Source organism: Lithobates pipiens, unplaced genomic scaffold (assembly GCF_037356315.1).
Source record: "Lithobates pipiens isolate NorthernLeopardFrog02 unplaced genomic scaffold, aLitPip1_a1.2 Scaffold_8, whole genome shotgun sequence".
Lineage (NCBI taxonomy): Eukaryota > Metazoa > Chordata > Amphibia > Anura > Ranidae > Lithobates > Lithobates pipiens.
Window position 1 is genome coordinate 417,262,251 of NW_027507903.1, and position 288,358 is coordinate 417,550,608.

Genomic DNA, 288,358 nt, shown 5'->3' on the forward strand with positions numbered 1-288,358 from the left:
ACACACAGATAGCGGAGGAGTCCGGCGAGAAGACCCCCGAAGACGGAAGACCCCCCGGAGCTGTGCAATAAAATATTTTTTCCCTGTGTTGTGTTTTTTTTTGTACTTTATTTCACAGGTGAATGGGTAGGGGTACATTGTACCCCATACTCATTCACATAGGGTGGGGGGCCGGTATCCGGGGGCCCCCTTCTTAAAGGGGGCTCCCGGATTCCGATAAGCCCCCCGCCCGCAGACCCCGACAACCAACGGCCAGGGTTGTCGGGAAGAGGCCCTTGTCCTCATCAACATGGGGACAAGGTGCTTTGGGGTGGGGGGGCCGCGCGGCCCCCCCTTCCCCAAGGCACCCCCCATGTTGAGGGCACGCGGCCTGGTACGGCTCAGGAGGGGGGGCGCGCTCGCTCGCCCCCCTTTCCTGGCTGGCCGGGTAGCGTGCTCGGACAAGGGTCTGGTGTGGACTTTGGGGGAACCCCCACGCCGATTTTTTTCGGCGTTGGGGTTCCCCTTTAAGCCCATTCCAGGCGGCGGAGCCCGCGACGTCTCCTTCGCGGGCCCCGCCTACCTGTACACGCGCTCGAAATGGGCGGATTTGCCTCCTCCTTACGTGGGCGAGTCCGTTCATTTCAAAAGTTGAGCGAACTGTTTGCCCAACCTTGTTCGTCAAACAGTCCGCTCGTGTGTGGGCAAGTCCGCTCATGCAAATTTTGAGCGGACTGTTTGCCGAAACTGTTTGACGAACAAGGTTGGGCAAACAGTCCGCGCGTGTGTACGCGGCCTGAGAGAGGCATGCTGACAGTGGAGTTCTTAGCGGTGTTTACAAATGTCTGACAAACGTCAGCCCCCTACTGTAGCCTCTCAACTTGTGACTTGGTAGAAAGTTGCAGCATTACAGTCTGATCACTGGAGCAGAGGTGACAGAGGAAAAGCTACCTCTTGTCTGTAGCAGACAGATAGCATCTCAGGCCTCAGCATAGGACACTGTAGTAGAGCTGAAGAATTAGTCTTTTTTTAATAAAATGTACAAAAAAACGATACTGTTGCTAAATACATGTAGCACACTCATACATTGGCTGTGAGGTAAATGTAATACAGTATGAAGCTTTTGCTGCAGCCATGGGAGACAGAGTTGCTTAGTTTGGTCTGCTCTGGACTCCACAGGTTGGGAGTTTGATTGCCTTCCCCTAAATCTAGAAGAAGATTCTGGAGATTAGGGAAGGAGGATGCAAATACCTGCCATGAATATATTTAGTAGGGCCTATCCAATAATCCCTGGAGAGATTTGCCCAGATAATGTAAACTAGAAGAGCTTGTGCTTGTGCTTGTTTCCTCTGTGAGGAAATGGATGCTGGACTTCTCCTTTGGGGGTCATGCCTATGGACTGTGTATGCTTTGGGCCCCTATGAGTAAGGCCTTCTCTCTTAAAATGGCTCAGTGGGTGGAATTGTGATGTCAGTAGTCTCCCTGCCCACCTCTACAATCCCCTTATCAACATGCATTTTCTCCTGTGTATTTCTTACACTGAACTTCTGCTATGATCATTAACATCCAATCAAAACCACAAAAAAAATCCCCACATGACCTCAGCATGCCAAATCATGCTGAGGTGTGGAAAAGCCAATCCTCGTAGAGCAGCAGAAGAAAGGAGTGGGAGGGAATTAAAAAAGAATGCATGTCTCTTAGGCTAGTGCACGAGATATGTAAATCACCTGTCACTCACAGCAAGGGGGAGGATTTGACAAAGTTTTTCTCAGTTTGTCAAGATTTATCTCACTGAACAATAAAAGAGGATTGCTCAGAGCTTGATTAACTCTTTGTGGCAAGACTGGGCTCAAATGATAGGACATCTTATAATCTACATTATGACATAAAAAAAAAAAATGTCTGGGTTTACATCCACTTTAGGCTGGAGCTTTCCTGGTCTTGGGCGTTGAAACTTGGACTACCTCAGACTTCCAACCTTTGGTGCATGGTTCTCAGTAGGGTTGGACCGATACCGATACCAAGCATTTGCATGAGTACTTGTACTTGTGCAAATGCTCCAATACCTGATGCCTGCGTCCTCATCGTAGCAGGGGCAGGCTGGGCAGCCTCACAGATGATCGGTGCAGGCAGTTACAAGCACCGATCCTCCTGTATACCTTTTAATAAAGCAGCTGACAGCTGCTTCTTCTCTTCTCCATCCCGTGGCTTTCAGCTTCTTTATTAAAAGGTATACAGGAAGATTTGTGCTTGTAATTGCCCGCACCGATCCATCTCCCGACTGTCCCCTGTGTCCTCCTGCGGCTTCCCAGGTCCTCTGCCGGCTCCCTGGGTGTGCTCTGGTTCACCTCTGTGTTCCTCCAGTCCCCCCGTGTCCTCCTGTGGCTCCCTGGATCCTCCACCAGCTCCCTGGGTCTGCTCTGGTCCTCCTCTGTGCTCCTCTGGTCCCCGCTCCTCCTGGATCTGTCAGGATGGAGAGAGGAGGAAGGAGTCGGTAAATAATTGTAAAAAATAATAGAAATGAATTGTAAAAAATAAAAATAAAAAACGACTGACACAGTCCATGCCTCATCAGTGCCACATATTAGTGCACTGTCACATGATATTAAAAAAGTATCGGTAATCGGTATCAGCGAGTACTTGAAAAAAGTATTGGTACTTATACTCGGTCTTAAAAAAGTGATATCAGTGCAACCCTAGTTCTCAGTTGTGCACACAGAGACTGTCCTAGGTGATAATCATTCCCCTGGGAATTAATAGTGCTACTATCAAGATAGAAGTGTTCTTCATTAGCAATCTGCTTAGTTTAGGTGTATCCTGCATCAATCCCAGATCCCCTCCCAAGTTCCAAAAGCAATAAATATACAAAAAGACACCCCTAGAATGTTTACTGATCCAGAGTGGATAGATGACTGCTGTGCGCCTTTCTGCCCTGCACTCATTAGAGAAGGAACCTGTTCTAAAATCCAGCGGCCCCTCTTAGGCCGCGTACACACGCGCGGACTGTTCGCCCAACCTTGTCCGCTGAACAGTGTTTGGGCGGACAGTCCGCTCGTGTGTGGGGCTTCAGCGGACAGTTTCAGCGGACAGTTGGCCGAACAAGGTCTTACGGAAATTCCGAAAAACTGTCCGCTGAAACAAGGTTTCAGCGGACTGTTCGCTCGTGTGTAGGCTTGTTCGGCCAACTAAGTTCCGCGCATACTCAGAAAGAATTTACAGGGCGGAAGCGCTCGGTCTTGTAAAACTAGTGTTCGGATTGAAGCTAGCATATTCGTCATGCTGCTAATTTTGTGTTTTTTTTTAATATAGCCCGTTCTTTTCTTCTTCGTAATGCAAGAAAAGTGAAGTAGCTTTGCTGCTTATATTCACACAGAGTTATACTACATGTTTTTATTCATCCTCATCCTATGATTAATCTTCCAATTATATCAAAAATATATTCCCAATTTATATAAAAAGAAAAAAAAAAAATATATATATATATATATATATATATATATATATATATATATATATATATATATATATATATATATATTTTTATATATATATATATATATTTATTTATTTCAGGAAAAAAAAAATCTATTACTATATATTTTTTGGAACTACTATTTTATTTTTATTTTTATTTTTTTTGGGTGGGGGGTTTGAAACAAGATGGACTTTCATTTTTTTGGGACAAGCAGGACTATGCAAGTAGAGATAGATAGATAGATAGATAGATAGATAGATAGATAGATAGATAGATAGATAGATACCCAAACCATCATTTTAGCCTACACATGATTGCATGTTCAAAATCAGCAGAGCTTCCCCTCATTTCAAATGTTAAGCCTCAAATTTACAGCGACTGCACTTCCAAGTGCACTTGCAGTGCTTTAAAAATTGCACTTGAAGTTAGCATATTTACATGAACGTGTGTTTTGTAAATAACCCCCAGAGTTTTTTGACATGTATCTGCCTACTCACAAATAAACTTTGTTTTTTTTAACCCAAAATTATACAAAAATATTGATAAAAAAAAAAAACAAAAGAAAACATACAATTTTTTTTTTAAATCAAAAATTTTTATTTTTCCTCATAACCAAAATAAATTAAGAGGGAGGCAACACTGGAGACAATTTTGACGTTTGTGAAGCCTTTTGTCCGCCAGGCACACATCAAGTGAGTGGACACCAAAATTCCGAACCTGCGTAGCATGTACATAGGGAGCACAACCAGGTCCTAGAATCCCAAAGACCAGGAACAGCAGCAGATGAGATCTATGTCCCCAGACTGTGGTACTACAACAGCCTGCGTCTTCTTTCAGAGCAGACTGAAGCCAGGCAGTCACTTGCGACTCTTCCGTCTAGCCTTCCCTCCACGCTTCGCTGGAGGCTGTGCCTCTGGTGGTGGAGTTGTGGTAGGAGGAGGAGGAGGAGGAGGAGGAGGAGGAGGAGCATTAGGGTCTGTTTTGTAGAGCTTCGTGGTGGGTGTGAGCTCACCCTTCAGACCCAGCTGTATGGCATCAAAGAAGATTGCCTCACACATGTCTCTTTGGGGTTTGTCCATTTCCTGGAGCTTGCTAGCCAGATAAGTGGCATAGGCCTCCTGCGGATTGGGGGGTTTGGTCAAAATCTGGGTGGCTTGCCGTATCAGCACCAAGGACTCCTCCTCTGTACGGCCCATCCTCCTGGGCCTTTTGCTGGCTAGGCGGAGGGGAGGGACCTGGCTCTCAGTCCTACTCCTGCTGGGCCCAGCTAGCTCCTGCGTGTGGCTGGTCCCGGCCTCCTCCTCCATACCACTGGTCCCGGCCTCCTCCTGGGTGAGCTCATCCTGTGTAAAAAAACAAAGCAATCAATAACTAAAATATGTCTATATTTAGAAATCATCAATCACTAACAATTTTACAGTTCTCACTTGCAAATACATTTGTCTTGAAATACAAAAGGCTATCATTTTGACACCATCATTTTTCCATCAGTTCATTAAGATTTGAGCCACATTTGTGGAAACTACTGTATCCTTCTATCTAATTTAATTTGTGATGAAATCCTAGATTTGGAAGCAATTCAAACATTGAACTTGACATCATTAATATTTGAGCAATCCAAACGTTAGAAACTAAAATATACCTGGCTCCAGCTGGGCGCATCAACCTCGTCCAGCAAGGAAGGGTCTGGATCTTCCAGGGATGGCTCACCTGAGGCGGAGGGAAGGGTGGAGGGACGGGTAGACGGAAGAGTCGAAAGTGACGGCCTGGCTTCTGACGTGTCATCCAGAAAACGCAGCCTGTCATAATACCACAGCCTAGGTACATAGACCTGACCTGCTGCTGATCCTGATGTTTGGGACTCTAGGATCTTTCGTTGCTCCCGCCTATACACGCTACGCAGGTTCTGAATTTTGTTGCTCACAAAGGTAGTGTCTGCCTGGGGGAGTCGGGTTTTCACAAATGCCAAAACTGTCTCCAGTGTCTTCTTCCGGGCAGCACGGATTGGGTATTGGGGGTGTTTTGTATCCCACAGATTGCTGTGGGACTCCACTAGATCTATAAAGGTGGAGAGGAAGGCCTCCTCTTTAAAGGGGTCTGCACTATACTTTTGCATTTTCTGGGAAAAAAAAAAAAAAAAAATAGTCAGACCAAATGCACACTATATTGTGACAATGTATGCGAGACACACACTACTACACACGCTACCCCCCCCCCCCACACACACACACACACTACCCCTCCCACACACACACACCCCCACACACACTACCCCTCCCACACACACACACACACACACACACACTACCCCTCCCACACACACACACACACACACACACTACCCCTCCCACACACACACACCCCCACACACACTACCCCTCCCACACACACACACCCCCACACACACACACACACACACCCACACACACACACACTCTACACACACTACTGCCCCCCCACACAAACACCCCCCCCACACAAACACCCCCACACCCCCCCCCCACACACACACACACACACACACACACACACACACACACACACACACACACACACACACACACACACACACACACACACACACACACACACACACACACACACACACACTAGCCCCACCCCCTAAACACCCACCCCCACACTACCACACAAAACACCAAGCCCACTCAACCACCAACCCACATAGAAATCAATTAAACATCAATAAGAATAAAATTCAATATGAATATCCCTAACGCAGGCTTTAAATTAACCGAAAATAATGACAAATGACAACTATCTTACCGTCGCGTGTAGCACTCGCTGCTCCCGTTCGGACAAGCGCACGGCCTCGTGGTACCGCTTTATACGCGGCGCATGCGCTCAGGCTCCGCCTGCGTCGCCCGCCCCTGACGTTCCTTGCGACCGTGTTTCCCCGCCCCTTTTACCCTCCTTCCGCTGTGGGTGTATGAGAGTGGAAAATGGCGGATGCAAGCTCAATTAGCAGCGTGAGCAGCGCGGAGGAAAGCCGTGGGCCCCAAGCAAGGAGGAGATATAAGGCCACCAATATGACGTTCGAAGAGATGGTGGAGATGGTAGCTATCCTTCAAAGGGAGGATTATGATGGGGAACATGGTCCTTACCCAAAACCCAACATAAGAAAAAGCGCCATCTTGGACGAGGTGGTCACCACCTTGGAGTCAAAATTCGGGGTACGGAGAGGAAAGGACCAGCTGCGGAAAAGATGGTCGGACATCAAGTCCAGGGAGCCGGACCAATATGACCGCATCAAAAAGGTCCTGAAAAAAAGTGAGTAAACTCCGCGTTTTTCGTGACTGTCGGACATAATCGTTTGATTTGATCGTAATCGTTCGTGTAGATAGTATGTAAAACTGGCGGCTTTGATCGTAATCGTACGTATAGATAGTGTATGTAAAACTGGCGGATTTGATCGTAATCGTTCATGTAGATAGTGACTGAACCTCTGGCGGATCGTAATCGTTCGTGTAGGTTGTTTATGAAAATATGGCGCATATGGTTGTTCGTATATGTGGGCGTAAATAGCATGAATTTGTGTATGGTGTAAATGTATCTGGTGTTGGATTAGATTTTAATTAGTTATTTTTTTTTTTTTTTTTTTTGTATTGTTCATGATAAACTGAATTGTCACGCTCAGTTTATAAGATATAAATTTTTAATAAAGTTTCATAAATTTATTCAGTGCAATGTAGACTCAATTAAAAAAATGAGATAGATAGATAGATAGATAAAATGCTGGTTCAACATCTGGACTAGGAAACTTTTATAAGTGTAGTTTGGGCCTTCATAGAACATTTTTGACATAATCACACACAGGTACTCCAGGCGTTGATTCGAGTGTGTCCGTCTGTGAAACTTGGACAAAAGATATACAGTATCACAGTTTGGTTAAAGGCTAGGTTCACATTGCTGCAATGTACGAGATCAAATGTGATTTGCACCGCACTGCAGTGCAAATCACATGTGATCTCTGTGTGATGGGATTTCAGCCATGCATATAGTATGGCTGAATTTACATCGCATCCGGACCAAACTTGTACATGGCCCTTTTTTGAGTCCACAGCCAAATCGGATCACATGGATGTTCACACCATGTGGTCCGATTCCTGTCCGAGTTTAAAGATTGCACTGTGAAGTGATAACTAATTTGGAGGTGTCAATAAAACTTTACACTGATACTCCCAGCAGGTCACATAGGGCAGTGCGAACTCCGCATGCGATGCGTGAAACCACAGTAGATTTGCAGCGTTCACACATCGCAGCAGTCTGAACACAACCTTAACTGTAAAAAAGTAATTTTAAGGATGTATTAAACTAGGATCTTGTAATAAGCAACTAATAATTTTACACCACTTCAAACCAATGTTTCATATTCAAATTTCTGAACTCAAATATCACTATGCTTAAAAGTATTTTTTTTTTTTTTTTTTTTTTCATTCTCATAGGGAAACAAAGACTCAGACAAGAGGCGGAGCAGCCCAGGACCCCCGACCTCGCCAGCCTGATTGGGCAATTAGCCCCAGCCCCAGCCCCAACCCCAGCCCTGCATCGGTATTGGAGCTGCCCAGTCCTGTGTCTGCGAGGGAGCTACGGAGCTCGGTATCCTCCGCTGGACCAAGCTCCGTAGCTCCACTGGATGAGCCGAGCCCAGGGCTAGATGTGGAGGAGAGTGAAAGTGAGTGTCTGACAACCCAGCTTAAGCTAAACAATTAATGGCTGTATATGTTAACCATTTTTTTTTTTCTACACATGTTTTTAGGTGATGATCTGGTTGTGGTAGCCGAGCCATTTACATCGGACAGTGCCCACAGGCTGATAGGGCAGATCATGGCCTGGAATGCCAGGATCGACATCATGGAGAGCAACATCCAGGCCATGCAACAAGAAATCCTGGGCATTCAGCAACAGCTGGTCCCTATGAGGCAGGAAATGAAGGACATGATCGATGTTTTAGGGAGAATATAAGCCCCTTTTCCCCTAAACCACAATCGATCATGTCCTTCATTTCCTTGCCCAAAAGTTTTTAAGGTTGTTACAAGATTTTTATAGGCCAAATTTTGAAGATGCACACGGTGTGTCAACATGTGCTATGTGCCATCAGAGGATCGCAATGGACGCATTTGGTGTTTGCAAACCCTTCCTCCTTCTAGTATGAGAGAGGAAGGGATTGCACACACCAAACACGTCCATTGATCACTCATGATGGTACATAGCACATGTTGACATTACCAATTTTTGGTGTGCATCTTCAAAATTTGGCTTTACCCCTTGTTTGGTGTAAATAGTTCAAAATCTGATTTTATTATTTTAAATTTTAGTGATAATTGTATTTTTGATATATTTATATATTTTTATGTTTACCAAAAAAAAAAATAATAATAATTTTTAAAAACAAAAAAAAATATAAAAAACAAATATTTTTAAAAACCAATTTCACAAAAAAAAAAAAAATAAAAAAAACACAAAAAAAAAAAAAAGATCTAAATAAGAGGCACTGGTTTTAATGTGCACTATTAAAAAATCAAAAAAAAAAAAAAAAAAAATGTGTGTGTCTACTTCTTTCAATACTCAATACCAGTTTGTAAAGTCATTTTGTGTTTTCTGTCACAAAGGGCCTTATTTCCTATTGTCAAAAACCACTTTGCTATACAAATGCACTAGGACAAGAATATGCAATTAGTGGAAATCCAGCTGTTGCAGAACTACAAGTCCCATGAAGCATAGCAAGACTGGCAGCCACAAGCATGAGACCCAGAGGCATGATTGACTTGTAGTTTTGCACCAGCCGGAGGTTGGCCAATTGCATATCCCTGAATTAGGACAATGTAGGATACAAGCAACGTGAAAAGCAAACAAGAACCAAACTTAAAAATTTGAACAGACAAGACATATTTCAAGAAAAAGATTTTTTTTATTGGTCAGCTGGCATTGGAATAGCCCCCCTACCATTAAAATAGCTGACATACCGGTCACGCACCTCACGTGCTGTTTGGGGGGCTAAGCCAGGAAGGGCATGATCCAGCCCTGTCAGTTCTGGAAGCCTGAGTCCGGCCTCAGGCCCAATAGGCTGCAGGTACTGGTTACCAGAAAATTTCCTTAAAAAATTGTGTAGAATGCAGCAGCACAGAACAACATAGTTGAGTTTATATTCTGCCAGGTTGATGGCTGTCAGCAACAGACGGAACCGGCTGGCCATAATGCCAAAGGCACTCTCCACAACCCTTCTTGCTCTGGCCAGCCGGTAATTAAAAATCCTCCTCTCCGGGGTGAGGGTCCTTTGGGGGAAGGGTCTCATGAGATGTTCACTCAGACCAAACGCTTCGTCAGCCAGAAAAACAAACGGGAGCCCCTCCACATTTTCGGCATCTGGTGGCAAGTCCAGGCCACCAGTGGTAAGACGGTGGCAGAACTCGGTCTGCCTAAAGACTCCTCCGTCAGACATCCGGCCGTTCTTCCCCACATCCACATAAAGGAAGTCACATTGTGCCGACACCACCGCCATTAGCACCACACTATGGAACCCCTTATAGTTCCAATAGTAGGACCCCGAATGGGGTGGGGGCACAATCCGCACATGTTTCCCGTCGATGGCCCCTCCGCAGTTGGGGAAGTCCCAACGGGCAGCGAACTGGGAAGCCACAGTCTGCCATTCCTGTGGCGTTGAAGGAAGCTGAAACAAAAAAAAAAAAAAAAATTAGTCATTAAATAAAAACAATTCATAACAAAGAAAATTCAAAAACATTTTGGAACAACAGTTAAACAGAAATCTTGCTAATTTGTTTTCTGCCAAGAAAAAAAAAAAGTAGGCGGACCAATTCACAGATTAATCAGCCCTCTGATGGACCAGGGGACATAAATTAGGTGGGTAAGTGGGGTGGGGTGGGGACTAATTACTAAGTCTACAGCACATGAACATAATTTGAGTGGGGTGGGGACTAATTACTAAGTCCACAACACATGAACATAATTTGAGTGGGGTGGGGACTAATTACTAAGTCCACAACACATGAACATAATTTGAGTGGGGTGGGGACTAATTACTAAGTATACAACACATGAACATAATTTGAGTGGGGAGGAATAATTAATGAGTTGACAATCCATATCTCTCTCTATATATCTCTCTCTATATATCTCTCTCTATATATCTCTCTCTCTCTCTCCACACAGGATGTATACACAAAAAAGGTAAAAAGCTAAAAAAAAAAAAAAAAAAAAACACATTTAAAGAAAAAAAAGTGACACAAAACAAAAAAACATTTAAAGAAAAAAATAAAGACACCAAAAAAAAAAAAAAAAATATATATAAATAGGCGGACCAATTCACAGATTAATCAGCCCTCTGATGGACCAGGGGACATAAATTAGGTGGGTAAGTGGGGTGGGGTGGGGACTAATTACTAAGTCCACAACACATGAAAAAAATTTGAGTGGGGGGAATAATTAAATTAATGAGTTGACAATCCATATTTCTATCTATCTATCTATCTATCTATCTCTCTCTCTATATCTATCTATCTATCTATCTATCTATCTATCTATCTATCTATCTATCTATCTCTCTCTCTATATCTATCTATCTATCTATCTCTCTCTCTATATCTATCTATCTATCTATCTATCTATCTATCTATCTATCTATCTATCTCTCTCTCTCTATATCTATCTATCTATCTATCTCTCTCTCTCTATATCTATCTATCTATCTATCTATCTCTCTCTCTCTATATCTATCTATCTATCTATCTATCTATCTCTCTCTCTCTATATCTATCTATCTATCTCTCTCTCTCTATATCTATCTATCTATCTATCTATCTATCTATCTATCTATCTATCTATCTATATCTATCTATCTATCTCTCTCTCTATATCTATCTATCTATCTATCTCTCTCTCTATATCTATCTATCTATCTCTCTCTCTATATCTATCTATCTATCTATCTATCTATCTATCTATCTATCTATCTATCTATCTATCTATCTATCTCTCTCTCTCTATATCTATCTATCTATCTATCTATCTATCTATCTATCTCTCTCTCTCTATATCTATCTATCTATCTCTCTCTCTCTATATCTATCTATCTATCTCTCTCTCTCTATATCTATCTATCTATCTATCTATCTATCTATCTATCTATCTATCTATCTATCTATCTATCTATCTCTCTCTCTCTCTATATCTATCTATCTATCTCTCTCTCTCTATATCTATCTATCTATCTATCTATCTATCTATCTATCTATCTATCTATCTATCTCTCTCTCTATATCTATCTATCTATCTATCTATCTATCTATCTATCTATCTATCTATCTATCTATCTCTCTCTCTATATCTATCTATCTATCTATCTATCTATCTATCTATCTATCTATCTATCTCTCTATATCTATCTATCTATCTATCTCTCTCTCTCTATATCTATCTATCTATCTATCTATCTATCTATCTATCTATCTATCTATCTCTCTCTCTATATCTATCTATCTATCTATCTATCTATCTATCTATCTATCTATCTATCTATCTATCTATATCTATCTATCTATCTATCTATCTATCTATCTATCTATCTATCTATCTATCTATCTCTCTCTCTATATCTATCTATCTATCTATCTATCTATCTATCTATCTATCTATCTATCTATCTATCTATCTATCTATCTATCTATCTCTCTCTCTATATCTATCTATCTATCTATCTATCTATCTATCTCTCTATCTATCTCTGTCTCTCTATCTATCTATCTATCTATCTATCTCTCTCTATATCTATCTATCTATCTATCTATCTATCTATCTATCTATCTATCTATCTCTCTCTCTCTATATCTATCTATCTATCTATCTATCTATCTATCTATCTATCTATCTATCTATCTCTCTCTCTCTATATCTATCTATCTATCTATCTATCTATCTATCTATCTATCTCTCTCTCTCTATATCTATCTATCTATCTATCTATCTATCTATCTATCTATCTATCTATCTATCTATCTATATCTCTCTCTATATCTATCTATCTCTCTCTCTCTCTATATCTCTCTCTCTCTCTCTCTCTCTCTCTCTCTCTCTCTCTCTCTCTCTCTCTCTCTCTCTCTCTCTCTCTCTCTCTCCACACACAGGATGTATACACAAAAAAAGGTAAAATGCTAAAAAAATGACACAAAAAAAAAAAAAACATTTAAAGAAAAAAAAAAAATGACACCAAAAAAAAATGTGCATGCATTCATATAAAGGGGACATTCACATCATATTCCTGTCATGGATATTAAAAGTCATGATGAAATTAATACAAACATACAATGCAATATTAAAATAACAAACTTACCTTAATATAGTCCTTCTGCAGGACCCGAATAATGGCAGAACAGGTCTCTGGAATAATGATCCCCAGAGCCTGGGGGGAGATGCCTGTCGAGAACTTGAGGTCCTGAAGGCTTCTCCCTGTCGCCAAGTAGCGCAACGTGGCGACGAGCCTCTGCTCCGGAGTGATGGCTTGCCGCATGCAGGTATCCTGCCTGCTGATATAAGGGGTCAGCAAAGCCAGCAGACGGTGAAAAACGGGGTCCGTCATCCTGAGATAATTCCTGAAATCATCAGGATTATTCTCACGGATCTCACGGAGTAAAGACATATGAGAGAATTGGTCACGCTGGCGCAACCAATTCTTTGTCCATGAACTCCTCCTCACCCTGTTCACAGACTGAGCTCGGGTCAAAGAATTAACCCCAACACCAAGCCCCCATACAGCACGAACTCGTTCCCGAGTACGTCCACACTCCATGGCTTTGAAACGGTCGGCTGGACAGACAAGCTCAACTGAACGCACTGAAGAACAGCCAGACCTATGAAGAACGACCTGAAACCCAGAAACGAGCGGACCAGAAGCGCCTAATAACAGGTACAACTGATCCACGCGTACCGAAAGACAGATACAAACCTCACAGGTAGACTGCGCCGCAGTGAACGGACAAATTAAGCTGAAGTCTGAAAAGCGCGAATCGTCTCTAACCAAACTTCTACTAACGCAAAGTCAGCAGAAGGAGCCCAAAGGGTGCTTTGCTGTGTCTTGGACCTCCTATTTCTAGTCCCGTCGTACGTGACATACGTCATCGCGCACGGTTTCAGCAAACTGTTCGTTCGTCGTGTGTGGCCATGTCCGTCCATGCTAAGTTTGAGCGGACTGTTCGCTCAAACTGTTGGACGGACAAAGTTGGCCGAACAGTCCGCGCGTGTGTACGCGGCCTTAGGGGTAGCACTACATGCAGTATATGAAAAATATAGTTGCATGTCAACAATTTATTCATGCAGACTTGTAAAGTTACTGAAAGGTCCACTTTAACTACTTGCTGCCCACACTGTAGCCAAAAGACGGCTACAGCACGGGCCTTATTTGCCGGGAGGGCGTCCATGGATGTCCTCTCGAGCAAGTGCTGTCTGCGCGTCCCTGTGGGTCGGGCGCAGCACGCTCTGTGATCACCAAGTCTATGAGACTCGGCTGATCACAGATCAGAGTAAGGGGTCGGTCCCAGCCCCTTACCACGTGATCAGCTGTCAGGCAATGACAGCTGATCACATGATATAAACAGAAGATCGGTAATCAGTATTTTTTTTCTCTCGCGCTGTCAGCGTGAGGGAAATGAAAATCTGATCACTGGCCTCACACAGAGATCCGTGGCTGCATTTTCTGTGCCCACCAGTGGCAGCTGCCAGTGCCCACCATGCCACCTATATGCCGCCTATCAGTACCCACTAGTTCCACCTACCAGTGCCCACAGTGCTACCCATCAATGCCCACCAGTGCTCCCATTTAATGCCCATCAGTGTCTCATAATCAGTGCCACAGATCAGTGCTGCCTATCAGTGTCACTTACCAGTGCCCTTTAGTGCCAGCCTTCAGAGCCACCCATCAGTATCAACCATCAGTGCCACCTATCAGTGCAGCCTCATCAGTGCTTATCAGTGCCACCTATCAGTGCCCATTAGTGCCGCCTCATCAGTGCACATCAGTGAAGGAGAACAATTACTTGTTTTTAAAATTTTATAACAAACTATAAAAGTTTTGGCCATTTTTCATTTCATTTAGCAAAAAATAAAAAGCCCATGAGCAATTAAATACCACCAAAAGAAAGCTTGATTTGTGTGAAAAAAAAATGATAAAAAATTTGTTTGGGTACAGTGTTGTAGGACTGCACAATTATCATTCAAATAGTGGCAACACTGAAAGTGTTCAGTAAGGAAGTGGTTAAAGAAAAAAATATTTGTGGGCAAACAGTTCTGGTGTGAATTTTGTTGACCTACTATCGATAGTACATCAGTTAACAAAAACCCCTAAATGTTATTTTGATTACTCACAGCAGGCTCCGACTGCAAATTTCTGACCAGATGGATGGAAGAGGACGTGCTTCTTTTTTTTTTTTTTCGCTTGAGTTTTGTGTAATGTAAACTTTATGCTGCAAGAGTTCTGCTCTGGTGATAGATGATTCCTGTTATTGAAAAAGAGGATTTCAGTAAGAGCAGATGCAGATAGCTGTGCTGGAGCACAAGGCAGAATGGCTTTACGGGAGTTGTACGCTTTGGTGATCCTCTTCACTCTTTTTAGCATCTCTAATGCTTCCTGCGGTAAAGGTAACTATTGATCTATTCATTTTGTGTATTTTTTTGTAAAGATATAGAAAGAAAGGCTGAAGGGGAAATATTACAACAGAATCTCCCATCCATGCAACACAACATGGATGGATGTATATCTCCCGCTATGGCTATTGTATTCTGACAGCCAGTTTTTTTTGTTTTGTTTTTTTGCTTTTTATATACCAATTTGTAATTGTGTGATTTATATTGCTGCAACAAAGTCCCATGGGAGATATGTTTTGTCTGTTGTATTTTGACAGCCAGCCCTGCCAACTGTCAAAAAACCCAAACAGTGCCTGTGTCTTGCCGAGAAAGTTCCCCCGGGTGGATAAGGACCCCCTGTACTGTGACGAACAACTACGGAGCCACCAAAAGTCTCCGAAGATGAACAGCTGATCGTCAGCTCTACACGGCGCCTGTGCACTACATTCTTCCCTATGTCCAGGTTCAAGCCCCACCATCCAAGTGGACATAGTTAGAATAATGAGACCGTTTCCGAAGCGTAGCGAGCCCGCAAGGGGCCCTGTTACAGTTGTCGTGTACAGCTGACTCACAGGTGTTCAGCTTTGGCTATTTTCGGAGGCTCCGTTCTTGTTCCTACTGCGCAAGCGCTGCGCCTGCGCAGTACGGGAGTGGGGGGGGGGTCATTATCTGCCGAATGCAGATACTATTCGGCCAACCTAAATGAGTTGGTGATGATCTCTGAGGAATTAACTCATTGTGAGTGAATCATGTCAAAAGTGCATACTCTGAACATCAGTGGCTGGATCTGTTAAGCCTAATGCCCTGTACACACGGTTGGATTTTCTGACGGAAAAGGTCTGATCGGATTATGTTGTCGGAAACTTCAATCGTGTGTGGGCTCTATCGGACTTATCCCTCGGAAATCCCGAATGAAACCGTTTGAGAGCTGGATCTAACATTTTCCGACAACAAAATCTGATCTGACTTTTTCCGATCGCTTGTAGAGAATTCAGACGGACAAAGTGCCACGCATGCTCAGATTAAATTATCAGACCAAAGCTATTGGCTACTGGCCTCTACGTAGTCCCGTCATACATGTATAACGTCACCTCGTTCTGAACGATCGGATTTTCCGACAATTTTGTCTGATAGTGTGTATGCAAGACAAGTTTGGCACAAAATCCATCGGAAAAAATCTGATGGATTTTGTTGTCGGAATGTCCGACCGTGTGTACAGGGCATAAAGTATTTCTGATTTATTTTTTTCATTTAGTGAATTGTTTTAATGTTGGTATTGTAGCTGCTGCTATTATTGATTACTTACTAGGTGTTGCTGGTACAGGGCTAATTGTTTACACTGTATAGTGGTCACAATACATATTGGATGTAGAGTTCGAGTAGTCAGAGTTCATGGAAAACTTCTAACACAGTTGCATTTAGAACTTCTGAATGGATCAAACTGCTTTAGGCTTTCCACAGGACTCAACTTTCCAGGCTGAACAAGAGAAATCATACCTTGTATGGGCAGCTTTACAATCATGCTTCAAGCCAACCCCCCTTATTTATTTTTCTCAGCAGATCCACCTTTAGGTTCGTAATTTCTCCCTTTTTTTTCCTCCCTTTTTTGTTCAATATGGTTTTATTTACCAGTAAGGTTGCCACCTTTTCTTCAAGCCAAACCCAAACACTTTAGCAGTGCACAGCAATTTTTTTTTTTTTTACCATACATTATAGCAGTGATGGCAAACCTATGGCACGCGTACCACAGCTGGCACGCGGAGCCCTCTCTGTAGGCACGCAGTGCGCCGTCAGAATAGGGGAGGGAATTCCCCAGCCAGGCAGCCTCTTGCACTGGCGGTGCAGGCGCGGAGGAGTTGGCTCCGTTACTATCATCAGTGTGGTCGAGGCAGATGTAAGCAAAACCCTCCCTGCATGCGCTGAGGGCAGCCCAGTGGGAAAGACATGGAGTGTCTGCCTCTGTAAGTAAGTAAGCTTCCTGGACTTTGAGGCCAATAGGAAAGCGGCTTCCTGTGCAGGGGCTCGGGCGCAGACGCTAAAGTATGACATTGTGGAGGACTCTGGCTACACATACACAGGTAGCACAGTGCTATGGAGGAGGGGGGGGGGGGCATAGAGGACACTGCTGTGTATGTGAAGGGGCCAGAGGACACTGCTTTGGGTAGGGCCACCTTCATAGCAGTGTCCTCTACTAGCCTCCACATCACTCCCTAATCCATGTATTCTGAGCACAACGCATAACTGATCCCTGCATTCTGAGAACAGTACATCTCTGATCCCTGTATTCTGAGCATAACGCATCTCTGATCCCTGTATTCTGAGCATAACGCATCTCTGATCCCTGTATTCTGAGCACAGCACATCTCTGATCCCTGTATTCTGAGCATAACGCATCTCTGATCCCTGTATTCTGAGCACAACGCATCTCTGATCCCTGTATTCTGAGCACAACGCATCTCTGATCCCTGCATTCTGAGCACAACGCATCTCTGATCCCTGTATTCTGAGAACAGCACATCTCTGATCCCTGTATTCTGAGCACAACGCATCTCTGATCCCTGTATTCTGAGCACAACACATCTCTGATCCCTGTATTCTGAGCACAGCACATGTCTGATCCCTGTATTCTGAGCACAACGCATCTCTGATCCCTGTATTCTGAGCACAAAACATCTCTGATCCCTGTATTCTGAGCACAACGCATCTCTGATCCCTGTATTCTGAGCACAACACATCTCTGATCCCTGTATTCTGAGCACAGCACATCTCTGATCCCTATATTCTGAGCACAACGCATCTCTGATCCCTGTATTCTGAGCACAACGCATCTCTGATCCCTATATTCTGAGCACAACGCATCTCTGATCCCTGTATTCTGAGCACAACACATCTCTGATCCCTGTATTCTGAGCACAGCACATCTCTGATCCCTGTATTCTGAGCACAACGCATCTCTGATCCCTGTATTCTGAGCACAACGCATCTCTGAACCCTGTATTCTGAGCACAACGCATCTCTGATCCCTGTATTCTGAGCACAGCACATCTCTGATCCCTGTATTCTGAGCACAACGCATCTCTGATCCCTGTATTCTGAGCACAACGCATCTCTGAACCCTGTATTCTGAGCACAGCACATCTCTGATCCCTGTATTCTGAGCACAGCACATCTCTGATCCCTGTATTCTGTGCACAACGCATCTCTGATCCCTGTATTCTGAGCACAACGCATCTCTGATCCCTGTATTCTGAGCACAACGTATCTCTGATCCCGGTATTCTGAGCACAACGCATCTCTGATCTCTGTATTCTGAGCACAACGCATCACTGATCCCTGTATTCTGAGCACAACGCATCTCTGATCCCTGTATTCTGAGCACAACACATCTCTGATCCCTGTATTCTAAACACAACGCATCTCTGATCCCTGTATTCTGAGCACAACGCATCTCTGATCCCTGTATTCTGAGCACAATGCATCTCTGATCCCTGTATTCTAAACACAACGCATCTCTGATCCCTGTATTCTGAGCACAACGCATCTCTGATCCCTGTATTCTGAGCACAACGTATCTCTGATCCCGGTATTCTGCGCACAACGCATCTCTGATCTCTGTATTCTGAGCACAACGCATCACTGATCCCTGTATTCTGAGCACAACGCATCTCTGATCCCTGTATTCTGAGCACAACACATCTCTGATCCCTGTATTCTAAACACAACGCATCTCTGATCCCTGTATTCTGAGCACAACGCATCTCTGATCCCTGTATTCTGAGCACAACGCATCTCTGATCCCTGTATTCTGAGCACAACGCATCTCTGATCCCTGTATTCTGAGCACAACGCATCCCTGATCCCTGTATTCTGAGCACAGAACATCTCTGATCCCTGTATTCTGAGCACAACACATCTCTGATCCCTATATTCTGAGCACAACACATCTCTGATCCCTGTATTCTGAGCACAACGCATCTCCGATCCCTGTATTCTGAGCACAACACATCTCTGATCCCTGTATTCTGAGCACAACGCTTCTCTGATCCCTGTATTCTGAGCACAACACATCTCTGATCCCTGTATTCTGAGCACAGCACATCTCTGATCCCTATATTCTGAGCACAACGCATCTCTGATCCCTGTATTCTGAGCACAACGCATCTCTGATCCCTATATTCTGAGCACAACGCATCTCTGATCCCTGTATTCTGAGCACAACGCATCTCTGATCCCTGTATTCTGAGCACAACACATCTCTGATCCCTGTATTCTGAGCACAGCACATCTCTGATCCCTGTATTCTGAGCACAACGCATCTCTGATCCCTGTATTCTGAGCACAACGCATCTCTGAACCCTGTATTCTGAGCACAACGCATCTCTGATCCCTGTATTCTGAGCACAGCACATCTCTGATCCCTGTATTCTGTGCACAACGCATCTCTGATCCCTGTATTCTGAGCACAACGCATCTCTGAATCCTGTATTCTGAGCACAGCACATCTCTGATCCCTGTATTCTGAGCACAGCACATCTCTGATCCCTGTATTCTGAGCACAACGCATCTCTGATCCCTATATTCTGAGCACAGCACATCTCTGATCCCTGTATTCTGATCACAACGCATCTCTGATCCCTGTATTCTGAGCACAACGCATCTCTGATCCCTGTATTCTGAGCACAACGCATCTCTGATCCCTGTATTCTGAGCACAGCACATCTCTGATCCCTGTATTCTGAGCACAACGCATCTCTGAACCCTGTATTCTGAGCACAGCACATCTCTGATCACTGTATTCTGAGCACAGCACATCTCTGATCCCTGTATTCTGTGCACAACGCATCTCTGATCCCTGTATTCTGAGCACAACGCATCTCTGATCCCTGTATTCTGAGCACAACGTATCTCTGATCCCTGTATTCTGAGCACAATGCATCTCTGATCCCTGTATTCTGAGCACAACGCATATCTGATCCCTGTATTCTGAGCACAACGCATCTCTGATCCCTGTATTCTGAGCACAACACATCTCTGATCCCTGTATTCTAAACACAACGCATCTCTGATCCCTGTATTCTGAGCACAACGCATCTCTGATCCCTGTATTCTGAGCACAACGCATCTCTGATCCCTGTATTCTGAGCACAACGCATCTCTGATCCCTGTATTCTGAGCACAACGCATCTCTGATCCCTGTATTCTGAGCACAACGCATCTCTGATCCCTGTATTCTGAGCACAACGCATCTCTGATCCCTGTATTCTGAGCACAACGCATCTCTGATCCCTGTATTCTGAGCACAACGCATCTCTGATCCCTGTATTCTGAGCACAATGCATCTCTGATCCCTGTATTCTGAGCACAACGCATCTCTGATCCCTGTATTCTGAGCACAACGCATCTCTGATCCCTGTATTCTGAGCACAACGCATCTCTGATCCCTGTATTCTGAGCACAATGCATCTCTGATCCCTGTATTCTGGGCACAACACATCTCTGATCCCTGTATTCTGAGCACAATGCATCTCTGATCCCTGTATTCTGGGCACAACACATCTCTGATCCCTGTATTCTGAGCACAGCACATCTCTGATCCCTGTATTCTGAGCACAACGCATCCCTGATCCCTGTATTCTGAGCACAGAACGTCTCTGATCCCTGTATTCTGAGCACAACACATCTCTGATCCCTATATTCTGAGCACAACACATCTCTGATCCCTGTATTCTGAGCACAGCACATCTTTGATCCCTGTATTCTGAGCACAGAACATCTCTGATCCCTGTATTCTGAGCACAGAACATCTCTGATCCCTGTATTCTGAGCACAACGCATCTCTGATCCCTGTATTCTGAGCACAACACATCTCTGATCCCTGTATTCTGAGCACAACGCATCTCTGATCCCTGTATTCTGAGCACAACGCATCTCTGAACCCTGTATTCTGAGCACAGCACATCTCTGATCCCTGTATTCTGAGCACAACACATCTCTGATCCCTGTATTCTGAGCACAGAACATCTCTGATCCCTGTATTCTGAGCACAACGCATCTCTGATCCCTGTATTCTGAGCACAACACATCTCTGATCCCTGTATTCTGAGCACAGCACATCTCTGATCCCTGTATTCTGAGCACAACGCATCTCTGATCCCTGTATTCTGAGCACAACGCATCTCTGATCCCTGTATTCTGAGCACAACGCATCTCTGATCCCTGTATTCTGAGCACAGCACATCTCTGATCCCTGTATTCTGAGCACAACACATCTCTGATCCCTGTATTCTGAGCACAACGCATCTCTGATCCCTGTATTCTGAGCACAACGCATCTCTGATCCCTGTATTCTGTGCACAGTACATCTCTGATCCCTGTATTCTGAGCACAACGCATCTCTGATCCCTGTATTCTGAGCACAACGCATCTCTGAACCCTGTATTCTGAGCACAGCACATCTCTGATCCCTGTATTCTGGGCACAACGCATCTCTGATCCCTGTATTCTGAGCACAACGCATCTCTGATCCCTGTATTCTGAGCACAACGCATCTCTGAACCCTGTATTCTGAGCACAGCACATCTCTGATCCCTGTATTCTGGGCACAGTACATCTCTGATCCCTGTATTCTGAGCACAACGCATCTCTGATCCCTGTATTCTGAGCACAACGCATCTCTGATCCCTGTATTCTGAGCATAATGCACTCCTTCAAAAAAGGCTTTTTCTGGGCATAATCATACGTTTTTGGTCTCTTAGGGCTCATTCAGAGGGATGATCAGTCCCGTCCTCTGTACGGAGCTGCTAGTAGGTTTAATTCCTTATTGGCACTTTGAAATAAATAAGTTCGTTTTGTGTCACCTTTTCATATAGCCATTTTTTAAATAAATATATATATATATATATATATATATATGGAGAGAGAGGGAGATGGAGAGAGAGATGGAGAGGGAGAGGGAGAGAGAGAGATGGAGAGAGAGATGGAGAGATAGAGAGATGGAGAGAGATGGAGATATATATATATATATATATATATATATATATATATATATACACACATATATATATATATATATATATATATATATATATATATATATATATATATATACATATATATAATCTAAGTTTTTGGTTTTATATCTTGGGTTGGAACACATACCCACCGTTTTGTACAATAGCATTGACATGAAGTCCTCCAACCGCTTCATGCAATATTTAGAACACATCAGATAATGCAATGCAACTACTTTCAGTCCCGGTTCACACTTGTGCGCTGCAAATTTGCACACTGCATCCAAATTGCATCCCATTCATGCTAACCGTTGTGGGTGTATATGTTAGGTTGACACCCCGAAATTGGTTTGCAAAACGCAGTGCGATTGGCAGAATCGTATTGCATGGGTGCAGCCAAAAAAATCTTGCACGATTTTGATGCGGATTCTGAGCGATTTTAGCTATACAAAATAATGGCTCAAATTGCACTGCTGAAGAATTGCATGTGATTTGAACAGGAATATGGTGCAATTCCTGTTCAAAATCGCAAGAGGTTCATGCATTGCATAGTGTGGACTAGCACTCAATGATACATACAGTAGTACAGTAGATCAACAGAAAGGGAGGCAGGACTATATGACAAACTATAAACTAAAATGATATGTTTATAGAAAGGGGAATAAGGAGGACAGGAAGGAAGGATGAAGGGAACCTGAGCTTGGATCTGTGACTTGCAAACACACTGAAACAGTTAGAGCACCAGTGTGAACAATGTGTATGCAATGATGGATAGAGCAAGTCACTTTGAAATGTGATACTAAAGTTATATACTTTGTAGTGATTATGACTTGGATCCAACCAGCCCAGCTGTAGTAGATCTGGTAATCTGTGTTTTTTAACTAGATATTTCTTCAAGCTGATATTTCTCCTCACAAATTTACATTCCAGAAATAATTCTCCCAGTTGATTGTTAGAGATCTGCTGATTTCTCCCTAAGTTTGACATCGTTGCACTTTTCTTTTTTACCACTAGGTGGCCGGGTACTTGGTGGTACTAGACATGAGAAGCAACGCAAGGTCAGGTTATGGATATATGGGGTATCTCAACCAATGGGCAGGGGTTTTCTTGAATCCCTCAGGCTGCTGGGAGATCCTATATATACAGGTGGAGTCAGGTGATCTATTTTCTGTGCCACCTGGATGGCTGTCTGGATGGACGTGTGTTGTATTGCCCAGGCTGATAGATTGGGCCTATCCCAGGAACATCTGGCCTCTAGGCTGTCTGAGGGCCTATCCAGAAGCAAGAGAGCAGCACAGGGTTGGGACTACGGCTTGCAGTCCAACCAAAAGTGACATTTCTGTCATGGTCGGAGGTAGAGGGGAAGCTGTCGCCAGTAAGGGACTATCCTAATTACCAGGGACCACAGTGATTAGCTGAAGCAAGCGGGGTGGTGAAGAATCTGGAAACTTCAGTGGGAATCAAGCCAGGGACCCAGCCAGCGGGGGTGATGCATGCAGAGCAACCTTGTGTGTCAAGCTAGGGAGCAAGCAGGCCAGCGTGGGTGAAGCTTCAGAGGTATCTAGAGTGCCAATATAGAGACCCAGCAGAGAAGTGGGGGTGATGCTTGAGGAAGATACTACCGTGAAGATTGGAGAAGCTCAAGGGATTCAGTGGAGGTGAATAAGCAGGTTTAGTTAGAGACCGTGAGCTCAGTGGGCTGAAGAACTACAAGGAAAGGTTGTGGTGACAGGTGTGGTATATGCATAGTTATGTTGGTCCAAGCTGGACCAATGCAACTAAGTAAATATATGCATACCTGGAATTCTTTTTTCAACATGTAATGCCTAACCGAGGACTACCAGAGCAGATCTGAAATGACAGCACAACAGAACCTTATTGCTTCAGGGCTGCTTGCCCTGGTTGGAATCTGAGACAATCATCCAATAAGCAGTATAAGAAGAGTGAGTCTTCTGACTCATTCCTTTGTGTGTGTAAATATCAGCTTGAGCTACTGAACTTTGTAAAGAGCAGGAATTTTACAAGTGATAAGAAAACATAAGAAGTAGCCCAAAGCTCTACCTGCTGACTCAATAGAATATTGATATTTACATGCAATTTTTCACCTTTACTTGCCTATATTTTTTTAGACCTTGAGTGTAATAAAACCTAATATAATGAAAAAACACTGTATATCCTGTGTATTCCCTTCCTGAGGGTTGCCGGTAGCTCTTTTAATGGGCTTTAATGGTGGGAGGCAGAGCTGCGTTTTGACTACATGACTGCTGTGATTGGCTCTGAAAATAGTTGCATGATTAGGAGGTTAGCCTGCTGGCTCCCAATCAACAGGTATGACTGGTCGTGCATAGCATGCAGGGAGTGCAGAGTGAGCGCATGCTCTGAGCACACAACCTTAGACTGCCATGGATGCATATGTGCAGTGGTTGGGCATTAAAGCCCACTTTTCCTGCCCCAATCGGGAAGAGGTTAAGCAAGTCTTGTGGAAAATAGACATTTAGGTTGGGTTCACACTGGATGCCAATGCAGCTGATTCACCGTTTCAGGTCAGATTTCAACCTGAATTTTTGGCTGAATTCAGACCTGAAACGGACCAAAAAACGCACAGGGCTCCTGTGCAAATTTGCTCCAGAGCCGCATTGGAGAGCCTGTCACATTCTCCTGCTTTTGCAAATTTAATGCGGAGATCCTGCATTCAATTGACAATAGTGTGAACCCAGTCTCAATCACGTTTATAATACAGTTATTTGTGAGGATAAGTTTGAGGACGTTATAAGATCATGAAACTAAAAACTCCCAGGAAGAGCTTTCCACCCAAAAACCCAGCCTTATGCATATTTCATCTTCTGATTTCATAATTAGATTTTCTAATTATCCAGGATATAATAAAATAAGGTATATTGCAGATTTCTTTTTATTCTTGTGCAAATGCCTCAACCCTTTTGAGTTGTCATATTCCTTTATATGGTATGAAGCTGTAGTTTGCGTCATTGAGCCTGGAACTTTTCAGAGGTCTCCGGCCAAATCTGTATTTATATAAATATTTTCAAATAGATAGATAGAGGATTAATTGCCAAGTGATAGTGCAGATATCTGAAGCATATATTTCATTAGCAGACTTTGTTCACATTGTATTCAATGCAGAAGAGCATTTGTTGCAATTGTTTTTTTTTTTTTTATGCAGCTTTTTTCTCTGTGGCTTTGATTGCTGTCTTGGAAAAAACAAATCAATCAAATGATAATACAGTGTTCAACCAGCTGCATTACATTTCCCCACAACCAAGGTGCATGCAGAATGCCAGAAAACTCCAGTTAACCCTGTGCATTTGAGCCCTAAACACTAAAAAGTAGTATTTATGTATATATATATATATATATATATATATATATATATATATATATATATATATATATATATACAGTGGGAACGGAAAATATGCAGACCCCCTTAATTTTTCACTCTTTGTTATATTGCAGCCATTTGCTACAATCATTTAAGTTCATTATTTTCCTCATTAATGCACACACAGCACCCCATATTGACAGAAAAACACAGAATTGTTGACATTATTGCAGATTTATTAAAAAAGAAAAACTGAAATATCACATACTTTCCGTCCCCACTGTATATATATATATATATATATATATATATATATATATATATATATATATATATATATATATATAAATAGCAATACTATATGGCCAAAAAATTGCAGCAAAGCCTGTGGAGGCTGCGGCATCTTTTACTATCTGCAGTGATAGAGGCTATACTGACGGCATGAACAAGAATATGCCATTCCAACTATTAAGGAACTCATCCTACATAGACAAATCTGCTACTGCTGCTGTGTCTAATCTAAGGATTTGATTGGGGTCCTGTGTCTGAGAGAGAGGAAGACCAAGAGGCATGAAATAAAAGATCATCTCTGTGGAATGATTCTCATTGCACAGTTGAGCATCCCTAAGAGGGGATTCTTAGTACACCCCCATGCACGGGTAAAGTCATGAAGAACCGACCCGATGTGGGTCAGTTTGTCGGTGGGAAGGCTGGCTTGCATTGAGCGAGTGTCCAGGTTGACCCAGAGGAAGGCGATAGAGTGTGCTGGGCCTTGCACTTTGTGTTCTGCAATGGGCACATCGAGATTCCCAAACACCACTCTTACCTAGGTCTACTGGGGGCACGCTGGGCTGTTTGATTAGCAAGAAGTCTTTCAGGTAATGAATGACCCTCTGGCACTGGGCTTGGTGTGACAGGATCCACGTGAGGGACTGTGTGAAGGTGTCAAAGAGCCACAGGCTACTTTTAGAGCCAAAGGTCAGTTTGGTGGCAAAGTAATATGACTTTCATTTAATATTGTGCCAGCACCAGTGGGATGGTCGGATGGGTGGAAGCCTAAATGCTTCTGATATGTCAATTTTAGAGAGCCAGGCACCTGTGCCTACTTTGATAATTGCCTGACTCGCCATGTCTACTGAAGCATATTTCAGGGAGAATTCCTCTGAAGGAATTAGCGAATTCAAACTCGGATGTGGGAAGAATAAGGCACAGACAGGTCGTACACCAAGCAAATTTTATTTGAAAACTTGCCCTTGACAAGCCCAATAGGGCTAACTCTTCAGATGTTGAAAGGGGGCTGAGCGCAGATGCCAATGAAGCCTCGGTCAAGTTTGGCCTGTAACAGCTGGTCTATGGCCTGTTCGTCAGTGGCCGCTGAGCAAAGGGTCCTGCACTCATGAGTTGTGTGGGGCAGTGTGATGAGGCCGGTATGGAATCCTGCTGTAAATCCTTGGATAAGGAAGATGGCTAGTGAGTGAGTGGGGTGTGAGGTGAGGTAAAACCTCAGCCATAGGACGTCTACTCGGCCTAGTCAGAACATTTTCTGCTGCTTAATCTGGCATAGGGCTTTAGGATGTGCTCTGACATATGATACAGATATGGAGCAGCCAGCATTGGCTGTAGTTGCACGATCCAAAATGAAACTTATTACAGATGGATGCTCCCCCTACTGACAGAACGTCCGAACTTGTCCGCCTTGGGCATCTGAACTGGGGCCGACAAGCCCTGAGCTGTAACGGAGGTGGAGGGAAGATCGAGAGGGAGTCTAACTGCTATGCTGACGCACCAGGTAGCGGTGTGGGTGGAGGACTGGCAGATAGAGCAGAGGGGTGAGCGTAGACTGGCAAAGTGGCAGCAGAACAACTCTGTGCCTATGAAACTTCAATCCGTGCCTGCTTGGAACTGTGTGCACCTGGCTGCTGCAAGAATGAATGGTGTTAATCATAAAATCTGAACCCCCCCCGTATTTATAGCCCAGGTCCACCACAGTGTGGATAGAAGTCAAGTTCTTCCCTCCTGCTGGGGCTGGCTGAACACAGGACATCCCTCACCATCCCAAAGGTCAATGCAATTTATGCAACAGATAATTTGCGGTTGAGCCTAGGGTCTTTGGCCTTGAGGACCACGGATATGTCCCCCCAGGCATAAGATTTATTCTCTGCTAGATCGTGAACCAAAATGAGGATGGAAGCAAGGTTGACGTCCTTGCTGTCCAAAATGTCCTTCCTGATGCTGGCTGGGACCAAGTGGGCTGGGAAGATAGTAGAACTCTTCCCTGTCATACCTGCAGGAAGGGGTGTCAGAACCAGGACTGCGACCGAGTCAGGGATGGATGCGGCCAGGCGTCCCTCCAAGACTGTTACTCTGGCTTGAACGTCAGTGACTGCTGTGGACGATGACGACACCATGGTGTGAAGCTGAGAAATGGCCAAGGATATGGACTGAATAGATGCCTGCTGAGTGCTGGGCCCATCTGTCGCTGGCGGCAGAAAGAGGACCCTTAAGAGCTCGGCTTTCCTGGCTGTACTGTGGAAGGGAACACCCTGCGCCTTAGCTCCACTGTTAACTTGGGGATGGTCTATTCCCCGAGGGACTGCACGGTGCCACTCTCTGAAACCAGAGAGGGAGACAGAGGTGCAGATGTGAGGTCTTCACTGCCGGCCTGTGACATGGCTCTGGCTGACTTGTGCCCTAATTGCGAAGTCCTGGTCTTTGAGGTCGAAAGCACAGCACCTGTAGTGAGGGTGGCATAAAAGTCCAGGTTTTTTGTTGCGTGTGTGAGATATATATATATATATATATAATTACCTGGGGCAATAACCTCCAACCTGGTGCAGGATGGAACTACCTGAACTCGACTGACCTAGAGGAGAAATTACAGACGGGCAATGGTGAGTGGCTTAATTACAAGTGATTAGGGGTGAATGGGTCGTGCGACTTTGAGATGCGTTTTAAAGCGACTTCAAGGGGAACCTTCTTGGGGGGGGGGGGGGGGCGAACAATGGTTAAACAACAAGGTTTAAGGTTGAACTGGATGGACTTGTGTCTTTTTTCAACCTGACTAACTATGTAACTATGTAACTATGTAACGAATTGAAACCATGAATGGACTTCAAAGGAAAACGGCTTTAAAGAGGAAATAAACCCTGATGGGTTTACTTCCTCTTTGATTCCCTGCAAAGGTAAAGCATAATGGACTACTATGCATCGTGGACTACTACTATGGTGGGTCTCACTGCTCCGGCGCTGTGATTCGCTGGAGCCGCGATGACGTCACTCCTGCGCATACGCACGGGAACCGACACTTGCGGCATATCGCCGCGATCTGCGGCTTGCCCAGTGTGCCTGCGTGCCGCTGTCTACGGTGCATGCGCCGTAGACAGCGGTGGCTGTCTTTGGGTAAATATCTCCTAAACCGGGTAGGTTTAGGAGATATTTCTTGGACCTACAGGTAAGCCTTAATCTAGGCTTACCTGTAGGTCAAAGTGGTTTGTAAGGGTTTACAACCACTTTAAAAACAGTTGGTCTGGAGCCATGTAGGCTGATGTGCCTTGTTGCGACTGGATTCGAACTGGGCCGTAGGGTGAGCCGAACTGAGGGGTGTCCGTCAATGATGTGGCAAATAAAACAGTGATCTGAATTTAAAAGTGAACCGTTGCATCGCTGAGGCGATCAACATCGAACATCAGTAGATCTACGATGGGATCAAAGAAACAAAAATACATGAATGACCCGACTTAAAGCGACTGCCAAACCTAAGGAGACAGACAACATACAAAATAATACCACTGAACGATTGAGTTGATGGTGACACGAATCAGGGTGCCGTAACTGTGACTGACAGTGAACTGAACTGTGGAATATGGAATGAAATGAGGATGAAATAAAATGAGTGAAATGAAGCCGACACGAATGGAAGTGCTGCTAAAGCGACCAAACTCAGATCGGCATGTGGGGTATATGAAATGAAATGAGCAAAATGATTGTCATGACAGAGGCACGAATTGGTGTGTCGCGATAGCAACTGACAGTGAAGCTGTCTATGGAACAAGAAATAATGGCTAACACGAGTCAACATGAATTAGTGCATCATAGATGCAACAGAATTCGAATCATAGTGAAGGGTATGCAAAATTAACAAATGTTTGCCATAACAATGGTATGAATTGGTGTGCCGCGATTGCGACTGACAATGAACCGGACTGTGGAGCATGAAATGAAATGATATGAGATGAAATGACTAGAACAAGCAGGCGCGAATGGGTGCGTCGAAGATGCGACTGGATTTGAATCGGAGTGAAAGGTATGTGAAATGTAACAAATCAAATGATTTGCCATGACAGAGGCACAAATCAGTATGCCGCATTTGCGACTGACAACGAACCGGACTGTGGAGTATGGCATGAAATGAGATGACAAAACTAGCTGGGACGAACCGGTGAGTCCCTGATGCAACTAGATTCGGACCGGAGGGTAATGCAAACTAAAATAACTGAAATGATAGACAGTGTGTATTTTAAGTGAAATGGGCCGACTATCTGGCCTATTATAAGGTACGAGAATGTACGAATGAAACTGATGAAAAACGGCTCAGTGTTTGTGCTCACAAACAGGCACGAGTTTTTGGTTTTGTGTGAGGCTAAATAAGGCTGCATATGGAGACTTAACGAATGACTTAAGTTCCATAGCGGGGTTTCAGTGATACGGCGGACCTGGCAAACAACAATGTGTGAAATTAAGGAATTATATACAAATCCTACTTGCGACAGTTGAGAGACTCGATCTAAGAAAAAAACACGAACGGAGAACCGAAAGCCTCTGGAAGTTTGGACACGCAACTCACAAACACCGAATGAGTTGGAAGAGTCGGCCTAGTGATGTAACGAATTGCGCACAGGAACCGACAAGTACCCCGGATGAGTGGTCTGCTTAAATACCCCCCAGACTCCTCCCATAAACTCAGGCCACCATACTGGCATTCATATATATATATATATATATATGTATATATATATATATACACACACACACACACACTATATTACCAAAAGTATTGGGATGCTTGCCTTTACACGCACATGAACTCATGAACTTTAATGGCATCCCAATGCTATAATTACTTTAACTCTTTTGGGAAGGCTGTACACAAAGTTTAGGCGTGTAACTATTGGAATGTTTGACCCTTCTTCCAGAAGTGCATTTGTGAGGTCAGGCAATGATGTGGACGAGAAAGCCTGCCTCTCAGTTTTCGCTCTAATTCATCCCAAAGATGTTCTATCAGGTTTAGGTCAGGACTCTGTGCAAGACAGCCAAGTTCCCCCTCCCCAAACTCGTTCATCCATGTCTTTATGGACCTTGCATTGTGCACTGGTCCAAATCATTTGGTGGAGGGGGGATTATGGTGTGGGATTGTATTTCAGGGGTTGGGCTTGGCCCCTTAGTTCCAGTGAAGGGAACTCTTAAGGCATCAGCGTACCAAGACATTTTGGACAATTTCATACTCTCAACTTTGTGGGAACAGTTTGTTCCAACATGACTGCACACCAGTGCACAAAGCAAGGTCCATAAAGACATAGATGAGCGAGTTTCCCTTCAGAGACTGGACTGCAGGGCAATATTCCAACATAATAATGACCCCAAACACACCTCCAAGATGACCACTGCCTTGTTAAAGAAGCTGAGGGTAAAGGTGATGGAATGGCCAAGCATGTCTCCAGAAGCAAAGGCGGTTCTAGGCTTTGTGAGCGCTTCCGGCTTTCCTCCTCTTCTCTCTTGCTGACTGGGTGATCTTCAGGAAAAAGGGCTGGTAAATATGTCATTTGCCAGCCCCTTCCTTTTCTAAATGAACACAGTGAGTGATCGGTACTGATCACTCACTGTGTTCATTCATAACTGTGTTTTCTCTGCTTTGGTTTATGTATTAACAGGAGCCTCTGTCTCCTGTTCATTCATTTGCAGTGCAGCTGAGGCTACAGAGAAAGGGACTGGGGAATGTGTGTCCTCAGTACGTTTCTCTGTGTCAAAAGTGAGACTTCAGGGGTCTGTTTAGAGTGCATTACTTTGTTCATGATGCTATTATGATGGCACTGTACAATGGTGGTAAATATGTGTAGGAGAGGAAAATGGAGGATATGACAATGCAAATGGTATAAAAGTGGTATATGGTGTCAATGAGCCCTAATTTATTGCTCCAGCACTGCAGAGGCATGCATAGAGCAACTGAAGTTAGCAGCACAGCACTAGGACTGGCATCCTACTGTGCTGCAGACTAGGGATGAGCTTCGTGTTCGAGTCGAACGTACGTTCGACTCGAACATTGGCTGTTCGGCCGTTCGGCGAATTCCGAACGTTTGGGCCGTTCGCGTCAAAATTCGAGTGACGCGCGCGCGGACCACAATGCACTGCGGTGGCGCAGTGCATTGCTGCCCCATGATTGGCCAAGCATGCACTGTGACCCCGCATGCTTGGCCAATCGCAGCGCCGGCAGCGAGGAGAGCCATGATTGGCCACAGGCATCCTGCCTGTGGCCAATCATAGTTTAGGCTGTGTAGTGCACGCCCCACACTATATAAGGCCGCCTTTGAGGCGGCTTCGTGTAGTGTGTTACTTAGCATCTGAAGCAGTGGGTGTTCTGTGTACCTTCAACACAGTACACACCAATCGTTTTTGGCTGATTTCCTATCTTGCTGCTGTGTAGTGGTTGTTGTCTGTGCCCTGACTGCAGTATACACCACTATATTCACCTCACCTATATAGCTAGTGATCTAGCTTTAACCACTTAACAACTGCCCATTGCCGATTAACGGCTTCAGGGCGGTTGTTTAACTCTGAGAGGCCGTTAATTAACGGCCATTACTCTGCAGTACCCCCAATACTCTGCAGTACCCTGCCATTACTCTGCAGTGCAGTACCCTGCCATTACTCTGCAGTAACCCCCATTACTCTGCAGTACCCCCCAATACTCTGCAGTACCCGCCATTACTCTGCAGTACCCGCCATTACTCTGCAGTACCCCCAATACTCTGCAGTACCCTGCCATTACTCTGTAGTACCCCCCAATACTCTGCAGTACCCTGCTATTACTCTGTAGTACCCCGCCAATACCCCGCCAATACTCTGTAATACCCTGCCATAAATTGCCATACCCAGCCATACTCAGAGATACCCAGCCATACTTGGTGATACCCTGAAATACCCAGCCATAGACGCCCCCCACCCCTCACCGCCCTCCGGTGCTTCTACCAACTCGCCAGTACGATCAAAGCCAGAATCTTTTTTTTTTTTTTTATTTCAGGCTTCCCAGCCTAGAGGTGAGATGTGGGGGTCATATTGACCCCCCAGATTTCACTGTAAAGAGGACCTGTCACCCCATATTCCTATTACAAGGGATGTTTACATTTCTTGTAATAGGAATAAAAGTGATCAAAAATATATTTTTGGGGAAAAAAATGTCAAACTAACATAAATAAAGTAAAATGAACAATAAAAAAATAAAATAAAAATTAAAGCGCCCATGTCCCCATGTGCTCGCATGTGCCACACATGTGAGGTATCGCCGAGAATGTTAGAGCGAGAGCAATAATTCTAGTCCTAGACCTCCTCTGCAACTCAAAACATGTAACCAGTAAAAAAAAAATTAAAGCGTCGCCTATGGGGATTTTTTAAGTAGCGACGTTTGGCGCCATTCCACGGGCATGTGCAATTTTGAAGAGTGACATGTTTGATATCTATTTACTCAGCATAACTTCATCTTTCACTTTATGCAAACATTGGGCTAACAAGTGGTTAATAATAGAGCTTGCAGTCAGTAGTGTTAGGAGATGCGTGCTGTCTGCGTGCTCTGTACCCAGTACATACCGCTATAATATAGGGCAGGCCCCTACTTTCAAACATCCAACTTACAAACATCTCCTACTTGCAAACGCAAGGAGACAGCAGCAAGTGAGATGAAAAAAGATGGACGACAAAACAAATTATACAGGGGTGATAACCCTTCCCTATGTTTTCCAAAAAGCTTAAAGATAGTTTTTTTGACTGGAGCTACACTTTAAAAATGTACCGGTTGAAAATGACAAACAGATTCAACTTAACACAACAAACCTACACAGTCCCTGTCTTGTTTGCACCGCCTGTATACTGCTGTTCTGAGTATATAGGGCCTGGGGGCCACACGCATTTCCTTTTTTTAATATGGGTACGGGGTTCCCCTTAATATGCGTACAAGACCCAAATAGGCTGGTAATGGGCAGGGAGGGCTACCCATGCCATGTTTCTCAATGATTTTCAACCATATTGCAGGAACCAGATATAACATTAAAACCGCAAGCAGTTTTAAATGGTGTTATTTCCGTGTAATGTCATTTTGTGCAGGGACTGTTCTAAACACGGGAAACACGTGGCACTTCACAGGCATACTACAAACACCCCCCAGGCACCATATTTAAAGGAATATTTCACTTTTTTTTTTTCACTTTAATCGTCATTAAAATCAGTGCTCCCGCCAAAACGGCAGTTTTTAAAACTTTTTTTTGCAGTGACCCATGTCCCCTGAGGCAGGAGGCAGGTCCCCAAACCCTTTTTAGGACACTATCTTGCATATTAGCCGTTAAAATTAGCACTTTCCAATTCGAACGTTCGAGTCCCATAGACTTCAATGGGGTTCTAACGTTCGTACCGAAGTGCTCAGAGTGAAAACTGCCCTGTTCTGAGGTACACAGACCCAGCACTAGAGGTAAAAATGCGCTGAGGCTACAAGTTTTCTCCTTGTAGACCAGTGATATTGTGGACAAGTTTAGAGTGTTACTGAACCCAGGACCCTGCATTCACCATATCTGGTCTCCCACAGAACATGGAATTACTATATTTTTCACACCATAAGAGGCACTCCCCCCCCCCCCCAAAAAAATGGGGGAAAATGTCCCTGCGTCTTATAGAGCAAATACTGACCAGACACCGTCCCCCTAACCGTTGTCAGAATACCGGCGCTCGGCTTCTCTGTGGAGGAGAGAGGACAGGATGTGAGGCGCATCCTGGTAGGGGCATACCAAGGGGGAGCAGGGGGATGGTGGTCCACCCGGGTGCAAAATCATGTGGGGGGTGTTGCTATGGGGGTGCTCTCCACACCAAGGTCAGGTGACACCCACCAGAAATGACACCATCCCAAAAGCGGTGAGAGCCCTGGCTGTTTTTATTTTCAGCCGGAACACCCCTGACGCTGTGATCTGGTCCATTCTCACTTCCTGCTCCTTCCACCGGCAGCTGCTGCTGCAAACTATGTCCTCAGTCCTCCTTCCTAGCTGCTGCCTGGGTGCATCTGAGGCTGAGAGCCAGCAAGCCAGCCAGCCAGAGGGGGTTGTGCATTGTACTGGCAGTGTCCTCCGCTGCCTGAGGTGAGCTGGTGATAAGGGGGTGGGAGTTGTGGGCTGGCATGGTATCCACCGCCCAGTCACCTGAGCTGTTCTGATAGAAGAGGCTGAAGGGGTGATTTTGTCTGCCCTGCCACCCTGAGCTGATCTGGGAAGGGGGGGTTGCTGTGTCCACCACCCAGGTATAGTGTAGCTGAGCTGATTTTATGAGGGGGTGTTATTGCTGTGCGTCCACCACCCACCTACAGTAGTACCGTATATACTCGAGTATAGGCCGACCCGAATATAAGCCGAGGCCCCCAATTTACCCCCAAAAAAACTGGCAAACTTATTGACTCGTGTATAAGCCGAGGGTGAGACATGCCTGTCCATCCCTGTGTGTGTGTCCGTCCATCCCTGTGTGTCCGTCCATCCCTGTGTGTCCGTCCATCCCTGTGTGTCCGTCCATCCCTGTGTGTCCGTCCATCCATCCCTGTGTGTGTGTGTGTCCATCCATCCATCCATCCCTGTGTGTGTGTGTCTCCATCCATCCATCCATCCATCCCTGTGTGTGTGTGTCTCCATCCATCCATCCATCCATCCCTGTGTGTGTGTGTCTCCATCCATCCATCCATCCATCCCTGTGTGTGTCTCCATCCATGTGTGTGTGTGTGTGTGTGTGTGTGTGTGTGTGTGTGTGTGTGTGTGTGTGTGTGTGTGTGTGTGTCCAGCCTACCTTTGTCCCGAGCCTCCGTCCCGTGCCTTGCCTCCTTGCCTCCGTCCCGTGCCGTGCCTTGCCTCCTTGCATCCGTCCCGTGTCGTGCCTTGCCTTGCCCCCGTCCCGTCCCGTCCCGTGCCGTGCCGTGCCTTGCCTTGCCTCCGTCCCGTGCCCTCTTCGTCGGCGGCCATTGTAAAATTCAAAAGCTGCGCCGCCGCCTTCGCCTGTGATAGGCGGAACACTGAATTTCCCAGCAGCCTGTGTTCCGCCTATCACAGACGTCGTATCATCCTCGTCCGTAGTACGAGGATGATACGATGTCCGTGATAGGCGGAACACAGGCTGCTGGGAAATTCAGTGTTCCGCCTATCACAGGCGAAGGCGGAGCCGGAGGCGCGGCTTTTGAATAGAATGGCCGCTGTATGTCTGCTCGACACGCTGATCGAGCGGGCAGACAGCGATGACTCGAGTATAAGCCGAGGGGGGCACTTTCAGCCTCAAAAAAGAGGCTGAAAATCTCGGCTTATACTCGAGTATATACGGTAGTATAATATTAAATATTTTAATACACCATTTGGTTCAGAATGTCTTTTTCTTGTTTTCCTCTAAAACCTAGGTGCGTCTTATGGTCAGGTGCGTCCTATGGAGTGAAAAATACGGCATTTTAGTAAATATAAACTGCTATATACCTTTTCTCATCAGCAGTATATAGCAGTCTTGTGACTTCTATCAATGTCTGGTTAAAGCTCGTGGGATGAGTTTTTATTCTAATCTGACTGTCCTATAAGGACCCCCAACCTTCTGTCTAGACAGTGCTGATTGCATGCACCCCCCCTCCAAAAAAACAATCTAGCAACACACACTAAACTGAGCATGTGCAGAGTGACTCCCAAAGTCTCTGTCTTATCAGCAGATGGCTGGAGACAGTAGAAGAAGGGGGGATCAGAGAAGACAGGATCAAGCAGCCTTTTTACACAATGCAGAGGATTAACCCCTTAGGTTCAACAGTGATTATAGCAAGCATGCTTTAATGCATATACAGACTGTTTTTACTGTTGTGGGTTTAGTAACAGTTGAATGCAAAACCTTGAGTTTATGGGCTTTGCTGCTTAACTGCAGAAAGGAAACAGGGACCTTTTGTTATACAGAGAAAAGACATAGAATCTAACCATAGATGGAGCTACAAACTTATAAACATTGCCATCTACTGGCTGATGTAGTTGTTGCACAAAATACATGAACAATGTATTTCAACAACCCCACTCAATAACTATTCCTTACATTAGGTTTATTTCATATCTCAGTTCTATAAATCTGTTTCTTGTAAGCGGTTTTGTTAAATGCTGTAATTAACTTTTGTTTCTCATGGGTTGAATATCTTTGCATCTCATCCCATGAGTCTGGCTCTGGTTTTAATGCCACGTGAACAACATAGGACAGACGTGGCTGGGGTGCCTATGATGCTTCTGCTGAATTTCCTGATTGAAGCCTCTTGTGGCCTGGTTTCTTCTTTTACAATATTTGGATTATCTGGGTTAGTTTCTATTTCTGTAAAACACGAGTCCCCCTGAAGTAGATATGAATTCCCTGTATCGAATACACGTCGGGAATGGACAGGACAGCACGAGGAGCAGTTTACCTGCCATAGGAGGAGACACACATCACCCCCATACCTTTCCAGTATCTGATCTTATTGGTTATTGCTGGCAATAAAGTGGTGCACTAGATCCACTTCATAAATGTGAGTACCCTGTGTTAGGGTTTGTTTACTTGTGTTCATTAAATTGTTTAAACCTTTCTACAGGATAGGACTTTCTCTATCCACTCATCTGAAGGGTGTTCTGGCCTGCCTTCATTTATAAATTTCCATGTACCTTCTCTTATTAACAGCATTTTCATCTTGAATTTCCAAGACTGGTACTATAGTTGTCAGATTTGCAAATGAATGCTTTGCTGCAGCTGTGTTTCTGTCCATTTGTATTATTTTGCAGTCGTCTTTCTGTTGTTGTATCTTGCACTTACCTGCTGTAGCTGGCTATGACTGGGTTCTCAGCTCTTTGCCTGGGTGTTTGGGTGGGTGTCTGGGCCCATAACCTGTTAGAAACTCTGTATATAGCTCTACAGAACAAACAGACATTGAAAAATCCACATGGGCTTTGCTGCTTAAAGTGATTGTAAAGCAGAAGGTTTTTTATCTTAATGTATTCTATGCATTAAGATAAAAAGCCTTCTGTGTGCAGAGGCCCCCCTCAGCCCTCCTAATACTTACCTGTGCCCCCTCTAGATCCAGCAATGTTGAAAGAATGTCTCAGCTGCCTGGAACTCCCCTGCTCTTTGGCTAAGACAGCAGCAAGGCACTATTGGCTCCCGCTGCTGTCAAAGTCAGCCAGCCAATGAGAAGAGAAAGGGGGTGGGGCCATGCCACGGCTCCGTGTATGAATGGACACAGTGTGGGTCGGCTCGGGGCCCTCGTGGCAAGCTTCTTGCTGTGGGGGCACTCAACAGGAGGGAGGGGCCAGGAGAGCCAAAGTGGGACCTGAGAAGAGGAGGAACTGGGATGCTCTGTGTAAATCCGCTGCACAGAGCAGGTAAGTATAACATGTTTATATTTTTGACCTAAAAAAAAAGAGATTTTACAATCACTTTTACTGCAGACAGGAAACAGGAACCTTTTATTATACAGAGGAAAGACAGAGTTTTACCATAGATGCAGCTACAAACTTATAAACACTGCCATCTACTGGCTGATGTAGTTGTTGCAAAAAATACATGCACAATGTATTCCAACAGTTTCTGCTTGACTATGTTTCTTTACCATTAGGCATAAGCTACTACCGGTAGTTGGGGTTTGTGCTGAATTTCAGCTGTTCAGAGGATTCAGTGAATGGCTGAACTAAATTGGTGTTCGGCCAAGCTGAACCTCCAGCTCCAGCAGGAAGTGAAACATTTAGCAGCGGTATTACTTAACACTAAATGTGACAGATTTCTGCTCAGGGTTCCTGATAGTTGGGAGCCAGCAGGGAAAAAAAAAGCTAAATGGAGATCCCGCAAAAATGAATACCAGGTCCTTCCGGTCTGGATTTTAAGGGGTATCCTGTGAGAAAACTGGGGGGTGTCCCCCCAAATTCTATATCAGACCTTTCAGTGCTGGTATGGATTTTAAGAGGGATTGCTTCACAAATAATTTAAAATAAATGTGTGGTCCCTTCCAAAACCCAAAGCAGACTCTTGTGCACTCCTCTTTAAATATATCATGCCACATGCCCTCAACAAGGGTAGAGGACCTTTCTACAAACAAACTCCTTGTAAACCACCCAAAAACTCCTTGTAAAAGTAATCTACCATGGATCACTTTCAAAGGGGTAGCAAGGGCTGCCACCTGTGCAAACAAAGCCTTGCTGTTTCATTGACATGAATGAGGTTTCAGATTTGGCATTAGGTTTGCGAACCTACTCCAAATCCAAACCCTGGCCAATCGATGCATTACTAGTAACCATGTTACAATAAGGAGAAGAGAGAAGATATCTGTAGAATACAAAAATATGTTAGTAACACTGTTGTCAAGTAATCACTTAGATAGTGGAAATAACTTACATACTGTAGGCCCTCACCCAGATTCACTATGAATGGTTATATTTAGAGGTGTCATTGCATAACTTAAAGTGATTATAAGGTATTTTTTTTATTTTTAATAACAAACATGTCATACTTGCCCTCTTTGTGGAATGGTTTTGCATAGAACAGCCCCGATCCTCTTCTTCTGGGGTCCCCCACCAGTGCTCCTGGCTGTTCCCCCTTCTGATTGCCCTCATAGCAAGCTGCTTGCTATGGGGGCATTTGTGGGAGCCCAGTCCTGAGCCAGGCTCTGTATGTCCATTGACAAACACAGCACAGCTCCTCCCTGCCCTGAGATCTCTCCTCACAGGTTGTGATTGACAGCAGCCGGAGCCAATGGCTCCCATTGATGCCTCCATGGCCAGACAGAAGAAAGAGAGCGTGGATCGCTGCTCTTCTCCATTACAATGCTAGATGGAGGACATGGAAAAAGGGCAAAGAGGGCGCACCAGCCATGTGCATTATCCTTGGGTTCTATACTATTTATTAGAAATATAAAAAGAAAATTACTCACAAACAGTAGTGAAAATTCTTGCCATATGAGTAGTCAAGTAGCAACATCCAGTCACAGATGAACGAGACTCCTCAAAGACATTACAAAAACACTCACAAGAGTCACTGCCAGCTGACGCGTTTCGAGAGGCACATCCCTCTTTCTCAGGGCTCAACAGTCACAATGCTATATGGAGATTGGGCACAGTTAAGTATTTTGGGGGGCTGTGGGGGAGCAGAACACAGAAGAAAATTAAGATAAAAAACTTTCTGCCTTTAGAACCACTTTAACGCCCAACTCCAGGAAATCTGAAACTGCTCTCTTGCAGTGGGGCTGCCCCTTGCTGCTAAAGTTAATTGCTCATTTAGTCTAAGAGAGAGTAAAAGTATGTTTACATACCCAATCCTCTGCTCTCCCGGGAAACAGCACCCCGCCATGTTTCAGCAGTAGATTGTCCCTCCGTGTCTTCGCATCCAATACAGGGCTATGGACCCTACATTGTTTTTTTTTATGTCAGGACCTTAGACTGCTAGAGCATAGGGGAGAATAAGTTGCAAGGACAGATCCAGCAGTGCAGAGGATTGGATAATCAGGTAAGTACATCTACTTTTCCATAACGTTTCCTTTTCCTAAATGACCAGTTAACCTGTGCAGTGCTGGCGTAGCCACACTACAACTGAGCATTTTAAAGTTTTCAGAGTTCAGCATTAAAGTGATTGCAAAGTCTTGTTTGTATTCATATACAAATAATAAACATGTTATACTTACCTGCTCTGTTGCAGTGGACTTGCACAGAGCACCCCAGATCCTCCTCTTCTCGGGTCCCTCTTCTGTACTCCTGGCCCCTCCCTTCTGTTCAGTGCCCCCCACACCCAAGCTGAGTCACAGCTCCCTGTGTCCATTCAAACAAGGAGCCCCAACCCGGCCCTGCCCCCTCTCTCCCCTGATTGGCTAGCTGACTTTGATTGATAGCAGGGGCAGGCAACGGTGCCGCTGCTGTGTCTGAGCCAATCAGGAGGGAGAATCTCACACAGCTGAACATCGCTGGATAGAGAGGGACCTCAGGTAAATATTCTGGGGGCTGAAGGAAGCTGCTGCACACAGAAGACTTTTTATCTTAATGCATAGAATGCATTAAGATAAAAAAAAAACTTCTGCCTTTACAACCACTTACGGTAAGTTTGCAGCATGAGCCCTACTGCAGTTCCTGCACAATTGTTAATGCACCTTTCTGCACTGTAAACATTTTTCAGTGCCTATTATATATAGATACACATTAAAGTGTGTTTTCAGTTCTGGACTCATTTCAGTTCTTTGAGAACACTAGCTTGTCTGCAAAAAGCACACAAATACATTTTAAACCTTCTGACAAAAGCATTGTGACATGCACACTGGAAACCTAGATGTGTCCTTTAGCGTTAAAGCAAATGTGTACTGGTTAAAGGCTGACATTGCTGACCTCTCCCTCTGAAAATGCTTCTAAGCTGAATGTCATGTTAATCCACTGACTTTATTACTGACTTTATTACTGTACATTGTAAGTCACAGTTATTGGATATTGATCAGCTTCTAAAGGTGGGTACATATGGATTTAAATTCAGCCAGTTCAGCAGGATTTCTATCTGTGTGTAGCCTTCTCTGTTCAACAGATGTCAATTGTTAGACTAGTTTCTGTTGAACGATCCTGCTGGAAAACCAGCATTTGATCAGCCACTGCAAGCAATGGTTGCAGCGCTGATCAGTGCATTCCAATGGGGAGGAGTCCTCGCTATCAGGATACAATAGCGCAGTGGGGGAGATTCCTCTATCCACATCACTTGCGTAGATGCAGGAATCTTAAAGCCTGGTACACACTATGAAACTGTTAGCTCCGGTTGGAGCTGCTGTACTAACTATAAAGTGATCTCCCCTGCTGAGGTGTTGTATTTTGACAGGGGGACGGCCCCCCCACCAGAACTCTCCGCCATTAGCTTTTTCAGCATGCTTGTCTAACAGAAGCCGGCCAAATGAAACGTAGAGGAGAGAAGACTACAGATAAGCAGGTACAATTTATGTATGAGGATTTGTTTCATCTCTGTGTATCACCTGAGGCCAATCACTTCACTGGGTCTATGTAATGCCGTGTACACACGATCGGAATTTTCTTTGGAAAAAGCTCTGATGGTTTTCCTGATGGAATTCCACTCAAGTTGTCTTGCCTACACACGGTCACACAAAATTCTGATCGTTTATAACGCGGTGACGTACGACGGGACTAGAAAAAGGAAGTTCAATAGCTAGTAGCCAATAGCTTCCGTCTCGTAGTTGAATCTGAGCATGCGTGATTTTGGGCGTGTCGGAATTGCATACACACGATTGGAATTTCTGATGAAAAGCTCTCATCTGTCTTTTTCTGGCCGGAATTCCGATCGTGTGTACACGGCATAAGAGTTTACTACCACTTTAACTCTGCAGTTTGGTTTGCAGAGATGTAAGCTCTGTTGTATACAGTATGTTCAAACATAATCATCCTATCAAACTGTTTATAGCCAAAACAGCTGTATTTCTAAAAAAAATCCAACAGCTAGAGGAAATATTGTAATTTCAAGTAAGTGATTCAGTGAAAAATCTGTAGTTCAGGAAATGTTGCAATATGGTTAACTCATAAATTATACTTAATTTACTTTTTTAAATGTTTCACATCCTTTATCTATTGTTACGCCATGCAGGGCCTTGATAAGCTTCTGAAGCTTAATACACACGATCGGAATTCCGGCCAGAAAAAGACAGATGAGAGCTTTTCATCAGAAAATGCGACCTTGTGTAGGCTCCATCGGAATTTAGCTGTCCGAATTTCCGCCAACCAAAAATTGATAGCATGTTCTCAATTTTCCCGACAGAAAAACTTTCTATCGGTAATTCCGATCGTGTGTATGCAATTCCGACACACCAAAAATCACGCATGCTCAGATTCAACTACGAGACAGAAGCTATTGGCTACTGGCTATTGAACTTCCTTTTCCTAATCACGTCGTACATGTTGTACGTCACCGCGTTATAAACGATCAGAATTTGATGTGACCGTGTGTAGGCAAGACAGCTTGAGCAGAATTCCGTCGGAATTCCATCGGGAAAACCATGAGAGCTTTTTCCGACGAGAATTCCGATCGTGTGTACGTGGCATTAGAGCTTGGCTGTAAAAATGTAAAATAAAAGTGGCATATTTTTAGGAAAAAGCGTTAGAAAAGACAAACACGTTTGCATATTTGCCATGTCATAGGATTAACTTTTTGTTCTCACAGTCCATTTACATCTCCTTACAAAATTTGCATATTTTTAATAAAAAACTTTACAAATAGCTATAACAATTTAGAAAACAGCAAATGCTGAAGGGAAAGAGGCTTTTATAAACACAGTACGAAAGAAGCTGTAAAAGATCATTACAGAAAAAAAAAAAGAGTTTAGCAAAAAAAGTGAAAGTGCAAAAAATGTAGCGCTAACAAAATATATACATCAACGAAAAATGTATAAAAATCCAAAGTCCAACATAATAGAGTGAACAAATATGTGGAATGAAAAGTCTTAAAACAAATCTCATTGTGTTCTTTTTTGGAAAGATCATCTTTCCAAGTTGTTTGAGATCTATGAGGTCGTCGGAAGACACCTTTGGAGTTTCCGGGTTCCTGTATCCAGCTGAGAGAACCATCCATCTGTGTATACAAGCTCATACGATTCGGTGTCGCTGACATCCGGGTCCAACTGCTCTGGTAAGGGTGTTTCACCTTACTAATTTTTCGGATTCACTCACTGTGGATTTTTCACATTGCACCCAGCACTTTTGAAGATTATTACTTCTCTGAGGATCTCCATTTAGTTTCTTATGTTATGAGATTTGCTTTAAGACTTTTCATTCCACATATTTGTTCACTCTATTATGTTGAACTTTGGATTTTTATAAATTTTTCGTTGATGTATATATTTTGTTAGCGCTACATTTTTTGCACTTGTCTGATTGTAATTTTTGTCACATTTTTGTGTAGTAGCTATTATATTCACTTCCATTTCACTTTTTTTTTTAATATTTTGCGCAGTATTATTTTTATTTACATGCCAAAAAAAGTGACCACATGTGTAAAACCTTTTGTAGGGCAATACCTAAAAGATAAGTAAACCCAAACCTGAAATATATTGCAGCCTACCAGTCCTTGTGGATGTGGGGGCTACATGAGTTTTCATTTTCAAGTAAAACAATAAACTCAACAAGATTTTTTTTTTGTTTTTAACAACCACTCCGTTTGCTGGATTTCTCTAAAAGAGTTTAAAGTGATTGTAAACAATCACTTTGTAAGACAACCCATTCAGTTTAAAATAGAAATGAAAGGTAAAACATTCTAGTATAGATATAAAAATACATTAGAAAATACCTTTTTTTTCCCCCCCTTTTTTTTATAAGGGATCACATTCCCTCTGTTCTCAGCTGCATGAGAGCTGAGGGGAGGAGGAGAAGCAGCAGCACACTGAGCTTCCCAATAAGTGGCTGTGCAGTGGGGGAGGTGTCCGGACAAGTCTGATCATTGGAGTATAGCAGCCTGAGTTCACAGCATAGCTAGAGAACTTATCACAGTGTATTCACCTGCTTAGTGTGGTCTGTTTTTAATAGCAAAGTAAAGTAACTAGCAGGAGCACCAGGATCATACAAAAGAAACAATACAAAGAGAGCAGGATAGTTTCTCATCCAAGTTCATGGTACAGCAGGCACATATTGGGAATATAAAGTGTTGGCTAACAAAAGCTTTAAGTATATGTGCATACCTCCCAACAGTCCTGGATTCTGCGGGACAGCCACGGATTCTGAGTTATGTCCCGCAGTCACTAAGGGAAGGAAGGAGGAGCTCTCAGCCCAGCCAATCCGTGGAGGAAAGAATTTGTCTCTCTCTGCATGAAAGTCACGCCCACCCCTCCTCCTCGTCACCACCAGGCAGACAGGAGCTGTGTGTGCTTCTATGGAGCTGCTGTAGGCTGAGCCAAGACCGGGACAGGAGGGACGTTTCCTATCCCAGCCCCCAGAGGAAGAAGGATTTCTTCTGGAAATGTAAGTAGGCTGCACCCAACCCCTCACCATCACCTGCTCTGCCCTGTATCTTATTATGGAGCTGCTGCTTGCTGAGCTAGGAGGGGAGGGGGAATCCAGTCCTAATCTATGGAGGAAGGATAAGGTCTGTCAGTAAGCTGTGCCCTCCCCTCACCCCTCCAGGCATTACCTGTTCCTTATGGAGCCACTGAGCTGAGATAAGGGGGGTCGGGGGGGGGGGGGCCTGTTCTCCTCTATGGTGGTGGCAGGCACTGATCTAGGGGTATGCCTGGTCTTCATAAAGGGAATCCTGTGATCCAATCACTGGAAAGATAACTTGTCAATACAGCCATACATCTGACTATCACCTCCCCGCATCCAACACCGATCAGTCCATATATTGGCTCATAGCCATACAATGGGGACATCTGCCTCTGGACTTTGATCAGGCATCTGGATGGCTTATGGCAATAAGGGGGAATCAATAAATTAGGCATCACTATGCATTTCCACTCAGCCCTGACACGGATCCTTATCTAACCATGGACTGTTCACTATTTCAGGGAGTCCATTCAGTAAACTCCCAGAGAGGAATAGTTCAAGATTGCACAGAATTAGGGGTCAGTGATTACGACGATCCATCCTGCTGTTACCCTATATCCAATTTGTTCACTTGCAGTGCCGGTTACTTTCCATATGTATTGTGTCGCAAAGGCCAGGTCTATGATATCAAGGGGTGAATGACACAAATAACATACAACAAGCCCCGCTAGGGACAAGTATTGCTTTGTGCCTGATTAACCCACACCTAGACCACCTAGGCTTAGATACCTGGAAGTCTCCATACTTAGTTTGCAGCATGATTGGACATGCGAGCGACATCCTGTGTGTTTGTTGAATGACAATGTAATCTCTTTCCTTTTAACCTATTTTAACAGTGTTTGGAGGGGTGGGCCATTGTGCCCTTGTCTAAATTATTCATTTTTGTATCAATAAAGTTTACATCAAGCATATATACAGTGGCTGGTCCTGCTTTAGTGCCAGTTTACACTGCAGTGATGTCCGACATTGGATATAATTCGCACTGCAGTGCAAATGACATGCGATGTCTGTGCAATGCGACATCAGCCATACAGATAGTATGGCTGAAATTGCATCACATTTGGACCAAACCCACACAGGACCCTTCCTTTGATCAAAGCACTCTGAGGGGGTCACTCTCCTGCCCTGGGTACAGTTAGGGGGTCACTCTTCTGCTCTGGGTACTCCTGAGGGGTCAATCTCTTGCTCTGGGTACACTTAGGGGGTCACTCCCCTGCTCTGGGTACTCCTGAGGGTTCAATCTCTTGCTCTGGGTACACTTAGGGGTCACACTCCTGCTCTGGGTACACTTAGGGTGTCACTCTCCTGCTCTGGGTACACTTAGGGGGTCACTCTCCTGCTCTGGGTACACATAGGGGGTCACTCTCTTGCTCTGGGTACACTTAGGGGGTCACTCTCCTGCTCTGGGCACACTTAGGGGGTCACTCTCCCGCTCTAGGTTCTCCTGAGGGGTCAATCTCTTGCTCTGGCTACACTTAGGGGGTCACTCTCCTGCTCTGGGTACACTTAGGGGGTCACTCTCCTGCTCTGGGTACACTTAGGGGGTCACTCTCCTGCCCTGGTTACTCCTGAGGGGTCAATCTCTTGCTCTGGGTACACTTAGGGGGTCACTCTCTTGCTCTGGGTACACTTAGGGGGTCACTCTCTTGCTCTGGGTACACTTAGGGGATCACTTTCCTGCTCTGGGTACACTTAGGGGGTCACTCCCCTGCTCTGAGAATTCTAATGTGCAAGCCTGATCTATATGGGCACTGTGATCTAAGGGGTCACTCCTGGTCTGGGCACTTCTAATCTTGGCACTCTATGGGGGAAGCTCTAAAGTGTCACTCCTAACTGTGGCACTTTTAAGGGGGGGGGGGGGGGGGGGGCTGGTATATGGGCACTGATCTCAGGGGCCACTCCTGCTTTAGGAACTCTGATGGTACACTCCTACTCTGGGCACTTTAAGGGGGCATTCTGATGTCCTCCTCATGTGAACAGGGGATTCAGATGTGAAGGGAGGGACTCATGATATGAAGTGGGGCTCCTGATGTGAAGGGTCTTCTAATGTGAAGAAAGGGACAAATGGTGTGAAATAAGGACTCTGATATAAGGGATGACTAAGTATACCTCACCCCTGACTGTATCTGAGTATATTACGTGGCAAGCCTTTTTTTTAAATTACATATAGAGTTATGTCAGAGAGCCTCATAGCACAGTAATTCTGAAATATTTTGTGGGTACAAGAATTGCAGACTGTATACAGTGTACACCATATGTAGGCTTAAAATCTATTTAACTATGCTCCTTTAAGCCACCTCAGTATTCAGTGTGTTTTAGCCATGCCCATTTTTGCCAAGGTGCGCAACACATGCCTTCTCTGTCCCTAGATGCCCCTCATTCTCAAGTTCCAAAGTTGGGAGGTATGTATGTGAATTTCAGACTCCTAATGCATTCACTTTTACACTAGGTTTGGAGATTTACCGTTGTGCTTAGGCCCCCATACCTGCCCCCAGGGAGAGATCTAAGCCACCTGTGACCATGTTGCACCATCTCCTTGGTTCTGGACCTATACAGCTTGCTTCATTTACCTCCTGAAGAAGCGGGGAACTTTTGCAAAACGCGCTGTGATATGGCAAGTCTGCCTACCCACCGGAGACACCTCAATTGCTCAAACTTATCTTTAGAGAATAATCCTCCAGGTGTTCCTCCACCATCACATCAAACTGCTTGCCAAAACGAATGGACCCTACAGATAAAAAAAAATAAAAAAAAGATAAATACTCGCAAAACTTTAGTGTAGCCTGTACATTTCAACTCAAAAGATGTCTTCCAGGGGCATTCAGGTCATGTGTTCAGACATGTATTTGAAGTCCAGCCTGGGTGACAACCAGGGTTCTTTCCATAGATACAGTGGGCATACAAACGTAGCCACCCAGAGACAGGAAATGTGTTGTTCACAGGAGCAAGATTACCAAATGAAAATAAAGGAAAGACACTTGGAAAAAAATGATGGCAACTGCTTTAGTTGAAGACTGGTACACTGCAGTATATTACATTTTTATGTTTAGGTTTTGATAAGATAAACTGGGGTGGAGCAAGGACATAATTATATTTCTATTATAGCTTGGGTATGGGTATATATTTAGGAGACGTAAGTTGCATGATAGGCAAAGTTGATAAATCCTGTACTGTAGAAAATTACAAGCTTGGGTTTGGTTGTTTCCAGAATAACAGTTTAGTAACAAGCAGATGGTTTTACTCTACGGTTTGATCAGATACTCTCAACCGACTGGGTGGAAAGCAAAATCCATTGACATCCTATGCACCATACGTGTATTGCCATGTTAATTTTAATGTTTACCTGAAATTAACCTTTAAGAAAAGTGCCTAGTATTAACGTTTTGTTCTTTTTTTATTCTACAGTTGAGAAAAAAGGAAGAGTTTTGTTCCCAAGGCCAAACAATTGTAACTCTTCGGTACTTGACGCGGACATTCAGTACTATCTAACATTTCCCATCACCGTCCTTGTTGTGCCATCCTTCTACGTGGTCATATTCCTTTTGGGACTTCCAGCTAACGGGATTGCTTTCTGGGTACTTCTCTTTAAATCAAAGAAGATGCCATCTACTCTTCTACTAATTAACCTGGCAGCTGCAGACTTGTTGTTTATGCTGCCATTGCCTTTAAAGTTTGTTTATCACTTCCTGGGAAACAACTGGATATTTGGAGAAACCATGTGTCGGATAGTCACTGCGGTGTTCTATGGGAACATGTACTGCTCTGTGCTCTTTCTCATGGCCATCAGCATTGATCGATACTTTGCTCTGGTCCATCCTTTTTTGGCCAGGAGTCTACGAAGTTGGAGAAGTTGTGCATTTGTCTCTAGTGGAATCTGGCTTGTTGTAATAGCTGGTGTCTCAATATTCTTTATAGTCCCCCAGTCAAAAACATTTAAAACTCCAAATATGACAACCTGCCATGATGTCTGGCCGACTTGTGATGGTTATGAATGGTACACCAAATATTTCCTTGTGCTCTTCATCGTGGGATTTGCCATTCCTTTGATTGTTATTTTGTTTTGTTATGTGTCAATTTTGGTCACCTTGTCAAAGAATAAGGAATCTCACAGTCAGGTGATAAGGCTCATGATTTTGGTGGTTGTCATGTTCATCTTCTGCTTTACCCCCAGCAATATTATGCTTATACTTCATTACTTGGAAACAGAGTGGGATTGTCACAACCAACTGTACATCTGGTACACGGTGGCATTATGTTTGACATCATTCAACAGTTGTATCAATCCTTTCATATACTATTACATGTCGGAGGACTTTCGGGCAATGGTAAAAAATAGCCTTCAATGGAGCGGCAGTGGAAACAGTGAGTCAGTAGAGAGCACAAAACGAACCAAACTGGTTTCAGAGATGGGCAGAATAAGCACTTAATACTGTCACATGAGCCCATGTTTACCCCACATCTTATAATATTGACCACACATATCAAATATACATTTACTTTTTGGACAATTAAAAATATATATTTTTCTTTGTGGACATTTATAAATTATATTTTTTCTTCTTGGACAATTATAAATTATGTTTTTTTATCCTGATCAATTTAAAATTATATTTTTCTTTCAATGAATTTTACAGACAAAATAAAACTGCACTAAATTTAAACTGCTGTTTTTTGGTCTTATAAGCAACATGCTATAGCGTGAGCCTGCCCCCCCCTTCCCCCCCTCGCAGTGCTGTTGGCTTCCCTCCTTCTCTCCCCCCCCCCCGGTTCAGGCTGCAGAAAAAGTCATGGGAGCTTGAGCTTAAGGGTGCACACCCTAATTTAATAGGCAGCGCACACCCATGATGCTATAATGTTTGTATGAAAAGTCGCTATTATGAATGTGTTTGTTTTCATCTTTTCAAATACTGTAGTTATTAAATATGTCAGTGCAATGAAAATGGTGGTGTTTTTCCATGTCTTTTAAGGTTCTTTGCAGTAAAAGCAAGGAAGCATAGAAACCTCTGCAAAAGCAAAAGACGTGGTCAGACTGGGATGTAGTACTCCAAAGCTACAAAGGAGCGTTTTGTTTATTAAATGTATCGGGTTATAAGTAATGCATAGTTTCCAGCTATCCCGTGTTAGGAGGGACTGTCCTCCTTTTGGAGCTAAATTTCTCTGTCCCTTTTCCTCCTTTGCTGTCCCTTTTTAAAAAAAAATGCACTACTTAACTATCAATAGTGCATTACACTAAGGGCATATTTATAACATAGTGAATGTAACTTCACCAAACATTTCGCCAGTGGTAAATGTCACTGTCATTTAAAACGCACGCAACAGGAAAATTTACCTGTAATAAATGCTTTGTGAATATCAGATTTACTGCAAGAAAAGAAGGGTAACCCATGGAAGTCGCACATCTATGGTGTCCTACTGCAATGAATGGAGTGGCAACCTCAAATTCACGGTGTTATACAAATATGTAGTGGTGCACCGAAATGAAAATTCTGGATGCACTTGGCTGAAAACTGGAATGGAAAAAGAAATTCTACGTATGTCTATCTTCACACAGTGCAGTGTAACGCACCTCCTCATTGAAATGCATTAAAAACGCTGCAAAAATGCACCCATGTTTTGTTTTTGATGCAAGTTTTGAGTTACATGACCTATGAAAAGCACGGTAAAATCATGGCAAAATCACTGCGTTTTTTTCAGCGCCCATTATTGGCACCTTTTTTTTCTATTGGAAAATGCTGATAACCCTATTTTCGGGTTGAAATTTTTCAGCAGACGATGTATCTATGCATCCCTACAAATATTCCCTTTTATTAAGCCTCTATATTATTGTATTTGTTTTAAAAAGTCAGGTAAAGCAAAGGTAGTGGTGGAAAAAAAAAACACTTGTGAGTTTAAAGCATATTTAAACCCAAAAGTAAACATTGTTTTTATATTGCAGTTTACCAGTCTTAACCACTTCCATACTGGACCTATTCTCCAACATGTAAAAATTTTATGAATTAAAAAATAACAAAACAGTAACGTTATCCCAATTTTTTTTCATAATGTGAAAGATGATGCTGCGCCGAGTAAATAGATACCTAACATGTCGTGCTTTAAAATTGTGCACACTTGTGGAATGGCGCCAAACTTTGGTACTTAAAAATCTCCACAGGCAATGCTTTACATTTGTTTACAGGTTACCAGTTTAGAGTTACAGAGAAGGTCTAGTGCTAGAATTGCTGCTCTCGCTCTACCACATGACTTAGGTGTGTTCTCTTCTGCGGGGGCGGGACCGCTTTAAAAAAAAAAATGTAATGGTTTATTTTACTTACTTTTTTTTATTTTTACATTTTCTCTTTAAATTATTATTTTTGATCACTTTTATTCCTATTACAAGGAATGTAAACAACCCTTGTAATAGGAAAGGTGCTTGACAGGTCCTCTTTATGGAGGGATATGGGGTCTATAAGACCTCACATCTCTCCTCCAAGCTGGAAAGATTGAGATAAAAAAAAAAGAGATAAAAAAAGGAACAATCTCTTTCCAGCCGAGTTCTCGGCTTTGTTTACTTGTGTCATAACGTCACACCTGGGCCTCTGAAGGTCATAGACATGACTGCGGACCATTTGGTCACCGGGAATCTCTATGATCAACATCCCGCGGTGGTGGATTCTTTCTCCTGCTCGCCGATGGCATGGGCGAGCCTGGGGAAGCACCGAAGAGCGGCGGGAGGGGGGTTGTCCCCTCCCGCCGCCTGTAAGAATGATCAAGCAGCTGAACAGATGCTATGATTGCTCTTACGGTGCAGCTGCAGGCATCATTCAGATATCCCCACTCAAATTCATATGACGTCCTTGGGCTAGAAGTGGTTAAAGTGGAATACCAGGTTGACCCTAACTACTCTAAAAACTCTCCCTCCTCCACTCCTAACACCTATGCTAGCTTACTTGTGTAAAAAAGATGTATATACTTACCTATTTTCATGTGCTGCAGTCCAGTCATGTGATCTGGCTCTACTGCATCAGGCAATGGGCCTTAAGGTGCTGTTGCAGAGTTTTTTGGAGCAGAAGTCAGTGCTGGGACAGCATGGAGTGGGAGGGAGTGTGTGAGAAGCGAGCAGAGGACCGGACCACACTCTTCCACCCCCCAGAGTGGCAGCGCAGCGGACGATCCCCCCCCCCCCGACCAGATTAGACACCCCCCCATGAATTCATATATAAACAACACATCAAAGTAATATGATTATAAATTACAAAAAACATCCCAATAAAAGAACTCTTGTGGTCCAATCCTCTGAAAAGTGCAACGTGCTCCAAATTTCCAATCTGTGGTGTGGCACACTTCCCTTCTGTGTCCCCACTCACCAGATATATTGGACCCCTAGCTTTTCAGTCTAAGGGTCAAACAAGCAGAGATCCAGCAGCAACTGATGGCTTCAATAGGTCCACAAGAGATCTCCCCCAGCATAGTAGTTTATAAATGGAAAGAAAGGGAACTCATAGTGAGATAATGCACTGGAAATCACGTCAATGCGTTTCGCCCTCCTACAAGGCGTCATCAAGGACATTCTCTATTTTATAGATCTTTGCTATGAGTTTATTTTCTTTCCATTTATAAACTACTATGCTGGGAGAGATCTCTTGTGGATCTGTTCAAGCCATCAGTCACTGCTGGATCTCTGCTTGACCCTTAGACTGAAAGCTAGGTGCCCAATGGCTCTGATGAGTGGGGACACAGATTTGCACACTATTCTGATAAGTTTATTTTGTTTTTTTGCATGGTTGCGAGTGCTATAATTTATCATTTTTTTGCATCATCTCAAGTGATTAGCACCACACGTCATATTTTTTTTTTTACCTTAGCGCAAGTTTTTATAAATTTATAGACTTATCCTATAGAGATTCGTTTTGCATCATTTATCTGGACAGAATGATCCTGTGACCCCTTCAGCCTAACCCTCTAAAGTAATCTCAAAGTTTAATTTAAACTGGGAGGCAGTGCTACCCTGTTATACACAGTCACAAGATCAGATGAACCAATTGGATCTGAGACCACGGAATATAGTTGGCTTAATGTCAACCTACCTTCAGTGGGCTCAACAAACAAACGCAAGTCTGATAACCTGTTAATTTTCCTTTCCGAGCCTAAGAAAGGGGAGGCATCATCATCAATGATCTTATCCGCCTGGATCACGAAGACTATCACCTTGGCATACAAGCAACAGTGTCTTGCTCCTCTGCAGACTATACAAGCTCAATCTACTAGAGGAATGGCAGCCTCTTGGGTGTCCGTAGCAAAGGTACCAGTGGAGGACATATGCCCAACCGCTAGCTGGAGTTCCAGCGAGACCTTTGCTTGACACTACTAATTAGACATAGTCACCATTAGTTCTTCTATGTTTGGAACAGCTGTGGTTTTAGCTCCTTTGTTAAGTTAAAGTGTGGTGAAGCATGGAATTTGGCAAATTTGGCTTTTTCTGTGCCACCCTATATTGGCTACGGAGGACGACCAGGAAAACACAAAATTTGTGATCAATACTCACCGTAATTTTCCTTTCCTGGTTCATCCTCACGTCAGCACAATTTTCCTTCCCTCCCTAAGCCGTCTCTCGTCGCTGCAGAATAGAAAATGATAGGGGGGGGGGGGGGGGACTTGATAATATTGAGCTGAAAGAAGGTGGACCTGAGGGTTAATGAGAGAAGTTAACCCAAAGTGTGTTGTCGTGAGGATGGACCAGGAAAGAAAAATTACGGTGTGCATTGATAACAATTTTCCGCTATGTTGTAGATTTAGCGGTATATGTGTAAATATAAAACTATGCATTATCAGACCTTCTGAATTGAAGCCTAAGTCAAACTGTGTGACCTGGAGTTAATATGTATTATTACTGAAGTCCCTGCCTTTATTGATATATTCTAAACAGATTGATTTTGACTTATCAGATGTACCATTAAAAAGCAATAGAAGCATGGTATTTTTTTCCAGCTTATAAATTTGCAATTTGCATTAGGTCTAGACAGAACTTCCTCTTTCAAGATGAAAATATACTGAGATCAAATGAGAAATTCTGAGATTTTTTAGTTTTCTGCTGCGGCTGCGAATAGTACAGACGTTTCCTGTTTGTTTGCAGAATGCGTAATTTGTGTCATGCGTGGCACTTGAGGACTATTTTTAATACCCACACCAGTACTGCTGTTACTGATTTCTTCAATTGTTTTTTTTTCAGAATGTAAACCATCAGACCAATTCAGTTTTGCAATGCAAAGGCCAAAGTTGGCATAGACAGCACTGTAAACTAGGGCATGCAATTGAAAAAGATCTTGTACCTGATCTGACTACAGTATATTGAAATCTGATTAGTTGTATTGCTTACTGATTTTCACACATTAGTGTTCATTACACTGCCGCACTAAAAAAGCAAATATTTTAAGCATTCCCATTTCAAATAGTCAGGACTGGGTTTTGTAGATTAAACTGTGGCCCTATATTTATATTAAAGCCCAAATTAACTTTAGTTTAAGGGTCTTTTCACATGGGCTATCTGATCAGGTCTACCTGTTAGTTTTTCAGGTGGACCTGATCAGAAGCTCCATGTAAAGCCCCCATACACACTATCAGATTTTCTGCTGATTTTTTCCTTCAGATTTACCAAAACCATGTAGTGCAAGGGCCTGCCTGATTGCATACAAATTGAAACTCCTAAGGTTTGACCTCATTTTATATGGTTTTGGTCAATCTGAAGGAAAAAAAATCAGCAGAAAATCGGATAGCGTGTATGGGGCTTAAGTCAATGGGGAGGAGAATGTAAACAGACATACATTTAGCTTTGAGTCCATCCAGGTCCAAAAAATGGAAAAAGACTACATTCTTTTTTGTATTTTGGACCTAGTGTGATGGTTTGGAGGTAGCCTGAACTGTTTCTATCCCAACATCCATAAGTCGATCATGGGCCTGGAAAGGTCTGTAGTCAAAATGCAAGAAAAAAACCTGGATGTCACAAAAATGCCATTCGTTCCATTTTGCTCCATCTGTTTAGAGATCCCCTGCTGAATGAACTGGGCCTTGACTGTGTGAGAGTACTCTTAATCAACTAAATACATTACAGGTGAATAAAAACCAAAGAAGCTCAAATCACTTCATTTTCTTAAGAAAACAAGTAGTATAGTATAAAGCTGGGTACACACTACATTTTTTTGACAGGTCTGGTTGGAGCCGCTGTACGAGGTTAGTTCAGCATATCCTCCACTGATCTGTTGTGTTCTGACAGGGGGACACCCCTGGGTAGCCCTCCCCCCCCTGTCAGAACACTCCGATCAGTACTCTCTGCCATTGGCTGAGAGCACTGATTTGAAGTCGGTCAGATGCTGATCTGGAGCCAGACAGCCAGCTTCTGTCGGACAGACTGACATAAACACGGCCGAATGTCGTCTGTTTTTCTTTTGAACCAGCCGTTGCAAGTAAGGGAAACGGGAAGTGACGCTTCACACCTGGTTTCCTACTGCGCATGCGCAAGCCCCGCTGCACCTTGTGAATGGTCCTGTAGTCTTCTGGGACCTGTGAGTGGAGGGGGGGTGGGAGTAAACAAGCGGAACATGCCCTTTTGGGTGTAGCTCCACTTTAATAGCATAGGGATGGGTTAAAGCTGCTGACGCTGCTGTTTGTGGCTTTCTTTCCTGGTGAAGCCTGCACCCCCCGCATTTCTCATATGAGCATCACAGAAGCATGAAGTAATGAAAACATCTCGCAGTCTGGTCACAAACAAAAACTAAAAACCCAAAAACAATGTTAACTCTTCTTATATCTATATCTCTAATAAAAATTTGGCTGAAAATTATTACAGGAATTTATATAAAAACATTCCCTAACTACAGATCATGCTTTCAGTATAAAATATATAAAAAAAGTGTAATTCTCCCTTTGTGTTCCCAGACGTTATCTGTTTATGCAGCAGTGCCACTATGAAATCTTCATACAGACATCTTTTTACACCCACCGGAGTCTTGCATTTCGCATTTATCTTTATCAGTAAACTGAGCTTATATAGTGAAATACAGTATTTTGAAATCCATCTGTTTTGATGCTGAATTTTAAAAGCACCGGTAAGCCTGCTGATCTCACAGGTCTGCTAATCTGACAGAACACCGCTGCTTTTACAATTTAACATCAAAACAGTCAGACGGATTTCAAAACACTGTATTTCACTGTATAAGCTCAGTGTACTGGTAAAAATAAGTGTGAAATGCAAGACTTCAGTGGGTGTAAAAAGATGTCCCTTTGCCGTCTTCTGACTGTAGGCTTACTTCGGACGAGTGCAGGGTGTACCAAGATGGCCGTGATGGAACATCACTTCCATTACAAAGTCTGATGGGTCGTCTAATCTGATGGAACACCAGCCCTCTGATCTGTGCCAACCCCCATTCCTATTAGAAGTGACATCATCACACCGGTGCATCCACCACCCTAGAGGCATTGCCGGCTATTTAATGATGCTTACAGTGTTAGAACACACTGCTTCTACACTCCTCTCATCTTCAATTCCAATAGACACCACCTGGATAAACAGAAGATAAGTATCAGTGGACAACCGACTCCAGCAAATACTGAGGAAAAAATTTTGAGGCATTTTTTTTTAAGACTCCTTTCACACTGGTCCAATCCGTGCGTTAGCGTTAAAGCATCACAGCATGTGACATGTCCCAGATGACTGCCTAGAGGGAGGGGAGAGAGTGAAGGTGATCTTCCTTTCTGGCGCCGAGGGTGTGCTAGAAGGAAGTGGGAGTTGGAACCCTCTGAAAAGAGGGTAGCCACTCCCCCCCCCCCCAAAAAATGACATGCCAAATGTGGCATGTCAGGGGGTCACCTTCTCTTAAAGCGGAAGTTCCATTTTTGGGTGGAACTATGCTTTACGCATCAATTACTGAAGGACTATTCAGGATGGGCTGTTCTGTATGTTTGATTGTGTATGCTTGCCATATACAATAAAATATATTATTAAAATATGTCTTAAAGTTCAGTAAAGTACATCATTTTTATAAACTCATCATTATGAGAGACATTTTTTTTTTAATAACACTAATAGATGAATATGAAAAATGTAGACATTATCAGAATTATTAGCTTCTGGTGACCTTTACGAAATAGTGATAAACCAACAAATGTATAACTCCAAAGAAATTTAATAAAAAGTTTTTTGATTTTCTTGTTTTTAGTTTTCAAGTATAACCATTTAACATCTACTGTAAGATAATTACAAAATAGATGTATGGCATATTTCAATGTTTTAATTTAAAAAAATTAAAACAGTTCCGTCATAAACATATTTCATTGAATGTAAACTTACTACCAACCTTACTTTAGCCAGCACTTGCATCAACAGTTTTGGTAAAAATTGCTTCCTTACTAGAAATTACTAGGTCCATTTATCAATGCTTTGACTCAAAATGTACCCAATTAAATTTGATGCAAAAGATGGGTGCAATTTGGTGCCTGGTTGAAAACACTTGTAACTAGACCCCTTAATATCAAACATAGATGTATGAAGTTGAAGAGTCATAAAATACTGTAAGCCATGAATGATATTTATGTGTACTCCAACATCAAATGAATGTCCTGCTACAGTTCCAACAAGCTTATAAAACAATAGATTGGGATAAAAATTCCAAATTGCATATCCATAAATCCTTAATAAAATATATAACTTAATAGTCACAAAAATGAAATAGTTTTAAAACATCATAGGCTTTATACAATAATGTATGTTGAGTAAGCAATATACTGAATTATGGTGCTGATCTAAAGATGACCATGAATAACTTTGTACAAAGAATATTTAGATTACATACATATCAATCAAAGCAAAAAGCCAATGATTTCATAGCACCATGTTAGCTCATGGTTATAGTTATCACTGTTTGTTCTGTATTGAAATTAATATACAACAGAGTGCCATGCTGAAGTTCAAGAATGAAGAGAATTCATGGGATAGGGATGGTACTAGGTCACGTCACTTGCTGGCCTGCTTCTGACCCAGTTTCATTTTTCTTACTAAGCATGGTGTTGAGTTCCTGTACCAGCTTATCTTGCATATTCATGGAAAAAGGAGAGGCCTTCTTCCACGCAGGAACCTTTGATGAGTCTGAGGGGGCTGTTGGCTCAAAAAACAGTGGTAATGTGCTCAAATCGAGTGTGCTTTTCGCACCCTGTGTTCTTGTAGTACCTAGCGGAGTTCGGTTGGGTTCCACCTGTCTTTCAAGAGAATTTGATTTTGTGATGCTAGGACCAGCACCTCTCTCTGCCATGACTGTTTTATTGCTATCACTTGGGAACGTCCTAAAACTTTCCACACATAGATTTCGGTCTAGAGACTGAGTCTTGTTAAAATGCTCCCTATCAGACCTTTCTGGGGAGCTGGACTTAGTTGGAGCAGATAGAGTTGCCTTTATCTGGTCTGGATTAGGGCTTAGTACAGGTTTTTTTGTCCGATCCAGTGGGGGAGGCAGATGGAGTCGTTCTGTTGATAGTATGCAGTCTAGTTCTGCCTGTGGTAGGCTGTGAAAATTTCCTACTTCTTCATACACAGGCTCATGTTCATCATCTTGTTTTTCCTGAAGCTCTTCTAGAGAGTCCTGATGCATCTTCATAGGCTAAAACAATACAAAATGTTATGTCAGAAAGCAACAAACATTTTTCTATTACCAAATTTAAAGCAAACCTCTGCTCTACTCACTCATGCACGACAAAGCAACGGGTTAGCTTTAATGAAGTGAAAGTTCCTGGTACTTTCATGTATAGAGAAGTACATGACTCGTTCCACATGACAGTGATGGTGCTTGTTCATCCAGCTCCATCACATGAGGATGGGGAGAGTTCCCCCTAGCCCTATGTAAGTTCTAACTGAAACAATTCAGAACTTATACAGGGCTTTGTTTCTTTGATCTTGGTGGTTGAATAAAGCTGTGAGGAGTGACATAAGGTATGTGTTTCTAAGGAGTGGGGCATCTGTCACTTTGTTTTACTGGCAAAGGTTCACTTAAAAACCTAGTACACACAGACTTTCTCTGTATCCCTGTTGTATTATGCTGAGCTCTTTTCCCTAAAGACTGAATGAAGTTCACTTGGCACAAGAACTTGGGTCAATTAAACTGTCCTTAGAACACTGCATGGCTGGAAACACCAACATATTGGATCATGTCCTGTTGGCTTTTGGTCAACATTGTTTATGATATACATCCCCATATGATATACACCAATACAGTGGCAGGTGTGTTTGCTGCGATGTTCAGAAAATATTTTTTAATTTTTACAGACAAGTTCCCTTGGTCCTTGTGGTCTATGCAGCTCAGCAGAACAGAACATAGAAAGACAAATTGTTTTTTTTTCTTATTTTTATGTACAGTTCATGCAAGAGGAAATTGACAAACATATGTTAAGTAAATGTACCTTACATGCACATGCAAACTGAAGTACACTCATGTTAGTCTGTGGCTAAACACTGAAAATGCTCTTTAATAATTTTAATTTATACTCTCTCAATCCTGCTACTTAAAGCTTATGCGTCCGATTGTTCAAAACAGCAGATCACAGCCAATTACCCTAGCTCTGTAAGGTTGACCATCACGTTGCTTTTTCAGTTAATATGATTTACATATGGGTACTATTTATGACACGCTTTCCATGTATGCAATAGTTAACGACTAGATGTGTATTATAAGGAATGAAAATCTGCAGCATTGGTAGAAGCAAACTCCCAGCATACTTAATAATATGTGCACTGGATAGCCTGGGACCTCTGGAGTCATATATGTAAATGACAATAGGGAGAGGTATAGCTCTCAATGAAGGTTTTTAAATGATTTTTTTTCTATAGTCAAGTGAAGAGGATTGGGGGTGGGTTTGTCCTCCACAAACTTATTCAGAACTGTGCAAAACTGTGTTCATTTATGCTGCTGATCCCCCTGCATCCAGGATAATTATATATCTGATTTAACAGTCAGAACTATACAATATGCATTACAATTTGAAATCTCTTTCCAGAAAAATATGTGACAGAATTATCTGCACTGAAAGGCGTTCATATCAAGGGCAATATAAGCTGTGGGGCCTTAAAGCAAAAACATTTTAAGTTTATTCTCAATGTGGATTCGCTGTTTTTATTTGAACTGGTGACCGATGTCTCCAGGACAGATAGTAATGTAAAGTTCAAAATTGAAAGCCTACCTTAACATGAGAGAAGGAGCATAAGCTTTGCTGATTGCAGAGCTACTGTATATGTCTGAATTTGCAGGAGGCGCGTGAGACCTCTACAGAGGGACTGCTGTTTCCTTCTCTATGCCATGCTAACTGGGACGGGCATTTCTACTGGTGGCTTTCTTATGGTGGCCTTCTAAGTGAAACAAACTGTAAGACTGCAAACCTAAAAAATTTGGCTTTAGATATGTTGCATTACTCTTTATGCTTGGATAAACCATGCAGTTAGAGATTTACTAAGCCATCTTTGTTACATGCTTCATAGCATTCATGTGGTCATTTATCACTACTGTTGTGACCCATTTTGGGTTTAATATAAAATCTCACAAATATTTGGGAAACTGGAAAATATTTAAACTTATTTTGTTACATTAGAAATATTCTCTTTCATCTACTGAACTCCAATGACTCCCACCAGCATTACAGAGAAGACCCCAAACAAAGCAAGGCCAGTGAGAGCCAGCAGATATGGGGAGATCTTTTTAAATATGATGCTTACATCAAAGTTTCAACCCAATCAAAAGGTGTAATATACATGGGAAACTGCACAACAGGTGAATTCTCCATTAGGCAGTAATAGGGCACAAGGGTATAAAACAGGGATATGCAATTAGTGGACCTCCAGCTGTTGCAGAACTACAAGTCCCATGAGGCACAGCAAGACTCCGAAAGCCATAAGCATGGCACCAAGAGGCAGTAGCATGATGAGACTTGTAGTTTTGCAACAGCTGGAGGTCCGCTAATTGCATATCCCTGATATAAAAGAATGGATAGAAAATAAACAATTTACCTAATCAAAAGCAAGTCTGTTGATCGTTCCCATACCGTAACCATACACATATCAACACTGCATATTGTCAAAAAATATATGCTTATTTGTGGCAAACCTTTGTGACAACGTGAGATGTCCTACTTTGATTAAAAGAAAAAAGTGTCTTATTGGCGGCATGCCACTGGCGTTGAGTTGTACAAAGTTAACCAACCTAGAAAGTGCATTATGTCCTATATGCTGATGTATCTTTTGGTTTAGTCTTATTAAAGGCAGAAATGGTTACACATGTCAGAAGATTACATAAATCAGCAATCGTAACATTTCCGGCTGTCATGCTACTGTACTTAATGTCTCAAAAACTGACATGCATTGTGCAAAGCATGATGAGTGCACATGCAAGGGTGTATACCACCACATATACTTACAAAGAACATTGACAGAGTTCTTCTTGTATGAAGACGACGCTAAGGAACAGAAATAAGGATTGAAAGAGAAGCATTGAGGCATAAACATTGCTAAAAGGGTAAAGGGGTGTTCCCTGGGCCCGGTCTCTTTCTTTATACGGTTTCCCTTTTCATAATCTTTGTGATTTATTTTTATTTTTTCATTTACAGCATACTCTACTGTCTTTGCATTCATTATTGTTATCTCATAATGGTCATTTTCAATAGTACACTTGTCACAAGCCTGAGCAATTAAAGCATAACATATGAATATAAAAGGAATAAGCAGTGACAAACACATATCTAAAAGAATAGTAACTCCAGAGGTATTGGCAACTGAAAACGCATGCAATTCTTAGCTTTTCACATAAAAACTAAGGTTAGCCCCAGTAACCCTGTTTATCTTATCTCCTTAGTCAACAATGAGGAAGCTGTGCACAGCTCAGTGTACACCCCCAACAACTTTGCTAACACAGGACTTTGTTTTCACCCTATGCTCTTGCAAAAACACATTTTGTTTTTTTTGTTTTTTTAGCAAATCAACCCAGTCCTGTATTTTCTGCAATAAAAAAAAAAACCTTCCTGCTCACAAATTTTGGTTTTTCAAAGAACATTACTTCGTCTTTTGCCATAAACAGTTTTTTTGTTTTTTTTTTCCCCAAAGACAGTTTTCTATCATTATTTGTATCAGTTTGATACAAATCTTCACAAGATAACCACATTCTTCAACTCCCTCCTCACATGTAGTACGTTTTTTAACTGAGGTTTTAAAATAGATATCAAAAAAGTTAGCTGCGAGGGAAACTAACCAACCTAAAGTCAATGTCTGACTTTATTTATTTATTTATTTTTTTATGTAAAAACCTATAATAATGAAAGAACCAACAGGAAATGAAAGTTCAGTATCGTGTTCTCATTAGGTTTATTTTAGGAAGAAGTATTAAAATGAAAGAACTAAAAGTTCAGGAGAGTGCTCTCATTCCATGACAGAAAAACTGATTTTAGTTTTATTCTGTTGCCAGTTTCGCACCTTAAAGGGTAAGTTCACCTTTGTATGATTTTGTTTTTCTTAAATTCCAGCTCCCCTATGTACCAATATAGCATTCATTTATTTATTTTTTTGCAAAAATATCAAAGCTTTCCATTAAATCTACAGTCACTTACTTTTCTTGTCCTAATCCACATTTCCAGACGTTTCCATTAGTAATATCTTCTTCCTGATCAGACTTTAGGTCATGACACAGGAAGGAGTTGACCAGCTGACCTCATTAGCACACACCCTGCATCATTCACCCACCCATTCCCAGGTGCATGTTTTTTTAAATGAAATGCAATCAATCTGTGATCACCCTTCTCACTAAATACACAATATACAATCAGATTGCATAGTGTATGGCCATGTTTATACACTTAAAATTACTAGTTGCGCTTTCAGTGACATTAACTGTTAACGGCATACCAAACACAGAAGCAAAAACATTTTGCCAAGTGAAAAAATGAGGGGCAAATGCAGCAAACTGCACTGTAAAAAAAAAAAACGCACAGCCCACAAAATGCCAAAATGTCCCATTAATCGCATGCAGTGCAGCCCATTGAAATCAATGGGCTGCCCTATGCGTGTGACAAGAAAAACGAGACACAAAACGTTCACTCCCACTATGCTAGATGTGAATGGGGCCTGAAAGTGAAATTGATGTGATAACACAAGAACAATGAGGCTGCATTCACATCTGTGCATTTTCTTGCATTTCAGAAATGCGCTGCACCAAAAAAACGCACCAAGCTCCACTCTAAAAATGAGTTCTGAAGCTTCTTTGGGCTGATTGCTGTGTGTAGGGCAGCCTATTCAGTTGGACAGGCTGCCCTATGTGTGATGAGTGAAAATGCTCCAAGACGTCTCCCCTCTCACTAAAACAAAAACAAAAGTGGGATGCGAGTTCCCGCTATGCAGAGATGTGAATGGGGCTTGAAGCTGAGTGTTTCTGTCTAGTCCCTCCAATGTACTTGTATAAAGATGGCCATACACTATGCAATCTGATTGTGTATTTAGTGAGAAGGGCGGTCACTGATTGATTGCACTTCATTTAAAAAATGTGCACCTGGGAATGGGAGGGTGAATGATGCAGGATGTGTGCTAAAGAGGTCAGCTGGTCAACTCCTTCCTGTGTCATGACCTAAAGTCTGATCAGGAAGAAAGACATTACTAATGGAAATGTGGATTAGGATAAGAAAAGTAAATGACTGTAGATTTAATGGAAAGCTTTGATATTTTTTTGCAAAAAAAGTACATGAATGCTATATTGGTGCATAGGGAGGGTGGAATTTAGAAAAAAAAAGTGTACAAAGGTGAACTTACCCTTTAAAGCAGAACCAGACCCCAATGGCCACAACTAAAAAAATTGAATCATTGCTTTTCTTCCAAATTTAAGAAATAGTGCATTACAAAATCCAGTGTCAAGCCAGGGTCTTTAACTACTTGCCTACTGGGCACTTTTACCCCCTTCCTGCTCATGCCAATTTTCAGCTTTCAGCCCTGTCGCATTTTGAATTGCATGGTCATGCAACTCTGTACCCAAACTAAATTTTTAACATATTTTTGATACAGATAGAGCTTTCTTTTGGTGGTATTTAATCACTATGGGTTTTTATTTTTTGCTAAAAAAAAAAATTGTAAATTTTGAAAAAAATCGTTTTTTCTTAGTTTCTGTTATAAAGTTTTGTAAATAAGTATTTTTTCTCCATTTACTGATGAGGCTGCACTGATGGGCACTAATGAAAAGGGACTGATGAGGTGGCAACGATGAGGAGGCACTAATATGCAGCACTGATGGGCACAGATAGGCAGCACTGATGGGCACTGATTGGCAGCACTTATGGGCAATGATAGGTGGCATAGATAGGCCTCACTGAAGGGCAGCACTGAAGGGCAGCACTGACTGCCATCACTTATGGGCACTGACTGGCGTTACTGCTGGGCACTGTTGGGGCTGCACTGATAATCAGTGCTCTGATGATCTGTGTAGATCTCGCCTGTGAGGAAATGTTGCTGATCGTCTCTCCTCACACACTGTCAGTGTGAGGAGAGAATCAGCATTCCCTTGTTTAAATGTGGTCAGCTGTGATTGGACACAGTTGATCACATGGGTAAAGAGGTTCATCATTGGCTCTTTACCTAGATCAGTGATGCGCCATGTCCCAGGGACAGAGCTCACCACAAATTGCCACGCTGCATGCCCCCGCAAGCACGGCGAGAGTGGGACGACGTCATATGATGTCGACCCAGAATGAGAGAGCTACCTTGCGCCCGTCATTTCACAATATGGTGGGTGGGAGGTGGTTAAAGTCTAAGTTCATCTTTAGGTAAAAAATAATAAGTACACAAACTTTTGCAGTAAAAAACAATGTGCATTTATTATTTATTCCCAAGGAGCCTGCAAAGTATTGCACCCAAGATCAGTGGATCTCCATGCTGACATGTCCTCCAGCTTTCTTGCCCATACCTCTGTACAGGCTCTCTTTTACAAAGCTGGAGGAAGAGTAAATGAACTACAAGGACGTTCATTAATGCCCTCATAGTCCATTGAGAACTACAAGTCTGAAGCCCCAGACAGACATGCCAATTTTGAATGTGACAGAGGAACCCCCGCCCGATGTCACGGGGGGGGGGGGGGTCATGGGGTGAGGTGGGAAGGTGCTGGAGCATGTTACACCCCAAATACAGGAGTAATATGTAACAGCAAACATGAACTTATCTTTTAAGACATCTATTGACCAAAAACCAAAAATATAATATATTGCAGTTCACCATTCCTTAGGTGAAGTGCCTGCATTTGTTTTGTTTTTTTTCAGGCCTTTTTACCTATATTTCTATCTGGTAATCCTGCAAATACATGCTTCCTATTGAAGAGTGACTACGGTACACTCACTCACTCCACTGTATCTGTGGACTGGACAAGCACATCTGCCTTTGTTTATCTTTGTTTACGTGAAGAATGGTTAGATTAGTAGCTTACAAAAGTAAATGTACAGGAAGCGACAAGGACGCTGCATTTATAGCAAGATCAACTGTGATTTTTTGTACTTGCTAAAAATACCTGGAATTGACTGGACTTGAGTTCAATATTGGATCCCTCAGTCTTAACTAGCTTTGGATTCATTATTCTGGCAAATTTTGTATAATCCAGTCATTTGGCATCTTGAACACATTTCTGGATCAAGCAGCACAACAAACAAAATGGATGTTGATTACTGCATACAGACCTAAATGTCTTATGTCGGACACCTTGGGGGTTATTTACGAAAGGCAAATCCACTCTGCACTGCAAGTGCACTTGGAAGTAAAGTTGCTGTAGATCTGGGTGGGACATGCAAGGAAAATAAAACAACAGCATTTTAGCTTGCACATGATTGGATGATAAAATCAGCAGAGCTTCCCCTCATTTCAGATCTACCCCTCAGATTTAGAGCGACTGCACTTCCATGTGCACTTGCTCGCCTTGTCTTTGCCTTTCGTAAATAACCCCCCATGACTTTATATGGATACTGACAGATGAGATCTCAGAAACCAGTATGATGTCAAACTATTTTCTTTAGAATAAATAACATTCATTTGACTGGAAAACAGAAGTAAAATATCATACTGAAACTACAGTGGGTTATCTTGTTTTGTTCAAACACAGAAAACTTCTAAATGTATCTTGCTTATACAGGACATGAATAGAATCAGCAATGTCTGATGCTACCATATTGCTGGTTAACTATACCATTCAGACATTTCCCCAAATTATGGGGAAAAGGGTATTTAGGCCTCATGCACACGAGACGCAGGTGAAAACTCTGCTCAAAAAAAGCTGAAAAGCGCGTTTAGAAACGCGCGTTTTGCCGCGTTTGCATGCCGCGTTTAGACGCGTTTAGCGGCGTTTGCATTTATAAGCGTTTATAAAGATAACATCATGTAGACCCTCCCCAAGCTCTCAAAGCATGTTTTTTTTAACTATTTCTGCTATTTTGATCAGAGTGAGCAGCAGCAGCATAGAGAGCAGTTTTACACTTGCATTTGCCTCTCTTTCTGTGGTATATATTTTGAAATGGATCCCATATTGAATATATGTCAGGAAATGCTCCTGATGTTGCTCTTGATGAGACAGCAACGTCGTTGCAAATTTCGTGAGAGGTCCAGAGTCAGAGCTCGTCGATATTGGACCCATCCATTGATGGGACAGCGAATGTCCGTTGGATATTTCACAAACATGTATGTGCAGCTGCGTACCTACCCCGACAAGTTTTTTAATTTTACCCGGATGTCCATTGTCACATTTGATCTGCTCTTAGAAAAAGTACAACCTGGTCTGACATTCGTGGACACCAATATGAGAAACAGTGTGTCACCAGAGGAACGTCTGTTGGTAACGATCAGGTATGTGTATATATTTATAAAATATATTTATCTATAGATGTTCAGATGAATTTTTTTTCTCTGTCCTTTATTTTTTAAAAATAATGTCTATTTATAGCAAATTATCCAATTTTATAAAATATTTAAAATTTTCTTGTGGCAATTTTTAACATGTTTTCATTATTTCTAATATAAAACAATATTAAAATAGTTAATTATTTATTTTTTTATCTTAATATATGTTTTTATTCATTTTTTCTAGTTTCAAATTGTTTTATTTAAAATCAAATCTATGTTAATTAGATTTTTTATAATTGTTTTAAATTTATTTGGCCATATATATATTTTTATCGTGAAATATGTACTGATTAATATATTTTAATGCTTTGCTGCTGTATATGGTAGTATAATATTTTTTAATGCCTTTAACCCTATCCCTTTCACTAACCCTAACCCTAATCCAACCCTTAATCCTAAACAATAACCACTTACCATAACACCCAACCCTAATGACCAAATTACATTGCCGCAGATGGTCACAGTTGACTTTGAGGCCATGTATCTCTGATGCAGAAAAGTGCATGACATTTTGTGACCCGACTTTGGGGCCCCCTATCTCAGGGTCACTTGGTGATAGGAACCCCAAATTTGGATATGTTGTAGTGCTAGATCCACAGTGTCTGCATACCAAATGGTATTCCTGGCAATAAGTGGCCCCAAGATATGGGCCCCCAAAGTCGGGTTACAAAATGTCATTCTCAGATCATATTTCTGAGTTTTCAGGTCCAAAAAATTGGGTTCCTTTAAAAACGCATATAAACGCAAACGCGGCTAAACGCGGGTGCTGCGTTTAGCCGCGTTTTGCATCTGAAACGTGGAAAGTTTTGTGTCTGAACCCATTTTTTGCTTCTGGAAAAATGAGGTTAAACGCAACTGCATAAAAACGGCAAAAAACGAGACTGTGTGCATGTACACATAGGATAACACTGAATGAGTTCAGGGGCAGTTGAAAAAAGTGTCCAACTGCATCTGAACACGCGTTTAACTGCGTCTCGTGTGCATGAGGCCTAAAAGGCACATCACTGACAGCTGGATTCCAGCAAGAGGTAACACCATAACTTTTGACCTTCACAGTAAATATCTGCAGTTAAAGACCTACCTGTCATGAAAGAAATATGGTGGCTGCCACTCCTAACATCTCTTTCTGAAAATAGTAGTTGATTGGTTGTACTACAGCTGATTTGGTTTTGCACAGAGCAGCCACGATCCTCCTCTTCTCAATCTCCCAGTTGGTGGTCCTGGCTCCTCCCCCCTACTGAATGCCCCCATAGAAAGCCACACTCTATAAGGGCATTCGTGCAGGTTCCATCCTGAGCTGCCCTGCCTGCATCTATTGACACAGAGGGCTTGGCCCACCCCCCACTCCCTCATCATTGATTTGATTGACAGGAGCTGGAGCCAATGGCTTCCACTGCTATCAATCTGCCCAGCGAGGAACCGCTGCTCTCATGCCCAGTGCTGGATTGAGATTGCCCTCAGGTAAGTATCAGGAGTGCTTGGGGGGGGGGGGATCCTCTGTAGCAGAAGGCTTTTTACCTTAATGCATAGAAAACCTTAAGAATTTAGAAGCACTTTAGGCATGCTGGTAGTTGCCGGCTCCTTAACAACCAGCAATTCACTGGTCATTAACCTCCCTAGCGGTAATCCCGAGTCTGGCTCGGGTTGGGATTTTAGCAACATAAACGGTAACCCCGAGCCAGACTCGGGATCGCATCGCTGGATACAGGGAGGACACAGGGAGAGTTACTTACCTTGTCCCCTGGATCCAGCGATGTCCTCCGCACTGTGTGATCGAGCTGTCCTCCGCTCGATTCACAGTGCCGAATACCGCCGAGCTCCGTTCCCTGCGGCGTTATGGCGCACGGGAGCGGAGATCGGCGCCAAATTCAAAAAAGTCAAAACACACAAAACACACACAGTACTGTAATCTTACAGATTACAGTACTGTATAAAATCATTACACACCCCCTTTGTCCCTAGTGGTCTGTGCAGTGCCCTGCATGCACTTTTATATTATAAATACTGTTTTTTCTGCCTGGAATTTGGAGATTGCCCATAGCAACCAAAAAATGTCCCTTTATGTCAAAAGTGGTTTTAGACCAACTGAAAAACAGCGATAATAAATTATAATCACTTGCAGAATTGAGCGATAGCGATTTGTGGGGAAATTCATCATCACACACTAAATATAATGACAGCGACAATTCTGCAAATGAGCAAATTTCAGCGTTTTTGGATTTGATTACATTATTGAATAATTTTTATTATTATTTTATTATATTATAAACTTTATCATACCCGGGATGTCTGCTAGACTCTGGTTTGAACAGATTTAAGAGAGTTATTCCTAAGAATTACAGGACTACAATATAAAATGCCAAATTTCCATGCAAAATAATTGTACCGCTTTCAGCACCTAAAACCAGAACTAATCATACCGCCAGGGAGGTTAAGGATGCTTGCCGGTGCTCACTCCTTCACAACCAGCATATTTTTCTTAAATTGTCATGTGACCCCCAAAATTACACCAAAAAACACACCTTTGGTGTGTTTTTCATGTATTTTTGGTATGTCTCCATTGACTTATACATTTACAATTGATCCTGTTCCCAAAGGCAGCATTACGGGGAGGCACCGGAAGGCAGTTCCCCAACGTATCCTTCATGCAGAATTTACTATTTTGTATTCCACACAATGTCCCCCCCCCACCTCCAGTCAGTGTCTAGTGCCAGCTTTGCATGGGGCAGGCTATATACACTTTGAAAATTGAGCTGCAAAAAAAAAAAAAAAAAGTGCTTTGAAGCAGTATTACAATACAAAACCAAAAATGTTATATATTGCAGTTTAGCAATCATTGGATTTGGTGGCTACATTTGTTTTTCTTTTTTTACGCTTTTTTGCTTCTGTTTTCACCTGAGAATCTGGCCAGTAACATACTTCCTGTATTATAATGCCTCCACTCTGGATGAAGGAGCATTTGGTCACCTTTGGACAGCATCATTATTTTTTTTGTAAATTCGTTTTTATTAACAGATTTTCAACACAAACAACACATACAAACACATGACCCAGAGCCCCCCCCCCCTCCCTCCCATACCCCTGTGCAGCCCCCCAGTCGATATCAGATCTCAGAGCATGTTCATCAGCCGTATCCCGCAGATAAAAACTAGCTCCCCAAAAAGTAATGATGTACCCTGACTCTGAAGGCACAACAGAAAGACCCATAGAGCTCATAGCATCAACCTGCCCCGTGCACCTATTGGCTATCAAGGAATCCTCTCCCCACTCAGCAAACTAATTCAAAGTATCTTTGGCGTCTATCCAGCCCTGCCACACTTTCTCAAATTTCTTGGAGCATCCCCTACTTAGGTACGTGGCCTTGTAAAGTGGAAGTGCTTTGTTAATCAGGCTTTTCCAATATGACACAGTAGGTGATTCAGGTTTTTTCCAACATAACAGGATGGGACAGCATCATTATTAAGCTGGAGGGGAGGGAATGTTAGATGTTCTAGCAGATTTAGATACACTAACTGAAACAAAACTCCAGCTCACACTGCAGGTACACAAGTAGTTACAGTAACAGTTTTTTCTCTTGGGATAAAGGTTTTACACAAATAAAAGCTGATCATTATAAGCACCCCTGTCAGTGGTAAATGGTTTGCCTCAAACACTAATTGCTACATTTAGAGGAGAGCTTGTTCTTTTGAAAAACAAAACGACTTACTGGCCGGATTGCCAGGTGAAAATAAAGGAAAGAGCATAAAAAAGCAACTGCAGCCATCACATCTAATGATCTAAAGACTTGGTAAGCTACAATATAATAAATGTTGTTTTGTGGGTTTAATACTGCTCTACTCATGGTTATGATTTGTGCCCCCTTATCACCTTTCTTTAATGAAATATGTATTTAGATCAAGTTGCCAACTAGCACTGTTCTGGAATGGGCTGTTTCAGGTATGTGGAAATTAAATAATGTGGACGCCACACTTCCATCTTTGGTCCAACTCATACGAATACCATTACTTTTTCACACAGTCCTTAGGATTAGTGAAAAATATCATGTAACAAAACGACATGGCTGCAACGCTCTACCAAGCATGCATCATTTGCCCCAGTCAACATGGGAGCTATTTCACTGAAACTTACCAGTGTCTGATTAGCAGTCACCATGGTAGAGTTGGTGTCATCCCCACGAATCGGTACTAAAGGCATAGTACCAAATTTCTGCTTGGTTACATCAGAGGAGGAATGACGTCTTAAAATCACAGGGCGAAGGTCATCATGCTGCAAAACATTCATTTTGTTTTTAATCATAAATACTACATCATTAAAAGTATTGCAGCAGGATGTGTGATGTTTGTGCATGAATATTTACTTTTTTCATTTTTAGTTATGATTTTTACCTTGCAGTAATTATTTAACTTTTCACATCTTTATGCTACCATATTTCCATATACAGATGTGTCAGTTCTACCTCTATTGGGTATTTAGTCAGCATTCTTGACAAACAACCTCAGACACCTAGAGAGTTCAATGTTTTTAGTATGTCAGACCTGACTGGTAGACGAGAGTAGATGAACAATAAAGCTCAACTTCTGTGAAGCACTACCATTGGGAAAAAGCTTGCCTGTAATTTGTTAATATGGCTACCTGCATATAAATATACACTATATTACCGAAAGTAGTGGGATTTCTGCCTACACGCACATAAATTTTAATTGCATCCAAGTCTTAGTCTGTTGGGTTCAATATTGAGTTGGCCCACCCTTTGCCGCTATAAGAGCTTCAACTCTTCTAGGAAGGCTGTTCGCAAGGGTTAGGAGTGTCTATGGGAGGGAATGTTTGATCATTCTTCCAGAAGAGTATTTGTGAGATTAAGCACTGATGTGGATGAGAAAGCCTGGGTCACAGTCTCTGCTCTAATTCATCCCAAAGGTGTTCTCTTGGGTTGAGGACTCTGTGCAGGCCAGCCAAGTTCCTCCACCTCAAATTGGACCCTTAGTAGGCTCTGCGTTAAGGATAAGGTAACCCAGGGTTTGCCCGTATGCTGGTACCAGTTCCTAGCTTTTAATAATACAATCTGTAGTGTGTAGCACATTCTTTTGGTTTTATAGGCGGAGGATTTGGGAGACATTACATTTATTGTGGTAAGCCCTAAAATTTTACCTCTAACTTTTTATCAAGCATTTTAAAATTGCCATTTTCTCCCTCTTATCTAGACTCATGCTGGCTACACACTAAAATTTTATTTAAAATTTTAATCTTAGGTATGTTCCTTTTATTTTCTAATCATTAAAGGAGAAGTTCAGCCTGAGCTTATTTGACTGGGCTTCTCCTGTGGGACACAGGAGTGCAATTCGTATTGCACTCCTGTAACCTGTTTTCAGCAGAGAGCAGTCTGAAGTCCGCTCTCTGCTGACATCACAGGAATCAGTCCAGGCACCATGTCATCATGAAAATAAAGTCTGGATCCGCCAGGCGCCTGGACTGATGCCCGCACCCATTCTCAGTGCAGAGGCGCCGAGGGACAGATGCAGCATCAGACAGATGATGCATCCACCTAGGTAAGCATGATGGGTAAATAAAAAAAAAACATACTTCTCTTTTAATGGAGTCAAATCAATATCTGTTTGTAAAGAATTCTGTTGATAGGCATCTGGAAGAACTCTTAAAGGCCTTCTTTGTCCTTGCACGTTCTGCCCTGCAGCAAACAAGTCCACTAAGCCAGACCAGAAGCTCTCCTTACAATAGGCCCCTCCACTCTTTGAAGTGAGGGACTGTCTGTTGGAATTTGCTCCAGTCTGGATCCATGACATACCGAACCCCTGGGTCCAATCTGTCTTTTCAAAGCAGTACAAAATAGAATATCTTTCTCTGCCCCCTCCTTGGTTTTTGCTTTCCAATCTTCCAGCTTCAGACCAAAAGGCGGCAAATTTAATGACCGCCCTACACTACCTTCAGGTACAAGGAGTGGTTGTACCAGTTCCTTCAGAAGAAGGTTTTCAAGGTATCTATTTAAACCTATCCAGAGTCCCAAACTCAAATGGGAGATCCTGCTCTATAATGGACTTAAATCTCTAAACAGCTTCTTTGTGTAACGAAAATTCAGATGAAATAAAAGAGATCTGTCATTAGTTCTCTCAGACAAAGGGAGTTTCTGGCATCAGTAGATATACAATATGCGTATCTATACATTACCATCTTTCCCTCACATCTACACTTTTTGCAGTTTGCTGCCTGTAAATTCCTTATCTTAAAGTATAGTACAGGACACATGCCCCACACCTCTTTGACCACAGTAGATCAATCCTTATTGCTTGCTAAAAAACTGGATTCTCCCAGACTGTGCAGGCTTATATGAGTACGCTATAGGGGCAGCCCTAGTATGTTTTTTTGCCAGTGTCCCATACTGAAGATAGCATGCACATAACCTGTGGTGTATCAATACAAGTACTGCATTCTGTACTATACCTCAAGAAAAGGAATTTACAGGTAATGTAGTGCTCATGTGCTATAAAGAGACATGCTGATAGGAGGAGATCTGAATTTATCAGTCTGCTGTTTGTCATTTCATTGTCCAGTCACAGCCTGGGGGACTTTTAAATGTTACTTTACTGCAGCAAAGAAAAATGAGGTCTCTTGCCCTGTCATGCAGATGTTTGGTGTGCTACAAATCTGTATAGATCTCAAAACCGGATACACATAAAGACAAATACTTTGATAGGTAAAACAGTTTCCTTATTTGTATTTAATTTGTGTGTTTAGCGGTTTGCTTGGAGTTCTGCCTTAAAGTGGTTGTAAACCTCAGAAAAGAAATATGAACAAAGCATATTCCTCTATAGTGTGTACTTGTCTCAATCCCATGCACTAAGTGTAATTTCTGTCTGCTGCCCCATTCCTCTGTTATCAGCATGAATTGCTTCAGACAAGTTTTCCTGACGCCAAGAAAAAATTAAATGTTGTGTGAGGGGGGTGTCCCTTCCCTCCAATCAGTTGTCAGAGCTCTTCTTAACTGACCTCTGCAGTGTATAATTTCAGTTCCCTGCCCCCTGTTTTCTGACAGCTCAGACAAGCTTTTATACATGCTGGACTTTGAACTGTTGTAAAGAAGAGAAGACTGCAGATAAACAGGTCAGGTGCAACATATGTAGCAGGAATTGTTTCATGTCTGTGTATCACATGAGGCCAGTCACGTCATTGGGTATATGTAAGGATTTACAACCACTTAAATGAAGTCCATATATGTGTATAGCGTGATTGTACAGGCCAAAGTCAGCGAAACTGAAATAAAAAGGCGTATTTAGAGAAAATCTATGTAAACTATAAATATATATCAAGAGGCCTAATAATAACAGAGAACAAATTCCACTATCAGCTCTTCCCCAGGAACCTGCATGTTTACTCCAGACAAAACAAGTTAGGAATGCTCAGTATAAATTGCTCTCAAGTATCTATTAACTTGCTTGGCCACCTAAAGCTCCTCACGTGTTTGCTCCTTGGATGATGACACCACAGTAAAATGGTGAAGACTGTACTGTCACTACTTATTCAAAACTGTCCAGCATTGATTGACCATGTAACCCTCCACTAATGTGTGTGCTGCTGTGCCAATGCTTTCTTAAGGGGGTAGAGATAGCTGGACTGTACAGGGTGCTCCCTCATACCCCATAACATCACCTCCAGCATTATATTACAGTAATAAATTATGGAACTTATATTTCCGGGGAACAGTTAAATACTGTGTCACATGTATATGACATTAGTCTCTATACCAATTGTTTCTCCCCACCAGCCTTATTATTCATTTTCCAGGAATTACACTCATTATGGTAATGCTCCAGCCTGGGGGAAAAAAATGTAAAGTCAACAGCTACAAATACTGTAGCTGCTAACTTTTAATGTATGGACACTTACCTGTCCAGGGAGCACGAGACGGCACCCCAGGCGATTTTCGGATCGGCTCTCAGGTGCTGCCGCTGCCATTCCTGGTAAGAGAAACCGGAAGTGAAGCCTTTCAGCTTCACAGCTGATTCCCTTCTGCACATGAGCAAAGTGCACTGCACTTTCTAACTGGCCCGGTGGTGGAGGAAGGAGACTGAACTTATGAAGGATGCTGAAAGGCGGTGCAGTCTCCCGAGACCTGGGGAAGGGTACCTGTCCATAACAGGTACCAGTTCCCACTCCCCCCTGAAAGGTGCCAAATGTGGCACCGGAGAGGGGGGGGGGGGGGAGCAGATCGGTTGAGCTTCCACTTTTGGGTGGAACTTCGCTTTAAAAACATATAATGTGCACCTGGGACATTTTTTTCCCACTGTGAGCTGAAAATCTAACATTTTACAGCTTACCAGTTCTTAGATGAGGTGTCGGCATTAGTTTTATTTTTAGGATAACATTTTTAGCAAGGGCAGAAAAATATGATATTTGCAGTCCAAAAAAGCAGACAGGAAAAGTAGATCATCTTAGAACAATTGGTTATATTCTAGTGCTGCTTTCAGGTGGTTATGACACTGGCAAACAAAAAAAGTTAAGCCAGCCTCTAAATAACCTCAACTCCAACCGTCATGACTCAGTTTTGTGAATAAGTAGAATAGAGGGACAATTACAAAGAAAGGTAGGACTTGTGTTCCTCAATGGACACAAAAATAAGATTTTACAGTGGAGGAGTGAGCACAACCACCCAGGGACAGCGTGTCATGTGAAAAATCACCTAGTGAAAATAAAAGACAGAATCCTTAAAACAAATGCAGCTACCTCATCTAAAGACTGGTAAGCTGCAATATACTACATTTTTGTTTTGGGGTTCACATACGTGGAATACGGGGATCCGTACTGTATTATGTAAAATGGATAATTTGTGTCCGGAAGCTACAGAAGCAGCATTGCGCTGTATAAAGTATTTGTTCCTGCTTTGGGATTTGTTTAACAAAACAGCTGTCTACTTTGCACAGTGTGTTCATTTGGAGTTGTTTAGAGGCTATCAATTATCCTGCTTTTATAACACAGAAAATCATATAGTCAACACATTACATTACATTTCCTTAATTTGTTATTTCAAGTAGTATGCATGTTATACATATTATTTTATTACCTGTGCCTTAAGAATGCTGCTGATCCAGTCCCACATCTCTGCCTGAGTTGTGCAGCACAGGCACCTACAAAACATGTCAAATATATACATGTTTATATCTATACATGGTTTCAGCTTTAAAACAAATATTTTCATTAATACATTGACAATCATCATGAGTTGGCACAAGTATGTTAGAACTCAGAATACTTACAATTGCTGTTTATCCAAGTGTATAGTGAAGCCCCACCTAGTGAAGAAACAAGGAACTGCAATCAGCATGAATAAAATGAAATAAACACTGTAAGGCTAATTCAGTAAGGCAGTGCAGAAAATGTTTATTTTAAGACTTAAGTTTAATTGTTGTAATTTAAACCCATACAGTGATCTTCTCCTATTTTCCTATTTTAGTCAGTTAAATATACTATGCATTTTTTTTACATATATCCCATTAGACCCAAAAAAAAACGATTGATCTTCCCAGAAATCTTGTGAGCTGATATCTTCCTGTGCTTTCTGCCTCTGCTAACTGATATCAGTTCACATCATTCCCAGTTATCTCAGGGGGGTCTATGTTATGGAGAAGAAGAGAGGTGTTCTGTTGTCCTAAAACACTTTCTGTCAAACAGCGACAATGTTGCCTCTCTATAGATACAGTACAGTGAGCATTGTGACTCTAAAACAGGAATCTTTCATTTTCAGGATCACCAGATGAAAATGAAGGAAAAACAGCCTGAAAAGATAATAGAATAATAAAACCGCATCCAAGGTCCTGTGAACTGTAAAAAAAAAATAAAAAAATAATATATGTAGCGCCCTGCTCCTGATGAGCAGACACTATTATTTTTTTTTCAAATTTGGTTGTCTGAAGCTGTAGTTTGGCTCAGATTAATTTCTCTAAACGTTCTGGTTTCTGTACCAGTCCAGCTGGGTTGCACTGATTCCCACTTGACCGTAGGTGTCGCTGTCACCGTCGGTGGGTGTGGAACAGCAGCAGGCTGGATGCATTGAATACGGCCTCTTGCTTGGAAAAAGTTCAGTGGGTGTGGTTTCCCTGCTGTACATTCTGGGAGAGGGTATTTAAGGTACCGACACCATTTTATGGGGATGTTTTTCCGGGCCCCTGACTTGGGGTCCACTATCACAACCTCATGGCCCTCCTGGCCTGGGGCCTGTGGCGCATGGATCTGCACCTCGGGGCCAGCTGGCCTGAGGCTCTGCAACTGAGAGTGTAGGCCCAGGAATGACCCCCACCCCGTCAACCTCTGCAGCAATGCTGGCAGCACTCATATGTCTATATCCCAAAGACAACCTCTGGATATGACGCTGAGCACGTGCCCTCAACTTCTTTGGTTGACCATGGCAAGGCCTGTTCTGGGTGGAACCTGTCCTGTTAAAACACTGTATGGTCTTGGCCACCGTGCTGCAGCTCAGTTGTAGCACCTTGGCAATCTACTTATAGCCTAGGCCATCTTTATGTAGAGCCATAATTCTTTTTTTAAGATCCTCAGAGAGTTCTTTGCCATGAGGTACCACGTTAAACTTCCAGTGATCAGTATGAGAGAGTGAGAGTGATAACAACAAATTTAACACACCTGCTCCCCATTCACACCTGAGACCTTCTAACACTAATGAGTCACATGACGCCAGATAGGGAAAAGGGCTAATTGGGCCCAATTTGGGCATTTTCACTTAGAGGTGTTCTCACTTTTGTTGCCAGCGGTTTAGACATTAATGGGTGTGTGTTGAGTTATTTTGAGGGAGACAGCAAATTTACACTGTTATACAAGCTGCACACACACACTACTTTACATTGCAGCAAAGTGTAATTTCTTCAGTGTGGTTATATGAAAAGATATAATAAAATAGTCCCAAAAATGTATGGGGTGTACTCACTTTTGTGAGATACTGTATATACACACACCCACCTATATATACACGTCTATAGGAGCCATCACATTTTTTTCTCCTGGAAACGTAGCACAACAACACAATAAAAACTACTCCCATACAGTCTAAATGATAAAAAAAAATACATAATATATTACATAAAGACACAGCACTAAATTAGCTAATGTGATTTGTGCATCAGTTCAACAGCTAAGGCCAGGGGCGGACTGACCATTGGGCCACTCGGGCACTGCCCGAGGGCCCCATGCCACTAGGGGGCCCCATAAGGGTTGCCAGCCTCAGTAAAACCAGGGAAAGTATGTAAAAATCTGTGTTTTTTTTTACATCTGTCTCTGAAATGTCCCTTACCGACATCCTTTTGGTCTAAAAATTCAGAGATTATAGCTGCCCCACCTCTCCAGTGCCTTCTCAGCCAATAGAAACATGTCTGTGTATACTGTGTGATTGTATACTGTGTGTGTGTCTGTGTTTGTGTATACTGTGTGGCCCCATAATCTCCTATTGTCCGGGGGCCCCATAATCTCCTATTGCCTGGGGGCCCCATGATTTGTCAGTCCGTCCCTGGCTAAGGCATGTATGAGGAGGTTTTTAATCTTGAAACTAAAGTTTTGTTTCATTTTTATTTCTCACATATGACCTAGTACTTGCTTCATATCAATTCATGCCAGCAAAAATGTTATTATTATTTTATTACAACTCTAAATGTAAAGCCTTTGTTATTATTATATGATGCACCACTCATGAGTGATCTATGCATTTTCAATAGTTTAAACAGTTATTTGAATATGTATAAAAGCAAAACCTACGGAGACGGTGGCTTTACTTTCTTTCTAATTCCCATGTAAACCTTGGCAGTTTCAAGAGTCCATTCTCTTTCAGGCTTGGAGCTCTGCAACACAAAATAATATCCACAGTGAATATGATGCTTTAGTTAGAGCTTTATTAAAGCTCTTTGCTACTAAGAGATTTAAAATATACTGTATGTAACCTCGTAAACAGAATCACTAAAATAACAAAAACAGAATCACTAAAATAACATGTAAATGTTGATGTAATTTCAAAAGTCAAAATCTGCAGCTTTCTTTAAAATAATGTCTGGTGTCCTACCATGAAGGTCTTTGTTTAGACACTTCATGTTATGGGGTGACAACACTCTGTCCCTGTCTTCCAATTGCTCTACTGCATTGTCACTTGACCATACGGACTTCCAATGGAGACTCCAAGTGTCTGTGTCCACAAACACTATGCAGGCATGGTTTAGTACTGTCACTATCAGGAAACTCGTCTTGGAAAATTCCATGCAGCCATCATTGTAATGCAAGTGTAAGGAAATTGGTGCTAAGAGGCTGCAGGAGATCGGAAGCACTAGGACGTAACAAAGTATTAAAAAAAAAAAAAAACAGACATTTTTCTAATTAATTATTAAATTTGGGGCAAAATATTTGTGAATCACAAGTGAAAACATTGGTAAATAAACTATAGCTGTGTAATCCTGGACGTAAAGTGTAACTGACAGAAAAAGAGACATCTTATGAGGGTTAACACTCTCACTACTTCTGTTTTATTATCAAATTCCTTGAATAAGGTTTTGTAATAATCAAAAAGAAAAAACATGAAAGCAAGGAGGAGGAAATAAAATAAAAAAACGGGGATGAAGAAGAGACATGCAGAAAGGATCAAAGGGGTTTTAGATATTAAACCTTTTTTTCTTTAAGCAGAAGAAGTTTTCGATCCTTGATAACAAAATATCTCTCCTGAAATTTGCAGGCCAGTAACTTTGGGGTTTCTTCTCTGCATTTCAACAAGCCACATTTTGGGCTTTCCCTCTTTGTACCTAAAAGACACATGTACGTTAGCAGTCCCTATGTTTTTTTTTTTTAATCTTTATTAACAGTTAAAGATGCATATACGTTAAAAGCACACATTTAAATAACTATGAATTCCTTTAAAGCTTAGTGTGAACCTGTGGTTAGGCTATGGACATCACTGACCTATATGGCTGCATCATCTTGGCGTTAATTTGCTATAGAATAGGGTCTCAAAGAAATAGGAACCTGATGTACCCATGTATGAAAACCTGTGCATGTGACAAACACGGCAATGCACAAAGTTTGGAGTGGCCAATGGAAAAGAACGTGAGCAGGATAACAGTTTTAACAAAGGACAGTGACAATTTCCACCTGTGAACAGACAGATTCCTTCTGCAAATGAAATCTTCTTTACAAGAAGGTAAGCAGAGCTAGGCTCCGCCAGCTTGCACCACTGTAGGGCTTGCTCCAGGACTCTCTCCTTGGGATGTAATGGTCTCTCTGTGGAAAAATAGGAATATAATAAATATCAAAGAAGAGTCTTAATAATTTCTCATTTCAAGGTTATCATTGCAATTTACAGAAGATGAAAAGAAGGCATAGCTTTACAATGACCATGTTCAAAGGGATTTTAGATGGGCAAAAGCGGAAAACTTTCAGGCTCTGTTCACACCTAGGCATTTTTTGGGTGTTTAACTGCTGTAAGCCTCAGCTCTAAAAACACCCAACAAGACAAATCCCATTCATTTCAATGGCCCCTGTTCACAGCTAAGCATTCTATCACCTGAAGTAAAACGTCCGTCGTTCAAAAAAGTATATGAGCTTATTTTTTAGCAGACTGCAGGCATTTTAATGTTTTTACATTGGTGACTTTTTCACCTTGAAAACGCTTATACAAAAACACTGCAAAACTCTGCAAAAACGCCAGAAAAAACGCCTGTAAAATAGCAACGCCTAGATGTGAACAGAGCCTCAGGTGCACTCAGCTTGTATTTGAGATTAGTTAGAGATGCCTCTGATCGTGTCCCTTTAACAGGTGCTTCTGTAGGCAATTGCCAGGCCTAAACAACATCACACTGACAGGAAAACACGTCATTAATCCTGTCTAAACTCTGACACTTGACATTTAGTCATCCCCTAAAATTAACCCTGGACACCTAATCCCCCCCCCCAAACACCTCACACTCCTAAAACAAACCTCTAAATACCTAATACACCCAACCATAACACGTAAAGGCCTAGTCCACTTTTAAAAAGGTAGGCTCTCAGTGGGTATAAAACTAACACAGCTGGCTGCAATACTTGCCTTCAATCAAGAGCTATCCCTAGCATTACTTTTTCTCTTTGACTAGCTTTCCAGGTTGAATGATGCCCAGCATCAGCTTCTGTGAGCGCAAGCCATCAAGAACAGAAAGGACTACATACAACCTCTGGCAAAAATTATGGAATCACCACTCTTGGAAAATGTTCATTCAATTGCTTAATTGTGTAGAAAAAAAAATAATAATCACAAACATGCCTACAAACTATTTTCAATTAACATTCCAACCTTCTGGCTTCAAGAAACACTAAAAAGATACATAAAAAAAGAAAGAAAACTGTAGTCAGTTGCAACAGTTTTTGCAGATCAAGCAGAAGGAAAAAAAAACGAATCACCCCATTCTGAGGAAAATATTATGGAATCACCATGTACTTTGCAGTTCTCAAACACACATCTGCATCAGATTGATGATGTCATCATCGCCAAACATCCTTTATATTGATGGAATAAGAAAAGTGTCCAAAATCTCAATATAAACTTGTGCATTTATTGAAGATTTAATGACTGTCATCTCCCCCGTACCTTTACCTGACATGCAACCCCATAACATCAATGATTGTGGAAAATTGAAGACATCAAAGTGTACAGATAGAAAACTTAAAGCAACATGCCTTGAAAACAGAAATGCACAACAAAACAAATGAGGAACAAATGGTCAGAAACTTAAATCAATGTCTATGACCGAACTGTAAATGGGATTTACATAGAGAAAAGCCAAACGAAAACCATCATAACACCTAAACAGAAAAAAACAAGGTTACAGTGGACTAAAGAAAAGCAATCACGGAATGTGAATGACTGGATGAAAGTGTTATTTAGCAATGAATCACCAATCTGCGGTGGGCAGGGTGATGATGCTGAAACTTTTGTTTGGTGGCGTTCCAATGAAGTGTATGAAAACTACTGCGTGACAAAAACATGTAAATATCCACAATCATTGATGTTATGGGGTTGTATGTCAGGTAAAGGTACTGGGGAGATGACAGTCATTAAATCTTCAATAAATGCACAAGTTTATATTGAGATGTTGGACACTTTTCTTATTCCATCAATTGAAAGGATGTTTGGTGATGATGAAATCATTTTTTAGGATGTAATCTGATGCAGATGTTTGTTTTAGAACTGCAAAGTATGTGGTGATTCCATAATATTTTCCTCAGAATTGATCTGCAATTGACTAAGGTTTACTTTCTTTTTTCTTTTTTTAAGTGTTTCTTAAAGCCAAAAGGTGAAAATGTTAAATAATTTTTTTTTATACACAATTAAACAATTGAATAAACATTTTCCAAGAGTGGTGATTCCATACTTTTTGCTAAGGGTTGTATAACATGTTCAGTAACACTCCTGACCACTTTTTATTATCAGCAGTTCTTAACTAGTAGCTGACTAGTAGCGCACCTATTGTGGCGGGAGGCCGTCATATGACGGCCTCCCGTTTAAACAGGGATGCGCGCGATCGTGCGCTCGCATCCCTGTTTCTTCGGTGGCGGCGTGTCACGGAGACACCGCTCGCCACCGAAGGGGGTGAACAGCCATTCGTTAGTCACGGCCGATCACAGATGCGTGCACGTCGGTGGCGGCGTGTTCCCCGGGAACACTGCTCGTCACCGACGCTGGTAAACAGCCATTGGCCGGCTGTTTACCCACGTGATTGGCTGTGATCCTTTCACAGCCGATCACTAAAATGTAAACAAACCGTGGTAACGGAATGTTACCGGGTTCTCCTCCTCACACACCGATCGTGTTTGAGGAGGAGATTGCGGTAACATCTCGTTACTGCATACAGTGTACACCAAACATACTGATTGCCCCCCCCCCCAATAAAGAGGACCTGTCACCACCCCTCATAGTACCTGTCAATCACAGTCCATCAGAGTACCCGAGTACCTGTCCCAGCCCATCAGAGTACCCGAGTACCTGTCCCAGCCCATCAGAGTACCCGAGTACCTGTCCCAGCCCATCAGAGTACCCGAGTACCTGTCCCAGCCCATCAGAGTACCCAAGTACCTGTCACAGTTCATCTGAGTGCCCGAGTACCTGTCCCAGCCCATCAGAGTACCCGAGTACATGTCCCGGCCCATCAGAGTACCCGAGTACCTGTCACGGCACATCAGAGTACCCGAGTACCTGTCACGGCACATCAGGGTACCCGAGTACCTGTCACGGCCCATCAGGGTACCCGAGTACCTGTCACGGCCCATCAGGGTACCCGAGTACCTGTCACGGCCCATCAGGGTACCCGAGTACCTGTCACAGTCCATCAGGGTACCCGAGTACCTGTCACAGTCCATTAGAGTACCGAGTACCTGTCACAGCCCATCTGAGTACCCGAGTACCTGTTCCAGTCCATCTGTGTACCAGAGTACCTGTCACAGTCCATCTGAGTACCCGAGTACCTGTCACAGTTCATCTGAGTACCCGAGTACCTGTCACAGTCCATATGAGTACCTGTCACCGCCCTTCAGAGTACCCAAATACCAGTCACCAAACCATCAGAGTACCTTTCACCAGGCCATCAGAGTACCTGAGTACCTGTCACCAGGCCATCAGAGTACCCGAGTACCTGTCACCAGGCCATCAGAGTACCCGAGTACCTGTCACCAGGCCATCAGAGTACCCGAGTACCTGTCACCAGGCCATCAGAGTACCCGAGTACCTGTCACCAGGCCATCAGAGTACTCGAGTACCTGTCACCAGGCCATCAGAGTACCCGAGTACCTGTCACCAGGCCATCAGAGTACCCGAGTACCTGTTCCAGTCCATCTGAGTACCCGAGTACCTGTCACAGTCCATCTGAGTACCTGAGTACCTGTCACAGTTCATCTGAGTACCCGAGTACCTGTCACAGTTCATATGAGTACCTGTCACCGCCCTTCAGAGTACCCAAATACCAGTCACCAAACCATCAGAGTACCTGTCACCAGGCCATCAGAGTACCTGAGTACTTGGCACCAGGCCATCAGAGTACCTGAGTACTTGTCACCAGGCCATCAGAGTACCTGAGTACCTGTCACCAGGCCATCAGAGTACCCGAGTACCTGTCACCAGGCCATCAGAGTACCCGAGTACCTGTCACCAGGCCATCAGAGTACTCGAGTACCTGTCACCAGGCCATCAGAGTACCCGAGTACCTGTCACCAGGCCATCAGAGTACCCGAGTACCTGTCACCAGGCCATCAGAGTACCCAAGTACCTGTCACCAGGCCATCAGAGTACCCGAGTACCTGTCACCAGGCCATCAGAGTACCCGAGTACCTGTCACCAGGCCATCAGAGTACCAGAGTACCTGTCACCAGGCCATCAGAGTACCCGAGTACCTATCTCCAGCCCATCAGAGTACCCGAGTACCTATTTGCAGCCCATGTCTCATAGAATATACGTTGGGGTGTTTACTTTCCAAAATGGGGTCATTTTGTGGGTAATTTCACTGTCCTGTGGTCCAGGACCTTCAAAAGTGTGATGGGTAGGAATGAAATGAGATGTGTCATTTATGCTCCTAGAACGCCTGAACGTACTACTTCAATGTTCGGCCTCTCTATGTGGCCAGGCTGTGTAAAAGTCCTACACATGTGGTATCGCCATACTCGGGAGGAGTAGCAGAATGTATTTTGGGGTGTAATTTTTGCTATATACATGTTATGTGTTAGAAATATCTTATAAATTGACAATTTTGTGTAAAAAAAATGCGTTTAAATTTTTTTCCACATATTCCAAAAACTTCTGGAAAAAAATTAACCATTCAAAAGACTCATTATGCCTCACAGATTATACGTTGGGGTGTTTGCTTTCCAAAATGGGGTCATTTTATGGGAAATTCCATTGTCCTGGTACTCCAGGGACTTCAAAAGTGTAATAGGTGGTTGAGAAATGAGATGCGTCATTTTTGCTCGTAGAACGTCTGAAGGTACTACATCAATGTTGGTGCTCTGTATGTGGCCAGGCTGTGTAAAAGTCTCACGCATGTGGTATCGCCGTACTCGGGAAGAGTAGCAGAATGTATTTTGGGGCGTAATTTGTTGTATGCATATGCTGTGTGTGAGAAATAACCTGATAATATGACAATTTAGTAAAAAAAAATTAAAAAAAATAAAAAATCTTCATTTTGCAAAGAATTGTGGGAAAAAATGACAACTTAAAAAAACTCACCATGCTACTTACTTAATACCTTGGGATGTCTACTTTGTAAAAAGGGGTCATTTGGGGGGTATTTGTACTTTCCTGACTAGTTAGAGTCTCAAGAAATGAGATACACCTGATGTACTGAAGGCCTGATCAGAAGTGATCAATTTTCAGTGATTGGCACCATAGATTGTAGACTCTATAACTTTCACAAAGACCAAATAATATATACTAATGTGGGTTATTTTTACCAAAGATATGTAGCAGTATAAATTTTGGCCAAAATTTATGAAGAAAAATTACTAATTAGCAAAAATTTATGACAGAAACGAAGAAAAAGGAATCTTTTTCACAAAATTTACGTTTTATTTTATTTATAGCACAAAAAATAAAAAACCTACTAGTGATTAAATACCACTAAAAGAAAGCTCTATTTGTGTGGAAAAAAGGACGCAAGTTTCATATGGATACAGTGTTGGATGACTGAGTAATTGTCATTCAAAGTGTGAGAGCGCTGAAAGCTGAAAATTGGTCTGGTCAGGAAGGGGGTGTAACTGCACTGTATTGAGGTGGTTAAACTAATACCTATAAATTCTTCACTGCCTTTGCTTACCCAGTTCTCCATTTTCGAAAACTTCAAAGGTCAACCAGATGTCTGTGCTGGCTGGAATATTCCTCATATCTAAAACCTGATTGGTTAGTTCTTCTGCAGTCATCACAGGAGATACCTAGAAGAAACTTATGTTAATTTTGAAGTTGTTGAGCGGCACTTAAGGTGATTCTAAAGTACATTTTTATTTAGAAATAATAAACATGTCATACTTACAAAACCACTGCACAGAGCAGCCCCCGATTCTCCTCTTCTGGGGTCTGCCTTTGGAGGTCCTAGCTTCTCCGCCCACTGAGTGCCCCCATAGCAAGCTGCGGCACGGAATTTTTTTCCCCTGCTGTAGCAAATTGGAGCATGCTCTGCTGTGTTTTTTTTTCGCCTTCCTCTGGATCAATTGTGGGCATAAAATTGGGTATTTGGATTGTACGATTATTTTTTATTTTATTTATTTGTTTTTAAGGTTGAACTGGATGGACTTGTGTCTTTTTTTTCAACCTGACTAACTATGTAACTATGTACGTCTTAGCCCCACTCCCCAATACCATTTCACTGGATTTGATTGACAGCAGCAGGAGCCAATGGCTCCTGCAGCTCTTCCTTAGTCTAGTGAGGAGGGAGAAAGACCTGGCCGCTGCTCCCTGGCTCAGCGCTGGATCGGGCTCAGGTAAGTTCCCTGGGGGGGGCAGAGGGGCAGTGCATTAAGCTAAAAAAACTTTAGCCTTTACAACCATTTTAAGGCCTAGTTCACACCATTACATAATTAGTCTGGTTGAAAAAAAGTGCATCCAGTTCAATAGAACTGTCCTATATATGCAGTTCTATAATGACAATTAATCCAGAGGAAGGCAAAAAACCCTAATAAAGTATGATCCAATTTGCTCAAGCAGGGGTGAAAATCCTTCCTGATCCCCCAAGAGGCAATTGGATATTCCCTGGATCAACTTTACCTATAACTGTTATTATCCGATTATATTATGTGTATCTAGGAAATAATGCAGGCCTTTTTTAAAGCAATCTACTGAGCTGGTCAGAACCAGCTCTTGAGGGAGTCTATTCCACATTCCTCAACTACACTGTGGTAACGCATGGTGCCATGCATTCTTAATTGCACCCCAGGGTACCTCGCCAACACATTGCGTTGTAGTGCACCACAATGCAGGGTGTCACACTACCAAGCATTATTGTGTGCTGCATTGCTAAAAAAGTACATGTACCTTTTACTGGTATGTTTTATGTGTTAGGATACCCATTCAAATTAGGACATTAAATAACACATGCGATAACACACAACAGTGCATGAAGTCCGATGCAGCTTTTCACTCTCTGGCAATAAAGTCGCATTAAAGTAGTGCAAGAATCTTTTCAAAGTCTCAACTTGCCATGCGACTTTATGTGTCCAAAGTCACATGACAACTGCCACTAGTGTGAATGGAGCCTAATCAGCATAATCAGCTTTTAACAGATTAGCTGAGAGACACATTGATTGATTTTCTTTGGCTACCCCCGAGGGCCACCTAACAAATAAGAGAACTAGTTACCTATTTTATAAGAAATATCTTGGAGGGTGTTTCAGCACAAAATCATTCTGGAAGTCAGTGGCTCTGAAATTCTGGTTGAAGTGTCAATGGTTACAGGCACTCATGTTTTTAGGTACAAAACAGCGGAAAGTCCATGCAGGGTGGCCCAATGAGTCCAATAAACAAAAAAACATTCAACCATTATTGTTTATTTGGGATGGGGAAACCCTTAAAAAACCTGGGATTTATACATGCCCCTATGTTACAGTTCAATATCCTATTATAGTTCAATGATCACTCACCTTTAAAGTGACACAACAGTCTTGTTCTTTCCTTTCCAAGTAAACCTCAATAATGAGATCGCCGGCTTGTGACAACTGTTTAGAAAAAAAAATATATTTTTTTTATTAAAGGTTTTCTCTAGTGTATGAATTCAAGAATAACACGTAGTTTATAGTAGACATAAACCCCAGTTAAACATGAAAGCTTTTACATTAAACCTGTAGCACTCAGTTTTAATGAGCTAACTGTTATTCCACATACACACGACCGGGTTTTCTGTCAGAATAAACTCTGACTGTCTTTCCAACGAAGTTCCACGGAAACGGACTTGCCTACACACGATCACACCAAAGTCCGATCGTTTAGAACGTGATGACGTAAGACGGGACTAGAAAAGGGAAGTCCAATGGCCAGTAGCCAATAGCTGCCCTTACATTGTTTTTGGTCCGTGAAAATAGCATACAGATGAGCGGTTTTCCCGATAGGAATTGATTCTGTCAGAAAGATTTAAAACATGTTCTATTTCTAGGTCCGTCAGAATTTTCAAAAGAAAAAGTCAGATGAAGCCCACACACGATCGGAATATCTAATGGAATGATTCCGTCTGACTTTTTCTGACAGAAAGTCCGACTGTGTGTACACGGCATTAGGTTCTATGCCAGGCAGCTCACAGGAGTTTGATCAAAGTCCTTTGAGCTTCCTATCTACTTTCTGCCCACCATATGACAGCACTTGGGCTTGGTCACTGGCCCATTGGAGACCAGAGGCTGAATTGTGATAGACATTAAGGCTAGGTTCACATCTATGCGGTTGCGGTTAATGAGGTTTTCCGGTATGTTTTGCATTTTTGCATACATTTTTCATGCATTTTTATATTTAATCCTTCAAACTGTGAAAAACCAGTTGTTAAGGAGTGGGCAGAGGCCACGTCCTTAACAACCAATGAGTCATCTCTGCTTAAAGCTGAATGTAAAAAAAGAAAAAGAACTGCCGGTAAAGAAAATATAGGAAAAAAAAACGGCATGGGGGGTCCCCCCCCATTCATACCAGGCCCCTTATCCAAGCACGCAGGCTAGGAAAGGAGTGAATGCCCCCACTACATCCCTTCAACATGGGGATCTCCCAGATCTCACCTATCCCTACTCAGTTTATCAAAAAAGTGTCAAAAATAAATAATAACACATGGACAATTGACAATACTTTTATTAAAAAAACATACACAATGCCGTCATCTTCAACCCCCCCCCCCCCCCCAGTAAATCCAGCGCCATTCAATATGAACGCTACCACTGAACCGAATAATGAAAAAAGATGCCCTCTCCCGCCGTCTGAGAGTTCTTAAACAACTAAGGGGCTGGACCACCCGGTGACCTTGCCTCCTTTGGATATCAATGATCGAGCATGCCCTGGGTCAATGATGTCATAAGGGGGCAAGGTCACTGGGTGCGCCCACCCTTTAGGAACTGTCAGACTTCGGCAGGAGAGGACCTTTTTTTTCATCGTGATTGATGCTGGATTTACTTCGGGGGACATTGTTTTTGTATCCCAAACTCATTCACATAGGGGGGGTTGGATCTGGGGGGCCCTTGGCCTCCCTGTCCCAGTGGTGCCACATCTGTGTCACATCAGTACCCAGAAGTGCCACATCTGTGCCCAGCAGTGTCACATCTGTGCCCCAGCAGTGTCACATGCATGCTCAGCCGTGCCACCATCAGTGCACATCTGTGCCCCATCAGTGTCACATGTGTTCTCAGCAGTGCCCCGTCAGTGCACATCTGTGCCCCATCAGTGCACATTTGTGCCCCACAGTGCTCTACAGTGCCCCATCAGTTCACATCTGTGCCACGTCCGTGCCCCATCAGTGCACTTATGTGCCCCATTAGTGCACATTCATGCACCATCAGTGCCACAACAGTTCTCTACAGTGCCCCATCAGTGCACAAATGTGCCCCAGCAGTGTCAAATCAGTGCCCAGCAGTGCCACATCAGAATGTGTAAAAAATGTGTAGAAAATGCGTATTCATTTTCTTTCCACCTTTTCTAAAAATGTTGGGGTATTTTCTTTCCATAATTGGGTAATTTTGTGGGCATTTCCATTGTCCTGGTGCTCCAGGGCCTTCAAAAGTGTGATAGGTTGTCAGGAAATGATATGTGTAATGTATGTCCCTAGAATACCTGATGGTGCTCCCTGCATGTTGGGCCTACCTACAGGGGCGGGCTGGGCCGGGGGGCAGGGTGGAAATTTCCCCCCAGGCCGGCACCTACATTATGTTTAAAACGGCCGCTGGCCGTTTGTTCATTTCTTTTTTTTTTTTACGCTGTGACGGGCAGCCGGGACCCGGTTCAATAAACCCCTTCTCTCTGTGGTCACGTCGCACCGTTCTGATCAGTCCCGGCAGCGGCTGTCACTCACAGCCGAGCAGAGTGAAGCCACCTCCCCCTCCTCCGTGCACAGCACTGTGTAGACATGAAGGAGGAGGGGGAGGCGGCTTCACTCTGCTCGGCTGTGAGTGACAGCCGCTGCCGGGACTGATCAGAACGGCGTGACGTGAGTCACGCAACCACAGAGAAGGGGATTATTGCTACGGGTCCCGGATCACTGAGCCGACAGATGTCACTCCACTCGGGTGCTGCTCGCACCTCCCCCCTGCAATGCCATTGCCTTGGGCTCGAGGTACATTATGGGTCCTTAGGGGGGTTCTTTACTGTGGGGGGTCCTGCACTGTAGAGGGGGTCTGCACTGTAGAGGGGGTCTGCACTGTAGGGGGGGTCCTGCACTGTAGAGGGGTCCTGCACTGTAGAGGGGGTCTGCACTGTAGAAGGGGTCCTGCACTGTAGAGGGGGTCCTGCACTGTAGGGGGGGGTCCTGCACTGTAGGGGGGTCTGCACTGTAGAAGGGGTCCTGCACTGTAGGGGGGTCCTGCACTGTAGAAGGGGTCCTGCACTGTAGAAGCGATCCTGCACTGTAGGAGGGGTCCTGCACTGTAGGGGGGTCTGCACTGTAGGGGGAGGGGTCTGTACTGTAGGGGAAGATTTGGCACTGTAGGGGGGTCTGTACTGTAGGGGAGTCTGTACTGTAGGGGGGTCTGCGCTGTAGGGTGGAGGGGTCTGTACTGTAGGAGGGTCTGCACTGTAGATGGGGGTCTGTATGGTAGGGAGGGGGGTCTGCACTGTAGGGGGTCTGTGTAACATGCAGGGGGTCCAGAGCTGTGAGGGGCTGCGTAATGTAAAGGGGTGCGGAGGTGCAGGGTGCTGTGTAATGTAAAGGGGTCCAGAGGTACAAGGGCTGTGTAATGTAAAGGGGTCCAGAGGTTCAGGGTGCTGTGTAATGTAAAGGGGTCCAGAGGTACAAGGGCTGTGTAATGTAAAGGGGTCAGAAGGTAAGGGGTCCAGAGGTACAAGAGCTGTGTAATGTAAAGGGGTCCAGAGGTGCAGGCTGCTGTGTAATGTAAAGGGGTCCAGAGGTGCAGGCTGCTGTGTAATGTAAAGGGGTCCTTAGGTGCAAGGTCCTGTGTAATGTAAAGGGGTCCTTAGGTGCAAGGTCCTGTGTAATGTAAAGGGGTCCAGAGGTGCAGGGTCCTGTGTAATGTAAAGGGGTCCTTAGGTGCAAGGTTCTGTGTAAGGTAAAGGGGTCCAGAGGTGCAGGGTCCTGTGTAATGTAAAGGGGTCCTTAGGTGCAAGGTTCTGTGTAAGGTAAAGGGGTCCAGAGGTGCAGGCTGCTGTGTAATGTAAAGAGGTCCTTAGGTGCAAGGTCCTGTGTAATGTAAAGGGGTCCGGAGGTGCAGGGTGCTGTGTAATGTAAAGGGGTCCAGAGATGCAGGGTGCAGTGTAATTTAAAGGGGTCCAGAGGTGCAGTTGTGGAGAGGGGGGGTACACAGTAGTGACAAAAAGATATTGAAGGATGCAGAGGTATGCAGAGGACACAGTGGGTGTTTTTACATTTTATGGTGGGGGGGTGGGGGGGTGCCAGATATAGGATCCGCCCCGGGTGCCAAATGCTCTAGGTACGCCCCTGGTGTGAGCACAGCAGACTACAACTCCTACCTCCCAGGAGTCTCAGAGGCAGGCCAGGTGAGTGGCACGTTAGGGGAGGGGATGCCCGGCGTCAAGAACGTCATGTCGCACGTGACCTGCTGGGCTTATGGGGAGCAGTGGCTAGCTGCAGTCTGCAGAGAAGATGAGACCTGCTTCAGGATCATCACCCCCCCCCCCCCCTCCGAAGAGTGGCAAGGACCTGGCTCAGTGTCTCCAGTCCTCACTGAATCAATGCTCCCCAGCCTGAAGTAAGGCATCTGTGATAACCTTCACAAAATGGAATAGAATGAGAAAATCCGCTTCAGTTGTAAATTTAATTAATAATGCATAGTCATCAAGACAATTTAAAATTTTGGCAGTGGCAGCGTGTGTTTTTTTTTTCTAGCACCTCCCCCCCACCAGCGGACTTAACACCCTCCCTCCCACCAGCGGACTTAACACCCTCCCCCCCACCAGCGGACTTGACACCCTCCCCCCACCAGCAGACTTATCTAACACCCTCCCCCCCAACCAGCGGACTTATCTAACACCCTCCCCCCCAACCAGCTGACTTATCTAACACCCTCCCCCCCAACCAGCTGACTTATCTAACACCCTCCCCCCACCAGCAGACTTATCTAACACCCTCCCCCCAACCAGCAGACTTATCTAACACCCTCCCCCCCACCAGTGGACTTATCTAACACCCTCCCCCCCAACCAGCGGACTTATCTAACACCCTCCCCCCACCAGCGGACTTATCTAACACCCTCCCCCCACCAGCGGACTTATCTAACACCCTCCCCCCACCAGCGGACTTATCTAACACCCTCCCCCCACCAGTGGACTTATCTAACATTCTCCCCCCACCCACCAGTGGACTTATCTAACACCCTCCCCCCACCCACCAGCGGACTTATTTAACACCCTCCCCCCACCAGTGGACTTATCTAACACCGTCCCCCCACCCACCAGCGGACTTACCTAACACCCCCCCCACCCACCAGCGGACTTATCTAACACCCTCCCCCCACCAGTGGACTTATCTAACACCCTCCCCCCACCAGCGGACTTATCTAACACCCTCCCCCCACCAGTGGACTTATCTAACATGCTCCCCCCACCCACCAGCGGACTTATCTAACACCCTCCCCCCACCAGCGGACTTATCTAACACCACCCCAACCAGTGGACTCACCTAGCTGATTAAGTGGTTCAATGGGCCACTTGACTGGACTTGCCCCCCAGGCCTAAGGCTGCCAGCCCTCCCCTGCCTACCTATGTGGCCAGGCTGTGTAAAAGTCTCACACATGTGGTATCAACATACTCAGGAGGAGTAGCAGAATGTGTTTTGGGGTGTAGTTGTAAATATGCATATGCTGTGTGTGAGAAATAACCTGTTAATATAACAATATTGTGAAAAAATAAAAATCTTAATTTTGCAAATAATTGTGGGAAAATACTAAATACCGTGGAATGTCCACTGTCCAAAAATTGGTCATTTGGGGGGAATTTGTACTTTCCTGGCTCGTTAGTGTCTCAAGAATTGAGATAGGCCATCAGTACATCAAGTGTGATCAATTTCATTGGCACCATAGCTTGTAGACCCTATAACCTTCACAAAGACCAAATAATATACACTGATTTGAGTTATTTTTTTTACCAAAGATATGTAACAGTATACATTTTGTTCAAAATTCATGAAGAAAAGTTACTAATTTGCAAAAGTTTATAATAGAAACGAAGAAAAAAGCTATTTTTTTTACATAATTTTCTGTCTTTAAAAGGGGTTAAAAGCACCCACAAAGTACCGCTGCCAATTTCAATGGTTTAAGAGCAGTGTATACTCCGCTCCCGCACCGGCCCCAAGGATGCTGCTTGCAGGACTTTTTTTCTCATCCTGCAAGCGCACCGCTCTAGTGTGAAAGCACTCGGGCTGCAGGTGAGGCAGTTTTCAGGAGCTTTACAGGCACTATTTTTATCGCTAAAGTGCCTGAAAAATGTGTCAGTGTGAAAGTAGTCTAAAAGAAAGCTCCATTTGTATGAAAAAAAGGACTAAAAAATCATATGGGTACAGTTTTGCATGACTGAGTAATTATCATTCAAAGTGTGAGAGCACTGAAAGCTGAAAATTGGCCTGGTTAGGAAGGGGGTATAAGTGCCCAGTGGGCAAGTGGTTAAAAAATGCTAGCGTGCATGGAGTTTAAAAGCTCCTGTTACTAAACACCGCAAAAAAAACCTATATGTGCATGGACACATAGGCTAACATAGAGGGGTGTTTAAAGGAAGGGAAAAAAAAAACGTCAGACACTCTTAGAAGCAGCTGTAAAAATGTCCAGTGTGCACAAGGCCTTATAGTGGATGGGTGGGTGTCTGGATGACAGCCAGAGCTTGACAGCCCTGTATCTGCTTTATGAAACTTTGTAACAAGTTATTTTGCTTTATAACAAGAGTTGATGCTACATGTTAGGCCGCGTACACACGCGCGGACTGTTCGCCCAACTTTGTCCGTCAAACAGTTTCGGCAAACAGTCCGCTCAAAATTAGCATGGACGGACATGGCCACACACGACGGACGAACAGTTTGCTGAAACCGTGCGCGATGACGTGAACGGCACGTACGACGGGACGAAAAATACGACGTCCTATACACTGCATTATAACTTTCGGCGTGTAAATCCTTTCTGAGCATGCGCGGAACTTAGTTTGACGAACAAGCCTACACACGAGCGGACTGTTCGCTGAAACAAGGTTTCAGCGGACAGTTTTTCGGAAATTCCGTAAAACCTTGTTCGTCAAACTGTCCGCTGAAACTGTCCGCTGAAAGCCCACACACGAGCGGACTGTCCGCCCAAACACTGTTCAGCGGACAAAGTTGGGCGAACAGTCCGCGCGTGTGTACGCGGCCTTACAGTGTCTCATTCTGATTATTCTAGAACTGTGGAGCACCTGCTTAGTCCCAACAAGGGATTAGTGGTGAGCCTAAGTGCATGTGGGTTAATATGGCAAGCTCACATAAAACCATAGGTGACACAGCTTTACTCCTAATCAATTTCCTACTACGTGAGACAGTCTGTTTTAGTACTCCTCAGTATTTACCTGCTGCTTTGGACATAATATCAAAGACTGCTAAATTTGCATACAATGAACTAGGATATTGTTACATGACCGAATTGGTTGGTGGTACCTATTTTCAGTCAGTATACCCTGTGAATTGATGCTTCAATTGATACAATATAAGTACATGACATGGAGTTTACTATCAACATTGATTTCTCTCCACCAGGATTCCTTGAACTTAAAATGGTGAGTTCACCCTTTAACCACCTCAATACTGGGCACTTTCACCCCCTTCCAAGACCAATTTTCAGCTTTCCGCAGTCTCACATTTTGAATGACAATTGCGCGGTCATGCAACACTGTACCCAAATTAAATTTTTTATCATTGTTTTCACACAAATAGAGCTTTCTTTTGGTGGTATTTGATAACCACTGGGGTTTTTATTTTTTACACTACAAATGAAAAAAGACATTTTTTTTTTTTTTTAATGCAATTTTCTTAGTTTCTGTTACAAAATTTTGCAAATAAGTAATTTCTTTTCATGAATTGTGACCAAAAATTATGCTGCTACATTGCTTTGGTAAAAATAACCCAAATAAGTGTATATTATTTGGTGTGTGTGAAGGTTAAAGGGTCCACAAGCTATGGTAGAAATGACAGATGTTGATCGGCCACTGGCAGTGATGGGGGTCTGGCAGATGTTTTGTGCACTGTGACAGATATTTTATGGGGACACTGACATGTGTATAGGGACAGGGGTGACAGTGGTTCTTGGTGTACTGTTTATGGGGGGATCTGTGACAGCTCTCTGTATAAAATCATCCTTACACAGAGAGCTGTCACAGGGCTGCAGATTCCCCCACACCCCCCGCACTGAGCTCTCACTGAGCTTGGCGGAGGAGAACTGTACACAGCCGTCACGTGATCAAGGCGGCCAATCACAGTGGCCATATCCCAATCTCTGCTCAGCTGGATCCTGTGATCACAGTGATCACAGGATCGAGCCACAGCACGGCCCCATCCTCAGGATGAGGAAAGGACCACCTGTCCGTTTATGTACAGTGGCCAGGTGGGAAGTGGTTATGCTCGGATAAGGGTTTGGTAAGGATTGGGGGGGGCATGTTGTTTTTTTTCCTTATCTTTTTACATTCAGCTGTCGGTGTGGAACCCCGCTGACAGCCAATGACTCATCAGGTATTAAGGATGCGGTAGCCGCCCCTCCTTAACAACCAGCTATTCACAGTTTGTTAAGGAGGAAAAAAAACACATGTAAAGCGCATCACAAACGCAACACTTGCATTTTCCGTGCGGGTCCTTTGAAGTCCATTACACGCAAAACACAATCTGCTGCGGGGAAAAAAGTCCCTGATTCTTTCCAAAAATGCAGCGGCTGAAAAACGCATAGGTGTGAACGTGTCCCATAGAAAACCATGCTAACTAGACTGTACAGCATTTCTGCAAAACACACTAAAAAACGCATAGGTGTGAACCTATCCTTTGGAGTTGATTTACGAAAGGCAAATTGTGCACTTTGCAAGTGCAGTTGCTCCAAAGCTTAGTAAACAAGGTGCACATGACTGGATGTCCACAGAGCTTCCCCTCATTTACTAAGCTCTACAGTTGCAAAGTGAACAGTCTGTTTGCCTTTAGTAAATCAACCCCAAAGTGTCACATGTCCCCCCATATTTAGATAGACCAAGGCCTTTTTTTTTCTTTTACTGAAGCAGCAGACAGCACTGGTGTTGATGGGGGGACTGTACTGTCTAGCACAACATAAATGGCACCTTTTGCTGTATAAAGAAATCAAACATTGAGCCTAGGTAAACAGCTACTAACACCTCTAAAAGCTAATAAAATAATGGTGCACAGAGTTCAATTTTAATACTTTATGAGAAAGCATTTAGATGGAATATATAACAAAAATACACAACAAGATGTGTTACCTGTACATCCTTCCAGGTGGTGATCAGGCTGTTTTCCAAATCCATTTGTGTCACCTGCTCTTCATCAATCTTAAATAAAAATGAAACGCATTTTTTATTTAATTTTTTTTTTTGATTTGTTAAAATTATCAAATAATATAACTCTCTACGCAAGAAAAATACGTTTGTTTGTGCTTTCTGTTTCTAGGCAGTGACAAGGGATACTGCATTTAGCAATGTTCTGGACCTAAATCAAAACAAATGTTGCCACCAAGATCTGTGAACCAGTGAAATATATTATTTTTTGTTTTTGGATTTAGATATACTTTAAAGTTACTCTGTCTAGGGAAAAGTAAGGGACTGCCACAGTTGACTTCTCATATGAGAATGTTAGCCCCCATTCACACTTGAACGTTTTTCTGCTCATTTTCCTGCCCCTGACTATGCCTTACCACACCTGACTACACAGAGTCCCATTTTTCTAATTGCCACTGTTCATGTACGCTCAGTCACCCTATGCTTTACATCCTATGCTCTAACATTTGCCCTATACAAACCTCAGATGAGACACTAAAGTTAGTATAAATGTGCAGCCTACACTGAGCTAGGAAGGCCATGAGTAAAGAGGGCCATACATGGTTAAAAAATCATCGAAAAAGCACTCAATATGCTCGATCATTCAACTTTAGAAACGTTAGTGGGTTCATTTTGATTAACAAAATGCAAAGTTTGATGTCACAAAAAACGAACCGTCATGTCGCCTTTTTTGATCCAAAACTATTTTCTAAACATTAGTAGTGGAATTAATTGAAAACTGTTTGAAAAAAATCTACAGTGCATGCATGTGTTAAAATGTAACCCCTGCAAACAGAAATTTTACGAATATTTTAATAAGCCTCACAGAATGCTTGTAAACAAATTGAAACCTTGCCCCTTTCATTCATCCCCAGATTTCCTTATGCAAACTAACGGGTCCCCCACTTACTGCCCTTGTATCATGTCCAAAGTATTTGGAGAATTTTATCATGGTCTATATAATGGTCTAAAAACTGATTACAATTATCAATTCACATAGACCAACTTTGACTCTTTACACTTACCTAAACTCTGCTCGGCCCATCTTTCATCTTTAAATGCTGTGATTACTCCTGAAGAATTAGCTGAGGTCATCAAAAATCTTCCAATTCACAAATCCCCTGGCACGGATAGTCTGCCATATTCCTATTACAAAACCTTCCTAACAAAATTACGCCCACATTTGTTATCCCTATTCGCTTCATTGTTAAAAGGGACCATCCCTCAATGCCAATTTCTTCATACTCACATCACTGGGATCCCGAAACCTGTAAAAGATCCCTCCCTTCTCGATAATTATTGACCCATAGCCTTACTTAATTCAGATTACAAAATCTTTACAAAAATTTTGGCTAATAGACTTTCCCACATACTTCCCATACTTATACACAAAGACGAAGTAGGCTTTGTACCTACCAGACACACTGGTGATAATGGCGAGACGCACCATTGACCTTATTGATCTGCTCAATAAAACAGCCCGTCCAGCCCTTATTTTAAGGCTTGATGCTCAAAAAGACTTTGACCGGCTCAGCTTGCCTTTTATGTTTCCACCCTCTCTAAATATGGATTTGACGGCCCCTTTATAGCTGCACTGCAAGCTTTGTACTCCCGGCCATCCTCCCAGGTACAGTTTTCCTCTTTTTTGTCACCATCATTCCCTTGGAGTAATGGTACAAGACAGGTATGCGCCTTATCTCCCTTGCTCTTTATCCTGTGTTTGGAACCCCGGGCTGAAGCTATTCGATCCCATCCTGACATCTGTGGGGTTTCATTGCGACAGAGGGAGTATAAACTTTCCTTGTTTGCAGATGACATGCCTCCCAAACCTGCATGACTTGTTGCAAAAATGTGTCTCACTCTCCATATATAAGACCAGTACAAGCAAATCAGAAGCTTTACCCCTTCACATTCCTCCCTCTACCCTTGTCACACTACAACAGAACTTCTCCACTTCGCGCTCCTAAATATTTAGGGATAAATCTAACTTTCTCATACTCCACCCTTTACCAGGCAAATTTCCCTCCGCTCTTTCGAGACACTGGCCGTCTTTTACACCAATGGGATGCATATCCTCTTTCCCTCGAGGTTGGATCAATGTCCTTAGGATGTCTATATTGCTGAAGCTCTTATATTTGTTTGAAACATTGTCAATCTCCATTCCAATGTCACAGCTGAAAGCTACACAAAGATTATTTCTTAATTTTTATGTGGCATAATAAAGCTCACGAGTAGCTAGCTCAGTAGTACTAGCTCCTCGCTCTCAGGGTGGTATGGGAGCTCCATATCTCATCAAATACTACTATGCCACTCATCTCAAGGCAATTGTTACATGGTCCACCAGAATACTATCCAGTAGGTGGTCTGAGATAGAGATGAGTGTTACTTGCCCGATCAATCCCTGTTCCATGATATGGTCAGCCCTGGATACATCGTTGGTCCAATTATGAGGCCTATGTTTACATTAGATGCTGTTTGCGCTCTCTATATGGAAGAAATGCTCCCAAAAGTTCTCTCTCTCTTCTCCTTGTCCATCCTTATTGAACATGCTTTTCAACCCCGATATGCCTGATAGTTTTTCTTATACCCAAATGTATCCCTGGACTCAGGCTGGAATCTTCCAGATATGAAATATGGTATACCCACTCACTCATAAACTCCTATCCCTTACAAAAATTAAACATAAGCATCAGATTTCTAAACAACTATTCTTACCTCCAGTTCAAACATTATTTCTTCTCCAAATCACAATCCCTGACCTTTGATAAACCCACTCCTTTTGAATTTTTATGTGACTCACCTTATCTCGGATATCTATACATTTTTTCATGATGCCCTCCCACTAACTTACACACACCATCTCTATATGCAGAGGTGGTCATAGGTCACACAACAATATATTCCTCTCCCAAATGGGCAGAAGATCTGGGAAGCTACAGTATCTCAAAAAATTTAAGTGTGCCCCACACATTTTTCTAAATATTTTATTAAATCTTTTCATGTGACAACACTGAAGAAATTACACTTTGCTACAATGTAAAGTAGTGAGTGTATAGCTTGTATGACAGTGTAAATTTGCTGTCCCCTTAAAATAACTCAACAAAAGTGAGTACACCCCTAAGTGAAAATGTCCAAATTGGGCCCAATTAGCCAACTTCCCTCCCTGGTATCATGTGACCTCCTTATTGTTAGCCCTTGTACACACGGTCGGAGATTCCGACAACCAAATCCGTTGGATTGTGTCCGTTGGATTTTGTCCGACGGATCTTGTCCGAAACTGTTGCATACACACGGTTGGACGAAGTTGTTGGAAAATCCGATCGCTCAGAACGCAATGACGTTATTTCATTACAACAGGACTACGTTCAGGCTAGTAGCCAATAGCTTTGATGTAGGAATTTGATCTGAGCATGCGTGGCACTTTGTCCGATCGGAATTCTCTACACATGATCGGAGTATGTCCGATCGGAGCATTTTGTCGGAAAATATTTCCAGCAAGTTGGAAAATTTGATCCGTCAGATATTCTGACGGAAACAGTCCGATGCAGACCACACACAGTCGGAATATCCGACAAAACGCTCCGATCGGACACATTCTGTCGGAATCTCCGATCGCGTGTACAAGGGCTTACAAGGTGTGAATGGGGAGCAGGTGTGTTAAATTTGGTGTTATAGGTCTCACCCTCTCATACTGGTCACTGGAAGTTCAATATGGCACCTCATGGCGAAGAACTCTCTGATGATCTAAAAAAAATAATTTATGCTCTACATAAAAATGGCCTAAGCTATAAGAAGATTGCCAAGACTCTGAAGCTGAGCGACAGTCTCTTTCGAATAATTTTCTAACCATGTATGGTCAGCTTTACTATACCTGCATGGCTTTCTATGAAAAAAAAAGTGGAATCTACCTCCTTGCAGGCCTCATAATCTATAGATAAAGAGTTAGTTATGCACAGTATCACACTGTAAAGGCTAGAAACTGCCCGCCTAGGCATCAGTCGCATCCTTTACAGTAGTGTATAGGACTAATCTGAAGTCTGCGTAGTGCATGCAGCCTTGCTCGGAACAGTCTGTGTGGGGGAGTCTTTAACATACAATGGCTGCCTGTGTCTGAAGATACATGCTCCAGGGATGTGATCCTTACACTTCATTTACTACCTGGTAAATCAGTGACCTGGAATAAGCACAACACGTGCTTGTTCCAGGTCAGAAACTCACTAAGTTACAAAGGATAAAGATGCCGACCTTGAAACTTGCACATTAAAAGTCAGCAGTAGTAGCTCCCTTATTTCTATGATGACTAGGTTACACATGAATGCCAGTAACTCATTCAAGAAAACAAAATGTATTAAGTACATTACTTACAGAGAAAACACTAGGATAATTGTCAATCAAGTCCTCCATTATCTTCACTTCATGTTCTCCTTTCCCCTCTGTTTGGAACAAACTTGGAGCAAATAGAAGTGAAAGATTCTTGGTGCACATCTGGTTTAGATCTGCACATTTCTGGACCCTGGAATATCACAAAAAATAAGTAAATAAAGCAATGCACAGAGATCATCAGAAATACTGTATTAAACCAATTTTTTTTTTTATATCAGATTTTATTTTCCATTTTTTTTTATATCACAACATATACACGAAAACAGAGAGAAAACAAATATATAGAACATTGAAATCACCTCATAAATATTCATAATTCCCTTCCTTCCCCCTACTCCCATATGTCCACATTCTGGGAATCGTACCTCCTAACTCAGTCCCATATCCATGTGGTCAAACCAAAGTTTCCAGATAGTATCAAACCTCTTAGATAAATTCCTCCCAAAAAACATGCCTCTCATAGGAAATGGATCTATTCAGATCAAATATCCAATCAGATATAGTCGGCGGGTGAGGGGAGATCCACCTAATGGCAATTTGTCTCCGTGCCACAAAAAGCGCTCTTACGACAGTAAACCACATTGTTGGTTTAAGCACCAAGATATCAAGATAGCCCAGTAGATACATTAAAAGATCCACTGGGAGATTCAGATCTAAAAATCCCATTAAGTGTACCCACAACCTCTGCTCAATACCTCTGGAGTTTCGAGCATCGTCATAATAATGTATCAACAACCCCGGATTGCCACATCTGGAGCAAGCCAAGTCAGTTGTTAAGCCAATTTTAAACAAAAATTCTGGGGTCATATATGCCCCCTATGCAGTATATAAAATTGTGTTAATCTAAATGAGGGTGAAAGAGATACAAAGGGGAGAGCCTGTAGAATCCTATCCCAGACATGGTCAGAGATAGGACTAATATCACGCTTCCATTTTTCTCTAGATGGATAGTGAAACTTATTAGAAGTACACTGTAATAGAGACGTATATGTAACGGATATTAGGCCTTTAGTTATGCTAGCCTGACCCATTTTTTCCAGGGACCGGGGGAAACAAAACAGGAGAAGAAGAAAATTTGGCATATAAGCCATGTGCCATAAGCTGCAAAAATTGAAAAAAACATCTAGGGTTCAAGGAGGATTCCCTTACCAACTGGTCGAAAGATTTGAGTACCCCCCTCTCATAGAGTTGAGATAGGATAAGAATCCCTGCTCGCTCCCATCGCTGAAAGCCCTGGAGAGTCTTTATTTCAGGTAGCCTTTCATTGCCCCAAATAGGGGTATATTTGGTTAGGGAGGGAACCCCCATTATCCTCTTAACAGATTCCCACACCTTATATATAAGTACTGGGTATATTAGAAAATGCAGAGCACCTGATGACTCCATCCAGGGCTAGCAGTGGCTGGCGTCCCTGAAAACCAAAAGAAACAAAACAAAACGAGGAAGCAGCTAAGGCCGCGTACACACGCGCGGACTGTTCGCCCAACTTTGTCCGTCCAACAGTTTCGGCAAACAGTCCGCTCAAACTTAGCATGGACGGACATGGCCACACACGACGGACGAACAGTTTGCTGAAACCGTGCGCGATGACGTGAACGGCACGTACGACGGGACGAAAAATACGACGTCCTATACACTGCATTATAGCTTTCGGCGTGAAAATCCTTTCTGAGCATGCGCGCAACTTTGTTTGACGAACAAGCCTACACACGAGCGGACTGTTCGCTCAAACAAGGTTTCAGCGGACAGTTTTTCGGAATTTCCGAAAAACCTTGTCCGTCCAACTGTCCGCTGAAACTGTCCGCTGAAAGCCCACACACGAGCGGACTGTCCGCCCAAACACTGTTCAGCGGACAAAGTTGGGCGAACAGTCCGCCCGTGTGTACGCGGCCTTAGGCTTCTGATTCCCACTGTGCTAGATGCTGCAATTGAGCAGCTAGAAAGTAAATCCTCGAGTTTAGGGCCGCTAACCACTCAGGCTCCTATGGATATTGTAGGAGATCTAGTTTGATACGGGGGGTCCTATTTCCCCAAATCAAGATTCTAAATATCCTGTTAATCTTAATAAAGTTCTTCAGAAAAATCAAAACGGGAATTATGTAAAAAATATAAACATTACGGCATCCAAACCATCTAAATTAAATTTATGTGGCCTATTACTGAGAGGGGAAGTTTAGACCAAATCCTACTTTGCATTTGAAGTCTTGTCAATAATGGGGCAATATTGTCCGCTATACAGTATATGACAAGGGGTATGCGGTCATAGTAACTCCCAGATATTTGAAAGAGGAAACAATTACAAGTTGTGGGCATATTGATGGCAAATCTTTCAGGAGTGAGTCCAACTGCAGAAGCACAGACTTCTCCCAGTTAATAGCAAGCTCTGAGAACCTAGCAAACTCATCCATGTAGCTCAAAGCCGCTGGCACAGAGGACCAAGTATTTGATAAAAATAGAATAATATAGTCAGCATATAATGTTACCTTTTCTTCCATATTTCCTCTTACCAAGTCCATTATGACTGAAGCCACCCGGAGAAGGGATGTCAATGGTTCAATGGCAATGGCAAAAAGGAGGGGTGACAAAGGGCACCCCTACCTTGTGCCACAAAATAACCTAAAGGAGGAGGATTGCACACCATTAACCCTAATCAAATCCTTAGGGCTAGAGTATATCAATTGAACCCATTAACAGAATATACCCCCCACAGATATCACATCATAGATGTCAAATGCCTTGATGGCATCCAGTGCCAAGAAGGCCCGATCCGCATAATTGACCGTCGAAATCTGCATATTAGGATAAGCTCGCTCAAAGAAAAGGATTTTACAGGTAAGCTGTTTTAAAAATCCTATTTTCTTTTCTTACATCAGGGGACACAGAGCCATACTAATTACTATGTTGGATGTCCCATAGCAATGGCAACTGAAGGGGGGAGACAGAATCAAGGAAACAGGAGGCCAGAGGACTCATACTGCAGCCTGCAGTGTATGCTGTGCCCAAAGGCAATATCCTCATAATCTTTGATATCGATTTGATCAAATCGGATAGACATCTGCACCGAAGACCAAGTTGCGGTGTTACAGATCTGAGCTATAGAGGCCTGATGATGCACCACCCAAGAGGCACTAATCGCCCTGGATGAGTGTGCTCTTAATATGAGAAGGAAGAATGTTCTTCTTTAAGCTGAAGCTTGATCCATCCCTTGATAAACTCATTTGTAAAATAGTGGATCTTGATGCTGCCTATCCATATCTTGGACCCTCTGGCAGTACAAACAAAACCTGTGTTTTGCGAACCTGAGTAGTCACCTTTAAATAGATTCTGATTGCTCTTACTACATCAAGAGACTGTAGTGCTGTCTCTTCCACAGATTAAGGCTTCTGGGGAGAAAGAAGGAAGAATAATATCTTGGTTTAAATGAAAACCTGTTACCACTTTTGGTAAGAATTCAGGATGAGGACATAAAACCACCTCATCCTTATGCATGATGAAATATGGCTCTTACAAGACAGAGCCGTTAGTTCCAATACTCCTCTAGCAGAAGAAATGGCAAGCAAAAAAGAATATCTTTCTTGTCAAAGAACCAAAAGAATTTCTCGTAAGGTTCAAACAGCTGATTTAACAAAGCCGACAAGACCAATTTTAAATCCTAAGGACTTAGAGGTGTCTTGATAGGGGGAATAAACCATGTCACCCCCTGAATAAGCTACACACCAAGAGTGGGAAGAAAGAGGCCGTAGGAAAAAATATTGACCCGGCCTGGATCTGGCTCTTGATAAAAGTCAAGGCCAGCTTCAGTTCAGATCCCATACGCAGGAATCCTGCCTATTGACATACTTCCTGGGGTGCCAACCCCTGGATCCATACCAAGAAACCTATGCCTTCCAGATTCTATAGTAAGCGAATCTGGAAGCCGGCTTCCTGGGCTTAGTCAAAAGTAGACAATACTGAAGGAGATCACCCACGATCTTTTATAGAGTGGGATTCAACAGTCAAACCTGTTAAACTCCTTTTTTCATAAATTGGCTTTACTAGCAAAAAGTACTGGATCCCAGGGCCCAGCTTTTAAAGCATTCGCAAGCAAAACCTCATGTCTTCGGATGACAAGGCCCGGGTACCATTCATTTAGTCCATTGCGGAGACATCAGAACGGACCTGGTCAGGATGGCTGGCTCTCAAAGGATTACTACTCATGGAGCTCGGTACACACATCCTTGCACGTGCCCAACACATTAGACACTGGCGAAAAAACTGAGGACTCCCACTAATGGGAGGGGTTATATGGGGGATGTTCACGCCTTAAGGGGCGTGCCAGTGTCCAGCACCTGATACGCCAATATAACCCACATAGTTATTACTATGGCTCTGTATCCCCTGATGTAAGAAAATAAATATCATTTCCATACCTCTATACAGTACAGAAAGGGTGCAAAAATGCAACGGCCCTGTCTATAGCCCCCTGTGATGTTTGTTGCCCCCAAACACAGCAAGCATAGTTGCCAACATTTCCCCAAAAAATTTAGAGGACTGGGTGACAGCAAAAGACTGGACAACAGCAGAGGAATGGGTGACAGTAGGGCAGCGGACTGGTCAACAGCAGAGGATTGGAAAAAAGCAGGGCAAAGGATTGGGCGACAGCAGAGGACTGGGTGACAGCAGGGCAGAGGACTGGGTAACAGCAGAGGACTGGGCAACAGCAGATGACTGGGTGATAAAAGGGCAGAGGACTGGGTGACAGCAGGGCAGAGAAGTGGGTGATAGCAGAGGACTGAGTGACAGCAAGGCAGAGGACTGGGTGACAGCAGGGCAGAGGACTGGGTGACAGCAGAGGACTAAGGGACAGCAGGGCATAGGACTGGGTGACAGAAGGGCAGAGGACTGGGTGACAGCAGGGCAGAGAACTGGGTGACAGCAGGGCAGAGGACTGGGTGACAGCAGGACAGAGGACTGGGTGACAGCAAGGCAGAGGACTGGGTGACAGCAATGCAGAGAACTGGGTGACAGGAGGGCAGAGGACTGGGTGACAGGAGGGCAGAGGATTGGGTGACAGCAGGGCAGAGGACTGGGTAAAAGCGGAGGACTGGGTGACAGCAGGGCAGAGGACTGAGCAACAGCAGAGGACTGGGTGATAGCAAGGCAGAGGACTGGGTGAACGCACGGCAGAGGACTGGGTGAACGCAGGGCAGAGGACTGGGTGAACACAGGGCAGAGGACTGGGTGAACGCAGGGCAGAGGAAAGGGTGAATGCAGGGGAGAGGAAAGGGTGAATGCAGGGGAGAGGAAAGGGTGAACGCAGGGGAGAGGACTGTGAGAAATTGGGTTGAAAACTGCTCTTCCCAATTCCCAAAAGTGCTACATGAAAAACCAGATACCATCATTGTCAGCAAACAGCACTTTTTTACTTCTATCTAAAAGTCTCGAGATAGAAGGAAAAAAGCTAACAAAGATCAAGATGGTTTCTGTTTTTTCGCGGAGTACTGTCCTGACTGTCCTGAGAAATTGGCAGAGCATTTTTCAACTTAATTTCTCACATTCCAGTGCAGTGGCTGCATATAAAGAGACTTTTTTTTTTTTTTTACCTCCATGCCGCTCTCTGCCCAGAAGGACCGCACGATCATCCCTAAGACCGCCCCCCCCCCACCCCCCAGTGACAGGCAGGAACATCTCATGGCTAGACACGCCCCCTCATAAGTACCAACAAGTGACAATGAAGGAGGTGGGCCAGCTCCTCAGCATCAATCAGAGCCTTAAAACGCTGAGCGGCTCTGCAACTGGGGGAGACAGAGGAAGGATCTGTCAGTGTAACCCATGTCTCTGCACGATCCCCCGTAGCACACATTCCCTCTCCATTTGCAGACCTCCGGTAAACTCCTGCAGACCGGCCAAGGCTGCTCCCTAGGCGGCTGCCTAGTTTGCCTACTGGTAGCGCCCACCCTGCAAAAAATAACCAGGGACATCTAAACATGGAATAATGAACACCATCCAAAATGTTCCCTTGCAGCAGAGTTAGCTGACCATTATGTATGAATATTATTTAATAGAAGTATAGCCAAAGTTAGTTTGGTTATACTCCTCCTGGGGATCATGGCAGTACAGTTCGTTCTACACTTCTGTGACCCATTTTCAGCCTCCAGCAGGCTAAGCTTACCCCTTGTACTGTGCACTCCTGCCCCCCTGTACTGTGTCCTGTTGACCCCCCTGTACTTTGCCTTGCTTGAAAGTACTAATAAATAAATGTTTCTATATGGAGTGGTAAGAGGGGTACCCCAAGGCTCTGTCTTGGAACCAATTCTGTTTAATTTATTCATAAATTATATAGAGGTCGGTATAAATAGCTCAATCTAAGTTTTTGTGGTCAACACAAAAATAAGCAGGGCAATAACTTCACATAAACATTTTACAGAAAGACCTGAATAAAATAATCGGGTGGTCAACTACATGGCAAATGAGCTTTATTGTGGAGAAATGTAAAGTAATGCACTTGGGGGCTAAAAGCCTAAACACAAACTACTCACTAGGGAGAGAACCTCTGGGGGAATCAAGGATGGAGAAAGATATGGGGGTCCTAGTAGAATACTTGACATTGCAGCTTCACATTGAGCAATAGCATGCAATGTCAAGCTGCAGCTACCAAAGTGGCCAGAATTTTAGCGTGCATAAAAAAGGGGATATACTCCAGAGATAAAACTATAATCCTGACACTTTATAAAACTCTGGTTAGGCCAAATCTGGAGTATTAGATCCAGTTCTGGTCGCCAGACCTCAGAAGGGATATGCTGAAGAGTCCAGAAAAGGGCAACAAAATTAATAAGGGGACTGGAGGACCTTAATTACGAGGAATGACTACAAATACTACATTTATTCTTGCTGGAGAAGAGATGCTTGAGAGGAGATAGAATAGCGATTTACAAATATCTCAATGGCAATCCCAGCATAGGAAAAAACTATTCAGTCTCAGGGCGTGTAAGAAAACATGGGGCCACAGAGTGAGATTGGAGGAGAAGCAGTTTAACCCTAAGTTTCATAGGGTTTTTTTTTTACTGTCAGGGCGATAAGGATGTGGAAATCTCTTTCACAATTGGTGGTGTCAGTGGGGAATATTGATATTTTTAAAAGACGTTTGGGCGTACATTTTAAAGAGCACAGCACACAGGGATATGGGAAATGATAATCGACACTGACAGACGTACATCTACACAGGTTGAACTGGATGGACTATAGTCTTTGTTCAACCTTACCTACTATGTAACTTTGTAACTATTTATACCTTAATTCTTGCGAGTATGGGCATAAATTGCTGGTAGGGCCTTTACTTTGCCAAAAGGCCCATAAATCTATTAAAATTGCCTCAATGCTAACTAATATAAAAGAATGTAAGCTAAAGTAGAAACATGCACAATAACTGAGGCTACCGTGATTCTCCATACTGAAGAAAACTACTTTTGTGAGAATACTGTCATTTGCAATTTTATGACAACTAAGCATTCGATCGCAAAAACATCTGAACCAAAACCATAGAAACCATACAACATTCCTACCATATAAATATAAAAAAATACATTATTGGTGGTAGGTTGCCTTGAATCCAACTGTTAAACTGTTTTCTGTGAAAGAATAGGGCCAGAAGAGCCAGATTCCAGCTTTTATTTTTCATTGTACAGGTAAAAAAGGGAAGACCTGGGTTACTATTAGCAATATAGACACTACACTTTGTAAATGTGAAATCCACTGGCTGAGAATCAGTGTTATAGGCAAATGAACGGTCAGTGATTAGTGGGCAGAAAACCACTAATAGTGGATCCAGCAGTTCTCTCAGCCAGCATGCATTTTTGATAAGTGCCATTGTTGAGAGAACTAGTATAGATACAGTATTTGACCTTTCACTAGTTTACTCTAATAACTAAGCAAAGTGCGCAGCAGACATGTCCCTTCTCCTGCAGAAATGGCACGCTCCATTGGCACAGACTGGCTCTCAATGGTGATCTCAGGTCACCAATATAAGAATCCCCACCCATGTGATGTCACTATCCAAATAAATAAATACTTTGTTTCCTTATCTTTCCAGACACTTTACCAATTAACAGAAGAAGTTGTATAGACTGTGCATAGACTGGCCAGTTTAAGCAAACATCTTTGGAGTAATCCTTCATGAATTCTGACTTGCACAAACCAGTTTGTTGTCAAGTCACACCTTTTTACAAACCCTGATTCCATCAGTTTGATTCCTAAATTCTAAACATTGGAAAACCACAACAGAATTAATTGGTTATAAATATTACTGTAAACGAATATAACATTATAAATATATTAACAGTTATGGCAAATGTAGAGGTATTACCGGTAGAGGTGACCAATCAGTGCGGCCAGTGTAGCTCGGTTTACTTTAGGAAGGTGGTTAATAAGCTCCATGTAATTTTCTAGCCTCTTGGACTTTTCTTGATGTTCTTAAAAAAATCAAATAAATGCTTACTATTTAAACAGGAAGATAAAATGTAAGCAGACACATAATGAAAATACTCATTAAAGAAAACAGGATTTATATATTTATTATAAAATGCTTTCCTTGGAGCCCATTGGAGACCACAGTCTTTGACTTTCTAGCTATACTGGCATCTACAGGATGATTGGATACTGGCAAACAAAACTGTACTGTAGGACAGCCCAGGAAAACCCCTCCTACTACCACCATGCCTCTGTTTTTTAAGAAAATAGTGTTGACAGCATGATCAGAAACCTAGAGGGGTGGGACCTGTGTTCCTTCATGGACTCCAAGAAAAGGATTTTATAATGAGTACAAACATTGGGGGTTATTTATGAAAGGCAAATTCACTTTGCACTGCAAGTGCACTTGGAAGTGCAGTCACTCTAAATCTAAGGGTTAGATCTGAAATGAGTGGAAGCTCTGCTGATTTTATCATCAAATCATGTGCAAGCTAAAATGCTGTTTTTTTATTTTCCTTGCATGTCCCCCTTAGATCTACAGCGACTTGCAGTGCAAAGTAGCTTTGCCTTTAGTAAATAACCTCCATTGTTTTTTTCCTCATCCATTGAGGGACACAGGAGGTCTAACTCTCAGGACGTGCAAAAGTAGTTCAGCTGAGGAGTCGGCATATAGCAAAAGGCCACTAACAGGCCCAAGAAAGAGACAACATAAAATCTTTGTACAGCCTGCAGCTCAAAGAGTGGCTTGAAGGATGTTATGCCTAAAGGTGGCATCAGATGAGACTGAAAGGTCCTCTACCTGGTATAACCTAGAGAACGTGTAAGCAGAGTACCGGGTGCAAGCCTTGCAAATGATGATAATGATCTGCCTGAGCCACCAAAAGGTAGTGAAACAAGAAGCTAATGCATCCTTACAAGGTCCATCCGGGATGATAAAAAAATAATTAGTCTTTTTGAAAGAAGCAGTGACTGAGAGACAGGCTCTCACAACCAAATCTAGACAATGGAGGGAAATTTCTTTTTAAATGCACAGAAGCCAAACAGAGGGATGAAAGAACAATGTCCTGGTTAAAGCAGGACATTGACAGAAACTACCTTAGGCAAGGAGGAAGTCCTGGGCCTCATCATCACCCTTATACACAACTAGAAAGGGTTTCTTCAGGATAAGGCCAACATTTCAGACTCTTACTTCGTAGAACTGATGGCTACAAGAAACATGAACTTGTGGGTAAAAGTAGAGAGAAATGTCTAATGGGTTTTAATGAGAGTTTATGAAATGCAGAGAAAAACTGATTTTGAGCCCCCATATTCACAGCGGGATGGACAGGGAGAGCTACATGGGACCTGTACAAACCTAACCCTTGATAGTGCTGAGATCCAAACACTAGCCCAGAGCCAGCTGCAGGAAGGAAAGTATTTGTCCCACAGAGAAACTACTAGGATGGAAGCCCGATACTCTCTTCAAGTCTAGTATGACTTCCATATCTGATGATCGACTTTGGGAGAAATAGACTTCCTAGTTTTTATGAGGTAAGATTTCCCTGTCTATCAGAAACTGGGTTTCAACAGCCATGCTGTTAAGGTCAAGGACCATTAAGCAAAATGGCAAATCTGTCTTTGAGACAAATGAACCTGACAAACTGTCAGGGGCTATGCAGTGTGTCTACCAGAAGTTTTACCAAGCTGGCATACCACATACACCTGGGTTAGCCGGACCATTAAGGATCACTGGAAGCCCTTTATCTTGAAGCTATAAAGCAAACAAGGAAGAGGTAAAGATCAGGGTTTACTAAGCTTGCATGGACATCAGAGCATTTATTGCTTCTACTAGAGGATTCCTGTATCAGGAGACAAACCTATCCAGTTTGTTGTTGACACTGGAGACCAGGACATCCATATCTGGCATCTCACACCTGTGACACAGGTCCTGGAACCCCTCTGGATGTAAGGATCACTTTCTCGACTCCAGATGCTGCCAACTGAGAAAATCTGCCTGTTAAATGCCTTCGCCTGGAATGTACATAGCAGGCAAGGCTGAAATGCTTTATACTCAGGACAATATCCAGTCTACTTCTCTTGCTGTAGTGAGACTTCTGGTTCCTTCTGATGATTGATGTACATTACTGCTGTAGTGTCGTCTGAATGAATCCAGATCAGATATCCCCCAATAGGATAGTGCAACTCTGCAGAGACAGCAAAACTCAGAAGTTCCAGGATTCTGATTGCGACACAATCAAATTCACTGCGCAGAAAGAGAATACAAAACTCCTCCCAAGCCGAACATACTGGAATTCATTGTGAGGATCCCCTGAAGACAGGAAGCAAGGATTGCCACTGCTTCAGGGCCAGATTTCAGAGCCACTACACCAGAGACAACCTGGTCCTTGGTGACAAAAAATGTTGCATTGTAAAGGTCTGGAGAATAATAAGGGCAAATACAACTGAGGCTACTATTAGACCTAGGACTATCATACAAAAGTGGAGAGTCAAACGACTCCAGAACTGTTTATCCTGTGGCCTCAACTGTGTCCAGGACTAGACCTAGATACTCTAAGGGAAGACTAACCATTTTACCATAGAGGAATTGATTTTCTTTCTTTAAAGAGGAAGTAAACCCTGATGGGTTTACTTCCTCTTTCATTCCCTGCAAAGGTAAAGCATAATGGGCTACTATGCATCGCATAGTAGTCCATTATGTGTCATTTACCTGACACAGGAGCCAGCGAAGTCACCGCTGTCCCCTGTAGTCCGGCGCATCCATCTTCTCGTGGGTCTCGCTGCTCCTCCGCTGTCATTCGGTGAAGCGGCGATGACGTCACTCCCGCGCATGTGCACGGGAGCTGCCAGTCGCGGAATATTGCAGTTGACCGCATGCGCCGTAGACAGCAGTGCCTGTCTTTTGCCAAATATGTTTAGGAGATAGATCAAAGTGTGTTGTAAGGGTTTACAACCACTTTAAGAAAATTGCTTTAATGCCCCATAAACACACTCATTGATGGGGCAATGCCTCCCACAGTGCTATTGTACCCTGCCGATGGGATGGAGGGGAGAGAGTGTGTGGGGAGCCTTCCTGGGCAGCAGAATACAATAATTAGATCCGAGAAGCTGCCCATACATGGATCAAAATTTGGCCAGTCCCTGCTGAACCAGCCGAATTTTCGACCACCAATTTACATTGGGGCTCAGTGTCCATAATTTCCCCCATTAAAGATAGCTAAACAAAATCATTGTTAATGGTTACTTATCTGAGAGGCAGATACTGTTCATTGGTCAAGGGACCCTATCAACCCCTGGAGAAACTCTAGGGTTTCAAAGAACCCTGATTGGGAATGGCTGCTCTAAACAATGAGTCAGTTTCTGAAGGTTCCGGATTCAGTTGACGAGCTGTAATATCTGGACAGTTAAATGCACGATGCCTGACAGAGCTCGCACTGACTATTCCCTCAACAGGAGATTGTTTAATATCTCACAATGGGGTTGTCACAGAAGCCAAGAACTGCTAATACTGTAGCCAGTAAATTAGAGAATACCCAAGGCACGGAAAGGAAAGCCAAAACGCAGGGCCATGAACTAATAGTGCGGGAGCCCCAAAGCAAAGCATGGAAATGACAAGCACCAGGCTCTTCAGCACCCTGGGTGCTTAGAAGGGGGTATTGGCAAAAAAAGGTGCCATGTTCCACATGCTTAACCCTTCTCCTCATGGGGGCAAATAGGTGGTTGCTCTATCACTAGTGAATTGGTTTTATTGGTCCCCTAATCAGGTGTGTGTCGGAAAGATAAAAATGTCTATAAACATACACCAGCTAAATCCAAAAATGGGCAGTGATAAATCTCTTCCCCAGAGTCCCTTGGGTAGTTAAAACCATGCCAGGGGTGGGAACTTCTTGCTCAAACACAGTCTGAAAAATCAAGATAATGGGGGATCTGTGCTCTCCCAAACTCTGTCCTGCTATCACTGGTGCACACACAGCACAGGAAATCTCTGACAACCTGAAAAGGAAAATATTAGTTAAAAAGTAATAAAACATTTTCTTTAATGTGTGTTCATTACCAATTTTCTCTTATACACAGGCATTGATGGGCTGGTTAGAGGTATGAGGAACGTTTACAATCATAACACTACCTATTTGTTAGGTGGAACGTGAGCCCTGCTCCTCCCGCTAATTGCCAGCATTCTCCCTTGGGGACTGTGGTGTCAAAAAGCCGATGCCTGCCAACATTGTGCTAGATTGGTTTGGGGCAATCTCAGTTTTTTGGGGAAATCCTCTCAAGATGCCCCCTCCCTGTTCAAGGGCATGCAGAAACGTATAAGCATTGCATTCCTTGAAATATATACCCCATACCCCTAGTGATGAGATGTATACAAGCTGACTGGAAAAAAAAATAAAGAAAAAAAAAACAGAATCATAATCTGTTTACAGCAAAAAGAATTAATAAACATGCAGATAAAGCAAGTACTTTCGCCTCCCTGTTACTTTTCTTGATTTTTAATTTCATGGTTTAATGAACAGTATTTAACTTTTATGGTAAACAGCAAACAAAACAACAAAGATGAATGTGCTGCTGCTGTAACAAGACTCCGAATGTCACACATGGAACAGTACACTTGCTTAACATAAAAGATTTAAAGAAAAACACCAGCCAAAAAAGAAAGGCCTCACACACATGAACTGCATCAAATCCTAGCATTTTGGGGTGCCCAAAAGGCACAGCTGCAATGTTCCAGCCCAGCAGTCATGGAATTCTGCACTTGGGGTATACATTTCTGAATGCATATGGACCTAAACACGAGTACCACTCGGTACGGCATCCAGCTGCCATGTATTTCAGCCTGTCATATATTTTGTCAGGCTGCTGGAATGGGGACTGGCTGGGTGTGCTGTGCGTCCCCCTCCCATGGCAACATGCAGGGATTCTACTACTCTGCATCCGCTATAACTTTTAAAATCAGCACGGAAGCAGAACCGTACAGCCAGTCATTCATTCACACAGATTTATGAATGAACTACAAGTCCTGTCTTCTATCACCACACTGGTAATACATTGGCACTTTCTCCAGCTCTCCAATTTAAAGCTCATATCTAGGCATGGAGGGAGATAAAGGATAAGTCTTCCAGAATCCGGTTTTGCAACTGTGAGCAAAATTCAAAAATACACTTTTTTTTTACCTGCAAATACATGTGCATTTATTCATTTTCTCTAAAAGGTGGCCATAGCATTTACACCACCCATGTGCATATAACCTATCGAGATAAAAATGAACAGTCTGATGAGCTCATCTTACTTTGCTTACTTTAGCGCCTAAACTGACTGACTTCTTGTGCTGCTTCTTCCCCTCACACTCCAGCCCTGCTGTACAGAGACTGCAGGAGGCTGATACCAGGTCAAATTCAGGTACTGCTCATATTTATATTCATATATTCATAATTAAAGAATACATTTAATGATGTATTAGACATTACAGCGTTGCATTCATTTGTATCTTTTATACTTGTCTAGAGTTCAGCATTAAAGTAAAATTCTACATATGCAGAGAAACAGTTCTCTCTAGTCAGTTATAAAAATATTGTAGATTTCTATTTTTTCTGGTCATACATGTGACTAGGTTCCTTAAACTTTCTCCAGCATACTGCTACGGTAAGTTATAGGACCTGCCTGCTATAACTCCACAATCGGTCCTAGTATTGTAAGTACAGAAAACCTGTATCTCTGCATCCCTCAAGATGTGCAGATCCACTAGTAATAATCTCACCAAGAATGATTTTACTTCCAGCATTGTGAACACTTCTGGAAAAAGAGCCAATCACGAGTGGTAAATTAGATTTCACCGGGTATACTATACACCAGAGGTCTTCAAACGATGACCCTCCAGTTGTTCAGGAACTACAATTCCCATCATGCTTAGTCATGTCTGTGAATGTCAGAGTTTTACAATGCCTCATGGGACGTGTAGTTCGGCAACAGCTGGAGGGCCATAGTTTGAAGGTCACTGCTATACACAAATACTGTAATGTCTGCTTTATCTTTGGGATGACATGGGCAGATTGCTCCCGCTTTTTTACCTGCAGCTTCTCTCCATTGTGGATGGAGTTCTGTTGTGAAAATGGGATCATCCAGTTCCCTGAAAAACCTCTTCAACACATCCGTGACATCTTCAACAAAGTTGTCGCTGATGCGAAGTTTGACATTTCGGGCATCTTTTCGGAACTCGTCCATCAGCAGTTTAATCCGAGATTTGGCTCCATTTTTCCGATATATCCCCTCGTGACAAAGACCTGTACAAACATAGCACTATGAGTACTACATACTGAATCCATAGATACCTGGCAGATGTGTAATATGTTCCCGAATCGGGAAAACTAGTCAGTTTATAGTGAGCTGGGCAAATGGTATAATATGCACTAAATTCATGTGTATGCAAGACATTGGTACCTCTACTGTGCCCCCCCAATATTTTTCATTCATATAACAACTGTGCTTTATATAATGTGGAACAATGGCAGAGCTGAAGATAGGAACACACTGAGCATTAGATTCATGAAAGTGAATGTGATAGTCTGGGAAGACTAATGTATCAGCCATCTGCAGGATTTTTTTTTATAAATGGTATTATCTGACTGCTTCTTATGGGCCATGTCCATTTCTGCCATTTTAACACAATAGAAATAAATACAAAATCTCTGACTATACAGTCCATGGCAAGAATTAATTAATGATAGGATGCATATGGAACTTATTAAAGCGATAGACAGGTATAATATATACACGTTGCATAGAATTTGGTCCGACTGGATCATCTATAAAGAATCTTAGAGGTTTAAAGACATTAAAGGTTTAAATACCTTAGAGGTTTAAAGACTCAATTCTCTCCTTAAACTATAACTAAAGGCAAAACTTTTTTTTTAGTTCTGGATAGATTGGAGAGGGATTAGAACGCTTGTCAGTTTTTATTGCTGTCTGTGTCCCGGTTAAGGAGATTCCCCCCTCTCTATTTGTTCTGTTTACCATTATCATTGAAAGTGAAAGTAAATGAAAATCCCAAATTTTGGGTTGTGCCCAGAAAAGTAATAGAGGGGAAATCTTCCAATAGGGACACTGGTTTCCGGTGACCTGGGGGTCCCCAAGGAATTCCCTTAATTTGCAGGGATTTCCTCTCACTTCCAGTTTGGCTATGGGACAGGAAGTGAAGAGACATCTACCCAATGGCCCACTGATGGAGAAAAAAAATCAGACAGGGGTTATAACCCTCCCCTTGATCTATCCAAAAAAAAAAAGTTCTGCCCATAGTTCTGCCTTTAACCAAGTTGAGACCTACAACTTCCAAATTCTACCACCTTTGGTAAACCGATTCACTTCATCACACACCAGATATGCAGATAGAAACAGAGGAGGAACTAACCCTGAACTACCCCTCTTCCCTCTTTCCTTCCTTTCCACCACCATTTCTCTCCATACCTATCTCCTCAACATTTCCCCTTCTGTAGTCCACATTTAAAGATCCCCTCCCCCCCTTTTTATTCTCTGTAGTTAATTTGACCATGAATGTCCTGGTATCAAGCTAAAGCTTTGTTTTTCTTTGTGAATGAACCTTTACAATGCTGTACTCTTTAATATATGTAATATGACACAGACATAATTTACGTACTGATGGTCAGTGTATAGGTACTTATTCTGTATACTCCAATTAAAATTGAAAGGATTAAATTGGCCTTTAGATCACAATTAAGCATTTTGAAAACACACTGTGGGATAAAACCATTTCCACATACCATATAATATTAAACATAATTTTAAAAATATATTAACATAAAGAGAGAATATAATTGCAGTACAGATTTTCAAGATGCTTCACATTGTAAACTATACGCTTCCAGTTAATGGCCATTTCAAGCTGAGAAAAGACTGACTGCTATGTGACTGTCACTAATATGAATATGAATATGAATATTAAACTGCATATGAACCCAGCTGTAATGTAGGACTCTAACGCTCAAATATATGTAATATTTTTCAAAGGGGTTGTGAACAGTTAAATACACAAGCATAACTGTTCATTTTATCTGGCTGCAGTGTCAGTATATTGGCAAGTAATGATCAGGCAGTATAAATAAGACTGGGTACAGGAAACTATTATTAAGTGACATGTCTACACAGTGAAACAGTAAAGAATTGAATGAACAGGTGACATATAATCTGATGCTAGAGCTGCTTAGTGATCCCCCTGTGACTCTTCTTTCTATAGACTTCTTCTAGCACAAACAATCTGCCAGATTTTTTTATTATTATTATTATTATTATACCTAATATATCACTTTAATATATCATGGAAAAAAAAAATCACACTCACCGTATTGAGTAAGGAAAGCAATGCAACTGTCTACAATGATAGGAATGTCATTCCTACTAAGTTGCTGGTCACGTAACATGTTGCCGCTACTACATGCTGCTGCCTGGATATCCAAACTCCATGCCAAAAAATCTGCTCGTGTGATACCCTGCAGATACAGGGTCCTAAAGAATGGAAATAATGTCCAGTCAAGTTTATTTTAAAAATCCAGGTAACCAGAGAACACAATTTGCTGCATTCACACCTGAGAATTTTGTAGCTTGAAGCTCAAAAATAAAACTCCCATTTATTTTAATGGCCCCTGTTCACATCTGAGCGTGAACAGGGGCCATTAAAATGAATCCGATTTTGCTTTTTGAGCTTCTTCGAGCTACAAATCGCTCAGGAATAAATGCAGAAGAATGGGGCTGACTCCACCCATTGATCCCACTGGTATGTTGATATGATGGAAGATAGAAAAAAGAGGAAAGTCCTGTCAAATGCTCAATATAATTAGTAAGACCAGACAAATAACTGAAGTATTTGAAAAATAATTACTCCTATCCTGAGTCTCTCTCATGACAGTAAACCAATCAGATCAGAGGGTGCAGGTAAACCCATTATTATGTGGACATGAACAGGACCAGAAGAAGAAAATTACAATTAGTATCTGACAAAAATTTCTCCTCACAATCCAGTGGAATTACCTGAATACTATCCACCTGAAACAGACATAATGTGTGTGTGTTTTGCTGGAGTTGCCCTGTAAACTGTAACACTATTTATATAGTTACAAGTGATTTTGAAACATAACAATTAGATAAAGTGAAATACAACTTTTGTGAGATAATGCACATTATAAATGGTAGGATTAGGTTATAGTTTAACTATTTTCTGCTGTTCTGAAGAATGGCCACCAGGTGGCAGAGGAGCACCATGTAAAATCTTTAGACTCCTTTTATAAAGGCGTGTAAAAAAAGTAACAGAAATTAACATAAAAAGAAAGAACTTAAACATACCTTCCTTTTTCTACAAGGATTAATATATCTTTCTTTTCAGAGTTTTCTGCAGCTGGTGATACAGCTAAACACCAAGAAAGAAACAATGAACAGAATCTCATTTTCAATATTTTACACAATTGACATGAACTGAAGGCACAAACACTTTTATTTAAATATATGCCTCAGTAGTTAGGCAGGATATGAATTTATCTATAAACCCAGATATTAGATTGTAAAAGTAACAATGAAATCATTGCTGTGGCAAAGCTTTATGCTGGATTAAAGTAGAAATGCATATGGCTTTTGTATTTAGAGAATATTTGGTTAGCCTGGATATTAGTTTAAGGCTGGGTTCACAATATTGCGAATTGGATGCAGTATCCCCGCCCCCATATCTCTGATGCGGCTCTTGTGTGAATTTGCCTGTAGGAGCCCTGTGTTTCTTTTGGTTCATTTCAGGTCCAAATTCAGCCCAAAATTCAGGCTCAAATTTAACCTGAAACGATGAACCAGGATGCACAGGACCCCTGCTGTGAGCCGCTTCGGCATCCAGTGTGAACCGAGCCTTATTTTAGGCTGAATTCAGACCTGAAACGGACCAAAAGACACACAGGGCTCCTGTGCAAATTCACATTGGAGATATATGAATCGGCTCCATAGAGAGTAGGTCACATTCTCCTGCTATTGCGAATTGGATGCGGGATGCCTGCATCCAATTCGCAATAGTGTGAACTTAGCCTTCAGGAAAGCATTTGGCTTGATAACACATTGAAGATAAACTGATATTTAATTGGTTATGTGTTTAAGTAAGCATCAGACAAAGGGTGGTGGTCTTAAGTGTGTGCAAGAAACAATATCCTCATTTCTTTAAAAAAAATGTAATTCCATTTTCTTTTTTTTTTTTTACTAGGGCACAGAAATACATGTTCATATATCTTAAAGTGCACCTGTCCCCAGACTATGGAGAAGTAGTTTACATATTTTAACAAGCTGTAAAAGCAATATAAAACAAACCATCTATTTCCATGTGACTGTCATCCGATCCGCCGGACAGATGAATCCCCTTCTGTCTGTTTTTAACGGACAGGATCAGATCGGATTTCGGCAGGTGTCAATGGACGCATGTCCTTTGATATACCCCGCTCCATAGAGAGCAATAAATGGTCCAATTGGGTCCCCCTCAAAAACTCAAAGGCAGAACTGATTAGTCCGTCATTGTGAAAGAGGCCTAAGATTTCAGCGGCGCGGTCATGAATTTTAAACACTGATTTCTCCACAATGGCTATTAACTATAGAGGTGAGTGAGGGCTTCTTTTAAAATGATTCTACTTCTTGCACAAAATATGTAAGACTATACTTTAGTATGTTTAGTCTGGGCACACGTTAATTTTAAGTTTATATATGTTAGCTTTGGTCTAGTAATAGTGGTGACTGGCTGGGAAGCGGTTATCAACCTTTACCCCAAAAACTGAGATGCATTTTAGAATTAGGACTTTGCCACAAAACATGCACCCAACTAACTGAGGAGGACCCCACCTTTATTCTGGTACCTGAGGACAGGTGCAAAAGTGGTGGCACGAGACCTACCTGCTTTTTCCCTGAATAAACTCCACAGGCCTAATGAGGCAGAAATCGCTTTCCCTTCTGCATGTTTGTCTGTCCCTAGAGCACTTCATCTCAAGAAATGGCAATGTTTGGGTGCCTCATACACCCTGTTCTTCATGACCCCTGTTCCAACTGAGGTCATGTGTCACATTTGTAGAAATATGTCTATAATACTTACTGAGCTCCTGGAGCTGACGTAAATTAACGCTGTCCTCTGCTCCATCCTGTTCTTCTGGACAGATAAAAAGGTGACTTTTCTGTAACAGAAAGAAGCCTTCCATCCACTGATCTGGGTTCAGCATTGCTTTGTAGCGCATCTTACCCACTCGCTGGAACTCATATCCTAGCAGACAGTGGCAGCTGATTGGGGTGAACCACTGCATGGAAAGAAAAACATTTGTTGTCACAAGTTTTAGAGAATAACCCCTTAAAACTAAGGAACAACTCCTGCGAGCATGGATAGGTGGAATTCAGTGCATTATGCAAACACACCCAGCCCAATGACCCTTTTTCAGTAGATTCCCCAGTTGATATGCTATGTACTATAATCTAACACTGGGCGCTTATGTATAAGAAAGATATTCCACAAGGATGACCGTATAAATGAACTACTGCTCTTTCCTTGTCCAGGCACAAGCTATGGAGAATTATCAACGAAGCTATTGAGCTTAAAAGGAGTAGAAGAAGGGAAGTTACTAACCTGACTGTACTATATAGTTGGAGTGCCTATATCACAAAGCTGAACAGAATTTGACATTTTCTGGCAGGTATATTTGTTCGTATAATAATTGTGAATGTAGCTGGTATACTAGAGTTGTCCTATAATAAATAACATTTAAGCTCACCTTCCCAATTGCACTTGTCCATGTTTGCAGTGTTTCAGCAGCATCAGTCCCAAACTGGTGCACTTTTTCACAAGCCAAGACAATTTCAAATGTGTACCGAAACCTAAAATGTTAACACATTTTGTATGAATGATTATGCATTCACGTGTTTTCAAATGTGGAAAATAACCTACATTCTGAAACAGTTTTGGGCTCCTGGGTAATAATAAACTGACTTCCAAAATGGCACATTGTATTAAAGCATTACACATTACTATTTATTTGTACACACTGGTTCTTTGAAGATCAGTTAAGCTGGGTACCATTAGAAATTGAAGGTGCCCATGTCAGCCACTTCCCACCCATCATCCTTCAATTAAAAATCTGAGCAGAAAATTGCCGACTGTATGGCTGCTGCATCCAGTCAAATGCAGCTGCTGCTTCAATATTCTGACAAACACCCACTGAAGCTGTCGGAATTCAATAGCCACAGAGGGAGATTCCTCCATCAATACTATATACCATGGATGGGGAATATGTTGATCATTTTCGTTCAGCCCACAGGTTGAATGAAAAAAGTCTAGACCTGTACACCAAGTCTATGGTGCTGAAATTATAGTGCAGGATGGATATGGTGTTTCTGGAGACAATAGCTCTGCGGCTTGAAAAAGTAAATATGACATTCCAGGGATTGTTCAGTGTTAAGCACAAATTGGGATACAGTTTAGTATTTACAGAATATTTTTTGGTAAAGGGATAAATTAAAGGATAAGTTCACCATTGGGAACATGTTACATTTTCCACCTGTTTTTTGGGTGGAATATGTAACATGTTCCCATTGCTGCAGCCTCTCCCTGATCACCGCCTGGCCGCATCATTAATGAATGGATGTGAATGGAAAGTGAATGGGAAAACTAGAACTACCATCAGCCGCAAAGATTTCATTGAACTACCAGAGCACTGGTGAGTGCTCTAGGTAGTTCAATAATGGTTCCTGTCACTGTGTAACTGCCTGCCCATACAAGGTACGAGCAGACAACTAATGACGCATACACGTGGTCGGACTTTCCAATGGAAAATGTTTGATGTGAGCTTGTTGTTGGAAAGTCCGACAGGTGTGTATGCTCCATCGAACATTTGCTGTCGGAATTTCCGGCCACAAATGTTTGAGAGCAGGTTCTTAAATTTTTTGACAATTTCACTTGTTAGATAATTGTGTGGCCTCACAACAGAACATGAAATAAGGATTTATACCTAGTATACCATCATCCAAATTAAATGGAATAGAAATTTGAGAGTCTGGTCCCCAACCAGAACCTACAAAAAGAGGGGGAGCATGTGGACTATCTCGGTACAGGTAAACTATGTAAATTATGTAACATACTTTATCTGTACCGAGATAGTCCACATGCTCCCCCTATATTTGTAGGTTCTGGTTGGGGACCAGACTCTCAAATTTCTATTCCAATTTCACTTTTTGTCGGAAAATCCAATCGTAAGTCTGTCGCACAAAAGCTTACGCATGCTTGGAAACAAGCAGAAGGAGCTGTACTAGCTATTGAACTTCCTTTTTCTCGGCTCGTCATACGTCTTGTACATCACAGCATTCTTGACGTTCAGAATTTCCGACAACATTTGTGTATGCAAGACAAGCTTAAGCCAATATCCTTCTGAAAAAAATCCACGGCTTTGTTGTCTGAAAATCCGATCGTGTGTACGTGGCATTAAGCCCCATATACACTATCAGATTTTCTGCTGATTTTTGTCTTCAGATTTACCAAAACCATATAATATGAGGTCAAACCTTAGGAGTTTGTATGCAATCAGGCAGGCCCTTGCACTACATTTTTTGGTAAATCTGAAGACAAAAATCAGCAGAAAATCCGATAGTGTGTATGGGGCTTTACACTGACAGTCTGCAGGAACCCTGCATTTACACTGATCTGCTGATCGCCTGTACAAAGCCTTCCAGGCTCCTAATAAAACAAAATAAAAGAAATGCACATTTTTTTTACCTGCAAAAAGATGTGCATTTATTTTTTATTTTTTTAAAGTGAACTTCCTTTAAAGCTAAAGTTGAATCTCCTTATACATAGTTGCCTTCCTTGGTTCTCCTTTACCCTCCTAATCAACATGCTAATGAAAATTTTAAATAGAACCTTGTTTCACACCCAGTGATGTCATCACTGGGTCTCTATGCTTTGCTAAGCAATAAAGGCTGATCATGGCAGGCAGAAGGGGCTGGTAAGTTGCTGTATATACTGTAGCTTCTTGAAAACATCACAGCACCCTACCTCAGTACTCCTCCCAAGCCAAGAGCCCTCAGCCATGATGCAAGCAGTTGGATGATTCTTGGGAGGAATTTTACAATATTAAACTGCCCTAATGAACAAGTATATGTCTAGAGGAGTAGATATTCCTAGGCAGACTTTATTTGCATGCAGACCATTCTAGGTAATTTGTGATACTGAGCATATATTATTGAAACAACTAGTTGAAACAACTAGAATCCAATGAATGAAAACGGTGCATCAGGGTCAGTAAGGCTGGGGAGGAAAAAGCAAGATGATGCTGGACATCCTTAAGCCAGGAAATGCAACAGACTCTATCTGACTTGGGAAGCTTCTAATGCACACTGAGAGGAGCTTACAATGTGTAGTGAGTTCAAAGTTAGCGATTTTAGTACAAGAGAGGAGCCTGGGCAATTTTGCAAGACTGAAGGTAAGGCTGGAGGTTTAGGAATCCATCTTGTGCCCATCTTGTGCTAAGGGTAAGTGTTAGGGGCTCTAAAGGAATCTTTTACTAAAGGGAGAGGTTCCACACAAACAATAGATTTTTAGTTTTCAGGAATTTAATAATAAAAAATAATAATGATATCGTGATTTTGGGATATTGTTATCAAAATTTCAGAATTTTATAAAGTATATAGAACAAAAACACCCTACTATATCAGTAAATTCATATCTGTTTCTCTTCTTACCCTAGTTTAGTGGCTACAATGTAGTATATTTTCTAATTGAGGTAGTTCAGAAAACTATACCCCATTTTGGCCACTAGATGATGCAATCAATCATAGAAATGAATCTGTTATAGAAAATATGCAGACAATGTGTTCAGATTGCATGAATGTGTTTGGTATTCACCCACAAATGTTATATAAGTGAACCCCTTAGTTTTTAATTCTAGCCATTAAGTGAGATTGTATTCCAGGATTGACACAACTGACTTTTGTAGAAGGAGCCAGACTTAAAATTGTTGACCAAAAAGCACCTGCAGCCAATCAGCTGCAGGCACTCTTGCACTCTTCGGGTATCCTAACAGCCAGCGCACGTGGTTGTCAGAATACAATGTCCTAGCAAGGGGGATTTGTCCATCCACACCGTTTTTGTATAAGGAAGAATATGTTAAATATCTGCAGCCTGTAGACTGAGCGAAAGAAATCTGATATGCATGGCGAGCCTTAGATTACTGTACATCTGTAGGGATAATCTAACCATGAAGAACATAAAGATATATTGATAAATATAGTATATGTTATCTACAGGTACTTTCTGTGGTTACCAGAAAGTGGACCTTACTGCAGTATTTTGTAACCTGTATCACCAAAGGTGACATTTGTGTCTGCTTCCATGAATATAAAGTATAAATATGCAAGGTTCATATCAGTCAATGACATATTTACAGGTGATGTTTGCATAATAGTGTGCTTTTAAAAGAGAAGAAGGCTGGCCTACACATGCCATATGTGATGTCTGACCTTTCCACAGGTGCTGGGCTGTTCAGGATGTCCAGTTTGTTCACTCCCAAGCAAACTACTTCTGAAGGATTAATCTTCCCAACTTGTTCCGAGCTTCGGTCATTCTCATAAAATATAAGGGACCTTTCCAGGACACACCAGTGTTTGTGAAAGTCTGTTCATAAAAACAAATGTTACATATCTGTAAAAAGAATGGGAAAAGAGCAACTAGGCATCTCTCTGCTTCAGTAGATACTTTCTTGTATTAAATGGTATTGACTCCAAAGAAGATACAAACATGCCCCTGTACAAATTCTTAGTAAATACCTCAGTCTCAGATCACACCGAATGCGGCTTTGAAATTGCGCTATTTCAACGTGATTTCAAAGCCTCCGGTCAGTGCAATTTCATGTGCGGTTTGCCGACATCTGTGCAACTTCAATGCAGGAGCCTTTTCAAAGTCGGTGTAAGTCAAAGTCGCTCTGATATGAAAGGTTTCACAGTTAGAAATAGAATGCAACTTGTCATGTGACTTTGATCTGTCAATTTGCATGACAAGTTGCACCGGTGTGAATGGGGGCTCATCTGAAATATGCAGTTCAGTTTTGGGCACAGTTCACAAAAAAGATATGGAATTGGAGAAAGTGCAATAAGAGGCATGAAGGAGCTCAGCTATGAGGAAACCCTCCCAAGTAACGATGGGGATATGATAGATAATAATCCACATCAATGGCTGGGGGTGTATTTTTTAGGGGGGGGGCGACCCTCCGCCCGCCCCCCGATCGGATACAATAAAAAGGACTTATTGGTATATATCTCAGTGATCGCGTGGAGTAGCTTCACAAAGCACAATTACTAAAAATATAAAATGTGCTCTGCATGAAAAAAATTCTATTCCGGCCCCCGTGGTTTAGTCTTTGAGGGGGATTAGGCATCTCGACCAGATTTGTGAAAATGATATCATAATAACTTTGGATTCTTTAAAGCAAAAGAGTGCCCTTTCAAATTCTTACTTATTTAGATATTTCCAGCTACTTCATGCATTTCTTGCTCAATTTGATAATTCTCGGTTGTCATTTTCTCCCTCTGAGCTATAAAACCTTCTAAGAGAGGAGTCTCTTACGAAAACGTCAGTCATTTATAAAGCATTAATGCCCACTGTTCATGAGGTTTTGGATGGGTTACTGATCATGTGGTGTGAAGAGGTTCCAGACTTAGATAATGAGAATTGGGAAGATATTTGGGACTATCCTATGTTACAACTGGTATCCGACAGAGATCGCTTAATTCAGTTCATGGTCCTACACAGGGAGTATTCTATTCCTCAGAGATTACACAGAATTTACCCCTCCACACCACATTAATACTGGAGGTGCCAGCTGACCCAGCTGCCTTCATGCATTTCTTTTGGTAATTCAAGTATTTTGTGGGGAGTTGGCAATTTTATTATTCAATTAATCTTTTCCAGTGCCACTAACAACTGATATATGTATTTTGGGGCTTGTAAATTCCCTGACCCCAATAAGGGCGATCAGGAATCTTAGGGGTCCTTCTGTTCTATGCAAGGAAGGCTATTATCCTTAAATGGAAATCCTCTGCAGACCCTACTTTGAATGACTGCAAAAATTTGGTAAATTTTCCCATTCCGCTTTATAAATTCACTTATGAGTCCAGAGATTTCCCCCAAAAATATATTATGGTTTGAGGCATTTGAATCGATTCTCCCTCCACTACTGATTCTCCAGAATCCATCTCTCAATAACGTGTTGCCTTATTGTATGGTGTCCTTGTTCATGAGGAGGTTCTGTTTTTGTTCTTTTGGCCTAGTAATAGAGTATACAGTATATCTATGAGCTTCTGCTCTGTCTGGTGTGGGGCTGCTGCTCCTGTCATCTATTTGGAGATGTCTTCGCTGCTTATCGGTTACTCCTTTTTCCTCTCATGCTGCTGTGCCATTGAAGTGCCTTTAGGAGTTAAGTGAGTTGGAATGTTATGTTGTGTTTGTACTTTTGAGTCTGGGTATGCCCAATAGGCTCTAGTTTGTACCAACCTATTTTTCTCCAATCAAAAAGAAGTTGCAAAAAAAAAAAAGCGGAGCGAAAGCAGGAAACTGGTGGGAGGCTAAAGACAGGGAGAGAAAATAAGAGAAGGGAAAATAATAAAGGAAAGAGAAGACCACAGCGGCCCCTCTGGAAGGAAGCACCCCAAGCCAATAATAAGGAACAAGGGGAAAAACATCCTTAGTTATCAAAGCTGGGCCAAACATGAGGTATGTTGTGAGGCGGGAAAGTAATCCAACCAGGGCTGCCAGATCAAGCAGAACTTATCTTTCTTTCCAGGACCGCTGTCAGCTTTTAATTCACAAAGTATCCTGAACCCTAGATTTCACCTCTTCAATGTTGAGGGATGGGGACTTCTACATATGCACAATGACCTGTTTAGTGGCTTCAAAAATACCTGTGAACTCCTTAATAGTTCTTACCATCTTTTGATTTCTTGGCTGTAAATGTTTTGCTCAGGTTGGCGGCCTTGTTTAAGTACCCAGAATGCACTACGGGCTGCATGATCTCATCGTAAACTCTTCCTTGGTTCAAGTCATCTGGAAAGAGTCCTTCAGCTACAAAATAAACAAGCACAGCAAAATTATTGTTTTAATTATACATAAAAGCACGTTGTATAGGGGCTCATTTATTTAATACTGGTAAAATTACAGCTGAACTATAACTGATTGTTATGGGTAACACAGCAATTATTCATCTAGACACATTTTTTTTATTTTTTTAATAAATTCTTTTTATTTGTTTTAAAAAAGAAGATTACAGAACAGAGCCTTGGGGCATTCCCCGGCTCGACCAATACAACACAGCAGGTAAGGCATAACACCTAAAAAACTATCAGCCTAACCCAAAGAACATACATCAACCAAACCCCGTAGCTTGCTGCTAAAATTGACAGGAGTAATGTAATTCCCAGAGGCACATTTTATAAACAATGCCCATATAGGAATTTGTTATAACTCTTAATATCTATACAACATTAAGGGTCTCATTTAAAGTACAGTGGTATGGTCACACCAGGGCCATACTGCTGCAGTAACAAGGCACATAAATTCAAAAGCTAGTTATTAATTGCCATTTTTTTGTATAGTTTGCTCACTGAAATTGGCTTGGAGACATATTGAGCGCCTTCAGCTTCCACTGCACCTTTATGGAGGAGTGGGCTGCCTCCAGGCATACATGCCCTCAATTAAATGTATGCATTGTTATACACAGGTATGCTCCAACATGAAGACTCTCCAATATAAGTGTTAGAACAGCATTTTACAGAGGAGCCTAGGTGAGGCAATGCAGCTTCCACATATACTTGCAAATAGGTGCAACTAAAACCTTTGCTTTTAACATATATTATTAGACTGTGTCATTTATTTATTTTTTGCCAGCTCAGCTTGTAAATGTGCTGGGAACATTTTATTTGATTGTGCTGCAGTAACAAAGTGCAACAGAAATGGATGAAAAAAAAAGGTGGGAGAAGAGCCCAATCATATGTCCTGTCAAAGACTTGCACTCCTCACAAAGCTCTCTGTGCTCCGTTAAGCAAAGAGAACACCATAGGACTCTGCCAGTCACACACTCTTGCCCAATGTTTATGAATGGGATGGGCCACAGCGTGCATAGTGAAAACACAATGTAACAAAAAGCGAATAGCGAAATATCTGCCCTCCACTGCAAATAAGCCCCTTACATAATTACATAGTAGGTGAGGTTGAAAAAAGACACAAGTCCAACCTATGTGTGTAATTATATGTCAGTATTACCTTGTATGTCTAATTTTAATGAGTGGCCACGTGTCTTGTTAAACTCCCTTCCATGAAAAAGTTTTACCCCTATTGTGGGGTCACCAGTTCGGTATTTGTAAATTGAAATCATATCCCTTCTCAAGCGTCTCTTCTCCAGAGATAATACGTTCTTGCAATCTTTCTTCATAACTAATATCCTCCAGACCCTTTATTAGCTTTGTTGCCCTTCTTTGTACTCGCTCCATTTCCAGCACATCCTTCCTGAGGACTGGTGCCCACAACTTAACAGCGGCCGGACCAGAGTCTTGTAAAGTGGGAGAATTATCATTTTATCTCTGGAGTTGATTCCCTTTTTTAATGCATGCAAATATTCTGTTTGCTTTGTTAGCAGCAGCTTGGCATTGCATGCCATTGCTGAGCCTATCATCTACTAGGACCCCCAAGTCCTTTTCCATTCTAGATTCCCCCAGAGGTTCTCCCACTAGTATATAGATTGCATTTATATTTTTTCAACCTAAATGCATTATTTTAAATGTTTCTACATTAAATGTCATTTGCCATGTAGTTGCCCACACCATTCATTTGTTCAGATCTTATTGCAAGGTTTCCATATCCTGCGGAGAAGTTATTGTCCTGCTTAGCATAGTATGCTCCGCAAATACAGAGATTGAACTGTTTACCCCATCCTCCAGGTCGTTTATGAACAAATAAATAGGATTGGTCCCAGCACAGAACCCTGTGGGACCCCACTACCCAGCCCTGACCATTCCGAGTATTCCCCATTTATCACCACCCTCTGTACTCGCCCTTGTAGCCAGTTTTAAATCCATGTACTCCCCCTAGGGTCTGTGCCAAAGGACCTTATTTTGTACAGTAAACGTTTATGGGGAACTCTGTCAAATGCTTTTGCAAAATCCAGATACACCATGTCTAAGGGCCTTCCTTTATCTAGATGGCACCTCACCTCCTCGTAGAAGGTTGGTTTGGCAAGAACGACTCTTCATGAATCCATGCTGATTACTGCTAAAGATACCGTTTTCATTACTAAAATCTTGTATATAGTTCCTTATCATCCCCTCCAAGAACTTGCATACTATTGATGTTAGGCTAACTGGTTTGTAATTCCCAGGGATGTATTTTTGGCCCTTTTTTATCTATTGGTGCTACATTGGCTTTTCTCCAATCAGCTGGTACCATTCCAGTCAGCAGACTGTCAGTAAAAATTAGGAAAAATGGTCTGGCAATTACTTAGCTGAGTTTCCCATGTACCCTCGGGTACAAGCCATCGGGTCCCAGTGATTTATTAACCCCCCTGGCAGTATTCCCGAGTCTGGCTCGGGGTGGAAGTTTTACACCAAAAGCGGTAACCCCGAGCCAGACTCGGGACCGCATCACTGTATGCAGGAGGAGGTTACTTACCTTCTCCCTTGGATCCAGCGATGTCCCCCCGCTGTACGAGCAGCTCGTCCTCCCCTCTATTCATCATGGAGCCGAGCTCCGTTCCCTGCGAGCGTTGCGACGCACGGGGACGGAGAACAGCGCCAAATTCAAAAAGTAAAACACACAGTATACATACAGTATAATGTAATCTTACAGATTACATTACTGAATGTAATTATTTCACATCCCCTTTGTCCCTAGTGTTCTGCCCAGTGTCCTGCATGCAGTTTTATATAATAAAAACTGTTCTTTATGCCTGGAAACTGGAGATTGTCCATAGCAACCAAAACTGTCCCTTTACATCAAAAATGATTTTAGACCAGCTAGAAAACAGCGACAATAAATTAGAATCACTCGCAGAATTAAACAATATTGATTTGTGGGGAGATCCGTCATCAAATACTGAAAAGTAATGACAGTGACAATTCTGCAACTGAGCAAATTTCAGTGTTATTGATTTGATTACATTATTGAATAATTTTTATTATTGTTATATTATTATTTGGTATAATTATTTACAGTTATTTATTATATTATAATTTATGATTTCATTTTTCTAACTTTATCATACCCGGGATGTCTGCTCGACTCTGGTTTGGGCAGATTTAAGAGAGTTATTCCTAAGAATTACAGGACTACAATATAAAACGCCAAATTTTGCAAAATAATTGTACCGCTTTTAGCACCTAAAATCCGAAATAATCGTACTCGTGCTCAATTCTGTGAGTGATTACAATTTATTATTGCTGTTTTCTAGCTGGTCTAAAATCATTTTTTATGTAAAGGGACAGTTTTGGTTGCTATGGACAATCTCCAGTTTCCAGGCATAAAGAACAGTTTTTATATTATAAAACTGCATGCAGGACACTGGGCAGACCACTAGGGACAAAGGGAATGTGAAATAATTACATACAGCAATGTAATCTGTAAGATTACATTACACTGTATGTAATGCGTGTGTTTCACTTTTTGAATTTGGCGCCGATCTCCATCCCCGTGCATCGCAACGCTCGCAGGGAACAGAGCTCGGCTCCGTGATGAATCGAGCGGAGGACGAGCCGCTCGTACAGCGGGGGGACATCGCTGGATCCAAGGGAGAAGGTAAGTCTGCCAGCTGCAAGAACTTGAAAAAGACTGCTGGCTTCCTGAAGACTTTACAGAAAATGATGGCGGCGGCAGTACACCACTACAGAACACCACTGGATCACTGGAAGCGACCATGTTTATTGTGGATAACTATAGGGGTAAAGGAGGGGGGAGGGGATGAAGTTCCCTTTTCATCTACCATTGAAAATCATGTCCATTCATGCAAGAAATATAAATCTGTGCTAGATAGGATGCTAGTTACAGGGGAAGAGGATGACTGTATTTTATATACAATTTTATACGCCTCCTGGTAATAGAGGCTGGGAAAAGAAAGAAATAGAGGAGAGAAATAAAAGAATATGGACATATTAGTGTTGGGAACAGGTACTAAAGTTTTTAGTGTCCTGCTCTAGTAAATTTTAAGAAGATATAATATGCCAAAACTGTTTTTTTTGTTTTTTTATGGCAGCATTTCATACAGATTTGACTCTTTTATTCCCTTTTGATATTAAACCTGTTTTGCATTCATTATTTTCAACAATAAAGTGGCAATTATAAATGAAAAAATGGTGTGCTATTTCTCGCTGCTCTTGAGGATAATGTGAGTCATTTTTATGAATCATCAGATTGAAGGCAGTCATTACTATAGTGTATTCATGAGTATCACATGCCATAGAAATCACCCCCCCCCCCCTTTGGGCAGCACGTGGTCTGCTACAATGAGCTCTTGTTTGCAGTGGAATTCAACTTTAAGGGCAACGTATAGCTACAGCTGATTTGCCTTATATGGACAGGAAACACATCAACATGATTAATTGTAAGCTGACAATACGTCTTTTCTCTGAAATTGCTAATAACAGACTTTCCTATAATCATGCAGTATAAATGTGTGGAGTACTACCCTGCATTTTGTTAAAGGTCCATTCTTCAATAATCAATGAGATGGTAGTCACTGGGACACAAAGTTTGATTAAATTAATTAATAAATGAATGAGGTTAAATCTCCCTAAAGGGGCCAAGACAGCAGTAAAGCCTGACAAAGATTCCGATATTTTCAAACCCCCCTAAAATGTGCAAGGAAAATAGAAAAACAGCATTTTTGCTACCACGTGATTGGATGGTGGAAGTCAGCAGACCTTCTGCTCGTTTACTAAGCTCTGGAGCAACTGCTCTTATGGAGTGCAACTACACGTTGCAAAGTTCACAGTCTATTTGTCTTTAGTAAATCAACCCCAGAGCATCATGGTGCTCGGTACACAGATGCTGTGAGCAGTGGGGGTATCATGTGATCGCTAGGACCAATCATAGCAATCACATGATTACATGTAAACAAAACAGTCATGAATGGCTTCCATTCATGGTTGCTTGCTTAATATTGTGATGCTTTCATTGGCCTAACACTATTACATGGTATCTGGTACCCTGTACCATGTAATTAGCTGTAGCCAATCACAGTTAAAAGCTTTGCATATAACAGCGATCATCACTATTATAAGCAATACGACTGTGAAAAGAAAAATTCTGATCACCCCCTCCTCCCAGAGTAGTATAGTGTCACTATGGTAATGCTGAACTGCTCTGATGAGAGTATGTTAAATAAAAAAAATCTTTAAGAAAGAAAAAAAAAGTCTTAAAAAAAAAAGTAAAAAAAAAAATACTTTTTCTCTCATCAGTCTGTATCCCTGATCACTGCCACACCAGTCATACGATGATGTAGTACCGCACTGGTGACAGTATGTAAAAAAAAAATTACATTAAAAAACATTATTAAAAACATTATTATTATTATAAAAAAAATATATTCAATTTCTTCCTTTTCCAAAAAAATTTACCAAAAATGACAACTTCAAAAAACTCGCCATACCTCTTACTAAAAACCTTGGACTGTCTACTTTCCAAAAAGGGATAATTTGGGGGGTATTTGTACTGTCCTGGTATTTTAGGGCCTCAGAAAATTACATAGGCCGCCAGGATTGCTTAATTTTTGAGTATATATACCATAGTTTGTAGACTCTATAACTGTCACACAAACTAAACAATGTATACTGATTTGGGTTATTTTTACCAAAGAAATGTAGCAGAATACTTTTTGGCCTAAATTTATGAAGAAAGAATATTTGTTTGCAAAATTTTATAAAACAGAAAATAAGAAAAACATGTTTTTTTTCCAGCATATATTTTTTTTCATTTACAGTATATAGCAAAAAATAAATAAAAATCCAGTGGTGATAAAATACCAGCAAAAGAAAGCTCTATTTGTGTGAAAAAAAAAAAAGTCCAGTGGTGAGTAACCTGTTGCCCACTGCCCCACATACATTTACTGCGGGACAGCAGCTCCTCTGCGTAGAATCACATACAGGTATGTGATTCTTCACTTCCAGGTCATGGACACAGCAGTAGCCAATCAGCCGGTCCGGAAACCCGATGTCCGCCGTGACTCACTGATTGTTCCTGACAGAGCAGAACGGCGTTCTGCCTATGTAAACAAGGCAGATCCCCATTCTGTTAGTAGAGAAGACAGAGATCCTGTGTTTCTGCTAAGCAGGAACACAGATCTCTGTCTTTCCACAGTTAAAGCACCCCCCAACACAGTTAGGAAGCACACCCAAGGAACACATTTAACCTTTTGATTGCCCCTGATGTCAACCCCCTTCCCTGCCAGTGTCATTAGTACATTGACAGTGCATATTTTTTAGCACTGATCACTGTATTGGTGTCACTAGTCCCCAAAATTGTCACTTAGTGTCCGATTTGTCCACCGCAATGTCACAGCCCCGCTATAATTTGCTGATCGCCAGCCATTACTAGTAAAAAAAAAATGAAAACATAAATATTCCATAGTTTGTAGACGCTATAACTTTTGCACAAACCAATCAATATACTCTTATTGGGATTTTATTTTACCAAAAATAGATAGCAAAAAATGGTCTGCTCATGAAACCTTCCGTAGCTGAAATGGTTAAATACCACCAAAAGAAAGCTCTACTTTAAACTACCAAGCTCTACCAAGCAATTGCCAGTTAAATTAGCACAGTGCTGAATAACAAAAATACCCTGGTCAATGAAGAGGGTAAAACCTTCCGGAGGTCAAGTGGTTAAGCTTTGACCAAAAAACAAAAACATTGTTGATTGGTTTCTATGCAGAGCTGCCCCAGATTTTACACTCTCCAGTTTTAGTAAATCAAACCCTATAAGGTTTAAGGACCGGAGATAATTACAGACACCGCTTATAGTGACACTTCATGCGGTACCATTCTGTGTGCTGTGGAAAATTTCAGAGATGCTACATTTTTCTGCACTACACCACAAATTACATGTGAGTGTGAGTGGGGCACATAGAAATAAAAGTCACAGCACATAGTGTGAATGACCCCTAAAGGTCAGACATTAATTAGAATTTATTTATTAAAAAGTATTTAATAAATGTATTATTTAAAAAAATATATTAAAAAAAATATTAAACACACAATGAATTATCCAAGTAAGTATGTGCAGCCCATAACACTACCTTTTATCTTTCACTGGTCAGCATTGTATTATATATTTACATGGATATTGTGTTCTATCGAGTGAATAATAGGTCACAATGGAGATGAGATCGCATTCATTCATCACAATCATGCCATCATCCCCATTCCACTGGGAATTTTAGTCATATTTGTATGATCAACGGTCTATTACCATTGGTGGATTCATTTACTCTGACATATTTTTTGTGTGATTTTAAAACTCTTATGCCCCATACACGCGGTCGGACTTTCCGACGACAAAATTCGTCTGATTTTTTCCGAAAGGATTTTGGCCCAAACTTGTCTAGCATACAAACTGCCGCACAAAGTTGTCGGAAAATTCAATCGTTCTGAACGCGGTGATGTAGAAGACTTATGACGGGACTATAAAGAGGGCAGTAGCCAATAGCTTTCGTCTGGTAATTTATTCTGAGCATGCGTGGCACTTTGTCCATCGGAATTGTCTACACCCGATCGGAATTTAAATAATCGGATTTTGTTGTCGGAAAATTTTAGATCCTGCTCTCAAACTTTGTGTGTCGGAAATTTCGACGAAAAAAGTCAGATGGAGCCCACACATGATCGGATTTTCCGACAACAAGATCTGATTGCACATTTTCCGTCTGAAAGTTTGAGCGCGTGTACAGGGTATTATAATTAATAATATTTTAATTTTTTTATACATAAATTGTAATTACTGTGATGGAGATCTTTAAAGTCCCAGTTACTGGAAAATGTTTCTCTTTTTGCTTATAGCATATCTTAATAACCCATATACTGTATGTACTGCATACTCCAAAGCTATTTTTCTATAATAAACATCCTTTTAATGTGAGCCAAAAATGACCTGTATTTAATTATCTTTCTGTAGATTTCAGTGCCATAAATTAGTCAGTTTATCTCTATTACTCATGGCTCTAATGTGAAGCCACTGTTTCCTCTGGAAATTAAAATATTCATTTGAAGGATATTAATCACCCCACAAGAACGATAAATAGTAAGACAATGCTTTTTTCTAATAAATGAAGTGCCTAGCCAGCAAATAACTAAATAACTACATATGGTATCAGGTCTTTATTTGCCAATCTCTCCAATTCCAGGAGAGACTAGTGACAAAACTCATTGTGTGCTGTGCTGTCCCTCCCCATCAAGTAAAAATCTTCCCCATTGAAATTTTTTTTTCCTCCTAAACAAAGCAAAACCCATCATTCACCTCTGCAATAGCTTAGACGTGCAACCCTTGTCCACAACTTACCTTTGCACCTCTCATCCACTGCTCAGTTCTGCACCTTCCGTCCACAGCTTACCTCACCCCTGTCCAAAGATCATCTCTGTACCTCCCATCCACATTTCACCTCTGCACTTCACTGTGCAAAACTCACTTTTGAAACCCTATCTAAAGCTCACCTCTGTACCTCCCATCCACAGCTCAGTTTTGCACCTTCCACCACAGCTTACCTCAACCTCATACAAAGCTCACCTCTTCACCTCTGTTCAAAACTCACCTCTGTACCTCCCATCCACACTTCACCTCTGCACTTCACTGTGCAAAACTTGCTTCTGAAACCCTACCCAAAGCTCACTTGTGCACCTCCCATCCACAGCTCAGTTCTGCACTCCCTGTTCACAGCTCACCTTTTCCCCATCCAAAGCTCAGCTCTGCACTACTGTCCAAAACCCATCTCTGCTCCTCCCATCCACAGCTGCTGTGATGTGACTCCACTGTCCACAACTCATGAACCCTCATCCATAGCTCACCTCTGCATCCTTGTCCAAAGCTCACCTCTGAACTCCTGTCTAAAGCTCACCTCTACACCTCCCATTCACACGTCCCCTCTATACCCCTGTCCAAATCTCACCTCTGCAACTCTCTCCGCTGCTCACTCTTGCACCACCCCATCCACAACTTACCCCTGCATCCCTAGTCTGCAACCAACCTCTGCACATTAATTTGTGACATCCTTGCCCTCCCACAATTGGCCAGTCAAGCTGAAGCAGAGCACAGCACCATGCCCTGCCCCCCCCCCCCCCCCCCTCCATAAACACACTGCTCCTGGGCAACCCTTCCTCTTTTACCACGTAGGTGAAGGGTTCTGTGGAGTTGCGCTTTTACCACTTGCAAACATGTAAGCTTGGCTTCTGTGTTCACAAGGGGCAGTAGATAGTGGTGAGCTCAGTCCAAATAAAATATAAAGTATCCATTCTATGTCTCATGGTGGGTTAAACTACATTGGATTCTACTTCTATGCCTTCATGGTAAGTTAGCCATCTCTGGGTCTAGTCAAATGAGCATGCTATTATATGACGCAGACATTAGACAGAGAACATGCACCTCGATTGTATGATTGATATTGTTACATTTTTGGTATAGTTGTTTTTAAGAATTTTTTTTTAAATTGCTGATTGTTATAAAAGAAATACAGAAAATATATTACTGTTGAGGCTGTAGGAGCTTGCCCTCCAGTTGTCTGCTGAGTTGGAGGAAAGGGAAGAGCTCTCACATGGCTCGGCTAAACACTCAGCATCGGAGAAGAACTGCATGACTGTCTTTAGCAAGTTTGGTCCTGAAACAGCACCAGAGAGCATCTGAAAAACACAATTATGCATATATAATACAACAAAAGAATCATGTTTTTGAGCTTCCGCAGAACATAATTTGCAGAAAATTACTCAATATTCCTAATTAAATTATTTTTTTTTTTAAATAGAGGCTACTATAACCTACTATAACCTTGTTTTGCCCCAACCTGAAATCAATGAGTATGAGTACTGATGTGATGGCTATGTGATAAGTACACATGCAATCACTGAAAAAAGTGCAGGGATGCTTAATGCTTAATAATATGTATATTAAAGCAGAACTTCAGTCATTTTTCATCTTTCCATCTATTAAATCTTCTGCCCTTGTTGTTTTAACTTTGGATAGTAACACATTTTTTTTTCTGCCAGTAAATACCTTATACAGCCCACTTCCTGTTTCTTGTCGGGTAAAATGCCTAGGTTTATGACATCATGCACAGCTCTCTCACTCTAGTGAGAGTTTGCCAGGAAGGGGGGGGGGGGGGGTGAGTCATAAGAGGGCCAATGAGAGCTCCAGGGTCCGCCGGACAATTCCACTGTGTGTGCGCGGACTTTTTCTTCCCAAAAGTCCAGACTTTAAAAGAAGACTTGACTCAAAAAAAAAACCAATCCACTTGTCTGTGTGCTAGTCCGCTGGACTTTCCAAATGAATGGACTTGCCCACACACAGAGTAAAGTCCATTCGTTTGGAACGTGACTTGAGGTACGACGGGACTAGCGAAGGAAGTCAATGTCGCGGCTTCCATCGGCGAGATTGACACCTTGCAAGCCCAGTCACCTGGTATGGATTTTAAGGGGAACCCCTACTCCGAAGAAACGGCGGATGCTGGGACTGTGATGTCGTAAGGGGCGGGGTCACCATGTGACATCACCCATGACCCCGGCCCTTATGCCTATATAAGTCGCCACGCAACGCGTCCCTGGCATTACAGCCGGAGAGAGCATTGTGTCCACATCGGAAGAAGAGAAGAAGGAAGAAGAAGAGGTCAGTGGCGACGGCAAACGAGAAGACCGGGCCAATGCCAGTAAAAGAGCTGGAAGAAGATAGCAGAGGAGCCCGGCAGAAGAACTGAAGAGTGGGAGAAGAGGCCGGAAAGCGTGGAGAAGTCGGAAGAAGACCACCGAAGTCAGAAGAAGAACCCCAAAGTCGGAAGAAGACCCCCGGTCGGCGACGACGACGAACGAGAAAGCCGGGCTCCTCCGCTAGCAAAAGAGCGCCAAAAGGGCAGAAGATAGTGGAGGAACCCGGCGAGAAGACCCCTGACGTTTTTTTAATACCATTTTTCTCCCCAGGTGAATGGGTAGGTGTACGATGTACCCTATACTCATTCACATAGAGTGAGGGGCCGGGATCTGGGGGCCCCCTTATTAAAGTGGGCTCCCGGATTCCGATAAGCCCCCCGCCCGCAGACCCCGACAACCAACGGCCAGGGTTGTTGGGAGGAGTCCCTTGTCCTCATCAACACCCCACATGTTGAGGGCACACGGCCTGGTATGGTTCGGGGGGGAGCTCGCTCGTCCCCACCCCCTTTCCTGACCGGCCGGGCTGCGTGCTCGGATAAGGGTCTGGTATGGACTTTGGGGGGTCGCCCATGCCATTTTTTCGGCGTAGGGGTTCCCCTTAAAATCCATACCAGGTGACGGGGCTAGCAAGGTGTCAATCTCGCCCGACAGAGTTGCCGAGATTGGCTTCCTTCACTAGTCCCGTCATACCTTTAAAAAATGAACGGACTTTACACCATGTGTGGGCAAGTCCATTCATTTGGAAAGTCCGGCGGACCTCCGCCGGAAAAGTCTGTTCATGTGTCATCGTGTGTGGGCAAGTCCGCTCGTTCGGAAAGTCCGGCGGACCTCCATTCGGAAAGTCCACCAGATAGTCTGATTGTGTGTAAGCGGCATAAGGCAGATCACAGATATTACAATTTTGCAGGAAAGAAAAATGCTCATCAAGTCCCCCATCAACACAGTCAATGTTGAAGAGGGAAGCCCTCCCGTGGGGCTATTGTGTTTAACTGGCAGGGGGCACAGACAGCCATGCTTGGAGGACACATCTATTATTGCAAGCATCCGAAATTCTGGTTGTAGATCGATGGATCGACTTGGATACAATCAGCCTGGCAACAGATGGTTCAAATCTCTCTTGGCCCCTGCTGAAATGGCTGTGATTCAAACCATCTATGATCAGTTTTTGGAGGAATCATAACATCTTTTGATCCTACCTGGATTTTAATCTATGTGGCCTTTAAAAAGCACCCATATAAAAAAATTATAACTAATAGCTTCTATTGCATGATATAAATGGCCTTTCTTTTGTATTTTTATTTTTAATTCTTCTCTATATCTTCTTTTTCCCCTTAGTTCACCACCCCACTACTCCTTTATGGTGACTTACCTTCTTTCCTGTATCCAACCTCTAAGCAACAACACCTAAAGGCATATTTATAAAGCAGTGAATATGATATTCACCAAACATTCACTACATGTGAAGCAAGCACTGTAATTTAAAGTATATGTACCACCTGTTTTGAATGTTTGCAGAACATTACATTAACTGCTTTATAAATATACCTTCAAATGTTTCTAGAATACATCCCTTTTACTACTCCTCCCAAACACATTACTTTTAACCACTTGAGTCTTAGGTAATGTTTTAAAATGGCACAGGGACATCAGCTATTCATCTCAGCACCATTTCAAAATTGCAACCTGAGCTTAGCGGCTCCTGTGAGTCCCAGTCCACACTAAGAACCTGCTCCAGCTCCTGGGCTTCAGATCTTGCTACACAGCACAGCACTACCTGTACGCACAATGCGTTTGCATTATGTTTACATTGGAAATGATAAGACATCACAAGTGATGTCAGGGCACTTCCTTTTAGTACAGAGGCCAGTATAGAGCTGTTTCAGCTCTCTCCTGAATCTCCTTTCAGCGACATGAAGAAAAAGAGAATGTTGGGACTTTAAATGAGTCGGTCCTCCTGTTTGTCCCTTCAGCAACAGATGTAGATATAGCACTGCTATAGAAATTGTTTTCTGGCTGACAGCCAGTAGTATATCACTATTAGAGGAGATCTTTTGCTGCACACCAAAAGATGAAGAAATAAAGTGTAACAACGTGATGTTTTGCAATCTAGCCCTGCCAGCATTGAATGGCAAGCAATATATGTTTTTACATTGTGAGTTTTTTTAAACTCAGGGTCATCTCGATACATTCATTGTTGTATTATAACCCATCTTCCAAAAATTCACTATAGAAAATAGAAAACATAACAATTGTTTAAACTAAGAAAATTTACCATTTTAAGAAAAAAATAAGGTAATTTTGAAATTGATGGCGGCAACACATCTCACAAAGGTTGGGACTAGGCAACAAAAAGCTGGCAAAGTAAGTGGTACTAACAAGGAAGATGCGGAACATTTTTCCACTAATTAGGTAATTGGCACCATGCCAGTAACATGACTGGGTATAAAAAGGGCATCTTAGAGAGTCTCAGAAACAAAGATGGGTAGATGTTCATCAAAATAATCATGATAATAATAATGATAAATCATCAAAAGATTCAGAGAATCTGGAGAAATCTTTGTGCACAAGGGACAAGGCTTAAACGCAGTATTCCAAGCCCGTGAGCTTCGGGTCCTCAGACGGCAGTGCATGATTCAGTGATGGAATACTTCCAAAAATCACTGTCTGTGAACACAGGTCGCTGTGCCATCCAAAAATTTGAGTTAAAGCGGAGTTCTACCCAAAAATGGAACTTCTGCTTTAAGTGCAGGTGACCTCCTGAAATGCCATATTTGGCATGTCATTTTTTTGGGGGGGGGGGGGGGGGGTTGATACCTCTTTTTACTTTCTCCCTGGGCACCACGGCACCAAAAGTAAGTTCACCTCTCCCCCTCCCTCCCTGCAATCTTCTGGGACATGTCACAAGTCCCAGATGATTGCCCGGCCAGTCACGGTGCGCAGCACAGCTCGCACATATGTAGTGCGTACCTGGCTGCGAAGCCACAATGCAGGCAATGCAGAGAGGAGGGGGGAGAGGAGCGGGGCTTCGTTCACCCGCATCACTGGGCTGTGGGACAGGTGAGTGTCCAATTAATAAAAGTCAGCAGCTACACTTTTTGTCGCTGCTGACTTTTATATGGTTGGAACTCCGCTTTAAAGCTCTATCATGCAAAGAAGAAGTCAGATCTGAACATGATCCAGAAATGCCACCGTCTTCTCTGGCCTAAAGCTCATTTAAATTAGTCTGCTGTAAAGATAGAAAAACTGTTCTGTGGTAAGACAAATCAAAATTTTACATTTTTTTTTGGCAACCATAGGCGCCGGGTCTTTTGAACTAAAGAGGAGAAGGACCTTCGGGCTTGTTTTAGCGTTCAGTTCAATAGCCTGCATCTGATGGTATGGGGGTGCATTTGCGTGTATGGAATAGACAGCTTGCACATCTGAAAGGCACCATTAATGCTAAGTAGCATATTCTCCCAACCTTTTTCAGGGAAGGCCTTGCATATTTCAGCAGGACCATGCTAAACCACATTCTGCATCTATGACAACAGCATAGTTTTGTAATAGAAGAATCTGCTCAATTGGCCTGGCTGAAGTCCAGACTTTTCACCAACTGAAAATATTTGACGTAACTGGAAATGAAAAATACGATAAAAAAGACCCAGGATTGTTAAGCAGTTAGAATCCTATATTGGGCAAGAATGAGACCACATTCCTCCCAAAACTCCAGAAACTGGTATCCTCAGTTTCCAGACATTTGCAGAGTGTTGTTAAAAGAAGAGGGGATGCTACATAGTGCCAATAATAGCCGTGTTCCAACTTTTTTAAGATGCATTGCTGCCATCAAATTGAAAATTACCTTTTATTTTTCTTCAAATGGTACATTTTCTCAATTTAATTATTTGATGTGCTTTCTATTTTCTATTTTGAATAAAATTTGGGTTTATGAGATCAAGTCATTGCATTCTGTTTTATGTAGATTTTACACAGTGCCCCAACTTTTTTGGAGTTGGACTAGGATTTTGTCTCCTATACAACGCAGTAAGTGTATGATTTTCAAACTTTGTTACCTTTGTTCACCTTCAATGTATCATAAGGAAAGAATTTAAAAATGTAATTTTCTAGTTGCTTTTCATACATACGAATAAAAATTGCATAGAAATGATTAGTCTTTCCATCATTCACGCTTGACATTTACGGTGTATCTTACCTTGAGGATTTCCTCTTGTGTGCTGTAGTTGGGGTGCGGACCTCTATATTTCCCATCTCTGTACTTGTGTGCTATAAAGTCTCGTCTTTGTTCAGTACTGTCTTCTGGATGGAGAATTTCCGATGATGGCAGCCGTGCAGCCCAGAACCGATTTGCTCGATCATTACCCAGGATAATAAATAACTGCAAGTATTAATATAATTTTCAATTACAATTATTTCCTGCTCACTGTTGCTTCCCCTGTGATGATTTATCAACAGGACTGTCAGGAGCATATTAGCAGAGTGTCCCTCCTGCAAAGCCTAAACAGGAGAAATCATATGAACCATATGTCCTAAGTATGACTGAAAGTGGACTGTAATACATTAGGACATAGCCATAACACTAATGTCAGGCCATGATTTGATGTCCAGCTTTTGTCTGAAGCTGTCCTTAGACATAATAAAACAATCATGCATGCTTACACAGTGGATTTGTGGTAAGTTCCTCTACAACGCAGAGCTGGTGATTAGCACTTCCACCTAAATCCCAACCACAGCACTACCTGCATGGAGTTTGCATGTTTTCCCTGTTTCCTCCAGGTACTCTGGTTTCCTCCCACACAAAACACGCTGGTAGGTTAATATTAATTGGCTCCTGTCTAAATTGGCGCTAGTATGTGTGTGCATTAATGTGAGTTAAGGACCTTGGATTGTATGCTCATTGAGGGCAGAGACTGATGTGAATGTACAATATATATATGTAAAGCGCTGCATAAATTGTTGGTGCTATATAAGTACCTGTAGTAAATAAATAGTAACATAAGTTCTTCTCCACTAAAACGTATTTAGGACTGTTGTGCAGTGTCACATAGACACTGGATTGTTACTGAGAACCAAGACTACCTGTATCTCAAGACTAAAAGTTAATGTGTATAGGCAGCTTTATAAAAACCTCCATTGAAGACTTTCATTTTTTATTCCTGATGATGTAATGATTCTTCTTTCCACTGCAACCAAGGACACAGGTACAAGCACTTTAAGTTTAAATATATTGCAGCCACTTCCAAAGAAAATACATTCCTCTTTATCATGTGCTAGTGGTTTTAACAGCCTGTCACTAAAGCAACAGACATTGGTTGATCTTGGTGGTGCCTGCAGATGGAGCTTTTAATCTGGCGATAGCACCCAAAATCAGTTCTGAGGTTTATTGTTCACCCCTGATGTGACAGTGCTAGCCACTCTCCTCCCCTCTCTGTTCCTCCTATTTTTTACATACACTTATAAAATCAGCAGAGTCAGTCATACAACAGTTCTATGCAGACATCTGAGTGATCTTGCTTGCATGAATGACTACCTCCTCAGTTTTATGGACAAGGCAAAATTGGTACAGACAGACAATGTAGGAATATTAGAGATGATCCACAATGCATCACTATTTAACAGTAGGGTTAGTCTATGGGACACAAACATGAAAAATCAAAAGTGCTCATTTTAAAGGCTTATATGCAAGCTATTGTCATAAAAAGTGTTTGGGGACCTGGGACCTGCCCCAGGGGACATGTATCAATGCAAAAAAAGTTTTAAAAACTGCGTTTTTTCGGGAGCAGTGATTTTAATAATGCTTAATCCATAGGGATGTCCCCTTGCATCAGAGGGGGGTGGGGTCACCTGGCGATGTCACTGTGTGACCCCGCCCTCTGTTATAAAAGAGCTGTCCCCTGAGAGGACAGACATTATGGCGGGTGCCTCCCATGGAGGTGGATTGGTGGCAGCGTGCAGGTTTTTTTTTTTTTTTTTTCGGTCCGTCGGTGGAGCAAGAGAAGAAGAAGAAGACTTTGTGGGGCAGTTTTACTTGTTTATCTTTTAATAAAGGACTTGTCCCCAAGCTGTGTCATGTAATTTTTACCATTTTCACACATTTTTGGTGAAATGGTAGGGGTACATTTGTACCCCGTTACCATTTCACACAGGGAGGAAGGTCGGATCTGGGGGTCCCCTTGTTAAAGGGGGCTTCCAGATTCCGATAAACCCCCCACCCGCAGACCCCCACAACCACTGGGCAAGGGTTTTGGGGATGAGGCCCTTGTCCTCATCAACATGGGGACAAGGTGCTTTGAGGGGCTACCTCAAAGCACCCTCCCCATGTTGAGGGCATGTGGCCTGGTATGGTTCAGGGGGGGGGGGCGCTCTCTCGTCCCCCCTTTTTTCCTGTGGCCTGCCAGGTTGCATGCTCACATAAGGGTCTGGTATGGATTTTTTTTTTTATTTGGCGAGGGGTTCCCCGTAATATCCATACCAGACCTGAAGGGCCTGGTATGGAATTTGGGGGGGGGGCTCATACGCAATTTTGTTTTACATTTTGGTTCGTGGTTCCCCATTATATTCATACCAGACCCAAAGGGGGAATCCCATGCCGTTTTTTTCAGTTACTTTTATGTGTATTGCTCGGACCGAAAATTCATAATAGCTATAGCTATATAGCTATAACTATAGATACCCCCCAGGTACGAAATTGAAAGGAATATTTCACTTTTATAACTTCACTTTAAGCATTATTAAAATCACTGCTCCTGAAAAAACAGCCATTTAAAAAAAAAAAATTTGCCTTAATACATGTCCCCTAGGGCAGGACCCAGGTCCCCAAACACTTTTTATGACAATTCCATGCATATAAGCCTTTAAAATGAGCACTTTTGATGTCTCCCATAGACTTTTATGTTCTGCAGCTTTTGAATTTGCCACGAACACCCAAATTGTTCGCTATTCGGCGAACACCCAATGAGGGCTCATCCCTATTTAACAGTAGTAAATATGATTGCATACCTCCCATCATTTTGAGAGAGGAACGAGAGACACCTACTAACAAATGTATGTAGGCATAGGACACGCCCCTGCCACACCCCTTTAAAGGAGAATTAACCAAAAAAGGTTAATTAAATAGACAAGTGCTTTTCTTTAACCACTACTATTCCTTTAATTTGGCTTTTAAAATTTACAAATGCAGCAATTTAGACATTGGATGAAAGGTTTAGCACTGGGAAACACTTTTTGAAAGATAAAAAGTGCATTTTATATACAATCAGACCGAAATGAGGGACAAATGAGCAGGAAAGGGGGACAGAGGGACATTGCTCCAAATCAGGGACAGACCCTCAAAATCGGGGACAGTTGGGAGCTATGTGATTGTATCTGCAGACTGAGTTGAGTCATACCTGTACAATTTCATTGCTCCAGATGCTTGTGTCTAGTTTCAGACTCTGCACTTTAGAGACATTGGTTCCCAGGCTTCTGTGTTGACCTGTACATTAAAGATAAGCATGTTAGTGAAATTATTCAGCTTTCCAAACAAAATAAACTTAAACTATCTTGAAACTATGACAAAAGTGTGCAGTTTGTAGTCAGGAATTCCTAGACTCCTAATAGTCTCATCTGGCAATTGGTTCACTTCTCTAAGAAATCAGAATGAAACTTGAATAAAACTACAGACAGCTTGTAGCATGAAATATACATTTTATGGACAATTTATTAAGGACACTATACTAATGGGTAGGGTCTCTGATTGAGTGTTACTTAACCCAGGACCCTGCATTCACTATATATGGTCTCCAACAGTACATAGAACATGGAAATGCAATTATTTTAGTAAATATAAACTGCTAAATACCTTTTTTCATCAGCAGTTACAGCAATCTTGTGACTTCTAGCAGTGTCTGGTTAAAGCTTGTGGGGGGGGGGGGGTGTGGCCAAGAGCAGCATATGATAGCACGTGTCTCACAGAGCTCCCGTCCTAGATCCTGCTTCGATCCTGCTCCCTGCCTGTGAAGCCGTCTGATTTTGGTTCATAACCCTGCCGGCTCCACCTCTGACACTATTGATTCTGCCATCGGACACTTTGGACACCATAAACAGATGGAGACTGGGGGTCTACCCAAATTCCAACATGGCGCCGCAGCCTCCCTCTCCAGGTGCTCACATGGAGCTGACAAGCTGAAGGATGCGGGTAAGCCTCCCAAAACTCCCAAGACAAATGGAAAGGACCCCCCCCCCCCCGGGACATGTTGTATTACACACAAAAACTGTCTGGGCTTATGGGGCAGAGAGGGGAGGAAGATATAAATGCCACTCCAGCTATATTACATGCAGCAATGGCGGGGGAGCAGCTCTTACAGGCCCCCTCTGCCACACAGGAACCAGTACTCCCCGAGATTGAGGTGGAGGAGGGGGGGTGAAGAGGCAAAACCCACCCTGGCATACATCCTTAGAGCTGTACCTAATTGCACAGCCTCTGTGCATACTTTGAAGGAGCAATTTGGCAGCATGAAGGAGGAGCTGGGCTTTATCCACCATGACATACAAAAGGTTAGAGAGTGCACCACTGCTGCAGAAGTTCGCATCAGCGACATAGAAGACAAACTGCCCCCCCTAATCAGAGACACTCAAATCACAGTGAAACTTACAAAGGCAAAGAGCTTAAGTCAGATGATAATGAGAACTATCTGAGGAGGAACAATGTGCGAATAGTGGGGCTCCCGGAGAAGACAGAGGGCAAGGACCCCACAGAATTTGTGGAAAAATGGCTGCTTGAGGTCTTTGGGTGGAATGTGTTCTCATTGTACTCGGTGGAGCGGGCACACAGAGTGCCACCCAGACCTCTCCCACCAGACCATCCACCTCGTACCTATCTAGCCAGACTCCTTAATTATAAAGACAAGGAAATTATACTTTGCCAAGCAAGGGAACGGCGCAACATACAATTTAACGGCACACGCATCTCTTTTTACCCTGACTACTCTGTGGAAGTACAGTGCTGTAGAGCGAGATTTGCAAATGTTAAATGCTCCATATGCCATGCTGTTCCTGGAACGACTCTGCACATCACAGGTAGAGACCAAGCACACTTTTTTTAATCTGTGGCTGATGCATCTGCATGGATTGATGCCAAAGAAAATGTTATCCGCCAGACCAGGAGGGCTGCGGCGGAGGGAGACTGACATTGGGCTCCACTGTGGGGTGAGCAAAGTGAAAGCTACCTTGATCCTGTCTTTCTTCAGGACACTGGCAGTTCAGCTGGGAGACAAAACGGTTTTCTCGTCCCAGCGTTGTGAGCAATGTGAATTTTCCAAAATCTAAACGTTTACCAGGAAATAACTAATTTATTCCCTTTAAGTTGTTCAACTTTTGCTGCTCAAAGCAATCCTATGTTCTCAGTTTGTTTACTTTCAGTTATCAACCGACCGATGGAGACTCTACTGTTCTTAGTTCACTATTTTTCTTCACAGTTCAACTAAGCTGCTGCTATGATTCCAGAACTATTGACCTCACTTCCAGCCACCGTGCATTCACTGTAAAATTATGCCTTGACACTTACCCAATGCCCTGTGACCGACATGCTGGTATATTATAGTCGGCTGTGCAGAAATATGTATTACCCCAGGCAAGAAAGCCTGGGGCACCTTTCACCCTATCACAGATACTTTATTGCTTCTAGATGAATGCTGTCCTGGAATATTAGGGGTCTCCAGGACCACCTCAACCATATCATGGTGTCCACCGTGCTCAGAAAGCACTCACCAGCTTTTTATGACTTTCAGAAAACCCATTTGGTTCCAGAGACGGTATCTTGTGTTAACTTTTCATGGGTGGGATGGGCGTACCATTCCACACACACCTCTTACTCAAAGGGTGTGTGAGTGGATTTCCAGGTGTATGACAAACTGATTGCCTCTGAGGGGAGGTATGTGATCCTGCTATGTAAAGGGCTGCTTTATATGTCCCACCCCTTTTAACTCACAGGCATTGAGAACCCCTCCTGGCATTTCAGCTAAGCAACCCTGACCTACCTTTGATTGCTGTGGGTGACTTTAATTGCTATATGTACCCTGTACTGGATAAACATCCTCTCCGGTGACTGGCCGCACAATTGCCGGAACGGCACTGCGGAAATTCACGGAGGATGTGGGGTGGATAGACCCTTGGCGGGGTGGCAACCCACAGTAACAACGATTCTCCTATTTTTCTAAGACGTATCTCTCCCTCTCTAGGATAGATCTCTGCCTATGCACACCCCAAACATCCCACTTCCTACATGACATCAAATACCTAGTCAGGGGTATCGCCGATCATTCTCCTCTATTGGTTTATCTGATTTATAAACCTGACACGAACCTGCCGAGGGCTCCTTGGGAACTCAATGCCTTTTGTTTTAACCTATTTCCCTCCCATGATGGCATAACCGATGCAATTGCGGAGTTTTGGCTACATCATGCGGATCACCCTAATCTGAATACAGTTTGGGATGCCTTTGAAGCATTCCTAAGATTTATCCTTATTACTGAAGTTCAGAGTATTAAATCTAAAACAAGTGCACAGAAGGAGCAAGCGAAGCGATTGGTGAGCCAGCTCGAGACATGGATAATTGATAGCCCTAGTGATTCTAGTAGGAAGGCCTGGCTGGCCGCGCAGGAGGTGGTGGATCGTATTACCAGTTCAGCAGCTATTAGAAAGAGATATTTCAATAGACTTGCTTTTTACAAAAAGGGTGACAGGATAGGCCATCTACTTGCAAAAATTGTGAGGTCTTCCCAGGCCTCCCCCTCTATTGGTACTCTACGCGCCAAAGGGGGAAGGATGGTGAACACTCCTACCCAAATCATGCAGGAGCTGGTGGATTATTACTCAGATCTCTACCAGTCTTGTGCGGGCTACTTGGAAGCGGAATTGCAGACCTACTTACGGGTCGCTGAGCTTCCCCACCTCTCCGCATCTCAAAAAGCACTTCTGGATGCCCCCATTAGAATAGAGGAATTGCAAGAAGTGATTAGCCTCTCCCCTTATTCCAAGGCCCCAGGGGGACGATGGCCTCCTGATAGAAGTTTATAAACAATACGTGGGACCCATTCTACACCATCTCTTTAGAGTTAGTAATTCAGCCAGGGAATGTCAGTGTCTGCCAGCATCTATGACTAGAGCCAATATATGCTTATACTGCAACAGGGTAAGTACCCGCTGGATCCATATGCTGTGGCGTTGCCCCAAGCTTCACCTATACTGGACAGGGGTCCTGAACACTATTAACAAGGCCTTTTCAGTTAATATCCCTACAGATCCCAGACCATGCATACTGGGTATACTGGAGATTAACTCTAAACCACCTATTGCCAGAGCCCTTTTTCAAGCTCGCCTGCAGTTGACCCTCCCACGCTCAAGGAATGGATTAACCGGGTGGGTGACGCTTTACGGCTGGAGAGGTTTATCTTTCAGCATAGAGGACGCCCTGGTAAATTCGATACATTGTGGTCACCCTGGCTGGAAACCCCTGGACTCTCCCTGGTGGATCTCATACTGGACAGAATACTAATCTAAACTAGTTGCTTAAGGTTTAAAATCTGTAACGCTGCTTAATGTTAGACAGCGCAGTGGGCACTGTAGGGTAGTGTCTTGAAGGTGCATAATGAAGATACCATGTTGAGTGCTGGTGTAAAGTGATGATAACTATACCGATTGTATACTGTAACTTGTTGAATCTGGAATCTATGCCATGTTTGTAAACTGGGCAGAGTAAACACAGTTGTGAACACCGATCTCCCTGTATAGCTTTTTAGCTGACTCCCTGTATAGCTTTTTAGCTGACAGCCGTGGAAGGGAGAGAAGGAGAAGTGGCTGTCAGCTAAAAATCTATACAAAGGAGGTTGGTGTTCACAGCTGTTCCCCACCACACCGATCATTCCCAGGAGGTCGCAAGGCACTTGCAGGTGTGCGGGAGCCGCTGTAGAAATGCGGGAGACTCCTGACACAGGACAGGGGGCACCTAGTAAAGGAGACTGCCGGAAATTAATAAGAAGCAGCCAGAAAATACTGTAAAGACACAGCTTCACAACAACAGCTTATTGCTTAGACATATCTATATGGAACATATACTATATGTAAAATATATCTAGGAACCATAACAGACTTTGCATGATTTGATTACTAAAACCCACCTGCACACTGCTTGCATATGATTACACACAGGTTAATGGAGGCCCAGTCTGGGTTGCAGGTTCGGCAGTCTGCACATGACTTGTTGGCTTTATTTGACCAGATCTTCTCAGCAACCTCATAGTCTGACAGGGACTCAGATATACACTCCAACAGAGCTTCCATCCATTCCTTCTTCTCCCTCTCTGACTCTGCAGTGAAACTGGGGAACAATGACATTTTGTGATAGAAAATATCTCATCTAAAAATAATAATATACATTTTAAGATCCAAGCAACCAGTCAGGACTTTTTTTTTTTTTTTAGATACAGTGCCAAAAGAATAGAACCCCTGACTGGTTTTTATTGCCGTCTAGGGCTTCATTAGAGAAATTTCCTCTGACTTACTGTACTGTGACAACATTTTCACTGGGCAGAAAATGAGGGAAAATCTGATAGTAATGGCAACTTTTATTTCCAGATTTTCTCTCACTCCTTTTTTGAGGATATTGTTTTCACTGGGGTAGTAAATGAGAGGAAATCTCTCTAAAAATGGGCCCCAAATACAAGATCATCTCCCTCTCTATTCACGAAAAAAAAAAAAAAAACTGGACACACACTTTAAAGCATATCTTAACCCAGGAACAATACAATGATATACTGCAGCTTCCCAGTCCCCAGATTTTGCACTCTCTAGTTTTAGTAAATCAACCCCGCTGACTCACCAAACCCTAGGGTGTAGGTCTTGTGGCTGGAAAACTACTCATAATCATCAAGAGACAGGATGTCTAACACAAAAGCAGCCACATAATGAGACACCAAGCAGCATTGTGTTGCAAAAATTAGAAAAGATTGTTAAGTGGTTGTAAAGGCTGAAGGTTTTTCACCTTCATGCATTCTATGCATGAAGGTAAAAAACCTTTTGTGTAGCATCCCTCCCCCCAAAACGTACCCAAGCCCTATCTCGATCCAGCGATGTGCACGAGAGCTGTGGCTCTGCCAGTTCTCTCCATCCTCATTGGCTGAGGCAAAGGCACTGGCTCCTGCTGCTGTCAATCACAGGCAGTGAGGAGGGAGCAGGGGGCAGAGCTGAGCATGGCTCTGTGTGTCTTAAGGACACACAGAGGCAGCTTGGGAGCGAGCACACACGAGTGACCCAATGGCTTGCTATGGAAGCACTTGGCATGGGGGAGGGACCCGAGAAAAGAAGGATCGGGGTTTCTCTGTGCAAAACCATTACACAAAGCAGGTAAAAATGACATGTTTGTTTTGTTTTTTAAAGTGAGCCTTTAATATCCCTTTAAGCAAGTCTGGATCTCTTATATGTTACTATACGGCACCTTCATGGAGGATAATGAACCTTCTCATTAGCTTCCTCTCAATGCATTGATTGCTTTATACGTGCAATATAATTATTTAGTAACAAACAAGTGGTGTTTAGACATAGTAGGCTTCATATATATTTGAAAACTTTTGTATTGAACATCTTTGTTTTACACCTAGTAATTATTAACTGATATTTGCTAAAGGTAACTCCACACAAAGGTCAATTTTATAAGAACCAAATAAAACAATAAGATTGGAAAGTGTGTGTAGGCACCTTTAAGCTGGTAAAAAATGGATCCAAATTTGGGCAGTTCAGCAAAGACTGGCAGAACTTGGTTCCAAGTATAGGCAGGCTGATTTTACCCAATTTGATCAACTTAAGTACAACCAGCCTGTTGGATCTTTGTACATGCGATTACGGCCAGCGGCTATAGTCCCCAGCACTAACTATTGTATTCTGCTCCTGCTCCCCTGCCAGAAGAATACAGTAGCACTGTGGGCAGCATTCCCTCTTTAACACTGACTGTTGATGGGGGAATCGGAAGGAAAGAAAATCAATTTATCTCTGGCTTTCCTTACTCTAACATTTTTAGGCGGGCTCCCATTGTCTATCAGCTAGCTAATCCTTTAATGTAAATCACAATAAACATGCAAGTTTCTCACAGATATGAATAAAATATATTTACCTGAAGGTTTTATGTGGTGTGATCAACTCAAAGGTCTTGTTCCTTGCATCTCGGATCGTAGAGCCATTCATATCGATTATAAACATCCCAATGCCCATTTTGAAAAACTGAAAGGAGGAATAGATAATTATTGCATAGTTCATTTATAAATGCAGTCAAATTATAACAGACTTAATTGAAAAGTGCCTGTTACAGACATTTGTATTTTTTTTCAGCCCGTAAAAGCACCTGTTTGTTAGCCTATGTGTCCATGCACACAAAAGCGTATTAGAAGAGAAGCGTTTTTACAGGCTGACAAAAAACGCGGATGTTCAGGAAAGGAGCCTTAAGCAGAAAAAATGGTTGATGTGCCTAAATAAACTAATACTTTGGCCAATGGAATCCATCAACACTCGAATACTTGATGTGCCTAAATTCATTGGCAATTTAGGTGCCTTTTTTTACCTGCTTTCCTCCTGCCAGGAGTTCTGGCATTTAGAGGAGAAAAGCAAATGCCCTGTATGCATGAGTCCTAATAGTCATATTAATACTCTATTCTTTTCCAAACAATTTAGGGGGTCTATGAGCTCTGCAGAGCTATTCTGATATGTGAATGGTGCGGCAGAGTGTGCGGGAGCACATCATCAGAACTGGTGCTGAACATAGACCCAATTTTGATGCAGGGCTCTGGAAGTGTTGTTCCCTGCTGTACATATCACAGTAGCTTAGTAAAGCAATGGTGTATATATGCTGTTATCATTAGACGGCCTATGCAGTGTAATCATTTATGTCAGGATGTGATTTGTTATGTCCAATCCAATTTTAAAGTGGTTGTAAACCTCAGACATGAAATACGAGCAAAGCATATCCTTCTGTAGTGTGTACTTGTCTCAATCCAGAGGCATGTAATTTCTCTCTGCTGCTTTGTTCCTATGCTATCTGCATCCGTCACTTCTGACAAACTTTCCTAACACAAAAAGGAAAATGGTGACAGAGCAGGGATCTTCAGCTGATTGACTGCCACAGCTGTGTTCCTATGTGTTGTATGAAGGAGGGGGGAGTGTTCTTTCCCTCCAATCAGCTCTCGGAGCTCTCCTCACTGATGTAACTTCAGCTATCCACCCCTTACTTTTCAGATCTTAGAGATCCTGTGTGAATTCTGCACTTTGGATGTAGGGGGAAGTGGGCTAAACAGGTACAACTTATGTAGGATGATTTGTTTTATCTCAGTGTATCACCTGAGGCCAGTCACTTCACTGGGTATATGTTAGGCTTTACAACCACTTTTAAATTAAACCAGTGTAAGAATCTGAAATAAACTTAGTATCACTCTCTTGCAATCACCTATATAGCAGTACTTAGCCTAGTAGAGAGAAGGGCAGAACTGGGAGCCAATTAAGTGTGATGCATGCAAATGTAATGAAATGGAACATGTTGATAACATGAAAGAGCAAAGTGAGCAGAGGGAGGTTCATTAGTCCCCAGCTCTTCCCTTGTCCTGCTGGGGGTGGAGAGAGGACAATGAGGACATTCTACAGTCTATAACTGTGATAAAGAAAGAAGTGCAATCCTTCTAGTTGTGTTGTATGGGAGGGCTATGTAAAACTCAGAATTTGATGGACAGAAGTACAAATCTTTTGAATGTTAAAACAGTTCCCTTATTTGTATTTCATTTGTATTTGTATTTAGCTGTTTTCCAAGTGTTCGGTTTGAAATACATACTATACACTGAAACTGGATTGTGTTATTTTCGTTTATTTTTTGTTATTGCTTTCTGCAACATTCAGAATTTGCCTCTTAAAGCAGCCCTCGTATCATGAAAAAAACAAAAAAAAACAATACAAAACAAAAGGAGCAAAGGGTTCCATTTAAAAAATAAATAAATATATATATATATAAATAATTGCTTTAAATGTCATAAGCATTAACCCAACCCTAAATAACTTCCCCCATATTTTGTCTAATATGATTTCTTCTTATGATCGTCAGCTTCATCTAGTGGCCATAATGCACCATTTTCCTGAAGTGCCTCAATAGGGGAAAAAAACACATAATGGTCACTAGCTGGAGCTGACAATCACAGAAAATAATCATATTAGACAAAATATGGGGAAAGTTTATTACAGTTAGGTGAATGCTTGTTACATTTGTCTAGCAATTTTTCCCCTGGAATCCTGGGAAAGCTGACAATCCCAAATCTCACAAGAATAAATTCCTGCACAGTACAGTAGAACATTCTTGTCAGATTTGGGATCCTTACTTTCCCAGAAGGCTGCACCAAGACTGAGAAATATCACCAGTTTTTAGGCAGTGGGCTCTTAACCGAGGTAAAATCTTTTTCTGCCGATGTTTTAGTTTTGTTGTTTTTTTTTTTTATCGTGTTTGTACATGTAGGGGAGGGAGTACCTTGTTTTTTTGGTGCAAGGTCTGTTGTAAAGGAAACCTGTCTAGGGAGGATGCCATTGCTGACCCCCTCCTGCAGACAATCAGTGCTTAGCTGTATGCTATTTTGTCCTTGGTTACTGATGTAGAAAGAATATCCAATAATCTGTCCTTACTTTACTACATAGACAATGCACAACAGTCACTGTACTCACAGAACTAAAATTTTCTAAATACAAGTTATCACCATTGAGCCCCACTCCACCTACTGTTATTTCAGTTATATCTATGAAAAGGAAATGCTTGCTTCCTTTTTTTGTTACCAAGAAAAAAATAACATGTCACAATTCTTATGTAATATGCTTAAGGGTTGCGTTAACAACATGTATGTTTTCATATAATTGCCATTTTTTTTGAATATAACCTATGGTGTCTATTAAGGTGCTCAAAGGATAATAGATGGCAATCTTCATGTCTATCCATCTAATGTATATGTAGCAGGCCTTAACAGCCATGAACAGTCTTCCTCAGAATACAAAGTTTTTGGACAGGATAAATAATGTTGTCCATCTAAAATGGACAACTGACGTAGTCATTTACTTCTCCAGCAGCTGTCTATTCCCAGTGTGGTGCCCGTTTTAATGCATCAGACACAGCTTCCTGTTTTTTTTTTTTAACAAACTTTATTTGAAGTGTACAAAAGTACACTTTATTCATGTTGATGTACAGCAGCACAACGCACTGCGTTTCTGTACAGTGCCATGCAATTCTGTACAGTGTGCTGTGATAAAATACTGCATGTCTGCATTTTAGTGCAGCTTCAGGCTGTGTTGCAGTGTGAATTGGACACACAGAAAACAATTGATTTCTGTGTGTCCTTGCAGTGACAGGCATTTTACAACATAGTAAAAAGACTGTCACTGTGCTAAGTGTGAGAATTCACCCTAAACCTAAATTTAAAGCCCTTTTTTTGTTTTTTACAGAGTAAGGTATGTTTAGAACCTCAAGTCAGGTCAGGTTTTTATTGCTTTCTTGCTGAGGAAATAAACCCTCTATATTTGTCCTGATGAAACAAGTCAAAAGCTAACATTTTGAATTGTCATTAAGTCAGCAATATCTTCCGAGGCGGACACTTGTTACAATAGCAATTAAGAAAAATGACTTTGAAGAGACTGCCTCTCATTTCTCATTGTGTCAAACTTGTCAGGAGTTCCAGTCACTCCCTACTCTTGTGGCCTAAAGTGGAATTCCAGGCTAGTCATAACTGAGATACAAACTGCTCCCACTCTCCTTCTAACACTTATACTAATAACCCTGTAAAAGGAAGATGAATATATTTACCTATTCTCAGGGAGCTCCAAGGTATTTAGGGGAGAGAAGGGGCAGCTGACAATGGATGCACCATAATAAGCCTATGGGTGACGTTACCGCCCAGGCATTCCATCTGTTGTTATCACTCTCTCCTCTCCCCTAAAGCAGGCCACTGTAGAGATCACGTGTCTAGAACGGAGCATACTGAAAATAGGTAAGTATGCATCTTCCTTTTACAGGATAGTTAGAATAAGAGTTAGATGGTAGGTGGGAGCCATTTTAAGTTAGCTCAGGTCTGAAATTTGACTTTTTAGATATACTACAAAAGAGCATCGAATCTAATATTGCTTACCTGTTCATTCTTATGAATCCATAGTTGATCTATAGTGAGAACAGCATAGATTTTTGACTTATATCCTTTGAGTTCCAGGTAGCCAAATTTCTGACCGAAGAGAAGACAGCTAGAGCGTAAGCGAGGATTAAACATGCGTTGTTCTTTCACCTTGTTCTGGATCGTTGAGCACCATTCACTCCTTTGAGCTAAGGAATTTGCATATTGACATAGGTTATAGTATTTCTTAAAATCATATTTGTTTAAAGTCAATAACAAAGTTTCACCTAGTTTTAGATATGTTCGTCCAAAGAAAAGTACAAACCGTTGAACAAGGCGTAATTTGATGACCACGTAGACGGATGCTACTAACACAAATGCGTGATGCCTACAGCACAGGCAGACATCTGTTACCCATAAAGTGGCATTATTATTGTTAAGCCTCATACACACAATTAGCATATTGGATGTATGATAGGTTTTTTTTTTTTTTTTTTTTTGCATGCTAGTCTCATATTGAAAATGAAGAGGTTACTTAAGTTACAAAAATTCTCGTATGACAGAATACAACTTTGGAAATGATGTAATGTGTTGTATTGTATTATAATGTATTCTGTCATTTTTAAAGCATGTGTGGTCTTGATCTTTGGATTTTTTTCATTCAATTACTGTACTGACTAAACTTATACCATGTGTTCTGGTGTCGTTCAAGAAAATTTTTCATGTTCATCCCAATGGAAAAAATTTTGCATGAACTATCCTGTTTGGCTCTCAAAAGTTGTGTACTATAGAACAGATTATCGTACGATTGCTTCTAAAGCGGTATTTTTTGTCTGATTTTCTGATCGTGTGTACTAGGTCTTATTGTAATTATTATCTTATTATTAGATGTAATATAACCAAATCTGTCATGAATGAGTATTTAGTCTCTATCAATATATCAGGAATCTTTCTGCAAAGAATAGAAGTATGTGTACTTTAGTTGTTTCCTTGCTAAAACTCCTTTATTGCATGATATGACTCTATTAAAGGAGACTTTTACATATGAGTATAAATGACAAAGTTAAAACAAATGTTTCAGAAATAGAATATTGGGGACAAAGCAATTGTTAGCCTGAAACAATACTCTGTCATCTGCTTACACTAAGGAGAAACATTTCTTTGAATGACATCCAGACATCCTGCTCTGCAGAACAGGAAGTCCTACTTTAATGCAGTAAAAGTCAGGAAGCAGGAAGCCACTGAGATCTACTGTTGGAAGGTTTCAAGAGACTGTTTCTGAGGTTCAATATATCTATATCTATATATATCTATATATATCTATATATATATATATATATATATATATATATATATATATATATATATATATAAAACAATATATCTAGTGTTCCTGGCTATTAAAGGTACGCTGCAGTCAAAATAAAAGTTAAAACTTCATCAGTTCATTCCACTGTTTTCTGTTTAGGTTCACTTCAATGCAACCATTTCCAGCAGTTTATATGTCCTTTGTTCGTTAGCTTATGTAAACTCCAAGCTGATAGTTTGAGCTTTCACTGTACTAAGGACTCCTTCCATGTCCTTGTGTAAAAGCACTGGGCCAATCACTAAACACCAGCAATGGTACATGAGCGCAAGGGGAGTGGAGCACATACTCCTGCATACCAGAAAGAATCAGGTGTTTTCTTGGCTTTTAGCAGATGAATGAGGGGTGGAATATCCAAGGAAATGTGGTTATGTGCTTATGCAAAGTGAACTTCATGCTTTGCCCTGCAGGTATACTTTAAAGTTTAAATCTGATTGGTAGAGAGGGAAGACGTTGCATAAACACACTTCAATAGTCCTCCACATGTGAGGAGGAGCTTTCAGTTGTTATCCAAGTGTTGCACAGGTCTGATAAATTGGAAGGAGGATTTGGCTATTGATGGCCATGTTTTTAATTGAAAGTGGCAAAGATTTTGCCAGTCTTATCTGTGAGATTTTTATCCATATTTTAAAGAAATTCTTTAACCAAGTTAAAAACAAATTGTACGTAAAATCACAGAAAAATCAAGTATTTTTAAATGGCTACTTACAAAAGTTTTCTATTCCATTAGCTATATTTTAATTGACTTGCAATGTTACTCGATTCCCTATGCTTCCTATTTTCTTGCAAGCCCTCTCCTCTTCTGGAAGTATTTAATTACTGTTTGTGGTGGATAGGAAAGCCCCGAAGTCCAAAGAATAGGGGCTGGCCTGTTCTGGAGCTTAGTTGGGGGCATTTTGTTTCTTGTTGGACTGGCAGAAGATTCAGATAGCACCTGAGCTTAAAGCGGACCCTCAGTCATTTTTATTTATTTTATATTTTTATTTATTTTATTTTATTTTATTTTTATATTAAATCTTCTACCTTTTGTTGTTTTAACTTTGGATAGTAAACATTTTTTTTCCGCCTGTAAATACCTTATATAGCCCACTTCCTGTTTCTGGTCTGGAAAAAAGCCTAGGCTTATGACATCATGTACAGCTCTCTCTCTCTCTCAATCTTGTGAAAGTTTGCCAGGAAGGGAGGGTGGATGAGTCATACGAGGGCCAATGAGATGTGCCTCTGTGTAAATCCAGGAAGTGAACAGGCAGGAGCTTCAACTGCCCACAGTTAAAATGGATGCAGCCAGACTCAGTGGAGGGATATTTCTGCAGCATATTTGGCAAGTACAGAATCACAGTATATATAAAATAATATTCAAAGTGGTTGGAGGGAAGCTTCAGAATTGCAAAGATGTTTTTATCACAAATTATGTGAAAAAACTACAGTTCCTCTTTAAGCATGTCTCTTTGACTCTTATTATTGTATATATATATATATATATATATATATATATATATATATATATATGAGAAAAAGGCCCATTCTTTAGAATATGGGGGTTTCCTATCTACCATACAGCTGTATGGTTTCGCCTGATTAAGAAGGGTCCTATACTGTTGTCCACTCACCACTGTGCTTGTCCTGATCCTGGGTGATCTGAGGTATTTCCTACCTGGTTGTAGTGCCTTACAAACAACATTATGATCATATACTTGGTCTCCTGATGAAGCAATTAAAAGGCAAAATGCATTGAGACCAATGACCATATCCTTACATTCTGGCCATATGTGACATGATGTTATAATCTTATGAATATTTATGTATGAGTTGGTATCAAAAGGTTTCATGACTAGTTTTGTAACACACCAACAGATGGCAGCACAAGGCTGCATGCACAGTCTCAAAGAGCACCGACCTTCATAATCAGTGTGCCAAAAGACCATTGTCCTGTGTACATCGGGAGCTGTGCAACTGGTGCTATTCTGACCATGTGCATTACCACGTCTGCTATTTCATCATGAACAGCAAGTTAGAACAAAGCACAAACATGAAATTCTGTGTGAAAATAGGCAAATCTGCCACAGAGATATTTGACATGATTCGGCAAGTTTACGCCGATGCTGCAATGAGTCGTTTGAGGTGTTTTGAGTAGCACGCATGTTTCAACAGCAAACGAACATCAATTTAAGATGACGAGAGATCGGAAAAACCTTCAACAAGCTCAACCCCCAAAAATTTCGAAACCATTCGGCAACAGATGCTTAATGCGCTTCAAAAAGAAGACTTCCAGGACACATTCCAGTGGCAGGAACACTGGGTGCTCTGGGGACTGTTTTGATGGTGATAGTGTGTAAACGTAGATAAATAAAGTACTTTCTTGTAAATAGAGCCAGTCTCAAAACTTTTTGATGCCATCTCGTATTATCTATTCTTGATAGTCAGGGCCAGGCAGGATTAGCGTTCTTTCAGGGATTACCGATATGATAATACTGTGATTTTATAATATTCTTTTTAACTAATAATGATGTGAATAAACGTTTGCGATTTTACTGAGGTTGTGCGGTCACCTTCATTTGGGGTTATGTTTGGCACCTTAGGGTCCTCTTTTCCCTTTCTTTTGTTACATTTGTGGAATGTTAGAATAAACCTACACAAATATAAGAAAACTTTATGCAATGGCCATTATGCTAACCACCAAACTGACGCTCTTGTATAAATTAGGAGCATCTTACTATGTAAAAAAAACTTTAGCATACCTTCAGACTCAGCTCGAAACACAAAAATTCTGTGTTTTGTGACCACTTCAAATTTGTTTTCCTTTGTTGAACGAGCCATTTCAATGGAGGTCAGTGGAATCACACCTTTAGAATATATGTCCTAAGATAGGAAAGAAAAGAATCAATAGAAATTCCTCCTTGTACCGAAAACAAGCCATGCAGTTAAAAACAGCAGTGTAATGATAAGAGACAATTCAAACTTTCTTCCCACTATCAGGATGCATGTTCAAGGAGTGGTGTATGGAAAAATGCCAATAATCCAACCAAGCCAACATATTGTACTCCCTAAATCCATCAGTCAGAGTCTCTGTGAAGTCTGAAAGTATCTAGTCTTTATTTGCTTTTAGCCAATAATCAACAATTCACAAGCCCGTAATAAACCCAAAGCCAAAAATGAAATAAATTGCAGTTTAACTTCTTAATCCTTAATTTAATGCTTAGATGTGATGACTGCATTAGTTTTCTTGTTTTTGTATGTTTTCCCTCTGTTTTCACCAGGTTATCTGGTCAGTAACACACCTCCTATATTAGAGTGCCGCTACTCTGGATAAAGGAGCACAGGGTGCATTTAGACAGCAGCATTGTCAGTCTGAGGGGAGGGGAATGTTAGATATACTAGCAGATTTAAATAAACTAACACATTGAAGCCAAGTTCCAGAGAACACATTATAAGCACTTAAGGCAAATCGTTTTTTTCCTTTTGAGATAAAGGTTTTACACAAATAAATGAAAGCTGACCATTGTAAGCACCCCTGTCAATGTTAAATGGTTTGTCTCATCCCTGTGACTACAAGAAAGCTTGTTCTTTTGAAAAACAACAGACTTACTGGTTGGATCACCAGATGAAAAAAGAAAGCCTAAAAAAGAAAACAAATGCAGTCATCACATCTAAGAATTGGTAAACTGCAATATAATGTATTACAGTATATGTTTGCTTTTGGGTTTAATACCTCTTTAATTGAACAGGTTAAATGTGTTTAATGCTTTTAAAGTGTACCTAAACCAAAGAACAAAAATGAACAATATTACAGCTTATTAGTCTTAGATGTAGGGCTGCATTTTCTTTTTCTTTTTTCGTGCTTCTTTCCTTTATTTTCACCTGATGACCCCGTCAGTAATACACTTCCTGTCCTAAGGTAAAAATGTAATACACTTCCTGTCCTAAGGTAAAAATGTAATACACTTCCTGTCCTAAGTTAACAATCATCACTCACTGTACTCTCTCTATGGCAGAGCAGCCTGGTATGGAAAGTGTGTTATTGTTAGGTTTACATACATTTTGAAAACACCAATTTACAGATTATTGTCATTTGATCAAACTATTATTCACGCAAACAAAGACTGACTTGTTAGTAAAACATCTCCTAAAGAGCCAATTGAATTTTATTGTTATCATAGGATAAATTCTGTTCTATAGGCAAAACAGTAACTGTATCTATAGAAAAAACTGTAACAAATATCTTTAAGGCTCGGTTCACACAGGGGCGACTTGTCCAGGCGACTTCGCCGCCTGACAAGTCGCGCTCCGTTCTGTACTATGGAACCGTTCTAATAGGAGCGACTCAAGTCGCTCCGACAGAAAAAAGGTTCCTGTACTACTTTTGCGGCGACTTCGGGCGACTTGCATTGACTTCTATACAGAAGTAATTTTGCAAGTCGCCGCTGATCATGTGCAGGTCGCGGCAGGTCGCGGCGCTGCAAGTCGTGCCGCCCACTGTGTGAACCGAGCCTTAATCACAAGCCTTTTTAGGTCTTTTGGTACAGCTGTACATCTATCACCTAAAAATGTTATTTATTCTACAATGAAGGAAATCAGAAGTTAGTCCTACCACAGGGTACAAGAGGAAAAACATGTACTTCCAAGTATTCATACCTTTCTTTCGTTTCCTTAATATGTTCTCCTGGATCAGTGGTCTCCAAACTGCAGCCCACGGGCCAGATGTGGCCCTTTGCTTGCCTTTTTTTCTGGCCCTTGGGCCATTGTTGCTCCCACTGATACAAGGCACTATTCATCCCACTGACTCCAACGATGAGGCACCAATCCTTCCACTGACATCAACAGTGGCACATAATATATCACATATACATATAGTATACACCATCCGTTAACCCTTCATCATATAAAATATACTATATTGACAGCGCTAAATATCCAATAAATTTCAAAACAAATATACATAAAAAGATGACAGTTTGTAATTTTTAAGGAATCCACCAAAAAAGTTTTTTTGAAGCCCAAAAACGTGAATATGAGCTATCCACTACAGTGTTTACAAGGTGATGAAAAAGAGAAGAAAGTCCATCTCCAAGCCAGAGACACCAGTGCACAGAAGCTTCACAATCGGTGACACCCCTTATGGTAAAAAACTCACCAGAACTCAAAGGGTTACAGGCACATCATAAACAATTATTATTATTGGTTCCTCGGATTCCTTATAGAGATGCTTCTCAATATAACCAATACCAAACGGTTATCAACATCAATAGTTAGAGGTTCCTTGATCTCCTTACAACAATATCTTTGGATTTACAGTACTCCACTCAACACAAATTCACAGTGCAGAGACAGAAAGTAGGAAACCAGCGGCCGGGCTCCCTAGGCAGCAGTGCACCCTAGGCGGCCGCCTAGTTTGCCTAGTAATAGTACCAGCTCCTGTAACTTTTCAATCCAAGGATGGTGGGCAGGAGATGACTGGCGGGACAATCCATGTATCAAATTTCATCTAGTTTCTTGATCCGCTTGCCAAGGGGTGCAAAGCTTTAAACTTTAGAAAACTTCCAAAAGACTATCTCCTTCCCATGAGGTGCTGCAGCATTCAGGCAAGCAGCAGCACCTCATGGGAAGGAGATAGTCTTTTGGAAGTCCTTTGAGTTCTGGTGAGTTTTTTACCATAAGGGGTGTCACCGATTGTGAAGCTTCTGTGCACTGGTGTCTCTGGCTTTTCATCACCTTGTGAACACTGTAGTGGATAGCTCATATTCACGTTTTTGGGCTTCTAAAAACTTTTTGGGTGGATTCCTTGAAAATTACGAACTGTCATCTTTTTATGTATATTTGTTTTGAAATTTATTGGATATTTAGCGCTGTCAATATAGTATATTTTATATGATGAAGGGTTAACGGATGGTGTATTCTATATGTCTATGTGATATATGATTTTAATTTATGATAGCAGCTTACAATTGGATTCTGATAACTTCCTTTATTTGAGCGCTGGGATCAGTGAGGAATATTTTTATATATTGTTCAGTGATATTAGTACCAGTGGCACATAATACTTGCAACTGACACCAACAATGGGGCACTATTCCTCCTCCTACTGACCATAGGTGCTATGTATTATTTTTCTCCCATTGACCAGTAAGGCTGAAGCATTGTATACTCCCACTGATGCCAGGGCATTTTCTACTCCTACTGGCCACAGTCCCACCCCCCTAAAGTCCAAAGGACAGTAAACTGGCCCTTTGTTTAGAAAGTATGGAGACCCCATCCTAGATCCTGAAATCCTAGGGTTCTCTCATGTGCTTAATTTGACCTGCTTTCCCACTTGACCCCACTTCCAGCTCCTTTGTTTTTCTGTGACAGATGGTCTCTCTGGCCAAAAGTCAGGTAGGGGAGTTTGGAGTAAGCAAAGCATTTCTGTCGACCTGCAGAATGGGCCAACATCTGCATAGTAGAATGCCTTCGGATCTATGGATGATCTAAGGGTATTAAAAGCAAAACTAAAATAAAGACACCCTGGGTGTCTTATATTGCATCATAGCAGTATGCCCAGCCCCTCCTTTTTAATTTTTGACTTGTTCTTTATATGCACCCTTACAAAATTTGTCTTTTAATATCATAAAACTGAGTTGACCTCCAGCCTGCAATTACTGAATTTCAGGCTGTTGGCACACATATACAATATGCGCATGTAAAAGCATCAAGTTTACTGCTTACAAATGTCAGTCTGGACAAAATTAGTATTTTAGCACCAGTGACATCCCCATAAAGTTACCTTTTTTCCAGTTCCTATGGCAAGGCAAGGGAAAACAGAAGATAGAGGCAAGGTTAAAGAAAGAAGGAAAAAACGATTGAAAAAGTAAACAGACATTTGTATAGATAGGACAGTAAGGACTGTTGTAATGTGTTTATATACTTTATTCTGACCCATTATGACAGAGGTTCAAGTACTGCACACATGTCAGTGTGAAGTTAAACAAATGGAAAAGTCACTGCATGGATTTCAGATGAAGTACACTGATCTCAAGTTCTCAAACCTTGGAAGGGAAACACCAAGACCAGATAATGCTAATGGCAATGAGTAAGTATTATAGAGCCAGTAAGAAAAGGGAGTAGTCTCAAATCTGAAAAGGCGTTAAAAAAAAGTATAAGGGTCTGCTTCTGTTTACCACAGAGCAAATGGTGCTAAGATGGTGTTACGTGCAAGATGTGTATGTGATATGTCTATTATAAATGCATCAATTTATGTGCAATTCAAAGAGTAGCCATGTGACAAGCCCCACCTTCTTTTAAATTCACACCTCTTATCAAACAAGCCGCAGGCTCTAATTTTCATCACATGGTTTATTTTGTTATGCTATGCCTGCTACCAAGCACGCTTTCCTTCCTTCTATTCCTCAATGTGAAAGGTCACATAAAAATTGAACAGCAAATGAGCCGCTTACCTTGTCATTACTGAAGTACATTAGATTATTTCCATCAAATCTTACAAATCTTCTCTGGAAAACATAGTTCCTGCAAAGAAATAGCAAAAGGCATTTAGGGCACTTAGGGCTGGTTCCTACCTTTGAGAAGGTAAAGCGACGGGTGCATGAGACGTTGGTAAACGTAAAGCTCACGTTGATACTCACAGACATATCAGGACAAATTTCTGAGCATATGGCAACCCTGGTTAGATCAGTTTGCATTGATGTGCCCACCCTCGCATTTTTTGGACTCATAGAATCTTCATTGTGCTCAGCCAAGGACTCCCCGGGGTCCACCCCTCTCTTATGGCTCCTCCCTCCATTTCTTTTCTTTCTTCTATCCTGTCTTTCCTCTCTTTCCTCTTTCTTTTTCTTATTATCCGTTTTATTACTGTCCCTCGGCTATATGTTGGACCAATTTCTCACATGTTGGCTTTCCTGGAGCGTTCTATTTTGTTCATAGCCACTTTCACTACCCACGGTCAGCTTTGCCATTGGTTATTGGATAGAAGGGCTTTTAAATTGTGACCTGGTCCGATGGGCCATACTATATATACACTGGGTGACCTCAGGTGCTGTTTCAACTACTGTACTTGATGTGTTCTATGAATCTTTGGGATTTCTTATTGCCTGTTCTCTAGGTATTTGATTGATGGGGTCATACCTCCACTCGTCTCCCTAGTAAAATGTACTATTATTTTGATACCCTAACTTTGGTATTTTTTTTTATGGTATATACTGGTCCTATTTGATTGTGAGGGTGATGACCCAACTTTATGATATTCATCACTAATGACAATCTTACCTGCACCACATTAGACATATATGAAGGAAACTAGATATAGCAACAATATAGGAGCTATTTATAGCAGAAAAAGGGGTATTTTTTCCAAACTGAGGATACTGTCATAAAAGCAGTCCTTGAGCTTCAGTTAAGTGGATTTTCATAGGCTGAGAAAATGTGACCAGTTTGCTGCAGGCAGGAAGAATCATCTTCTTAGTTTTCTCCAGTGGCAGCTGGTGGCGATTTTTTTTTTTGGTGGGGGGCGGCAAACAGTTGCTACAACCCGCCCCCCTCGGGTCTGGAGCACTTACCCCATCTATGGTGGGCAGCACTTTTCCCGGGCTTCACTGGCGGCTTCCCCTTCCCCTGCTCTCCATGGGAATCGCGGTGGCTTCTGTTTGCTCCCTCCTCCTCGGCGGCCAATTGAGACGCTTCTCTTTACAGCCAATCAAAAAATGAGTCTCAACACCACTTCTGATAGGCCGGATTCAGGATCGGTGTTTCAATAGCGAATATTCAATCCCTGTTGTAACACCTGTGTAGGCTCAAAGCGCAATGCTCTGCACCACAAGTCCACCCTATTTTGAAGCCTATTAGAGCCTCTGGCTCTAATCAGGTTCTTCAAAAAATTCCCCCGTCATTGTAATTCATGCACTCGGCATTCTGAAAGGGGCAGGATGCATGAATAGGGTATGGCGGCTGTGGATAATAGAGCATGGGGGTGGCGCCGGTTGATAGAGGGGGCAACGCTCGGATGCCTCTAATGGACGGGCCGCCACTGGTTTTCTCTCCCCCAGTGATTAGACTGAGGCTCAGGCATCAGGATGTATATTGTGTCATCTATGAGCCAAAATCCCAGTCCAGGAAGTAGACTTTGGCTTTAGATGTTGCCTGAAGAAAGATGTAACCATCCTTCAGGAGAGAAAAGATGACCACATTGTCAGGGGATTACTGTGATCTCTTTGAGAAGTGATAAACACCTGTAAGTGTCACATTAGGGTTGATTTACTAAAAGCAAATCAACTATTAACTTTGCAAGGAAAATTTCCCCTGAGCTTAGTGAATAGACTGCTGATTTCCATCATCCAATCATGCGCAAGCAAACATGCTACTTTTTTACATTCTTTGCATGTGATTGTATGAATCTATTGTATATTTTGTATAATTCTATTCGGGGTGTGCAGCCAGCTCAAAATTAATATTTCTTATGCACTTTTCCTTTACATTCAAGATGTGAGCACCTACCTATTTCTAATCAGCTCTGGTCTGGTCACATCTTGCAGCCCCAGCTTGTCTGTGTAAGGGAACTGCTGCTGTTGCAGGTGAGAGGAGGGAATGCCGTGCCGACAATGGCCGGGTCATGGGAGCCTATGAGTGATTTGACAGCTCTTGGAATTCACAGCCGTTGTCAGCACTCCCTTACACTGGGGAGCTGGAGCTGCAGGATCACGTGACTGGAATGGAACAGATTAAAAATAGGTAAATGCATAGATCTTTTTGTATACGGGGTATGCAGAATAGGTAGGATAAGGGAAGGGCAACATTTTTAGGATTAGTTATAGTTAGGCTTTTATTCCACTTTAACCTAAAAAAATGTAGGCACGCACTAAGATAAGCCTTGTAAACATGTGAAATAGAACTTAGGCCGCGTACACACGCGCGGACTGTTTGCCCAACCTTGTTCGTCAAACAGTTTCGGCAAACAGTCCGCTCAAAATTTGCATGAGCGGACTTGCCCACACACGAGCGGACTGTTTCAGCAAACTGTTTGCCAAACAGTTCGCTCAACTTTTGAAATGAACGGACTCGCCCACGTAAGGAGGAGGCAAATCCGCCCATTTCGAGCGCGTGTACAGGTAGGCGGGGCCCGCGAAGGAGACGTCGCGGGCTCCGCCGCCTGGAATGGGCTTAAAGGGGAACCCCAACGCCGAAAAAAATCGGCGTGGGGGTTCCACCAAAGTCCACACCAGACCCTTGTCCGAGCACGCTACCCGGCCGGCCAGGAAAGGGGGGCGAGCGAGCGCGCCCCCCCTCCTGAGCCGTACCAGGCCGCGTGCCCTCAACATGGGGGGTGCCTTGGGGAAGGGGGGGCCGCGCGGCCCCCCCACCCCAAAGCACCTTGTCCCCATGTTGATGAGGACAAGGGCCTCTTCCCGACAACCCTGGCCGTTGGTTGTCGGGGTCTGCGGGCGGGGGGCTTATCGGAATCCGGGAGCCCCCTTTAAGAAGGGGGCCCCCGGATACCGGCCCCCCACCCTATGTGAATGAGTATGGGGTACAATGTACCCCTACCCATTCACCTGTGAAATAAAGTACAAAAAAAAACACAACACAGGGAAAAAATATTTTATTGCACAGCTCCGGGGGGTCTTCCGTCTTCGGGGGTCTTCTCGCCGGACTCCTCCGCTATCTGTGTGTAGCTCTTTTACTAGCGGAGGAGTCCGGCTTTCTTCCTCCCCGCCGCCGGCCTCTTCTCCCGACTTCGGGGGTCTTGTCCCCCTCTTCGGTTCTTCTGCCGGGCCACCGCGCCTTCTTGTAGCTCTTTTACAGGCGGTGGCCCGGTCTTCTGTCGCCGCTGTCGTCGCCGCCGCCGCCTTCCGTTCTTGTTCTTCTTCTTGTTCTTCTTCTTCTTCTCCTGGAGATGTTGACTCGACGAGCTCTCCGGCCGGAATGCCAGGGACACGCTCCGCTGCCACTTATATAGTGACAATGGGGCGGTGTCACATGGTATATGTCACATGGGTTGGTCACATGGTGACCCCGCCCCCTTACGATGTCATAGTCCCCATGTGACATCAACCCATGTGACCAACCCATGTGACATATACCATGTGACACCGCCCCATTGTCACTATATAAGTGACCGCACAGCGCGGCTCTGGCATTCCGGCCGGAGAGCTCGTCGAGTCAACATCTCCAGGAGAAGAAGAAGAAGAACAAGAAGAAGAACAAGAACGGAAGGCGGCGACGACAGCGGCGACAGAAGACCGGGCCACCGCCTGTAAAAGAGCTACAAGAAGGCGCGGTGGCCCGGCAGAAGAACCGAAGAGGGGGACAAGACCCCCGAAGTCGGGAGAAGAGGCCGGCGGCGGGGAGGAAGAAAGCCGGACTCCTCCGCTAGTAAAAGAGCTACACACAGATAGCGGAGGAGTCCGGCGAGAAGACCCCCGAAGACGGAAGACCCCTCGGAGCTGTGCAATAAAATATTTTTTCCCTGTGTTGTTTTTTTTTTTGTACTTTATTTCACAGGTGAATGGGTAGGGGTACATTGTACCCCATACTCATTCACATAGGGTGGGGGGCCGGTATCCGGGGGCCCCCTTCTTAAAGGGGGCTCCCGGATTCCGATAAGCCCCCCGCCCGCAGACCCCGACAACCAACGGCCAGGGTTGTCGGGAAGAGACCCTTGTCCTCATCAACATGGGGACAAGGTGCTTTGGGGTGGGGGGGCCGCGCGGCCCCCCCTTCCCCAAGGCACCCCCCCATGTTGAGGGCACGCGGCCTGGTACGGCTCAGGAGGGGGGGCGCGCTCGCTCGCCCCCCTTTCCTGGCCGGCCGGGTAGCGTGCTCGGACAAGGGTCTTGTGTGGACTTTGGGGGAACCCCCACGCCGATTTTTTTCGGCGTTGGGGTTCCCCTTTAAGCCCATTCCAGGCGGCGGAGCCCGCGAAGTCTCCTTCGCGGGCCCCGCCTACCTGTACACGCGCTCGAAATGGGCGGACTTTCCGAGCGGGAACAGTCCGCTCATTTCGAAAGTACAGCGGACAGGCCCACACACGGGCGGACTGTTCGCTCAAACACAGTTTCAGCGGACAGTTTTTCGGAATTTCCGAAAGACTTTGTCCGTCCAACTGTCCGCTGAAACTGTCCGCTGAAAGCCCACACACGAGCGGACTGTCCGCCCAAACACTGTTCAGCGGACAAGGTTGGGCGAACAGTCCGCCCGTGTGTACGCGGCCTTAGAGCTTTACCTGCTAGCTAAACAAAAATGAAACATATATCCAAATCAATATTTCATATTTCTCTTCTACACTTTTAGAACAACCATCATTGGGGTTGCACCGATACTTGTACTTGTGCACATGCTCCGATACCTAAAACTGATACCTTTTTCATATGGTGCAATTTGAGACCATACAAAATGAATGGGCTCAAATTGCACTGTAAAGAATTGCATATGCTTTGAACAGGAATGCGGTGCGATTCCTGTCTGAATCACACGTGGTTTCCCCCACTGCTCCTATGTGAACCCAGGCCTGTTATAGTGACTTCAACCAGGGTTCACACAGGAGCGGTGTGGGAAACAGCATGTGATATGGACAGGAATCGCACCGCGATTGTTCAAACCACATGCTATTTTTTGCAGGGCGATTTGAGCCCATTCATTTTGTATGGGCTCAAATCGCACAAAAAAATAGGTATCGGTAATTGGTATCAGCAAGTCCTTGAGGAAAAGTATCGGTACTCGTACTCGCTCTGAGAAAAAACTGGTATCAGTGCATCCATATCCATCATGTTATTCAAATAATGGTTTTACTGTTCTTTTTTTAAACACTTGTGCTTTTGGGTCTTTCTTATTTCGTATATGATCTTTCTTTAGTAAAAACTGAATTTTATTAAAAACGTAAAGAGCTTATAGCATATAAATATTATAATCAATCACATAACAACTCATTTTAACCACTTGCCGATCATCCATGCAGTTTTACTGTAACAGAATGGCACGGCTGGGCGAAACTACGTTATGTAACGTTGGTTCGCCCTGTGGCCACTATGCTGTGCCTGCTCACCCACAGAGCCAATGCGCTTGCCTGGTGGTCGCGATTACCGCTGGGCTCCTGCAATTGCTCGGGGCACATGGGGAACCGGGATCTGTGTGTGTAAACACAAAGTTTCCGGTTCTCTGAGGGGAGAAGTGACAGATCGTCTGTTCATACAGAGTATGAACAGCGATCCATCTCTTTCCCTACACAGTCCCCTCCCCTTTCATTTAGAACACACAATAGGGAACACATTTACTCCTTGATTGCCTCCTAGTAGTTAACCCCATTTACTGCCAGTGACATTTTTACAGTAATCAATGCATTTTTATAGTACTGATTACTGTAAAAATGCCAATGGTCCCAAAAATGTGTCAAAATTGTCAGACGTGTTTGCCATAATGTTGCAGTCCCCATAAAGATCGCAGATCGCCGCCATTACTAATAAAAAAAAAATGATATAAAACTGTGCCCTATTTTGTAGACGCAATAACTTTTGCGCGAACCAATCAATATACGCTTATTGTGATTTTTTTTACCAAAAATATGTAGAAGAATACATATCGGCCTAAACTGGGGAAAAAAATATTTTTTATATATTTTTGGGGGATATTTATTATAGCAAAAAGTAAAAAATAATGCGTTTTTTTCAAAATTATTGCTCTTTTTTTGCTTATAGAGCAAAAAATAAAAACCGCAGAGGTGATCAAATACCACCAAAAGAAAGATCTATTTGTGGAAAAAAAAGGACATCGATTTTGTTTGGGTGCAACGTCGCACGACTGCGCAATTGTCAGTTAAATCGACACAGTGCTGAAGCGCAAAAAGTGCTCTGGTCAGGAAGGGGGTAAAATCTTCTGGGGCTGAAGCGGTTAAACGTAATAATTTGACTTACCCTTGTGGAGACAGTTTATCAAGCCATCCAACTAACACTGGTCTTGACTTGTCATGCATGGAAGTGAAACTAGCGTAGGGTGAAATGGTCATATCATCTGTTATTTCATCTGTGTACAGGTGGGATGGAAGGCTGAACCTTTTGTTTTCCTCAGGAGAGTCCACGGTGGAGTAACCTTCCTGCTCGTTGTGTACAATCTGTGTGATTCGCTGTGTTTTTCCATCTTCAACCTCACTCTTCTTCTCCTTTGATGTATCACCCGTATTCCTATAATACATGAGCACACTCATTTATGGAAGTGTATATAATTGTGGGAAAAAAATGTTTACAACAAAAATGATGGAGGTGGGAGATGAGTAAGGGAGTAGAATATCAGTAGCCATGAGATTTACAGTATGTGTAACTATATCCCTCAATGTAATTTGTTTTATTTTCATCAGCATGGTTTTCTAAAAAAAAAAAATCAATACAATTCTACTTTGACAACCTAGTTTTAAACCACAAGAAAATATATAACACTGTCTCTGCTTAAAAAATTTGACTATTAATCATTTTAGGAAACAAAAGCACTTCTGCCAGGCAGGAAAAGGGTTGTTGGTTCGAATCCCAACCATGGCATTACCTGCACGGAGTTTGCATGTGCTCACTGTGCTTGTGTGGGTTTCCTTTGAGTACTCTGGTTTCCTCCTACTAAGATCAGAAGGATGTGGGTGTCCCAAAGATTAAATCTTGTGTAGAGCATAAAGGGAGAGCTGATCCCCTTTAATACTCTGTAGGAGTTACATCTGGATCTGTAAGATCACAATAAGCACTCACTGGAGAGAGTCATATTTAAAAACCATGGACAGGGTATCTTGTAATATATAATATAAGGGAGATATAAGATGTTTTAAATGTGGTTTGCCTTCTCCTGATTTAAATCATATAATTTATTAATACTTTAATATACTGTAATATTAGAACATTTTTAGTTGTTTAATTAAAGTAATTTCAGACAGAAAATACGGGTACAGAGAGTACATAAAGCACAGATAATATAGGATTTATAAGGTGAAAATTGGTGAGTATACACATCAAGCATTGGTAAGCAGGTACAGGTTTAGGTAATGAAGCCACAAAAAATGATAAGACACAGGCTGAAGAGTAACAGATAATGTTGAAGAACAATTAATGTCAAGTCCGTGGATCGTAGCTTCTGGGAAAATACTCCTGGGAGGAAGTAACATGAAAACAAGAAGCAAAAAAAAATCCTGAAAGTGCTTGGATCCAGGATATAATGTCTCAAGTAAGGTATGGTATAATGATGATATATAACTGGAAGAAACACCAACTTCCATTAAATAGGCATAATATTTTTTAAAATCAGAACATAATAAGAATCTTTTTAAACCAAACACAAATGGAAAACAAAAAGATATATCATTACACCTAGTGGTAAGGTGGATATATCCAAAAGGAAAAAATATTCAAAGATTAAGTGCCACGTCCTAATATTATGGATAATGCAAAAAAGAAAAAAGGGGGACTTTTTGGACTTTATAGGCACTAGTACAGAAAACAATTGAAGGTAATAAAAAAATATAATTTTATTCACAGAGATACATAGGTACAATGGAAGGAACAGGGAACAAGGAACAGAGATAGAAAGAGTCATTTTTAATTCCAACCTTTTTTCAGCACCAGATGTTACCAATTATATCTATAATCTATAAAAAGCCTTGAAACAGAATAATATCTTTGGTAAATATATTGTAGATATTGAAATGGCAAAACATCAACATGCTGGTACTAAATTCGTGCCCGACATGTGTCACGTATTAAGACAACGCTTCTTCTGGGGCTCAAATGACAATTTCTTAAGAACAAAAAAGATATTATTATTCTGTTTCAAGGTTTTTTATAGATTACTCCGGGAAGTCACTCCGGGATCCATGGCAGCGGCGAAGAGGACTGATTCGGGGGCTTTGTTCTCAGGTAAGTTATTCATAATGAGCTAGTATGCTATGCATACTAGCTCATTATGCCTTTGCCTTACAGGGTGTGTGTTTTTTTTTGCCTTTACTTCCTCTTTAAAAAAGTACTTTCCTGGCTTAAAAAATTGTGACAAGATAGAATGTGTTACATGACTGATGGATAGGTAAACTATTGCAGCTGATAACTGTACAGGAAATAGCTAACCCTATATCTCTGTCATGTATAGACACAAGTCTTGTGTGCCTAATAGTAAATCAAGCCTTGCTTCCAAGTAAACACTAGGTGGAGGACCATACCACCACCTTCAGAGGACACAGAGAGTAAGGATTCTCAAGAAACACTTAGGCTCAGTTCACACAGCGGGCGGCACGGCTTGCAGCGCCGCGACCTGCCGCGACCTGCACACGATCAGCGGCGACTTGCAAAACGACTTCTGTATAGAAGTCAATGCAAGTCGCCCGAAGTCGCCGCAAAAGTAGTACAGGAACCTTTTTTCTAAGTCGGAGCGACTTGAGTCGCTCCTATTAGAACGGTTCCGTAGTACAGAACGGAGCGCGACTTGTCAGGCGGCGAAGTCGCCTGGACAAGTCGCCCCTGGGTGAACCGAGCCTTAAAAATACTAGCCCCAGTTAAAACTTCAGGAATTCTTAAAATAAAGCTGAAATTGTTAATGAAATACCACCAAATTCCCCCTCCCACCCAACTCATGACAAACCTTAAAAAACACAGAGCTCTGGTCATACACATCTGTAATCTTTTTAGGGTGCTCTAATTTTATGCAGCAACATCCCCTCCTTCTAGGCAATGGGTTGCTTAGTAGTGCATGTGTTGGTTTCACCACAGACTATAATAAGTGTTTGCATATAAACCGTACTTGTCTGCATGTAGTCCATTATACTCTGTGACAGAACTCTATGCCCTGTACCAAACCCAATGTTAGAAGAAGAGGAAGATGCTGGATCGAGCATGGGTAGGATACAGAGCTGAGTATCACACTAAGGTCTGTGTCTATGTAGGGTTAGCTTTTGAAGATATGAGAGGGCAAACTGTGGTATTTTATTTATAAATGTAGTTTTTGTTATCTGAAATATTTCAGATAATGTTCCGTTATCTCCCATTTAAGGAGAGATAAGCAGGCACCTCAGCATGTTCCACTATCTATAAATGCAGACATTTCACTACAATTCATTTACAAAGGTTCATATCTACATGTATTCTGGTAAATAGATCTCACCAGGGATGACTTCTCTCTTCTCCAGGTGTAAACATTGGCATGGTGGAACACGTCCGTATTTTGCCATTCTTGACATCCTGTGTAATGAAAAAATATTTCTTAGAACTTTTTTTTTTTTTCAGGTCACAGCCTTGAAAAAATGTCAACATTTATTTATTGAAGTATAGAGGTTCATGCATGTAAAGGTGGGCAGGAATATAATAACATTGTGATCCTAAGAGACAAAAAAAATACTTCTGCCGGGCTGGTTACCAGTGTTGATATCTATTACAATGCGTTTATAGGATCTTCTTCTTCATACACAAAATCTCCCTGAAGCACCAAATCATTCACCTTTAAATTCGAGCATATAAAGCTTGTTTGTCTTACGGGGAGTCACATATTTTATGTTTTTGTTGTAATATTTTAATGTGTCATTCCAATTTGACATGCTTGCTGTACCATATTTTCATTACTTTGTAGGTTTAAAGCATCTCTTTCTAATGGCTGTATTTTACTTCAAGCACACAGACACAGGGTGACAGTGGCCTGGGTTTTGGCTGCTTTTGGCTAGATTGGGTAACAGTCTGATGTCTATAGGTCAGACACACATCAACTGGCTGACTCTGGGAAGAAATGTCAATCAGACGGGTAAGGTTTTCTGTGATAAAAGCAGCTTTGCATAGCTTCCCTTCTCTTTGCCAGGATGCCACTAAACATTGAGAATAAACAAGGTATTGTCAAAATGACTTATTAAGTTCTATGTATCTACGGTAGTATGTATCCTAACAACTATTCCATCTCAGCAAAGCACATTAAAAGGGCTGAATAAAAAAAGCAGGTTCTCACTACAGGTAAAAGAGAGGAAGAGGGATCTTTGGGGTAAATTTAGGTAATGCCTCAACAAATCATCTATGGTCCATTCACACCACAACCCAGTGCTCTGACACATGTTACATTGCGCAGCATTAAGCAGGCCATTCAAACTGTATTGATTGCAATGCACTTCAGTGCATGGAAAATAGGTGGTGTTTGCATCTTAGTGCACTGCAATGTATAGGACATTGGGGTTGATTTACTAAAGGCGAATTAACTCTTGGAAATGCAGTTGCTGTAGATCTGAGGGGAAGATCTGAAATAAGGGGAAGCTCTGCTGATTTTATCATCCAATAATGTGCACGTAAAAATGCTGTTTTTTTATTTTATTTGCATGTCCCCCTCATATCTACAGCGAGTGCATTTCCAAGTGCACTTGTAGTGCAAAGTGGATTTGTCTTTAGTAAATAAACCTCATTGTGCTGCTTTCTTGTGTGCTGAAATGTGTTTTATAGGTGTGTTGGACATGCCATTTAAAATGAATGGAATTGCAGCACATCAATGCATGTAAACTGTTTTACCAATGCACGATACTGCAATGGCCTGGGATAAACAGGTGCTTGAGGAGAAAGAGTTTAAAGTGAGAAATATTGATGCATTATTATTTTATGGTATACCTGTAAAGACATCAAAATAATGTACCAGAATAAAGTGGTTGTAAACCCATTACAGCCACTTTAACCTACAGGTAAGCCTAGATTAAGGCTTACCTGTAGGTGAAATTAACCCTAAAAGGTTTAGGAGATATTTGCAGGAATAGCAGGACCGATATCTACGATGCATGCGCCGTAGACATCGGGCACTGGCGTAGTCAGCATGATGTTTCTAATGGCCATGCCATTTTGTGCACCAGCACGCATGCGCGGGAGTGACATCATTGCGGCTCCGGCCAGTCACAGTGCCGGTGTCTTGTCATATAAGGTCCCCCATCCGATAGTGTCCGCTGTGTACTGCGCATGCGCAGTACATAGCAACACAGATTCCGAAAATTGCCGAGGATGAACGGCACCTGCGCCGTGAGTCCAGGTTCCATCCCCACTATCCAAGTGGACATAGAGTAGGAATATAAAAGAGCCGAGCACAGCGAGGCCGAGCCCGAAGCGTGGCGAGCGAAGCTCGCCCACGAGGGGCCCTCTAATATTCACAACCCTATGTCCGCTTGGATGGTGGGGCTACCACCTCCACTCACGGCGCAGGCGCCGTTCAACTTCGGAGATTTTCCGAAGCTTCGCCTGCACGCGCAGTACGGGGCGGACGCTTTATGATGGCCGGACACTATATGGCACAACACCGGAGCCGCGATACCCGGAAGTCACTCCGGGATAGATGGTGGAGTCAGAGGAGGCGAATGAGGGCTGATGGCGGGGCTTCGATCTCAGGTAAGTAATTCATAATGAGCTAGTATGCTATGCACACTAGCTCATTATGCCTTGCAGGGTGTATTTTTTTTTTTTTTAAGAGCCTTTACTTCCTCTTTAATTCTGATCAATGCATGTCCAAAAATGATCAATGCATTCCAGTCAAAAGAAACAAGAGGAAAGTTTTTATTACTGATTGTGTTCAAGTTCTACAGACTTGTTCTCATCACCCGCCTTTGGGCTTCTCACTTTCTAAGCAATAAATAAAATCCTACCAAGAGGCTGGGTCACACTATACGTTAAGCACTCGCTCCCAGCATCACAGGAGTGATCGCTCTCCCTCACTCAAAACCCATGCATGCACAGTGCGCCCCCCCAGTAGAGGCAGGATTAAATGCTGGGGGTGACTTGTTAGTGCACCCAACTACTAGGCAAGACAAAGCTGTGGGAGTTCAAATAGGTTTTGGAGTTGGCACTCTGTTATGGCATTTAAACTAAGCAAAATGTGTCCAAGCTGCTCAGTTTTCCTTAACCAACTGGGACTCCCTTACTGCCTAGTCGATTTTATGTAAAAGTAAACTTTACCTATAGGGATGTTTTTTTTTTGGTGTTTTTTATCATGAAAAAAGTGAAGCTTTTCTGAAAACAGATCCTGTTTCTTTATACGTATGACACGTCAGGAAGACTTTAATAAGAATTTAATTTGTTTAATTCTGTGATTACTTCAATTCAATGCAGTGATTACTATTTCTGTAGGACAGAAGCAGAACTTGTGTATGTAAAGCACAAATATGGCTAACACCATGTACATATATATGATTTAAAGTTATACATAGAAACACTGTTTTTAAAACATTAAAGTATATTTAGGATTGTGTACATCAAGCTGATCCTTTTTACATAAATATTTAAAAACCCCAAAATGACTATACATTCCCTTTAACTGACTCACACAGATATACTGCGGCACAATGGCTCTCCTGGGTGAAAACCCTGTATGGGTACGTCCTTCCCTTTTAGAGCCGCCAGATGGCACGAGCGCGAGCCCGATGCATGGCGCATGCCGCTGGCCACGCGTGATTGTGTGCACGAAAGCCAGCATAGGGATTTGTGTGTGTAAACACACAAATCCCTGTTCTGTCAGGGGAGAGGAGACATATAATTTCTTCCTACTAAGTAGGAACAGCAATATGTCTCCTCCCCTAGTCAGTCCTATCCCCATATAGTTAGAACACACTTTTAACCCCTTTATCGCCGCCTAGTGTTAACCCCTTCTCTACCAGTGACATTTACACAGTAATCAGTGCATTTTTAGAGCACTGATTGCTGTATAAATGTCAATGGTCCCAAAAATGTGTTAAGTGTCTGATCTGTCCGTCACAATGTCGCAGTACTGCTAAAAATTTCAGATCACCACCATTACTAGTAAACAAAAAAAATAAATAAAAATGCCATAAATCTTTCCCTTAGTTTGTAGATGCTATAACTTTTGCACAAACCGATCAATATACGGTTATTGCGATTTTGTTTACCAAAATGATGTAGAAGAATATTTATTGGCCTAAACTGATGAAGAAATTTGTTTTTGAAAAAAAAAATTTGGGAGATATTTATTATAGCAAAAAATAAAAAATATTGTTTTTTTTTAGTGCAAAAAATAAAAATCGCAGAGGTGATCAAATACCACCAAAAGAAAGCTCTACTTGTGGGAAAAAATGTTGTTTGAGTACAGCATTGCATGACCACGCAATTGTCAGTTAAAGCGACGCAGTGCCAAATTGTAAAAAGTGCTCTGATCAGGAAGGGGGTAGGCTGAAGAGCAAACCAACCTATCGGTAGAATAAACTTTATAAATTGCCTATATAACTTAGTACCAGTAACTACATTTGTTAGCAGATACTTTTACATGTGTGGAGTGCCCCAGTTCACTGAAGACATATTTGAAAACATATTTTTTTGTAATTTCTTCACACAAGCGGAATGTCCGACAGAAAAAGTCAGATGGAAGCTTTTCATTGTATATTCCGATCGTGTGTATGCCTCATTTAACTTTTTTTAAGGAAAATTCTGATGGACCTAGAAATAGAACATGTTTTAAATATATCCGATGGAACCAATTCCTATTGGGAAAACTGCTCGTCTGTATGCTGTTCCGATGGGCCAAAAACGGCGCATGCTCTGAAGCAAGTACGAGATGGAAGCTATTGGTTACTGAACTTCCTTTTTATAGTCCTGTCATACGTGTAGTATGTCACCGCACTCTGAACGACCGGACTTTAGTGTGATCGTGTGTACGCAAGACAGTTTCAGTGGAACGCCGTCAGATAAACCTTCAGAGTTTACTCCGACGGGAAAACCGGTCGTGTGTACGTGGCATTAGAGACAACATCAAGCTTTGGCTTGCCCTCTGCCGCTTCTTGAAAACCACTGTTTAGAAGTTAGATGGGCCATGAACTAGACGTTTTCTAGAAAAGCCGAGATTTGCACAGTATGAGTTTCCAGGTTCTCAAGGTGCCATGGCACACATGTAGTTGCTTTGAAGTCATGTAGACAGAATATGAAGTTTGTCCCACTGACAGAATAACTTGAAGTACAGATGCTGTATATACATGCTGTGTATACACATCTGTGTGACAGGTCTGTTTTTGCTGAGTTAAGGTGATCTAGCTATGATTTGAGATAAAGAGTTATATAAGGCAGGTTCTTTTCCTCTATCAAGATTTTTATTTGCTTTGTATCATTCACTGTGTCCTCCTATTATGCTGTCTTAAGTCTTAACAAGTATGGTAATCTAAACTTTTTTGATTTTTGTGTTTTATATTCTTGATTTAAGATATATACACAGCATAAAAATCTCGTGCTTGCATCAGTACTTCTTTTTCTTTGTTTAAAGTGGTGGTGGAGATATTCTTGAATTTAACTTTATATGTGGTTAATCCTGTGAATCTGCAACAGGAATCCAAAGCATGTACCTCAGGTATGCATGCATACCTTTCAAGCTCTTCTCAAGCACATTAGAATCCCTAAAATCCAAAATGCCCTGATATACAAATATCTGGCAGCTTCAAAGATTTATTATAATAGTCCCAATTCTGTTCTCTCCTCTCATATATTTATTATAATAGAATGCCAGTAAAGGTAAGCTTGCTTAAATGTGGAAGACTGAGTTGTATGAATAAGTTATTGTATGAATAAATTCTATATACCAATATTGTAATACTTAGGGTTATGGAATATATGATGTACAGCATAGCATTCAAAGTGGATCGCTATGTAGTATGTCATGTATTACACAGCATGTGCAGCATGGATAGTTTGGAGAATGTAACTTACAGTACAAACAGAATGAGCATATTTTAGCAACTATGATAGTATACTTGGAGCTCTCTGTCTGCAGCACACAACACCTCTAACTGTGATGTGTGAAAAGGTGTGGGTTGGGCCACCTCTCACTCATGTCCTGGGTTTCTCCTTTAATATAAAGCTAGTTTTAAAAGGCTGGGAGCACGACATTCAAATTGTATGGTGCTTTAGGTTTTATTTTGAAACATCCAATGTGTTTGAGGGGCTCAGCTCTCCTACTTCATCAGGGCTAAAATCTAAACAATAGTGAAAATACAAAAAAAAAAATTAAATATGATAAGAGTTGTATAAATATATAAAGTAGAAATACCTTGATGTATTGTTATTAGAGCCAAAAAGACACACACCATTGTTCAATTAAGAAGTATACAAAACCAACCCCCCCCCCCCCCCAAAAAAAAAACACACGTGTGTTAACCAGTTCCCACCCCAACTACAGCAAAATGGCAGCCGGGTGGGACTTTCGTTGATCCAGGTGGATGTCATATGTGTGACGTGATCTTTCACTGGTTGTGTCCACTGGATGCAACGTACCCTCCTGCTGCTGGTACCATGTGACCGCTGTGACCAATCACAGCAGATCACATGACAATTGTAAAATTGTGTTGCTAGCTGTGATTGGTCACAGTGATCACATGGTACAGATAAGGCCAATCATAGCCCACCTGTACCATGTGATTAGCTGTGGACAATCACAGGTAATCACAACAAAAAACTGAGTGAATTGATTTCATTCAGTAAAATGCTTGGTTGTTGCAATGACATTCGTTGCTGTAAGCAATTATAATGTGCAAAAAAAATACTAATCACTTCCCCAAAGCAGTACAATGTTACTATGGTAACATTATATTGCTCTGGCCACAGTGTGTTAAAAAAAAATCATAAAAAGGGAAAAGAAATGTAATAAAAAGAAAAAGATTTTTCAAACAAAATGATAAAAGTTTAGCTAGGGTCATTGTCATTTAAAGTGCGACAGCGCGGAAAGCTAGAAATTGGCCTGGGCAGGAAGGGGGTAAAAGTGCCCGGTATTGAAGTGGTTAAGGCAACAAAACAATACAAGAACAAAAATAAGGAAAAAAAATAAGAAAAAAAACCCCAAATGTGTCCTTTTTTTAGGCAACAATACAACTCACGCAAAAAAAAACAACACACACACAATTGAGAAGTATATAATTCAGTCCATACAATCTATGAATAATACAATATTCTTGCAAGTAGTCTTTTAAAGGACTATACAAGCCGATATGACCATTTTTTCAAAACTTTAGTAAACTCCTCTGGGGGTCTACCCCGAGCAGCTTTTGGGACTGCAAAACACATTATATTATAAGCCTAAAAAAATAGCAGTTTTAACAGCACAGTGCTTGTGCTGTCTAACCTGCCCCTCTGGAAGCTGTAAAAAACCTGGCTGATCCTGCCAGTTTCTGCCCTCCCCCCTGTAAATTGACCACGGTTTATGATGGCTGCTGTGCCCTGACACTGTGATCAGTTTACATGCCTCTGTCATCCCGCTGTGTGTCCTCTGTGCTCCCCCACCTCCTCCCCTCCCTGCCTGTGAGCCCAGGAGTCTGTGTCTATGCCCCCCCCCCCCCCCCCCCCCCCACACGCTGTTAATAAAATACAAAAATGTTTTTAAAAAAATCGCTGCCAACCCCTCTCTTATAAAGTGGAAGTCCATGCAAAAACTAAAAACCCTGCATCTATTGTAACCAACACTCTAACACTAACCTATCTAGCCCTGCAAAGAAAAAAATCAATATACATACCTTTTCTGCAGGTGATCCGACCCGATCTCCAGCGGCAGAAGCTCTGCTGAGTACACGTTCGAAATTAGTGGGAAGTGACATCACTCAAAGAGTAACGATGGGGCTACTGTTGACGGACTCTGCACCCACCCTGACAGCTCAGGGTGGGATCAGAGCTTCCGCTGCTGGAGATCGGGTAGGATCGCCTGTAGAAAAGGTATGTATACTCATTTTTTTCTTTTCAGGGTTAGATAGGTAAGTGTTGGTGGCTATAGATGCTGGGATTTTAGTTTTTGCGTGGACATCCACTTTAAGCTTCCATACTGCGCTGTGTCATTGTTAGAAACAAAGCCTCTAAATACCTTTTTGTGAAGTATCTTCAGGCCGGTCACACGACTCCCGACCACTTTGATACTCTGATCCGGGGCTACAGTGGGAGGAGCCGAGCGGCCAGCTCAGCGGTCAAGTGACTCCCGGCTGACGTCAGAGGGAGAGCTCGGCTCCTCCTGCTGTAGCCCTGGTTCGAAGTATTAGAGCAGCCAGGAGTCATGTGACCAGCCTAAAGATACTTCACAAAAAGCGTAATTAGAGGCTTTGTTTCTAATAAACAATGACACAGAGCAGGATGGAAGCTTAAAAAGAGAGGGACTGGCAGAAAATCCGAATGTAGGGTTACTAAACCTTTAAGTGCTCCTACATCTCAAAGAATTAATATAAGTGGGATAATATGTGGGATACATTGGATGCTTAGCATGCTCATAAAAGTACAACATTATATATTTATCTATCTATCTATCTATTAAGAATAAACCAAAATTCTTACCTTTGTTTCCTGAGTCTGAGAGATTCGGTTGAAGACAGTTTCACAGTAAGGGTTTAACTCTTCAGCTGTTACTAAAGTAAAACATATACAATTAAATATACAGGAAACAATAACAGCTTGTTTCAATTTACCATAACATTCTGGGGTTGATTTACTAAAGGCAAAAAGGCTATTCACTTTGGAAGGGGATTTTTACTTTGCAAGAGATATTTCCCTAAGCTAAATGAATATTGTAAAAATCCACTTTGCCAAGAAAACCCAATCACATGCAAGAAAAATTAAAAACTTAAAACAAATCAGTATGTTGCTTGCAAAAGATTGGATGATAAAAGACAGCAGAGCTACACATCATTCACTTAGCTAAGGGAAAATTCCCTTGCACAGTGATCAGACTTTGCCTTTAGTAAATCAACCCCTTTGCCGCATACAAGCTTTCCACTGCAACAAACTACAATACACTAAACCACATCACACACACAAAGTGCATTAAAAAATATATCCAAACAGTAAGTAAAAAGGTGTATTTAAAATCTGTGTCTTAAAGAAGCTCAAACAGTATAACAAAATCAGATTTCCTTGGATTGTCTATATCCAAAACAGCTTTCCTTTTTTTGTTGGATAGAGTGGAGAGAGATTAGAATGTCTGTCGGTTTTTTATTGCTGTCTGTATCCCTGTTAAGGAGATTAACTCACTCGATTTGTCCTGTTTACCATTAGTAAAAGAAAATCCCAAATTTTGGACTGTCCCCAGAAAAGTAATAGGGGGGAAATCTTCCAATGGGAACACTAGATCTGGCAACCAGGGAGTCTCCAAGAGATTGTCCAAGTGGAGCTTCACCCAAAAGGGAAAGCTCAGCTTACTATCCCCCCCCCCCTCCGCTGCCACATTTGACACCTTTTCGGGGGAGGAGTGGGGGAGGAGCAGTTACCTGGTTTTGACAGTTGTCAAAGTTTGGCTGACTCATTTGGAAGTTCGGCCCCTCCTCCTTCCCCCGCTGTTGGTCCATTCACAAAGCACAGCGCACTTTGCAAATGCGCAGTAGGGAACTGCCTGTGAAGCCACAAACCTTCACTGCCAGTTTCCCTTACCCAAGATGGCGGTGGAAGCACCAGAGCCAATTGAAAAATTGGCTCGGGGTGGAGACACAGCTGGATTCGTGGACAGGTAAGTGTTCTAATATTAAAAGTCAGCAGCTACATTACTTTTTTTTCTGAAGGAGCTCCGCTTTAAGTTGCAGGGATTTACCCTCACTTCTTGTTTGGCTATGGTACAGGAAGTGAAGGAAAAACTCCAAAATGGGACACAGATGGTGAAAAAAAAATCTGACAGGGGTTTTAACCCTGCCTTACTCCATGCAAAATGAAATAAAAGTTTTTCCTATAGATCTACTTTAACCCTCTTTAATCGATTTCTTTTGCCCCCATATATTAATAATTAATTTGTGCAATGGAATGCAAATGCAAATGAATCTAATGAATCTTTGTCTGGATTGCAAGTAACAATATGAAGCTCAAAGTAGCATCCCTTTCATGTACTAAATACAGCTCGCCCTACTTAATGAAAAGCGCACAGTCCAAAGCTGACCATGCCTATAGGAGGTTTTATAAGTACAGTAATACTACAAAGACCCATTCAAAAAGCAAAACTTGTAGCTTTATTTAAGCCTTTGGATCTGCATAATCGATGACTTGATAAGGGATAGGTACAAGGTTTTAACTTCATTTGTAGATGCATGCAACGGAAAAGTCTCTGTTTAGATTTAAATTTAATAGTTAAAGTGTATCCAATCCCAAGAACAAACATTTAATATACTGAAGCTTATCAGTCCTTATATGTGATGATTGCATTAGTTTCCTTTTTTGGGTATTTTTTCTTCTATATCCTTCTGTTAATCATGCTAATAACACAATCTATTGTAATTATGGAGGGAACCATGGTTGTCAATAAGCTTCTTAGTCTAATGTGGACTCCTATTTTTACAAAGGATTTGTGGTAATAGTTTGTGTAGTGCTTTACAATAACAAGGGAGACAATTCAGTTACAATACAAATTAAATGCCTCAGTTCAAACTAGATTGAGAGGCACCATTGATACCCGAACTACATTCAAAATGCACTGACCTTGTGATATCCAGTGCAACCTTAGTGACACCCCAAATGCAGGATGCAAACGCAGTGCGTTTGACTGCAGCGGATCACATGGTACAAAACGACCATGTGATTGGGTTGCAGTATGATCCCAAAATTGCTGCAAGCGTGATGGATGTGGTGTGATCTGAGCCCATTCAAAATGAATGGGCACAAATCACACCGCACTAAATTGCCTCTGAATTGTACAAGAATGCTGTGCAGTTGCTGTGCGATTCATAGTGGGAACCTAAAATAACAGGGCCCTGCTTGTGTAGTTCACAAAAGGTAACTGGGAAAACGAATATATGATTGTTTGTACTTGCTTAAAATGTACCTAATCTGAAAAAAAGTAACTCAAGCAGTTGCTACACCTAAGGACTAGTAAACTGCAATATATTAAATATTTGTTTTTGGGTTTAGATATCATTGAATCTTATGATATTACTCATATATAAGGTATATTGTGTAGTTCATCCCACTTGATATCCGTGCCACCATATGAACACCATTGGTTCCGGTGACAATGTGCAGTATATTCAAAATTATATATATATATATATATATATATATATATATATATATATATATATATATATATATATATATATATATATATATATATATACCCTATCAAAAGTATTGGGACACCTGCCTTAACACACACATGAACTTTAATGGCATCCCAGTCTTAGTCCGTAGGGTTCTATATTGAGTTGGCCCACCCTTTGCAGCTATAACAGCTTCAACTCTTCTGGGAAGGCTGTCTACAAGGTTTAGGAGTGTGTCTATGGGAATGTTTGACCATTCTTCCAGAACCTCATTTGTGAGGTCAGACACTGATGTTGGAGAGAAGGCCTGGCTCGCAGTCTCCGCTCTAATTCATCCCAAAGGTGTTCTATCAGGTTGAGGTCAGGACTCTGTACAGGCCAGTCAAGTTCCTCCACCCCAAACTTGCTCATCCATGTCTTTATGGACCTTGCTTTGTGCACTGGTGTGCAGTCATGTTGGAATAGGCAGGAGCCATCCCCAAACTGTTCCCACAAAGTTGGGAGCATGAAATTGTCTAAAATGTCTTGGTATGCTGACGCCTTGGAACTAAGGGCCAAGCACAACCCCTGAAAAACAACCCCACACCATAATTCCCCCCTCCACCAAATTATTTGGATCAGTGTACAAAGCAAGGTCCATAAAAAGATTTATGCGCAAGTTTGGAGTGGAGGAACTTGACTAGCCTGCGCAGAGTCCTAACCTCAACCCAATAGAACACATTTGGGATGAATTAGAGCACAGACTTCAAGTCAGACCTTCACTAAAACATCAGTACCTGACTTCACAAATGAGCTTCTGGAAGAATGGTTAAACATTCCCATAGACACACTCCTAAACCTTGAGGACAGCCTTCCCAAAAGAGTTGAAGCTGTTATAGCTGTAAAGGGTGGGCCAACTCAATATTGAACCCTACGGACTAAAACTTGGATGCCATTAAAGTTCATGTACGTGTAGAGGCAGGTGTCTCCATACTTCTGGTAATATACTGTATCTATTAAAGTGTTTGTAAACCCTTTACAACCACTTTAAACTACAAGCAAGCCTATAATTAGGCTTGCCTGTAGCTGCACTGGATATCTCCTAAACCTGCATGGTTTAGGAGATATCCCTGTATATGCATGTGCCGACGTCATGCGGCACATGCACACTTAAGCCAACTGAAGCAATGGCAGTACGTGCCGTTGCTTCAGCTGTACTGTGCCGTTTGCGGCAGCTCCCGCGCACATGCGCGGGAGTGACGTCATTGCGGCTCTGGCCATTCACAACGCTGGAGCCGTGATACCCGGTAGCAAGCCCCGGGCGATGCATAGTAGCCCATTATGCTTTACCTTTGCAGGGAAAAGAGGAAGTAAAACCCACCAGGGTTTACTTCCTCTTTAACAAGAATTATAAGGTGGCAGCAAGTTTCCACTGTGCCCTGCTGCCTTCATCTGCTAAAAAAGTAACAAAGACTTCTTACCTAAACTAGAGATGGGTCTTTCCGGCACCACTGGCAATTCTGCTTCTGAAGAACCCGGGCAACTTAAAAAAAATATTAATACAGTTTAATATAATGATTGTTATTATAGACATTAAATGTGCTTCTGAACTTTTTTGGCATAACATTTGTATCTTTCCTTAGCATGTAACATTAAGTGATATTAAAACCCTCAGTTAAATTCTGGAATAAAACCATCTTAAGGCCTGGTTCACACTAGTGCGATGCCAGATTCCGCAAGTAATTCACATTGCGGTGCAGATCACATGTGATGTCTGTGCAATGCAATTTCAGCCATACAAACTGTATGGCTGAAATCGCATTCACACCAAAATGGCACAGGACCCTTTTTTCGGTTCGCAGTGGAATCGGAATGCATGGGTGTTCACACCTATGCCATCCAATTCCTGCACCATTTCACAGTTTCTGTGAACTGATCTGGGGGTGTTGTTAACATTACATTGACACCCGCAGTGGTTCGCAGATCTTAGTGTGAACCAGTGTGCGATTCAAGTGCGATGCAAGAACCCACACTGGATTCACAGGGTTCTCGCATCGTACTAGTGTGAACCGGCCCTAAAACTGATGAGGGTTTAATACGCCTTTAACATATAGTGGTTTGGTACATTATTTTTTACATGATTTCTTTTTTGTATTCATTTTTCTTTTTTATTAATTACAGGTATTTTTATATTGCACAGTACTTTCTACCTATTGTACATTCACATCAGTCCTTCGCCCAAGGAGCTTAAAATTCAACATTCCTATCTCACATGCATGTTTTATCTGCCAAATGATTTATATTTCTATCCATCCAGCAATGAGATTTACACAGCTCTGCACAGCACAGCCTTTTCCGGCAGGGCTGTTTTTTCTCTACACAGTTAAGTAACAATTTTTATGTGCAACATGAATTAAATATCTCTGTTATCGTCGATGGATATACAAAAAGTTTAGATAATACTAATATATATATATATATATATATATATATATATACATTATAAATACATTTCATCCATACTCTCCTGAGGAAGTAAATGCAATTCACAAAATGTGTAGAGAGAACACATTCCCATTGAAATATATGCTGTACTGAACAGTAATGAACAGTTATGTGGTCAAGTATGACATAAGGAGGGACTGTGAGTTGAAGTCAAATCATTAGTGCATGCAGTAACATATGGGATATATGGGATATGGAATATACGATCTTATCTGGTGATGTATAACAAACATGTTATTCTTTTACAATAAAAATGTAGGTTTACTAAATCATTGTGGATCCATATTTGGTGCCAAGATAGTTCTAAATGTCTATGTTCAGAATTCATACAATTTGTAATAGGGGTGGTGGCACTCTCATTCAAACCCACTAGAGAGCTTTGGGGGGTAATGTAACAAAGTAACACTGTCAGATCTTTTCTCTCCCCCAGCTAGTGATTGGACATAAATGGAGAAGCAGCAGACTGATAAGTTCATCTCTCTGTCACTCTACTCTGTCCTCCTGTCGGTATGTTCCATTTTGGTACTGCAACATAACTAAATAGCTCCTCGTGCTGCTTCCCAGCAAAAATAAATTGCTTCATGTATTAATGAATGCAGAGCTACTGTATATTCCTTTGCATTATTATACCTGCCTGGAGTGCAGCTTTAAATATAAAAAGATTGCATATTAAAGTGGGCCTTTCACCCAAATACTGTATATTTAACAGCTTTATGGTAGCCCCCTACCCCCAACCTAAAATCTAAGGTCTCTTCAGGTTTCAAAGGATACCGCAAGGAGGCTGAGTAATGTCTGCATCACCTAGGCAAGTATTCTGAAAGCTGGGTTATAAGGTAAGTATCTTTTACTTTCTTGCTAATGTTTTTTTTTGCATGTTACAAATAGAGACTTTAGATTTGGTGGTGGAGGACCAGCACAAAGTTGTTTGTTATATGTAAGTGAAAGAAGTCACCTTATTATTTGGAATTCTACTTTGTAGTAGGTTAAGCTTTAATTTTCACGTTTTCCAGGGAATTACATTGCTACAAAGTTACATACAGATATGGTTGACTTTATCTCAGTGACTCGTTAATTAAAGGAGGGCTCAGTCTAAAGTTTTATTCAGACAATTCAAACAAAAGGCAGGCAGCAACTGCTGTGTTGTCTCTTTAGCTAATCCATAGTACTCTGAGAATCCTTTATCACATGAAATGTTTCTTTTCAAAACAAAATTGTGTATAGATAGTAAAAGATGCAAATAAAACAACAATTTAAAAACTACATCTAGAAAAAGAAACAAAATAGACCTAAAACCACTTTCAACTTTGTGAAAACTAGCAGATGCACAGAAATAATACTTAAAAACATAATTAATTAAAAAAAAAAACAGTAATTTGTTGGTTGTAAAGAATAACAAAACCGTATTTTAAATACCAGGGAAAACTTTTTTTTTTTAAACAGTTATTTTCATAAAAATAAGGTGTCTTGCCTTTTCAGTTTAATTTATCAATTTATCTCAATTTTTTAGTGGCTACAACTTTATGAAAGTCAATGTTTACCTCTAGTATAGACCATGTAGTTTCAAATTATCCATGATGTAGCCACAATCAGAACCCAGAATACAAATGTTCTGCAAACAGCCCATCGTGTTTTTAAAAAAAAGTGTTACAAATAATGTGTTACAAGAAACAGAAGCACCCCCTGAAGGCCATGTACTTTGGGACACAGGTAGATTTAAACTTTTTTTATTGCTTCATCAGCACAGAGCTGAATACAGGTCCTCAACCATTGGAGAGTATGTTGTCCATTTATGACACTGTGAACATCGGTGATCCCGAGGATCGCCACTGATCACAGTCTATAAACGATTTATGAACCAGAGATAATTGGTTCATGTTCTCCCGCCGATGATCTCCGCAAACATAAAATCCTCACTGACTAAGAAACGGACAGTTTATGAAGCTGTGATCTGAGCGCTTCACTGGCGATCTCTGTCAGAATTCACACTCCCCAATTCACCAGCTCAGAATTGGAGAATTGGGGAGTGAAGAGAGAATCGCAGGGGATCCGAGGAGGAAAGAGGAAGATTATTAACTTCCTTCTTCCTCGATCAGACCCCCCAAGACAGTAACCATGTCCCCTTGTCATATTTAAGTGTGATGTGTATATATATATATATATATATATATATATATATATATATATATATATATATATATATATATATATATATAATGTGTGTTTATATATATATATCTATATATATATATATATATATATATATTATGTAGAGGGACTATTTATTTTATTAGCATTAACCACGCCGTCTGTCCGTGTACTGAGCAGTGATAATTTATCACTGCTTAATAAAATGACATTTTGTTGTTTCTGTGATTTTCTGGTACTGTAATCTCATAAAGTCTCATGAGATTCCAGTATCGGGGGCCATTCTCCACCATTTGAAGCATTTGTAGATCACTTCACTCCTCCAAAGCAGAAGGGATCTACAAAGCTTCATAAACTGGCACTCAGAGGAGAACGATCTCCTCTGAGAATGCCGGAGAATGAAGCAGTGAAATTTTTTCACTGCTTCATAAACGTACACCTTAATCCTGCTTGTCAAAAAAACGTCATAATAATTTAGAGCTGTAACAAACAGGTTTGTATCTGCATCTCCTAGAAACATTTAATGTCCATGCACACTAGGCACCTTAAAAAATACCAGAACCTCTGGCAGAAAAAAATGCTCCTAATGGCTTGAATTACACACGTGTTTATGTGCATTTGCCTTTATAATTGTTTTTTTCCCAAAACATTTCCCTCTGCTCACTGAACATGTCTAAAGGCCACTTTATGCATGCCGAGCATTTTTTCTGCCCGAAAGCTCCCAAATGTGCATGGACAGATTGACTAACATAGAGTTGTGAAAGAAAAAAAAATAACACACGCCTGCAAAAGCAGCATTTTTTATGCCCAGTGTGATTGACACCTAATACACAGAAGGACTGACATAGTCAGAAGGTACACATATTGTGGATTAAAACGGACCTTCACTTTTTTTATTACTCCAGCCCACCCGCCTGTCTCCATTCTAGCCTAGGCGAGCTTGTCGTGTCTCTCCTGCTGAAGCTTCCTGGGATATGCATGTAAGAAATCCCAAGAGGCATCGGCTTCCATACCCCAGACAGAGGAGAGCCGACCTTTCACTGCATCATCAGGGGACAAACTGTAAGAAGCCAGAAGAGGCAGCCAGCTTCTGAAGAGGAAAGTAAGACAAATGGTGGCATGGGACCAGGTATGCAGTGGCGGAGTGGCAGATTGAACAATGCTGGATTTGTTGGATGTGTGCGTACGTTAATTTAAGCTGTGAAAAAAAAAAACATGGGGTGCGTGGGATGCAGGGCCGTTTTTAAGGCAGGGCAAAAGGGGCAGCTGCCCTGGGCCCTGTCATTGTTGTGGGGCCCAAAGCAGATGCCTTATACTTGCCAACTATCCTGGATTAAATTCCCTTGTCCCTTGAGGTTTTAGTCATGTGCTGTGTCCCAATATCTTAGTGTGAAGTGCTGCTACTAATGCTGCCCAGCTCTGCCCTATTGTTGTATAAAGATGACTCACCTGCAGACACTGTGTTTACATGTACATTACCAACATTCATATGTAAATAGCGGTGACATTCATATGTAAATAGGGGTGGCCGACAGCATTGATATGTATATCATGCCCCCCTGAGGTCATATCCACAGTAATCTTTAGCAACCAATCAACAAGCAGAAATCATGTGCTGTAACGTCTAGCAACTAATCAGTGAGCGGTAATGATACACTGTAACCTCTGGCAACCAATCGCAATCGCTGCCTGATCTGATTCAGTAAACTGATTTTGAGTCTAGCTGCTATTTATTGTATGTCTCAGAGCAGGTGGAGAGCAAAACTGCATGGGGGGGGGGGGGCAAGAAAAGTTTTGCCCAGGGTCCAATCAATATCAAAGACGGCCCTGGTGGGGTGGGGTGGGGAAGTTCTTCTTTGAGGTTTCAATGGAGATCTCACAATTTATTTTTTGTTCAAAATGTGATACCCATGGCCGTCAGATTTTGTGTTATTGAAGTGATCTACAATGTGATTGGTTGCTATATGTTACTTCAGTTTTCTATATGGCTCTGCACTTTCCTGAAGAATGCTCTGCTCAAATCCTACTTTTTGTGGCTCCACCACAATGATAAAAATTATCATCTCAGATTAGGTTGATTAATTCATACAGAACAACTTGACACATTTAAAATAAATAATGACAAGAATACAACAAAGTGCTTGCATCATTTTTATTGTGTAAATTCTTAACCCAATTGGACAAAAAACAAATACAGAAATAAACTGAATCCATATTGTGCAACATAGAAAAGTGTACTAACAAAGAGGAGAAAATACCAAACTAACCAATCAATTAACAGCTATGAAACCAACTGATGGCTGGATTACACGCTGCATTTTCGGTCACTGTAAAGTTTTGATTAGATTGAAAAGACAGGTTGACTAAATTAGAAGCACATCAAATTGTTGTTAAAAAATCCAGTTTGTAAAGAAAGGGATCAATACTTACCTGTCCAATGTCATTAAAGGAGTTGAAAAGGCAGAAGATTTTTTTATCTTAATGCGTTCTATGCATTAAGATAAAAAACCTTCTCCCAGCACCCTCTAATTACTTACCTGAGCCCAATCTCTCTCCAACGATGTCCACGAGTTTCTTAGCTATCCAGGACTCTCCTCCTGATTGGCTGAGACACAGCAGCAGAGCCATTGGTTTATGCAGCTGTCAATCAAAATCAGTCAGCCAATCAGTGAGATAGAGGGCAGGGCCAGGTTGGGGCTCCATGTCTGAATGAACACAGAGAGCTGTGACTCAGCTCGGATGCCCCCATAGCAAGCTGCTTGCTGTGGGCGCACTCGACAGGAGGGAGAACTGAGGGACCTGAGAAGAGATGGATCCGGGCTGCTCTATGCAAATCCACTGCACAGTGGAGGTAAGTATAACATGTTTGTTATTTGAAAAAAAAAAGAGACTTTACAATCACTTGCTTTGCAATCGTATACACTATATAATTTTTTTCCCACAAAACTGGCATTGCCCTCTAAGCTGGCTATGCACAGCTTAGGCATGCCATACACGCATAGAATTTTTAAAGAATTTTCTTTTAAAAATTTCATCTAAGAATTTTAGTTAGAATTTCGCACCATTAGTGGGCTGCAGCAACAGCCGATTTTCGTGCGGCCATCGAATTTGAGTAATCGGGCATGTTGAAATTTTTTTGAAAAACAAATGATTTTCTAAGTGTTGATGGGAGAATCGTACGAGAAATGTAATTGAAAAAGAAATGCGCATGTGGAAGAAAAGAAGATTCCCAGAAAGAAAAGAAGATTCCCAGCAACAGCAGCAGTAGCAACAGGAGGCGAAATTGGAGGCTTGGTTGTTCGAATTTCGAAATCAATGGTGACACCATTAGATCATAAAATACACAAAATTTCAAATTTTCAAAAGAAAATTCTTTTGAAATTCGACCATGTATGCTAAACAGGCCAAAATTTGGGCCATGGGTAACTCTGTTGGCACAGCCAAGCTCTAAAAACTTTGAATGGAAAATCAAAGGAGATTGGTGGAAAATTGTCAAATGAACGCATCCTATCAGATGCAGACACTGTTTGGGTATTCAAGCAGCTGCGGGTGTCGTGGATTGAATAGTCAGCAGCGGAGATTCCTCCATCCATGCTATTTGGTGTAGATGGAAGGATCTATTAGGTTTTTCTTGTTTAGCCCATGGGCTGAAATCTATGTGTGTGTGACTAGCTATAGAAGTGTGTTGGATGCAAAAGGTTTTGATTGCACAGTTGCACTGAAATATTTTTCTGTTTCAGTAAAGCAAAGTAATTAGATATTCTGTAAAGGGCAGTGGCCTACAGCACTCAATAGGATTTCAGTTCTTACTGTAGTCAGCTAGTCTGAAAGTCTGAACGATTTCAAAAGACTATATCTGATTGGCTGATATTAAAAAGCCTGTTTGAGTCTGTTTAAAATATAATACTCTTTAGAATTGCAAGATCTGTTGGCAGGAAATAGGTGGGTCTATTAGTGTGCTTTATACTTTGTTTGATGCCTCTGATTTTGAGATCTACAGCTGAAGCTTCTGACCATAAAAATAGCAAAACATCATTTGAAACCAGAAAACTGTTGCAGACCTCAGAATCAAGGACATACAAAAAGAATGTGGCTTGTTGCACTCCCCCTGCCCTGGTATTCGGATCCAGCCAAAACTTTTTTTGTTTTAGCGTGAGGAAGGGCTAGAACCTCTGCTCGTTTTTTTTGTTGTTTTTTTAATCTTTGTCCTTAGGTCTCTTTCGTATTGTGCGGATCCGTTTTCAGACATCCGTTTGCTCAGCAGGGATCAATCCGTTGATCCCACTGAGCCGGCGAATGACAAGTCCATCTCGGCACACTGTGCAGAAACGGACCTGTCAGATTTCCGCTCTCTTCTATGGGGGGATCGGATGAAAATGGACCACCTGTCCAGTGTCATCCAATCCGATCCACCAGACGGATGGAAAATAGGGTTTCCATCTGTCTGGATTTAGCGGAGCGGATCGGATGTCAGCTGACATGTCACCGTTGACATCAGTCGCTCCAGAGCATCCGTTCAGGTCTGCCTGAAAAACTGAGCAACTACTTGAATCCCACATCAAATCTGCTTCCTGTTTCTCCCCTTGAGTTCTCGCTGAGTCAAACTTCCACAGTTCGAGACTCCACCGGCAATCACAATTTGGAAATATTGCCACATCTATTACTAGCTGATTTATACTATACTAGGAGTATCTACTCCTGAAGAAGTAAACAAATAGTCACAAAAGGTATTTCACACCTTTTTAGACCAAGTGATGTCATCACTGGGTTCCTGTGCTACTCTTGGCAATTTAGATGAATCATTGCGGGTGGGAAGGGCCAGCAGGGTGCTGTACACAGTGTTGTGAAAACACCACCCTGCCTCAGTACTCCTCCCAAGAGCCCTCATCCCTGTTGGAAGCATTGGCCTGGCTCTTGGGAGGCAATATCAATATGACTTGATAAGGGGGGAGTGGCCAATTCTAGGCAGGCTATATTTGCATGCAGACCTCCCTAAGCAACACCCACATGTAATGCAGAGACTCCATGATTAAAAGTACCAAAATCCAATTAATGAAAATCTGACCGTGTGTGGGATCCATCGGACTTTTTCCGTCAGATTTTCCGACACACAAAGTTTGAGAGCAGGATCTAAAATTTTCCTGACAATAAAATCCGATAGCATAAATTCCGATCGCGTGTAGACAATTCCGACGGACAAAGTGCCACTCATGCTCAGAATAAACTAAGAGACGAAAGCTATTGGCTACTAGCCCGTTTATAGTCCCGACATACGTGTTTGATGTCACCTCGTTCAGAATCGGATTTTGTGAAAACTTTGTGTGTCCGTGTGTATGCAAGACAAGTTTCAGCCAAAATCAATCGGATTTTGTGGTCGGAATGTCCGACCGTGTGTATGGGGCATTAAAGTGACATGGCAGGTCTGTTATGTGCAGGAGTTATGTCTACTTTATATCACTGGTCAGCAGAAATCCAGAAGGGTCAATGGTATAATGTATGACTTTGCCATGCTTTTGTATATAAGACATGACCTTCTGGGATATATCAATTACCATTCCAAGATGGTCTTCCTGGTACATAGTATTCAATAAGGCCCCTTTCACATGGATCTGATCCAGTTTTTCTCAGTAGGTGATCTCTCCGTTGATTCCTTTGTGAGCTGAGTGGAGCAGCCGGATGACAGGTCTGCATAAGTGGAGCGGATACTGACCCAGTCTGACCCAGCACTGGCTGTCCATTTACAAATGACTACCCTCCGATCCGATCTGACCAGATGGAGGGGAACAGATTTGTTTTTCCAGATCAGAATCGGAGATAGCTAGATATAAATGATCAAATGTCTGTTTGCATCCGATAGCCCATATAGGAGAATGCAGGATCCACTCAGGTTCACCTGAAAAACAGGCAGGCAGACTGATTGGACCTCTCGTGTGAAAGGGGCCTTAACCAGTGAGCAAAATAAATAATATCCATTTTAAGGGAAACTGTAGTGTATTTTCAGTATGCCCACAGTATTACATTTTTCCCTGTTCTACATTCTGATTACTATATTCAATATATATATATTTTTAAATTCTCCTATTACTGGTCAGGTACAATTTAGGTAGAATGAAGATAAGCAAATTTTTGTTCAACTTGTCCTGGGATATACACAGCTCTGGTAGACATCAGAGTCATGCTGGTGACCTGAGTTTTCTCCAATGCAGTTAAGACATTTAGCTAGGTCACCTCCATGCCCCAGCCCGTGATTGGCCTGTGAAGAACAGCAGCAGACTGATGAGCTAATGTCTGTGCTTTTTTCACCTATGTGAATATGCGTTATATATTTTCACATACAGCATACCTGATTGGCTCCCCCTCCCTCTAAGTGCAACTATCCAGGGAGTTAGAATTAATCGTAATGATGAGTGGAACTACCACCAACCTGCGCAAATGGCAAAGAAATCGTGTATGATAAATGTGAATTAATAACAATAGGAGCAGCACGTTGTAAGAAATGTAGAAGTGAAAAAATGAATTAAAATAAATTAAATGAATTGGTACTGCGCTTTCTTAAAATATATAGTAAATGTAAACAGTGCAAAAAAGTGCTAAAAAATTGCATAAACCAGTGACCGCAAACACAACAAATTAAAAATGATATATCCTATATATGCTTCTTAATGTAAGAGTCTGAGATGAAGAAGCAAAAAACACAACATAAAAAAATAATAAAAAAAACAAGGATCACACCAGCAAAAAGGAGTGTCCAAAATAAACAATTGGTGTATAATATCTTCCAATATTTGGCAACCAACAAAGGCATATGTCTTCCACCACCATCACCAGCCACACATCCTACTCACCAGAATAGACCTATGCAGGTACTAGTGAATGTGTTGCGGGGAACTCGATGTGGAATTGGTCATGACAAACCATCAGTGCCGTGGATTAAAAGAAGAAAAAGGCTCCCATGGTGAAGTATGTCAAAAATGTAATACAAAAACTGAGTAAAAACAAGTAAAATCTTGATAGCAGCTATGCAGTAAATACAACCATGTGTGTGGAGACGGCGTTAACGTTCCATCTGCGTTTCAATCGGCGGAAGTGATGTACAACGCTCAAGCCACCCTACGCATTTCTGTCAGCGTGCTCTGATGTCATCAGACCTCTGTGTTTTTTGCTTCTTCATCTCGAACTCTTACATTAAGAAGCATATATATGATATATCATTTTTAATTTGTTGTGCTTGTGGTCAGTGGTTTATGCAATTTTTAGCACTTTTTGCACTGTTTGCATTTACTATATATTTTGAGAGAGCACGGTTCCAATCAATTTAATTTATTTTAATAAATTGTTTCAAAGTTACAATTAATTGGCTGATGTAAGGACAAATCCAGCTACTTAAACTGGGTATATTTAAACATACATATACTATTTATTTAAATGATTTTCTTTTATATCTGCCTGGAGCTCAGATATACACTTACATAGAATCTATTCTGTGAGATCAAGTTAGGCCTGAGCTTTGCTTTGGCACTGAGAAAGATGAGCAGTAAAATGCTTTGTTCACACCAGGTGCAAAGACATGAGTTTTTCTGCATGTGTTTTGCAAGGGCACAAAGAAAGCAATTGTTCTCTATGTGCCCTGTTCACATCACAACACTGGTATCACGTGCAAAGTTTTATGTGCAAAAAAACCCCCAAAAACTGACATGACAATACCATCGTGGTGTGAACAGGGCAGAAAAGTAGGTGATGGCACAGGATGAGGTGTCTATCTGTGCATAAAAAAGGACATGCAAACTGATGTAAACTTGTGTCTCTGCAGGTGAAATCTGCAAGTTTTTCCAACAATGTTTAGGCATATATGGTGCACAGCGAGCATATGTTAGCCCTTGTACACACGGTCAGACATTCTGACAACCAAATCCGTTGGATTTTGTCCGACGGATTTTGTCCGACGGATTTTGTCCGAAACTGTTGCATACACACGGTCAGACAAAGTTGTTGGAAAATCCGATCGTTCAGAACGCGGTGATGTTATTTTGTTACGATGGGACTACGTTCAGGCTAGTAGCCAATAGCTTTGGTCTAGGAATTCGATCTGAGCATGCGTGGCACTTTGACCGATCGGAATTCTCTACAAACGATCGGAAAAAGTCAGATCGGATCATGTTGTCGCAAAATGTTATAGCCCTGCTCTAAAACTTTGTTCGTCGGATATTCTGACTGAAACAGTCCGATGGAGCCCACACAAAGTCGGATTATCCCACAACACGGTCCGATCGGACATTTTCCGTCGGAATGTCCAACCGTGTGTACAAGGCCTAATAGAGCTGCACGATTTTGGGTAAATGAGAATTACAATTTTTTTTTGCTTAGAATAAAGATAACGATTCTAGCGGCTTAACATCATCTTTCACATTATACAAAAAAATTGGGCTAAATTTACTTTACTTTAATGATTTTTTTTTTTTTTTATTCATTGAAGTGTATTTTTTCCCCCAAAATAACGCATTTGAAAGACCACTGCGCACATACAGTGTGAAATAAAATATTACAACAAAGGCCATTTTATTCTCTAGAGTCTCTGCTTAACAAGTAAGCAATGAATATCAGAAAAAGGTTTTGTCTTTAAGTGGGTAAACTGACCTCATTTACACACAGAAGTTCATTCCTTTGATCTAAAAGATGTGAGTGATACAATGTATCTCTTCTCTTCTCTATCTCCCAGAGGAATGTTGATGAAAAAAAAAAAAAGCCAGAAATGTTTGACAGGGGTTTGTAGGGTTAAGATTGTGAGGGGGTTGACAGTTCTAATATGTAATACTTACAAACTACACAATGAAAGACTTTTTAAATTCACACTCATTGATAACAATACAACATTACGCTGATCACATTCACATATTTATCTTAAAAAACTCTCAAAAAAGGCTATAGTTTCCCTTTAATAATGACAAAAAGCCGCAAAAGTGCTAAACAAAAGAACAAGCATTTACAAATTATTTCTGAATATTTCAAATAAAAATATTTTACAAAGCTGTATCTTCCCTCAAGAAAGGCTACAAAAATATAAAAAATTATTCTTAATATGGTAAAACAAGTGCTCTAAAAATAGTATTAAATGACTCCCCACTATCCAGTAGTGGTAGCATAATTATACAACTTAGCTATCGAATACATTCTTGTAATATGCTTTTATGATGTTGCTTTATTTACTTGATTTTACTAAACATCATATATTTTACAATGACAGCTACTTAAAGTGTTAGCACTTAGACTCCGCCTGGTGTTTTTGGGTATAGGGGAGCATGTGACCTCCTCCTAGAATGCAGTGCTCGGGCATGAGTGGCTTTGAACCAGGCTGATCACATGAAGAGGAAGACGTCATCAACCTTGTGTAAGCAGCAACACCATCTAGCATGAAGCCTACAAGGATCTGACTTTCAGAGGAATGGAGACGTGGGAAAGTATATGTGGGTCCATAGGGTAGACTAGCAATAATAGGCCAATAAGGCAATAAGGAAAACATAGGAAACAAAAGGAATTCATGCTTTACTGATCTGAATACAGTAAACATACCATCATATCAGTATCCTATTATAAAGTGTCACAGGAATGGTCTTTCCACAGTAGTGAAACCACTAATATGCCCAAACTGAGAACAGGAGCACACTGTAGCCTGTAATTCTACCACCAATAACCAATGTCTTTCAGACAGCTTTTATTTTCACAAATGAGGGATGGCACCAAGGGACTTTCTCTGATGTTCTTCATCGGCCTTTTGCAACCATTTTGGAACCCTTGAATTAATGTTCTGGAGAACCATTGTTTTATCTACAGCTCATGGTAAAATAACATGAAGGTCTATGGGCAAAATGCTCTCTACATTTATGTTCACTAGAAAAATACCCCCCCACCCCCCTCCATAAAGCTGGCCCTACACTAGTAAAAATCACAGATTCAAATCTATATAGGGGGGGGGGGGGGGGTGGATGAAACTCCCAGAATTGCCCACAATTTGATCATTGTATGGCCAGCTTTAGAGACAGCTAAAAAGATCATTGGTGTACTTACATCAAGGATCTTTTTAGCTGTCTCTAAAGCTGGCCATACAATGATCAATCATGCTTCCTAGATAAGTTGCCACTTGGTAACTTATCTAGGAAGCATGATTGTTCATTGCTCAAGGAACCCTCAGATATCTCTGGAGGAACCTAGGGGTTACAGGGAACCCTGGTTGTCAAAGGCTGTTCTGTATCGATATGCAGTCAAGCATGATCCCTATAAATGAGCCATGACTATTTTGTAGACAGGTAAAAGCTAGTCAACCATTTATGTCTCCTCTTTTCCATGATCCCCATTGGAGAAAAAAGGAGGCTACCAATGGTTTCCCCTCCTCCTGAAAATGTGAGCTACTTTCAAGTAACCCTGACCCTCTTACTGTAATACTTTTGAATAATAAACCTTTGATGGGTATTCAGATAACAACTTCCTACTTTTGCTGTACATTCTTGATCTGCATGCTTGTTCCAGATCAGCGACTGAAAGCTATTGGGATGCATGGAAGCATGGCACGTAGTATTTTGAGAAGATCAATAACAGCTGACCCCATATGCCTCTCATGACAGGTCTATTTCAGCTGAGAATGCTGTTTCCACACTCACATCACAGGCCTCATATACAAATATATATTAAGTAGGAACAGTTATGATTCATATAACTACTGTCACAGTTTTAACTGTTAAATTGGGCGATGGCGTGAAAATGCAAGCTTTAGGGCTCGTTCACACCATACCTGCATGAAAACTCATGGGACCTGATGTGAAAACAGTGCAGATTTCACTTGCAAAGACATCAGTTTACCTCAGTTTTTATGCACGTTGCCATTCATTTTTATGCACGTTGACATCAGTCTTCATGCATGTCAGTCATGTGCCCTATTCATACCAATGTTTATGTCACGTCGTTTTTTTTTTCCTGTGCAGAAAACTGCATACATGTTGCAGATTCCTGCGCAGAAAAAAATCCACACATTGCAGTGTGAGCAGGGTACATAAAGAGCAATTTATTTTGTGCCTTTGCAGAACATGTGCTGAAAAACTGACCCCTCTGCACCACGGTGTGAATGAGGCCATGAGGTTACCTCCTTGTATAAGATAGATTTTTCTTGGCAAGCAAGACTTCATCAGCATGATTTGCAGATCACTTTGTATTGACGTGATAGATATAAATCTACATTAATATTTGTGTAGTATTGCTTGTAATTGGGTGCCCATTCACACTGTGTTACCACAATGCAGTGTATACAGTAGTGGCAACACAGTCTCACTACAGCACACTACAAAGTACATGTCACAAGCAGTGTGGTGCACTGTGTTAATGATAAAATAAAAGACAGGCCTGTTTTTTTTGTGTGTTAAGGTGTGCTGCCAGCTCATTAAAAATAAATGGGCTACCTTAAAGTGGGAGTAAACTCCTATGTATGAAGTAAGCCTATAATAAGACTTACCTATAGGTACAGTAAATATCTCCTAAATGTGCACCGTTTGGGAGATATTTACTTTAGATGCAGCCAGTGACGTCACCGATGCATGCGCTCTGAAGGAACAACTTACCCGTGCTGTTCCTTCAGAGCCATGCCATTAATAGCGACTCTTGTGCATGCATCAGGTAAGTCTGTCATAACGTGCTAGGAAGCGAATCATGCTAGCACAATATGACCTAAACTGCCTGGGGCACTTTTTTTTTTATGTGGTTTACTACAGCTTTAAAGTGATTTAACACATGATAGTATATTCAATCAAATTATTGCAATGCATAATCTGAATAGGCCCTCAAGGCCATAAAAACAAATACTAACAACATTATAAGGGTAGTTTCCGATTTCACTAAAAAGAAGGAAAGCCTCTGCACTTACTGGCTACTTACTGGCTATGTGGGTTGGGTGAGGTCTCCATGCTCTGTACCCCAGCAGATCCACTGTTTACAGTGATAAGAAATGTAGCTACAAGGCAGCTATATCCTATTTGCCAAGCGCCTCCCTTTTTGTAGTATAGTTCCCCCATTTTGGAAACTTTTTACCACACTTAGTGTAACACAACTCTTAATCCAAAACCCATTGCTGTAAAGTTGAAAAGGACCGCACCACCATTACACATCACTAGGTAAATATAGAGGATTTCTAGGGTCCTGTTACAATAGGAACTTCAATAACGTCCCTTAGGGACAGAGTATACTACACTTAAGAACACATTTTGCAGACAGTTGTAGGAACCCTGCAAGCGGTAACATAAAAAAAGAGAAAATTTTAACATACACATCAAATAAGATGTTCGGTATTTTGAGATGTAAAATGATTTAGGCTTTCTGTCCCTCAACATTATGAAAAGTTTCATCATTTACCATCTTTAGCTTTGGAAATCCGATATTTTTGCTCAAGGTACTCATCACTTATATGAGATCCCAACAGCCTTGGCCTAACAAGGACTAAATGTTCATCCTGTATTGGCCTGAATATAGCTGCATTTGCCCTAAGTGCTGCCTCTAGAGACTCTTCTGTTAAAGTTGTATCCCAATTGTCTGAAAACGTGTTATGTAGATCAAGACTGTCCTCTACCGGAGGTAAGTCCTGCACTGGATCTGTCACATCATTTTCCTCTACTGTTACATTAGGAGAAACTTTCCACCCCGGTGAACACACCATATAACTATTCTCCTCTGCTCTGGAAACAGGGCTTTTCATAATAGTAATTTTAGAAGATTTCTTCTGCATAAATGGCAACCTAGGCAAAAGCTGGCTGGCTAATTTTTTCGGCGGAGTTCGTGCAATACTCTCAATTGGCTTTTCATAATTAGGAGAACTCTTTGATTTAGAAGGTATTGATTTATTTCCCAATGTTTGTGGTCTTGGTGAGACAGTATTTGTAGTAGTGTCATTCTGCTTTGCTATTGCTGAAGGAGTTTTTTTGATCACTTTTGAAAGCGAAATAGTGGAGGTGTTTGCAGACCTTGTTACTTCAGCATTCCCTAGTGGCCTTGGCACAGTAACATTCTGCTGTGAGTTTTTTGTACTTGACACAACATTCCTGCATTTAGCTGTTTGGGAACCAGTGTTTCCTGTTTGCTTTGGCCTCTGGAAAGTTATGCTTCCTGTAGATTTCTGTATTGATAATCCATATTTTTCTGCTGGTTTCTGCTTCAGTGAAAACTTGCTTCCCTTTGCTTTTGTCCTTTCAGCAGGGCATTGTTCTGCTTCTATTGGCTGGGGTGATAAATCATTTTTTGTAACTTTTACTTTTTGTGTGGCTGAAATCCCTATACATTTTGTCCTCGGCACCCATCCAGCTGGCTTTATTTTTGGTTTGGCAGTAGTTTCAAGAGGTCCTTGATGTGAGAGAGCACTGTCTCCAACCTTTGATTTCGGTGTAGGAAGACCACTTACCGCTTTTCTGGGTGAAGGAATAATCGAAGCAGTCTTTCCAACAAATGATTTTTTGAGGGTCGAAGATGGTGACATTCCCATTGGAGATGGTCTTTTTGATTCACAATTATTAGTAACATTTGCTATATTTTTCTCATGTACATCCTGAGCTACATCCAAGCATGCAGGAGAAATCGGTTTAAGTGCACTTGCATGCATTGTAAGGGCATTCTTTGTAATTGGGAGCCTTGCGGGAATGGTATACGTCATCAGAAATGATTTCTGAGATGGAACACTTCCTGACGGTGTATTAGAAGTACTTGCATTTCCAACTGGTGTTGGCCTGTGTGACATATCTTTCGCTGTCAGGTTAGATCCCATGGAACCAATTTTGACATCAGCTCCAGATCTGTTTTTTGTAACAGACCTTTGTCTCTGCAGTGATGCATTTCCTATTACATCCTGACGTCCTGTCCTTTTCTTTGTTTGCTTTGCAGATGCAGGATTTGTTATAGAAGAGACATCATTCTTTGTTGTGTCTGCCACTTCTGGAGGTGAACTCTTCCCACGGGGCAGCAATGGAGAAGCAGAATGTCCAATCGGAGAAGGACGTGGAAAAGCTGCATGTCCTGTTCGTGAAAGTCTTGGTGATCCAGAATCTCCTACTGGATTTGGCCTTAGAGAGGCAGTTGAAAAAGTAACAGGTATAATGCTTTTTTTCTGGTTGGATGGAGGATGAGCTTGATAGCCAGCTGGCACCTGTCTTGCTTGGGCAGATGTCTTCACTCTGGAAGCAGTTGGTGATGCTGAAATCCCTACAGGTGCGGGCCTTGATGAAACTCCATCTTGTATCCATGCTGAAGTCGGTGAAGGCGTGTTCCTCATTTGGGCTGGTTTTAGAGTTGAATTCCTCATCGGTGGTGATCTAAATGAAGCAGCCACTAATCAGGTTTAAATGCTAGTCAAACTATGCATCCACCCTGCTCATGCTGCAGCAGTATCTATTATCCATGCATGTAATGGTAGAGCAGACTCTACAAAAACTAAAATTTTACTGCATCAGATAAAATGAGCCTGTGGATTTTGCTCCCCTGAAAGCAAGCATTGCCTGGCTGTAGCTATTGCCTTTAATGCGTTATGTAAAGTCATTATTATAATTTCAGCAAGGTCAAGACTTCCTTCAATTGTCTGAATCCAGCTGTAAAGTAATCTCCACCCTTTCCTCAACCACTGGCTCCAGGAAACTCTCTTAGACTTCCATGGTTGGCTCCCTCTATATACTTATCTGTAATAACCCAGAGTTCCCACTATGATCTGAGCACACACACATTTTAACCACTTCCTAGCCAGCATTTATGCCATCATTTTTATATGTATTGCCCTACCAATAATAATAGCTATAACATCAATAATACCACCAAAATAGTATGCCATGTGTTGTGCTTTACCTAGCCAAAATGAATCTTATAAAACCAGTGGTACTCCAGGTGATCAAGAACTTGAAGTATCAGCATATCCTGCCAACAAGGCACGGCATGCTGGGATGTTTAGTTCTCAAGCCAGCGGAAGAGCTGTGAGTTGTTCGGGACTTCTGTAAATTATTCTTTAACTCACATAAGTCTTAAAAACAAATTTACACAAAGGGTTATTTTAAAGAACCAGCACTAGCACGTAAGTGTTTCTACACCAAAAAGTATTTCCTATGGCACTTTGGTTTGCATTAATTTTAAAACCTCCTACCCATTTTAGGGTCTAACACTTTTATATAGACAGCTGCAGCATATATGTTCTCTACATTAATATGAACACATTGTGTTTAAATTACATATTCATGTAAAATACAGATTTGAAGGAATGGTCTTCAGTTGTTTAGAACAAAGTAATCTATACATTTCCTGACAGTCAAGAAAAATAAATATTTTATGTCCAATTTCTTTATTTTAACTGATGAAATTGTTTTACCTGTTTAAGGTCTTGACCTTATTAAGAAACTTTGCAAGTTGTTTTCCCAAGATTTTAATTGTATTTCCAATTAAAGCTGAAATGTTGTGTTTTTAAACCAAATAAAACATAGCAAGTTTAATTGCACTTATATTTGTCACAAGTCCATAATATAATTGGAAGCTACATTTAGTAAATAGATCATGCTATGGCAATGCATGTAATGCTTCTTCGAATATTGGAAAAAATAAAACTTTTAAGGTTTATGCATTATAAAAACATATAAGGTAGATAGATATTAGGAGATGTAACAAAATATACTTACTTTCGTTCTTGGGTTGATGTTGTTTCTTGATTAATCATGTCAAGAGGGTTTATATGTATTTGTGGGGCTTCAGACTCTGGGGCGCAGCTGACACAGCCAGTCCTGGAACCAAACCCAGAATAGATTTCATTGGATATCATTGTTAGTGTTTCCTGTGGAGAAGAAGGATTGGTTGAAAAGGAGGTGACTTCCTCTTCATTTCCAGCAAAGGAAGACAGGCTCGATAACGGGGAACGCTGCTTAGTATCCGCTTCCATCTGAGTCTTGTGTTGCTGGTAAGAGGATCCAGGCTGTAGACTTTCTTTGTTCTGACGCATAGGCAGAGAAGGAATGGGATGCAATTGTTTCCCAGCCTCAGCGGATGTATTCTTAGGAATCCCAGCCTCCAGCTCCACCCCTCCTGGCTTCGACTCCATACATGAATTACAGTTCTCTGTATCGAAGCTGTTTCCCCTTGGAGCAACTGTTTCCTGCAGAGAAGACCTTCTAGCAACACTTGAATAAGCATCTAAAGAAACAGGTGATTGAACGGCATGTATGCTAGCTGCTGCTGTAGCATTCACATTGTATTTATTAAATACTGTCCTAGGTTTCGGTACTGGTTTGACAGCCAACTCTAAATCACCAAATTTTTCCTTGCTGTTATTTTTATTACTAATAGCATCATCTTTTTCAGATATGTGGGGGTATTCCAGGGAATCGGTCTTCTCCATGTTGTGTAAAGTTGGTGATGAATTTGATTCTCCAGAAATGTGTCGCAATCGACTCATTATTCTTTTTCTATGGCCTGTTGCTCCAACACCAATTTTCTGAAGAACGTCATTGTCAACGGAAAGAATATCTTTGACTCTATGGTACCCATGCTGCCTAAAGCTGTCCTGGTACCTCTCAAGATGGATGGCAGAGAGCCAATCTGCAATGTTCAGCTGTTCGTTGTCAGAGGAAGTCATAGCCACTGTGGCCCCCAATCATCTGCTTAACAAAGTAAGAGCCAGGTGACCATATTGGTGGGGGGCAGCAGATGGATCTAGAAAAAAATAATAATTTAGACATTAAGCACATTAAGTAAAATAAATTGAACACATTGGAGTTGATTCATTAAAACTGGAGAGTGCAATATTTGGTGCAACTCTGCATAGAAACCAATCCATGTTTTTTTTTGTCAAAGTTTATCTGAACAAGCTGAAGTTAGAAGCTGGTTAGCTACCATGCAGACTTGCACCACATATATGCACATACAAGGTTGTATTTGGATAGCACAATTTGAAGATAGCTACAGACCTGTATTTAGGTATATCACAAACCCAGAACTAAAATGATAAAATAAATAGTAATCAAAAATAATTCTATGAATCACCAAGATCTTACCCCTAATGTTTCCCATCCATCCAAGTACTAACCAGGCCCAACCTTACTTAGCTTCCAAGATCAGACAACATTGAGCACATTCAGGGTGGTGTGGCCGTAGGCCTTACACCCCAAATGTCTAATGTTAACAGCAATATGTGTAATCAAAATGCTATACAACATGGAATTCCAGCAGCAAAGATGGCCACAATTCCTTTTAACATGCTCAGTAGCTTGTATCTGAGTCTGCCCTACCAGTTTCATCACAAATGACATTAAAATCCTCAAAAATCAGTGCCTAGTGAAACAGGGTAAAACAGGACAACACCGAGGTATCATTCTTTTTCTTCTTTCTTCTTGACAGGGCTAGACTTAAGAAATGAGACAGAGAGGGGCATCTGAGAATACTCAGAAGACTCACAGTAGCTTAAAATACATGTAGCCACCTGGTCACTGTTTTCTCTACATAGCTCTCCTTCATCCTAACATGGAACATGAGTGCAGGTGCACTTGTCCCTCTTTTCCATGAATTTTTCATACACTATATAACTGACCCTACTTCCCTCCCAATCCCGTTCTCCCAATCCCTTCCTCTCCTCCTACCTCTTTTTTTCTCCCTCTTCTCCTTCTCTGTTTGTTGGTCTTCCCTGTCACTTATCTCTTTTACATTTTACTCCATATCCTGCTTTAAAGTCCCTCCCCTCACATTCCTTTTGGTTACTATCGCTGACCCACACAATTACCGTCCCTATCTGTAGGATATATTTCTGGATATCAGCTGGCCATTTTGTTGCCCACGCAAACTTTGCACCAAGACCACCATCTAGTTCCTTTCTCTACCACAAAGCTTAGTGGGCCAAACGTACTACTTTTTACTACCCCTTTTATATCTTCTTACCTATTTTACTGGAAAATACAAGACATATAGTCATTATATAATTACCTACCCACATTTTCTGTCTAGTGATTTATTAAATGCAGATGCGGTTCTTGTTTCCACCTGCATGCATCGACACTTGAGATGTCTGTATTGTACTTTTATCAATGCCTTGTTAAATAAAGTTATTCTAGCTCTCTGCAGACTCTTGAATAGTGGCCATATACAGTATAGAGTATCAATATTCTTAATAAAAAAAGTACATTCTAGGTTAAAATAGAATGCCAAGCAAAACTTTAAATCTAGTTTTGAGTAGTAGAGATGGGTTTGGGCATGTTCCTGGAAAGGATTACTATCGTTGTCACCAAGTGTGTTATTTTTTTTTTTTTTATTTATTTGACCCTGCTCCCTCCTCTATTATACAATACTGTGTGTCTCACAGCCTTTCAAAAGGAACAAATAAAAGTTCTCCTATGCAGAAGAAGAGCACGCCATGAGATACAGCTACAGTATGTGGCGCCCAACAGGCTAGACACTGAAGATCCCTGAAGGGGTCAGGTAAGTATAACACTTTTCTGACGTTTCTGTGGAAGAGGGTGAGCATATAAAGAAAAAACTGTAAAGCACCAGTCCTGTGATTTGAGAGAATAAGGACTGTTTACGTCAATCTCACCTGCTGAACAAATAGGAGAGAAATTGAAGGAATAGTGAGTATATTATGCTGGGAGATCCTTTGGAATGCTGATAGTGGGCCAAATCTTATCCAACATTAGTACCTGACCTCACAAATGCTCTGTTGGCACAAATTCCCAGGGTCACACTCCAAAATATTGCGGAACACCCTCCTAGAAAAGTGGGGACTGTTACAGCTGTAGCTCAGGGTTCACACTGGTGAGATGCCTGTGCACATCACATGCGATGTCTGTGCAGTGCAAATTCCGCCATACAGTTTGTATGGCTGAAGTCGCATTCAGACCAAATTGGTGCAGGACTCTTTTTGTCCGCACTGGAATCCATCCGATGTCACAGTTTGCATGTCACATTAACTTTATATTGGCACCCACAGTGGTTCGCAGAGAGCAGCGCAATGCAGGAACCTGCACAGGAATGTGGTTCCCACATCACACCAGGGTGAACCCAGCCTAAAGGTGGGTCCAGTTGCCCATGGTTTTGCAATAAATACCTGCAAACTTTTGGCAGTTAAGTTTGTCTATGTAAATAACATCAGTCTGAGGTGAGAGGGAGGGTTTGGCTCTAGTAACTGCTTGCCAACCAGCCGCCACAGTTTTAAGGCAGCAGAATGGCACGGCTGGGCGAAATTACATTACCTTACATCGCTTCTCCTTTTGGCCACCAGTAAAATAATAAAAAATAATATTTAAAACCACTTTAGGCCGAAATATGATTTTTTTGTAATTAGACTGTGTTCTTGTGACACAAAGCACACTTATCAAAGGGGAAGACAAAATGAAACATCATGGAAAGTTCACATTTTTATAAATGAAAGAGAAGGGTTAAAGTGGTATTTAACAAAAAAACAAAAATGTAATATGTTGCAGCTTACTGTTTCTTAGATGCATTCGTTTTAAATAATTAAGGATTTTTTTCTTTGTAGCGCCCTGGGGTTTAGTCAGAGAGCTCCTCACCAAATTCCTTGTCAGAAGTAGCTACTGTAGTTAATTACTAAGGATCCATTGACTTCTCCTTAAGTTTGGCCTGGTTGTACTTTCCTCTTCTACCACCAGGTGGCCGGGCACTTGGAGGTATTAGATTGAGAAGATCAGGTTATTGGTATATTGGGTATCTCAGTCAATGGGCAGGGATTTTGTTGAATCCTTGAAAAAGAAAAGAGTTTGGGACTTTAAATGGTACCCAGAGGTACCTCCATTCCGGCTTTTGCGCAGAAAAAAGAGAGAAAAGGTTTAGGACTTTGAGTGAAGCATGCAGCTGGAGAGCAAGGAGGCACTAAAGGTTATCGAAATTCATTTTATTCCATTTTGTTGAATCCCTTGCCTGCTGGGAGAGCCTACATATTTGGGGGAGGTCAGGTGATCCGTGTTCTTGTCTGCCGCCCAGACTGCTGTCTGGGTGGATGTGTGTCGTATGCCTCGGGCTGCTAGGCTGGAGAATGGGCCTATCACGGGGGCATCAGGGCCTATCCAGAAGAAAGAGGGCAGCACAGGGTTGGGACTGCGGCTTGTTGTCTAACCAAAAGTGATGGTTCTGCCGGCCGAAGATCAGTGGTCGGAGGTAGAAGGGAAGCTGTTGCCACAAAGGGACCATTCGCCTTTACCAGGAACCACAGTGAGTAACTGAAGCAAGTACCGGAGAAGTATTCTCACCGAATGGGCATGTGTAGAATCGGAAAACTTCAGGTTGTAATCAAGTCAGGGACCCAACAAGCAGGGGTGAAGCTTGAAGATATCTGAAGTGCCAAGCTAGGGACCCAGCAGGGAAGCGTGAGTGTCACTTGAGGGAGATACCACTGCAAAACCTGGATTCAGAGTTTATGAATCAGAGAGTCCAGTGAGAGACCAAGAGCTCAAGGGGCTGAAGAACTACAGGGAGAAGTTCTAGTACACCTCAGAGAACTGTTACTTTGAGTTGGGAACTGTAAGTACTGTTATCATAGGAAACAGCAATCCTGCATGTGCAGAAGTGGCACCTTACTGGGGCCTTTCCTTGGATGGCTGTTCTATTGAAGTCTCAGAGTCTGCCACTAGAAATTGCAACTACGTAAATGTGTCCTGGTCCTAACCCTCTTTCCCCTACAAAATATAAAAAGTACTGAGAAAGAAATAAATCTCTTTTACAACCAAGAAGTGTCTGGCGCCCAATGGCTTTTACCACCTTTGCACCCACTATGCCTCACACCCTACCACTTATTGAAGGTTGTCTGTTATCTTTGGCCTTGAAGGTGCCCATTAGACTGGTCAGAGATTCTGCTACATCTTTATTTTCACAGTTTTTATCCAGCCAGTAAGTGTATTATTTTTCAACTTACTTCAACAGGACAAGCTATCCAGGAAAAGTGAAAAGGTGTTAAGACAAACCATTTGAAGTGAAACTAAAGTCTAAATTAGAAAAATTACAAGCAGTCAGGCTATTTATTAGAAGAGACGTGCCATGTCTCTTCTGATATAAAATAAACTTACTTGCCTGCTCACAGTCTTCTCTAAAATGTAAGCTGAGCTGTGCATGTGCAGCTCAGTTTACATTCCCAACATGTAGGGATGACTGAGCCTCAGAGTATGCATGGCTGCTACATCATCCTGTGCTGGAGAAGGAGCTGGAGAGAAGATGCCAGTTAGAGATCTTGCGGACCTCGGACTGTTAGAGAGAAAGTAATATTGCAGACATTAGTGGCTTTAACACTGACAGGGGTATTTACAATGGTCAGCTTTTATTTATTTATATAAAACCTTTACCCCAAAATGGAAAAAGTCCATCTAATTCTGCTAGTTCATCTAACACTATCCTCTCACCAAATTGACAATGTTGCTGCCCAAAGATAGCTCTGTTGCTCCTCTATCCAAAGTGGATTGAGTAAAGCCTAGTACACATGGGCCGAATGTTGGACGGCACCAGTCAGTTCAATAGAAATTGACTAACAATCGGCCCGTGTGTACTGGAGTCGGTCTGAAAGAAGAGGCTGGCTTCTGTCGATAGGGCATGACCGAAAAAGTCTGCTGATCGGCGCTCTCAGCCAATAGCTGAAAACATTGACTGGAGTGTTCTAGTGGGGGGGGAACCCCCCCTGTCAGAACACAATAGAACAGCCCGGGAGATCCTTGTATTAAAGTCGGATACTACAGAGGCTCCTCCTGAGCTGTCAGTTTTTTTTTGTTGAGTCCTCCTGGGCTGAATAAAAAAAAAATCCTGGTGTGTACCAGGCTTAAAGTGGTTGTATAGTCAATTTTTTTACTTTTACCTACAGGAAAGCCTATAATAAGGCTTACCTGTAGGTAAAAAAATATCTCCTAAACCTGTACGGTTTAGGAGATATTCCCCTCGCTATGTGGCGCATGCGCACAAGGGGATTCTCTGCTGAAAGCCTGGCAGACGCCGGACCCTGCCGGGATGAGTGACAATATCGCGGCTCCGGCCACTCACAGCGCCGGAGCTGCGATAACCGGAAGAAACGCAGAGGGAGCATGTCAGCTCCCTCGGCGTGGATCGGGCCAGATGTCGGGGCCTCGTTCTAAGGTAAGTATTTCATAATGAGCTAGTATGCGGTGCATACTAGCTCATTATGCCTTTTCCTTTGCAGGTAGCAAAAAAAACACATTAGTGGGTATACAACCGCTTTAAGTGTATTACTGATCACCAGCAAGAAAAAGCCTAGAAAAATAAAATGAATGAAGCCACCAAATGTAAGGTATGACAAGCTGCAATATAATGAATTATTGTTTTTGTTTTTGGGTTTAGTACCATTTAAAAAGTACAGCTGTATCCGAACAGCAGAGCAATGTTTCATTTAAAGCTAAATACTAATTCTGCCAAGCAAAATCGGAGAAACTACACACACACACGTATCATATGATGAGTACTATTATGACAAAAGTCTGAATTCATTTAAAAATAAAATACAAATAAAACATCCTTGGACACAGGAAGCATCATAAAATTATCGGTTTCATCATTAGAACTCTGCTAAGCAGGGTTTGTGTGACACAATATACTCCTACATAGTGATGGACGAACGTTTCGCCCGGCGGTCGTTTCGCGGCGAATTTCCGACATTCGCGGTCCGCACGTTCGAACGCCTTTTTCCGTCGTTCGCCGCGGCGGACTTACGTGTTTAATGTATACAAGAACTTTAACCTTTGGTGACACGTTTATCATGTGATACAGGACAGCCAATTGAGACATGACAGCACATGGACACTTGTACATTCCCCCTAACCTATAAATACACCCGATCCGGTGGCCATTTTACATTCTTTCTTCTGTTACGATAGGGACAGGTTCCTGTGTGGAGTAGGGAGAGATAAACCACTAGCTATTTGGTACACAAAAGTTCTTTTCAGGACTGGTATAGGTGTTAGGTGTTGATAGGTTTGCTGTGCTGCTGATTCTTGCAGCAGCCTGAGTGTCTTTTGTTAGTTTAGAGAAAGGGAAAGGACGGTGTATGCTACAGGGACAGCCAGATTAGTCTTTCATCATCATCATCATCATCATCATCATTAGCTGTTACTATCAAGGTCCACAAAAGAGCTGTTCCAGTAACCACTAATCGTTCTCTTTTTTTGCCAATTTGTATAGGGACAGGAAGGAAGCAGTGTTGTCAGGCAGTGAGGGTAATTTTAAAGACTTGCTGTTATTATTAGTTCCACAAAGGTTCTTTTCAGGACTGGTATCAGTGGTACAGTAATAGGCTTGTACATGTATAATATTCTTTCTTCCAAATATAGAAAGGATATTATACTTGACTGCTGCCCTTCTGCTGCAGTCTGCTAAACATTCACAACTCACTTGTTCCACAAAAGTTCTTATAAGGACTGGTAACTTGGTATAGGGTGCTACGGTACATAGGCTTGAGTGCGGTACAGTCTGCTGTTCTGTAAGGACCGCTATCGGTCCACAATAGATAGGGTTGACGTGCACCACTGCTGACCGCTGCCCTATACTGCAGCAGTCCTTCAGCGGTATAGGGACTGACGTACAGTCTGCTAATCACTAACACACAACCTGCTTGTTCCACAAAAGTTCTTATAAGGACTGGTAACTTGGTATAGGGTGCTACGGTACATAGGCTTGAGTGCGGTACAGTCTGCTGTTCTGTAAGGACCGCTATCGGTCCACAATAGATAGGGTTGACGTGCACCACTGCTGACCGCTGCCCTATACTGCAGCAGTCCTTCAGCGGTATAGGGACTGACGTACAGTCTGCTAATCACTAACACACAACCTGCTTGTTCCACAAAAGTTCTTATAAGGACTGGTAACTTGGTATAGGGTGCTACGGTACATAGGCTTGAGTGCGGTACAGTCTGCTGTTCTGTAAGGACCGCTATCGGTCCACAATAGATAGGGTTGACGTGCACCACTGCTGACCGCTGCCCTATACTGCAGCAGTCCTTCAGCGGTATAGGGACTGACGTACAGTCTGCTAAACACTAATACACAACCTGCTTGGTCCACAAAAGTTCTTATAAGGACTGGTAACTTGGTATAGGGTGCTACGGTACATAGGCTTGAGTGCGGTACAGTCTGCTGTTCTGTAAGGACCGCTATCGGTCCACAATAGATAGGGTTGACGTGCACCACTGCTGACCGCTGCCCTATACTGCAGCAGTCCTTCAGCGGTATAGGGACTGACGTACAGTCTGCTAAACACTAATACACAACCTGCTTGGTCCACAAAAGTTCTTATAAGGACTGGTAACTTGGTATAGGGTGCTACGGTACATAGGCTTGAGTGCGGTACAGTCTGCTGTTCTGTAAGGACCGCTATCGGTCCACAATAGATAGGGTTGACGTGCACCACTGCTGACCGCTGCCCTATACTGCAGCAGTCCTTCAGCGGTATAGGGACTGACGTACAGTCTGCTAAACACTAATACACAACCTGCTTGGTCCACAAAAGTTCTTATAAGGACTGGTAACTTGGTATAGGGTGCTACGGTACATAGGCTTGAGTGCGGTACAGTCTGCTGTTCTGTAAGGACCGCTATCGGTCCACAATAGATAGGGTTGACGTGCACCACTGCTGACCGCTGCCCTATACTGCAGCAGTCCTTCAGCGGTATAGGGACTGACGTACAGTCTGCTAATCACTAACACACAACCTGCTTGTTCCACAAAAGTTCTTATAAGGACTGGTAACTTGGTATAGGGTGCTACGGTACATAGGCTTGAGTGCGGCACAGTCTGCTGTTCTGTAAGGACCGCTATCGGTCCACAATAGATAGGGTTGACGTGCACCACTGCTGACCGCTGCCCTATACTGCAGCAGTCCTTCATCGGTATAGGGACTAAGAGTTTTGTCACAGGGTCATTTAAAAAATGACAGGCAGAGGAAGAGGCAGGCCCTTCCGCAGGGGTGGTAGGGGTAGGGCAGGAGCAACAGGCTTGAGCCAAAGTGGGAAGTTGCAGAAGGTGCGTTCAATTACTTTAAAGGATGCACCAGACTTGGTTGAGTGGCTCGCTCAGCCTTACTCTTCTGCACCCTCCTCATCCTCTCGATCTGCACCCTCTTCTTCACTCTCTGCTATGTGCACCCCCAAAGACACTACCACCAACAACACGACCACCACCACCACCACCACATACCTTCCGCTTGAGTCACTGGAATTATTTTCCGATCCATATCAAGAGGACATTTCTGATGCGCAGCCACTCTTGGTATTGGATCAGGAAGAGGAGGTAGCAACAAGCGCTACTCAGCAGTCTGACGCCAGTACCCAGATCAGCCCAAGGAGGAGGTTGGTCCCCGGTGTTGCTGCCTACTCCGAGATCTCTACTTATAGCGGTGGGGAAGGTGACGTTGATGATGACGTGTCTAGTGATGTCACGTGGGTGCCCACAAGAGAGGAAGAGGAGGGGAGTTCAGAGGGAGATATGGACCAGCAGATAGGGAGGAGAAGCAGCAATGACTTACATTGCACAGCAGGGACAAAGCAGACTGCAAATGTATCAGGAGCGAGTCATCGACCATGTACGGTCACATCTGGCGCTCCCAGGACACCGGCACATGGCTCCGCAGTGTGGGCTTTTTTTAACGTGTCCGCTGCTGACAATAGCGTTGCCATCTGCAATCTTTGCAGTCAACGCGTTAGTCGCGGTAAGCCCAATACTCACCTAGGGACGACCGCCTTAAGAAGGCACATGAGCAGCCATCACCGAGCCCAGTGGGAGCAACGGAACACACAAAGCCACACTGCAGGCTCTCACCGTCCAGCCTCGTCTTCTACTTCTCCTTCTCCTCTCTCCTCACAATTGTCCTCCACTCCACCTTCCATCACGCCAAGCTCACATTTTTCTGCAAAAAGGCAGGCTTCCGTGGGCCTAATGTTTGAGCGTAAAAAAATGATGACGCCGGATAACCCTCTTGCCCAACGGTTGGCGGCTGGCTTGTCAGAACTCATAGCCCGCCAACTACTGCCATATAAACTGGTGGACTCGGAGGCCTTTCGCAAATTTGTGGCCATTGGAACACCACAATGGAAGGTCCCAGGAAGGAAGTATTTCTCAGAGAAGGGCATCCCAGAGCTATATGGCCATGTTCAGCGGCAAGTGAATGTATCTCTGGCACACAGTGTCGGTGCCAAGATACATCTGACCACAGACACGTGGTCTAGCAAACACGGGCAGGGAAGGTATATCAGTTTTACTGCCCACTGGGTGAACCTTCTGACGGCCGTCAAGCATGTAACCCGTGGCACCCGTGTAGATTTGGTTTTACCGCCACGGATTGCATGCAGGCCTGACTCTTCTTCTCCTCCTCCTACTCCATCCTCCTCCCTCTCCTCCTCAGCTGCCTCCTCCTTTTCCGCTGCTAGCGTCTCTTCCACTGCACCGCCCAAGCTCCCCAGAACCTATTCCACATGCCAGGTGAGACGTTGCCATGCCGTGCTGCGTCTGTTGTGCCTGGAAGCAAAGAGCCACACTGGCCCGGCACTCCTTTCAGCTTTGCGTTCACAGGCAGATGAGTGGCTAACACCGCTCAATTTGACAGTTGGTAAAGTGGTGTGTGACAACGGTGCCAATCTGCTTAGCGCATTGAAACAGGGCAAAATCACGCACGTGCCGTGCATGGCACACGTCTTAAACTTGGTCGTGCAGCGATTCCTTGTCAAATACCCTGGGGTCCAGGACATCTTGCGGCAGGCAAGGAAAATCTCGGCCCATTTCAGAAGATCTTACACGGCCATGGCTCGCCTTGCTGACATTCAGCGGCGACACCATCTGCCGGTCAGACGTCTTATTTGCGATTGCCCGACGCGATGGAACTCAACCTTCTATATGCTTGATAGGCTGCTCCAGCAGAAACGTGCAGTTAACGTCTACCTGTATGAACTCTGCGAAAGAAACGGTTCTGGGGAGCTGGGTTTTTTTTCACCGCGCCAGTGGCTGCTCATGCGCGACACATGCAGACTTCTGCGGCCATTTGAGGAGATCACCAAACTGGTCAGTCGCAGCCATGGCGCCATCAGTGACATGGTACCTTATGCCTTCTTTCTGGAGCGTGCATTGCGTCGTGTCATTGATCAGGCTGTGGAGGAGCAGGAGCGGGAAGATGAGGAAGTCGCAATGCTGGATGAATTCCCAGGGGGGGCTACTCTATCTGAGACAAGTCAACAACAGGAGTCTGATGAGGAGTCAGAGGAGGATGGTGCCGGGGCGGATGAGCAGGAGCAAGAAGAGCATGCTTTAAACCTTTCTGGGATCCCTGTTGTGCGAGGATGGGGAGAGGAGAATGAAGAGGACGACATTATCCTGGATGATGAGCAGGAGCCAGGCCACCACACCGCTTCCACTTTAGTGCAAATGGGGGCCTTCATGCTCCAGTGTTTTAATAGGGACCCCCGTATAAAAAGCATGAGGGTCAAGGACCAGTACTGGGTGGCAACGTACTTAGACCCCCGGTACAAACACAAAATGGCGGAAATGTTACCGCCGTCGCAGAGGGCTGTCAGAATGCAGCACTTCCAGGCCTTGCTTCGAGAAATGCTGCATTCTGCTTTTGCGTGCGCTGGCAGAGGAGCAATTCCCACTCCCAGAGAAGGATTTGCGGGTACCAATCCAACAGCGCCTGCAAGAAGAGGCCGGTTTGAAGATGTGTTGGTGACTTCGGATATGAGGTCATTCTTTCAGCCGACCCATCGACAGGTGTCATCCGGATCCAGCATCAGGGAACGCCTAGACCGTCAGGTGTCCGACTACATTGGGTTAACGGCCGATGTGGACGCTCTGAGGAGTGATGAACCCCTAGACTACTGGGTGGGCAGGCTTGACCTCTGGCCAGAGCTTGCCCAATTTGCAATCGAACTGTTGGCTTGCCCCTCATCCAGTGTCCTGTCCGAAAGGACGTTCAGCGCAGCAGGGGGGATTGTGACCGATAAGCGTACTCGCCTAGCTCACCACAGTGTTAACTACCTCACATTTCTAAAAATGAATGAGGCATGGATCTCGGAGGAATTCAACACATGTGACCAGTAGACCATGTATATGTCTATAAACTATTTTTTTAATCAAGCACACAGACCTTCTTAATTCATTTGGCTCACTTCCTTGACCCAAAAAAGCACACCGTACTATATGCCCCTACCCTCCTCTTTGAAGAGGTTGAGCGGTGTCATATTTCTACTGGGGCTGCTTATGATATCCCTGTGCTGTGCTGACTTCCTCCTGGGGGTTCTTATTATGAAGGGATCACACTATCCCTGTGCTGTGCTGACTTCCTCCTGGGGGTTCTTATTATGAGGGGATCACACCATCCCTGTGCTGTGCTGACTTCCTCCTGGGGCTGCTTACGGTGCTGCTGTCAGTGCTGTATGTCACGGTGCTGCTGTCAGCGCTGTATGTCACGGTGCTGCTGTCAGCGCTGTATGTCACGGTGCTGCTGTCAGCGCTGTATGTCACGGTGCTGCTGTCAGCGCTGTATGTCACGGTGCTGCTGTCAGCGCTGTATGTCACGGTGCTGCTGTCAGCGCTGTATGTCACGGTGCTGCTGTCAGCGCTGTATGTCACGGTGCTGCTGTCAGCGCTGTATGTCACGGTGCTGCTGTCAGCGCTGTATGTCACGGTGCTGCTGTCAGCGCTGTATGTCACGGTGCTGCTGTCAGCGCTCTGTATTACGGTGCTGCTGTCAGATGCCTCTATCACGGTGCATGTGTCATTCCGGTATGTCACGCTGCTGGTGATCATCTCCTGCACCCTCTTCTTTGCCTACCCTGGTCCCTGACCTTCCCTCTCCTCCATTGCCTTCATTAGCTCCATAGTCCTGAATTGTTAGAACAATTTCCCAAATAAAATAAAAATGCTTGTAGTTATCGATCCCAAATTCACCTCATACATGTATTATGTCATTGTCCAGATGGTGGGACTACGTTTTACCCCCTAATAATTACCACGTGGCCGCAAATTCGACATGAAGGTTTGCAAAGTTCGCCTCCCATTGAAGTCAATGGGGCCCGCGGCGAACGTTCGGTTTCGCGAACGTTTGGGTCCGTTCGCATTTCGCTTTCGCGAAACGTCCCGTCGGAAGTTCGTCCATCACTACTCCTACAGTTGTGGAAAAATGATTGTCGGGAAAGAAACAAGCTTTTTTTTTTTCATTTCTCTGAATAGAGTCATGTGAAGGGGATTAACTTCTTGTTCCAGTGTGTGATTACTTCTCCTTCTCAGGATGCTCAAGCTGAAAGATCAGAACCAAACAAAAAAGAGCTCAGTTCTCAGTACATAGTGCCAGTCAAACAAAAGAACTGCGCATTGAGCTACTTGCCCAAAACCGGGTATCATTCCATAATTTATGGTGACTAGGACTGAAACAACTAATCGATTAATCGACAACTAATCGATTATGAAATTAATCGATTACTATTTTCATAATTGATTAATCGGCCAGTAAAATAATGGTGTTAAAAAAAACTAAAATGAGATCTTGATAGTACAAAAAGAGCAAATAATGGCTACTGTAAAAATATTATTTTCACTGTTCTACAGTAAAAAAAATAAACCCCTACAGTAGTGATTATCTGCTTTTTTCTACTATAAAGGGCTCACTTTAATTTTTTTAACCCCATTATGTTACTAAACGTCTTAGACCTGGTTCACATCTATGTGTTTATTGGTGCTTTTTGCAGAAATGCACTACAGTTCATTTACATGGTTTCCTATGAGACACGTTCACATCTGAAAGGGTCAGGGACTTTCAACGCAAAATGGTGCTTTATTGGTTCAACATACTTCAATGGAGAAGCTGCAGAAAAAGCATGTAATGCGTTTTTGCAGCAATTTGTGTTTTTTAATCTGCCCAAAAAAATGCAAAAATGCGAATTGCATTAAAATCACATGCGCAAAAATCAAAACGTACTGCAAAAAGCACGGCAGAAACAGATCAAAAGCAAACTGCATAGGTGTATACCGAGCCTTATGTTGGCCACACCGATCAATTTTCAGATGAGAATATTCAGACGAAAAATCTTTGTACATTCGCTGAATGAAAGAATTTTGTTTGAAATTTTCACTTGTTTTTTACATTCTGTTTTTAAAATTAATGTAATTTCTGAACGAAAACCACAAACACGGTCTGAGAATTCCTTTTGACTAAGAAGTTTTCTATTTCCAAATTTTCCTGTCACTGTGGTTGAAAATGAACGTCAATTTGACACACTTTTTTTTTTTAAGGTTATTAACCGATTATGGTGACCTAATGGTGACCACAATAGAAATTCCTGTGTATGAATCTCAGCCTTCTTTTGTCTGGATCTACAGAGTGACAACCTGGAGTATGGCAGTATCTGTTCTGTAGTCTCACAATAACATGCTGTCTTTGCATATTTTACAAACTGTCAAACAATACTGTGCTGAAAGTGAGGACCTTGCTTGCTAAAGCTATAAACACACATAGAATAGACTGAATGAACATAATCCAACAGATTCATACTATACACTACACTAAACAGATCCACACTATACAGGGCAGATGGAGGAATCTTCCACTGTGCCTATTGTATTGTGACAGCAACAGTCAGTGACTGTGCCAGTGACTGTCAGCATACCTGAACAGCAGCTGTATCTGTCTGCATACAGACGTGGCCCAGCCAAACATTTTTCAAAGGATGCTGGGTGTAAAATTTACAGCCAAAATTTAAATATTTACTCACTGTCAGGAAGTCTATTCTTGTACACAGACACAAAAATCCTAAGGAAACCTCCCTGTGACCGGTTAGCGGGTGCACATGTGCACTAGTGTGTCACTAATGCTCTAGTTTAAACTGAACTAGTGCAGTGTGTCAGTGCCGTTTGGTCTACTACGTTCCTGTATTCCTGTTGTTCTTCTGTTGCCAACCAGATACTGCCTCTGACCCACCACCTGTACTGACCCTTGGCTTGTCTCTGGACTATGTTTCTGACTGCTCCTCCATTCTGCTGTTACCAACTTTGGCCAGTCTCCTGACAACTCTCCTGCCTGTCGCCTGAACCTTATCTGCTCGCTAGTTGCTGATCCGGACTGTCTGACTCTGTGTCTTGCTGCCATCCCTGCGTTCCAGATGCATGCCAGCACCTGCCAGCAAGAGACCTACTCCTGCATCTGCACCAGCCTATCTTCACTCTTCACTGGCTTCTGCGTGTCCGGTCCTGTCATCCCTACGTTCCAGATGCACGCCAGCACCTGCCAGCAAGAGACTTATTAGGCAATTGGGTCACCTTGAGCTCTGGAATTCCCTGTCACATTATCAGGGTCTCTAGAGCCAGGGCTGTAAGAGAGGCTTTGCTAAATGCTTCAGGCTCCACTACCAGGTATGTTACACTCACATTAGGAAGGTTCTCGCTCCTGCCTCCTCCCACTAACACACATCTCCCAAAAAACAAAACATAACTGTATTTAAAAAATTAAATGGAGGACATCAGGTCCCAGCAAACACCCTGCATGTAGAAGGTCCCTAGAGGCAGGCACGGCTCTCTCCAGTAGATGCAGCAGCTCTGTGATGTGGCTGGAGATTACATGCTGTGTCCTGTCTGTGTCTTCTCTCCCATGCAGACTGTCTGTCTGGGTAGAGCCCTCCCCCCTTTTATTATCAGCATGGGAAGAGAGGCAGTGCTCAGTACAAAGTGTGGCAAACAGGTTAGTTGTCTCCTCCCTGGCTGCGGCAGCAGCTGTCTCACTAACCAGCATTTCAACCTGCTTACAAGTAGGCAGATCTTTTTTATACAGGTTTGGCAGCATAGGTAAGAAGAAGTGGGGGGGAACTTTTTTTTAGGAATAGCTAGACTAAAGCAGGAGGGTTGAACAAAAACCTGACAGATCCCTGCATCAACACAAGTGATGTGTGATGAAGGGATTTTTCCTGCTGAGCTACGGTATTCTGACAAGGAGGACTCCACCCCATTAGAATACACAGATCAGCACTGCAGCCATTGACTGAAATCGTTGATCGAATGCAGGTTTTCCAGCAGGACGGTTTGACTGAAGCAGGTTATTACACCAGCTTCTGCAGAACAGACAGCAGTACACGAGAACTTAAAGTCATCAGCTTCCTGCTGAACTGGCAGATTGTCGGTCCATGTATACCCTGCTTTAGGCTTTTCTTCCAATTTAAGGGAACTTTGGTAAAAAGTGCTCATTGTCTGCACTTGATGTTTGTTCCTGATATGTGCCAAATCTTGACTGGGTCACTTTAAACTGTATGTAAACCCCAACAATAAACTTCCCTTATTTGCTACTTTCTGATCTATTAAGCCTTGTACACACTAGCCAAATGTATCAGCTGATAATTTCTTGTGATGCACTCTTATAAGTTACATTGTTCTGAAGGCTACAGAAACCCACCCAGGGGTGGCCCATCCATTAAGGGTGCACCCTTTCAGGACGCTGGATGCATGAATTCCAATGAGGGGCAGTGTTTTTTTGAAGCACAGAGGCTCCAATAGGCTTCAAAATAGGGTGGGCTTGGGGCGCAGAGAATGTGAATATTCACTATTCTCACACTGAATCTCCTCTCAGGAAGCGTGGCCGGAGACCCATTTCATGATAGGGGAAGCGTTCTGATTGGCAACTGAGAAGGATGGAGGAGACGGAAGCCACCAAGCAGGGAAAGAAGCTACCGTGATGCCCGTGGATGAAAGCAGGGGAAGCCGCCTGTCATGGATGGGGTAAGTGCACTGACCGACCAGGGGGGGGGGGGGGGTATGGGGGGGTTTGGGCAGATGTGAGTGCATTATTTGCAGTCCGCCCAAAAAAAAAAAATTACCACGAGCCACCACTGACCTCATCCCTATATTTATGTTAGGCCTATTTCAAACAGATGGACCGACTGGGTCCACCTATCAGTTTTTTTGGTGGACCTGATCAGACCATCTATTGCCTTCTATGGAGTGGAGGATGTAAATGGATTTGTGTCTGTTTACACCCATCGACATCTGATCCGATCCTACCTATCCTATCCATTAAAAATAGAGCAACCCCCCTTCATCTGTCTGGTGGATTGGATGACAGTGGGATGTAAACAGACAGGTGGTCCGTTTACATCTGAGCGCCCATAGAGTAAAGCAGGCTGTGTCCACGTCTGTTCTGTCTGTCTGCTCTGCATGGACCTGTCATTCACCTACTCAGCGTGGATCAGCAGACAGATTCCTCACTGAGCAGGCAGACTCCACCAGTGTGAAAGAGACCATTTGTACAAGAGGACAGGGAGAGTTTCCAGTAGGGCTTTCCTATTTCTGTTTTTCTTATAAAGTACAGTAAGGTAAATGTTGCCATATAGGAAAAAAAGCCTTAAAAAATAAAAGGAGCCATCACATCCAAGGACTTGTAGACTTGTAGACCGCTACATATTACATTTACGTTCTTGGATTTAGATACAAATCTGTAGTAAAGCAACACAGTGCTGTATTTTCTAAGTTTAAAAAAGGTGTGGCATCACCCTGGCCTTGAATGCTGAACGTCATCCAAACTAAATTGTTGCTCATGTTTTGGCCTATGCTGTATGAATAAATGTGTTATTTTCCCTGTACATAGACATGTACTTATTTACGGTATAAACTGTATACATGTGTGTGGGTATATTTATATAGATGTAGAAAATATTTATAGGTATTGGAGCCAGGCCTGATATTTTATTTGCAGCAAAGATACGCATAATGTCTGCTAATTCTGTAAACAAATCTAAAACCAAGGGATTGTGTCTAGACTTCTTCAGGCTTGCTCATCGTAGACTGACATCCAGCGGGGGAGTGAAGAGGAGAAGAGGAGCCAGAATATCTCATGTCTTCTTAGCCGGAGCATGAGAGAGGTCAGTATACCACAAGATCAGACTAGAGAACAAAATATAGGAAGCAGGAAATCTGTGATTTCTAAACATTTCTATCTTATCTGGAATCCACGCTGCCCCCTGATCCTACTTCTTTTGGGCAAACTAGAAAAATTAGGTGTTATGTGATATTAGATGGCTTTAGTTGTTATAAGTTTAATCATTTACTTTACAGCTATCTGTCTACAGATATACAGTGTACTCAGACATATGATTAACCATTGACATATGGCCCTATGGCTTCTTCACACCAAAACGCACATCAATACACGCAATTGAACTGTGCATGTGTGTTGTTGTGCGTCGCCATTTATAGTTATTTTCTAACAGTGTATGTGGTTTTCATTCGGGTCCAAGTTCATTTATTCCAAAATCATATGTTAAAAGCAAACAGACCTTTGAAGTACCTTTAAACTACATTCATCAAGTCATTGAATGCATTAAAAGGGATATTCATACAAATTTTCATAGGAATGTTCATTTGAGAATCAACTCTACAACCGTCTTTAGTTTTTATAGAGATAATTCAATTAAAGCAGTAGTAAACTTACAATAAAAAGAAAAACTGTACTCTATGCAAGGTAAAGCCATAAGGTGCTAGCATGCATCGCATACTAGCAGATTATGAAAGACTTTCATTGAAACTAAGCCTTCCAGAGGCGCACTATCACTGCTGCAGAGGCTTCCAACCTTTCCAGGTTTGCGAGCTGCGACCGCTTAAATGGCCGCGGCACACAGCTCTGAAGGAACGGTACAGGTATGCCTGTAATAATAACGCTACAGGTATGACAGTAATTATCACTAGTGGCTATAGCAGCCACTAGTGATAATTGCAGGCAAAACCTGGCATGCTGTCTGTACTTAATTTGATCGATCAATCAACTTGGTAAATTCAGCCTGCCCATACACAGTTTAAATCTCGGTCGTTTCCTGCTGAACCAGCCGAGATTCAAATCCTGCATGGCCTGTCTTACACTGGGTGTGGATTAATATGCCCCTTGTAAATGACACCATAAACCCAATGCAATTTTACATCAGTCAACATATCTGTAAAAAAAAAAAAAAAAAAAAAAAACAATCCCTTGTGTGTGACCCACATTATTGTAATAATTCTAATTTCTTCAGGTTATTTCTTTTAAAGATCATTTGGGGCTTGAGGATACAATGCAAGTAAAAACAACAGTTTAATGTCACATTATCACTGGAGCCATTAACAGTCCAATCATGTCTTTACTAATTTGCATAATTCATGGTGGGAGATCCTGCGTATGCACAGAACTACAGCCATTTACATAGTAGCCCAAATGCACAGTGTCTTAGGTTGTTATCTCCTGGCCTAGAAGCACACAATATTTGCTTTAGTATAGAAAAAATAAGTGACATTGTCAGTGGCGGCTGGTGTTTTTTTTGGGGGGGGGGCGGCAAACAACCACCCCCCCATGCTGTCGGTTGGGTCACCCGCATGCCCACAGCCCTCTCCCCTCGCGGGCGGTCGGTCGGTCATCCAGCCCCGCACTTAACCTATCTAGGTCGCAGCCAGCAGTAGGATGCCTGTCCTTTCAGACAATCGGGTGATGGGTCTCAGGACCCGCTTCCTGATTGGTCAGGAGGAGGATCAGTGTGACAACAGCGAATATTCATTTGCTATTGTTACATAACTGGGTGGACTCAGGGTGCAGTGCTCTGTGCCCCGAGCCCATCCTTTTTTGAAGCCTATTAGAGCCTCTGGCTCTAATCACGTGCTTCAAATAAAAAAAAAAAAAACCCCCATTGGAATCCATGCGTCTGGCGCCCTGCATGTAGATTAGGAGGTCGGATGCATGGATGGGGGGGTGCCCGTGCACCCCTAATTGACTGGCCACTACTGGACATTGTGCAGCTTAGATTGTAAACTCTAAGGAGCAGTGCCTTCTGATTCCTCCTAAACACTAAACATTGATTAAGCTTCTGCCTCCTCCTGTCTAACTAAAACCATTTCTCTAATCCTAGCAGCAAGATTCCAGGTCTGCCATTGTCTAGTACCTATGAACTCTCCATTCTGCTTTCTTACTGGTTAAATAACACTACCACTCTATGTGGGTCAAACATTCTTATCTTACAGTATATGTAATCGTTCCCCCTTCCAAAATGACAAAAATATCCCCATGAGCGGTATAAACAATATACCTTGTGTTGTAATAACAGGAATGTTAAAGTGGAACTTCAGCCCAAACTTTTTCTTAAGCTGTGTACACACGGGCGGATTGTCTGCCCAACTAAGTTCGTCAGACAATCCGACAGACAGTCCGTTCAAAATTTGAATGAACGGACTTGACCACACACGATGAGCAGACAGTCTGCTGAAAACTTGCGCGATGACGTGTACAGCACGTACGACGGGACTAGAAATACGACGTCCTATACACTGCAATGCAACCTTCGGCCGTGTAAATCCTTTCTGACCATGCGCCATACTTAGTCCGTCCAACTTGCCTACACACGAGCGGACTGTCCGCTGAAACCAAGTTTGGACGTACAAAACCAAGTTTGAACGGACAAAATTACGGAAATTCCATAACACTTTGTTCGTCAGACAGTCCGCTTAAAAAGTCCGCTGAAGCCCACACACGAGCGGATTGTCCGCTGAAACACGGTTCAGCGGACTAAGTTGGACAGACAATCCGCATGTGTGTACGCGGCCTTAGTCTTGGAAATGCTGGAGAAAGTTATAACTTCTGTCAGCATGTATTGCTGCTTATGTCATATTGAGATCTATTCTTAAAGTGGTTGTCTACATACAATGTTATAGACACTTTCTACAATGTAATACAGTTATAACTATGCACGCACAATAACTGCTTTTGCTTAGTTTCAGAATTTTTCTAACCTCTTTTACAAGGCAAAAAGTTCTATCATGTGAACATGCATCTCTTCTTCCTGGCAGTGGGGGGTGGGCTTACAGAACTCTGCGATGACATATAGTATGCCTGTATTCTATAGTTTGTTCAGCCTGATGAAAAAGGGTTGGATGTGCTTGAACAGGGGACATGTTCAAGAGGCAGGCTGTAATTGGGAGTGGGTGTGTGCCAGAAGCAGGCTCTGATTGGCTGGGGGGGGGGGGGGCTGGAATTGAATACCCAATACAGGCATGCTGTGTGTCTACACAGTGTCCAGTACCTCTGATTGTCCAGCCAAGGGATCAAAACTGACCACGCTAACACAGGAGCCAGGAGTCTGATCCGCTATCACCTGCCCTATACACATGAGTTTGTTCAAGTACCAGAGCTGGCAGTTGTTATCTTTGTCATGGTTATAGGAGCACAGGATACACTGCAGCCTTTGCTGTATCTAGAGCTCCTTGTACGTTAGCATGGTGGTCATTGGGAAGAATCCTCCTTAGATTTTCAATGACAAGAATCCCCACTCTCCAGATAGCTGAATAGATAATTGTTGTCAATGGTTACTGACAACCAATTGTTGCAACCTCTTGAGAAGACCTAGTAGAACCATTGTTGATAATGGTGGATATAGTACAAAGGCCTAAATGATTGATGTCCTTATCAACTATAGCATTTGCCTTGCAGAACCTGGGTTCTCACTAGGGTCGATTTTCCATCAGATTCTAGATTATCTTATATCCGCGTGTCTGAATGACTCAATAAGCACAGCATACAGTGACGTATCTTCAGTTGTAGCACATCACAAAATGAACAATCTGTAGTCTGACTGTAGACTGTCTTTGTGTACAAGTAATGATGCAATCCTCTTGTACTTGCTCTGTTCCCTCTGACTATGCTTACCACATATAGTAGCAGACTCCTAAGGGTCAATGTAGGAAACCGCTGGGATACAAGTGATGGATGCACTACTGCATACAAGTCTATATATACAATACATAGCTTAGGAGACAACACGCTTGACGTGACAGATGTACAGGAATATTTGGAGTTATTAATAGTAGGCAGGAAGATGATTTTAAAAATAAGATTTTACAGAAGAGAGGAAGGCTGAATAGTAGCAAAAATAAACATTATGAGGTGTAACAGATCAATGCAGTAAGACCCAGGAGGTGTCTATTGTTGTCCACACACACTTCAATCTGATTGTTTCATTTTGCAAATGTTTTTATATTTAAGGTCTCTTTCACACGGCTGTTTACATGCAGCTGCCGGATTCCAGTGGCAAAAATCAATGGATTCTTGCATCTGGAATGACTGAGGCATGCGAATTGCAGCAGCCGCTCAGCCTATCTGCACTAATGGCAGGCTGACAGAGGCCGTCTGCTGTTCGTACGTAACAACACGCCGCACAGCAGATAGGGATGTATGTCCGGCCCTGGACACAATCAGGTGAGCTCATCAGAATGATGAAAAATAGGTCTAAATTGGGGCTGGTGGAGGACTTGGTGCCCAGGGTGGCTGAGAGAACCTTGTTGGGTCTCCTGCTGTTCTATGCCAGGAAATCCATTATCCTATGCTGGAAGCGAAAGGCGCCTCCCTCTATAGGTCTATGGAAAACACTTGTTAACAATGTGATACCCAACTACAGGGACACCTATATACATTGAGGCTGTCCGAAAAAATACGACAGAGTCTGGAGTAAGTGGTTAGCTGAACCCTCTACTGCTGCAGCAGATTAGGTGACTTTTCTGATGTATGATGGCTATCCTTGACACCCTAATAGTAACCATTCCTTGATAGCAGGATAATTTATGTGGGCTAACACATTTTGATAATGGAAGGATACCGTGTAACCCCTGCGTGGGTCCCTTCCCTGTTAATAGCCAGATTGTGGCTGTGCTGTTGTACGTCTGTATTGTCTATGTGTTTATTAAGAAAAAAAAATAAGTTTTTCAAAAAAAAGAAACAGGGTTGACAAGCCATCCATTGCAATCGACCAATCAATCATGGGGAGTTGACAGACAGCATAGTGCTCAAGGGAGGAGCTTCATCATCATTGATTGTTTGCTAGGCGGTCCTAGCTCTAGCAGCTTCTGCCCTCCACCCAGCACTATGCTGTCTCCAATCTCCACTCTTCACACCGCCAAATACCCGCTTCACCACCACTTCTGAAAGGTTGTCTACCCCATGTCTAAAAAGTATTCCAAAAACTAACAAAAAAACAAATAGCAATTATGACACACAGTGCTTTAGCAAACTGAATGTTATTCAGTAAGGGTTTACATGTATCTTAAAATTTATATATATATATATATATATATATATATATATATATATATATACTATCTCACAAAAGTGAGTACACCCCTCACATTTTTGTAAATATTTTATATCTTTTCATGTGACAACACTGAAGAAATTACACTTTGCTACAATGTAAAATAGTGAGTGTACAGCTTGTATTACAGTGTAAATTTGCTGTACCCTCAAAATAATTCAACAAACAGCCATGAATGTTTAAACCGCTGGCAAACAAAAGTGAGTACACAAAAGTGAAAATGTCCAAATTGGGCCCAAAGTGCCAATATTTTGTGTGGCCGCCATTATTTGCCAGCACTGCCTTAACCCTTGGGCATGGAGCTCACCAGAGCTTCACAGGTTGCCACTGGAGTCCTCTTCCACTCCTCCATGAAGACATCACAGAGTGGGTGGATGTTAGATACCTTGCGCTCCTCCACCTTCCATTTGAGGATGCCCCACAGATGCTCAATAGTATATAGCTCTGGAGACATGCCTGGCCATTCCATCAGCTTTACTCTCAGCTTCTTTAGCAAGGCAGTGGTTGTCTTGGAGATGTGTTTGGGGTCGTTTTGTTGGAATATTGCCCTGTGGCCCAGTCTCTGAAGGGAGGGGATCATGCTCTGCTTCAGTATGGCATTCATGGTTCCCTCAATGAACTGTAGCTCCCCAGTGCCAGCAGCACTCATACAGCCCCAGACCATGACACTTCCACCACCATGCTTGATTGTAGGTAAAACACACTTGTCTTTGTACTCCTCACCTGGTTGCCACCACACACGCTTGACACCATCTGAACCAAATACGTTTATCTTGGTCTCATCAGACCACAGGACATGGTTCTAGTAATCCATGTCCTTAGTCTTCTTGTCTTCAGCAAACTGTGGGCTTTCTTGTGCATCATCTTTAGAAGAGGCTTCCTTCTGGGACGACATCTATGCAGACCAATTTGATGCAGTATGCGGTGTATGGTCTGACCACTGACAGGCTGACCCTCCACCCCTTCAACCTCTGCAACAATGCTACCAGCACTCATACTTCGCTTTACCAAAGACAAGCTCTGTATATGATGCTGAGTACATGCACTCAACTTCTTTGGTCAACCATGGCGAGGCCTGTTCTGAGTGGAACCTGTCCTGTTAAACCGCTGTATGGTCTTGGGCACCGTGCTGCAGCTCAGTTTCAGGGTCTTGGCAATCTTCTTATAGCCTGGGCCATCTTCATGTAGAGCAACAATGCTTTTTTCAGATCCTCAGAGAGTTCTTTGCCATTAAGGTGCCATGTTGAACTTCCAGTGACCAGTATGAGAGAGCGACAGCAATAACACACCTGCTCCCCATTCACACCTGAGACCTTGTAACACTAACACTAACGAGTCACCCGGAGGGAAAATGGCTCATTGGGCCCAATTAGGACATTTGCACTTACGGGGGTACTCACTTTTGTTGCCAGTGGTTTGGAGTTATTTTGAGGGGACAGCTAATTTACACTGTTATACAAGCTGTACACTTACTACTTTACATTGCAACAAAGTGTCATATCTTTAGTGTTGTCACATGAAAAGATAGAAAGACATAAAGACATAATAAAACAGTCATCCCCATTTAATACCATAATCTGGAATAATAAAAAAAATGCCCCATTAGTGAGAATCTGTGAAATGTATTGTTTATATACACATTAGTTGTGTGGGATAGATGATATATGATGTTGATGTAGAAGAAACTAGTAACCATACTGGATGACCACAGCATCGCTGCATTGGAGTGAGTCATAGGGAGCCTGTAAGATTATATACATATATCATGAATGGAGGTCAGTAAAGTTCAGAATTCAGTTCATGTAAAGAGTAAAGGGCCATCATATATCTTCAACAGATGTATGCAACAATGCAGCATTTTAAAGATAAGATTAGCTACAAACATTCCAGGGACAAAATATATAGACCTATTTTTAGCACTAGATTATGAAGTAAAATGACAATTAACTTCCCACCAGTACAATGAACCTTTCATGTCCATCAAACTATACAAGTTAACATTATTGCTACAGATAAGATACCTCATGGTTCCTGCACATTCATGCTCTTGGCTTCAATTCCTTTTGTGTTTGGGAAAGTCAAGACCTTGTCATTTTTCAGGTTGAGAAATATTTTCTGTTCCTTCCTCTAACAACATCTTCATTAGTGTGATTGACAGATAAATGACAGGGGGTGGGGCTTAATCACAGTTTAGAGAGAAATGAAGTCCCTGTATCCAGCCTAGGCCATGGATTAAAGTGATTGTAAGGTTCTTTAAAATAATATATATATATATATATATATATATATATATATATATATATATATATATATATGGGGAGGGGATTTTGTGTTGGAAGGGGGGATTTGGGGGTGGCAGGTATTGTCCTAGTAAGGAAAGTTTTGGGGGGTGATAAGGCTGGTGATTTAGGGAGATTTGTGTTCTGAGGGAAGATGGGATGGGGGGAAGGATATTTGTGCTAGGAGGGGGGATCTAGGGTGAATTTGTGCTGAGAGGGCAGATTTGAAGTGGTTGACGAGGGGAGGGCAGAAGGGCTGGGGGGAGGGCATTTAAGCTGGGGGGATTTGGGGGATGAGGAGCAAAGATTTATGCTGTGAAGAAGGATTTCAGAAGGGGGGTGGATTTGTGCTGGTAGGGGAGGGAATTTATTCTTAGGGGTAAACATGCAGATTAGTGCTCAGTGTTTTGTGGGGGGATTTTTGCTGACATATAATGTTCATACATCTTGGGGGGGTGCAGTTTGGCATGTTCGCCCTGGGCTCTAGGTGACCTTGTCTCGGCACTGGGTGGAACACCAACAGCCATGTCCTTTGACACATACGTTGTGGCTTGGCCTGTCCCCCACTCCGTTGTCACTGGATTTGATTGACAGCAGCAGGAGCAAATGGCTCCCACTGTTCTTATTGAGTCCAGTCAGGAGTCAGAGAAAGAGCAGCACCATCGCTCTCTGGCACAGCTCTGGATCGGTAAGTATTTAGGGGGTCTGGGGAGGAACTGCACATAAAAGTTTTTACCCTAATGAAGAGAATGCATTAAAGTGATTCTAAAGGAATGTTTAAAAAAATTAACAAACATGTTATACTTACCTGCTCTGTGCAATGGTTTTGCCAAGAGCAGCCCAATCCTCCTCTTTTTGGGTCTCTCCTGGTGGTCTTGGCTCCTCCCCCCTGCTGAGTGCCCCCAATACCAAGTCTCTTGCTATGGGGGCACTCGAACAGGCTTGCCCCCAACCACAATCTGTGTGTTCATTCACACACAGAACGTGGCTTGCCCCACACACCCCCCACTCTTTCCTCATTGGCTCACTGGCTGTGATTGACAGCAGCAGGAGCCAATGGCCCCAGCTGTTTTTTGAGCCAATGAGGAAAGAGAGACCCAGGAGAGCCACCGCTTTTGTGAAAATCGCTGGATCGAGATGGGGTCCAGGTAAGTTTAAGGGGGGCTGGACCTAGAAAGTTTTTTTTACCTTAATGTACAAACTAGCACATCCATCCCAGCGTGGTCAGTTTTTTGGTTGTGCTGGGAGCACAGCCTCCTGCCAACATGCCCTCTTCAGTCGTTACCACCACCTCTCTAAGCCCTTATGCACCTGAGATCATGTGATCACTTATAAAAAAAGAAAAAAAAGGTATTTTTGTGTGGTGTGTCTATTCTCTTGCAATTGCAATAATATCATGAAGAAATCCCTTACATCACTTACATCTTTCACAGGTGTCTGCACAATACCAACAGTGCTAGTAAATACAATTTCAAAGACATGACAGGTTCTCTTTAGATGAATTCAGAAAATGAGTTGGAAATTCATGGGTCAGTAGTTGCAGGAGATGTGACAAATCAAGCATCACTTGTGATAAACAATATTATTTGTCCCTTTAAGTTTTCAGTAGAGGGTAATAGCGGATACTTGTGACTGTCAGTAAGTGTCAACATGTTGGAAAACCTCCATTAGACAAAGGAAACGGAGAAAAGGAAACGACCCTTTCACCCCCTCTAGTACATCCTCAACATGCTGGCTGACAAAGACAGAAGACAATATAGATCTCAGGGTTTCAACAATAAGAAGGATGGCAGGTCTCACCAAGAGTTACAGAGCAAACCTGTGGTCTAAAATTATTTTTTAAACTATTTTTATAGGGTATAGAGCACCATGGAGCCTACAAAACTGGTATTCTCAGCGCTCCACATTTTCTTCTCCATATCCTCACTATTAATGAGTTCACCCATAATCAGGATGGCAAGGGATAGATAAGCCAGCAGCCAAGAAAAATCTCAATAGTTACTGATTACAGCTTTTGTGGTCAGGAGATACAGGCACCTAAGCGTGAGTGCCAATTTGGCTAAAAATTTCAGCCCTCTCAGGGCAACATAAACAGCCACAGTAGCTAAACCTTGGCTCAATCTCCTGTTTTTACCACCCCTCTGGCCACCCGTGTGAGAGAGTCCTTAAAAGTCTGTGGAGTGGAGCAGAGGGAGTAACGGAATAGAATAGTGATCAACAAGGTTTTTAAATCTGTCCAGTTGATCTCACCCTCCTATCAATGGGGGACTTTATTTAAAATAGTTTACTTAGGCCAAGTTCATACTGCTTTTACAGTCTGATCCAACTTTGCCCTATGACTTTTTGTCCGACTTCCATGGGACTTCAATGAATGGGATCTGTCTTTGATCTGACTATACCAGGCCCTTTGATTCTGGTATAAATCTTGAGGGAGGAACCCCATGCCAATTTTCTTTTTAAAAAAGGGTGTGGGGTCCCCCCAAAATCCATCCTGGAAGGTCAGCAAAGGGGGAGGGGACAAGTGAGCAGCCCTCCCCTCCTGGACCATACCAGGCCACATGTCCTCAACATGGGGGGGATGCTTTGGGGTGGGGTAGGGGGGCCTCTTCCCCACAACCCTGGCCAGTGGTTGTGGGAGTCTGCGAGCAGGGGGCTTATTGGAATCTGGAAGCCCCCTTTAAGAAAGGGGGCCCCCAGATCCTGACCCCCTCCCCATGTGAATGAGTATGAGGTACATCGTACCCCTCCTCAATCACCCACAAAAGTGTAAAAAATTTATAAATACAGTACACAGGTTTTTGACAAAGTTCTTTAATAAAAATTAAGAATGTTCCCGATCATAGCTCCAATGTGTCTTCTTTCTCAAGTGATGTCTTCTACCTCCGGTTCTTCTCCCTCCACTGCTGATGTCTTCTACCTCCGGTTCTTCTCTCCCTGTTGTGGATGTCTTCTTCCTCTGGTTCTTCTGCTGGCTCTTCTCTTTCCACTGATGTCTTCTCCCAATGCTTGCTCCCACAGTCGTACCAGCTCTGTTCTCTGCTGGTTCTTATAAAGCCATGGGACATGGCCATCAGTATGTCACACCAGTGTGAACCGGGCCTTAATCAGCAAATGAGCATTCATTGAGATCTTTGTATATACTTATGCTTTTTCAAAGGTATAACATTGGTCTGTTATGTCAAGTTTTCATGTTTACAAGATGCGTGTGAAGAGACATAAAATAAAGAAGTGATCCTGGTCCTATAGTGATCAGAAACACTTGACAATGCATTTTTTTAGCGTAACTGGGTACGTTAGCGAAGAGGAAGGAAAGAATATGACCTTTCCAGTAATATATTTAAGAATATCTAAGCAAAAGAGCATGTGCGGTAATATATTGTAGCTTACTAGTGCTTTGATGTGCTGGCTGAATTCTTTTTCTTTTTTTTTTTTTTTTTAAGTTGTACTTTTTATGCAAGTACAGAAAACACCTGTATCCATGTAACATCCATTCAAATACATAATTCCAGGGTCCATGTAACTTCTTCTGTACTGGAACTTAATCAACTTTCACAGATCTCTTCTGTAAACTGCAAAACCACATCTTCCTATGTAATGGAAATAAGGAGAGCAGAAGTGGTTTGTAGTCCAAATCAGAAGAGCTGCCTTGGGTATCGATGCTGCCCCCTCCATAGACTTCTATACTGAGATCACTGTGCCACAAAAAATTGTAGATGATTTTGCAAACGAGCAGCCAGGCAAAAAAAAGAAAACGAAAGTAAAAAAGTATACTTTTGAGTAAGGCGTTTCTTTTTATTTGCATGCATTAGCATTGTTTGATTACCAATAAATACCCCAAAAACCACTGTCGCAGTCACAGTAAAGAAGGGGGAATCTCTCTAATGCCATGTACACACGATAGGATTTTTAGACAAATAAATCCATGTTTTTTTTCCAACAGATGTTGGCTCAAACTTGTCTTTCATACACACAGTCACACAAAGTTGGTCGGAAATTCCGAATGTCAAGAACACGTACAACACGTACGACAAACCGAGAAAAATGAAGTTCAATAGCCATTGCTGTTCTTCTGCTTGATTCCGAGCATGCGTGGAACTTTGTGCATTGGAATTGTGTACACACGATCGGAATTTCCGACAATGTATTTTGATGTCGGAAAATTTGAGAACCAGCTCTCAAATTTTGTGTGACAGAAATTTCGATGGAAAATGTCCGATGGACCCTACACACGGTCGGAATTTCCGACAACAAGCTCCTATCAAACATTTTCTGTCGGAAAATACTATCATGTGTACGGGGCATAACAGTAGTAAAAACATAACTAGGGTTTTAAACCTTATCCACTTTATCAAACTAACTAATGGCGCATACACATGACCAGACTTTTTCGGCAGCAAAGGTCTGACGGAACGAATCTGTCGGACAATTTGTTCGTGTGTGGGCTCCATCGGACCTTTGCTGTCCAAAAATCTGATGGACTTTAGAAATAGAACATATTTCAAATTTTTCCGCCTGAACTCCACCAGACCCATTTCCTATGGAGAAATCCGCTCGTCTGTATGCTAGTCCGACGGATGAAAACTGACGCTAGGGCAGCTATTGGCTACTGGCTATGAACTTCCTTATTCTAGTCCGATCGTACGCCATCACGTTTCAATCCGTCTGATTTTGGTGTGATTGTGTGTGGCCAAGTCCGTTCATTCAGAAAGTCCATCGGAACTCCGCCGAAAGTCCATCGGGAAGACCGCTGGACCTAGTCTGCCGGAAAGTCCAGTCGTGTGTACGCAGCATAATAGTACACAATGCCAATCTGCTACAAGCTAACAAGATATTTTCTTTTGTAAAGAATGGGGCATAGACCCAAAATATATCCTTTTACCCATATATAAAGTAAACAAAGACTTTTTATAGAATGGCCAGTTTAGCTTTGGACTTTAGCACCATCTTGCAGTAGACAGAGTAAAAGAGAAATAAGTGTCTGCCAACATCGTATTATTAACTACACCCAATATGTTTAAAGGAGTATGCCTTCTTTTGCCCCCTCTGCAAAAAAGTACCCTTTTTGTTGGATGGCTCACATGGCTTTTACCTTTGCTATTGTCTGACTACCTTCTCTGGCATTCAAGCCTCAGCAATGCTTATGACTTTTTCAACATTTTTCCTTGATCTTAAAATAGGAGTTTCTAAGCCCATAACCTCGATCATCAGCACTCTGCTGGTCACATGGGTCAATGAAATGCCAAAGAACAATGATCCTGATGATGTATCTACCCCCCCCTCCCCCCCCCACACACACCAATAACAACATCACATGTGCTGATTTAGCATAGGGACTGAAACATGAGGTCCTAGTATCTCTACTAAAATTAGCTGGGTTCATTTTGCTAAGCTAAAGTTTCGGGCCCTACTTCCCTTATTGTCTGCATGGCTGTGAGGAAGTCTGCAGAAAAAGAAAATTCTCTGGGCAGGCACAGTCTAAATACCCTGTGTATATATTACTTGTGGTGCTGGAGTTTGTGACAACATATTTCGAGAAAATGTCACGGTAATCTTACAAATGAGGAACATCCGCCAGGACTGACAAGCTATAGTAGGACATTACAATTTTCCTACAAAAATAACTGACAAGATTAAAACAATTTTAACTCAAAGCGGATCTCCACCCAAAAGAGTAAACTCTGCTTATTTTCCTCCTCCCCCCTCTCCACTGCCACATTTGGCACCTTTTAGGGGGGGGGGGGGAGTAGGTACCTGGTTTTGACAGGTACTTGCTCCCACTTCTGGCAAACTTATCTGGAAGTTTGGCCCCCTCCTCCTTCCCCTGCTGCTGGGCCATTCACTAATCACAGCGCACTTCATGCAAGTGCAGTAGGTTATCGGCTGTGAAGCCGCAGGGCGACGGCAGCACCTGAGAGCCGATTGAAAAATCAGCTTGGGTGAAGAAATCACTGGATACGTGGACAGGTAAGTGTCCTAATATTAAAAGTCAGCAGCTACAGTATTTGTAGCTGCTGACTTTTCATTTTTTTTCTGAAGGAGTCTGGAGCTCTGCTTTAAATGACATTAGTTTGTCTGTGAAGGAAACAAACACCAATTCTCATCTCTGTCGCACACTAGTGACAGAATTCCATAGCTAAACTCATCTTTTCTTTTCTTATGGCATCACTCATTCACTTCCCAAATCAGCAGTGTTGAGCTGGTCGTACAATGATCAAAATTTGGCTGGTCCCTGCTGGACTGGTAGAATTATGATCAGTGTGTGGGCTCCTTCGTGCCACAGAAGTAGATTGTTTGATCGACTTCTGTCGGAGGGACATACTGGAAAATCTTCCTCCGATCAGCCGCTGGAGGCCGTCAGATGTATTCTGCTAATTTCCTGGCAGGATGCATTCCTCCATCCACCTTGTTTATGGGGATGGATGAATATGTTTGTTTTTTTCATTCACACTGCTGGCTGAACAAAAGAAAACAAAGAGTTTCTGGCGGACTTTTGCTCCCACGCTAATAATCAAGATTCTACAAGGCGAAGGAGCACCTTCAAATAGAGTAAGTAGTAGCTGTATTTTATTACCACTTGAAGAATAAGCAGGGTGACATGACCTTTACTAGATGATTACTGACATATGAAAAGAACCTATCCAAAATGTCATCATATATGTTGAAATACAATCTCATCATGCAACATCCTTCTCTTTTTCTGCATGCCAGGCTTGTGCAGGGCAAAGACATGTCACAGTAAAACATTTCTGACCAAGAATTACCCACATGAAAGTGGTTACAAAGGCTCAAGTTTTTGTACCTTCATGAAATCTATCCATGAAGGTAAAAAACCTTCTGTGTGCAGCAGCCCACCTTATCAGTATGAGCCCTATCACGATCCAGTGATGTGCAAAAGAGCCTCGACTCTCTGTGCACTCTCCTTCTTCATTGGTTGAGACAGCAGTGGGAGCCATCAGTGACAGCGAGTAAACCAATGAGGAGAGAGAGGGGGTGGGGTCGAGCCACAGCTCTGTGAGTGAATAGACACGTGGAGCAGCTGTTTGAGAACGGGCTTGCATTGGTGCCCCCAGAGCAAGCTGCTTTTTCTTTGGGCACACGGCAGGAGGGAAGGGCTAGGAACACCAGCAAGGGACCTGAGAGGGGGAGGATCGGGGCTGCTCTGTGCCAAACTACTGCACAGAGCAGGTAAGTATAACATGCTCATTTATTTCTTTTAATTGCCTTTAATATCACTTTAATTTTTCAGATGATTCTCTTATGTAGTTTCTGCGTGTGCACAATGTGTTACCATAACACAGAATTATAGCTAACAGCTTACTTCCTACTACAAAGCAAGAGTTGTTCATAAAGAGCCAAAACATATGACTATTATCTCAGGCTCAGCCACTTACACAAGTCTGTTTTTTTCCAATGATAGTTACAGGGTCAGTCTAGCCCCAACTGGCATTTCATTTAAGGGTGACATTCAGCGTGCTTTAATCTCTTGTGAACCAGCCACTATACATATATGACTGGTCCACTCCCCTTTTGTTTTGGAAGGACGTACCTGTACATATTCCTGGAGCTGAGCTCCTGTGATTGAACACAATGGATTGCAGACAAAAAGGTACAGAGCCAATGGTTCTGTACAACATGATCGCTGTGACCAATCACAGAATGTAAACCTAGGCTGAAGCTAGCAGTCACTGCATGGTGATCACCGATCTGTGTGTGAAAGGAAAGAAAGCCCCTGACCACCAGCCAGCAGTACAGTGCCAACAATATTAGAGTCACTTACCCCTCTCCTGTAGATTTCAGCCCCTTCCTGTCTCTGATCTGACCTATATATTAGCCCCGCACCTAACTTATGTGAACACTAACCCCTTCATTCTACCATTGTTGTGACCTTTCCCCTCCCGATCCCTCTTTGTATGACTTGTACATTTAAAGTGACACTAAACTATATTCTTATTCTATAAAAAATAATCCATACACATCCACTACTTAATGGACCTGTTATCTATTTTTCATTAAATCATTTCTTAGGTGCATTTACACTTGTGAATGCACCCTGTCTGCAATCAGCTGCAAGAACCCCAGCAGGGGTTCCTACGATGTGGGCAGCCCCATTGAAAGTAATGGGAGGCTACCAGCTCTCGCAGCTAATTGTGGCCACTTGCATGTCCATGCCCTGGTTACAAGAATCCCGCCAGGGGTTCCCATGATTTGCTGCAAGCAGGCAAACCCATTGACAGCAATAGGAGGCTGTTGGCTCTCGCAGCTAATTGCTCCCACTTGCATGTAATCACTCATGCAGTAATTACATGCAAGTGATTTGCCCTGGACACAGGCAATCTACTTTCAATGGGGTTGCCTACTCACAGCTAATTGAAGACTTTGAGCTTTACTACTTGCTGCTTCACTTTCACATTGTATTATATATTACACTGTTTAGTCATTTCCAGGGTGCAAAGGAGGAAGAGGTTTGTAGAACCGTTTATTTTTTCTTTCATTTAACCACTTCAGGCCCGGAAGATTTTACCCCCTTCACCTCTGCGGTTTATCATTTTTGCGCTATAAACAAAAAAAGACTGACATTTTTGCTATAATAAATATTCCCCAAAAATATATTAAAAAATTATTTATTTCTCAGTTTTGTGCCGATACGTATTCTTCTACATATTTTTGGTAAAAAAAAATCGTAATAAGTGTATATTGATTGGTTTGCGCAAAGGTTATAAAGACTACAAAATAGGGGATAGATTTATGGCATTTTTATTATAATTTTTTTTTTTATTAGTAATGGCGGTGATCTGCGATTTTTATCGGGACTGCGACATTGCGAAGCACAGGTCGGACACTTTTGAGACCATTTTGAGACACTATTTTGGGACCAGTGACATTTATACTGTGATCAGAGCTAAAAATAGCCACTGATTACTGTGTGAATGTCACTGGCAGGGAAGGGGTTAACATAAGGGGTCGATAAAGGGGTTAAATGTGGTCCCTCTACGTGTTCTAACTGTGGGGGGGGATGGGCTTCCTAGGACATGACAGAGATCACTGCTCCCAATCACAGGGAGCAGTAGATTCCTGTCATGTCACTAAGCAGAATAGGGAAATGCTTTGTTTACATCTCCCCGTTCTACCTGTCCTCGTTGTGATTGTGGGCCACCTGCGGAGTGCACACGCCCGCTAGCCCGGGATTATGAAGGGACATATGGGTACGCCCTTTTGCGCACCCATGCCATTCTGCTGACGTACATCTGTGCGCGGTGGTCGGGAAGCGGTTAAAAAGCTTTCTTGCAGTTGTTTCCCTTTTTTTTTTTTTCATTCACTTACAATGTGCCTCTAAAATGTGCTATAAAATGTGACTACTTAAGAAAGAGACAGTATGCTAGCACAGCCCCTAAAACGAATGGGGGTTGGTGCTGCGCTATTCAAAAGAGAACCAAGTAATCAGAGAAAAAAAATACTGCTAAAGGTAGCAGTACAAATAAATCAACAGTGTAACTAATAACCACAGTGTGTGGTAAAGTGACTGGTAACAAAGTGCTAAATAGATAATGTGAAAACACAACAATAATTCTTCTGTAATAAAAATAGAACAATCGTGTAAACAATATCCGCAATGAGTTGTAAAGTGACTGATTTCAAAGTGCAAAATAAATGATGTGTAAACACTAGAATATTTCTTCTGTAAGTGCAAATCTAAATGTGCAAAATGCAAAATAAACTGTGCAAAAACCAGCAAACAGTCTCTCAGTGCAGAGTGCAAATAAGTTAGTGCAAAACGGCAATACAGTCCTTTCTTCTGTGTGCAATGGACGTCAAGGTGCAAACACAAGGTGCCAAGGAATAGTAAACTCCCCTTCGTGCAAAAAACACACTGGTAGCAACGGCCTCTTACCTTGCGGTAATGAGGTAACCACATGTGTATACAAATCTGTAAGATTCACTTCTTCCTTCTACCATAATGCTGGGCCACTGTAGATCTAGATACGTCTTTGTCTCTCAGTGGATGCAAGGGAGATATCAGAAAAGAGAGGGGGTCTGGATTGTGTAGTATTTTAAATAAACGTAGCTTTTATTGATAAGAACAATGAGGGTACTCAAATACAATCATAGGATAATGCACAGAACTCCACAAGCGGCGAGCTCGTCTGCCAGTGTCAATACAGGTGCCTTTCCATCCCTACATGTGGCGTCATGGTCACGTGACTTCACAGACCGTCCATCCTTAGACATCACAGTCCTCTTCTGGGAGTCTCTAGTTACTGTCTGTGCTGGCCAAGCTCCTCTACTCCTCCTCCTACATAACTTTTAGGGAAGAGAGGAGCAGCTGAGAGAGGTGTGAAGAGGAACACTACAGAGCAGTGGTTTCCAAACTGTAGCCCAGGGGCCGGACGCGGTCCTTTGCTTGCCTTTACCCGGCCCTGATGCACTATTCCTCCAACTGATAGGAGACACTATTCTGTCAACCAACATCAACAATGGGGCATCATTTCTCCCACTGACACCAACAATGAGGAACTTTTCCTTCAATGTTATCAATGACTGGGCAACTATTTATTTCCACTGATGCCAGGAAAATGTATACTCCCACTGGCCATAGTCCATCCCCTCTAAAGTCTGAATGACAATAAACTGGCCCTTTGATCCCTGCTATAGAGCATCACTTGAGTGACAGCTTCGAGTCTGCAGGGGCTGCTGAGTTCACATCCACATAGCTCCCAATTGTCCCTGATTTCGACGGACTGTCCCTGATTTGGAACAAAATCCCTCTGTCCCTTATTCCTCATTTGTCCCTCATTTTGGTCCGATCAGTATAGTTATATATAAAAATGTTCATTTTTATTTTTCAAAACGTGTTTTCATCCAATCTCTAAATTGCTGCATTTGTTAATTTCAAAGCTAAAGTAAAAGAATAGTAGAGGTTAAAAAAAAAAGCACTTGTGGGTTTTACTAATATTGTTTTTGAATAATTCTCCTTTAAGGAGGCGTGGCAGGGGGTGTGTCCTATGCCTACATACTTTTGCTAACAAGTTTCCCTCATTACCATCTCAAAAAGTTGGGAGGTGTGCATCCAAGATGGCAGCGCCCAGGACGGATGTCCACACAAGGGAAGTTTTTATGGGTAAAAAAAACATACAAAAAAAATATCACAAATGCACATATAATATTGTGAGAAGATTTTTGTAGAAATGAATGGTTTGAGAACAGGGCTTTTGAGGCTTTAATTAAAATAGAAACAATTGAGCCTCCTTGTTCGCAAAATATTGTTTTTGAATGGTGTCCATGCTGATCAATGCAACAGATTAGAATCCTCTTTTTACTTTCTTAACTGCATTAGAAGGAAAGTGTGTTACATGCCTGCTGCAAGTAACACACTTTCCTTTCAAACATCTTTTACACACTTCTCTCTATCAGGTCCATTGTGTTACTTAGGCAAGTATCTCTTAGAACAATACACATTATGGTTGAAATAACATTTGCAGCGTTGATTTTATTTACCTGAATTATTGATCTAGACAAGCCCAACCCTTTTCCAAATGCGGCAAGGTTGTTGGCGAGTGGCGCTGAGGGAGCAAATGATGTCAGCCCTTGCCGGTGTGGCTGTCGCTTGTTACAACTCGGGCATCCTCCCAACCAAGACATCTTCTCATTTTCTACAAGGCATGAGGGTTCTCGTACAAAGGAAAAGGAAAGGGAAGTGATGGCAGCTGAGAACTGCACTGTGAGCAATGACCATTACTTGTGATGTTATCAGTAGCACTCGAAACGTATCCTCCCTAAAACACAACTGCTACGTTGTTACAGGGTTCAGCCTTTCCTGGTCGTACAAGTGAGAGTACATACACAGCCTAATCTGAGCTTCATTGGATCACTGTTGTGACAATTGGCCAAGGATGACATTGTCTGACCATAGGTAGCACTTTAATGATACACACTACTAGTTTTTTTTTTCGTTCAACCCAGCGGTTGAACTGCTGTACTAACGATCTGACGTTGACCTGTTGTGTTCTGACAGGGGGGCGACCAAAACACTCCGATCAGCGCTTTCAGCCATTGGCTGAGTGCTGATCAGGAATCGGTCGGCTGCTGGTTTACCAGCATGCACGTCCAACAGAAGATGGTCAAATAGCCGGCTTATGCTGAACCGGGTGACTTACACACAGGCTGAATGTTGGACAGTTTTTATTGAATGTCATCTTCAGCCCATGTGTATGGGGCTTAAGTTCCACACAGCAATGTTACATAGTAGGCGAGGCTGAAAAAAACACACAAAACCAAACTATGTGCATGATTTTATGTCAGTATTACATTGTATATCCCTGTATGTTGTGGTAATTCGGATGGTTATCTAATAGTTTCTTGAAATTATCGATGCCCCCCCCCCCCCCGCTGAGACCACTGCCTGTGGAAGGGAATTCCACATCCTTGCCACTCTTACAGTAAAGAATCCTCTACGTAGTTTAAGGTTATACCTCCTTTCTTCCATTTTAGTGAATGGCGACGAGTCTTATTAAATTCCCTTATGCGGAGAAGTTTTATCCATATTGTGAGGTCACCAGTACGGTATTTGTACATTGAAATCATATCTCCTCTCAAGCGTCTCTTCTCCAGAAAGAATAAGTTCAGTGCTCATAACCTTTCCTCATAACTAATATCCTCCAGACCCTTTACTAGTTTTGTTGCCCTTCTTTGTACTCGCACCATTTCCAGTACATCCTTCCTGAGGACTGGTGCCCAGAACTGGACGGCATACTCTAGGAGCGGCTGGACCAGTCTTGTAGAGTGGGAGAATTATCATTTTATCTTTGGAGTTAAAGCAGAGCTCCACCCTAAAGTGGAACTTCCACTCATTGGATCCCTCTCCCCCTCCAGTGCCACAATTGGCACCTTTCAGGAGGGAGGGCGGTGCAGATACCTGTATAATACAGGTATTTGAACCCACTTCCGGGCATAGATAGCCGCAGAATCTGCAGGTTTTTACGCCACTTCCTTTCTTTTCCCCACTGTCTGCTGGGAAACACATACAGATCCCAAAGACAGCAGGCACTGTCCGTATTGCGCAGCACGACTCATGCATGCGCAGTAGGGAACCGGGAAGTGAAGCCGCAAGGTACTGAGCCTATCATCTACTAGGACCCCCGGGTCCTTTTCCATCCTAGATTCCTCCAGAGGTTCTCCTCCCAATGTATAGATTGCATTCATGTTTTTGCCACCCAAATGCATTATTTTACATTTTTACACATTAAGCCCAGGTTCACACTGAGCTGTGATTTCGGCCACGATTCCAGAGACATCTGTGCAGGTTTCTGCACAAATGTCAATGTAAATTGCAGCCCAAAATTGCAAAAAGTGATACAGAAATTACTTTTTGAAATTGGTACAGCGCCGTAGATGCGGCGTCGCACCAATTAAAATGGTCCTAGTGACAGCAGTCAAAACACTCCAGTGTGAACCAGGGCTAATCCTCATTTACCATGTGTTCCATTTTGAAAATTTGTGTGCAGCAGGTGTTGATTCTGCCCCTGCTAAGGACAAAAGAACATGTTATTTTGGTTATTTGTGCACATATCACCTATGGGTTAGCATAATCTTAACCTCTTGCCAACAGCAGAAAGCATTTAAAATGTTACTATATGGGGGCAAATAAGGTTGGCTTTAACACCCAGCTGCCATACATACTGTATGTACCCAAGGGCAGCAGGAGGTTGTGTGCCGTGGGCACGTTCCCAGCACTCCCAAGTACCAAGTTGTCACCAATGGCTCTCAGTCAAGGCTTCTGATTGGGATCCAGCGGGATGGGTTTGCAATCTTGTGATGGCTGTGAGAGCCAGTCATGGTGGTCACATGATACAGAAGTCGCAGCGCCTCCCAGGCATGCTCCAACAGTCCAACGCAAGGCCCCTTGGTGGCACAGGCATCTTCTCCCCAGCTTTTTCCAGGTGCTGGTCTTCGGCCATTTTTTTTGACCACTGCCTGGTGATGTCACTCCCGCACACACGGGAGTCATTCATCCTTGCATACTGGCACTGTGCGGAAAATGTAAATCGTGGCAATCTGCAACGTGCAAAGCTTGTCGCCCAAAAATGAGCAGGAACATCTTTTGGATGACAAGCTTTGCGTGTTGCAGTTTGCTGCGATTTCTCGCAAAGCTGAACCATGTTTAGGTGCCATTGAAAACGAATGGCAACTGAAAATGTGTTTTGTGATTGTAGTGAGACTTGAGATTGCAGGCAGAATTGCAGAGATCCCAAAATGCCAAATGTTTATTTGTCTTACTTTTATCTGTGATCTGGCCAATGTTGTTTAGATTGTATTAAACTCTACAGTATATCTGTTCTTCGCAATATTGGTTCATTTTAAATGTTAAAAATGAATTCCTGTCACTGTAAATTTTTACATACTGTGTCACATTGGTCCAGCTTGGATAATGTAACTATGTACTTACCCTATCCAGCCAAGGACCCAGGAAGCTGGAAATCACTGAATTAAACTATGCTGACCTGATCCATTTTGAAAACAGGGGGCCAGCCACTCAGCATGGACACCATTCAGAGAGTGCTTTGCATTATTACAAAAAGTTCTCAGATTGGACGAGGTGGGGAGCAATAACATCACTGCCCGCCCACTTTACTTTGTCCACCTCATCCTTGTGCCAAAATTTTGTGGGCTAATAACTTCCTGTGCCGTCTGGCTGTTCTGACTGTTATTATTCTCAGCTATCTCCGAGGACTACACAACTACACCCCTGTTCTAAAGAGGAAAAGAATGGTGGTAGCCCAATATAGATTCTGTTGGTGGCTTGACACAGAAGGGTGATCAAGCTTTTTCATCCTAGGACTAGAAATATGTTACTAGCAGCATGACGTTACCCATAGGCTTCAATGGTCCATCCCTTGTCTAGTGCTCTCTCCTTTCCCTTGCAGCCACGCTGGCTGACACAGGGGAGTGGGATCATGTGACCGGCCTGCAAACAGCTACATAAATACATCTTTCTTATATAGGTTAGTATATATAGGTTATATAGGTTAGCCAATGTCTGCGCTGTTATCAATCTATCCAATCAAGAGCCGAGAACCCCGGGCAAAGGAAGAGTGCGTCTCCGTCAGGTGAAATTCCAGGGCTCAGGTAAATAAAACAGGGGATCGGTGACTGCCAGGTGTTTTTTCCCCTTAATGCATAGGATACATTAAGGTGAAAAAACACAAGGGTTTACAACCCCTTTAAGTTCTCATGCAAAACTGGGCATTTGCCCAGCTCCTCTAAACACCTTTTTCCTGGCAGGAGACAAGCAGCATCAAATCGGCGCCTAAAGCCACATTTAAGCATGTAATTTCATTCACCAGAATATTCATTTATTCTGCCCATTGGAATGAATGAAAGTCTAAACGCTTGACAAGCCTAACGCTTAAGTGCATTTAGATGTATTTATGCGCATTAAGGTGCTGCAGACTGTTTTTCTGCCAAAACACTGCAGCTCCTCAATGCGCTGGCAGTGGGGGTTTTTTTGCCTCTAAATGCCCCAGCCTCCAAGCGACTGCAAATGGTTATCTGTGCATGGACATATAGTGGAAAGGCAAACCCACTTTGCACTACAAGTGCATTGCAAGTGCAATTTGAAGTGCAGTTGCCGTAGATCCAAGGGGGACATACATTGTCATGATTGGATGATAAGTTCAGCAGAGCTTCCCCTGATTTCAGAGCTTCCCCTCAGATCTACAGTGACTGCACTTCCAAGTGCACTTGCAGTGCAGAGTGGATTTGCCTTTAGTAAATCATGGAGGGGAGTTAAATAAAAACAAAAAACAAGGTGCCTCTAGAAGTGGCGTTATACATACAACATGTTTGTACACGCTCAGAAAAAACGCTTTCATGTGTTCAATGGTCTTGAAGAAAATCCTATCTACTCCCTCTGAAAATCTCCTCTGGATAATCTGTGTCTAATATTATATAGGAAATCTGTATTGTGCACACACACTAACATTGAGTCAACAGGCGCGTGTTGATTTATGTTAAAGTTGCTAATTAAATTTGTCTTGGGATTACTGTACGGTTTTTAACTAGATTTACATGAACAAATCACTAAGGATTACAAGTCAACTTCAAAGCTTCTCTTCAAAGCCCCTTTTGTTTCTTCGTGTACATTTGATTCATAGTTTTGTGAGGCCATGGATCGCTTTACATCAAACAATGCATACAATGGGCTCTTAAATAAATGCAGCTAGATACAAGGACTAGAGTAGTGAAAAGGCAATCATTCTGTCCTAGCAATACCATAATATATGTTTTTGGAATATTATTTAAATATACACCACCATGATGTAGCCACAGACTAATGTATACAAAAAACGATGCTGAATTGTAACATAGTGTGTTGCCTTGGCTCATCAGGGTTGCCGGCATGTGTCTGAAATTTTTGCACAACGTCAGGCATATTCATGTTGCAGGTTGGTCACTATGGAAGTGCATGACACTAATCCAGGGTGGATGGAAACCCCTTCTGAATGCTGCATTGTAAGGCATCTGTGGGTGTGCGGTGCAACCCGGCCTTGTCAGTACAGTGCTCATGCACCTACCTCAGTGCATTGCATTATTCACTATTTTTTTTTAACAAACTTTACTGAAATGTCAGAGACATTTCATAAAGTTCCACTGGCTTTCAAGCAATCTGGAGCCACCCTTGCATGCAGGGAGTAAAGTTGTATCTCCCTACACTGTGCGCATCAATAGAATTAGAAACACACAGCCCTGTAGCCTAGGAAGGCACTCCCTTATTCCTCCCTCCCTTCTCTATGCTAACAGGCTGGCTTGAGACTGCACAGTTTATTGTTAAAATGGTTCTAAAGTCTAAAGCCGCATACATACGATCGGATTTTCCGACGGGAAATGTTCGATGACAGGCTGTTGCCGGAAAATCTGACTGTGTGTATGCTCCATCAGACAATTGTTGTTGGATTTTCCGCAGACAAATGTTGGATAGCAGGTTTTCAAATTTTGCACAAACAAATGTGTGTTTTACCGAGCGTGTGTACACAAGTCCGTCTGACAAAAGTATAAAGTACAAAACATGCATGCTCTGAAGCAAGGATGAGCCAGAAGCGGTCGGTCTTGCACACTAGCGTTCGTAATGGAGAATTAACATTCGTGACGTGGCAAGTTATGAAATCTGGAAATGCAGCGCACATTCTCTTCTTCTTTAATGGGATAATAATGAAGCTGCTTTGCTGGTGATACTGATGGAGTTATTGCAAGCACATTTTCAAAGGCTTTTTTTTTACTAGTGATATCAAGAATAATATTATTATGCTTTTTTTTTATTTGGGCAAGTTACCACAACACCATTATCCCGCAGTTTTTAAGATCAAAGATACAACTATGTTGGTGTCCCTTGTCAATTTTACATTGTATTTTTTAAAATGTAACTGCCTACTCCCAAACTGTCATTTGAAGTAAAAAACACATAGCCCAGTATTATTCTTCACAATTTTTGTATTGTGCATTAAAAAAGAAAACAAATAAAATTAGACATGCTATCTGCCAATAGAACTTAACCAAAAAGTGCATTATATGCATCCAAAAATATAGAAAATATACCAAATCAAATCATTATTTAACCAAAAAAATAATGTCAAAGCAATAACTCCAAGGCCAATAATAAATAACACGTTATCTCCTCCGATTCCGCAACATGTCAGGTTGACGCACGGCCGTTCAGAAACTAAGAAGCACGAAATTAAAAGTGCGATATGAAAAGAGCTAAATGAAAAGCTTGACATGAAAAACACGAATCAACACTCACCAAACATCTACTAACACAAAATTAGCAGAAGGAGCCCAAAGGGTGGCACTAAAGGGCTGAAAAACCACGTAGTACGTCACTACGTTCGTGTTTGTTTGCCAACAATTGTGCGGCCATGTGTATGCAAGACAAGTTTGGGTCAACGCCCATCGGACAGAATTCCATGGTATTGTTAGACAACAATCCGATTATGTGCACAAGACTTTAGAACTTGCTCACATCTGGAGGTGTGCCCGAGCATGTGTGCTTTCTTGCCCGTTCCCATGTGTCGCTTTTTAGGGCAGCCCGATAATAACAAAGGGATGCCCTTTGTGTAAGAAACACACAAACAAGATGCCTGCACAATTTTTTAAATTGCACTCCACAAAATTGCATGGTACTGCAGTACCATGAATTTTGTTGGGTAACTGTGCGTACGCTTGATAGATAAGTGGGAATGTCATACTTATGCCAGAATACATGGCATTCATGCACTTCTGCAAAACAGCAGCGAGTTTTTGTGTGGTGTGGGAAAATGTGCAATTTTGCATGTGTGCCTGCACTGCACCTGGTGTAATTGTGCCCTATGTGCGTTACCTTAATACATTCTCATGCTAAACACTTACTTGAGTCCATCAGGGCTCCTGGCTCCAGCACTTCTCCCTACACTGCCTGCTTTCACAAGAGAACCCTAAGCCATAGGCTCCTGCTGCTGTCAGTCACACTCCTGTGATGAGGGAGCGGGGGCGTGGCTTACCAGCACTTTGTGTGCCTATCGACACACATATCCCAGCTCAGGAGCATGCAGTAGTACTTTTTTTCAGCTCACACCATCACAAGACAGTGGTGTAGGAAACAAGGCAAATTACCTTGTCTTTGCATTGGGACTGCACTGGTCAACATTGCTGTGATCTGAGAGATTTATCACAGCAATTGATAGTTGTAAACTGCAAGGGTAAAAATTGTAATTAATAGTTTAATGGGGAATGACTTTATTGTACTCAATGGCGGAGATTTACTAAAACTGGAGCGGGCAAAATCTGGTGCAGCTGTGCATAGAAAGCAATCAGCTTTCAGGTTGAACAAGCTGATTGGCTACCATGCACAGCTCCACCAGATTCAGAGTGCTCCAGTTTTAGTAAATCTCCACCATTGCGTTAAGCTTCAAAACACTGAGGATATACTAAGAAGGTTCTTTAAGACCGTCTGTAACACTGAAGCAATTTGAATAGGTATAAATGAAGCCAGGCCTTGTTGTATGGAAGTTTAGCCATTGTGCCCTCACAAGCCGACAGCTGCGCTGCTGTATCCAGCTCGCCAACTGCCAGTTTCCATCTTCTTGTCTGTTTCCAGCTATTGTTAAAAAATCAGACTTCCTTCCTCTCTGCAGATCTCCCACGCGCCCATTCCCTCTTCCCAGGAGAAAGAATAACAATCACACTCAGTCCTGCCTGAATGGAACGGTTTGGCTATTTTCTGCAAAGTGCACAAGGCAGATTATTGGCCCACCTGGAAGTGATAATCACACACATACAAAGAATCATAAAATATACATCGCAAGCCCTGCCAATAAGCACATCTGGCAACTCTAAAAGGATCTGTTAACATATCGCAAATTTAGCTTTCTTTCTATGCCAAAAATCACCTACTACTTGATCTGTTTGTCTGTCCTTACATTCTTTATAAACAAGCCAATCCCACATCCATCACTCCATTCTATTTGAAGGTATGATTTGCATGTAGAACAAAACATGGCAGGGAATCTTAGTAATTCCATCCATGACAATGTCACTGTAAAAAGTTCTTACTCCCAGATGTATAAAAAAAAAAAACTGTACTTCGGCCCGGTCTGGGAAAAGTAACAGATCCACTTTAGAGCAGGAATAGTAAGGCATGTAGTATGGAGCACATTTCTTTCCTGCAACCTGCTACCAATTTCACTTGATTCCCCCATCAACACAGACAGTGATGACATGGGAATCCCTCCTGCCTCTGGTGGGGGAGAGTGGGGGAAGCCGTCTCCACTGGGAGAAGACAGTGATTATAACTAGCAGCTATAGCAGCCTCTATCGATAATCGCAAGAGAATCCAGCAGGCTGGTTGTACCCAAGTTGATCAATCAATCAACTTGGTACATTGAGCCTGCCCATTAACAGTTCGAATCTCGGCTGGGGAACTGGCCGAGATTCGAGCTGTCTATGGCCGGCCTAAGGAAGCCTTTAGTTACCATCCCTGAAATAACTGACCTATGCAAACCTTGTACTGGATAATAATGAACAAAAGGCTTTGAAGTGTCCTGCTCCCATATGACCTGGCAATTGCCAATTAGGCACTGACCAGTATCTGTATGGAGGCCAGGGGCCTGAGTCCCATTACCCTTTACATACAGAAGTATAGGTTTTTATTCAACACTGGTCGGTGAACTTTCCCTTTTCTAAAGTGAACCTGTTACTTTACTCTGGTTAGGCAAATCTAGGTTGCTTTAATGCTTTCATAATAACCATTAAATATGTTACTCATGAAAGTGTTCAAAAGTGCAGGTACCTTGAGGCTTGCAAATACCTTTTTTTACCCTAAAATACTCTTTTGTGTGTTCAGAAGCCCCTAAACAAAGGTCTTTTTTTCTGGTCCAAGCTTTAAGCCTGTCTAATTTCTGCTGAACCGGAGAAAATTCAAGCCGTGGGTGGCCCTATCGACCCTGAAACATCTAAGGAGCTGGGTAGAACTTGTTGGTTGAACAGTGATTGTGTCCAATCCAGGGGAAGCCCGTCCATTAAGGGAGTACGGGCGGCGCCCCCCGTCCATCGTCACCTCCCCTATCCATGGGTCCGGCCCCTTTTCAGGACACTGGCGCATGGATTCCAATGCAGGGGGGTCTTTTTTTAAGCACTGATTAGAGCCAGAGGCTCTAATAGGATTCAATTTAGGGTGGGCTTGGGTCGCAGAGAGTGTGCTCCGAGCCCACCCAGGTGTGTTACAATAGCGAATCAATATTCACTGTTTTAACACTGATCTTCCTCCCTGGAGCAGGTTTTGACACCGGTCATTCAATTGGCTGAAAGGACAGGCAATCCTATTGCACGCCTAGAAGGAGGAGGGGAGGAACTGGAAGCCACCACGGAGCAGAGGACACGGAGCTGAGCTGCTGCCTGCCACTCGCCACCCGCTACAATGGGGTAAGTGCCGGACCGACCAGCAAGCAGTGGGGGAGGGGGGGTTGGTTGTTTGGGTATTCAAATAGTAAATGTGACTGCTGAGGCTGTTTGGATACATTAGCCTGCCGGAGAGATTCCTCCACCCACACTGTTTAGCCCTGCAGGCTGAACATTAGAAATCTATGTGTGTATGGCTAGCCTTACTCCCCACCTTTCAATATTTCCATGCAAGATCCAATATTGACAACTGAAGGTCTTGAATTGGATTAATAAAATGGCAGGAAACCAGGTGTCTGCACAGGTCAGAGCAGCCTTTAGACAGTCATTTCCCAGCTGGTTCAATGACAATCATCTAATATTTAAAAAAATCTGAAATAGTATGCCTATTCATCAAATAGGATGGAATATTGAAGTCCTAAGGAACATTTTACAGAATGAGGCTGATTAGATTATGTAGACTACTGCATTAGCCTATCGAAGGGCAAACTACTGTATTTTATATACAGTATCTCACAAAAGTGAGTGCACCCCTCAGCAAATTTACACTGTTATACAAGCTGTACACTCACTACTTTACATTGTAGCAAAGTGTCATTTCTTCAGTGTTGTCACATGAAAAGATATAATAAAAAATTTACAAAAATGTGAGGGGTGTACTCACTTTTGTGAGATACTGTATATAATTTCTACAGAGAGGATTGGTCCAGAGTATGCCACGTACAACACAGTGTATGAGTGGTACGGTCCAGAGTATATCACAAGCTGCACAAGATACAGAATAAAGTGGCTGGGAGTATGTCATGTACAGCACAATATACAACATAGCTAAGTATTTTGTTACATACAGTTCAGAGGGCATACAAACACATCAAAGCTATAATGGAAACTGTTTCGCTATTAAATATTGAAATTATGAAAATGACTTCAAAAAACTTCAAATCTCAGTTTCACAGATTTGGTTTACAATGAAAATGTAACAAAAAAAATTTTTTTACTAAAAATACAAAATACATTTCTTTTGATCAATGGTCCAGAAGTCAAAGTGAATGTAGAAAAAAAATCCAGAGGGCTTGGTTATAAAAACATTTTATTTACTGGAAGTTCTAAATATTAAACGTAACCATGATTACCTCCAGCCACATCAAAGGCAGGAAAATTGCTTTCATGACACTATAATTAAATACTGCTGAGACAAGCAAGCTGCCCTGTATTTGTTTTGATTCATAGCTCTTGTAATATCATCACTTTATCTGCTTAGGGCCTGTGTCAACGGGTTTTAGATGATGCCATCAGTCGGAGATATTCTGAATTTATTGACAGCTGCAGATGACCTCCATCTGACTTGGCCTGCTTCAAGGGGGTTTTGCATTCCCATAGGCTTGTATGAAAATGCAAGACCTGCTTGAAGTGGATAAACCCTGTGGACACAGGCCCCTAAATCATATTAAACCCTCATTTTTTTTTTTAAACACTTAACTTCTGGAAGATTTACCCCCCCCCCCCCTTAATGACCAGGCCATTTTTTGCCAATGCGTTACTTTAACTGGCAATTGCGGGGACATGCAACGCTGTCCATAAATTACATTTATGTCATTCTTTTCCCACAAATACAGTTTTCTGTTAGTAGTATTTGATCACCTCTGTGTTTTTTATTTTTTTGCGCTATAAATAATAAAAAAAAAAAAGACGATTAAAAAAAAAAAAATAATAAAAAAAAAAAAAACATTTTTTACTTTCTGCTACAAAACATATCCAACATTTCTACATTAATTTAGGCCAATATGTATCCTGTTACATATTTTTGGTAATAAAAACCCAATAAGCGTATATTGATTGGTTTGTGCAAAAGTTATATCGTCTACAAACTATGGGATATATACAGGAATTTATTTATTTTTTACTAGTAATAGCAGCAATTGGTGGCTTATAGTGGCACTGCAATATTGCAGTGGACAATCTGACACTAACTGACACTTTTTGGGAACCAGTGACAATAATACAGTGATCAGAGCTAAAAATATTCACTGTCACTAGGGCAATCAAAGGGTTAAATGTGTGCCTAACCAGTGTTTTGGTGTACACTGTGTATTGCTTGTACTAAGGGAAGTGATGGATTTCATTCCCTGCTTTGCAGGGAAAGAAAATCCATTGCTTCCCCACTGACAGGACAGAGCTCTACCTTGTTTACATATGCAGAGATCTGTCCTGTGTGTCTTCTCGACAATCAGTGCGTGCCGTCAGTTATTCATTAGCCAGCATCCTCTGATCGGCATCTGCTGTGTCTAATAACAGCACATCCAGGTCGCCAGCCGCACACACACGAGCACCCTACCCGGAAGTGCAGGATGATCTAGAGCCGCCTTGTCACTGTACATGTAAGTGATATGGTCGGCAACTGGTTAAAGCACCTTCAGCAGCTGATTTATTCACGTACTACTACGTGTGTAGCTTTTTTTTCTTTTAATCCTTGCTTTAATTTCAGTTTAAGCTGGTGCCATGACCACTGCCTCGGGTTTCCTATTTCAGAGTGTCTCCTTTCTCTTACAGCATGTTATGGAGCCACCCTTGCATGCAGAAACTATAATTGTATCTCATCAAACTGTGTGCATCAACAGAAACACAAAGCCCTATTGCCTAGGATGGCAAGGCACTCTGCTAATACCTCCTCCCCCTGATCCTCCTCCTCCTCCCACCTCCCTTCTTCAAGCTAACAGACCGGATCCAGACTACACTGCCCACTGCTAAAATGTATCTATGCTCAAAATGTAAAATTTATTTCCGTATTGTATTTAAATAATTTCTAGTCTACTCCTATTACTGATGTACTTTGTGAAGATCGCACACATTTCTTCCTTGAATTGGGGACACCTATTCATGTTCTGTGAGTAGTCACTGCTGTGTCGCATAATTCACAGAGCCTGCCTTCTGTACTACAGAGGTGCTGAGAGGAGGAGTTTCAGGAGGCGGGGTCAGTACAGGAATTACTGCACTTGCAGGTGTTCTGGCAGATAGTGTCCTGCCATCATATAGTGTCCGCAGAAGAAGCTTTGAAAAAAAAATCCGAAGATGAACGGTGCCTGCGCCGTGAGTGGAGGTGGTAGCCCCACCATCCAAGCGGACAGAGGGTTGTGAAAATTAGAGGGCCCCTTGCAGGCGAGCTTCGCTCGCCATGTTTTGGGCTTGGCCTTGCTGCGCTTGGCTCTTTTATATTGCTACTCTATGTCCACTTGGATGGTGGGGATAGAACCTGGATTCACGGCACAGGCGCCGTTCATCCTCAGCTATTTTCGGAATCTGTGTGTGCTGTGTACTGTGCATGCGCAGTACACAGCGGACACTATCCGATGGGGGACCATATATGATAGGACACCGGCAGCAATATGTAGGCTACATACATGGAATATGTAGCCCCTAGAATTCAAAAGTAAACAGCAGAAGAAAAGCTGCAAAGCATGTAGAGAATCCAGAAAGTTGTGAAAAAAGATGATCAGCAGGCAGGCAGCATTCACAACATGAAAAGGTAATTTTAGGCCCCATGCACACTAGCAGCTTAAAAAACGCAAAAAAACCCCCAAAAACGCTGGATTTAAAAAAAGCTAATATTCTGTGTTTTTTTGCCAGCAAATAACAGTGATTTTGCAGTGTTTAGGAGCATTTGCATTAGTGTTTAGGAGTGCTAGCGTTTTGGTAAGGAGCAGGCGGACACTGGTGTCCCTAACAACCAGTGAATAGCTGGTTGTTAAGCAGCGGGCTGGCAACCAGATAATTGCGTCCTTAGCAATGGATGACTTAGCAATGGTTCCCCATTGACAGCTGAAAGTAAGCATAGAATTGCTGGGAAATTCAAATTTGAGAAAAAAAAAAAAGCACAAGGCCCCCTCCCCAATCCATACCAGGGCCGTCGTGTCTGGTATGGATTTTGAGAGGTACCCCACACCAAAATTAAAAACAAAACTGTGTGGGTCCTCCCCCCACATCCATACCACAAGGGTCTGGTATGGATTTTGAGAGGTACCCCACAACATTTTTTTTTAAAAGGTTCCCCATGAGGGTCCCCCCAAAATCCATACTAGACCCTTATCCTAGTAAGCAGGAAAGGGGGGGGGGGCAAGCCACGACCTGAATCATACACGGTGACATTCCCTCAACATGGAGTAGGTGCTTTGGGGCAAGGAGGGCTCTTCCCCTGAAGCACCTGGTCCCATTATGAGGACAGGGGCCTCTTCTCACAACCCTTGGTGATGGTCTTGGGGGTCTGTGGGTGGAGAGCATATCACACTAGGGGGCCCCCAGATCCTGCCCCCCATGTGAATGAGTAGGGGTACATTGTACCCCTACCCATTCACTGGAAAAAAAAAAACACTGAGACAGTTTTTGACAAGTATGCTGAGCAGCAAGAAAGAGACTCACCCTTTTAAAGGGGAATTACTATGGGACTTGTTGAGCATCTGTAATTTCCCCTCGAAAGGGGTGTGTCTACACAACAGAGGAAAAGAATTGGGTCAAGTAGTAGGAGAGTTTCCCAGGAAAGGAGGTATAAAGTGACCCCAGACTATGCAGTATCAAAATTGAATAATATATAAGACTCAGAACATGATTAGAAACAAATATTATTATTATTATGTATCAACCTTTTACCTGTCACCAAATAACAACATTGTTATTAACTAAAAGTAAAAAGCACACACTCGGCTCATGAACGAGCTGTCCTCAATTCAGGTTGGGGTATCAGTTATGTATCCAGCTTACTGAGTAGTATCCATTAATCATCATAAGGCTTTTACATGATTGCATCCCTTCCGGATTGTGACAGTCTCACTAACATAGGTTCTGATGTAGGGAGTTAATGGAACGAATGCTTGTATGACACCATACACACTATTACATTTTCTGCAGATTTTTTTCTTCAGAATTACCAAAACCATGTAGTGCAGGGCCTACAAATTGAAACTCTTAAGGTTTGACCTCATATTATATGGTTTTGGTAAATCTGAAGACAAAAATCTGCAGAAAATCTAATGCTGCGTAGACACAATTGGTTTTCCCGTTAGAATAAACCCCAACGGAGTTCCGCTGAAACTCTCATGCGTACACACGATCACACCAAATTCCGACCGTTTAGAATGCGGTGATGTACAACACATACGACAGGACTAGAAAAAGGAAGTTTAATAGCCAGTAGCCAATAGCCTTCATCTTGTACTTGATTCTGAGCATGCGTGGGTTTTTTGCGCATCGGAATTGCCACTGACGATCGCATTTTCGGATAGGAACTTTTCCAGACCGAAAAATTTAGAGCATGCTCTCAATCTTTTGCTGGCTGGAATTCGGCCAGCAAAAGTCCGATGGAGCATACACAAGGTCGCATTAGCCGCATTTTGGGGCCTGAAATTCCAATTGTGTGTATGCGGCATAATAGTGCGTATGGGGCTTTAGAGTCAGGAAATACAATAAACGGCTTTGTTAAAGATTGATGCATGAGTGTCCACAGAACTTTTTTCAGGGTGGGGGCATCATTTTAACGTCACCCATGCTCCGCCCTTTTTCGACAATGCCATGAAAGGGAGGGGCTTAGTCATTATCACATAAAGCGCAGGCATGCAAAGGTTTGAGAAACCTGATGCAAAACCTTAATAGAAATAGCAAGCTGCCATTGTCTAAATAGCATTTTCTAATCTATTTTTACAGAGGTTTCCACTACGGACTTTTTTTCTGAAAAAGCCATCACCATGGCTCTGTTGTTCCAATATTTATATTCATTAACCCAGAGGAGGTATGCAGAGAAGAATTTTTGACTTTCCTTAGACTTTTCTGATGCACATACAGGCTCTGGCTTAGAAAGCATTCAGACCCATGGGTCAGCATTACAGCCAGGTAAAGAGCATTTTTAGAAGGTTAGCTATGATATTATCATGAAATAATAAATGTAACACTTTGAGCACAATTATACAAGTAGTGCTGTTAGATGAGCTCCAGAACATGGACACAGGCTGCCTCAGCTCATGCAGGTGCTGGTTCAGGTGGACAGCTCACACTCAGCTCACACTCAGCTCACACTCAGCTCTTCAGCTCTTCCCTCAGGCTCCAAGCCACACTACCCGGAGAAGATGGGGGAGGTGGGTGGAGCCAAACATTTTTTTTTAAAGGTTAACTTTTTTTTTTTTTAAAGGTTAACTTTTTTATTGTTTTTATGAACATAACAAGTAGTAGTTACACAGGTGTACAATCATAGCGAGCATGGCTTCAGTCATAGGCAATACATTGATCAGGTATACAGGTAGGTGGAGCCAAAATTGACCAGGCCCGAAGGAAGAAGAAGTTCCTCCTCCACTCTGAATGATGAGATCTCGCTTCAGCCTCATGACGTGATGTCACTGGTTGCTAGGCAGCAGGCGAGATTAGCATCCAGTGCAGCAGAACGGCCAGCGGACGGTGCAATAAGAGATTGGGGGCAACTCCCATGCGTTTTTTTTTTTCAATTTTAATTGCCAGCAATTCTTTTGTTTGCATTAAAGTGGAAGTAAACCTGATTCATTAAATTTGACCTAGGCATATATATATATATATGCAGTGTTTTCTTATCTCTCTACAAAGCCCTAAGTTCTGTGTCTTTCTGCTGCTCCGTTCTTTTGTTAATCAGCATGATAACTTCTGACAAGTTCTCCGACAACCGAGATAAAACCAACCTAAAATTTGTGTCGGGTGGGTGATATAAATAGATAAGCAGAGAGCTTGTCCATTCACAGCTCTGCACATTCCTTCCTTCCAATTCCTAGGCGGAGTGGGGGCATGTGCCTTTCCTCCAATCAGTTGTCACACAGTGTATGCCAAGGATCCACACCCAGTGCTGAACAGGAAGAGAAAATTTCTAACACAATGTTCACTCTCTAAAGAATATAGAAAGCTAAAGACAGCAGATATACATGTAAAATGTATTTGTGGAGATTTGTTTCATCCCTGTGTATCATCTGAGGCTGGTCACTTCACTGGGTATATGTGAGGGTTTACATCCACTTTAAGCAGTCGGTGGGAAACCCTGCAGACAGCTGATGAGTCACCCGTTGTTAAGAATGTATATTATGTATATTGGATGGCAAAAATAGCTATTGTTTATATTGTTATTACAGTGATGATGAAGGTGTATGCTGTGACCATAGATTTCCTTTAACTTATTCCTGTGAAGACTAGAAGTTCAGGGAAGCATCACTGAGAGAGCAGGAGCCAGCAGCATTGAAAGCTGTAAACTGCAAGTGCTAGGGTAAGAATTTTAACAAATAGTTTACTGGGGAATGTTTATTTTACTGTGCTCAATGTGTTAAGTTATAAAACGCTGAGGGTTTAACACTACTTTAAGAAGGATAGCTGTAAAAAGAACTAGAAACTGTTTATTTTTACTAGACTAAAATTCATCTTTGCACAGCATGTGTTTGTTAAAACAAATGAAATGAAATAAATTGAACTAGTGATGTTATAGACAAAACACCCAGTCTACTGTTTAATCCAAATCCCACTTAATTCTCAGACGCTCTATAAAAAAGTCCTTTTTTCTTTCCCTTTCTTCTTGCCCACTGTTCACAGGTCTTTGAAAATGACTCCCACTATAAATATACAAGGAGCTATTCTTCTGGCTCCTGGGCTGTGTTTTATCTCCCTGAGTCAGAAAGCATGTCATCACTCACAGTGGACAGATAATGCATCTCTAAATGGACTCTTTCCCTAAGCGCAAATCTTAAATAAGGCTGTTACCTGTAGAACCTGAATACTTACCTCTCCTGCTGCTCCATCATCACTATCATCATATTCATGTCATTACTGGAAACAGCGGAGGTCAGCAGGAGGAACCAGTGAGAGCTGGGGGCAGCCTAAATTATTTTGGGGCACTGGCCTCCAAAGAAGCTAAAACGTCAGCATGAAAGCCAAGCAGTATTTTCAGAAGGGTCTGCAAAGACAACTGATATTTTACCTTTTTATTTTACTTTTTTCCCTGTCACTTCCTTTCAAGGCCAGTTCAAAACATCAAAAACGCATGGAAAAATGCATTGAAAGTAGGTTATATGGTTTCCAATGGCATAGTTCACGTTCAGTTCCAGGGCTTTCTAATTCCAGAAAAAAAGTAGAAAATGCTGCATTTTTCCTGCACTGTACTGGAATGTGGTAAAACCCATCAAAAACGCACTGAAACACATAAAAAATGCACCGGACCCCATACAGTGGGAAAAAAAACAAGCAGAAAAAAGGCATCTGGAATGCAATCAGAAACACATTGAAAATGCATATAAAACGCGTTTAAAAACATGCTGCAGAAACGCAACTCGGAACAAACTTGGAATGTGTTTTTGTGGTGTGAACTAGCCCTTCGATAAAAAAAAATCAGAAAAATACTGAAGCTATGACGAGGCTAATTTATGGCACCATAACACACCCAGAAACATGTAAAACGAGCTTCTACAACCCTCAGAAACCATTTACAGATTATTGCATAGTTAAAAACTGCCCTAATTATGAATTTACCATTCACTCCAATGCATTCCCCCAAAATGGCAAAATGTTACCAAAATCTCACAATTTTCACAATTAGTTTTTGTGAAAATAAACATTAAATTACAATTATTTGTTCAAAGTGTATATTTTTTGTTTGAGGATTCAGGTAGGGGGAGAGCTAATAAAGAAAGGTGCATTTTCCTGTAGACAATTTTGCAGCTCAGACAAAATTACCTGCAAAAACACATAAAGATGCTACAAAAAAGTGGTTGTAGATGCTGAAGTTTTTTTTTTTACCTTTATAGATTCTATGCATTTAGGTAAAAAAACCTTCAGTGTCCAGCTGCCCCCTCAGCCCCCCCCCCCCCAATAGTTACCTAAGCCTGATCCTGATCAAGCGATGTGCATGAGAGCCAAGGCACTTCCGGCTCTCTACCCCTGATTGGCTGAGATGCAGCAATCATAGCAAGTGATGCAGGAGCGGTTGGCGAGACTGAGCCACGCTCTCTGTGTCTTTTGGACACAGAGAGCTGGCTCAGGAGTGAGCATGCTTGAGTTCCCATTCATAGCAAGAGGCTTACTATGGGGGCACTTGGCAAGGGGAGGGGTACAGAGCGCTAGCAGGGGATCCGAGAAGACGATGATCAGGACTACTCTGTGCAAAACCATTGCACAGAGCAGGAAAGTATTACAAAAAAAAAAAAACAATTGTTCTCTATGTACTCTGTTCACACCACAACAGGCAGAATCTGCAATGTGTATGCAGTTTTCTGCATGGGAAAAAACTGACATGACATCAACATTGATGTGAATAGAGCACATAACTGCCGTGCATGAAAACTGATGTGAAACTGATGTCTCTGAAAGTGCAATCTGTGTGGTTTTCCCATCAGTTTTCATGCATGTGTGGTGTGAACAAGCCCTTAAGGCTGGGTTCACACCTATGCGAATTAGATGTGGGTTCCCCCCATCCAATTCGCATAGCAATAGAATGTGACTGGGTGCCTACGGAGCCGGTTCACATATCTCCGTTGCATCTGCGGAGCGCACTGCGCAGAAACGCCGTGCATCTTTGGCTCCATTTCAGGGCCAAATTCAGGCATAGAATCGTCCCTGAAATGGGGAACAGGGATGCACAGCGCTCCTGTGCGATCCACAGCGTGTTACAGTGTGAACTGGCCTAAATGGTTTGTTTCAACCCTCTAACTGCTATTTTGGTTGAACTGCTTGGTCTGTTAAAGGAAGTTTAAAAATACCAGACTTACTGTGTGAAAATAAAGGTAAAAAAAAATCTATAAAAGAAAACAAATGCAGCAACTAAGAATTGGTAAGCTGCAGAATATTACATTTTTATTTTTGTTTATTACTGCATTGTTTTGTATTAAACCAGTTATTAAGCCCCTCCTTCCCTCTTTTTTTCAGATTTTTTTTTTTTTAAAGCAGGTCAGAAAATACAATTAAGGTGAATAGATGCTACTTGACGCATGGACAGTCTTAGGGTCCTTTCACACGGGGCAGATCAGTGCTGATCCACCCCGTGGATATCCGCTTGCTCAGCGGGGATTCCGCTGAGCAGGAAGATGACAGGTCTGTCTCTGCACACTGCGCAGGGATGGACCTGTCACAGCGCCGCTCTCCCCTATGGGAGATCGGGTGACGACGGACCGCAGTGTCCGTCGTCACCCGATCCGCAGACGGATGGTAAAATAGCTTTTTCCTCCGTCACACTTTTTCAGATCGGAGCGGGTTGGATGTCAGCGGACATGTCACCGCTGACATCCAACGCTCCATAGAGCTCTATGGAGCATCCGTTCAGGTCCGCCTGAAAAACTGACAGGCGGACCTGAACCGATCGTTCGTGTGACAGGGGCCTAATATGTCAGATATCAAAGGAATGATTTACTAAAACTGGAGAGTGCAAATCTTGTGCAGCTCTGTATGAAAACCAATCAGCTTTCAGTTTTTTTCTCAAAGCTTAATTAAACAAGCTAAAGTTAGAAGCTAAGGACTTAGTTCTTCATCTACATTTGGATGTTTTAGAACTTCTTAGGTCTGTGTCCTCTTTGCAAGGATTAACTGCTCATACAGTCCAAGAGTGTACACAGAGCCTATACTCCCCTGATCCTTCGAGCCTCCAGAAAACGGGGCTCCCCCACATTCCTGTCGTCTTTGCTTCCAGAGCTAGTCTGGGTGTGATGATGTCAGGAACAGTCAACTGTACAAGACTGCTGGACCATGGGGGGTATGGGGGCAGGAGCCGAAAAAAAGGTCTTGCCCTGGGAGGATAAGAGGTTCACATGAGTAAATGTCTCCTTTAGGCCTCTTTCACATGGGGCGGATCAGTGCTGATCCACCCCGTTTAAATCCGCTTGCTCAGTGGGGATCACCGGCACAATCTCCGCTGAGCAGGCAGAGGACAGGTCTGTCTCTGCACACTGCACAGGGAAGGACCTGTCACAGCGCTGCTCTCCCCTATGGGAGAACGGGTGATGACGGTCCGCAGTGTCCGTCGTCACCCAATCCGATCCGCAGATGGATGGAAAAATAGCTTTTTCCTCCGTCACACTTTTTTGGATCGGAGTGGGTCGGATGTCAGCGGACATGTCACCGCTGAGATAGACTTCTATGGAGCATCCGTTTAGGTCCGCCTGAAAAACTGACAGGCAGACCTGAACGGATCATCCATGTGAAAGGGGCCTAAGGAACCCCTAGACCAGTGGTTTTCAACTTCTGTCCTCAGGACCCACTAACAGGCCAGATTTTAAGTATTACCTTGGGGAGATGCAGACTAGAATACTGCAATCACTAAGCAGCAAATTATATCACCTGTGATGTATTTCAGTTATCATACAAACCTGGCCTGTTAGGCTCGGTTCACACAGGGGGCGATGCGAGGCGACACGACTTGCCTCGCCGCGACCTGCCGCGACCTCAGAGGCGACTTGCAAATGACTTCTGTATAGAAGTCAATGCAAGTCGCCCCGAGGTCGCTCAAAAGTAGTACAGGAACCTTTTTTCTAAGTCGGAGCGACTCGAGTCGCTCCTCTTAGAACGGTTCCGTAGTACAGAATGGGGGTGACTTGTCAGGTCGCGGCACGGCAAGTCGTGTCGCCTCGTGTCGCCCTCTGTGTGAACGGAGCCTTAGATGTCCTGAGGACAGGAATGGAGAACCACTGCTATAGACAAAAACAAGCAGTTAACCCATACAGTGCAGGCACAGCACTGCATAGGAACAAAAATAATTTGACCGTGAAAGTTCTGCATTAACTTTGAAGCAAAATGAAAAACCACTCTATTAAATTGTGTCAGTTTTTAATTACTAAACTGGTTACAAATCCAGTAAGAACTTGACCTTTATTGTATAAGGCCTTGCGTTATAGTTGTTTGAATTTTCGTTCCTTTTTGAAGAGAAAATAAGTTATTCTTAACTAAAAACAGAGGAAGTATCAGTTTTGGAAACGTCAGTATATTACCATAACACACAATAACATTTTTATAATACAGACCTTCTCAAATATTCATTTTTTGTGCTCATTCAGCCAGTGTCAAAGCACAATTCCTTCTTGGAAAAAAACACAACTATGGACCACTCATTGGCGCTCACACTTCGCCACACTCATTGGTAACTTACATGATTATCCATGGTTTTCTTATGGTTACTGTATTTGCTGGCGTATAAGACTACCTTTTACACTTAAAAAAAATGCCCAAAAATTGGGGGTCGTCTTATACACCGGGTATACAGGTATACAATGCTGCCCGATGGATGTCAGCCCCCAAATGTCTGCTAATACTGTATGTGGCTTCAGCTACAAACAGTATACTCCGTTGAGCCAATCCCGGCGAGCGATGTATTCTATTAATGAATACAGAGCCAGCTTGGATTGGAGTAACAACCACTGCCAATTGGCTTTGAGAGAGAGAGAGAGAGAGAGGCAAGGGCTGATGATGCTACAGCCTCTGCCAATCCAAGCAGGCGTTGTATTCATTAAAATAATACACTGCTCACCATACTTCCCTGGGTAAATCCATTCACTGATCTCCTACTACTATACATCCTGCTATTTGCCTTTGAGGTCTGAGGCACCCAAGAGGGACAGGTAAATCTGGGACATATGACAGGGGGGTTATTAAATGCATTTTGGTGGACAATTCCCATAGAATGTAACCCAACAGTGGTATAGGTTTGGTTAGTGAAAAATTCTACTTTCCAGAGTTGTGGCATTCAATAGATCTCTGTTTGTGTTATTATTGTTTGATTTACTTTATGACATATCACAGCATGGCAGATGAGTAGTTGGCATTCTTGCTTTGTATTTTTTAATCGTTCTAATGTTTTTTTAAAACGGTGTTGCCTCAGAAGGGGGGTAGTCTCATACCGCGAGTATTGCCCAAAACCTATGTTTTCACTTGAAAAATAGGGGGTCGTCTTATACGCCCAGTCGTCTTATACGCCGGCAAATACGGTATATTAATCACATTTACTGGAACGTATATTATATTGTGTTTTGATGTAGCCCTGGTGGTATTGACATAAAATTTTCACCACATGTCGTTGACAATCCATGCAATCCATCCATACAAAGTAACCAAAACAATTAAGTTAAAAATTAAGTTACGTGTAATAAAATGTAATGACACAGGGAAACAGTCTTGAACACGCTAACTGAAATTAACTTAATACTTTGTACAAAATCCTTTGTTGGTAATGACAGCTTCAAGATGCCTCCTATATGCAAAAAGTAGACGCATGCATTGCTCAGATGTGATTTTGGCCCATTCATCCACACCAACTTCAAATCTTGAAGGTTTGGTGGGCCTCTTCTTTGAACTCTGATCTTCCATAGATTTTCTATTATGCCGCGTACACAGGACGGACTTTCCGTCAGAATAAACTCTGACGGTCTTTCCAATGGAGTTCCGAATGAACGAACTTGCCTACACACGATCACACCAAAGTCCGTTCGTTTCAAACACGATGACGTACGACGGGACTTGAAAAGGAAGTTCAATAGCCAGTAGCCAATAGCTGCCCTTGAGTCGTATTTGGTTCGTTAGAATAGCATACAGACAAACAGTTTTCCCAATAGGATTTGATTCTGTCGGAAAGATTTAAAACATGTTCTATATTCTATATTTCTAGGTCCATCAGAATTTTTGAAGAAAAAAGTCAGCTGAAGCCCACACACGATCGAAATATCTGATGAAATGATTCCGTCTGTCCTTTTCTGCCGGAAAGTCGGGTCGTGTGTACGCGTTATTAGATTCAAGTCAGGTGATTGGCTGGGCCATTCTAGCAGCTTTATTTTCTTTCTTTGTTTGGGAAATCATTGTTTTGGTGAAATGTCCACCCTCCTTTCATCTTCATCATCCTGGTAGCCGATTGTCTGATGTTTTTTCCCCTTAATGCATAGAATGCATTAAGGTGAAAAAAACTTTTACCTTTTAACTTTGGTGGCTATATCCACAGTCTCCACTGCACCCTCAGCCTCTGTTGTATCTGTGCTACATCCACAGCCTCCATTTTATCTCTGCTACATCCACAATCTCCACTGCACACTCAGCCTCCGCTGTACCTCTCTGCTGCAGGTACATTCTCCACCACACCGTCAGCCTCTGCTGCAACTCTGCTACATCCACAGACTCTGCTGCATCTCTGTTGCATCCGTAGCTTCTGCTGCTCCCCTGCTGCAACCTCAGTCCCTGTTGCATCTCTGCTGCACCCGCAATCACTGCCGTACCATCTTTGTATTCACAGCCTGAGCCTCCGCTGTGCCATTTCTGCATCAACAGTCTAAGCTGCATCCCCATTCTGTACCTCTGCTGCGCCCCTTCTCCACCCACAGCCTCAAGTCTTACTCCTGCTTCCAGTTACCCAGTGCCCACACTTATGTTCCTTGTTACACAACACCTTCTCTCCTTCACAACTGCAAGTATCTGCGGAGTGACCTGGGGGTAGCCAGCAGCTGTGAGGAAGTTCCTGGTGAAACACCAGCTACCTCTTAGATTTCACATTATTGTTATTATTATTATACAGGATTTATATAGCGCCAACAGTTTTAGCAGTGCTTTACACTCTGAGAGCAGACAGTACAGTTACAATACATTCAATACAGGATGAATCTTTAGAGCTTACAATCTAAAAGGGAGGGTCAAGTGATACAAAAGGTAATAACAGTTGTTAGGCCCCATGTACACGGGACGCTGCTAAACGTACGTTCAGAGGCAGTTGTGTGCTTTTTTCAACTGCCCCTGCACTCATTCAGTGTTATCCTATGTGACCATGTACACAGTATAGTTTATTGCCACTTTTAGGCAGTTGCTTTAACAGCGTTTCTTCTAAAGCAAAAAAATGGATTCAGACGCCGAAGTTTCCAACGTTTCAGATGCCAAATACGGCTAAACACAATAACCCATGTTTAGCCGCACTTCAATTATAGGCGTTTTTAGTATTTGCCCATTTAAAAAAAGAAAACGGGGCATGTAGATGCTGCAAAGCGTATGTTTTATACGTGGGTTACTATCTGTCAAGTTATATCATTCAGGAGAGGTTGTAAAAATATCCTGTGTACATGAAGCCTTAGATTCAAGCAAAATCAGCCACACAGAGTAGCAGGGTCCTCACCTTGGGTTGTGACACTTTCCATCATATTGAAGAACCAACGGGAAAATGCAGAAGGCAGGAAGGGGGCCAGCTCTCAACACTAATAAGCAACTGTTGAAATGTTCATATAAGGGACTACTCCAGTTACTATGGATACCAAATAGCTGCCTGGCTATGGCAATGTATGCCCGCTATTCCATCTGAGTTACAATTGTTTTTACCTTTAAATTAATAATGAGGCCTGCAAGAAACATGTGTTTATTTCTTTGTCAATGCTACCTGTTAAATACTGGATGTAGTCAGTGTAGTACAATGTTGTATTGTCCTCTGTCTTTTGGCATGGTTACCACTTTGATGAATGCAGTTGGCAGCTCATAATGCAATTCAGAAAAAAACATTTTAGTGGTGTTGCGTGTTATAACAGGGAGCTGAAAAGATGTACATTTTATCCAGCTAGAAATATTTGCTTACTGACACCAAAGCTTCTCATGTTGTAGTGTTCTCAGCCTGGCAGAACATATTAGGCACTAGTTCCATTACAAGGGCGGACACTAGAATTCTTTTGATGAGCTAAATAATTCCATCAAATCATTCCAAATCCGTATATAACTCAGATATGATTATTTCTTGTAGGCTAGTGTGAATTTCCGTTTTATAGTTTAAATGGTAAAATTTTAAGCTGAAGTGTAATCTACTTATATTTTGCCTTCATTGGTTCCTGTACAGATGCAGCCAGCCACATGTCAGAATTTGGCATGCATGCAGAAGCGTGTGCACGGATCAGAACGCACAAATGTTAACATGCGGCTGTGTTCCTGCAGCTGCTGCATCTACATCCTTTTCAATAGGCTACTTTTCTATAGTACCTTTTGTACCACCCCCTCCCTTTAGAATGTAAGCTCTACGGGCAGGGCCCTCTCGTACCTTTTGTATTGAACTGTACTGTAATTGTGTTGTCCCCCCCTATACATTGTAAAGCGCTGCGTAAACTGTTGGCGCCATATAAATCGTGTATAATAATAATAATAATAATAATAATATTAGGCTGCCTGCACACAGCTGCAAGTCAGTTACAGACACAGAGAACAGTGGCTCGGCATGCAAAACGGGTGTCAACACCAATCTGAATGAGCCCCAAAAATAGGACTATTAAGAACTACCTGATTGTGTCATAAATTTTGTTAAAGTTACTGAAACTAGTGGCAGGGGCTTACTGAATAGTCTACAGACCTTTTTAAAAGGGCCATACTGTCAGAAAAATGGCACAAATGCATTATTGCATTCCTCCCTACATGCCCAGCAGAATGCAAGGTGCAGGGCAAGCAATTGTCTCCTCCCCTTCACCTATGGGATAATGACAGACCATTTGCATATTCAAATGCAATTGGACAGATTCGGTGTTGCACGTCATTTAACAGTTTTCATTTAACAGAAAATAAACCAGCAGCAGTTAAACCCCATACACACTATTCGATTTTTCTGGCGATTTTTGTCTTCAGATTTACCAAAACCATGTAGTGCAAGGGCCTGCCTGCATACAAATTGAAACTCTAAAGGTTTGACCTCATATTATATGGTTTTGGTAAATCTGAAGACAAAAATCTGCAGAAAATCTAATAGTGTGTATGGAGCCTTAAAGGGGCGTTCCGGCCAATACTTTTTTTTTTTTTAAAAAGTCAGCAGCTACAAACACTGTAGCTGCTGACTTTTAATAAGGACACTACCTGTCCAATGATTCGCAGATGACGGCCGCCCTGAGGCCGATCCGCCCATTGGATCGGCTGCCGGCGCCTCCATCCTAACGAAGGGAAACAGGCAGTGGAGCCTTGCGGCTTCACTGCCGTTTCCTACTGCGCATTCGTGAGTCGTGTGGCTCTTTGTGAATGGCGCCATTGTTTTCTGGGACACACACGTGTCCCAGAAGGCAACGGGGCCGCTCACCGAAGAGGAGGAAGCGCCGTGCAACAGCGTTTCAGGTAAGTGAACAATTTTTTTTTATTATTTTTTTTTTCAATTTTATTAATACATTTTTGTTTTGGGTGGCCCTCCACTTTAAGCTGCCCATGCATTATACAATTTTCTTGTTCAATTTCCTTTAGATTTACCTTCAATTATGTAGTACAAGGGCCTGCCTGATTGTGTACAAATTGAAAGTGTTTAGGTTTGACCTCATATTATATGCTTTTGGTAAATCTAAAGGAAAATTGTACAAGAAAATTGTATAATGCATGGCCAGCCTTAGTCAGTAGTTGAAGACAGAAGAAGCAACATCCTCCCGCCCACGCTCCCTTGTCACGGTTCTGATTATGTGGCATTTGTCCCTTTCCCTTGTAAGGGGACTTGGTATTCTGTATTTGATAATTTGAGCTTTTAATAGCTGAGATATAGATGTACGGTATGTATGTTGTGATACTCTGGTTATATCTATTGGCATTGCATGTTAATTCATTAATATATGTCATGCTTATATTTAATTATTTATGGCCTATAATAAAGATCTATTTAAACTAAAAATAGGTTTTGGTGTCCAGTTCATTAATTGAAATGAGATTTTTCTACCTAGGGTGCCACTAAACTTTACATTTCAAACTTATGACTTACATGTGTTTTTTTTCTGGAGTTACCATTTTGAAACAAACATCACTCGGCACAACTTCCTTATGGCAGAAAACCCCTAAAATATGAACTGTCTATAAAATATTACTGCCACAAAAACTTCTGTACATTTGCAGAAACATTAGAACTCGGAACTATTGTCATCAAGATCACATCTTAAAGTTGGGACAATGGCCTTGCTCACAGCAGTGTATCAATCGTCTGTTTTCACTATATACATAAACACCAGAATCAGACCAGTTGCTAGTGGCAATACTTTACAACAGTCTATATTCCGCTCTGGTTTGACTCGGCACATCTGTTTAGGCAGTTCTAGAAATGACAGTGTATTGGACAGTGATAGTTATTAGTGATTTTCAACATTTATTATTAGACAGAAAGGGAATTTCTGTGCACCTGCAACCCTGCCATGCATCTGGTGACAAGAGTAAGAATGACTTTGTTTTTAGATTGCATCTCTATTATTAATTGCTCTTTTTTTCCTGCCTGTACTTTGTACATAACTGCATGATGTATGGTGTATCATAAATGATTGCCTTTTTTTCACAAAGTCCTTGTTTTCTATTTTTTTGTTCATCCTTATTCCCATCTCTCAGTGCTGCTGATCTCCTTCAGCCTCTTTCAGCCACCTCCTATGTACATGAACTCACTCTGGGCATCAGCTTCACATCACTGCTCTGGATTGGCTTCTTGACATCAGTGGACCATGCCTATGCAAGGTGTGACAGCATGACCGCTTGTAGTCTTGCATGTCACTTTGAGGAGGATTTACTAAAATTGTTCACTTTGAATCTGGTTCAGCTGTGCTTAGTAACCAAACCGCTTCCAGGCTTTATTGTCAAAGCACAAGTTGTTTCACTTTCTGTGGTCACTAGTTTTAGTAAATCTCTCCCAGAGCGACAATGCAGGAGACCAAATGTCAGCCTATAGCAGGAAGTGGCTGAACAAGGACATTCATGGCAGGATCACCAGCTATTTTTTTTATTGAAAGCAGCAATTTTTTAAATATTATAAATTACTTTTAATTTTGAAATGATTTTGATATATTATATTATAAGCTTTTTGGAGATTTTAGTGAATAGGGTTACATATACTTAAAAGAAACTTTCCTAAAACTTACAAATATCACATGACTTCTACTACTGGAGACTTGAAGGGAAGTATTCTGATCTTGTGCCAAAACTAAAGCCCCAAAAATACACTGGTGAGGTCTCTTTCTTTGCCCATTCATGTCCTGTAAGTCTACCAAATACAACCATCCAACCCTTAGTACTTGAAGTATGTTAGGACGATAGCCCTGCCTAATGCAGTAAAGCCTAATTGGCTCACAGGACTGGCATCCTCACTGGTTGGCCATAGATGGATCCAAATTCAGCTGGTTTAGCAGGGATTGGTTTGATCAGTGTATTATGGCAGCAGGAGGAGTCCCACTTTCAGAATACAATAGCACAGCGGGGAGGATTTTACCATCCACCTCCAATGTGTGGATGGGACAATCTGTTCAGTTTTTTCAGCCCACTGACTGATAAATCCAAAACTGAATAATGTGTGGGCAGCTTTAGCCCAATGTTTGGGGTGTAGGTGGCTAATAGTCATTATTAGGGATCAATTTCAGTAACACGGTCTAGCAGTGTTTAAAACACGTTTAAACATTTTTTTTTAATGAATACTCAGTTTCTACTAGTACACACTGCCTGTTCCCCCAAAAAAGTTTTACTTTAAAGCTTAAGCCAAAAAAAAACCTACTAAATCTAATATCCTGATTCTTTAAAAAAACTAAGCTAAATACCTCAAATACTTACCTAAATTTGTGCTCACATGACACACTGTGTCCCGAGTCCCTTTACCAGTAATATTGGCTTCACTGACCAAATATATTGGCTTTATTGATCAATAATATGTTGTATGTATGGGCAAGAAAGAGCTAAAGTAAATAATTTTTTTGGGCTCTCACAGCACTCTGCAATGTACTATATGAAGCTACATTCAGGATCACCTTCCATGCTGTAAGGTTCCTACAGGAAGCCAGTGGATGATGGCCTTTACATAAGAATAAATAGAGAATTTTCTGTGCATCTCTGTCCTTTTCATGGAGAGGTTATGTGGAAGCCAACAGATTTCTGTGGAATGTGGACCGGTAAGGCACAAATTTGGGGTGTGGGGGGGAGGGTTACTGGGACAGCAATTTTTTTAAAGGATAACTGACTAAGGCCCCTTCCACGTGGGATGGGCTACGCTAGGAATCCACTTGATCAGCGGGGTACCTGCTTGCTGTTCCATGCTGAGTGATGGCTGATCCATGTCCACTCCACTAATTCAGAGTGGATACAGACACAGTCCGCTCTCCTCTATGGGCGGTCGGATGTAAGCGGCAAGTAAATGCAGTTGGTGGGGTTGCCATTAAGGTAAACCTGTATCTTTTAAAGCCTAAATGCAGAAAAAATACAAAAAAAATGAGAACAAGAGAAAATTTACTGTCAATAGGATATGCCCCTCATGCTAATCACCCATCTTTAAGGTATCATTTCTGTTTTTTTTTTATTTTGGCTGCATTTAGGCTTTAACCTGCATTGGTGATGCACAGGTCAGCTTTAATGTGGAAGTCCATGCTAAAACTAATATCCCTGCATCTGTAGACACCCATGATTTAACACTAACCTATCTAACCCTGAAAAGAAAAAATCTGTATAGATTTTTTGAAGCTGATCCGACCCAATTCCACACTGATCTGTCAGCCGTGGCATCTCTGTGGAGGTGGGTGTAGAGCAGTGGTCATCAACCCTGTCCTCAGGGCCCACTAACAGGCCAGGTTTTATGTATTACCTTGGGGAGATGCAGACTAGAATACTGCAATCACTAAGCAGTAAATTATATCACCTTTGATGTATTTCAGTTATCTTGCAAACCTGGCCTGTTAGTGGGCCCTGAGGACAGGGTTGATGACCACTGGTGTAGAGGACACGCCCAATGGGTGATGTCACTTCCCATTCATTTCACAGCTATTGTCAGCAGAGCTTTCGCCACTGGAGATCAGGTCGGATCGGCTTCAGAAAAGGTATGTATACTGATTTCTTCTTAACAGGGTTAGATAGGTTAGTGTTAGATTGTGGGTGTCTATAGATGCAGGGATTTTAGTTTTGGCATGGACTTCCACTTTAAATCTGCTAGTTTTAAATACAATTAGGTCTAGCTTCTTCTTTTACTAGTAAGTTTGATAGACAGTCAAAAAACAGATAACAGAAAGGAAAGGGGAAATGAGAAAGCAAAATGCTGTCTTTCTGTATAGAATGTAATTGCAAACATTTCGTGAACAAACAAATGGTTCCCATTGAAATCTATCATGGCCAGAAACACTTGAAGCTTGTAGCACAAAAGAGGCTCATGTACTTTTTCGAGCTATAAGCTTCAAGTGACACCACACCCAGGTGTGACACAACTGAAAACCATGTGATTTTGGATGCTGAGCGCTTTGGAGCCCTTTAGAGTGATGCATGAGACGTTCTGCACATCCCTGCAAGTAATTGGAGCTCTGCTACCCACAATTCTCAGGTCCTTCAAAGTGAATCTTTGGGCCAAGTAAATTTTAAAATAAATAAACAAAGTCCAGCATCACTGCTGGAGTCATTCAGAATTATCTTTAATCAAACTTTGTCAACCAGGGTTCTTTGGAACCATGTCTAGTGCTTACATTAACCACCAATGTTATGTGTCACCTTTACATTGACCACCAAAATAAGGGTTCGCTATCACACTGAACATCACTATAAAGGTTTACCGCTACACTGACCACCAATTACACTAACATTTTAAGCAAACTATTATAACCAAACGTTTCATGCCAATCTCTAGTTTCTAAAACAATAAGTCCTTGTATGTCTGTTCTACACCCTTTTTTAGAACAAATGGGTTAAACTGAAAGCAGGTCACCCTTCTCTGACTTGGCAATACTTTAATCAGCCACTTCCTGTAAGGCGCAGAGGTTAAAGGTCCTGCTGGTTTCAGTGCATGTCCAGTTAACAATTTTTCTTTTCTAGCTTATAGTGCTATTTCCTGTTCAAAGAATAGTGGGCTTATATTTAGGAAATCCCTTGCCTTCCTTTTTTTTACTTTCTAAGTTTGCTTTTTGGATAAGAATTTCACTTCTGTTTAGAATAACTTTTTCTCCCTGATAGGAAAGATTGAACTTCCCCCCTAAAACACGCACCCTTGTATCCGTCCTTGCACCATTTAATTGATAGTCATTTGACATGCAGGTCAAGACTGATTTAAAGAGATCCGGTTGCCACACCATTAGGGTTTGCTAATACCAAGTTCACTGGGGCTATGCTGGCAGCTAATTACAGTTCAGACCCAATGCGTAGACAAGTGCTGCTGTGTTGTGTGCTAACAAAAAAAAAAAAACAGTGGGTCGCAACGTAAACCCTTGGGTCGCAATTCTGCAGCGGTGAAAAAACTGTATTGAAATGTGACTCATGACAATTCAATTGTATTGTGAATGAAAAAGTAAACAGTGTGATACGCTAGGATTAGAGCTCAGCTCACACCAGTGGCAGTGCGATCAGTGCAGAACAAGCCCTTAAAACCCAACTCGCAGTGTCCGTTGTCACCCGATCTGATCCGATGACGGATGGAAAAATAGCTTTTTCCTCCGTCACACTTTTTCGGATCGGAGCGGGTCGGATGTCAGCAGACATGTCACTGCTGACATCCGACGCTCCATAGAGCTCTATGGAGCATCCGTTCAGTTCCGCCTGAAAAACTGAACGGATCAGGTAGTGTGAAAGGGGTCACTCTAAAGGGTTACATGCTTGTTAATTTTAGGGGGTAGAGGAAGAAGTACAGTAAAACCTTGCATTGCGAGCATAATTCGTTCCAGAAACATGCTTGTAATCCAAAGCACTTGTATATCAAAGCAAATTTCCCCATAAATAATAGAAACTCAGATGATTCGTTCCATAACCATTTATTCACAGGTCTTTCAGTTTATAGTTTATATAAAAAGAATATAGCAATGTGATAGGTTGTGTAACCATAAAATGTCCATCCACAAATGGAAGCCTCCACAGGGGGATTAGACTCAAAATCCAGCAGGAGTTACAGAGTATAAAAGAGAAGAGAGGCGCCTCTACGGCTGGATTCACATCTATGCAGTTTTAGTGCTTTTTGCATCTTGCAGACTTGCACTAGAATCCATTTACCATGGTTTCCTATGGAACACGTTCTGTAGTGCAAATCAGCAAAATGCAAAAAACACTAAAAATGCATAGATGTTAATCCAGTCTAAGTGTAGCAATATGGTTACATTTAACGAAGGTACAAAATTTAGCAACTCACATGGTTGATTAAAAGAGGCACATCTAAGTATGCAAACATCCAGGGTAAAGCTGTCCACCTAGAACATCCTCCGCACCGCCGGCTCTCACTGCTGCCAGTCTGAAATCATGATCGGGACGACTTCCCTGCAATAGAATGATCTGAAAGTGATGCTTGAACCACTAATGGAGTGCAGAGTGGAAGAGATGATGCTGAGGGCGGTGACGAGGACAGGTTATGTGGACAGCTTTACCCCAGTTGCCTGCATACTTAGTTGTGCCTGTTTTAATCATCAACAATGTGAGTTGCTAAATGTTGTATCTTCATTAAATGTAACCATATTGCTACACTTCGAGGCGCCTCTCTTCTCTTTTATACTCAGTTGGGACATATCAGGACATCGCTTGTATATCATGTCAAAATGTATTTAAAAATCTTGCTTGTCTTGCAAAACACTCTCAAACCAAGGTTTTACTGTACCACTTAGGGCTCATTCGTATGGGGTGTACTACAGCATACACTCAAGGAGGAGAGCCGTGTTGACCGCCACGGGGGTGCACAGGTGTTCCATGCATCCCCATGCAGGCAGTCCCACTGATGTCAACTGGGATACAGCAGCTGCTCAGACGCTGCTCCCAATCTGACATTCATACATGTGTGCGGCTCCAAACACACACTGCCTGTGCTCAGGGCCATGCGCCCACACCCTCACGGATGTCAGATTGTGAGCAGCCTGTCTGTCTGTGAAATTGCTGTGTCACAACTGACATCAATGGGACTACCTCCACAAGGATGCACAGAACACCTGTGCAGGAAAACCCTATATGGACACACGCTTTAATACACCCCGTGTGAACAAGGTCTTAGGCTGACCATACATACAATTTACTTGTACTATATTCCTTTACATTTACCAAATCAATATAATATGAGTTCAAAGCTAAATACTTTCAATTTGTATGCAATCAAGCAGCCCTTGCACTACATAGTTGAAAGTAAATCTAAAGGAAATTGAATAATTGTATAATGTATGGCCAGCTTTACCTTTTCCCTCAATCCAACAGGCTGCCTTGCTCTCCTCTTCTGCAAGCTGTGGGCAGGTTCCTAGGAATCATCACTGACAATGCTATTAGTCCTGCTTTGTATGTGAGGAGGTGAGCGTGCATCTGCATCCACAGTTGGAAGTGCCTGTTTCTGTTGCCCGAAGTTGGGCTTTAACAATTTTCCAATAATATTATATGACAATGAAAGTATTTTATGTATGTTATTTACCAGTAAAAGCTTTCCCTGTGTAGACATCCAAAAGCACTGAGACTACTGCTGGGTAAGGCTATCTTGGATGTGAAGTTAGCAGCTCAAGCAGACTCAGAACTGTCACTTAAGTGGCATTCTGTAATATTCCTCTTCACTCCACCTCCAGGATCCACATCAAAGAACAGGAGGGGTAGAGGAATTAGACACTCCCAGGAGAAGAGAGGTTTATGGGATGCAAGGATGGAGGGACTGTGCTACGGAATTGACTCTTCCTGCACCGTCAATTCCCTAGCGAGTTCAGAGACAAATTGAAAGTAAAAGAATAATTGTTTAGCCTAGGCTACTTACCTACTTATGACCAGGCCCCCAAAAAATTATAATATGCCAAATGTTTTAGAGGAGGGGGAAGGAACACATAAAGAGGAGCTTTCCCTTTAGGGTAAAGTTAAGCCGCGTACACACGTAGCCGTTTGTCCGACGTATAGTGTAAAATAAAAAGGTTATGGCGCTAAACCCTATCAGTGATGTGATGAGTTAACTTATCATCAAAACCTGGTGTTTATTTTTTATATAAAAAGAAAAAACTGTTGGTGATAACGTGCAGAGATTTCCTAAAACAATTTTATCCAAAGAAAATTGTGTGTGATTAATGTGGAGTCAACATTCATGTTCCATTATAATTAAAACCAAAATGGGTATTAAATTATCATATACGTATCAACCTACTATGGTTGGGTACTAAAAACATGTAAACATTCATTTAAGTGTGCAAAATGGTGGAAATATTGTTAGTATTCAACAATGTGCTAGTTCAGAACAGATTGTGCAAACATGTGCAAAAAAGCAACTAAAGGTCAGAACAACCAGGGATCAGAAATAATTCAACCAAAAAATCGCATGAAGACGCGAAATGTGCAAATAAACAACAACTAAGGATCAGAACAACCAGGGGTCTGAAATATTTTCAACCAATAATCGCATGAAGACGCATCTATGTCCAATGTAAGTCCAAAGTTAATATTTGGCTTAGTAATACTGCCTCTTCAGATTATTGTTGTAATTGGTACATAAAGTCAATAGGGAATATTTGATTCACTCGTGCAAATAGTGCGGGTTTTCAATTAGAGAACTTCATCCCCGGTGCGCCACTCAGTGCTATAGTATGTGAATGCTCTCACCAGAGTTAATGCCCCTGTGGGGCTGGATGGACCTTCACAATGTAAGCCACTGTGTCGCTCTCTGGCTGCTGCTGGTGCACTGGGTGAAGCTTCGTTATTCCGTCCGTATGGTATCCAACGTTAATTATATAAGGAAAGACATATCCATAGTGTAATACATTCTTAACCAAATCGTTCGTTTATTAATATTAAGATCTACTCACATTTTACATTAAAAGCATATGCGTATGGAAAAAAAACTCAGCCGTTCGTCTCAAACGAGTGCACACATGTTTTTTTTTTAATTGAAACAAATTGAAAAAAACAAAGAAAAAACAAAAAGAAGGAAACAGAGAAGATAACATACATAGTAAGCATACATAAGGTACATCAGGTAATAAGGGCCAACCTGGCCAAGGCAGTGTTGCATACATGAGTGCTTTGGGATAGTTGCGCTGCATAGGCACACATGTTTTTAGTACCCAACCATAGTAGGTTGATACGTATATGATAATTTAATACCCATTTTGGTTTTAATTATAATGGAACACGTATGTTGACTCCACATTAATCACACACAATTTTCTTTGGATAAAATTGTTTTAGGAAATCTCTGCACGTTATCACCAACAGTTTTTTCTTTTTATATAAAAAATAAACACCAGGTTTTGATGATAAGTTAACTCATCACATCACTGATAGGGTTTAGCGCCATAACCTTTTTATTTTACACTTTTCATTTCCCTCTCCTCCCCAATAAGGAAGTGAGGGCTTCAGGCACAGGCAGCTCTAACCCAGTATATTTCCTTTTCTCTCTTCATTTTTTTAATTTTATTTCACATATTTCTATCACATAGGAGATCTGATTTTCCCATAGCGCGACTTTATTTATTTATTTATCTGTTTGTCCGACGTACTTAGCCTGGCGGACTTCCCGCCAGACTGTCCGTCGGACTTTCCGAACGGGCTACTTGCCCACACACGGCACTTTTTTCAGCGGACTAATACGACGTACTAAATCTGCCGTACTATCCGCCCTACTTTTGAAATTAACGGACTCGCCCACACGCGCGGAGGAAAGTCCGCTCATTTCGAGCGCGTCTCCAGGTAGGCGGGGCCCGCGAAGGAGACGCCGCTGGCCCCGCCGCCTGGTATGGACTTAAAGGGAACCCCAACGCCGAAAAAAATCGGCGTGGGGGTCCCCCCAAAGTCCACAACAGACCCTTGTCCGAGCACGCTACCCTGCCGGCCAGGAAAGGAGGGGCGAGCGAGCGCCCCCCCCCCCTCTGAGCCGTACCAGGCCCCCGGATACCGGCCCCCTATCCTATGTGAATGAGTATGGGGTACAATGTACCCCTACCCATTCACCTGTCAAATAACGTACAAAAAAAAACACAACACACGAGATAAAATAATTTATTGCACAGCTCCGGGGGTCTTCCGTCTTCAGGGGTCTTCTCGCCGAAATCCTCCGCTATCTTCTTGTAGCTCTTTTACTAGCGGAGGAGCCCGGCATTCTTCTTCGTCGTCGCGGCCTCTTCTTCCGACTTCGGGGGTCTTGTCCCCCTCTTCGGTTCTTCTGCCGGGCCACCGCGCCTTCTTCTAGCTCTTTTACAGGCGGTGGCCCGGTCTTCTGTCGCCGCCGCCGCCTTCCGTTCTTCTCTTCTTCTTCTTCAGATGTTGCCTCGCCGAGTCCTCCGCTCACAATGACGGGGACCGGGCACGCGGCGACTTATATAGGGACAAGGGGCGGGGTCTTCAGTGGATGTCACATGGGTTCATGTCACATGGGTTGATGTCACATGGTGACCCCGCCCCTTACGATGTCACAGTCCTGGAGGATGCTGGGACTGTCGCCATGTGGCATGAACCCATGTGACATCCACCGAAGACCCCGCCCCTTGTCCCTATATAAATTACCGCGTGCCCGGTCCCCGTCATTGTGAGTGGAGGACTCGGCGAGGCAACATCTGAAGAAGAAGAAGAGAAGAACGGAAGGCGGCGGCGATAGAAGACCGGGCCACCGCCTGTAAAAGAGCTAGAAGAAGGCGCGGTGGCCCGGCAGAAGAACTGAAGAGGGGGACAAGACCCCCGAAGTCGGAAGAAGAGGCCGCGGCGACGAAGAAGAATGCCGGGCTCCTCCGCTAGTAGAAGAGCTACAAGAAGATAGCGGAGGAGTCTGGCGAGAAGACCCCCGAAGACGGAAGACCCCCGGAGCTGTGCAATAAATTATTTTATCTTGTGTGTTGTGTTTTTTTTTGTACTTTATTTGACAGGTGAATGGGTAGGGGTACATTGTACCCCATACTCATTCACATAGGGTGGGGGGCCGGTATCTGGGGGCCCCCTTATTAAAGGGGGCTCCCGGATTCCGATAAGCCCCCCCGCCCGCAGACCCCGACAACCAACGGCCAGTGTTGTCGGGAAGAGGCCCTTGTCCTCATGAACATGGGGACAAGGCGCTTTGGGGTGGGGGGGCCGCGCAGCCCCCCTTCCCCAAGGCACCCCCATGTTGAGGGCACGCGGCCTGGTACGGCTCAGGAGGGGGGGGGGCGCTCGCTCGCCCCTCCTTTCCTGGCCGGCCGGGTAGCGTGCTCGGACAAGGGTCTGTTGTGGACTTTGGGGGGACCCCCACGCCGATTTTTTTTGGCATTGGGGTTCCCCTTTAAGTCCATACCAGGTGGCGGGGCCAGCGGCGTCTCCTTTGCGGGCCCCGCCTACCTGCAGACCCGCTCGAAATGAGCGGAATTTTCTCAGCGCGGGAAAAGTCCGCTCATTTAAAAAGTACGGCGGACTGGCATACACACGGCCGGAATGTCCGCCGAAATGCGAGTCCGGCGGGAAGATTGGAGTGCAAAATTTCTTTCTAAGTCCGCCGTACTTTCGGGTCAAAAAATATGCCAGAGGCTACACACGGGGGGATTGTCTGGCGGACTTGAGTTTGCCGGACTTTTCCACCCGCTTGTTTGATCGTGTGTACGCGGCATTATACAACTTTCAGATCCTATGTTTTTTCTTATCTGAGCACCCCAGGCAGGCCAGAGTCTTAACTAGAACCTTCAGGGCCTCTGTGCAAAAAAACATGAAGGGCCTCCTTATCCCCTGACCCCCAGCCAGGGCCCTTCTCACTAATCCCCAAGCCCTTTACTCCCATTGCAGCAGGTCCCCTTCCTGCCATCTTGCGCCCCCACAGTGGTGGAACGCCAGGGCCTGGTCCCAAGTGCAACCTTTGTGACCCTGGTAGTCCTGCCTTCTGGTAGTCCTGTCACTGGTCTCCATAGATCTTTATTTTTGTGATTTTATTTTTTAGCATTTTTTTTTGTTTTACAATTTTGATATATATTATTTTTTACAATTTTTTAAGGAGCTCTGTTGTGAGGCTTTGATGAACTTTTAGGGGTGTAAACAAACCTCTGATGTTCCAGTTTTCAGACAGAGAAATGAGGTTGAAGACACAGCCCTCAATTTCCATTTCTGCAGCCTCAGCTGTACAGAATAAATGGGCAGGCAATAGCTCTGTACAAAGCTTCCTGTTCATTTACAAACTGGAGCTTAGTAAACACAGATTCAGTTATGAATGAACAGAGTCCATGATAGGTACCAATCACTGACTCTGTCCATTCAGAAAAGGAAGGTACCAATCAATAACATAATTACCAGCCCCTTCCCTGCTCTTCTGACACATCTTTCCCCCTGTTGGCTTCCTAGAGGGGGAGAAACCAGCAGCACTATGGGGGGGGGGGGGGCAGGGGAGTACACAGAGGCTCGAGGGCAGCAGTTCTCCAGGTCTTCACTTCTTTTTAAGTTGGTGTTGCACTTGCACATGGCTTCTTTGACATCTGTGCACAGTGGGTGCACTACATCTTTCAATTTGCCTACGCCGCACTCCAAGCCTGATGTGTGCTCCCACATGTACTACATTTCTGGAGATTGAAGGCCCCTTGACCCACCCTGCCCTAAGGAAATGGAGCCTCGACTGCTGGATGCTTGGCAACCAGGCGGGGCGTCAACCTAATCAGGGAGTGGGAGTGGCTCCATTGGGATTGCCTACAATGGCACAAGGTGACTGGATGGAGACGGAGCTACGCAGAGGTACGTCCCACTACATTCAAGAGAAGTTGATGTCACAAGAGATGCCCACCCACCCGCTCGTTGTGTGTTCGTCACAACTTCCTTGGCGGTTTTACCTTGCCAACAATTGGTAATAATTTATGGGCTATGCCCTCAAGTTAATTACAGGGTCAGTTTAATGCCTGTCTCGCACTGATGGTGGAGACAGGCTTCTTAGCCCTTGTACACCGGGTCGGAGAATCCGTCGGAATGTGTCCTATCGGACCGTGTCGTCGGATAATCCGACTGTGTGTGGTATGCATCGGACTGATTTCGTCGGAATATCCGTCGGACCCAATTTTCCAACATGTTGGAAATATTTCCCGACCAACTGGGCCGATCGGACATACTCCGATCATGTGTAGAGAATTTTGATCGGACCAAGTGCCACGCATGCTCAGATCAAATTCCTACATCAAAGCTATTGGCTACTAGCCTGAATGTAGTCCCATCGTAACGAAATTACGTCATCACGTTCTGAAAGATCGGATTTTTCGCCAACTTTGTCCGACCGTGGGGGTTAAGAGAAGACTAAGCCTCTCAGCAGTCATGTGTCTACGAAGGGACAATTTCTCCCTGATGCCCTGTACCAGGCATGGCATTGTTAAACTGCTTGGAGCACATCTGCTATGGTGGGCTTAGCAGCCTGTCCAGGGGGTCCAGGCAGAGCAGGGAAAAGGGAGGCCGTACTCACTGTGTAGGAAGGGTCCACGGCCCATGTTCAGAGTGAGTAGCTGCAGTTGAAGGGCTGGAGTCTGGCTGAGTGTCAGGTGTTGACAGGGTAGCTACATGATGACAGTCCTCTCCCTCCCTGCCTGTGCTTGGGAGCTTGGCAAATGACTCCAGCTTGGCTGCCACAGTCTCCCACACCTTCTCTCTAATTGAACTGCCACTAAAAGGAGCCTGGAGAGCACCACACCAACTTGTGTGCCCTGCTCAGGGGTGTTGGGGCTGTCCTTCCTCCTGGTCATGGCAGCAGATTGAGCAGGCTGCTGAATGGCAAAAGGAAGACTGTAGAGAGAAGAGAGCTGGGTGGTGGGGCAGAGGAGAGGAGTTGTGGTAGGGGCTGGAGAATCAACAGGATGGTTGCCTGAGCTCTGAGGTTCTCCACTGGCCACATCTTGCCCCTCCTATCCAGGTGTACAGGGGAGCCACAAAGGCCCCATTCAGCATGGAGTTGCTATGACTACTATGACTCCTGTAGGTACACCCCTGGTGTAGGCACCTCTGTGATGTCCATTTCTTCTGGTGCTTTACCACACAGATGTGAATGCTCCTGTGTATTCTATAAAGCACTGTGTAGTACATTTAGTACATAGGGTAAAGCATTCCCACAGCACTATAGCTGTTTTAACCACTTCGCACCCAGGACAATTCTGACATTTCTCTCCTACATGTAAAATTCATAATTTTTTTGCTAGAAAATTACATAGAACTCTCAAACATTATATATGTTTTTTTAGCAAAGACCCTAGAGAATACAATGGCGGTCGTTGCAACTTTTTATCTCGCACGATATTTGCGCAGCATTTTTTCGAACACGTTTTTTTCAGAAAAAAAACAGTTTCATGCTTAAAAAAAAAACAGTAAAGTTAGCAAATTTTTTTTGCATAATGTGAAAGAGGAAGATACGCAGAGTAAATAGATACTCAACATGTCACGCTTCAAAATTGCACACACTCGTGGAATGGCGCCAAACGTTGGTATTTAAAAATCCCCATAGGTGAAGCTTTACATTTTTTTACTGGTTACATGTTTTGAGTTACAGAGAAGGTCTAGGGCTAGAAGCATTGCTCTTGCTCTAACGTTCGCGGCGATACCTCACATGTGTGGTTTGAACACCGTTTTCATATGTGGGCGGGACTTACGTATGCGTTCGCTTCTGCGTACGAGCTCACGAGGACAGGGGCGCTTTAATTTTTTTTTATTGTTAATTTTATTTTTATTTTTTTAGTTTGACACTTTAGAAAAAAAATAAAAAATGTGATTACTTTTATTCCTATTACAAGGAATGTAAACATCCCTTGTAATAGGAATATTTCATGATCGGAGCTATTTACAGTGAGATATGGGGTCAATAAGACCCCACATCTCACCTCTAGGCTGGGAAGCCTAAAATAAAAAAAAAAAAAAATAAAAAATAAAAAAACGATCCTGCCTTCCCAGCCAAGGCGGCACCATTAATTTGAATGCAGAGGCCGAACTATGATAGAGAGTCCGGGGACCATCTGGTCCACCGGAAATCTCTATGATATCATCCGGGGGGCGGCGGATCCTGTGACCGACTCACTGATGGAAGCGGTGAGTCGGTAGAAGCACCGGAGGGTGGCGGGAGGGGGGGCATCCCCTCCCACCACCCGTAAGAGCGATCAAGCGGCGGAACAGCCACTATGATCATTCTTATGGTGCAGGGAATCGCCGGCTGAAAATGCCAATATGTGAATGATGTCTGTAACCTCAGGCATCATTCAGATATACCACCACAATGCCCGCGACATCATATGACGTAGCTTGGGCACCAAGTGGTTAAAGAGGTACTTCACTCTTAATGTAAAAAATCACAACAAAGGCAACTTTAGAAATTTACTTTAGTAATGGCAATCTACAAACAGATACTTGTAGATGATTGCAGGCTTTTTGGTCTTTGCATACCTTACTTTTCTCTACCGCTTTATTATTTCTCACAGTGGCCATTTTCACCAAAGGCAGTTGAATCCATCTCCCTTTACTTACTGGAACTCTATGTCTGCCTCCTTGAATATGTGATTGAGATACTGTATATGCTCATCATCTGAGAGTAAAAGCACTGGTGAAGTAGCCTTCCCAGGATGCATCTGGTTCTTTGAAAAACCAGGAAATGGAAAAAAAATAATTGTAAGTAAAAACAAAAATGAATGTAGGATGATGATTTCTAATCAGAATACAGAGCTGCATGCTGATATGATTTTTAGTGAAAGGTGGGAAGGGTCTACTTTACTCCCATTTAATCACATTTCCAGTTGACCCTGTCTGACTGAAACCTCAAATGCAGCTTTTCAACAAGAAAAGACTTTCAATTGTGTATGTGAACTCCAGCTTGAGCTACTGAACTCTGTTTAAAAAAAAAAAAAACATATTTTGGAAGATGAGGTACCATTCTACAGGAAAACTTGGCAAGGAGCTTAAAACTGCACCTACTAAGCATGTAAATAATTTATATTTACATAACTAAAAAGTTCTTCATTTTTTTTCTGATTTTGATATAATAAAGAAATCAAATGACAGTAGGACATAGTTGTTCAGTGTTAAATGTAGTGATCAATCTAGGACTCACTAGCATCAGCAAAATAATGCCCACCAATGAGGAGCAGCTAACAGCTTTAGAACAACTGCAAATAAGTCAAGCTGCCATGCTATGATTGCAAACACTTTGTAGGAAGTTATTTAATCGGAAGTGTAGAATCAATTGCAAGATGCTGACATATCCTGTTTACAGTAATACCCACAAATATTAAAATGTGATCTAAGTGACCCTAGACATAGCTAATAGACATAGTATAGGTAAGATCCCTCTATCTATAGAAACAGACTATGTACAGGTGGGGGGATACGCACTGGAAACGCATCTGAAACACAGCAACATTCAGTGTGAAAGGGCCCTTATTTAACATGACTGGTCACTATTTTACCTCCAAACTCATGGCTTTATTTAGACATCATGCTACCTTAGACACACTTGAATTATGACAACCATTTGTACAAACTGCACCCTTTGCCTCATGTTATTACGCTATAGGAGGCTATATATTGGGGGGGGATTTAATAAAACTGGTGCAGCTGTGCATAATAATCAGCTTTTAAGTTTTAATGTCAAAGCTTCAAGGATAAGTTCATCTTTTGTAACATGTTACATGCTAAACCCATTTTCAGAGTGTAACATGTAACATGTTAGGGCCGGTTCACACTGGGGGCGATGCGAGGCGACACAGACTTGCCTCGCCGCGACCTGCCGCGACCTCAGCGGCGACTTGCAAATGACTTCTGTATAGAAGTCAATGCAAGTCGCCCCGAGGTCTCCCAAAAGTAGTACAGGAACCTTTTTTCTGAGTCGGAGCGACTCGAGTCGCTCCTCTCAGAACGGTTCCATTGTACAGAACGGGGGCGACTTGTCCGATCGCGGCACGGCAAGTCGTGTCGCCTCGTGTCGCCCCCTGTGTGAACCGGCCCTTACTGTTGCAGCAGCTTCCCCCCATCCCCCACTGTGACAACAAGCATGGGATCTTCTCTAGGCACCCGCTGACACAATTTTTTAAAATCGGAGTCGTGCGGAGCTCTGCCCATCCAGCTGCTTCATTCATTCACAGAGTTCTGTGAATGGGAGAACTACAAGTACCGATAGCCTTTGTGGCTGTCCGTTTGGAGTTCTCAATTAACTACTAAGGTGCTGTAGCGCACTCTATGTAGTTCATTGTATCTTCCTGTCTTTGTGTAACTGCCTACCTGTACGAGGTAGGACAGATACACTTACAGTCTGCAGGAGCCTTGCATTGCACCTGTGATCTGCTGATTGCGGGTGCAATGCTTTACAGGCTCCCTGTAAAAAAGAAAAAAAAAAAGCCAATTTTTTTAACCTGCAAAAACATGTGCATTTATTATTATTATTATTATTTTTTTTTTTTTTTTTTTTACAAAGGTGGGCTTATTCCTTTAATTGAACAAGCTGAAATAAGAAGGTGATTGATTACTTACTACTGTATGCACAGCTGCACCAGTTTTAGTAAGTCTCCCCCATTGTACTTTCTATATACAGTGTACAGCTGCACAATTCTGGCCAAAATGAGAATCACGATTTTTTTGCTTAAAATAAAAAGATCACGATTCTCGTGGCGTAAAATCTTTCACGTTATACAAAAAAAATTGGGCTAACTTTACCAGTTAGGGTTTTTTGTTTTTTTCTTAATTCATTTAAGTGTAATTTTTTCCCAAAATATTGCATTTGAACGACCACTGCGCAAATACAGTGTGACATTAAGTATTGCAACAACCACCATTTTATTCTTTAGGGTCTCTACTAAACAAATATGTTTGGGGTTTCTAAGTAATTTTCTAGAGAAAAAAAAATGTCAGAAAAAGGTTTAGTGTTTAAGTGGTTAAACTTCACTTCACCAAAGTGTATTCCTTTGATCTAAAGGACAAATCTTTACAATGTTTATACTTAAGTTCCACTGCTAAAGAATTTTGTGATTCTTGGCACACTGCCAGTTTTTTTCCCCCTTTCTTTTGGCTATCGGCTTTATCAGAGCAGAGAGAATTCTCTGCATAGAAAGAATCGGGAAATACTTTGTCAAGATCGCAATGGGGAAAATATCACGATAACGATTCTTAGCGATTAATCGTGCAGCTCTAATACAGAGGCACATTTTGCAGCCTATTCCTTTATTTCCCATATCAGTCACATTATGTGATTAATAAGAAGGTGTGCAGCCACAGTCAGTAACATTTTCCACAATGCGGAAGTTTAACCGTTTGCCAACCAGCCGCCCTCATTATACTGCGGCAGGTTGGCACAGCTGCGCAAATCGCCATAGCTGTATGTCAGCTGCTTTAAGAGCAATAGCAGGCACTTTGCCGGAGCCGATGCCCTTTGCCAGCGGCCTCGATGTCTGCTGGCTACCTGCGATCGCTACACAGAGAGCCAGAATGGGGATCTGTCGATGTAAACAAACAGATCCCGTTCTGACAGGGGAGGAGAGAGTTCCTAGTGATCAGGAACAGCGATCTCTCTCTACTCTATGTCAGTACAATACCCCCACAGTTAGAAACACCTCCCTAGGGAACACTTAGCCCCTTGATCACCCCCTAGTGTTGAACCCTTCCCTGACAGTGCCATTTATACAGTAATCAGTGGCTAATTTTAGTACTGATCACTGTATAAATGTCACTGGTCCCAAAAAAGTGTCAAAAGCGTCTGATCTGTCTGCCGCAACATCACAGTCTGGCTAAAAACGCTGATTGTCGCTACTACTAGTAAAAAAAAAAAAAAGAAGAATAAAAATGCCATAAACATATCCCCTATTTTGTAGACACTATAACATTTGCGCAAACCAATCAATATGTGCTTATTGCAATTTTTTTTTTTTTTTTACCAAAAATACATATTGGTCTAAACTGATGAAGATAGATATATGTATATATATATATAAATTTTTTGGGGATATTTATTATTGCAAATGTAAAAAATATTATTTTTTTAAAAAAATTGTTGGTCTTTATTTGTTTATAGTGCAAAAAAAAAAAAAACGTAGAGGTGATCAAATACCACCAAAGGAAATCTCTATTTATGGGAAAAAAAAGGACATAAAT

The 288,358-nt window shown here is 42.4% G+C and overlaps 3 protein-coding genes across 5 annotated transcripts; 1 reads left to right on the forward strand and 2 right to left on the reverse strand.

Annotated features, from left to right (window-relative positions):
• Positions 1-9,363: 9,363 nt before the first annotated feature.
• Positions 9,364-12,891, reverse strand: LOC143964462 (uncharacterized). Its single transcript, XM_077474236.1, has 2 exons — positions 12,819-12,891; positions 9,364-10,142 (listed from the first exon to the last, which is right to left on the reverse strand). The coding sequence occupies exon 2, from the start codon at positions 9,972-9,974 to the stop codon at positions 9,384-9,386; it is 591 nt and encodes a 196-aa protein (XP_077330362.1). The 5' UTR covers positions 9,975-10,142; positions 12,819-12,891; the 3' UTR covers positions 9,364-9,383.
• Positions 12,892-14,936: 2,045 nt separating this feature from the next.
• Positions 14,937-50,789, forward strand: LOC143964463 (proteinase-activated receptor 3-like). 2 transcript variants are annotated; one of them, XM_077474238.1, is made up of 2 exons: positions 14,937-15,118; positions 48,181-50,789. In XM_077474238.1, exons 1-2 carry the CDS (start codon positions 15,043-15,045, stop codon positions 49,200-49,202), a joined length of 1,098 nt encoding a protein of 365 aa, XP_077330364.1. In that variant the 5' UTR covers positions 14,937-15,042; the 3' UTR covers positions 49,203-50,789. The 2 variants fall into 2 exon arrangements, with proteins under 2 accessions (XP_077330364.1, XP_077330363.1); XM_077474237.1 differs by lacking the exon at positions 14,937-15,118 and adding an exon at positions 44,331-44,694.
• A 6,125-nt stretch (positions 50,790-56,914) lies between these two features.
• Positions 56,915-206,806, reverse strand: ARAP3 (ArfGAP with RhoGAP domain, ankyrin repeat and PH domain 3). 2 transcript variants are annotated; one of them, XM_077474239.1, is made up of 33 exons: positions 205,857-206,806; positions 187,014-187,075; positions 182,876-182,946; positions 174,732-174,808; positions 171,524-171,790; positions 165,065-165,134; positions 160,376-160,496; positions 156,293-156,480; positions 152,269-152,375; positions 150,281-150,480; positions 145,514-145,599; positions 142,321-142,503; positions 136,964-137,114; positions 127,180-127,314; positions 124,719-124,872; positions 120,983-121,085; positions 120,316-120,514; positions 118,551-118,614; positions 117,553-117,716; positions 115,268-115,480; positions 109,102-109,207; positions 100,743-100,890; positions 96,324-96,392; positions 87,326-87,400; positions 85,510-85,624; positions 79,829-79,957; positions 79,349-79,482; positions 78,455-78,537; positions 75,952-75,987; positions 75,759-75,822; positions 70,817-70,954; positions 61,198-61,236; positions 56,915-58,397 (listed from the first exon to the last, which is right to left on the reverse strand). In XM_077474239.1, the coding sequence occupies exons 1-33, from the start codon at positions 206,804-206,806 to the stop codon at positions 57,753-57,755; spliced, it is 5,346 nt and encodes a 1,781-aa protein (XP_077330365.1). In that variant the 3' UTR covers positions 56,915-57,752. The 2 variants fall into 2 exon arrangements, with proteins under 2 accessions (XP_077330365.1, XP_077330366.1); XM_077474240.1 differs by lacking the exon at positions 61,198-61,236.
• Between the last annotated feature and the right edge of the window lie 81,552 nt (positions 206,807-288,358).

What these genes read in the sequence shown, in the direction of transcription:
- LOC143964463 (XM_077474237.1), top strand. Translation starts at nt 44,346, where the DNA reads ATGGTACAGCAGGCACATATTGGGAATATAAAGTGTTGGCTAACAAAA. An exon ending in GAAGGATTTCTTCTGGAAAT is followed by an intron (nt 44,695 to 48,180) that starts GTAAGTAGGCTG and finishes TTTATTCTACAG; the next exon opens with TTGAGAAAAAAGGAAGAGTT.
- LOC143964462 (XM_077474236.1), bottom strand. Translation starts at nt 9,974, where the DNA reads ATGGCGGTGGTGTCGGCACAATGTGACTTCCTTTATGTGGATGTGGGG.
- ARAP3 (XM_077474239.1), bottom strand. Translation starts at nt 206,806, where the DNA reads ATGACTTCCTCTGACAACGAACAGCTGAACATTGCAGATTGGCTCTCT. An exon ending in AAGACCCATCTCTAGTTTAG is followed by an intron (nt 182,947 to 187,013) that starts GTAAGAAGTCTT and finishes GTTTTACTTTAG; the next exon opens with TAACAGCTGAAGAGTTAAAC. An exon ending in GGACAAGTGCAATTGGGAAG is followed by an intron (nt 120,515 to 120,982) that starts GTGAGCTTAAAT and finishes CTTTCCATGCAG; the next exon opens with TGGTTCACCCCAATCAGCTG.